This window comes from Lampetra fluviatilis, chromosome 3 (genome assembly GCF_964198595.1).
Source record: "Lampetra fluviatilis chromosome 3, kcLamFluv1.1, whole genome shotgun sequence".
In the NCBI taxonomy this organism is placed as follows: Eukaryota; Metazoa; Chordata; class Hyperoartia; order Petromyzontiformes; family Petromyzontidae; genus Lampetra; species Lampetra fluviatilis.
In genome coordinates, this window is record NC_136277.1 from 27,859,996 (window position 1) to 28,148,353 (window position 288,358).

Sequence of the window (288,358 nt, forward strand, 5' to 3'; positions counted from 1 at the left end):
ATTATATTCTTGCGTACGGCAGCAACATGTTTAGGAGATGAATACCAATGCGGAGGTCCGAGCGTTGGTGTAATTTTGTTATGTAATGCGGCGAAGATGACGAATATCGCTTGCGGGCCCTTTTTCGAAGCGGTTAGGCCTCGTGTGGCCGTGGACGGTGACTGACGGTGTTGGTCGTTTACTGCCCGTGGGTCAGAGGTTGCCACCCCTGGACCGTGAAAATATTAAAGTGACCCATCTCATGGCCCACACTTCTTATGCCCCCTGCCTATGGCATCCGGCGTGTGTTGTGGTATTGGGAGGTGTTATCAGAAATATAAGGTAATCACGCAATTGTCCTGTTTATGAATGTTTGTATGTGTGTATGTTGAATTGTTTTCGTACCGTGCCTAGCCACCCGTGCTAATCGGATGTGCTATTTGTTTTTACCATATACATTAATAATTGGAGTGTGATGTTTTGACAAAATTCAGCAATTGCCATTCTGCTGATGATGCCCTCTCTCCCCCCCACCAAATCGAAAATGGATCCAAAAAGCGTTGGCTGCTTAAACCAATGCTGTTAATAAATATTATGGAAGGTTGATAGACTAAAATAAATAGTTTATAAGGCCTGACTTTTACTGGAAAGACCAGAAGGTCAAACCCGCTCTAAACCTTGCCTGATAAAAAAAAAGCCACGCTTTTAGAAATCGTCGGTCCAGAAGGCCGCCATCGGCTGATGCACTGCACACAAAATTACGTTTTGTTTCGTGCGGAAAGATACAGACGTTCGTGAATGTATTTATGCACAACCCACGATGCTCTTTGCAAGAATGCAGAATGATGCGCTGGCGAGCCTGGACGCGAGGAGCATCGTGTGCAAGAGACGCGTGCACTCCGGGGAGGCACATGGCATTGCAGGCAAAACATGGTGTCTGTCGTCCCTGCGTGCATCGTTGCAGTAATGTTTATGTGCTGGCCGTGGCTCACAAAAGGGATGTTGTACATGGACCTAATGCAATCTGCTTCAGATGAAAGCGCCCATTCATTCGCCCATTCACTCGCTGAGTGCTGCTGCGTTCGTTCACTCGGCGTTACAGAGCGATGCCCCCCTGATGCAACTTGGAGAGGGCCCGTGGATGTGTTTGGTTTGGATTTTGGGAGGGGGAGGGAGGTGGTCTGGGTTAAAATTACGCCTCTGTGAGCCTGTGATGAGTAAAGGCAATATACAGATGATAATTATGATCATTGTCATCATAACTGTGGATGGTTACAAACAGGGGCGTGCAGAGGTCATTGCACTGCACTGGGAATCTGGCGACCTGAGGCCGATTCCCCGCCCAAGCTAACATCAGTAGCGAGTGATATCTGAAAACCGGACATGCCCCGACCACCACTTTATGAACCCACGTTGGCCAACGTGGTGAAGTATGGTCAAACGATCTCCATGACTGACACGGTATTGGGTGACCTTTATCCAGCAGTGGATTAACGAAGGTCTGTAATATGAAATGTATACTGTGGTATTAAGGGTATGGTTGACCATTAAAATAAATTAAATAGACCAATGTTGATCAACGTCACGTGTTTAAGCAGACAAACCCTTTGGCCAGTTTTCATTTCTCTGAGTTTCATCAGCAGGGTATGGCCAGACTAACAAATAGACATTTTGCTGCACTGCGCCGAACTGGTTTCAATTGAAATGCGCATAATTTTCAAATCTGAAATTCGTGTTTTTTTTTTACATTGGCATACAATAACCGAACCAGTGACAATTATGCCACTTGGTTTTTAAGGTCCACTTTTCCAGCAGGGTGGACAATGATTTGTTCAACGTTACAACAAAGAAAAACCCCCATCAGCTTCGGTAGAAAATCGTGCATACGCATAGATTACGTAACGCTTTCCCAACGTGAAATGTATGTCTTTTTAATTAGCAGTATTGTAAGCCGACGGGTAGCTGTCAGGACAAAACGCGCTCGTAGATTTGCATGTACACAAGTCTTGTCTTTGCTTTGAGAGTGTGTCTCCGAGTGTTGGGCAACTCCTCTCTGTTCACACGTTCAATTCGACCGTATACTACTAGATCGTCTTTACGAGGTGCATAGTGTTTGCCCTTCCTGGTTACGGACGGCAGAACGAAGCCAAAATGCTTTCAATGAGTTGGCAAAGCGTTAAGTAAAAAAAAACACAACGGTGAGGTTCTGCCCCCTGATGGTGCAAGGTAGACATTGTCTCGATACCTCTGCTTTTGACAAAAACACACAAAACACCATCAACCCGTTTGGAGCAAAGGTTAGGAATGCGTGCCACGCGGAGTCCCCACCCCGTCCAACGGCTCTTTACTGGAATGCCCTTTTTTAAAATGAACCTTTAACTCGCTTAACGTCTAAACGTTAAGCACATTACTCGGTGACGCTGCGTTGGCAATGGTACAGAAGCACAAATACAGTAGGTACCGTACCCCTCTTAACGAAGGCAATTGGTTCCACGAAGCCGTTCGTTAAGTGATTTGTTCGTTAAGCGAGTGTAGTAAATACACGTTAAAGACCTAATTCGTTCCCACAGCATCGAATGTAAACAATGCCCCAACGCTCATGAATGGACAGCGCTGATTGGCCGAGGCTTGGTCAGACCACTTTGGAGCTCGCCGATTGGATGGAAATGTGTCGTTCAACCCGCCACCACCCGGCACAGCCAATTAGTAAGGTTTGTCACGTAAACAAAACGTGCCAACTCGTTACTAGTTCAGCACACGGTGTGTTGGTGAGTAAAGGCACAACATAATACATTCCAGTATGGTATGTTTCCGGTAATTACAACCAGCATCATCAGGTGACGGCCAGAGTTGTGGAGAAATCCTCTTGTTTCGGTCGTAAATAGAGGCATAAATGTGATATCACTTCCGATAAAATCAGGTGCGAAGACCAGATTTGGGGGGCGGGGGGGGGGGGTGTTAATGTATTTCGAATTGTAAATGTTGTAGGTTTACTCTCCAACACACACCGATGTGCTGAACTAATAGCGAATTGGCATGTTTTGTTTACGTAAACAAACCTTACTAAACGGTTGTGTCGGGTGGTGGCGGGTTTAACGACACATTTATATTTACGCGATCTAACACAAAAACCTCTATTATGGATAATATTGGTCGCGAAAGCCTACCACGTGTTAAATTCAGATCGAGATCTCTGGTGTAGACAAGCCACTGATGATTGCACACAAAACTCCCCCATTAAATTCGGCATGATTTGCCACTTAATTTCGCTACAGAGTAAAGACTATATTGGCTCACTTACAAATGTCATACACATATCGGGTTGACGGTTATGCAGCAAACACAAATTCATTATCGCAGTGCATGTGGGAAAATTCGCCGCCTATCCTATAAACATAAAAAGGGCCATTAAAAAGACGAGTTTTTCGTGAGACGTTTTGTGCAAGCGGATTGGCTGTTTGCTTTGACCATAGTTCAGCCCTATGGCCAGCACAGACATTGTAGTCATAGTCCTGTATAACACATTCCTCCTGCGGAGGGATCTGGTAGGAACGTTGGGTTGCTCGGTCAATGGCCAGGGTCAACGGCGGCGTGGTGTATTCCGCAAATATGCCCGACTGTGAGGGCGGGCACAAGCCGGCGTGAGTAGGTTAAACGTTGAGTTTTATAAGGGCACCACGGGGTGACCAGCCCCTCCCCACTCAGCCCCACCCCTCCCACCCCCCACCCAGCCCCACCCTCTCCACTCAGCCCCTCCCCACCCTCCCCACCCAGCCCCTCCCCACCCTCCCCACCCAGCCCCTCCCTCCCCACCCAGCCCCTCCCTGCACGACGGACACAATAATCCCCTGTGGGCTGGTGTAACCAGGAAGTTCCTACAAGCATACAGTGTTTTGCTTCACTGCCCTCTGCTGCCCACGCCTGTAGTTATTAGACATGATGCTCACCGATCCAACCACTCTCCAGTCTCAACCTGGCTTAACTTCCGTAGGTCGGGCGCGCAATCCGAGCGATGTGGCCGAAGGATGTTGGAACATTACATGGATTTTTTGTTTCTCACCGACACGTGTTTTGCGTGTTCGTCAGGGTTGTCCGACGTTTTGCTGCACGTGCCGGGAGATTCTCCAGCGTCACGTCGAACAACAGCACGGGGTGACAACTCGAACACATCGGAGAGAGAGCCGTTTTGAAACCGAATCTCACGTGATCATCATCAACGGTCGTGGTTCTCGGTGCAACGCCACAATTATCTCAATAAATACACGTCATTTTGCCGCGTGTTCTTCTCTTTATATGTGGAGTGACATCGCTGTGTAAACCAAGGCCGTAGCCATGGAGTCAACACTGGGGGGGGGGGGATCAAATCTGACAGGGTGTCTGGGGGTCCCAACGCAGAAAAAGATCTAACTTTGAAAACTCATTTCCTGCCTAAAATATTGGAAAAATCACCAACATATAGGATGGACTTTTTTTTACAATAATGTCGAATAGTGTATTATATTACCTTGCTCTGTTTTAACTTTTTTTTTTACCATTTCTTGTTTCATTGTATGTAATGGCAGAGATTAGGGATTAATAAAGTACAACCATAACCACAATCATATAAACAGAAATCTATGCATTGATGTATATGAAGACAAGTCCAAATATTGTGGCCAAGGTTGAGAAAATAGTTTTTATTTACATAGCATAGCAATTTTTTTAATAGCAATATATTGGGGGGGGGTATTTTGAACATATTTGAATATTGGGGGGGGGGGTGTGTCCCCCAAAATATATTACAATTACGGCCTTGGTGTAAACACCCCCCCCCTCTCTCTGTCTCTCTCCTGGTGTAGACTGTAGATGAGTCGAGACCTCACGTCGAGCAAAGAAATTGGATTGTCGCCGTTTTTGTTTCACGCGAAACATCGCACGCGACTTGCGAATCCGTGCCGTACACAGCCAGCGCCATGCGGCGTTGCATTTCAATCAAGAGAGTTTTTTATTAAATTTATAATCACAGTGGAAGCCAGCGTGGCTTATTTATTTATTTACGCACAAATGCAATTAGGGTATTGACTCAATGCCAGACGGCAATTTATGGCGCATGGGTAATGGATACAGTACCGCCACGCGTGAATCGTTGTATTACGCGTTGCGTGTTCCGCCTGTCGTGACAATGAAACACGGAGTAGTACGTGCAGACCCTTGGTCAATCCGCTGCTGGACGAAGGCATACCTGTCAACTCCTTATCAGTGCTCTACCTTATTACAGAACAATTCAGAACGTATTGGTCACCCCGTGCCCTTATAAATCTCAACGTTCATTCTACAAAGTCCCCATCACAAGGGAGAAACACAAATAGACAATTTTTTTGCCCGTATTAAAACGGCTGTACGCCGTACAGACCTGAAAACTCGATTTTCCCTGTACAAGAAGAATACGGCGTAAACCGCATGGGTTGACACAAGGCCTCCCCCACGCCGTGTTTTTGGCCATGTGAGTTGGCTTGACCATACTTCACCACGCCGGTCGGTGCGAAATTGCCATGGGCAAGGGGGTTGGAGGGGGGGGTGCTCAAAACCAGCGCAGATGTCACTTTGCCACGCCGATGGTAGCCGTGGGTGGGAATCCAACTCAGGTGGCCAACTCAGTGTTCGCAGCGCGGTGCGCTGAGCCCGGGAGCTTCTTCCTCCTTCTTATTGGTTATTTCGGTAAAGTCACGTAGAAGTGAAATAATAAAATAATAAAAATAAAACATAATAAAATAATAAAAATAAAACATAATAAAATAATAAAAATAAAACATAATAAAATAATTCTCACGACGTTTCGGCCACAACGCAAGCAGCCGTCCTCAGGTGAAGAACAGGTCTGTCGGAAAGACAGCGTCTGAATGAAATACCACCAGACGCTGTCTTTCCGACAGACCTGTTCTTCACCTGAGGACGGCTGCTTGCGTTGTGGCCGAAACGTCGTGATAATTATTTGATTATGTTTATTTGTATTATTTTATTATTTCCCTTCTACGTGACTTTGCCGAAAGAACCAAGGAGATGAATCCCTGCAGTCACGAAAGCTTTCAATCGAAACGAAAAATTATTTTTCTTTCTTACTCACCCACGACGGACTGCAGGGGGCGCTGTTGGCCCGTTACGAGGATCCTTCACAGATGCACAATTGCATCGCCTTTGCCAATCCACTGCTGGATGAAGGGCCTCCCCACGCCGTTTCGGTTTTTAGGCAGCAACAACAACAACAACCAGTTCAGATATTTTCTTGAAGACGCCACTCGGGGAATCAAAACGTTGCCTTAAAAGTGCCCTGGCGATGAGAAAGCGTTTGAGAAAGACAGTTGTCCACTGCTGGATGACGCCTTGCAGGACCGTGAGGATGAGTTCACCTCATCGCAACCACGATAATCAGCGCGGGTCGTTAAAGGTGGAACTCTGGCGGTACGAGAGAGGTCCATGACCAGTTCAGCTGTCACTCGCCGCTGATGTTAGCCGCGGTCGGCAACACAACTCGAGTGGACCGTGCGAGATTAGCGCAGTGCGCTCACCACTGCCCCACCGCTCTAACCCTAATTTATTTCAAGAACTGTTGTTTGCTGTCTCCCCGACAGACCTGAGGACGGCTGCTTGCGTTGTGGCCGAAACGTCGTGAGAATAATTTTATTATATTGTATTTTTATTATTTTATTATTTCCATTCTACGTGACTTCACCGAAAGAACCAAGAAGATGAATCCCTGCAGTCACGAAAGCTTTAAATCGAAATTTAACTGCTGTTTGCGTTAAGTTTGTTGTTCTTTCCCCGCACCTCCCATGAGCACGGTCGACTACGTACGGTGCGAAAGAAGTTCAACATTCGTACATAGCACAGCGCACCCGTATCCAAGCAATTAAGCGGAACGAGTAGAACAATAACGCGTTCCACATACTTAAACACGCGTTTAGGATATGATTTAGCAACACTCATTGTAACTAACCTATTCCGGACCGTACCAACTCGTCTCGCCGGGGGTGTCGATTAGTAACGGCGTGCGTGACACAAAGACAACGCCACCAACCGCAGACGAACTTAACACACACACGAAAATAAATCACATCCTCCCATTAAAACATCGCGTCTTCGCCTCGCCCTGCCATTAAACGTCCACGTTTTGTGCCCGAACTCATCCCCGCCCTAAGGCGTCCACACACAAACACCCCCTCCCGACCACTCGGATGTTGGAACGGCCCTAAAAATGCACTCCCCGAGTCTCGTTGCCTCGGCGACTGAGCGCAACCGAAAGAGATTGCGACCTGAGATCTCTCAAAGTGGTCACGGACTGCCTTAGGGGGGGGGGGGCGGGTGTTTATTGGTTGTTGTTGTTGTTGTTTTGGGGTGTGACGACCCGTCTCGAGGAAGAGGGGGGGGGGGGGGTTAGGGGTTCGCGGTGCCCCGCTGGGGACCGAGCGGCGATGTCGGGGTTGGTGGACCACGGGGAGACGCAGCGAGTCGGGGGCATCCTTCTCAAGGTAGTTCACCCATCACCATTCACTACTCATTCACTCTCCGTGGCTCATTCGCTTTTCATTCTCCAAGCTGCTCTTCATTCGCTCCTCGTTCACTCCGTATTCGCTACACAGTCGCATTACGCCCACCAATTTACTCTTGATTCACTCTGCGTTGAATCATTCACCTTTCATTCGCTCGTATCCTCTAACTGAGCGCGTGGGGTGTTCGCTCATTGATACTTTGTAATGATTCACTCGTCGTTAACTCACTTACTCTTAACTCGCTCATTTACTCCCCACGGTTCGCATTCTCGTGAGCACAGTTGGCTACGTACGGCGCGAAAGAAGTTCAACATAGTACGTACATTCACGAATTAAGCGCGATATTCGCTATTCATTTTCTCCTCATTCACTCATCAATCATCTCACTGACCTGTCATTACCCAGCCTTAATCGATACGTGCATAGGGTATTAACCACTCCATATTCACGATTCGTTAGTCACGTCTCATCATTCACTCTTCGTCATTCACGTTCACTCAGGACATATTCTCTACTGTCATATGGTACTCACTTTTAAAGACATTAAATCTCAAACATTAACCGTCAATAAATACACACGGTATTCGCTCTCTGTTATTCAGTCACATTCATATCGCTGTAGGGTATCTAGACACAGGGGGGCGGGGGGCTTTAATATCAGCTGGATCGGTGACCCAAACTGTATTTCCACACACCACATCGATCCGTACCCCTCGCTATGGGCTGTAGCTCCTAGTCACTTGTTCATCACTGCAGTTTCTAGGACGCCACGGTGGCAAAATGTTCATTACCTCGCCAGGTATACCGGCGACCCTGACGCCAGCTGTATATTTGGAGTTTGCATGTTTTTCCCCCCGTGGTCGCGTGGATTTTTCTCCGTGTCCTCCGGTTTTTTTCTCCCCCCCCTCCCACCTCCACATTTAGAATCGACGCCACGCCTTTCGAGTATTTGCTTCGCTCGAAAGTTACACGCGGAAAGCCACCACGTTGAGCTGTCATTTGTGGCTAAGTAGCTTCTGAAAAACAGCTACGCGGCTCAGTGGGCCTTAGGGGCCGGCCATAAATGACGTCACGCACCTGGGCGGGAGGGGGGTCAGACATTTGTGACGATGTGTGACGAGTGGGGGGGGGGGGTTGAGAAATGTGACATCTCATCAAAATGCCCAACTTTAAATAAATATAAACACGTTCTACTTAATTGAATAGACTTTTTAACAAATGTTTTCTCCTACAACATCAGAGTGCAGCGCCACATCAAATACGCACTACAATGACAATAATTTAAAGCGATTTGAAGCATGTTTTATTTTCAAAATGGAAATATGTTTTTGGGGGAGGGGGGGGGGCAGAGCTTTGTGACGTCATATTTGAGGGGGGGGGTCTGACTTTTTGTGACGCCGTGTGACGAGGGGGGCGGTCAAAAATCGTCCAAAATCGCGTGACGTCATTTATGGACGGCCCCTTGTCACTGAATCGACACTGCTGAAAACGATGCGCTCCCAGAGAAGGGCGAGTTTGCGGCTCAGAGACAAGATACACGAAGGAAACTATTGTCTGTTTTATTGATATACATACATTATTGGGTGAATCAATACCCCCGGTAAAATGAATAACGTTTAGGAGCCTCGTAAACTGAGAACGTGAACGTTGCTTTGATGACTGCATAGTGCTCCCTCTAGCGGCGAAAGTCTTACATTGGGTGCATGCAATCTTTTCCATGTCTAGATTTGAAGCTTTCGTGACTGCAAGGATTCACATTCTTAGGTTTTTTCGGTAAAGTCACGTAGGTAAAAAAGTTAAAATAAAAATTAATAAAAGTAAAATAAAAATAAAAATCACGACATTTCGGAGGCAACACAAGCTTCCGTCTTCAGGTGGAACCGTCACAGCCCGACAGCTGTATATACACAGAGTATTATATATACGGAGTGGTATCTCTTGTAATCTCTCATTTACTTGATACAGCTGTCGGGCTGTGACGGTTCCACCTGGAGACGGAAGCTTGTGTTGCCTCCGAAACGTCGTGATTTTTATTTTTTATTTTACTTTTATTAATTTTAATTTTTTACCTACATGACTTTACCGAAACAACCTAAGAATATATTTTCCATGGTCTGCACATTGCCTAACAATACACAACTTTATATATATTCGTGTCTGTGTATAGGTGTGTGTGTGTGAAGGAGGAGCGGTAGTGTAGTGGTTAGCGCGCTGCGCTACGAACCCGGGTTCGATTCCCGCTCACGGCCAACACCATTGTGACGATTATTTGAACCGGTCCTGAGCCTCCCCTATGTCGACTCAGCCTCGAATGTAGCACCTGGTGCGATGTGTAAACATCGCCACTTGGGAGACAAAGGCGGCCGGGCGTGGTGCTAGCCACCTAACCCCTCCTGTGCCGTGCCGGCCTTCATATGTGCTCGCTAACAGCACTTGCCCCAACAGTCTGTTACAGGCTATACGGGGGATCTTTTTGTGTATGTGCAACAACAGGTTCATATCTGTGTGAACCTGTGGTATTAGGACTTGTACTGGTTCCCCCCTCGGTCGACTCAACCTTAAAAACGAGTAGTGTACCGTGTCTGATACAGTGAAAAACAAAGGCGAGCGGGCGTGGTTCTTGCTATACGTACACAATTCTGTCGTGCCCCAACAGCCTGCAAGGCAATTAGCTGTGGAGCCTGGTAGGTATGGGTCCCGGTGCAATTAACGAAATGCGGGGGGAGGGGTGGGCACCTGTACAATTCCCCACCACCACCACCTCTTGGTAGGCCCTCTAACCCATGGACACCGGTGCAATTGCACCGCCTGCACACTCGCTCGCTAAGTCACTGATGGTTAGGATCGTTGTCGTTGTGCTGCCCCCTGTGGCTAACATAACTGCATCGATCTTGATTTGAAGCTTTCGCGACTGCAGGAATCCATAGTCTTTGGTTCTTTCGGTAAAGTCACGTAGGTAGAAATAAAATATTTTATTTTATAACTATTTTATTTTATAACTGCATCGCTCGCTTTCAGATGTTCTTCTGTGGCCGTCTGGAATGCTCTTCCTTTCGAAATTCGGAAGCCACTGCAGCTATGCACTTCTAAATCTCGATTGAAAACTAATTTCTTTAGAACTGCTATTTGGGTTTAGTTTGTTGTCCTTCCCCCGCACCTCCGATTAGCTGCGAACGTTGCGAAAGAAGTTCCAACATACGTACGTGACGTACCCGTGCAGGTGAAGGAGGACCTGGTGAAGCTCAGGGACGGGCTGACGCACATCCGCATCCATGGCGACGGAGAGGTCATCGACATTCAGGCCCTGGATTCGGCCATCCTGAAGACGGAGACGAGAATCCAGGTGTCGTATGCAGATACAAAGAAAAGATACACGCAGTATAAATTGCCACGCTGCGTTGGCAGGGGTGCACACGTACAAATAACGAAAGCTTAAAATGTTCGTGTATTTAATAGACGACGTTTTTGTTAATGACCATTTTTATGGCAATATTGTTGACTCATGTGTTTTTTGACCTGCCCTGTGTGTAGTTTGATCGCTTTCTCCTCGTGCTTGTGGGTTTTCTCCGGATACCACAAACCCTTCCAAGTTAAACTAAATAATTATTTGAGTAACTGGTGACATACGAGAAGTGGAAAGTTTTTTTAAACAAGTCATGGGGATTTTAGGAGGCATTCCGAGGTAAATAAGGATACAAACAAAAATCATAAAGTATTAATATATCTGTGTTTGCGCTGTGCAATTCAACCATTTTTAACCTGTTTAAAAGATTTGAGCAGGTTTTTACGTAATATTTTAATATGCCTCTGCAGTGCGGTTCAAATTGCTCACACTAAGTATTGCACTTACCAACAAAATATCATAAACAACGGAGCGGGTGTTTTAAAAATGTATGGTATGTTATTACATGCTTTGAATCATTGCATACTACCCACTGCGGCGTTTGGTTCATAAATACGGTCATTCTGCCCAAAAAAAAATGGAACAAAAACTGAAAATGGTGGAGAGATGCATGCTTGGAATGAGAAAGAAAGATGAGCACGCAGGTTAAAGACATAACTACAACTATTTGGGCTTGGGTGAGACTCATCGCTAAACGGGATGATGGCCGTTGGTCAAGAACAGTGATGGAGTGGCAGGCGAAGTGAAGAATGCACCCGAGGAGGATTCCCGCTGAGGGGAGATGGAGCGATGAAACAAAATCGCGTGCAGGCGCCGGGTGCTTTGTTACGACGACGCTGGATCGCGGCGAGATTGCGGACGGCCTAGGGAGGCCTTCACACAGCAACGGGCCGACGGCGATCGTCGCGGGTTTTATTTCGTGTAAGCCATTCGCGAGGTCACAGGTTACTTTCGGCATACCCTCCTCCCTCAGTGAATATTTTAATCCTCCCTCAGTGCTACGCGGAACAGTGCCTGGACTCGCTCAACAGCCAGGTGCTCACGCTGCCTTCGCTCGACGAGACGGGCACACAACGCGAGGCTTTCATCCAAAGGTGCTTTGAACGTCTCCGTCTCGCCGGGGGGACGAACTCTCTCGCGCGAGGTTCCTCTTTTGGCCCGCTACGCCTCAGTCAAAAAAATGTTTGGAATTTTTTTTTACGTAAAAATGCAAACCCCTTTGCGATGAGATGGCGTTCGTAAAAGTACCCACATATCTACGAGATAGGGAGTCGGGAAATGAAGCATGCCTTTGTTAAATCTTATTCACGACCCGCTCTTGTCGCCTTGCATTTTTGGCCTTATTTTTATTTTACTTGCCGATGAAATCCGCCTGCCCCCCCCCCCCCACCAAAAAAAAAGCCGTGCAATTTTAGTTTTAACTCCCTCCTTTTCAGCGACCCCCTGAGCGAGGCCCTGAGGACTCTACGGAAGCCGTCAACGGGACGGGAGGGTCGCGCGCTGGAGTCACACAGCTCGCCCGGAATCCGCGTAAGGCTCCTATCGATGCGTGCACCTGACCTCGGCCAAGGGTCCGCTTGATAACCCACAGTCGTGAGTGATGTCACCGGAGCCATTAGGAAGCCACTGGAGCTGTGCACTTTTAAATCGAGATTTAACACTCATGTTTGTAGGACTGCTTTTGTGTTTAGTTGGTTGTCCTTCAGCCACATCTCGTACAGTGCGAAAGAGGTTCAACATACATACAGTCAGCTGGGCTCGGTGGTGCACCTCTCAATGCAGGGCTTTAGTGGTGGGGCCGGTGGGTGGGAAGCTCAGAGATCAAGTGTGGTGTGAGTGACACCCACCCGCAGTCCAGAGGGGCAGTAGAGAAGATTAGGTCACTCTTCAATTGTGCCGTGTTTAAGTGTCACCCCCCTTTTTACATGTGAGCTTTCTCCACTTTGCCAACTATTTTATGCTACATCCTTCGGCATGACCTTTTGACCCCCGATATTATTCCGATTGTGCTATCGGCCTCATGCCGTGCGGCAAAGTATCTCATCCGCATTCTCACAGGGCAATCAGGTCAAGTGACAAACGAAATTTACGATGATGGACATTGTATCTAATTCATTGGTGACCTGGCCATGACCATCAACTCACCACACATATGAGATCCCAGTTTAATCACAGGTGGCTGAATACTGAAATAAAACTCTTAGGTTTTTTCGGTAAAGTCACGTCGGTAAAATGATAATAAAATAAAATAATAATAAATGAAAATAACTCAATTAAATCACGACGTTTCGGAGGCAACACAAGTCTCTGTCTTCAGGTGGGACCGTCACAGCTAAGAAGAGGTGTTAAGATGTTATATTATTATATTATAATATTATTTTATTATGTTTTATTTTCATCTTCTTGGTTCTTTCGGTAAAGTCACGTAGAAGGGAAATAATAAAATAATAAAAATAAAATCAATAAAATATTATATTATTAAATTAGTATCTAATGTTATTATATTATTTAATAATGTTTTATGTTTTTTATTTTATTATTTCCCTTCTACGCGACTTTACCGAAAGAACCAAGAAGATGAATCCCTGCTGCAGTCACGAAAGCTTTACATCGAAATTTTACCCTGGTCCTCCTCCTCATCTGACGCAGCTGCGGCAGGCGATGGAGGCGAGGATTCTATCGGACCCCGAGAACCCCCAGAACAGACCGCTGTTGTGGGACACGTACGGCATCCAGCTGCCCACCGTGCGGAGGCGCGAGGCTCAGGTGAGGCGGCACTCCGTCTCCGTGCCGCGCCAGCGATCCGGGGTGGCCACGGTGCCACCGTTCACGGCAGAGTACGGCGATTTGATGGTCACCGCGATGCATCAATGTTTTAACTAAATAATTTTTTTGCCGGTGTGACTGCGTGCATGGCGTTGTACGTATGTATGTGTGTTGAAGGTCTTTCGCACTGTATATCGCCAACCGTGCTAATCGTAGCTGCAGGGTAAGTACAAAAAACTAAATTCAGTGAAAAAAAGTTTTTAATTTAGACTTTAAGGGGAGCGGTGGTGTAACGGTTAGCACGCTGCACTGCGAACGCAGCGACCCGCGTTCGATTCTTGCTCACGGCCAACACCAGTGACGATTATCTGAATCGGTTTTGGGCTTCCCCTAGGTCGACTTAGCATCAAATTAGTACCTGGTACTATGTGTAAACATTGCTCCTTAGAAGCACAGCCGGACGTGGGTTCTGCCTACCCACCCCCTCGTGTGCCGTGCTGGCCTTCGTTGGTGCTCGCTAACAGCACTTGCCCCAAAAAGTCTGCTAAGGCTATGCAGGGAATACTTGCCTTTGACTTTGCCACCAGTTGCTGCTTAAGTTGCCCTCCTGCCACCTGGTCCCTGTCAGACGGCGACTTTGGAGTGGAAAATCTCGCTGGGGTGTTTTTATGCAGTCACAGCCCGAATAAAGTTACAACGTGAATTGTATTCATGGCTGTGAACATCTAAATTCATAATATCATCCTCCCTGAACTTTGTACTTTAATTGTATTTTACATTTTTATCGCCTTGATTTCGTGCTTTGCCGTACCCCGAGTAGGAATAAAGATTGATTAAATGTTATTCAACTGTGGTTCACTCAACATACGTCTGCCATGAGCCGTCTAATCGCTGCAACTTTACAATCTCTGTCGCTGAGAATGCACGTGCAGGCAGAAAATTATCACTTCGTGTAACCACCTCACCATCAATTAATCTGCAAGATGTTTTACAAAGCACTCATTTAATGGGTAACAGCTATTGTCTTTACAACGTATTCTTAAATTTAAATCTTTCAATTTATTAAAGATCTTGTCAGGAAGGAAAATAATAAAAATAAAACATAATAAAATAATTCTCACGACGTTTCGGCCACAGAGTCTGAATGTTCTCCACCTGAAGATGGCTGCTTGCGTTGTGGCCGAAACGTCGTGAGAATTATTTTATTATGTTTTATTTTTATTATTTTCCTTCTACGTGACTTTACCGAAAGAACCAAGAAGATGAATCCCTGCAGTCACGAAAGCTTTAAATCGAAAAATCTTGTCAGGAAGTTAAATATTTAAGAAATCTTAAGTGAGCTACCGTAATTACCATGAAGAGATATTTAGCAAAAACTGACCACACAATTTTCGTGGATCTTGTATTGTGGGATACACATCGTGGCATTGCCACACCCAGAAACGATTTGGCGTCGCGCGGTGTTGACGCAACTTTCCTTTCGTGCTGCCAATATGCTCACTTTATTTCGGCAAAGTCACGTAGAAATCAAAAAAGAAAATAATAATAGAACACGACGTTTCGATTGGAACACAAGCAACCGTCATCAGGTAAGAATGAATGAGAAAAAAACAAACATGGTAAACTTAGAAACACAATGCAACACAACACAACACAGAGAGCCGGACAACACAAACAACAGCAACACCGCACCTGACAGCAGTTCACGAAAGCTTCGAATCTAGTTTTCACTTTATTTCCTCGGCTTCACGCGGCATTTTTTCCCCCTCCTCTCTTCTCCTGGCAAGCTAGGCCCTGTTAGCGCAGACATCTGTCCTGTCTTGTTTGGCTGCCCGTCCTGATAGCAACATCCATCTGCCCGCGCTCAGCACTCGTCCCGAAAAGTCAAGGGGAGATACGCCCCTGCACTGTTTGTCAGTGGACCCGCGAGAATGATTAATGGTGTGTTTTGTGGCAGCAGGCTATCCGTAAACACAAACCCCAGGGAACATGGCAGACACTTTCGAAATTTCCACTTCGTGGCAGTTTTTCTTCCGAGATGAAATGCTTCTTTTTGACAATGTGTAGTTTTTCAAATCGGCGGTGCGGAGCACTCGTATCATGATATGCCGCAGCCTGACTGTGGCTCTTCAATTTTTGTTCAGCACGAGTTTCTGGTAAAGTTAGCAGGTAATGCAGCCTACAGTATGCAGCGAATGTAATGTGCATGACTGATGTGCATGCAAATGTATGAAAGCATTTTAAGCGCTGCTGTGGAGTGTTCATCATCATCATTGGCCACAGAGCTGTATGAAGGCTATTTGCCACCCCTCTCACGGTCTTGCGATACAACGATCCATCTTGCTCCTCCTTGTACACGAGCGGATTCCATCGCTCCATCTCCACGGGGGATGAACTCTCTGGAGCGTTCCCTCCTTTGACTTCCAGTCCGTTGTTCGTCTCGACCAGCGGCCATCACCGCTTCCAGTGATGTGTGCTGCCCATGCCTCTTTAGTTTTATAAAAAGTAATTATGAGGTCAAGTGACTTGTTCTCTAATTGTGGGTTCTCACATCTTTATGTTTTTTTAATTCACGTGGCATTTTATACGATATATTTTTTTTTAATAAGGCTTTCACCTGATTGGCCTCTGATTCAGCAGAATTTGTTTAAATAAGGAAACCAATTATATGACATTCATGGTTTCATCATCAGAGCGAGATTTATTATTGGCAAGAGCGCCCTCTGTTCATGACAGTGTCCCGTTCATCTTTAGTGGTAAAAAAAAGCAGTGAAGACAACGCAATAACGAATTTTGTCCGTGTGTACAAAACGAAAGCTCTTATGTTTTACGTAAATATTTCACTTTGCGAAGCATGCAACGATCTCTGTGTCGCAAGCATGGCTTCTGTACGAATGCAAGCGTCACAGCGCTTGCAGCTACAGTCAAGCAGGGGGCACTGGTGCGTTCATTTTCCTGAGTTGGGACTTCCTGGCAAGAACAATAACGCGGAGTTATGGCAGAGGCACCGCGACGCGTGTCCCACCATAAATCACATCTTCGGCGCCGCGTATCTACTGACCGATTTTTCTTCCGTGGGCTCCCGGTCTGTCTGACCTCTGCCACGCGGCTTCCCGACGTTGCTGGGCTCGGCACACATCTTCGCCGTCGTCGTATTGGCGCTTCAAAATAACGCTACCGGCGCGCGGAATAAATTCCACGGGTTCTTCGCGAACAGACGCCGCGAAAGGTCGCGAAAGCGAGGTTATGCAAGTGATGCGACACTGGAGAGAATGAAATATAACGGCAACCAAAAAAATATATATTTTGTTCGGGAGCGTTGTGACGGGTAATTGATGGCTTTTATGTCGCGTCCCTTGGTCCGTCTCGTTTCAGCTTCTTCCCGGGAGGCTTCTGAAGAGGGGAATTCCTGAGCCCCTCTCTGGCCGCCCGCCCCTCCACAGAGGGCCCATCTCTCTGCCTCTGCCTCCCATCCCTGATAAGGATGGCCGAGGAGGTGGGTTCATGGTGAAGGAGGCAGCTGCCGATGCACGTGCAGCATTTTTATGGGCACTTGTGGAGATGACTATCATCACCACCACCACCACCACCGTCGTCATCATCATCACCATCGCTTTAATTTGTACTGCGCCTTTTGCACCATATCTGGAAAGCACCCCCATTCCCGAAACAATCATTGTACAGCAGAGTAACGCTCGAGTATTATGTTGGTGTTATAATTTTCAGGTTTATTCTGTGGGCATTCCAGAATTACGCTTTCAGAAACTGTGATGCAACGACAAGTCAATGCTACAATCATTAGTTGTATCGCCGCAGACAAGATCAGCTGTCCAGGTTGAAAATGTATTTAACAGCTTTGTGAGTTATTGAGAGGTGATAGAAACGAGCACTTTTAATTGAAGTGTGGGTATTTCAAAGCCAGCGCACAGTTTCCTTGGCAGCCCGTAGAACGTACTTCAGCGCAGGTGTAAATTTGTCCATCCGCTTTCCTCTGAATAGTAAGAGTTCCGCTGAATCATGTACTGCAGATTAACAGATGTACTGCCGATGTATTAGGGTCAGCGCTCTGAAACCATTTACGTCACGGACCAATTTTGCAACGCGATATGTGAATGATGGAAAAGCTGGTCACAGCCCACCAAGTGTCTCCGCCAGTGGTTGTAAATCAGACGCAAACAGAGCAGCGGTGTAGGCGGGCTTTGATAAAGAACGCAGTTGGTTCTGGTCAATATGAATGTGTGCTGTGTGGAGCGGAGTCACTTGTGACCAAATCACCAGGAATGCACCCCATATCCTCGCAGCTTGGCAGCTGAACAGGCTTGAGTCTGGATAATGCTTTGAGGGGTGTCCACCGTGCATTAAGCGGGAGCCGCAGGCTGCTGCAGGACCACGTTGTCAGCACATGGCAGTGCGGCAAAATCAATCGTTGTGCTGTACTATGCTCCAACACCTGCGCTCCCTGCCTTCACCAACCGGTACAGACTAAATTGAGAAATATGGTTAAATAACCCTGAAGGCACGCATGGTGTGGGGAGGTCCACAACCAGAAGTGGACTCATCAAAGAGCTTCTGCCATGTAGATGCACATATGTATGTAGATGCTCACATGTATGTAGATGCTCACATATATGTAGATGCTCACATGTATGTAGATGCTCACATGTATGTAGATGCTCACATGTATGTAGATGCTCACATGTATGCGGAATGCTCTATGCTGCAGAGGAATGTGGGTTTGGATCTCGCCTGTGTTGGTGCGTTTCGTGATTTTGTCACCAGAGGGAGTGAGCTAACAAAAGCCTCTGGTTTGCTGTGCATTACGTTGAAAAGGCCCTTACAAGTATACAAACAATATTTTTTTTTTCATAAAAGGGAAATTTGTGAATATGTGTGTCTGTTCGAAATGTTTAGCATACTTCCCGACATGCAACAGACTTGAAATTTGGCATGTGGGTAGCTTCCAGACTTACACAATACAAAAAGTATAAAACTAGACTTTTGTATTTGGGGGGGGGGGGGGGCAATAATGGATATAATATATTGCACGGCAAGTGAGCGGTGACGTCACATCTGTGATGTCACCCGCATGCGGCAGCGTCACGCAGTGCGCCTGCTGACGTCACGCACCCCCCCCCCCCCAAACCCTCCGCGTAGGCCGTGTATCCCGCACAAATGTGCTGCGTAGCTGTCTCGATGTTCTAAGTCAACGCGACTAATTTCAGCTCGCTCCTAAATATAAAGCAGAAACAACATCTGTTTGTGTGAAGCAGCAAAAACTCTCGAATGCTGAGCTCTGACGTCACGAAATTTGCACAGCTCATGCTGTCTGGCGTTTCTAAGGGAACGCAGTACCTTCCCGAGTTGCCTAAATCGACCTTAAACGTGGGTTAAGGTTGAATTTCCTTCAGTGAAAAACATCCGATTTAGTTAAATGTATTAGTTTCGGCTTTTTTTTATTTCTTGCAAGCATCACTTTTTTTTCAGGGTTTTTCAGTGAAATAAGGGAATATTAAATTAACCCGAGACAAGAATCCAAGTCCCGGGCGAAGCCGGGTAGTAAAGCTAGTGGACAATAAGAATCACGGGGCATGGAGTATTGACGCAGTGTTTAACACATTCTCCCACCTTCACTGACCAGTCAGTGCTAGGTGAAGTGTGGTCAAACAACCCCCATGATCAACATGATGTGCGGAGGTCTTTATCCCGTGGTGGATTAACGGTGTAATGATGACCAAATCCTCAATTCCTCTAATGTCAATGAATTACAGTAATTTGTAATCCCTTACACTGGAGGCAAAAAGCCTGTATTTGATTTTTTTTACATAGCAAGTCTGAATATTTGTTATTATGCTCCATCAGGATTGCATGCTGATCACATTTAGCAAGCTCTTTGGAACACCACTGTTTTAAGTCGGTTGCAAAACTGGCTCAGACTCAAGCATGGATCTCGAACATTCTACTTCTAATCTATATTTATAGAGCGCCTTCCCCGAAGGCCTTCCCTGAAGGCGCTCCACATAGCTTACAAAACTGTGGCAGAATAGAAATGATTTGAATGGTTGTGTACAAGGGTTGAGAAATGAGTGACAGCGATAGAGGGGTACTTAGGGATCACGAAAGGGGAGAGGAGTGACGGGAAGGAGTGGAGGAGGGTCGAGGGCAGGGAAGAGGAAGAAAATTGGGCAATAGAGAGAAGGTAGAGCTTGAAGATAGGAACAGAAGGAGGTTAAGGAGGAGGACTGCTTAATGTACAAGGGGACGTTAATTCCATCTGCCGGTGACTGGTTCCAGGTCTCGGGGCTGGAGGCCCCAGTGAATCGGTGGTCGCCGTATCGATTTGGTTCCGTTGAGGGATATCACTAAATGTCGCACAGCTCAATGACAAGTGAACATTGGAAAGGTGTTACCAAATGATGACTAGCAATTTCACTCGCAATAATAATAATAACAACAGATTGCTTTATTTAAATTATATTTAATATCTTACGTGATGCCAGATGCCTCGTCGTATTTTAAGGTTGGCAACTTATTACTGCGCACCCAAAACAAATCCAGCGGCTTTAATGCGCGCGTGAAACGGCCTTGTGGTTTATTTATTACACAACAACGCTCGTAGCGGACGTTCTCGACGGCTTTTGAAGTTGTTCAAAAATATGTTTCGCCATGCACGTCTCTCCCCTGCGCTAAGCAAAATTGAAACGCTGACGCAGGGCAATGGCTGAGGGTGTTACCTCAACGGCACCTGGAAGTCATTCAAAACTTAAAAAAGGGCGTTCGGTTCAGAAGAGGTGAAGTGCCTTCCACGCGACACGCTGGAGTGTTTTGCGGGATATTGCGTTTTACCACCTTGCTCATTCTGCTTGCGGATTTTGTGGCCCAGTCACCTTTGTGCCGCTCTTTTAATTTTATGGGACGGTATATTAAAGGAAACTGGAAAGATATTAGAATTAATAGGTGCGGTTATGAATGTAATTTATACGTGCTCACGGTCTCCGCGTAGGACAATATGCGGGAGTGGCTCATCATGTGTTTTAGATGTGATTCTCGATGTAATGGCATGTTATTTGGCACAGATTGCTCTCAATATGTCAGTAACAGCCCCCAATGAATTGTAATGCTACTGGCCGGATTACATACTTTTGTCTAATGTCACACTCGGAATGCTTCAGAGACTCTGCCGATAATGTTGGTCATGTGATCGCGTTACAAATCACTGCGGAAATAGGATGGAATGTTTCAGAGATTGGGATCATTGGCCAATTCATTATTGCCCCGGACTAAAGTGGACTAAAAGACCCCTCTGTGCATAAAATAAAGAAAGAAAAAAAAGAGAGAATATCGTACGCCTCCTCCCGCATCAATCCCATCCGTCCTCCCCGCGCAGCGCCAAACGCCCGGCGCGTTATGAAATATAATTGAAAGCAGCAGCTTGAGTTGTGGAGATGGGTTTTGGTTATTACGGGGGCACTTGCAAAGAAATGCCGCCGGACGTTTAAGGAGATGCCTCGCATAAAACGGGGCCCGTTAAAGGGGAATCGGGCCCACAATGCGCGCCGCTGAGTAATAGCAGTCACGGCTCGGTTCCCTTCAAACGGCCGTCGAATGGCGACATCGCGTCGGATTGAGTTTGAGATTAAAATAAGATAACGCTAATCGTGTTGGGCCCGTGGAGGGCTCATTAAGCCGACGTGTGTAATGCATTTCGTTGTAGCGCCGCCCGTATGTTGCGCGGCGGTAAATGGGGGAACGCGGTTGCACGAGATTGCTTTTTCTCCCAGTGGGGCTTTGTCGATGATCTCCTTAATGTCCCTGCGTATGTTGCCGGCGTCTGTTCAAGCTGGCAGCATGTCCCTTTTTTTTTTGTTGCCCCCCCCCCCCCACACTTTTTCCCCTCTCCAATCCTTTTATATTTTTCTCTCTGCACCCACCCCCCTCCACACCCCACCACTCTCCTTCTCCTTCGAGGGTTAATCGTAAGGCGGGATTATACGTTACACCATGGGACCTTGCCCGCAATGTGGCTATGAACCGTACGAAAGATGAACTATGGGTTGTAAGTAGCGGCGTGCCCGGAGTTTTGACAAGGCCTTTTGTTTTTTGTTGTAAACGTGACTCGCACTCTTTCTCTCTCTCTCTGTGACTACTCCGTTGCTGTCCTGCTGTTTCCAATGAAAAGTTTGGTTCGGTATGTCGCCAGGTTCGTAGTGGGGGGTCGGGGGGTGTGGGGGTGTGTTGGGGGGAGACCCCCCCCCAGTAAAGGTGCCATGTGAAAATTTGCCCACAATTCCCAGGGAGCGTGCAATTGTAATAACCATCGCGAGGGAATAAAAATAATTAGGCGTGCGAAGAAAAAGTGGACTTGCCATAAAAGATGTTGCACAAAGCTGTGTCCATTGGAATGATAATGTGGCGTATTTGATAGCGGAATTTCAGAAAGCCGGGAATAAACATTCATTCAGAATGTCATCACTAAAGTACACGCGCTGTACTATGCGCCCGTTTATACAACAACGCAACGCTGCTCGTTTATACGACGACGCACAATGCAAAATAAAACAAAAATCACGTGAGCGATTTATTCCGCTTGTCCGGAATCTTTGATTTCAGGGTTTACCGCGGGCATTTGCTTCTTTTACGTTTATCGCGCGTGCTTATGTTTAAAACGTCATGTCAAGTAATTTACCAGCTGTTTCCGACCATCATTACATAAAACACCGCTGTGTAAAAAACTTTATTGTGTAATGATTGCGTAATGAAAAAAATTCGCGCGTGAGAAATAACGTCGTTTTTCACTCGAACACAAAAAAAAGGAACTTTTGCGATCGCAGTCCATCACGCACGGCGGAGCCTCAGACACGTCGGGCTCGCCGCTGTCACCCGCCGCTGCGTGGATCGTGGTCGCGACCGCGCTCGGGGAAGGAAGGCAAACAGCTTGGGGAGTCGTTGGGGGGTGGTGGTGGTGGTGGGTGGGGGGGTACACTCGGTGCTACGGCAGTGAGCACGCCAGATGTTCGGCTGCAGAGGACACTCGCTCGTGGGTCGTTACGGGTGCCGGTGAACCCCTTGCGGGCTCGGGGGCTCCGTCATCGTCGCTGTCCCCACCACTCACCCACCCCACCCCACCACATCGCCCCTCCATCCACTTCTGCCCGATCCCTCCCCGGCTTCCGCCACTGCAGCATACGCTCCGTATTTGCTGAATCTTTTGCCCTCGCACCTTGCCGTCACGATTGATTCCTCCGCAAATGCTGCGTTTACTCCAGAGAGAGAGCGCGCGCGTGTCCAGAACAAACGCCCTGGCTCGCGTCGACGAACGCTGGGGAAGTGGAGCTCAATGATCAAGACAGGGAAGAATCATATCATAGTCTTGGTTCTTTCGGTAAAGTCAAGTAGACAGAGTCTGAATGACTCTGTCTACTTGACAGACCTGTTCTCCACCTGAAGACGGCTGCTTGCGTTGTGGCCGAAACGTCGTGAGAATTATTTTTAGAATGTTTTATTTTTTATTATTTTATTATTTTCCTTCTACGTGACTTTACAGAAAGAACAAAGACGATGAATCCCTGCAGTCACGAAAGCTTTAAATCGAAATCAGATCATAAGCAGAGGGGTGGCGTGCTTGGCATGGGCCCTGGTGTGAGGAATGGAATTGAGTCGTCTCTGTCTCAACTTCCTCCCACATATTCTTAGGTTTTTTCGGTAAAGTCACGTAGGTAGAACATTAAAATTAATGAAAGTAAAATAAAATAAAAATCACGACGTTTCGGAGGCAACACAAGCCTCCGTCATCAGTTGTCTCGTTGTCTGTTAAAAACTCTAACAGATAGGTGGAATTCCTCCCCATAGAGGGCATTAATTCTAGATTTGAAAGCTTCAAATCTAGAATTCCTCCCACATTCGTCGCCTGGCACCTAGGGCCCCTGCGTTCCGTGGGCCCCGGTGCAGTTACACCGCCTGCACACTGGTTCAGCTACATCGCTGTGCTGCTGAACAATATGCCGTGTTCAAGCGTTACCTCCTATGCACGGGAGCAATCTCCACTCTGCTATTATTGGTCTTCTTCCATTTTAACGTTTCGCGGTTTGATTCCTCTCGTGCTATCGGCATCATGCTCGTGAGGCCAAGTATCCTTTTGGGGTCAGATTGTGACGATGTGTGACGAGGGGGAGAGGGGGGGTTTGAGAAATGTGACGTCACATCAAAGTGCGCAACTTTAAATAAATATAGACAAAACGTTCTACTTAATTAAATAGACTTTTTAATACATATTTTCTCCTACAACATCAGAGTGCAGCGGTACATTAAATACGCAATACAATGCCAATAGTTTACAGCAATTTGAAGCATGTTTTATTTTATTTGGGGGGGGGGGGGGCAGAGCTTTGTGACGTCATATTTGAGGGGGGGTCTGACTTTTTGTGACGCCGTGTGACGAAGGGGGGGGGGGGGTCAAAATCGTTCAAAATCGCGTGACGTCATTTATGGACAGCCCTATTGGCATTCTCACAGAGCAGTGCAACGTCTTGTGCTCGGCACACGGAGACATCGTCGAATTGCTTCTGACATCTCCGAGTGAACCACTTTTTAAATCCTCGCACGAAAGTCGAGACAAACGTGACGTAGTTTTGGGCCGCGCACGTGACCACCGGTGGTTGGAGCCTTAGGTACAGCAATTGGGCGGACCTTTGCTCGAGGCCGTACGGACACAGCCCATTAGGTTAAAATTTGGTCAGCGCAGTTCATGTTGGGTCAGGAGGATCCTGATGCCCTCGAGGTAAACAAAAGCTTGGCCATACAATTGCTGGAGTTATTTATTTATTTATTCTGGATAGCCTCAATTGAGTCTCAAGACTACTTCAAGCAGCTCTTGCATGAGGACATTTCGCCAAATTGTGGGGGGGAAAAAACTGTTGGACTGGCAATTATTGTTGGAGGGTTTTTTTTTTACGCGTGACTTGTTGACGTAGAAAAATTTCAAGATGCTTGTTCAGTTAGAATTGCACGTGGCCATGCTGTTATTTAGTCGGACTTAACTTGCGCCCGACCAGCTTGCTGCGTGTCTTCCATGAGTTTTCACAATTCAAATCCATTAGTGCTCATGTAAACATTGGTACAGAATTAGCATTAATCTAAATAAAATATACATTTCTTGTCAGCATGAACCAATGCTGTGTAAATCGATGTTTTTATTGTATCGCATTGAATGTAATTGAATGGCACATTGCTTTACTGTGACTAAGTGAATCGCATGGAACGGTGAATACCTTGATGAGTACGGGGTCCTATATTCTTTCGATTATAGAGCCAAGATTGTAGCCGGTGTCAACAAAGTTACGTACAGACTACTGGATAATAAGACGCATTCTGAACTATTCAACTATTCCTTTGAAAGGTGAGGGGAAGGGGGGGGGGGTAGAATTTTCCTCATAATCCAGAGGATACGGTAACATTGAACGATGGATACTGTACGATGAAGTGAACGCGCATAGGCCAGTGTGTCAGAGCAGAGTTTCAACTTTCAAACGTTCACTTCTCTGCTCAAAAGGATTTTCTCTGCGCAACTCACACGTGCTCTCATGACAACGAGCCAGTCAGCTTTCGATTGAAAGCTTTCGTGACTGCAGGGATTCATCTTCTTGGTTATTTCGGTAAAGTCACGTAGAAGGGAAATAATAAAATAATAAAAATAAAACATAATAAAATAATTCTCACGACGTTTCGGCCACAACGTAAGCAGCCGTCCTCAGGTGGAGAACAGGTCTGTCGAGAAGGTCTGTCGAGAAGACAGTCTGAATTCAGACTCTGTCTTCTCGACAGACCTGTTCTCCACCTGAGGACGGCTGCTTGCGTTGTGGCCGAAACGTCGTGAGAATTAATTGATTATGTTTTATTTTTATTATTTTATTATTTCCATTCTACGTGACTTTACGGAAAGAACCAAGAAGAAGAAGAGCCAGTCAGCGTGAAGACATGTCCGTGAAGAAGTACGCACGCTAAACTTTAGTGCGTAAAGAATGAACACTGCAGCACAGTGACGTGACATGTACTGCCACCGCTGCTCGCAAGAGCTCGGATTCCACGTGCGAACGGCGTTTGATAATAGGGAATCTGTCCGGTGTGACCACGTTTAATTACACGCTATCTCCGTATTAAAATATACAGTGTACTTTTAACTTGCGTAGATTGTAATAAAAATTGGATTGAAGGGAATTTATAATGGGTTTCAACTTGTAACCGGAGACTACTATAGCTATTACAATTTTTTTTTCCTGTGTAATGAGTCCGGCACTGCCAAAATATCTAGTTTTTAAGCAAAGTAGAGAAAATGTCCAGGCGATGGGAATTTCAAATCAGCTTTTAAAATGTGTGTACTTTGAGAAAAATCGAAAGAAAGCATGGTGAGATTTAAACACACTTATAGCCAGTTGGCCAAAGTGCTTCTTCAACGTGCAGTGTGGCCTTAAGCAGTTTTAAAATAGTATTCAAATTACAATTATATATTTTCTATCAGCATGAAAAAATTAAGTTGTTTTTTTTACTTAGTCATTTGTATATCATATTGTTCAGTATTTGTCCAGATTTGATTCTTGGGATATATTCACTTTTTTTGACAGAGATATGCATAACATTCCTCCTAACTTTAAGAATCTATAATGGCCTATGGATTTACTGTATCTGTCACCCTAAAAGCTACCAATTGGGAATTGCCAATTATCAATTTCCTCTTTGCTGATTCCCTGCTCCTATTGCTTGAAGAAGATACCATATGGTGGATCACATAGCAATGGTCATTTTATTATAGAAGTGGTTAGATTGTACAATATATGACCCAGAATCAATAACATAGTAATTATCACAATGAAACTGCAACAATAATTGCAAAGCAATAATTACCACACTTTGCGATGATACCACGATTGCGATGTTATGACGGTAACCACTCCTGAGTTTCATGCACGCATTTTTACCGTGTTTGTACATTATCAATCGAAGCACCCTCCTCTATATTAGCATCATCACCGTCGCCATCATCATCATCACCATTATGATGTTCTTCTTGGTTCTTTCGGTAAAGTCACGTAGAATGGAAATAATAAAATAATAAAAATAAAACATAATAAAATAATTGTCACGACGTTTCGGCCACAACGCAAGCAGCCGTCCTCAGGTGGAGAGCAGGTCTGTCGAGTAGACAGAGTCTGAATTCAGACTCTGTCTACTCGACAGACCTGCTCTTGCGTTGTGGCCGAAACGTCGTGAGAATTATTTTATAATGTTTTATGTTTATTATTTTATTATTTCCATTCTACGTGACTTTACCGAAAGAACCAAGAAGATGAATCCCTGCAGTCACGAAAGCTTTAAATCATTATGATGTTGTTATGGGCGATGCTGATGCTGCTATTGCTGCTACTGCTGCTGCTGATGATGAAATCGACGAGTGTGGTGTGTGATTGGGGAATGTACGGCGGGCGCGCTGAGACTGCACAGTGACACGGCCGCGCGCACACACGCGGACACGTTGGCGGAGCGCGTGAGCGTCACGCGAGGCCGTGTGCGTGCGGCGAGCGCGTAATGTAGCGGCACGGGCCGCTCAGGGCTCCCCCACCGCGCACTGCTGCTGCCGCGGAGCCCACGCAGCTGTGCCGGGCCCCCAGTACACGTGGCACCACCCCAAGTCCACGTGCCGCGATGATTACCATCGCCGCTATCGTTGTAAGTCATCGTCATCATCGTTGCCCGACCACGATCGATTCGGTGCTGGATGAAGGCCTCGGCTAGGTCATCGCCGTCTCGCATGGTCCTTCAGATGTGACGATCCACCCAGATGCCTGCACGTGAGCGGATTTCATCGCTCCGTCTCCGCGTCGCGATGGCGAGATGTTATCTCCCTCGCCTGGTATGCAGGAAGTCCTGGGTTCGGTCCCGACCTTGACGCTTGTATATGTGTTTGGTCGCATGGATCTTTCTCCGGCTCCTCCGGTTTTCCCCCTCCACATTTAGAAACACGCGTTTAGATTATTTGTCTGCTTTCAATTTTGCACGTGATTAAGCACTTCGTGAGGCTATCATGTTTGGCCAGGTCGCTTCTGAAAAAGAGCTAATAGCTCAGTGGGCTTAACCTGGTAAAATAAAAATAGTTTTGGCTGAGTTTAATCTTGCAATATTTTGTCATGTTTTGTTTGCACAGCAACAGTGCTTAAGCGCATACATAGCAAAGCGTGCTTCCGTCTGCAGTAAAGTGTGCCGTTTAAGACCTTGTGACAAACATAATGATATAATCGTCCATCGTGCACAAATGTCATATCCCAAATTACAAAGTTTAAAATTGCCCCTGGCTAAAATAATTATAGTAATAATAAAATTAATAACTACCCATGCATAGCTGCACTCCCCGAGGTCTCTGCTGCACCGAAGATGATGAATCTCGCCGTGCCCTCACCTGCTTAAATAACGCACATCAATCATGGGCTGTGTGAGCACAGTGGGCGAGCGCAGGAATTGGGGGCGCTACGGCCGGCATCTCGGCCTCCATCCCCGTGCCATCAGGGATGCAGTGGGGGGGGGGGGGGTAGTGGCGGTGGTCGCGGTAGCTTTGGTGGCGTGATGAGTGTACAGCTCGCTATGAACCGAGCAGCTTGAGTTCGATTCCCGCGCACCATGACTGACATCAGTGATGAGTATCTGAACTCGTCCTGATGAACAAGTGGGGAGACAAAGACGGTTGGACGCTAACAGCACTTGCCCCAACAGTCTATGTAGGCTACACAGGGGATATATATATTAATGTGGTGGTGGTATAGTCGAATGGGTGGTGGTGGTGGTGGTAATGATGCATGAGCGGGGGTGGTGGTACAGTTGAATGGGTGGTAGGTGATGGTTGAATGGATGGCGGTGGTGGTGGTGGTGGTGGCGGTGGTCCATGGCACAACGCTCGACTTACCGACCACCACCGGTGGATCGCATTCTCTTCTTGACGGCATCGCCAGGCGTGTCGGCATCCCGTGGTTTTACTCCTCTCCCACCCCCTCGGTTTTGCAGAGGCGAGCGAGCAGCGTAACGCAGCGTACACCGGGCACGCCGCGCAGAGCTGATTTATTCACGCCGGAGCCTGGCATCTCGGGGAGCCGGCTGTTGGGATAACCTCGCTAAACAAGAAAGCAATTTGCGGCAGATTATGACAGCTGGGCTTGGGTGTGCATTCCGCCAGGCTGTGAATTACAGCGTATAAAAAAAAAAGACAACAAGAACTACTTGATAATTTCAGCCGCATCGCGTCAGTGAATAAACGATGAGCGGACTTGTCTGTTCTCTTAATGGCTTTTGGCTTTACAAAACGACGAGTGAAAATGCTTCATTTTCATTCTTGATTCAGAGAATGCCATGCGAATGTAAACTAAGCCACAGGAAATGCTCCCGATCTCGACAGATCTCAAAAACCTAAAAGCAGGGCGAGAGCTTGGGCAGTGCTAGGATGGGCGGCTGCCATACATAACATGTGTTATTATAGGCATAGCGGCTCCACTGTGCTGTACTCCTACCATGGGTGGAAACACTCGATTTTTCCAGCGGCAGGCATCCGGTTTTTTCTTTAATACAATTAAACTCGATTTCTGGAAATTAAAACCTGGTTTAATGAATACGAAACTCTGATCCAAGGCTTAGGCTGCTTCCTCGTCGGTGCTGCTATCGTACTCGGGGGGCCGTCGGGCACGGGGTAGTCGTAGAATGCGGCAGGCAGGTTGGTCTTGATGAACACGAGCTTCTCCACAATCGTGGGCGCCAGTGAGTTCCTTAACTTGGAATGGATGAAGCCCATCGTTGAGAAGTGCGGTTCTGCAATTAGAACCAATTAAACCGGATTTCTCCCAATCTCAGATGATCGGGTTTAATATAAAAAGACAATTAAACCCGATTGTAAAAAAACCCGACTGTGCCACCCTTGACTCCTACGCTCACACATCTACGTTCCGCGCCTTTCCCAACCTGCGCCGGCCAGGCGGGTGAAGTGCGGTCCAATATACGTCCCACGACCCTGGCGTGGCATGGGGAAAGCCGTCAGCCATCAGTGCTGTCTTGACAAACAACCACCGCACATTTACACGTGTTTTTATTTGTCATTTAAGAGTGCACTTTCTCGACGGAAGTTGCAGAAGAATTGCCGTGGAATCTCCAGCGTACGACCCATTATTCTCGGCATATTTTTTGGTAATAACAATAATTAAGGACTCTTAATTACAGCGACTTTACCCATGTTCAGCCAGTAAGCAATGCAAATTGGATTTGAGGCACTGCAATGAGGATGTATTTTCTTTTCATCTCTTTTGGAATAATTGCGATGTCAAAGAAATTCAGGGGGTAACAACTCCTCACAGCGGGTTTCTGATTGCTAAAGAGTATTGCTTTGTTAGAATGAGTGATGTTTGCTCTGCAGTTCGTTATTTTTGGTCCGCGGTGACTCTACCGTCTAATTTATTGAAGAGCCGAGCCCCTGCCAACACCTGGTGGTGGCGGTTGTAATGTCCAGCGAAACGTCGGACAAAATTGTCAAAAATATTCGCTTACTTCTCAACATTCCTCCGCTTTTGCGGAGTTACAGCGTGAAGGAGGGAGGGCTTCATCCAGCAGTGTCACCATTCCATAAAAATTTGCGACACGTTAGATCATACATTATTACTACTGATATGCTATTCATCTTCCTGGTTCTTTCGGTAAAGTCACGTAGAATGGAAATAATAAAATAAAAAAAATAAAACATAATAAAATCATTCTCAGACCTGTTCTCCACCTGAGGACGGCTGCTTGCGTTGTGGCCGAAACGTCGTGAGAATTATTTTATTATGTTTTATTTTTATTATTTTATTATTTCCATTCTACGTGACTTTACCGGAAGAACCAAGAAGGTGAATCCCTGCAGTCACGAAAGCTTTAAATCGAAATTTGATATGCTATCGTTACATTTATGGTAGAACGTGGCCCCAGAAGGGCGCCCATCGCGGAGATGGAGCGATGAAATCGGCTCGTGTGCAGGAGCTGGGTGGGTTGTTACATCAAGAGGCAACGCTGCAAACGAGGTGGTGAAAGCGAGACAAAAGAACTCGAGCCGTGAGTCGAATCACTCAACGTCTCCGAACGGCGACAAATCAATTGTGTTTGTTGCGGGAACAGAGTGGTGGGGGCGTTTGGAGGGAGGAGGGTTGGGTGGGGAGGGCGCAAATAAGTCACACACACGTCCGACAATAATAGTGCCGCTCCACGCTTCAGGCGGCGAACACCTGGGAGGGCCGCGTTTGGAAGCGTCGCGGACGCAGCCGCCCCAGGGCATCTCCTCGGCTCCCCTGTCGACGCCGCGCCGAGGCCAGCGATTGGCTCGCGCGAGGACTCAAGCATCGTCCTGGGAACCGGCACCAGCGGAGCCGTCGCGATCGCAGCTGCAGGTGAAGCCCATCTGGAAGGGAAAAAACCACGTGGCTAAAATCCGAGACACGTTGACGAGGGTGATTCAGGTGTAGGCAGGAATCCGGAGTTTAATTTCTACCCTCACCCCCTCTCCCCACTTGCGCTGATTTTCGTTGGTGAGATAATTTAGCAAATGTACACAAATTATATATATTTTTTTCTATAGTCACGTAAATTAGGCATCCATCGTTGTGCTTTGAATCGACATGAACGGTTATTAAATTTACATGACATGTTAGTTTTGCTAATCGTGGTGTTATATTGGCACGTGTTTTCGTTTGATAGTCGCTGATGTATTTTTAGTTGTCATTCGTTTTGAATAATTTTTAAATTATGGAAAAAAACGAGTTATCATTTGAAGCAATTGCCCGGCATATGCAGCTCTGCTGTGTAACTGAACTTCAGAGAAAAAAATTCCTCAAAGAAAAAAAGATTGACAAATTGGAATGGTCAATTCTGATCGAACAAAAACCTCTTAGAATTCACAATAATTAGAATCAATCAAGGATCAATTCAGAAAGAAATTGTTAAATTGATTAGTTCGTTTTTTGCAAGTGGTGACCTCATCAAAATGTAAATTTCGGCTTTTTTTGTTTGCTTTCAAAATCAAATTTACCCACCGTGATGAGCGATTTTTTAAATAGGAATTTGAAAAGAACATTATATTTATCAGCAGTATGGTGGATTAAAAAAATAAGTGTCTCAGCCACCACTATTTTCACACGCGTGGTATGTTCACGTGTCACCTTGCACTACCCGGTTTGTCAGCGCCGTTCGCTTTTGTTGGTAGAGTCGGATTTAGTGTGATGTTTTTCATTTTTACCTTTGCCGTGGGCGTTGTTCCAAAGCCCACGACTCCGGCCTCGGAGCAGTGGCACCGGCTGGTTCTACGTGACGGCCGCGTGGATGAGACCGCCGGAGACTTTTCCGAATTCCGGAAGCTGCATCGCACGGCGTGGGGGCCCATCTCGTCGACGCTCCGCGGCATGGAGGGCCTGCTCGCCATCGCCGCAACCACCGCCGTCGCCACCGCCACCGCCGCCGCCGCCTCCACGTCGTCTGCCTCGCGAGCCGGTCTGGTGGTGGTGCTGCGCGGGGAGCGCGTGGTCCAGGTCTGCGTTATTGCTGTTGACAAAGAACCCAGAACTACAACTGAAAGCCAGGGCTTATTTTTTGACGGCAGATTTTGACAGCGACCATAGCGCTTTGTCGCGTGTTCGTGCTCGTATACGGAACAGTGTCACAGCGTGCCGAGCAACAGTTGTAACAATTACAATGCATGGATTCAGCGATATAGTTACCGTTATTAATTTGTTGCTGACCACTTGTACCACATTTTAAACTGATCAAACATCGGCTTGACTCCAACCATTTAAGTTTTTCGCAAAACCTTAAAATAGCCGTCGGTGAAATCTGAGCATTCCGTTAACGGGCACTAGAATGAGGACGAGATGGAAATTTTGGCGGAACTGTGGTAGAAGCGGGAAGTGAGCGTTCAAGCTGTGTAGGGAACGAGATGGCAACTAGAACATCCTCGAGCGGCGTGGTCCCACACGCTTCACAGTCAGGTTCAACATCACTCCGTCATATCCGAGGTCTCATAACTACCGTCGAACAAATGCATTCAGGTAGGCCTACAGACCCTTTATCATGCCTACATCAAACCGTTTAACAGTGCACCGAACTAGAACCTCCGATTAGCACAGTTGGCTATGTATGGTGTTAAAGAGTTCAGAGAGAACAAGTATTAGTTGGTGAGAACTAGAACTGGCGAGATATTCAGAATGAGTTGCTCATCTCCTGTTTACAGCCCCGAGCCAGCGGTGGAAATTACACGATCCTACTGTGGGGGCAGGTCTATCACAGAACAACTACTGCAGAGCTGACCACATTTATCAACCTCAGAAGGGATGATTGGCTGGGTCAAAAACATGAACCTAAACTAGGCTTCCATTAAGAGGCGAAGTCGAACTTTTTGTTTGTTCAGCACCCCTGTTATGGCGTGCCATGTAACGGCGTTATATAATTGTTGGTAATTATCTATAAACTAAAGAAAATAAAATATTTTACCAGGTAAGGTCCACTGAGCTACACAGTTAGTTTTCAGAAGCGACCTGGCCACAAATTATAGCTCAACGAAGTGTTGTATCACGTGAATATTTCTTGCAGCCAAATACTTGAAATGCATGTTGATTCTAAATGTGGAGGACCCGGAGAAAAATCCACACAACTACAGGATCCAACCCACAATCTCGTGTATACCAGGCGAGGCAGTTTTATCGTTATTATTAGAATTGAGGCTGAATTGTTGCAAATGGCGTGGCATGTAGAATTGCACCTGGAACCAATTATTTCAGAACCGTAATAACAACACCGTCCACCCAGCGGACGGTGGCACACCCAGCCGATGGTGGCACACCCAGCTGACGGTGGCACACCCAGCTGACGGTGGCACATCCAGCTGACGGTGGCACACCCAGCCGATGGTGGCACACCCAGCCGATGGTGGCACACCCAGCCGATGGTGGCACACCCAGCTGACGGTGGCACACCCAGCCTAACTCCGCAGAGAGAGCAAATAGTTTCCACTGTGATACAAAGCCACTTCTTTCAAGGAACGAAAGTGATTGCAAAAAAACATATATATATAACAAAAATAATTACTACCTATTTACTCACATTTTTTTTTATATCCATGAAAAGAATCTCAAATATAGTTTGTGACATTCCATAAAGGGTATAGGTGCAGCCCTGCAATTGCCTGCTCATGCCACTGCTGGCAGAAGCAGCCCTGACAGATACCCCCTCAGAGATTGCCCCCTCCGAGATGGTATCTGTCCTACTCTTCCACACTGACCAGGTGCCTCGGAAGAGGTGGGGAAGCACCCACACTTTACCCAACCAAACGTGACCTGCCAGTCAACTGAGCACGGTGTAGCCATGTATACTGCTGCATGGACGGAGGCGAGGATTTAAGCCACTTGCCCATCGTTTAAACTGAGGGGAGATTGAACTGACGACAACCTCTTGATTGCAATTCCGTTGTGCTAACCATTAACACCAGGGAAGCATCATCGATGACATACAATGGCTGTCTAGGTTTTTTTGGGGTGGGTGGGCAACTGCCCCTATTGACCCACCCCCCCCCCATCTCACCCCCAACCTGTGTGCACTTCTGCCAGGTGGCACAGGAGCTGGAGCTGGGGCTGCAGAGGCGCAGGGTGACGGAGCGTGATCTGTTGTTCGCGGCCGAAAATCCGGACTCACTCTTGCCCCTGCTGGCACGAGGGTTCAGGTGACAGCTCGGTGTCTCTCTCCTGGTCACGACGAACTTACAATTTGAAATTCACCGTCAGCCCAACGACTGTGATTCAGAGCATGCTCTTGCAAATTCTTGATATGTAAAAGGGTATAAAAATACTTGTAGAGGGACTCCTCTAGTTATGAACGAGTTAGATTCCGCAGGTCTGTTCGTAAGTCGATTTGTTTGTAAGTCCAACTTTACTTCTGTCGATTACAAACACGTTGTACGGCGTGTACACTAAACACGGGGAACGGCTTTAAAAGTTATATAATCTCCCGTAGATGCCACTGGTTCTTCATGTTCTGCAGATGTAGATGCCACTGGTTCTTCATGTCCTGCAGATGTAGATGCCACCACTGCCATCTATTGCGCGGTGGTTGAACTTACGACTATCGGTCCGAACGAGCGACTGGACATACAGACAGGTTTGTTCGTCTTCTTGGTTCTTTCGGTAAAGTCACGTAGAATGGAAATAATAAAATAATAAAATTAAACATAATAAAATAATTCTCACGACGTTTCGGCCACAACGCAAGCAGCTGTCCTCAGGTGAAGACCATGTCTGTCGGGGAGGTCTTCACCTGAGGACGGCTGCTTGCGTTGTGGCCGAAACGTCGTGAGAATTATTTTATTATGTTTTATGTTATTATTTTATTATTTCCATTCTACGTTACTTTACCGAAAGAACCAAGAAGATGAATCCCTGCAGTCACGAAAGCTTTAAATCGAAATTTAGGTTTGTTCGTATCTCTGAAAGTTTGTGTAAGTCGAATGCTCGTAAGTAGAGGAGTCCCTGTATAATAATTGTTTGCTTATTTATTTCGTGGTGTGATTTGTTTTTTAGAGATCGTCAATAAAGGTGTTTATTTGTTAGTTTAGAACGAACACGTCACGGATATAACCGCTCACATTTTGAAGTCTTTCAAACAGAAATATTGGTTTATGTATGCATTCATTCGTGTCTGGTCAAACTGTAGTCTGTCAATGAAAACGTACTTTTTTTTTTATAATAAAAAAAAAAAATTCATGCAAAACTGCATCTCACAACGCTATTGAAGACAACAGCAATAAAACATGAAAATTAATCAACGACATTTTTTTTTATAACCAAACATTATCAACTCAAATTAAGCATTCAGTTATTGATTCATGTTCCTTGACTTCGAAGAAAGAAAAAAAAACACCCAATAATGAAATATTATTTATTTCTCAACCAAAATAGATATACCTTTAGTGAAAACAACATTAATTCATTCAATATTCTCGATTCAAGACAAGCACCCGAAAACGTTCTCAATTCAAGGAAAATGCTTTCGTTCTCGTCCGCTACACTATCGTAGCTCTGCTAGCAGCTGTCTGCTTCGTGTCGTAGACCTTTGGCCTGCGGTCAGCGGCTGCAGTGAAAGAATAATAATTGAACGGCGATTAATTTATTCGTTCAAAAAAAGTCAGGAGTCTTTTCACAGAACAGCCCAAAGAGCCTGACGTTCATTATAGTTTCCGAAAGCCGGCGAAGGCCCTGCGATGTCTTATCAGCCCACGCAGGTGAATAAAATAAATACAAATGACCAAACTCATTACTATACACATTAATTTCCCTTTAAAAAAAAACGTGTGAATACGGTATCATCGTAAACAAAGCGTTGTTTGGTTATCGATTCCCATGGGAGGCGACACCGAAGGTCACGGCATTATTTACGCGGAGGCTGAAGATGTTTTTCATCAGAGCTGGGAGCTTCGGAAATTAATCTGCGTTGTTTGGCTTTAAAAAAAAAAAACTTCCATCCTTGTTTTCATTAACAAAGCACGAATCGGTTATCATCTATGCAAACAACAGAATGGGCATTAACGAAAAATTACAATTACAAGATCTAATTGCTGTAGCCTTTTTTGTGCTTGTTAAAATGTTTCCATACAGCTCGCAATAATAGGGCCTTCGTTTGTCAGGCATCGCGAGAGAAAACTTACGAACCGCAAAAAAAAATTAAAATGTTGGCTTGCCCACACCGATTCCCTCATGTAGATATGTATTTGCATTTTCTACTGAAAATGTACGCATGCTTTGGGCAACCTTTTGATTAACTTGGGACGGATTTCAGTAGGGTAATATCCTAAAGTGCAACACAGTTTTATACGCTGGGTTATAGTTTGAATCGGATCACGTTTACAAGAGTCATCGTGTCCTGTCATTATGGACAGACAGAGCCCAATCGCATAAACCGGTTTCAGCGTCAATAACCCATGTCTTCGTTGGAAAGCGTTAATAACGAACAAAAGAAACCAGCGATACATGAGAAGTCTTGGATATTCAGGGAGGCATTCCTGGGTAAAGTTTATTTTTATCGGTACATTTAGCGATTTAAATGTCATGATGTAATGTGCCTCTGCAGCACACTTGGTATTGCTCACGACAAGGACTGCGTACATCAAACAAGAGACGCGTGCTTCGTGGCCTTACTCGTGGAGAATTAAGAGTGAACACAACACATTTCCACAACGTGCGTCCGTATAAAAAATGAATATATATATTGTATCTTCTCTCGGCATCTGCTCGCTGTGTCGCCATTCCCTCCAGGAGCCCGGGCGGGCACGACCGGGCGGCCACGTGCATCCAGGCGAGCTGGCGCGCGTTCCTTGCCCGCCGCGACTTCGAGCGCCACCGACGGCGGCGCTGGGCGGCGGGCGTGATCGCCGTCGCGTGGATGCTGCGTGCGCAGCGCGGCCGCGTCCGCCGCTCGCTCGCCCAGAGGCGGCAAGCGCAGCTCGAGAACTTCCGCACGCGTGCGCAGGTGCGACACACACGTGTACGCGCGCGCGGGCAGGTGCGACACACACGTACGTACGCACGCACGCAGGCGCGACACACGTACGTGCGCGCGGACAGGTGTGACACACACGTACGTGCGCACGCACACAGGTGCGACACACACGTACGTGCGCACGCACGGACAGGTGCGACACACACGCACGTGCGCACGCACGCAGGCGCGACACACACGTACGTGTGCGCGGACAGGTGCGACACACACATACGTGCGCACGCACGCAGGTGCGACACACACGTACGTGCGCACGCACGCAGGTGCGACACACACGTACGTGCGCACGCACGCAGGCGAGACACACACGTACGTGCGCACGCACGCAGGTGCGACACACACGTACGTGCGCACGCACGCAGGCGAGACACACGTACGTGCGCACGCACGCAGGCGCGACACACACGTACGTGCGCACGCACGCAGGTGCGACACACACGTACGTGCGCACGCACGCAGGTGCGACACACACGTACGTGCGCACGCATGCAGGTGCGACACACACGTACGTGCGCACGCACGCAGGCGAGACACACACGTACGTGCACGCAGACAAGTGCTACACACACGTACGTGTGCGCGCACGCAGGTGCAACACACACGTATGCGCGCACGCACGTAGACGTGACATACACGTATGCGCACCTGTGGACAGGTGCGACACCCACATATGGGAGGCGCCCACGATGTTACAGAAACACACTTGTGGTGCTTGGACAACTGCAAGAATTCTTCCACGGGTGCAAGAATCGCACCCCCTTTTACCCAGTGAAGACTCACTTGAGTCTTAAGATTCGCCCTCCCCCCCCTTCCCCAGGGCCCCGCTACATTGACACGAGTGGCAAATTGCATTCACAAGTGTTCTTGGGTCTTTCGGTAAAGTCACGTCGATAGGTTCAAAGAAAATAACAAAAAAATAACAAAAAACTACGACGTTTCGATCGCAACGCAAGAAGACGACCGCTTGCGTTGTGATCGAAACGTCGTTTGTTTTTGTTATTTTTTGTAATTTTCTTTGAACCTATCGACGTGACTTCACCGACAGACCCAAGAATATGAATTCCTGCAGTCACGAAAGCTTTAAGTCAAGATGCATTCACAAGTGTTTGGCTTCATATGAGAGGACGCCGGATCGCCCAGAGAAAAGCCACCGTGCATGTCCAGGCGACGGATATACGCACTTGCGAACGGACCCAGGTGCTCCGGATGGTTTTAACAGTCAGGTGACACTGACCACCGATCCGGTTTTATGTGGGGGAGAGACTACAGACTCTGCTTCGGGTTTTCCCGTCTCGGGGTGGCACGTACAGGCGGATTGGTTGATGACTGTCGTGGGTCTGTGACGATTCGCCCTCGCTCACGGATTATTGCGGAGCATGGTTGTGCGTTCAGCTCCAGATGTTGATTCTCTTTTTGGAATATTACGCTGAATTTAGTGCTTTCAGTGGCTGGTGGGGATCCACGGATGCATAGCATACGACGTATAATCACAATATAGAGCCCTTTGGTCAATCACATACAATTGTTTCTGTTAATGTGGGTGCCGTCTCCTTGCATTAAAGGTTTTCTCTTGACACTTCTGATCCACCAACATGTTGACAATACTAAAAACAAATATTGACCAGTTACCATTTACAGGACTGACTTGAAGACTTATACGAAACTATCGTTATCACAATTGCGGTTCCAATTTATATACAGGTGTAATACCAGCCACCTAGCATTTATTTTGTTTATTGGTATACAGTACATTTTTTGTAAAGTCTCATCAATATCATTAACATTGATTTGCTTTCACAGCAAACCAAACTGTAATGAACGTAATGATTTATTTAGCTAAATTACAGTTGCCTTATACATATTTACTTTGTTTTTCCATCATAGTGCGGCTCGGTAAAAGCTGCATCAGCGGGTTTCATTTTTGTTCATATTATTATTTCTCTCCCCCTTTTGTTGTTATTTTATTGAAATTATAAACACTGCAATGTCCTTCTCTGCCCGTCGTCGCGCCATTCATTCGCTTTCCCAGCCCCCCCCTCTCTCTCTACCCTTTTCCAATTTCTATCGCGTGTGCCTTGCTTCCGCACCCCCCCCCTTCCCTTTTTCATTTTAATACCGTGCCCTGATGATATCTGGGTTCAAAGCTTGACTGCGCAGACCTAATTGCATGCGCCATACCATTAGCACAAATACGGAAATAAGTGCGGTGAATGCATTTAACGGTAAATGAAGTACCATTAAACGTAATTGAAGAAACATTTACTTACGCCATCCACTTTAATGTTAAACAATAAATTGTGCGGCTTTTTTGTGGAGCAATGATAATTATGCTACAATAATAGAAAATTCCATTGGTGTTTCGTTATAATGCTTTAGCGCCGTACATTAAAGTGGCTTTTTTTTTTAAACGATATGTATCTGCCTAATGCGGATGGCCCCATCACCCCAGAAATGTTTTTTTTGCGAAATCGTCCTAATGCGATGCGATGCGCGCGGAGCGGCGGATGGGAGGGTAGTGGGTGGAGAGGGGGGGGGGTGGGGCAGGGAGTGGGGGAATGCACGCATAATAGAGGTTTTGTTTGATCCATTAGGTCGCGGTAAACAGTTTGCGTTCCTTACAAACGGCACGCGGAAGGGCCTTCGGCTATACAAGTCTACCCCGGCTCCTTTCATCGCAACCACACGAGTCAGAGGTGGCAGGAATTACATAGTCACTATGAGATGTTTTCTTGTTCATGTTTTTTGTTTGTTGCGGTTGCACCCGATTCAAGAGCCGAATGGCTCACAGGGCTATACCTAATAAATAAACTTTGAACTTTGAAACATTGCGCGTGGTGTACGTACGACGGCATCGTATGACGATAGCTAGAGCCGGTGGGGGGGGGGGATACTTAATAATAAGCAAAGGATGGTGGAGCTATCGACGTTTTCCTCTCTTCTTTTTTGACTTGTGTCTCGCGCGAGTCAATAGCACTCCTTGCGTATGAATGATTAATGGGGGCACGCGCGCATTCGTTTGCAGAGCCCGCTTGATCGCTCGACAAACATCTCGGGCACTTTCGGCCCTGCGTACTTCTTCCGCACGCACAGCATCATTAGATAATAATGATTATGTAATCCCAAAGGGCGACGCGGGTTTGCTCGTAAATTGTTTGCGCCGTCTGGACGGACGCCGCCTCGTACACGCGCGTGCGCGCGTGCCCGGATGGCTTCTTGTTTTGTTTTGTTTAAACACATTAGCGGCCGAACCCACCGCGCTCTTCCGAAAATGACAAATGTTTTGTTACGCAGTTGTCGCCGGCGTCACGGGCACGGTGACCCCTGCCGCGTGACGTCCCCGCGTAATTGTCGCTTCGTTTACCGCAGAATGGGAATGATTGCCTGTGCCACGGTGCGGTGTCACCTTCTTTCCCCCGAAGATGAATGGAGTTTTAATTTGGTTTTCGCGGAGAAGGGAGGGGAGGGGATGAGGTTATTCCTCCGGCTTGTTTAGGCTTCTCCCGGTTGCAGCGGCGGCGGTGACATTAATTAGTGCTCACCGCTTCCCCGCTGCTTTTTTTTCCGCCGTGTTTTTAATTCCCGTCCTGTTAATTATACCCTCTCCTCTCCGTTATCACCGCCGTCGCCATCGCACGCCTCTAATTAAATTAATTGTCGCAGTGCTGGAGCGTGTGATTAAATTAATTAGGGTAATTTACGCGAACGCACCGCGCGTGCGAAAGCCGCGGCTGAGACTGGCGTGGGACGTTCTCCTCCTCGCAAAGAGCCCGGGCCGGCGCGCGCGAGCAGGTCAAAGGTTCTGTTTTGCAATGTAAACACAATCGTCCCCGTGCACAATAACACGCCGCTTTGTTAATTAAATTCAGATCTATATATTTTTTTTGGGGGGGTGGGGGGGTGGGGGGGTGGGGGGGTGGGAGCTCGCTTCGTACTCCCGTTGTCGTCCCGCACGCCACCCGCTCGCTCGCCCCTGCGATCAGCACCCGCACGTTTCGCTCAACAATGCTTTTGTTTCGCTCGGGTTTTATTTGTTCTGTGCAGATGGAGGCTAATTAATTGACCCCCCCCCCGCCTTTTAAAATCGCCAATCTGCCGCTGTTTTTTACAAAACTGATTATGCATTTAATTTTAACAGCTGGCTGACAGAAAAAGATGACACCGCCGTCATTAAGGATTTCACTCTCGCACAAACCTGATCTTTTGAAATTGAAAAGGAGCGGCGGCGCATTTGCCTTCTCGCGAGAGTGTGCGTTTGTGTAAGGGTTAATTGACGATTCAAAGAGAATGCATTTATATTTAAAATATATATACTGTTTTTATTTACAAATTAACTAATAGTTCTCTGAACGAATAACCCACGAATTGAAAAAACATACACACACCCCTGTACGTGGTAATGAAACGGAATATCATTGGAACAAAGAGCTACATTTTTTGCCAGTACACAAAGAAATACACTACAGACTCGAATGGCCCTTTTACACAGTCGTTATTATTTACGAATAAAATAAAGAACAATGAATCCACTAATCATACATTTTAAGTTTAAGTGTCCCCCATGCTCTAATGAGCTTTGGGTGACGCTCAGCACTATTGGCGGTTCTGAGCAAGCAAGCGGTGGAAATTCCACATTGTTATCATGGGAACAAGCTCATCCATACAAAACAGCCAGTCACTGTTGAACTGGTGATTCATGGAGCCTGCTGCTACCCCCGCCCCTGCTGAGCTATATCTGTGCGCATTAATGATCATCGACCACCCCCAGCCCGTTCACCAACGTGTACTCACCGGTGTGGTAAAGTATGGTCAAGCAAACCCCATGATGAATGATACAGCATGGGGAGGTCTTCATCCAGCAGTGCATTGACTAAGGGCTCAATTAATATGCTGTACGTATGTTCGAGGAATAGCCTTACGTTTGTGAATTTTTTATCGGGTAAAATCTCACCGCATTAAGGAGACTCTGAGGATGCTTGACATCTCGCAGTGTATAGATCGTGATGCGGGGATGTGGCATCGTGAGCTCACTGTTGGGGGATAAAAACCGTCAAGTCGCCAAGAGAGCAGAGGAACACTGCAATGGCCAGCTCAACTACAGGCCGTATCTGTATGATTGGGCCATGATACAAAAGGTGACCCATTTATAGGTACCCCACGAATATAATGTGGAGAAATTAGCGAGAGAGAAAACATTTGAATCAAATCTTTGTGGTGTCTCCACCACCCTCGATTACACCTTTCTTCTCGGTGTCTGCGCGAAACAAAGAAGTAATCGCGTTTCACAAATATCATTCACCCGTTGCAAAGCACGTAAAAGGGGGCATTCGAAATCACTGGGAGATCCTCTATAAGTATACAACTTGTCAATAAATCAGTGATTTTCATAAACGTGTTTCAAAATCAATTTCACGGTTTTTCTTTAACACTTCAGATTCCCTAGAATTACACAGCAATGTAGCATATACGTCCGTATCTTCCTGTGATTATCGCGCATTTACTGCTCGTGGCCAAGAATGATAGCGCATGCCTGCACATGCCTGCACATGCCTTGTTATACAGTCCTTTGCGGGACGGTTGGTGGATCACGCAGATTTGTGAAATTCACAAAGACGCTGGGGCTACGTAGTGACCAGCAGATGGCACCACAGCAAGCGGATTCTTGCATTCTGTGTGGGGCGTCATTATCTCCTTGTATCTCTCTGCCTTTTTTCTGGGTAATTGAGTTTCCTTCCACTTGAAGCCAGACACTCATTAATGGAATTGGCCAAACATCCCAAATGCAGGCACAATGGTAGCGGGGGAGGTGTTTTCTCCCCTGCCTGGTACACAGGAGGACGTCGGTTGGATCCCAGACCCTGGAGATGTCGGTATGTTTGAGGTTCACGTGTTCTCTCCCAGTAGTGGTTACGTGGATTTTTACTCAGGGTCCTCCAGTTTTGCCCTCCACATTTGAGAAACATGCGTTAAGATTAATTATTTGGCTAGGACTATAAATCCCACGTGCCACTTTGTTGAGCTATCATTCGTCGCCAGGTCGCCTGTGAAACAGAGCTGATACCTCAGTGGGCTTTACCGGGTTAAATAAAGTAGATAGCGGGGGAAAAACCCTATTATTATTATTATATTTTGGTACTGGCAAAGGAGGCCTCTTGATGTAAATATAGTAGTTTAGTTTATATAAAAATATATACTTTTGTGAGGATTTCCTTGGTAAATATAGGATATTATTCGTTTTATTTAGATGTTTTTTTTTTGGAATTTGCATTGAGACCTGTTTTTTTTTCTCTCTTGGCATTCCACAAGACCACGTGATGTCACGTTTCGTTTCCAGATCGTGAGATGAAGGGCGACAGTAGACAAATTAGAACGCTTTCTGTAGCAGACAGCAAAGTGAGTGCAGACTGGAAACAAATAAGCATATTAATCATAATACTGCACACACACAAGGTTATTTATAGACAGCAGAAGGTGTGATTGCAATCATAGGATCGGTCCCATCGCTGGATGAGTCAAAATTGTGGCAATCTTATTTGAGTTGTGATTATTGCATGAAGTGCCTAATATCAACTGTTTGTCCGTTCCACCCATGTCTCATTTCAGTATCTCGCAGAAAACTGGAAACGCATCCAGAGTTCAAGAAGGACCATCATCCACATCCCATCGCTGGGTGAGAGGCCATGGCCTGTCCCTCTATACTCCCCGCCCTGGACTGCGATTGCGGTGGGGCTTTGTGGGGCTCCGCTAGTGATGTCGCGTCGGACTGATTCCCAGTGCAAGGAACGAAATGAGTCCCCTCCCTACTCTTAGTTTTTTCGGTAAAGTCACGTAAATGAAAAAAAAAATAATAATAAAAAAATAATATTTTTATTAATTTTAATTTCATTTTTTACCTACGTGACTTTACCGAAAAAACTAAGAGTATGAATCATTGCAGTCACAAAAGCTTCAAATCTAGAGCCCCCTCCCTGTTCAATTTCCATTCTTTCCCTAACCTGTCCCCAGGGCCCCTCTGGCCTTCTGGGACCTGGTAGAGTTGCGTGTCCTGCACACTCGATAACTCCGTGACAGAGGCACCGTGAAAAGGTAGAATTGAGCAGAACACCCAAAGCATCATGCCAGGAAGGCCGTGTAAATTGTTGTAGGTAGAGATCATCGTGGGCTATCGCTTCCTTCCTGGTGCCAGATCTTGTATGTGTTGGGTCGGCATGATTGGTATTGTACAGCATCACACCGTCTGGCATGGGGTCATTTTGTAATGAAGCCCATTTAGGAAATCTCCTTTGCAATGGTATTGCATTATTTTTAATGCAAGTAATTAACCCTTATGTGATGCTGAACAATACAATTAAGGTTAGAGAAACGGATATTGCCACAATGAGAGCATTAGAATACGATTGTGTTAGCTTTAATAGAGCGTTATGAAAGCCAATGGAGATAATTAAGAAACAATGGATTTAGCATTTTTGTAGGTATTTGCCTCTTTATTGTTACCCCTCTTTTCGGTGTGCTTTAGTTTTTCAACTGTCTCTTAATAAAAAAAAAATAGTCTCAAAGCATTTGCACATGATTAAAAGAAGACATTGGTCAATAGATTAGATGGATAAGTAGGAGGATATTTTGGCAGTGAACACATTCATTAAATTTATTGGCCACTTTGTACTTAAGATCTTTAAAAAAAAACAGCAGTCGCAAGTAGGGCTGAACGATAGCAAGTCACAAGCGATGTTTTGCTATTTGAAAAGTCCTATTACTTTTTGATTGGAATTGTTTTTTTATTTATTATTATAACTTTCTTTATTTAACTTAACAATTGTTCTATGTTAGATTGTTCTTTTTCAATTATTTTTTTTTTTAATAAATACATGTTGCAAGCAATTCATATCTTTTAAGTTATCATCCTTGCTTTATAATATATAGAGCAGTTCATATTTTGATGGTATCATGTGGCAATGCTCCATTACATGTTTAAAATCTATTACACAGTGAATATTTAACTGAAGCTTGACTTAAAAAAATGATCTCAAATCAAATCGCAATATCTGTCAGAAAAATCTCAATTAGATATTTCCCCCAAATCGTTCAGCCCTAGTCGCAAGCAAGTAGTTTGCTAATATAACCTTTTGAAACCAATGGATCGCTATTAGAGAACGCATGCAATTGGATATATTATGTTGACTGCGGAGAAAAGTGGCTGTGTTTAACAAGTAGGCTTTCACGACTAATATGATCCATAATAGCGTTTTTTCTGGGTAAGATCGTGTGAATATAAATGTGTCGTTAAACCCGCCACCACCCGAAACAGGTAATTAGTAAGGTTTGTCACGTAAACAGAACGTGTCAATTAGTTAATAGTTCAGCACACCGGTTGTGTGTTGGAGAGTAAGCTCACAGCATTCACAATTCAAGCACAACGTTTCGCTGGTGATTACAGCCAGCCTCTTCAGGCGACAGCCAGATTTGTGGAGAACTCCTCCTGTTTCGGTCTTAAGTGGGAGGACACCGTCTCGGTGGGATAGACGACGGGCAGATGGCAAAGACTCGTGGCAGAGTGTGGGCACTCGATGGATTCTCGCTTCGCGGGACCACGTGAGATGGCCACGGCTCGGGCAGAACCTCCATCCAGCAGTGGATGGATCATGGCCGCCGATGATGCAACCCTCGCCGTTCACTAGCAGCCATATTTCTCAAACCGTTGCTCATTAAAAAACATTCTCGCTTCAACTTTGTTAACTTGGCCGCTGCGAGCGTTAGAGGCACTCCGTGCGGGGGGAAAAGATAATGAAGGCGCGGCGTTTTAAAAAAATAAAACGGGGGCAGTGGATAACTCGCGGCAAAAAGCAAAAAAAACGTAAAAACTAAAAGCCTGGTTAATGCCGAATGACCTCCCACAGGCCTAATTGCCGTGGCCGCCGCCGGATTATCATTTTCCCGCACTCCGCGCTCCGGTTAGTTATTACAGAGAGGGCTTCTCTTTTGGCCAGGGTCCCTGCGAGCGCCACGCCGGCCGCATAATGCAGCACCCTGCGTGGCGGACCATAATAGGCTACACGCCACGCGGCTTTAAAAATCCTCCGACAACATCATTACCTTCCCTGTCTCCTCACCGAGCCATTACCCGCAGCCCCGGAATGGAGGCAATCTGCCGTCATTTAAAGTCGCGCTGAGCACGCCGCGGCGTGGCTTGAGCGCGGAATGAGCTTTTAACAATAAGGGGCCCGATTTATTTTGTGTTTCGTAAATCCGGGCAGCGATTACCCGTGCCCCATTTACCAAAACTGGCATGTGCAGTTATTTATTTATCTATTCGGCGCCTTCGGTCTTTTCATCATTATTATTTCATGTTGTCCTTCGGTTTTTAATTTCCACACATCTCTCTCTCTCTCTCTGTTTGTTGTTTTTGCCACTAAGCGCCGTTGTGGGCTGTGCGTGAAGCGGCGCACCTCGCTAACGATCGCCGCGGCTGTCGTTAGATGTGACTGGCACCGTCTCTAATGTCCTGCTGTAATTATGGCTTCTTCTTTTTTATTTTGGCTGGAAAAGAAAAATAATTTAGCGACGAGAGGAGCTGGATAATCAGCGCCGCCCGGTTATGAAAGCGTTAAGACGACGGCTGCGCTGCTCGGGAACAATGTGCTCGTACTTTGCAAAATTGCGTGACCCCACTGCTAATGCGGACGCTGTTTGGGCCCATTTGTAATAATGAGCCACAACAGGAGAAGAGGCAAAGCGAGCTCGGCCCCTACACTCAAATAAATATCGCGTATGAACTGAAAGGGAATCTTTAACCGTGATTGCTTGTAATAGAAACTGTTTGTCAAAGTAATTGCGGTATACGTATGAGATATACATTTTAATTTTATGCCCACATATATTACACAGGTATCCTGTATATATATAGCTTGTAATCCTTGTATGTATTATGTGCATGTATGTGTGTATGTGTGTTTTGTTTTTATAGCAAACCCCAGCGATCCAATTTCGATTCCCGCTCATGACCAAATAACGGTGCCGAATATCTCAACTGGTCCTGGACCTCCCTCAGGTCGACTCAGCCTTAATTGAGTACCTGGGGTGGCGTATAAACATCAGCACTGGGGGTACAAAGATGACCTGGCAATGGTGCTGGCCAGCCACCTCCTCGTGTGCCATGCTGGCCTTAATAGTTGGTCGCTAACAACACCTGTCCTAACATTTTGTTATATAGCAGACAGAACATGATTTAACAGGGAAGCCACCCATACACAGGAGTATTTAGTGGTCACTAAGCCATCATTTGACCATTCAGAATAGTCCATCAGGTGTCGCGATCCATTGCCCCTAGGCAGGCCTCATGGATAGGCCAGCCCGCAGGGTTATATGCTGTGTATAGTTATTTCGTTATACGTATGTGTGTTATAATAAGACGAGTAGTCACAAACCTTTGAGCATGGGACACTGAATGTATGCTCTTGCGCGTGCCGTATATTTCATCTCTTTAAATTATTATTTCAATCGTGAATGTGGTGGGGGCTGTTTTTTTCAAGTACACAATTAACAAGTGGAGATGGGAACCTTGAAATGAGTATCATTTAGGTTGTCCTAACATTTTAACATCTGAATCTAAAATCCTTTCGACTTACCTACAAATAAAAAAAAACATATGCACACATGCGTCTATGTGTACAGACATATACGGTGGCACTAAGCACACTGCTTATCTCTGTATGTTGGGGCACACACCAATGAAACGTAAAATAAGGTACCGATATAGCGTTCGCCAGTATCGATAGAAAGTGTGCCCCCCTTTAATGTCTTAAAATTGGACTTGCCCAATTGGCTGCCCCCCACAACCACTCGCAGTGGAATCCTCTGGGCATCTGTTTCAGTGAAGCAGTAAATGAATCAATTCCTTTATTCAACCAAGTGAGAGCCCATGTGAAACGTGTCTCTGTTGCGAGGCAAACTTCACGTGTGTGTGTGTATATGTACACACAAAACAATGATAAAGATCACCGTTTGTAGCCTTGAACGTAACTGTCGGGGCGAATGGTGTTAGCGAGCGGCTGCTTGGGCCTCCCCAGTGCTGATGTCAACCAAGGTGAGTTCGACGACGATTCCAGATAATCTTTACTGATGTTAGCTCTGGCCGGGTATCAAAATCGGTATTGCAGTGCACTAGTCAGTACATCACCGCTCCCCACATGCACACAAAATACCCCCCCCCGCTCCCCCCCATACAGCCTAAACAGACTTTTGGGGCAAGTGTTGTTTGCGAGCACCTCCGAAGGCCGACACGTCACACGCACACACGATACAACACATGTGTGGCCTGCACGAACGATGTACAAATAGGGCACGGTATAATTTGTAATGCAGAGAAACATTTCAGTAACCACCGAGTGCATTTTGCCGTGAAGAGAACAAAAGGAAATTCGCTGCCGTATTAAATTGGACGGTGAAGGCAAAACATAACATCTGCCAAAATTGGCCTCCTGCCCATTACGACATTATTTATGATTGGACAACTGTGTTGCTAAAACATGATCAATCAACGGCAAATGACTGCGTACCAGTGGCCAGGTGTGTCAGGAGAAGAGTCTGCTTTTCAGACATGGGTAATTAAGCCGGAGCAGGGGTGGGGTGGGGGAAATGCCGGTTTGCGTTCCCCTTGATCTGCCTTAATTAATCATCTGTACAGATACCTGTAATTACGCGCAATTTGTCAACTATTACGTGGAAAATTGCCCATCTTTTGATCGCGCGAGGACGCGGGAAGCAGCGTAATGATAGAAGATGGGCCCTCAGGAGCTGGAGGGCCGCACAGAGTTGGCCCCCCTCGCTCTCTGCACGCGCGCGCATGCGAATTTGCCTCGCACAACGAGACCCCGCATTTTCAAGACGACAAATTGTGTCGTGATTTGAAAGCGTCTTGGAAGTGATGGGCACGGCTGTGTGTGTGTGTGTATGTATGTATGTGTGCGTGCGTGTGTGTGTATGTATATGGGGAGCGGTAGTGTAGCGGTTAGCGCTACGCTGCGAACCCGGCGACCCGAGTTCGATTCCCGCTCACGGCCAACACCGGTGACATTTATGTGAACCGGTCCTGAGCCTCCCCTAGGTCGACTCAGCCTCAAATTAATACCTGGTGCGGTGTGTAGTAAACATCGGGAGACAAAAGCGGCCGCGCGTGCTGTTGGCCACCCACCCCCTCGTGTGCCCTGCCGGCCTTCGTAGGTGCTCGCTAACAGCACTTGCCCCAAACGTATGCCGAGACTATATGGGGGATCTTTGTATTTGCATGCATACATTCATGTAAAACAGACACGTTCGTATGTCATCACCGCATCGTGTGCCGTGCCGGCCTTCGTAGGTGCTCGCCTACAGCACTTGCCCCAAAAGTTCATGTTGGCTCTACGGAGGATTTGCTTTAACTTTGTGCGTTCTGACGTGTGTCTGTGTGCATGTTCCGTGTTGTGTCCGTGCCCTGCAGGTTACTCCAAGCACCTCCGTCGTCGCCTCAAACACTTTGATGTCCTGCAGAACCTGCAGATGGGCCGGCTCTGTGACATCAAAGGTCAGGACGGGGCGACGACGTTGGGACTCGCGGCGCGGGCTTTGTAATGCGAGCAGCTGCCATTAAAATAATTGCGGCACGTGTAATTCGCTCAAAAGACATGTTGATAGTAATTAAATATGTGAAGGGTGTGCAGCGCTTTGTTAATCCACTGCTGGAAGCAGGGCCCCCCACAACCGCGTCGCACCTCCGATTAGCACGGTTGGCTACGTACGGCGAGAAAGAAGTTCAAGTACACACACACACACATGTTGGTCGTGAGGCCTGTTTGACCATTCTTCACCACAATGGTCAGTGTGAGTTGATGAAGTGGTAGGGAGGCCCGAGACTGGTTCCCATATCACTCACTACTGACGTTAGCCGTGGCTGTGAATCAGAAATCTAACTCAGATGGAACATGACACGGTTTCCTTCTCTTCATGTGGGCGTGTGTATTTGTGTTGCTGTGGGAGCGGTAGTGCAGTGGTTAGCACACTGCGCTACGAATCGATGTGAATCTAATTCCCGGCCACAGTTAGCATCGGCGGTAATTATCTGAACCGTTCGTGGGTTTCCCCTAGGTCGACTCGGCCTTAAACGAGTACTTGGCGTGGTGTGTAAACATCAGCAGCGGGGAGAGAGAAAGGCGACCAGGTGGGGTGCTAGCCACACAAACCCCCTCGTGTGCTTCATTGGTACTTGCTGATGGCAATATTAACGCTATACAGCGGACCTTTGCCTTCACCTGTGGCAGATCCTAATGTGGACGTGATCTACGTGAGCCCCGTGCCGCTGAGCGACGAGGTGCTGCACTACTACGAGCGGCTGCTGGGGCTGTCGGCATCCGGAGGGGAAGGGGCGGGCCGCTACACCATCATCGTCCCTGACGCTGTGGTCCGCTTTCCCGTGAGTTGTTGATGGCTGTAGGATTGCCACTGGTTGTGTGTTGCAATTCACCGCCACCCACCAGGCCCCTGCATAGCGAATCAATGACTCTTCACTGCCGCGTAGGTTCAATTATTCACGGCTGCGTAGGTTCGTTCGCGGTTGTGCTGTGTGGCTCACGATACTGAAGCGTCTTAATTTTGAGTCGTCGTCGTCGTCGTAGTCCCCGACGCCACGGGCGACTTTCTTCGCGGGCGATCGATGTGAACTGCCTGCTCTAACGTATGGGATCGGAACATGCCCAGGAAGCATGCGACATTCGGCCAACGTTGGCATGCGATTGGAACCGTTGGACCGGCGTTGGACCGACGTTGGCCTGGTGTTTATTGGGTGGACACTGACAAGTTCAAGTTCAAGTTCATTTATTAGGTATAGCCCTGTGAGCCATTCGGCTCTTGAATCGGGTGTAACCGCAACAAACAAAAAACATCTTAAAGTGACTATGTGACTGAGTGCAAACAGAAAATCCAAGAAAACACAGCAAACTATTGCAGAAAAAAACACCGTACACCAACGCTGTGTGCAAAAATCCCAGTGGGATGCAAAAGAAAATGGAAACGAATGCTCAAACGTGCGCAACACGGAGAGGAGCACGCTTGGAATGATGGTGAGAGAGACGTAGAGGAGCAAGTGGGTTAGAGAACACACGTGCAAGCTAGAGACGTCTTATTTACTGTGAAGAAAAGTACCGTAAGTGTGCTTGGGCAAGCCAAGTCAGATTGGATGATGGCTCATGGACCAGGATGACAACTTAGCGGTAGTCGAAAGATGGAACATGCCCAACAGGATATCTATGCAGCAATGAAAATGCAGGTCCTGGGTGGATTGTCACTTTGCAGGTTCGCTATGGGGATGAGATGACATGAGGATGCAATGGCTGCTGTTGATGATATTGAAGTTCACCTATTGTCAAGGCTGAAGCAGATTTTATGCAGCAATGTGTCACTGCTGTGCCAGCAAGTGGTAGATACAGAGGCTTTGTTCCTAATGCTTTCGCAGATAAATTACTACGCACACCGTCTCACCAGGATACCATTAGAAGCAAGAGCTCCTGAAGCCAGAAATAAAAAGGTCTGAAGTGTAATGTTTTATCTTAATTGTTTTCACGTTCTCTTCCCGGTATGTTTTAACACAGAGGGTATTTTCGCGAGTGTATTTAGAGGCAATGATCTCCATCAGGAATTATAAAAAGTAATCTTCTTCCTGACATGTGTCTGTGTGTCTGTTTCTCCTTCGGCACTCACATTAAAATTACATAACCTCTACACCAATCATTCTAAAACCCTTAAACCAATCATTATAAAACCGTTGAACCAATCACTGAAAAACCCCTAAACCGATCACTACAAAACCCCTAAACTGATTGCTACAAAACCCTTAAACCAATCGCTAAAAAAACCCTAAAGCAATTGCAACAAAACCCGTAAACCGATTGCTACAAAACCCCTAAACCGATTGCTACAAAACCCCTAAACTGATTGCTACAAAACCCCTAAACTGATTGCTACAAAACCCTTAAACCAATCGCTAAAAAAACCCTAAAGCAATTGCAACAAAACCCGTAAACCGATTGCTACAAAACCCCTAAACCGATTGCTACAAAACCCCTAAACTGATTGCTACAAAACCCCTAAACGGATTGCTACAAACCCCCTAAACTGATTGCTACAAAACCCCTAAACTGATTGCTTAAAAACCACTAAAGCAATTGCAACAAAACTCCTAAACCGATTGCTACAAAACTCTTAAACCAATCGCGACAAAACCCCTAAAATGATAGCTGCAAACCCCCTAAAATGATCGCTGCAAAACCTTTAAACTCCTAATCCAAACACTATGAATCCCTCATCCAATCATTATAAAGCTCCTCAACCAATCACGATAAGACCCGACATCAATCACTATATAACCTCTAAACCAGTGGTTCTTAACCTGGGTTCGATCGAACCCCAGGGGTTCGGTGAGTCAGTCTCAGGGGTTCGGCGGATGTTAAGACACACCCGACTCGTGTGATTGTGCACCAGTAAAACATATACCTATGTTTTTAATTTGAAAAAATCATATCTTATTTTTACAATTAAGAAGGGTTCGGTGAATGCGCATATGAACTGGTGGGGTTCGGTACCTCCAAAAAGGTCAAGAACCACTGCTCTAAACCAATCACTACGGATCCCTAATCTAACCATTATAAAACTCCTAAACCAATCATTATAAACCCCTACACCGATCGCTATAAAAGCCCCAGACCAATCACTGCAAACCCCTAAACCAATCGCTACAAACCTCACCGCACAGCTGAACAATACCAGTGCCCAGATCCGCATAGTTTTTGGCGTATATTGATAATGAAATAGGTCAACAAAGTTTGTTTTTCAACAATATAACGTTTTGATGCGAACCAGCACGATTATCACACACGTGTTATAACACGAGCGCCTGCGTGTTGCCTGCGTGTTATATCACGGGCGCTTGCGTGTTGCCCGCGTGTTATATCACGGGCGCTTGCGTGTTGCCCGCGTGTTATATCACGGGCGTCTGCGTGTTTCCTGCGTGTTATATCACGGGCGCTTGCGTGTTGCCCGCGTGTTATATCACGGGCGCTTGCGTGTTGCCCGCGTGTTATATCACGAGCGCCTGCGTGTTGCCCGCGTGTTATATCACGGGCGCTTGCGTGTTGCCCGCGTGTTATATCACGAGCGCCTGCGTGTTGCCCGCGTGTTATATCACGAGCGCCTGCGTGTTGCCCGCGTATTATATCACGGGCGCTTGCGTGTTGCCCGCGTGTTATATCACGAGCGCCTGCGTGTTGCCCGCGTGTTATATCACGGGCGCTTGCGTGTTGCCCGCGTGTTATATCACGGGCGCTTGCGTGTTGCCCGCGTGTTATATCACGGGCGCCTGCGTGTTGCCCGCGTGTTATATCACGGGCGCTTGCGTGTTGCCCGCGTATTATATCACGGGCGCTTGCGTGTTGCCCGCGTGTTATATCACGGGCGCTTGCGTGTTGCCCGCGTGTTATATCACGAGCGCCTGCGTGTTGCCCGCGTATTATATCACGGGCGCTTGCGTGTTGCCCGCATGTTATATCACGGGCGCCTGCGTGTTGCCCGCGTGTTATATCACGGGCGCCTGCGTGTTGCCCGCGTGTTATATCACGGGCGCTTGCGTGTTGCCCGCGTGTTATATCACGGGCGCCTGCGTGTTGCCCGCGTGTTATATCACGGGCGCTTGCGTGTTGCCCGCGTATTATATCACGGGCGCTTGCGTGTTGCCCGCGTGTTATATCACGGGCGCCTGCGTGTTGCCCGCGTATTATATCACGGGCGCTTGCGTGTTGCCCGCGTGTTATATCACGGGCGCTTGCGTGTTGCCCGCGTGTTATATCACGGGCGCCTGCGTGTTGCCCGCGTATTATATCACGGGCGCTTGCGTGTTGCCCGCGTGTTATATCACGGGCGCTTGCGTGTTGCCCGCGTGTTATATCACGGGCGCCTGCGTGTTGCCCGCGTGTTATATCACGGGCGCCTGCGTGTTGCCCGCGTATTATATCACGGGCGCTTGCGTGTTGCCCGCGTGTTATATCACGGGCGCCTGCGTGTTGCCCGCGTGTTATATCACGGGCGCTTGCGTGTTGCCCGCGTGTTATATCACGGGCGCCTGCGTGTTGCCCGCGTGTTATATCACGGGCGCCTGCGTGTTGCCCGCGTGTTATATCACGGGCGCCTGCGTGTTGCCCGCGTGTTATATCACGGGCGCTTGCGTGTTGCCCGCGTGTTATATCACGGGCGCTTGCGTGTTGCCCACGTGTTATATCACGGGCGCCTGCGTGTTGCCCGCGTGTTATATCACGGGCGCTTGCGTGTTGCCCGCGTGTTATATCACGGGCGCTTGCGTGTTGCCCACGTGTTATATCACGGGCGCCTGCGTGTTGCCCGCGTGTTATATCACGGGCGCCTGCGTGTTGCCCGCGTGTTATATCACGGGCGCTTGCGTGTTGCCTGCGTGTTATATCACGGGCGCCTGCGTGTTGCCCGCGTGTTATATCACGGGCGCTTGCGTGTTGCCCGCGTGTTATATCACGGGCGCTTGCGTGTTGCCCGCGTGTTATATCACGGGCGCCTGCGTGTTGCCCGCGTGTTATATCACGGGCGCCTGCGTGTTGCCCGCGTGTTATATCACGGGCGCCTGCGTGTTGCCCGCGTGTTATATCACGGGCGCCTGCGTGTTGCCTGCGCTCATGCCTAACCCGCCCGCGTCTATGTGAGCGTGTTTACATTTCTGCATGCCTCTTTGTAAGCTTACTGCTGGATGAAGCCCTACCCATGCCATGTAGGTGTTCGTGTTATCATATTTGTGTAAATTTATTGACACCGGGCGCAAATTTGGAGCGCTTCTTACTGTTTGGAGGATCTTATAATCCGGGGAAATGCGGTAAACATCAGTCTCCTGTTATGCTCAGACTCCTTCTATAGCGAGGAGGTGTAGAACAAAGCATTGATTTACCAATTAAATGAATTAATCTCACATTGCATGCAGCAGCCACTTGTATCTGCAAGAATCAGTATTATTATTTTAGTTTCTATCCACACGATGTCACATCCGACTACACCACCTCGGAAGCAACAGCCCTTCGCTTGGAAGCGAAAGCAATTCATCCTTCAAGCGACCTCCTTTGCCAGTACCAAAATATAAATATGCTCACCCCGAGCTCTCATTTCTCTGATAGTGCGTTGTCTTTGAACTGTGCGCCTTTTGGCGTCATCTGGTCGAACACCATATGAGACTAGGCTCTAAAGAAAGCTGTCTCTGGTGTGGACCAATCAGTTTCAAGGACAATGCATAAATTATCAGATTATTGTTTTTTGTTTGCATTTGAGTGCAAGTATTGTGGTTAATGTAAACATGATTCCTTGCAAAAGGTGTCAGTTTTGTTGCCAGAAAAAAGGGGGGAAACCCTATTATCAATTCATCCTTGTTGCTGTACTGCTTGCAAGCACCCCTACCCCCCGACCCCTCCACCCCCCCAACCCAACCCAACATCTCTGCCACCACCACCACCACAGCAGCTGCCCCTGTCCCTGGCGAGCCTGCTGGAGTACAGCCCCGGCACGCTGCGGCGCATCCGCGCGCTGGTGAGCGGCCGCGAAGCCTACGTGGTCTCGGGCGGCACCGGCGAGGCCGACCTGGCGGTGGCAGACGAGCTGGGCCTACCCGCGCTGGCGCCCGAGCCCACCGTCGCCCGCCTCTGTGGCTCCAAGTCGGAGGCCCGACGCATCTTCTCCAGCGCCGGCGTGGCCACGCCGCCCGGCGAGGAGCACATCCGGTCGATGCCGCAGGTGAGGGGCGGATGAGCGAGCGGGCGGCCGAGCGGAGGGGCGGGCGAGCGGGCCCCGGTGGTTGATCGATCATAAACAAATGCGTTGCAGGTTTCACGGGATTTCTGTGTCACGTGGAAGAATAGTGTTGAGGAAAGCATCCCACTGGGATTGTTGCACACAGCGTTGGTGTACGGTGATTTTTTTCTGCAATATTTTGCTGTCTTTTCTTGGATTTTCTGTTTGCACTTAGTTACATAGTCACTATAAGATGTTTTTTGTTCATGTTTTTGTTTTTTTTTTGTTGCGGTTGCACCCGATTCAAGAGCCGAATGGCTCACAGGGCTACACCTAATAAATGAACTTGAACTTGATTGCCCTGTCCTACCTACGGTGTTAAAATCCCTGCCTAATATAGAGTGCGGTGTTGCGAGGCGAAGAAGGAAGGACGGATGGGAGGCCGGCATGGGATGGAGGGAGCTTGAGCCATGGACCTGCACTTGGGCAGAGAACGTTAGAAGACACGGAGAGAGTGTGCATGAATGCAACCGCATCTCTAGTAGTTGGATAGATACATGTACACACTATGTATATAGTATATAGTGTGTGTTTCTTTTTTCTTCGAGGGAAAAACCAGCAACTGAGAGAGGCAAAAAGGAATGTTTTGAGTCTGGAATTGAACAGGGGCAGGGAGCTGACAACACAAATGGCTAAGGGGGAAAGTAGTTCCAAACCACGGGGGCAGCAAAGGAGAACGAGTGAACCCACACTGATGGGAACGTCGACTGCTGACGGCTTTGGCAGGAAGCCCGTGGTTGCAGGAGCAGGGGGTGCGTCGAGTAGAGCAGTGTGAGATGAGATGGTAGAGGCAGGAGAGTGCGTGGAGGGGAGTAGAAATGAGAAGAGGTAGGCAGGGGCGAGTCCTTGGTTGCATTTTGAAGATGGTGAGGATGATCTTGAAATTGATCTGGGATTGTATTGGGAGCAAGTGTAGAGATTGGAGGATTGTGCCGATCTCATCCCATTTACAGGTATAGGTGAGCAGTCTGGCCGCCACATTTTGGACTATCATGCCGTGTTGGCCGTAGAGGTTGTTTGACCATACTTCACCAAACCAATCAGTGTGGGTTTGTGAACATGGGGGTTCAGTGGGGGGGGGGGGGGGGATCTCAACCAAGACCTGGTCGGATTTGACTCACAAATGACGTTAGTCACATTTTTCACCTGAAGACGGCTGCTTGCGTTGTGGCCGAAACGTCGTGAGAATTATTTTATTATGTTTTATTTTTTATTATTTTATTACTTCCCTTCTACGTGACTTTACCGAAAGAGCCAAGAAGACGTTAGTCACAGTCGGGAATCGAACTCGGATTGCCAGGTTCGTCGTGCAGCAGAGCGCTCGATCCCTGTGCCGCCATTCTTCTACCGCACCGGATTATTATTATTATTACAGTGTAATCACTGTTAATTAGTGGGGGCGTTTACAGTTTGCGGAAACCATGCGCACAGCGGGGTTTCCAGACGTCCATATATTTGCAGAGAATTGGAAAAAAGCGAGGGCAACTTGACTCCCGCTCAAGTGGCGTCAACGAGCGTTCAGGTCATAAATTCCGCCTCCTCGTTTGCACACGGTGGGGGGGGGGGGGCAGCAGCGCTGTACACGGTGCTCCATTCCTTACGCTGATATATATAAAAACAATTCTGGTCTGTTATTGCAATTTGACGACAAAAAAAATTAACCCGTAAAAACAAAGTTTTTCACTATAAATCCTTTATATGCGTGGCGGCTAGAGTCCTCTCGTCCTCTGGCTTGAGATGGCTGCCACCTATGGGTCAGATGATTGTCTGCCACCATTAAGCAATTGGTAATTAAATATAAAAAAAAAATTTGGAAAAAATTTTTCACGAAAATAAATTGTCACGCACAACGAGTCTGCGTGCAAAAATGTCAGCTCGATTGGATCACGGGAAGTGGGTTAAAAAACGACCGAAAGATTTGCACGGTCGTAAGCAAGCAAGCAAGCACGCAAGCAAGCAAGCGAACTTAATATAAAGGATTTAAAAAGACTTAGAATATCGGCAACCCCCGGCAAACGGCACTGTCGGATTGCGCAATGAAAATCAAAAGTTTGAAGGCGCATTCGACGTGATCGACTACTTGGAAAACTGGGTCGGTGGCCGACGTGAGTTCAAGCCATTTTGATTTCACCATTTGCACGCACGACTGGGGCAACCATTTCCTTACCGAGGGCCGAAAAGGACTTGAAAATACCTCTTTGGTGAGCCACACGTTTGTCGACAATGTGTGGATTTACCGTATGCTCAGAACTACTTGAAAGACAACCGGTGAATTCACATGTGCGAATATTAGAAACACATATTGTTGGTGCCAGCTCGAGTATAGTTCACTCAGGTACCCAATTAGTTTGGCTGAGATCCTTGCAGTGATGGATTAATGTCGTCTGTGGGTGGGGCTGTATATATGTTGGCACAGTAGGAGGCACAGGTGGTGCATCAGCCAGTCATCTCAGTCATCTCAGTCAGTCGACCCGTGGCACCTGGGTCTGCCCCGTGACCTCCTGCCAGCGGGCGTTCGACACTTCACGTGGCCTCAAGGTGCACATGGCCTGGCACAAGCGTCGTGGTGACGTCACCGCCACTTAGTGCCAAATGGCGGTTGTTGTTGTTATATATGTATGTATGTTGAAGTTCTTTCGCACCTTACGTAGCCAACCATGCTAATCGGAGGTGGTAGGCCTCCTCTGCCCACGTGCCATACGAATTGAAGACGTGTGAGCCATATCCGACTCGTGGCCTGTCAGTTCCCCCGCTCTGTTTTAGTAGGAAGAAAAAAAACCTTGTCTCACACGCCGTCAGTGTGTACCAGAGACTGTGGCATCCCGACGGAAATTCTGCACCGCACGGCCGCTATTGGTGTTGCGCTGGCACAAGTGAAAGCGAAGCGGCTCGCTGGTGTTCGCTCAAGTTCACCTTAGGATATCTGCAGCAGCAGCAGCAGCAACACCTCCTCATTTAATTAAAGTGCCTTTTACAATGGCAGGATTATTTCCAAGCCGTTGTGTTGACAGCATCCTCGGGCAGGCGTGCTCAAAAAGACGTATAAGAATATTGGTTATCAAGGATAAGCAATAAGACAATTCTCCTGAAGCATTTTCATTTTGCAAAACCGCATTACGGCAGCTTCAGAGTAGAAAGTCAACCTCCGCACGCATTTCGGTGATGGGTCTTTTCCCGTTGCCAACCTGGTTACGGGGCCCATTTTATTGGGAAACGAGAAACATGGTCCTCCATTCTCGACAATATCGTTTCTTCCCTCCGTGCCCTGCCTCCTGCCACAAGAGCACCGGGGGGACGTCGCAATCAAGTTGCGTAGCCGTCGAGTGCGTAGGCGGTGCCACCGCACCAAGGGCCCGCAGGCCAAAGGGGCCGAGGTTGGCCCATGCCGTACACGCGACGCCACCGGTCGCAACGGCAAGAGACGCGCGTTGCCGAGCCACCGTGGAGCCTTAACAGGTACGGCTGGCGCGATGGAAAGCTAAACAATGGGGGGGCTCGGTGACATTCCGTTTGATGACTCTGTGAAACACGACGTCGAGAACACGCTTGCACGATTGGGATGGGTGCCCTCTCCATAAAGCCTCTTGGTTTACTCTTAAGTGACACAGACCGTAGCTTTGGGGCGTATAGGTTGCACGTGATATTGGCGGAGGGGAAAAATACAAAAACACGCGCAACTATAAACATTCCCCTGTGCCTTTGGGGGTCAATTTGCAAAGGCGTGCATTAACAGGTGCGCTCGCTATTTCTTTTCACACCTTGTTAGCAAGTGCCCATCTGATACACACTATATTTTCCTGCCTCGGGCTGCTCTTCGTACCGATGGCTCACGTGGAATACTATATGGAAAACGCAGCATGAGCACACGCATGGAACACGCGGCGCACACGCGCGTACGTGCGCGCGCACACACGAATGTGCGAGTGTGCGCACGTGCACATGCGTGTGCACGCTCCCCCGCGTGTGTCTGTCCGCGTGCGTACACGCGCGAGTGGAAGCGCGCGCGCGAGCGAGCCTCGGACGGCAATAAATTAGAGCATTAGTGACTGTGAAGCGCGATGAATTACAATGTTGATGAAATTAGTAAAAAACAGCTAAGGTGCCAAACTAGATTACTTACAAAACAAATGATTACCAAGTGGCAGCGGAGTGTGCCCATTAGTCACTGCGGCTCTGCCGTATGCAGGGGTTCGCGCACACCACAATGCAGCGGGAGGTTAAACAATATTGCCACACGAGTAATAAATTGAAAACAAATATTCCTCCCAAACACGATGCTGTCTGCACAAGCCGCCATCCTTTAAAAAATCCATTTTGCTCCGCCCGCACTTTTCGGCGGCGTAATATTATTACACAAATTACGCAAACTAATGGCCTGCGACCGATTTTATTGTTTTTGGAATGAATGTGCTCTCGGATCATCTTTGCTAATCTTTCCCGGACGGCAGCGATTTGTTTCCGACGCGGTTCAGGGGGCGGCGCTCGGCTGTGTTGCATCTCACGCGGGCGCGGAGCGTTCGCATCCCAGATTACAAGCAGCGTGACACAAATAGCCTGGCGGCGGAGCCGCTGTCATCGGGACGAAATAAATAAATAATGCGTGCTTTACCACACGCACAATAAAAGCCCTCTCTACTTTCCACCCACCTCCTTCCCTCCCCCGCAATTCTCTCTCGCTTTGGCTCGTGCTCTGTCTCTGTCTCTCTCGTGATTTTGTTGTTGTGAAAGTGGATGATTTCTTTACTGAGCAAATTAAGACCGTACTTACTGCTAATTTTCGAAACATGCTTAAATATGCTCGTCGCGCGCAGTGACTCGTCAACCGCTTTTTAAATTAACCAGTGCGTGGCGGTGGCATTAATTGTAGTTAAATTACCAGACAGAAACGAGTAATTAATGAGCATTTATAATGCGCAATATAAAATGCGGCAGGGGGGGCGGGGTGTGTGTAGAAAAATTATTAAATCTGCGTTGGAGACATAGCGGGGCATTTATTTCCACTATCACTGTTTTGTACCGTTCCGATACTGGGGCGTACCTGCCCTGAGTCACCCTAACCTCGTAGCTGCGCTCCTCCCATTGTAATGCCTCGCAGCCGGTGGCTTTTAGATGTTTCTGGCAGCGATGTTCACGTCCGCCATTGGCCCTAAGAACCACTGGGTGGGTGGCTCAAGGGTACGGGTGAATGCAGTGGTCAGTTGTTTTAATAGCGTCCCTGATTCCCACTTGTATCGAGGAAGGAGGCTGTCTAGAAACAATTAACTAAGAAGTTGGAAAGGCGCCTGCACTGATGTGGGCCTTGACAGATGCAAACACAAGCCGGTACTAACTCGTCCTGTGGAAGGATGCAGTCTTTTTAAATCCTTTATATTAAGTTCACTTGCTTGCGCGCTTACGACCGTGCAAATCTTTCGGTCGTTTTTTAACCCACTTCCCGTGATCCAATCGAGCTGACATTTTGCACACAGACTCGTTGTGCGTGACAATTTATTTTCGTGAAATTTTTTTTCCAAAATTTTCCACTTTTTAGGGAAATTTTTTTTTCATATTTAATTTAAAATACCAATGTGATTAAAATGAAACTCTTACTCAAGAAAACAGAAATGAATAATAAATTAAACCGATGCCATGCATATAAAGGATTTATAGTGAAAAACTTTGTTTTTACGGGTACATTTTTTCTAAGCTGTAATCACAAATACAACTGCACTGCGTGAGCGTATGTGTATTTCCTAAATTGTTGTTAGATGTGTGCTGCACACTTGTAGGGATATGCATATATTGCCGTGCAGTCAATTCTATTTTTTACCCATGACAAATGCCACAGGTGGTGTGTCGCTCATCGTCATTGCTCTACGAAGCGGATTCATTCTGATAAGAACTGGCATGGCACCATGTGACACGGTGCGGAGGAGCGCGATATGACTTGGCGTGTGTGTGGTCTGCGGTGCGGCGACCAGCTAGTGGAGAGCCTGTCGCGGCTTGTGGCCGCCCACGCTGGTGTGCGGTGCTGGCTGCTCAAGACGGAGGAGGGCCCGGGTGGACGCGGCACGGCGAGCTGCCCCGTGGCCCAGCATCTGCCCTGCCACCGCTGGGTGCTGAGCGAGAGCCGGCGCTACGGCTCCGAGCAGTGGAGGCATCGCTGGGCACGGGTGAGAACCCTCGTTGAATGAATAAACTCATCATAATGATCAGAACAACATGCATGAAATTGTTTGGAAGTTGTGTTTGTTTTGATTATTTATATCACTGCTGCTTTTCTGTAGCTTTAAAATTGAGCATTGACCGATGATACTGATGATGACGGTGATGATGATTTGGATGATGATTTTGGGAATGGTGGTGGTGATTATATTGATGACAGTAGCAATGATGATGATTTTGGTGATGGTGGTGGTAATTGTCGTGATGATAGTAGCACATCACAGTCTGTTTCTGATTTTTGCATTCTCCCACATCTCACGGAAACCGCACGGCACTCTCAGCGCAAATTCGTCAATAAACCCTATTCGCCTTTTTCAGTGCGGCCAATTTATAAAAAAAAAAACGTAATCAGTATCGGGGCTGTTTCTGCAAACATTACAAACCTCGAAGCTCTATCCTTCCATCCTCTATAACTACGTTTGTGCGTTGTGCTTGGCGCACTACAGTACCCTATGAACCCAGCGACCTGAGTTTGATTCCTGGCCACAGCTGACATTTGGTGTGTGCGAGTGATGTCTGAACTGATCATGGCCCCTCCTGTTACCAACCTGCAATGGCCAATGTGGTGAAGTATGGTTAAAAAAGACCCATCATTACCTGTACGAAATTGGGTGGCCTATGTTCAGCATTTGACTGGCAAAGGACTGTACATTTGTAAGAAAATATTATTATGATTTAAACCAAACTGTATTCTAAAATGAGTTTGCTAAACATCCTGGTTATCATAGTTCTACTGATGAAGATGGCAATGGTGATGATGATGGATTTGGCCAACAATCCCAATACAGGAACATCCTGGGTCGTATGACTCAGTGTGATTTAAATGTCTTTCCAAACCCCACCCCCAACCCTCCCCCCCCCCCAGAAAAAGTGGGACATTGTGAAAGTTTATTTCATGGTGCATGCACTGGATAGTAATTAAAATCTGTGTGCTGTGATGCTCAGTGAAGTTCTCCGAAGCATGTCTTCATTACATTTGGCATAATAAGCCAGCACCGGCACCACCACCAACAACAACAAAAAAACTAAATAAAAATATTATTCTAAATTTAATTAATAAGTATACTTGAACATAATCGTGAGATCTCTGTTGTTGTAGTGAAGTGCGTGTGTACATGTTGGGTGGGATTCATGATACTTCATCAGATCTTTGCTACCTGTAATCACATTTGCAAGCGGGGATTCATTTCGCATGGCATTTTATTCAGGGCCCCCTCAACGCCCAACCCCTAACCCCCTGGGGCCCCGAACGACAACTTTGTTTGCGATGCTCAGCCCCTGCACAGCTACGGCTAAAATTAAGCACCTTATTCTTAGGTTTTTTCGGTAAAGTCACGTAGGTAAAAAATTAAAATTCAAATTAATAAAAATAAAATATGTTTTTTTTTTATTTTATTTTCATTCATTTAAATTTAAATTTTTTACCTACGTGACTTTACCGAAAAAACCTAAGAATATGAATCCTTGCAGTCACAAAAGCTTAAAATCTAGAATTAAGCACCTGGTTATGAGTGTTGATTAATAAAAACCCAAAAAATCACAACCTTATATATTCAGAACTCGAAATCTGAGAATAGGGCTCATCGTTTGTACTCCGCACTTAGAGATGTAGCAGTGTCGCAGCAGGTGGCACACTGCGGTACGAACCAGGCGACCTGAGTTTGATTCCTGGCCATGGCTTACAAGGTTTTTTAAAATCTTAACTCGCCCTGCGCCACCCCCTTCACCAACCCGCACTGACCAGTATGGTGAAGTATGGTCAAACAACCCCCATAACCTACACAGCCTTCATCCGGTAGTAGATTAACAAAGGTCTGTAAAAAAATTTAATAGGGCGTATAGGCACGCAGATTCATTTTGAATGCTAAATAAATCCAAACTGCATTGGATATGGCATCCTGCATTCGGATGTTTGGCCAGTTCCGGTCATGTTTGGCTCATGCCTGTTGTGCGGTGTTATGACAAAACCCACAATGCTTATGATGAGATATCACCCATAGTGTCGCACAGATAGAGTCAGGAATCCATTGCTTTATTACCATCGCCTGATCTCCTTGCAGCCCAATCCTACAACATCTGAACAGACTCAAGCCCGCATAGCTTATGAGATACAAATATGCTGGGTGCATTCAGGATGATTTACTCATTAACATTACGGATGGTTCATTATGATTCTATTATTATATGGACCTGTACAGAGCCAAAGATTTGGTGTACATTTAACATCGATTATTGTCTAATATATTAATGTAGAGTAAATATAGTTTTTAATGGTGTGCGATGACACACGGTGACATATATTATTTATATAGAGGCAATATATATCTATGTCAAATATGTGCAAAGTGTAGACACGTACAATTTTACACAAGCGTTGAGTGGCATTATTCATTTATTGCTTTACATCGGGGTGATAAATTATTTTGTATTTCTTAGCGCATCGCTTATTTTGCGTCCGTGTCCTGTTCCGCGTTATGCACAGATCCCCGCGGCCGGTGGGCAAATTAAACGGCTCTCTCTCCCTGCGAGAGTGTGTGCACTGCACAGTGAGAGTGTGTGTGTGCTGCGCACCGAACCCGGCATCCCAAGGTCGATTTCAACTCAAAGCCAACATCAGCTACAAATATCTGAATCGGTTCTGGGCCTCCGCTTAGGCTAGCTCAGGGTAAACAAAACAAAAGCGGCCTGGCATGGTGTTGCCCCCCCCCCCCCCCATGTACCACGCCGGCTTGAATAGGTGCTCGCATAACAGCACTTGCCCCAAGAGCCTGTTCAAATCTATACAGGGGACCTTTCTCTTTGGACCGCACAGCCCACGCTGGCATCAATTAAATTCCGGCGGGAAGGTGCGTTATGAAAACACCCCGGCCTTGCCTGAGTTCTATCCTCACAAAACAGGGGAGAGTCACTGGCAGCAATTAATTTGTCTCCCTCCCCCCTCCTCCTGCTCCTTCGCCAGGGGTGGCCCTGCCTCTTTTTGTCCTTTAATTGATTAACTCAAGCGAGCAGAATTGCGCGTGGTACCTTTTGGCGGTGCTCGCGGACGCTTGTTGATAGAGGGTTGTGTAGTAATGGATATCTAGCTCTCCGATGATGGGTTTTCGGGTTGTTGCCGCGCGTTATTCGGAACCACATCCATCTGACGTTTTCACTCCAAGCTGCTGGGAGTTTCTTCAGTTCCAATAGTTCCTGAAGAAGCTGGCAAAAAAACAAACCGTCGGAAAACCGCGCAGCACAACCATGAAAACCTACTTCTGGCTTTTAAAGGCCCAGCACGATGTAAAAGAGCATTTCATGGAAAGCCTCGTAATTGTGATACGGGTTTAAATTACGTACAAATGGCAGCAATCTGGCAGAGGCCCCCAAAACATATATATATCTGCCTCTCGCACGAATAGATAAATGCCGGACTACATCTGTGTCCTGTGTTTACAAAACAGATCTCGAGGGGCCAATGCGTTGTGCTATGAAAGCCAGGAGAGAGGCTTATCCTTCCCATCGAGGAAAAAAGTGGCTTTGTAACCATGGAAAAGTAATTCTTGTGTTTTTTTAGGTGACCAAGCTAAGTGGGTTGTAATTTTCTAAAATAAAAGGCATGCATTATTGAATAGGATCTGCCGAATAGTAACTCACCTACTCGCTTACACATTACTAATCTATAATTAATGGAAAGTGATGTTTTCATGGTGTATGTATGTGTATGCGTGTACATGAATAGTGGGGAGTGGTAGTGTAGCGGCTAGCGCGCTGCGCTACGAACCTGGCGACCCGGGTTCGATTCCCGCTCACGGCCATCACCAGTGACGATTATCTGAACCGGTCCTGGGCCTCCCCTAGGTCTACTCAGCCTCAAATGAGTACCTGGTGCGATGTGTAAACATCGTCACTAGGGAGACAAAGGCGGTCAGGCGTGGTGTTGGCCACCCACCCCCTCGTGTGCCGTGCTGGCTTTATAGGTACTCGCTAACAGCACTTGCCTTTACAGTCTGTTAAGACTATACGGGGGATCTTTGTATATGAACATATATTTTTAGCCACAGCTTTGGTGCACATTTGAATGCTGGGTTTTTGTTTTAATCATTACGTCAATAGCAAGGGTAATATTCGTGTTGCCTACACGCGCTAATGGTAACACTCTCGGTCGCCGTTGCTGAAATATGAATTATTTGAACATGTCCCGTGTGTATGTGTGTGTGTGTATGGGGAGCGGAAGTGCAGCGGTTAGCGCACTGCTCTACGAACCCAGTCACCCGGGTTCGATTCCAATTCATGGCCAACACCAGTGACGATTATCTGATCCAGTCCTGGGCCTTCCCTAGGTCGACGCAGTCTCAAATGAGTATCTGGAGCGATGTGTAGGTGCTCGCTCACAGCACTTGCCACAAAAGTCTTATCAGGCTATACAGGGGATCTGTGTCTTGTGTGGGTGTGTGTACGTCAACCCTGCCCTCTCTTCCCCATGGGGGAACAGTGGCCGTGGATACAAGCATCAGAATGGCTGCTGGCCACAGATAAGGAGAATCAGGATGAGAACAAATATTCGAAGAAAAAACACAAATCAAGCATTCTCATTATTCGGCAAGAGCAAGCACCTCCTGTTGGCTCCCTTTAATGCTCACGCAGTCCCTGGAGTTTAACTTGCTTGTGATAATCATCATTGGCCGTGGTCAATTCGCTGCTGTGCGAAGGCCTCCCCACTCTTGTCGCCATCTCTCACGGTCCTCGCGATGCCGCAATCCATTTGATTCCTGCGCGGAAGCCGCTGTGCAGGATCTCATTACTCCATCCCAGCGAGAATTCTAAATGGACTCTCCATCTCATGCATGAGATGCCGCAGATCGCGGTACCTTTGGAAAAAGACTGATAAAGTAAAAGAAAAAAATCGACTTACCACGTGCTCTTTCAACGCTGCCAGGATGCGGCGGTGGCCAGGATTGCTCAGGAGCTGCCGGAGTTTCTGGAGACGCGCTGCGAGCTCGTGAGCAACGACCTCTACCCCGACTGGGCCTCCTTCATCCAGGCCTTCCTCTGCCACGGTGAGACTCTCCCCATGACCACCACCCCCGCCCCCCCTCCTACAATTCAATTCAAAACCAACAGTTCCTAGGCATGATGCCCTTTCTCTCCTGAATTTCATCAACGCTTTTGTTACCCATAAAACACAATTGAGAAATGTCGAATGTTAAGGTTAACTAGCTACATACAATGTATTGGAACAATGGGAAAACACGAGGTATTATAACAATAGGCAGACAATGTATTGGAACAATGGGCAGACACAATGTATTCGAACAATGGGCCTGTGCTGGAACACCACTCACCAGTGCAGTCCATTCAGTTTTCTTTGACAAGTCACCACCCCCCCACCCCAACCCTAGTCACTCATCCCATTCACTCCACCCAGGAGGCGTGATCGAGGCTTGCCCGCCGGGCGACAGCCTCACCTGCCTCACGGTGGACCTGCTGCTGGAGCCGTCGGGGGACGTGGCGGTGCAGGCGTGGGGCGACCAGCTGGGCGGGCGCCCCACCACCCCGGCGCTGCGCTGCTGGGGCTCGTCGCTCCCGCAGAGCTCCGTGGAGCCGGGCGCCCTCCACGAGCTGGCGCGCCGCGTGGCGCAGGCGTGCTGCGGGCACGGCTTCGTCGGGCACCTGTCGGTCGACTTCGTCACCTTCATCGACCCCGAGAGCCTCCAGCAACAGGTGCGGCCTCTTCCTCCGTCTCCCGCTTCTCTTGCGACGCGTCTCCTTCCTCCTCTGCTTCCTTCCCGTGTGTGTCTATGTCCCATCACGGTGGTTATTTATTTTGATCCACTACTAATGCTGTTCGTTACGCACGGTTGCGCTTTATTTTGCTGCGTGGTTGCGATGTACTTTGTTCAGTCGGTGTTAGCTGCTGAGGTCGTGACGGGTTTCTTGTTTCATTCCTGTTGCTCTGTGCCCCCCCGGTGCCGTTCCCTTTCCGCCGTAATGTGCACTGATGCCTATTTTATTGAGGGCGATATTGGCACGTAAAACAATGCTGTTTGTTAGTTGCATTTGGAATTTTGGGCCTTTGTGCCTGTGCTCATTAACTGTGATGTACGTATGTATGTATCTTCAACTTCTTTCGCGCCATACGTAGCCAACTGTGCTAATCGGAGGTGATCAAAATAATAGTACAAAAACTATTGAGGACTATGAGAGATGGCGATGACTTGGGGAGGCCTTCATCCACTTCATCCAGCAGTGGACTGACCACGGCTTGATAATGATGGCGATGATGGTGAATCAACTGGTTGCAGGTTTGGGCGTTGGACCTGGACGTGGGTTACAGCGATCAGTTGGCCATGACGCGCCTCATGGAGTTCGTGACGGGCGGAGCGCTGGATTGGCGCGACAGCATTTTCTCCGTGCCGTCGGAGCCAACCCCGGAGTCCGGCGCAATGCCTCTACATGGGGACAGAGCCAAGAGGGTGAGCGGCACTAGAATAAAAAAAATACATTTTCAGTCACTCGTTAGTGTTTGCAATGCTCAGTCTCAAGTTGTCAACATGGGCCATTGTGTTAAATTGCGTGCGTCAAGTAATCCAGCGTGAGCCCACTAAGAGTTGATGATGATGTTGACAATTATGTTGATGATGATGTTGATGAGGATGCGAATCATGATGAGAATGATGATTATGAGGATATTAACGATGTTAATGAGAATGATTGTGATGATGTTGATGAGGATTTTAATTATGTTGATAATAATTGTGATGATGATGTTGATGAGGATATTGATGATGTTGATAATAATGATTATGATGACGATGCAGATGTTAATGATGATATGTTGACAGTGGTAATGTATCGATTTATGTTGAACTTCTTCCGCACCATACGTAGCCAACCGTGCTAATCAGAGGTTCGGGGGAAGGACAACAAACTAAACACAAAAAGCAGTTCTCAAGAAATTAGTTTTAAATCTATATTTGAAAGTGCATAGCTCCAGTGGCTTCCTAATATCGGAAGCAAGAGCGTTCCAGACGGCCGCAGAAGCGCATCTGAAAGCGCGCGATGCAGTGACAATGGTCTTTGTTTGATGAGGATGTTCATAATGTTGGAAATAATGATTATGATGATGGGAACGTTAATGATGATAATGATATTGACAACGACGACGACGATGATAACCTCGACGTTGATTATGACGTGCGTGCAGTCCCGTCCAGCGAGCAGACGTTACGCGGTGACGAGCACCCAGCTGGCGCACTCCAACCTGGCGCTGCTGCACTACAGCGTCTTCTTCAAGATGTGCCGTGCGCACGGCATCGGCTTCGACGTCAAGGTGGCCTTCGCTCTGCTGCGTTCCCTCTCCTGTTGTTCGTGAGGGATGAGTTCCGGAGATGCTCGTGGCCTTGCAGTCAGGTTTTTTCTTTTTTTTAACCGCCCACGACAAATGCGTAGCTCATCATCTGATCAGAACTGGCTCCTACTCCAGGCTGTGTGACAAAAACTCCACCAGTGAGGTGACTGGCAGACAGATGAGTGATATACAGACAGATTCATCTTCTTGTACAGCATTCCCTCGTTTTTTCACGAGGGATACTTTCCGGAGATGCTCGTGAATGGCAAATTTGGCGGATGATGAACTTATGAAATACGTGAACATTAATCATAACACAAAAACGAAATATTCGCAATCAAAATGAACATGAAATATTATAAATATGTAATGGGCTCGAATTAGGCGCACTCGCAACTGCTTGGAAGGCAACACTATTTATTGTTAACACAAGGCAACACTTAACATAGGGTGGAAGTTTTCGTGACTGCAAGGATCCATACTCTTTGGTTCTTTCAGTAAAGTCCTCACGCCCCCCCCCCTCTGCCTCCCCTCCCTGGCTCCTCCCCCTCTCTCTGACATATATAACCTCTTGCTTTGCAGCAGCTCTCTTGACCATTTCAGCAATTGTTTCTTGCTGTGGTTGTCCCAGCTGATGACGGGCGCTTGCGTTGCGCCCGAAACGCCGTGAATTAATACATTTATTTTTATTTCATTTATTTTATTTTTTCACCTACATGACTTTACCGAAAGAACCAAAGAGTACTTAACATAGGGTGGTGACCGCCGACCTATTCTCGCTAACACACACCATCACTCGCTACAACTAGCGTGACCAAGCCAGGAGGGCTGCTGGCCAGAGGTCGCAAACGGGTTTTGATTCCTTACCGGTACCCGGCCGCACCAGGGTCGCAAACGGGTACCCGTACCCATACCCTACCCGATACCCGGCTACCCGTACCCGGCCGGGTATCGGGTAGGGTACGGGTATCGGGGTACCCGATTGCGACCTCTGGGATGAAGCCATGTTGCAGGCGTGGGTGGGTTGATTCTAGGAACTTGAATTGTGAGAAGAGACAAGACGTTGGGAAATGAGTGACAAACGGTTACTCACCAGTGACTCACGGCCTACCCGTACCCGTACCCGGCCGCACCAGGGTCGCAAACGGGTACCCGTACCCGGCCGGGTACAGGTAGCCGGGTATCGGGTAGGGTACGGGTATCGGGGTACCCGATTGCGACCTCTGGGATGAAGCCATGTTGCAGGCGCGGGTGGGTTGATTCTAGGAACTTGAATTGTGAGAAGAGACAAGACGTTGGGAAATGAGTGACAAACGGTTACTCACCAGTGACTCACGGCCTACCTGTACCCGTACCCGGCCGCACCAGGGTCGCAAACGGGTACCCGTACCCGTACCCGGCCGGGTACAGGTAGCCGGGTATCGGGTAGGGTACGGGTATCGGGTACCCGATTGCGACCTCTGCTGCTGGCTGGCCACGCTGACTTGAGGCTTGGCTCCTCTTCACGAGGTGTCTTCACGAGGCATCTTCTTCCTTGACACGAGCAGCCTCGAACCCGGGGCGGAGGCCGCTTATATGCGCCTCGGCGTGTCCGGGCCACACCCCGGCCACGCCCACCTTCGAGAACTCTCGAGAAGGCTCCTCTCCTGTCCACGTGGCCTCCAAGGTGCCCCCGGGGCCCCCACCTTGATCCGGTCACGTGTCCAGCCGGGTTCACTCAGAGTGCCACGGCCTCACACAACCCCTGCGGCCCTGACGCATGACCTCCAGATCTCCCGAACCGGCCGTGACGTCATTCCGGCATCCAGACGTGATGACGTCATGTGTGTGTGTGTGTGTGTGGACCCGCGTGGGAGTGACGCTCCTCCGCGTAGTGACGTCACGCGCGTGTGTGTGTGTCCACATGGTAGTGACGCTACAAATATTAAAGTATCCTATCACTTTATCTCAACACTTTATCTCTCGTAACTTTCTTTCTCCCTCTCTCGATGCAGTCGTGTAGAGTTCCAGAAGTGTTTCGCGGATAGCAGGTTCGTGAATAATAAGGGAATACTACAGAGCCAACTCTCGAATATCCGGAGTAATGGGGTAGGGGGGGTGGGTGGCCCAGTTGAAACAAAACAAATAAATGAGCCTATTAACAAATACAACACATCGTTTACCTACGGAAGACGTAGTAGGGAGAGAGGGAAGGGGTAAGGAGAGCAGAGCGTGACATCTATTGTGAAATCTTTAATTTAAAAAGCGGGTGGGGGGGGTTACATAAAGCAAAGCATTAAAAAAATGATGAACGAAGCAAAGTGCCGACTACACCGAGCATCTTTTTGTTTCCTCTGATCGTAAATTAAAACGTAGTAGGATGCGTTGTTTGTTTGTATTGCTTCACATCGTATTGGCCATCAGTGATACAGTACGCCTGATGGTTTGGATCTCACCACATTAATAATAATAACCACTACGGAATTTATCCAGTTTCTCTCTATTTTCTGTGTTATTTTTTAAGAGTATATGATTGTAATTCTCAAATGGCACTTGGTATGTGGGCGACATATTTTCTATGATTGAGAATGCTGTGGCGTTGCTAGGAATGCCTTCCACATGTCAATGCTTCTTTGCCTGTTTCTCAGGAGGGATTGCTGCCCGCAAACTCACTCTTGAATTTCTACATCTCAACTGCAGATTTTTCCGCAATTAAAATATTTCTTTTGTAAAGGTTTGTCCTCCGATGTTTGACCTAGCCTCTGGCGCCCTTATTTTGTGCATTTTCCCCTTAAGCCACCCAGCCTCATTCCATTTCCATTACTCAAATACATCAATTTGACAAATAAGTCAAATAAGTCAATGAATAATAACATTCCTTTTTGATGCCGTGTGTGTGTGTGTGCGCGTGCATGCTGGCGTGCTCGCACGTGACATCAGGAGCGGCAGGGAACCGTCTTCACCCTCATCCACGGGCAGAGACGTGAGCGGCTCGGGATGATGTGAGTGCGCCCTCAACCAGCCCATCCGTAATCTTTTGTTTGATACATTTTGTGTGTCGGTCTGCGTGGAGCAATTGCATTCATTTCCATCCAAATGGCGCGCGCACTTTGCATCATCAGCCGCGCTCTTGTGCGCGTCCCTTTCGCAGGGTGATCATGGACGATCTCCAGGTTGCGCTGATGACTTTTGCTCAAAACCTCGCACTCATCCACCAGCAGATCTCCTCCGCCGATATGCAAGGGGAGACGAATTTTAAGGTTGGTCTCGCAATGCTCTCCGCTGTTTCCCTACTTCTGTAGAAAGAAACACGAAGCAATTTGTGCAAGTGCAGTAGCATAATATGAAATGAAATGCATTTGATGACATTTCTTTTGAGAACTTTTTTTTCCTTTTGAGACAGTTTTAAAGTAATTGACTTGCTAGGCAGGATAGTTGCCTTCTACCTGTTGCCTGTCTCCTGCTTCCAACCTCCCTTTGGATTGACGTAGATGCGCACTGGTAAAGTTTCGGCTACCCAACCCGAATTTTCCCTGTTCATCCCGTCTGCCTCCATATGGCTGTGTTTGATGTTTTTCACTCCACCACATTTTTTGTTCTGCCCCTTGCAATGTGCCTTACTCCCACACCACCTCCTCACCCGGATATCTTCCCTACGTTCTCCATCCTCGAAACCGTCGCCTCCTATCTCTGTCCCCGGCCTCATCTACCCACAACCCTCCCCTCTCCCGCCTTAATCCCACCATCCTCGGACTGCTCTGGGACTAGTTGGTGCTGCCCGGGCCGTTCCAGCAGCTGGGCTCCAGTTGCTTCTGGCTTACTTTACTCCCTTTCCTCTCTCCCATGTTTCCCAACCCTACCTACCCAACCCCTGCCACTGCCATCTTTCCGAATGTAGCCCCTCACTTTAGTGAAGCATTTCGAGATGTTGTTGCATTTAGATGCGATAGAAATTGAAATGTTTTATTATCGTACTTGATATATTCCATGATATGAATGTAAGTCGTCTCTGGGTATGCCCTCATATGGCATATAATGTGTGTGTAGTGCTCAAATTATGTTCCCGCACAACAAATGCGAGTCACTTTCTATAAGTGCGTGCGCTTACCAGTTGAAAGGTTAATAAGTGTATTTTGTGGCATCATGCCTAAATGGACTGTTCAGGAAGGCTCTATCTGTGCTTTGGCTGCAGGAAGCTGTGCAGGAAATTGAGTCAATTCTGGGCATCACGGTGCAGAACTGGGACAGAGAGGAAAAGGAGCGGGAAAGTAGTGGCCAGCTTGCTGACCACACGAAGGCCAACACCACCGCCACTGCCCCCGCTGCTGTCACAGAGGCCCTGTGAGCCATCGGTTGAGGATGCGAAGGTGGGACAGAGAGGGAAATGCTTCGTCAAGAAAAGCATGCCCTCAGCTGGCTAAGCGCTGACCTCCTATGAGCAAAGGCCTAATGAAAGATGGGGCAATGGGCAGCGACGTATGTGGAAAGGGATCATAGTGAAATACTTGTACTGCGCCGCCACTCGCTATTTAATCCCAAGTGCCAGAGGGGTTTGTTTAGCTCCATGATTGTGCGTTGACGATTTGGCCATTTATCTACAGTATGTGCCAAATGTGTATGTGTCTGATTTTTACAAATGGTGAATGTTTCTTTTTCAAGTATTTTGAATTACATTTAGAAATAGGAATTATGGTTTTAAAAATCTGGTAAGGAACATTTCACGTCGTTTATAGAGTAGCCGCTATACTTTATTACTTTTTAGTATTCGTCAGGCTTTTCTACATGGTAATTTCACTGTAGGATCATTCATCATTATTTGTGAGTTGTTTTCATTGTAGTACAAGAAGCTTTACATTTCATAAGCAGCTGCACTGTTACACAATAATACTCACGTGTAAGCACTGTAGCCACCAAAGCATGTGTTTGTAGTGTATAATAGCGCAATGGGGGAGCAGTGGCACAATGATTAACACAATGCAATATAAATCCGTAAACCCAGAATTTTACTCCTTGACTAACATCAGTGGCAAGCTATTACTGAAGCAGTCTTGACCGCCCCCTTCATTAACCCGCACTGATCAGCTTGGGAAGAATTGATTATCAAACAACCCCATTTGAGGAAGCCTTAATCCAGCAGTGGATTGACAGAGGGCTGAATTATAGTATTGTTGTGATACGTCGTATTTTCTCCCTGGTATTTTCACGTTGATAAAACAAGTATATGTTCCAAAAAACTCGTAAGTTTGTTGGTTTGTAGTATGCGAGTGAACGTTGCCGGATTGTGGTATTGTCTGCTGTAAGTGGCGATAGAATGTGTAACAACAAAAAATGTGTTCCTGGCTAGTAAGTGTTATTTTCTAATTGCTTATGCCTCAAAAGTACAGAAAATGGTTATTATTCCCAACAAACTTTGCTTTTGTGACCAGAACACAAAAGCAAAGTTAATCATCCACTCCATTAATAACACTGTGTAACAAAAAAATGTTTTGTTACTGAGTAGTGTTATTTCCTAATTGCTTATGCCTCAAGAGTACAGAAAATGTCTATTATTCCCCACAAACTTTGCTTTTGTGACCAGGACAGTGATATTTTGAAATGTACCTATTTTTAATGAGAAAACGTGGTGTGTGCATTTGTGTCATTCCTTCACGTAAAGTCCTGGTCACAAAAGCAAAGTTTGTGGGGAATAATAGCCATTTTCTATACTTTTTAGGCATAAGCAATTAAAAAAACAACACTTACTAGCCAGGGACAAAAATCGTGTTACATAGTGTATAATCAAAAGATGGAGATGGATAATGTGTTTCTTGTCATATGTCGTATAGCAATGTCATAAAGCATCAGTCGCTGACATGCCTCTGCAATGGGTGTCAAAGCTAAATAAAACCAACTCGGTGATCACACAGTGTCCGCGCAAATCTTCTTATAAGTGTCATTTGCTGAAACAAAAAAATGTTTAAATTTTCCATATCAAAATGTGCATCACCTGCTTTGAAAACACACAGGCCTTAGCAGGGCCCGATGCGCGTTTCGGTGAATGTTCCTTTCTCGTCCAATTTTCGGCAAAAGACAATCTCATGTCTCCATCACCAGCAACTGGAAAATCTCCAAGGTGATGCGATCTGTTTCAGCAACCCTGTAAGCGTACCCTTCGTCAACGTGGGAGCCATACAAACACGGGTCAATATTAACCTTTAACTAAATGTTAAATGCTAAAACAGAATGACCAACGATCTGCTTTTGTCTGTCATACATTCTGCTCTAGTTCTCAACCCCAGATGTAAAGATTTCATCATTATTTTCTAGTTTAACTTTGAGAATTTAGAAGGTGGCAGAACCTTCAACAGGCACGCGCATGTATGTGTGTGTGGTCTCAGCCACACTCCATCCTCCCCAACGCTACAAAGCTTCGTGTTTATGTCAAGGTGTCAATCAGGCCCTATGTCGTGATGTGTAAGCTTTCCCCTGTGTGTAAAAGCCTCCAAAACCGAAATATGAAACACACCCAATGGTGCAATCTATAGATTTTGTAGATACAGTAATACACAGTATTTGAGAGTGAATATTCCGCGGGGACGTGTCAGTGTGTACAGATAGAGGGGCCGTACCGTCTAAGTGGATGTTTGGCTGAAGTGCTCATTGGAGAGATGCTCAGCCTTCAAATTGTGCTCCGTGCTCCATTGGCCACAGATCCCCATGGAAAATGATGCAATAGCTCCCCTTCGATAACGCCGTCAAATGTACTGCTCAGCCCTCCTCATAACCCTCATCATTAGATTACCTATAGCTTTGTGTTACTTGATGTCACCGAGCTCCCCACGCCTCTTGATATTTTAACCGACCTTGGGCCCTCCCTTCGCCAACATGCATTGCCTAGCGTGGTGAAGTATGGTCAAACAATAGCCCATGACTGACACGGTGTTTGGAGGCCTTCATCCAGCAGTGGATCGACAAAGAGCTGTTGATTAAATTATGCTTCTGTTCTAGATTTGAAGCTTTCGTGACTGCAATGATTCATATTCTTAGGTTTTTTCGGTAAAGTCACGTAGGTAAAACATTAACTTTCATTAATTTTAATGTTTTACCTACGTGACTTTACCGAAAAAACCTAAGAATTATGCTTCTGTGTTGTTTGTATTGAACTCTCACCCTGCCACTCTTCCTCGGGTTTGCCGTGTTTATTCCTTAGTTTGTACCTATGAACCTCAGGTATGCCCACTAACCACCACCAGCCATGATTCATCGCCAAGTTGTTGTCATCTCTCACGATCTTGCAACGATCTGTCTAATACCTGCTCACGAGATGATTTTGTCGCTCCATCTCTTCGACGTGCGCTCCCTCCGACATGTTTCCTTCTCCAGTCTGAACCACAGGCCATCATCTATCCACCCTTCTATCGGTGTGCCGCCGTGTCCAAAGCCCATTCACTTGTGTTCAATGTCATGTCCTTGACTTGTGGTTATGTTCTCTAATCCACGTGTACCTCTTCCTGTCTCGGTGTTACTCCGAGCATGCACTTCTCCCAGTGGCATAACTGCATTATCAAGTCTTCTTGGTTCTTTCGGTAAAGTCACGTAGAAGGGAAATAATAAAATAATAAAAATAAAACACAATAAAATTCTCACGACGTTTCGGCCACAACGCAAGCAGCCGTCCTCAGGTGAAGAACAGTTCTGTCAGAAAGACAGCGTTTGCAATATTACCAAAACAGATGCATTCAGACGCTGTCTTTCCAACAGACCTGTTCTTCACCTGAGGACGGCTGCTTGTGTTGTGGCCGAAACGTCGTGAGAATTTTGTTTAATTTTTATTATTTTATTATTTCCCTTCTACGTGACTTTACCGAAAGAACCAAGAAGATGAATCACTGCAGTCACGAAAGCTTTAAATCGAAATTGCATTATCAAGGTCAGGTGGGGCCCCAAATATTTGATGTGTCAAGGGGGCCCCAACTCTGAGCTTTGGTCATCAGCGGGAGCCAAGGCACTCCCTGCTCCCACCCTCTGATACATACCACATGGCAAATGATAAACTGTTACACTGACTTTAAACGTTCTTCTTTTGGTCATATTGGGATGTTGCTTTTCATGATGTTCAGTTTTGTTTTATTGGAACTCCAACCTGCTCAACTTTATCCGGGTTCACCTTCAGTTTTGTAAGTACAATACTTTGGGAAGTAAAACACATTTTTACATGTAGGTACATCACTTTTAACATCCGTATGATGGTGCATCTGTTTTGGTCATATTGCACTCATTGCATGCACTTTCTGAGGATATTCACTGGACGTGCCTTCACTTCTATAGAATTAAATGAAGCCACTGATATAGCAATGCAGACTTAAGCAGTACTGTATCTGTACAAAAACACCATGAACACATCATCAATACCACTGTTTTAAAAGTAATTTTTTTTTATCAATGTCAATTTTTTTTAGATTGCCTTTTAATTAGGGTGCTTTTATTGTGTTTATTATGCATTCTATTATAGTTGTTGATTTTCATTTTTTATGTATTATACTTATTGTTGTTTACATTCCGTCAGTCCCTTCATTTCGTCCCTTAAAGCACTTTGTATAGAATTATTTGCACCAATTGTGCTGTATAAATAAAGTTTGATTTGACTATATTGTTACGTATAAGGAAGTTGTCTTTGACGAATGTGTTTGTGACGTGTGTTTGGGCCACCAGTGCCGGCGCAGTATCACCACATTACAGTAATTTATTTACTTCTACATATATTGTAACGCTGACAAGTCCACACAATACTTAACCAAGGGGACACTTTAAAGAGAAACTGAACTTTTAGCGCCTCTTTGGCATAGCTTGTGTTGCGCCCGAAACGTCGTGATTTAATTTAGTTATTTTCACTTTTTTATTTTATTTTTATTTTCACCGACGTGACTTTACCGAAAGAATCAAGAGTCCTTGCAGTCACGAAAACTTCAAATCTATAAATAGCCAGAGCCGTCAGCCAATCAGGCACCGACTTAGCGCGAGGCTCTTTGTAAACCACACCCCTTTATGCTAATGACAAGCCCAATCAACCAATGGGCTGCCGAAGCTGTGATCCCGCCTTTTTTTAGGTCACGCCCATTACGTTTCTTCGGTTCCGCGGCGTGTTGCGTACGTACAGTGACCTCACGGCGAGGTTTGTGCAGTTTTATCTTCCCGCAAGCGACGTTAAAGATCTTCGTGGAAACTAAAGTGATGCTTGTGAACCTTTGTCGTTATTCTGCCGTTGTCGTTCGGCGAGCGGCATTTAAATAGGTCGCCGGGGTCAATGCTGCTACTCGCTGCGGTGCGGGTCACTGTGCTTGCGCGATGGGTAGCGCTGAACGAGTCGTATTTGTTGACATTGTTTAAGGGACCGTCCATAAATGACGTTACGCGATTTTGGACGATTTTTGACCTCCCTCCCCCCTCGTCATACGGCGTCACAAAAGTCAGACCCCCCCCCCCCTCAAATGTGACGTCACAAAGCTCTGCCCCCCCCCCCAAAACCATACTGTATTTGCATTTTGAAAATAAACATGCTTTAAATCGCTTTAAACTATTGTCATTGTAGTGCGTATCTAATGTGGCGCTGCACTTTCATGTTGTAGGAGAAAACATTAAAAAGTTTATTTAATTAAGTTGAACGTGCTGTCTATATTTCAAGTTGCGCATTTTGATGTGACGTCACATTTCTCACCCCCCCCCTCGTCACACATCGTCACAAATGTCTGACCCCCCCCCCCCCTCTAGGTGCGTGACGTCATTTATGGACGGCCCCTAAGTAAAAAAAAAGTTTCGGTTTGTGAAGGTGGGCCCGGCCTCTCACCCCCTCGGGGGCGCCGATAACATTCGTTGCACTTTGTGGAAATTCAACAGCGGTCTGACCTGGTAACCGTCATAGGAATGTGGAATTTCCACAATTGGGTCAGGGGTCGGCCACCAGAAATTAGCAGCCGCTCAAGCGGTCACCCTCTATGTTGTATTTTACTGTGTCCCGGCTTTACATACTCGCGTTCTATTCCCGGCTACGGATAATATCTGTGGCGAGTGATATTTGAACCCGTCCTGAACCCCTCCCCATTCACTTATCTGCACTGACCAGCGTGGTGAAGTATGGTCAAACAAACCCCCCGTGACTGATACGGCGTGGGGAGACCATCTAGCAGAGGGTTGACCACAGGCTGTACACACATTATATTTCATTGTCATGCACATTCATGAATGAAACGCTTTAACCACACCAACACGTTTTAACCTGACCCCCAGAATGTATGAGAGTTTTGATGTGGATTTTAGATTGTTTCTCAAATGAATCCAGCTCACACTGTGCAGATGTCCATCAATCGCCTATGATCAAATTCCAGTACCCTCAATGTATCTAACCTTGTCGGATCTCAGAAAGCAATTGGGGTTGGAAGATGAGAAACTGTGGAGGGGAAACTGGGAATTGTAGGTGTTTGCATGAGCTGCCAAATAGCCAAGAACCAGCAGTATAACTGAGCTATTGGATCAATATGTGCAGATATGTGAGTGTGAACCCCTTGTATTGGTTGTGTTTTTTGGGTTCTACTTCATGCTAGATGAAGCCAAATGCTGGTGAATAGAATTGGCCGAGCATTCTAATGCAGGATCCTGCTGAGGAAAGTATTGAGACCCAGGCATTTCCTGGGTAAATAAAGGGTATTAATGGAGCAGTGGTGAACTGCTATGTGTGCTGCACTGTAAACCTAATCTGATTTGAATGTCAGCCATGGTTTACATCAGTGCTGAGTAATATCAAGACTGATTCTGGTCCTCGCTCAAGTAACCAAACCTGCACTGACCATCGTGGTGAAATATAGTCAAACAACCCCGATAACTGACAGTAAACAGGTCTTCAGCGCAGTCAGCTGATAATTTAATGTAATTTACATACACTATCTCAGTGGTACGCGTATTTTTTTCTAAAAAATCTGAGATAGTTACGTGTGGCCCTCTGGTACAGTTGACATGCATTGACCCAATGTATATGACCCTCTGTCACTCGCAGGGCTATCTGTGAGTTAGGATGAAGTTGCTTGCCAGGAGCTGGTCAACAAGCAAGCGTAGACCCCGGGCTTCCCAGGTGCTCACAGCTCATCTCCTGCAGCGAAACCTCCCATATTGGACCTCCTATTTTGTCAAGGTGTGTAAGCTCAGACCTTCCAGCGGTAATGCTAGATCATCGTCATAAGTGATATTCTCTCAACTGGTGGATGAAGGCCTCTCTCCATGCCCAGTCGTGTGACGCAACAATCTATCTTATTCATGCACATAAGCTGATTCAAAGCTCCATCTTCACGTGTTTGGACGTGTCCTTCGACTGCCAGTTATTCTCAATCACTGGCCATTGTCCTAGCAACGTGTCCTGCTCAAGCCCAGTTACTTCCTTAACAGTCAATATGATATCTTAACTTGCGTACGTTCCCAAATCTGTTTCTTTTCGTGTCTGTGTAATTCCAAGTAAGGACCTCACCGTGCTTCTATGTACACTTCTTAGCTTCTCTTCCATTTTCTTTGCCAGTGTCCGTTTTTCTGATCAATATGTTATAGCAGATCATGCGCATAGATTTAAACAGATTTAAACTTTAATCATTCAGCACATTGGTATGTTCTTTTTCATGATTAAATACAGTTTTCCAAAAGCACTCCAACCCGCTCTCATCTTTTTGTGGTTATCACAACCTCAAATTAGCTCCACGCACCTCTGATTAGTACTGTTGGCTACTTACAGTGAGACATAAGTTCAACATACGTTAAGTACATACATTGTATTGTTTGTATTTGTATTTGATTCCGATCTCCCTTCAGTAATTGAGCTAAATATACGTATTTTGGTTTGTTTTCCACTTGTGCCCCTCCAATATATCTTTGTTTAGGAAAATTTGTGTACATGACTTTTGTTTTACTCATGTTCCGTGCAACTTTGTAGCATTCTTTCCTTGGGTCTTCAATCAATTTTTTAAAATTAATTTCCATTTGTTTTGTTGTCATAATTAAATATGACATCAGATGAGATAGTTATTATTTTACATTATACGTTTATTCCTTTATCTGTCAGATCTAATTTTTGAGCAGAACGTGTAATGTTTCTGACATTAACTTTGGCAAGAATGTATCTACTTGCTTGATGCTTATTTGGATGTTTATTCAGTTGTTGCGTGCACATCTCAGTGAAGCAATTTTACCCTTGTAAATTAATTTCCGTTATCATTTGTCGCCTCATCAATTATATATAAAATGTTCATGCAGATCATTGGGAACAGAATAAAATACAATTCACAAGCTAACCAAGCAAGTGAGCAAACCACATTTTTTTTAAGTTTAGATTTTTCTCGACCATTGACTGCATGCAAACGTATCACTCAGGCTATGAAAAAGACAAATTAAGTTCACGTACCATTATGAATAGACTTTGTAGACTATGAAAAGGCATTTTACTTTGTGGACATTGATGCAGTTGGGTGAGCTCTTATACTTTGAAGTTGGACTGTGGAATTGTGACTTGATCTTTCTTGGAGGAGTGGAGCCTGCATGTCAGATCAGCGTGATTCTTCATTGTCACGCTGTGCAATGAGAGATGGTCGCTCGTGGCCTCTTTGTCATTTCAGTACAGCGATGTGCAGAACGATCAGTTTTCGCTGTCTCATTTCAACTGGGGAGTGGATGGAGCAAACTATCATGTGCTGAGGACCGGGTGCTTCCCCTTCATCAAGTACCACTGCTCGCGGAGACCCTGGGAGGACTTGACGCTTGAAAACCGCATCTTCACAGCTCTCAAACTCATCAACCTAGGTTCGATGATAACAACATTAATATGATTACTCTAAAATATATATTTTAAAACAATGCACGGTCATTATCGTCATCATAATCGACCATGATGTTGATACCACATATTCTGAGTTGAACAGCAATCTCAGAATGCATAATAAGTGTATTTTTAAATTGGTTTTGTGGGTCAGAATTAATATCCAAACACCATGCTTATCTTCAATGAAACAAATTGGGGATGAGGGTCGTGGTTGTGAACTGAACATTTACCCAAATTAAGATCCACCAAAAAATGTATTTGAGTAGAAATAAAGTTGCAAACAAGTCACATTCGTCAGTAACACTGCCCTGTAAGAGAACTAATGATACAATCGGCCGACTTTTTAGGTAATGGTCCTCTTCAGATCCTTGGAGGTTTTGATCAAGGGCCGAACACGTGAGCCTGTTATATATTATCCTGTTATAAGGCCGTGTTAATGATGAATGTGGTGAGTTTATTTGATTTCTGATAGCGCTCTACTGCCAATACAGTCCTTTTGGGTTTTTTTGTTTTGTTTAATAGAGGTGAATTTTTTGGCTAGCCATGGAAAGCAAGCATCTAGTGAAGTCAGGTGCGCAGCAACCGAGTAAATGGTTGCAAGCAGACAAACAAAAGTACCGCTGTGTTAGGAAGTCGCATTAGTGGTTGTCCTATGGAAAGACTAACCACTATCAAAGGAACGTGACATTTCTACCACATGTGCAATTGGATGGGAAACCACTTCAACTTTTTTTTTTTACATGAGAAAACCCCACCGTGTTCTTGAATGTCGTGATCCTCACAAGGCCCTGCAGAAATATCTGTCTATCCCAGGGTAGAATAGAAGATGTCGATATCGTGGCATTACACTCGGTAAATGTGAATTCCCTCGGGTGACATACAAACGGAGTAGCGCGGCGTGGATTTGTGGTAGCAGGTGGTGGATGTGGCCTCATGAGGCCAATGTGGCTTCTGAAAGAATGATGATCATGACCGGCGATAGGAGGTAAACTTACTGCCGTGATCCAGTAGGACACAGTTGAAAGGTTAATTGTTAAGGTCTAGTGCCCTGTGTTCGGTAGCTCTTCCGATCAATGGGCGTCGGCCACTCGACCTGATTTACAGCTGCGGAATCGATGTTGTTAAATAGTTAAAGTAGGTGACAATGCAAGAAACTGCAGTAATTCTTGACCGTGCTTAATAGCCGACGGAAAACCCGATACTGCAAACTGCGCAGGACTTCAATTGTGCGGTCTCGGAGATTGTCGCGAGTATCGTGTAGCACGTTAAAAAAAAACACTTTGCCCTTAATTTAGTTTAGCAGGCAATTGTATTTTACCCCACCTTAATTATTAACAAACTGTCACATCATCAGCCACGATCAGTCCACTGCTGGATGGAGGCATGCTCAAGCCGTCACAATGCAATAATTCACCTAGTACCTGCCATATACTGTGTATTTAATATTTCATTGGATTGTAATGATGCATTAAGTCATCATTTAACATTGATTGTTATATTCAGGGTGCATGTGTCAAATCGTTCGCGTGAGGCTCGATTATTGTTCATAAAAAATTACATGCAAATTCTATTCTCATGTTACCTTTAAGCTAAGGAAGTGAACAAAACATAAACGAGACAGATGTAAATGTGAAACAATATCTATGACATGGTAAGAACGATCGACTCTTGAATCGAATTGTGATCCAGAATCCTGACAAGTCAGTGGGAGTGAATCATTACACAATTTGCATTTAATGTGCTAACATTTCATAAAATGGCTATTTTCAAAGTGGAAAATACATTGTAGCATGTCCTTTAATAAATTTGCCTCCACAATCCATGCAACTCTATTAGAATAATTTAAAGTCAGTGTCCTAATGATTTAATTTCGTTTGTTTCCCCCCCCCTAGGGATTCCGACGCTGGCGTACGGCATGGGCGCTTTGTTTTTGCCAAAGGTCACAGAGGTTGTGACCACGGAACAGGGCCCTGTCACCATCTACTTTCTCTACAAGGAGCAGGAGGGGGCCGTGAACTGAATTGAGGTGGCATGAGGGGTAACTGCAAAGTGGAGAAACCACCCTGTCTATGCAAGGCAATCATTAATGCACCTGAGCACAGATGACTGGGAATGACTCTTAGGCCTTTGATCATGAAAGAGGATTAAACAGAGATCAGTTTTCATGAGGGCGGAGCTGTGGTCTGTGCCAATGCAAGCTGTTTGCACTTTTGACTCGATTCGTGCAGCGTATGTAGTCTTGCTGCCGACTGTCGTCACTTTGTAAAACAAACAACGCACGCGCGTGTTTCTTTTAACCCGAATTATCCCTTGGTGTAGTCTTCGTAAGATTTAACGGCAAAGTTTAATGGAACAATTAGGGCAGAAATAATAACCTCTTCAATGAATTTTGGATTCATTGTGAATTGCAATCCCTTTTCCACAATACAAAAAGCTCCTCTGCGGCATCGCGTAAAAAAAACTTACCCTGGTTGCAGATCATTGTGGAGAAGAAAAAAAACCCAAGGCGGTAACAACATAATTGCTCACACTGCCCACCTTTGCTAATCAATCGTTGTCCCCTTTGATTAAAGCTCTTGTTGATGAAACAAACAATGGGGAGCGGTGACAGCTGCCGAGAGGTCAATTGGGCTGGAGCACGCGTCTGGAGGAGGAGATGATCGCTGGGGGAGCCACCCCTGGCCATCGCGAGCGGCGCTAACGACCTACCCGCCATCGATCGTGTTAATTTCTTCGCAGCGCGGGTGTTAATTGCGTCGTCGATTTCACGCCAGCCCCCACCGCCGTTGCGCTGTAATTTAGTGAAAGTGATTACTCGTGAACCCGGTGCCGGGCATCGATCCCTTTCCGCGACATCGTTTGGCCGCCCCTCTTCCCGGCTCTGGGAAGGCTTCATCAGTCCCAACCGGGACGCGGGATGGAGGTGATGGTGGTGAAAAGTGATCGCCGAAGGCCACTAATGAGACAACCCGGCATTGGCTGATTTAGGTGGCAATCGTTTGATTTATGCGGCGATCGTTTGGCTGTGGGGAGAGACAGATCATTGCCAATGAGGCTGGCTAACAGCAGTTTTTGGTTTTATTGGTTGAATTTATTTAATACTTGCTTGTACCTACAAAACAAGTGACATGTGCTTAAAAGTGATTTTTAAATGAAGCCAAAATCAGATACCAATTATTTTTGCGAGTCAGCAAGCAAAGGAATTGCCAAATACAACAAGACCGACACAGCTGACGATGTGGCGGCAATTCGGAGCTAGAGTGGAAAAGTGCTCCAAGTTTGGAGCTGGATTGACAGGTGGATGTGATGTATGTGGATAAGTATTCTTTTTTTATTTTAGTTTTTATATTTTATTGTTTAATTCCTTTTTTTTTAAAGCGTGTTGTTTTGTTATTGTATTGTGAATTGGACTTCCAATTGTTCCCCAAGATTGACCCCCTGTTCAGGCCGCTGACAACATATTTTGCTAATTCTATTTATCAACACTAGTAATTGTTTCACGATATGACTAAATGTCAAATTGAAGGTTTCAGGCTCTAAATTTAAAATGTTTGACAAAATGTGCAGGGCAGTGTGGATGAGGGTTGGAAAGATGTGCATTATTAATTGATTGCGAATATGGCATTTATTTTTTTGTATCTTAAATATTACATTCAAAACTCGAAACCGCTAACAGTCCAGGCTAAAGTGCAGTTTCACCGCTGATTCTGTCCCTTCGTTATATTGCACCCTATATTGAATTTCATGCCCGTGGAAAGTTATTACATCCACACTGTAAAACTCATAAGGTAATCGAGTTGTTAGGGGTGTAGTGGGGAGGGAAATTTGGTTGATGGAAAGTGTAATATAAAAATGACATGTCACAAAAGTGGCTCGTGAAAACAACCCAGCGTCTTCTTGTTTGAAATTTACAAGAAAGCGTAATGGGTGCAAACGGACCTCCGGGGTACAGTGCTGATGGAACCATAATTACAAGCTCATTTTTTTTGTGTTCCATGTTTCCTAGTAAATAAATAAATGAGCCTCAAGAAAATGTCCGCAGAGCGAGCGGGAGCCTCATTGCTATGCGCAATTTGTCTCGTTTATTTGTTGCTTGCTGAAAATATGCTTGATTTAATTTACATAAGCGGTCGTAATTAAAGCGTCGTACGTGAACACGTTGCGTCCTCTTAGCTTTAATTGTACGCTGTTAATTGTTATTTGATTCATATTTAAAAACAATTTTGCTGGGGTGTGGTGCTTTTAATAAATGTATCATTTAGATACGGTACTTTAAAATACGTTTACCACAGTATTTAGTTTTATACGGTGTCCAATGGCAAATACGGAATCACGACGTGAGTGGCAAACATTGATACTGGGACATTATCAAGACGGTGAACATAACATTTATGTTTTGAATATGATTAAAGTAAACACCTGACATTACCGATGTAATCTTTATTATTATTAATAGTACCATAATATTTATGTAGGAAAGTCTGACTGAGTTTCAATACTTTTTCAGCGAGGTCCAACATGGGATGTTTGATCAATTCTCTAATGGATATTTTTTTCTACGTAAGCCATTGGATTTCATAGAAAAACACCCAAACACGTATTAGTAGGGGATGACAAAAATATCCACTAATGAGTTACGACCAAATCCCCCAGGATGTGCCCAACTCGGAAGCTGAGCAGGGTTGAGTCTGAATCGGGCTTCGGTGGGCAACATCAAGTTGCAATAGGCTGCTGTGGTGCCGCGTGGTGGACAGCAGAGGGCAGTGAAGCAAAGGTCATTGGACTGCTCTCCGCTCTCTGCCTTCGCCAACCCGTTCTGACTGGCGAGGTGGAATATGGTCAAATAACCCACATGGCATGGGGAGGCCATAACCCAGCGGTGGGTTGACAAATGGCTGTAAATGTAAATAGGTCAACAAACCATCTCGGGCGCCTTAGGCACCTCTGCCTACAGGAATGGTATCACACATGATGTCTATTGAGATAGTCTAGATTCAAGACCTAATGCGACTAAAAAACAATTTTTTTTAATTATTAATTGTTGGTAATTTCAAACTTGTAGTTTGGGGTAAAGCACGGCCCACAAATGGTCTATTCTACTGGTATTAAGAAATGGCAGAACATGGATTGCAAACTAATTTACATCATCTAAACATTTACAATTACTGATAATTGCCAGGCATTTTATCATGCTCATGTTAAATTACTTCTCATAATGGACTCATTATGCTATTACTAATGACCACTTATTATAAATGAGTATATAATGTTTACAGATTAGACGTTCGCTTCCGAACAAACGTGCCGAAGCACATTTGTCCTTGTAGCGCCTGGAAAAGGTCCTTATTTAACTTTTTAATAATAGTGACGTTTTTAAGTGCACTGTGCTTAATTCTTACTGCAGTGGTATTTAATGCGATACTATAACGAGATGCGATGGCCTGAAGGAATTTCACAGATTCTCAACTCTTTTCCGTGACTTGTGTTCTAACGGTGGATTGATCTCGCTACCGAGCCAGTTTCCTTTGAGTTGACAGTTAAATTCCCTTCTAGATTTGAAGCTTTTGTGACTGCAGGGATTCATACTCTTAGGTTTTTTTCGGTAAAGTCACGTAGGTAAACAATTCATAATCAACGTTTTTGGGTTTAGATCGCGTTATTTATAAATGTGTCGTAACCCTCCACTACCCGACACGGCCAATCAGTAAAAATGTGTCACGTTGACAAAAGACAAATAGTTCACTGCTTTAGCCCACCGGTGTGTTGAAGCCACAACATTTATAATTTGAGTACGACGTTTCGCTGGTAATTGCATCCAGCATCATCGGGCAATTCGCCAGAATGGTGAGGCTCTGCTGTGTCTCCCGTTCTTATATACTGCAGGGATTCATACAACAATGATAAAATATAATAATAAATCACGACGTTTCGGAGGCAACACAAGTCTCCGTCTTCAGGTGGGACCGTCACAGCTAAATTTAGCATCCGAAACGTCGTGATTTATTATTATTTTATTTTACCGAAAAAACCCTAAGAGTATAGTTAAATTCCCACTATCCATTCAGCATTTTCTTATATGGGCAATGTTGCTGTAAAAGCGGGCATGAAAGAGTACAAGATCTCTTTCATTAGCTGGCCACTATGATGTGCCAAGTGTCGTATAACTGATCCTGAATTTGGAGATTACCATGTATAAAAGAGTCGTATATTTCGCAATACTGAGAAATTGTCTTCTCAGTTTTATTGGAGTTATTTTTTCATAACATTTTTTGTAAAGTTATAAATACACTCCTGTTATCGCAACGTTTGGCAAGACTAGATTTCAGAAAAAAAATCATACCACGTGTTCATTTAAAAAAAAAATTATGACACCATGAAACACGTCGTAGTTTATAGCAAATACAAAAAACACCCCATATACAATTCTATACGCTCCAACTACTTCAGGTTACTATATTTCTTTAATTTGTAATTTTACCCCCAGTAGATCGCAAAGCCTTGCACGGGCAATTCCCCAGCGTCCCACCAAAATCACGTGACATCGGAAGAGGGAGTTCTCCGCTGTAATTATCTTTTCCCCCCCATCAATTCATTACGCATTTGTGTGGTCTCGGTTATTAATTAAGCACGCTGATTAACTTGAGTAAAGAAACGGCGTTGATTATCACCACCCGTCCCTGTGCGTTTCGTCATTGGATGGTGGAGTGGTGGAGACGTGGGGAGGAGGAGTGATGCTTTTCCCCTATTGGGAATCCCTGTCATATTAAGCATATGCAGGCAGTGACAACGAAGGCCGAAAGCAACGAAGGAGGGAGTGGAGGTGTAACCCAATTGAAGGCCGGCCAATTTGATCAGAAGGTTTCCAAAAACGTAAAGATGTAATCATGCAAACACAATGGGGCCCAGACAGCTAACCATACTGGAAATTAAATATTTCCAAGGACACATGCACGTTGGAAAGTGTTACCTATTCCGTGCTTTTGCATGATTTATCAACAATAAAAAAAAGTTTGTCATGGCTTTTGTTGTCCACATTTCTTTCCACGTTTGTTGAAGGCTTTAAATGTCAGTAATTTGTCGCTGCTGTATATGCAATTGCACTCTTATATGCATGGCTATGGTTTTGTTTTTCCCTGCGCTTATAATTTAAACCTCCGTGCCTTTGTTCTTGTATATTGTTTTTATTGTAGTAATGCCACATTTTCTCTCTCAATAAGGATCTTACCTGTGTTACACATAATAATAATAATTTACAGCTGTTTGTCAATCTCCATGCTGGATGAGTAGAAGGCCATGGGGGATGTTTTAACCATAGCTCATCACTCGAGTCGGTGTGGCCAATGTGGGACTGACAAAGGGTGACAATTATTATTTTACAATTCCTATTACTCGATAAAAAATGGACATCAATAGAGATAATGAATCTTAATATAAGCAAGAGGGAATGAATCTCAATTTGACTCTCAACTGGGCGAAAGGACATCAGTTTCAATACCGCTCTCACGTGGGTTAAAGGTTATACTAGTTAAATATTGATAGAGCAATTAATTATACCACTGCGTCGGGTTTTCACGCTTGTGCCGTATAGATCTCTGATGCGTTTTTTTGCGGCAGTAAGCGTGTTGTTTGGCATGGTGCCTGACGTTTCGCGAAATGTGCTGGGAACTTCTTTAGAAATTGAATTGAGCAGTTACACTTCCTCTGTTGTATAGCGTCGCGGGCTGAAACGTTGCACGTCATACCGAACAATACGCGCTACAACCCCAAGACACATCGAAGAGCAACGAATTACGTAACACATTCTTTATTGATAAAGGACATCATAAATCCCAATATGATTGTCACATGTTACATAAAGGTAATCTACTAGATAAAGGTCTGCATCTGTGAGTGGAAATGTAAATTCTGGCCTGACTCGGATCAAGGTAAAATATAATAAAAATTCTGTCATTGATAATAGGTTTTTCCCCTTTTTCCTGGCAACAAAACAGGTGTTAAGATGTTAAAACACCAAACTGAAACCTTTTACAAGGAATCATGTCTAAATTACTCTTTGGTTCTTTCAGTAAAGTCACGTAAGTATAAAATAAAATGAATTAAATCACGACGTTCCGAGCGCAACACAAGCGCCCGTCATCAGGCGGGACAACCACAGCAATAAACAATTGCTGCAGCCCAAAGACAATGCACTATCAGAGTAATATCTTTGGGCTGTACGCCTTTTGGCATCCTCTGGTCTAACACCGTTTGAAACGAGGCTCAAAAGAAAGCTGTCTCTGGTGTGGACCAATCAGTTTCAAAGACAATGCATATGTAGTAACGCTCACGACTCGTTCACACCGGAGTTGGAGGCACACTTGTTTATTTAACACCACACGTTGTGACATACACACTGAGGGGGTATCGGCCCCCTCACCCGTCTATCTGAGGACACACCTCTAGGCTAACCCTAGCCTGCCTCTGAGTCCTCCTCTAATGGGCTAGGGGAGGCTATCTTGGCCCGACACTGGTCAGTCGGGCCCGGTACCCAGAGTCCAGACCAGCACTGGCTCTGGCTCTGGTACCACGCCACTGGCTCGAGCCTGCGCGGTCCTGATAAGGACGGCGTGCCAGGGGGAGACCAGGGCTCTATCTAGGACGTCTTCCGTCTCCTCTTCTTAGCTAACACAACACTCCCGAGCCCCTCGATACATTCCCCTTTTATACCCAACCCCTCCCTGAGGGGTGGGGCCCCGGGGGATCATAATGACCGAATCGACCCCCCAGGGTGTCTGGCGCGGACGTCGCAGAGGGCACCTGCTCGTGCACACATGTAGCCCCGCCTACTGTGTTTGTTTACCATAGGCTGCCATGCATAACGGGCTCTCTCTCTAACACCCCTACATCACTCCCCCCCGCATAGCATGCAGCCGTCCCGGCTGCCAACATACAAAAATTTGACAATAAAGGTGCCTTCACCCCCTGACCGCGCGTGTGCCTCACTATTTTTGAACAATAACAGGAACCAGAACAAGAACGCAACAGCAAGATGAGAAAACAACCCGTCGCACCCCCCCCCGAATAAATACGAATTCCGTAAAAAAAACAGCCTATATACAATCAGCAGGGAACCCACCACGCACACACAACACACGGTGAAGCCAACATATGTACATCCGAGGAGTGGGGAACACACCACCCACACAACATCCAATGAACACAACAGCTATGTACACATTTTCCGGCCTCACAACAGTTTGCGCATTTTAGCGCGCGTCCTTGCAGCGGGCCCCTCACATGGGGTAACCGCGTGTGGCGGACCATCAGGTGGCAATTGTCCGTCTTGGGGTGAGCATTCATCCGACTCCGCGTGACCCTCGGTATCCGCAGGAGGGGTGATTGGGCGTGAGCCCGTCACTCCTGATGCACCTGAAGGTGGCACAGCCGGCAAGGCATTAGGTGAGAGCGACGGAGACGGACCCAGCGAGTCGGCCGACCCCCCACATGCTTGGCCACGCGCGTGTGAAGTGTGATTGTGTACCGCAGAGAAGGGTTTTAACCTAGAGGGGTGCACGAACCATCGCCGCTTCCCCCACTTGATGCGCACGCACTGCGGTCGTAACACCTCCACCACTTCCACAGGGCCCCGCCACGGCCGCACCAGTTTAGAGGAGGTTGCCAGTGGCACCTGGGGGCAGTGCAGCCATGCCTTGTCCCCCGGCTTCCACTGCAGCATGTGCGCTCGACTCAATCTGAGGCGCTCATTCGCCTTCTGACAGAGGTCAGAGTTTTGCATTGCAGCATCCCGTGCCTCGGTCAATTTGTCCAGATTAAATTTAACGTGGTCAGCCAGATTAGTTTTTCCCTGCGGCACGGGGATCTGCAACTGGGCACGAACAGGCGGGTCTGGTTCTCGGCCGTACATGAGGTAAAAGGGAGAAAACCCCGTAGCTGCATGGGGTGCCATCCGGTACGCCGCCAAGACCCCCTGAATTTGTAGGTCCCAATCCGTTTGCGAGTCCGAAACTTGTTGTGATAACATGGACGTGATGGTGCGATGCAACCGTTCGACCATCCCGTCAGTTTGTGGGTGATATGGGGAGGTCCGAATTTTCTTTGTGCCCAGGAGATCACAGACTTGTCTGAGTAGTTTACCGGAAAAATTTCTGCCCTGGTCGGTCAGCAGCCTCTCCGGAGCACCTTTGTCCAGGACATAACCCTGAACAAAGGCCTCCACGATGGCTGCTGCCGACTGGTTGGCCAGAGGCCAGGCCATAGGCCAGCGTGTAAAATACTCGACACCAGTCAACAAATATCTATTCCCCCTGGGGGTGGCGGGGAATGGTCCCAAAATGTCCAGAGCGACCAGCTCGTTTATCCTGGACACTTTGATCGATTGCAAGGGCGGGTTAGACTCCCGTGCCGGCGGTTTGCGTTGTGCACATCGAGGGCATGATCCCAACAAATCCCCAACATCCCTCGTCATGCCAGGCCAATAAAAATCAAGTTGCAGCAAGGCGAGAGTCTTTTGGGTCCCCAGGTGTAGGAGGCGCTCATGAGCGGCCCATACCACCCTGCCCCGCAACCCAGTAGGGACCACCAGCCGATGTCGACGCGACTTCCCGTCCCAATGCATCAGCAGGCCTTGGCACATTTCCCATGCGTCGGAACCACCTCTTTTTCCCCCCGCCGCACCGCCAACGCGACGTCGCCACCCGAGGAGGGACACATCCTCCATCTGGAGGCGCCCCCAGTCAATGACGGGCAACCCCAACAGGGAATCTTTGCCCTGTTGTTCGATCGAATTAGTAACTACTGTATCGTCGTCGTTGGCGGCCGCCAAGACAGGAACCGATGTGTCCCCTGGAGGTCTGCAACGTCCAGACCCCAGGAGGCATGCACACTCGGAGGTGGTTGGCAAGCGCGACAGAGCGTCCGCGTTGGTGTGGCGAACGCCCTTACGGTATGTGGTTTGGAAATCGTAATCCTGGAGGACCTCCAACCATCGGGACAATTGTCCCGATGGCTGTTGAACCCTCAGGGCGTACTGCAGTGCCGCATGATCTGTGCGGACGGTGAAATGCCGACCGTACAGATATGGGCGATACTGTTGGATGAAATGGACAATTGCCAACAGTTCCCTACGGGTGACACAATATCGTTGCTCCGCTGGAGACAACACCCGACTGCCGTACGCAACCACACGTTCCACGCCGTCAACCACCTGGGAGAGCACGCCCCCAATACCCGTGTTGCTCGCATCGGTGTCGAGCAAGAATGGTTTTGAAAAATCAGGGTAAATCAGGGGAGGAGCGTTTACCAAAGCGTCCCGAAGGGAGCAAAAAGCAGCTTCCTCCTCCTGACCCCAGCAGAACCGAACCCCTTTTGATGTTAAAGCGTGTAGGGGTTTTGCTATAGTCGCAAAATTAGCGACGAAGCGTCTATAATACGACGCAAACCCAATAAAACTCCTAACCTCTCCCACTGAGGTGGGAGTCGGCCAGGAGCTTACACACTGCGTTTTGGCGGGATCGGTAGAAATACCTGAGCGTCCCACGATGTGCCCCAAATAACGCACCGACTCGCGTAACAAATGGCATTTTTGGGGCTTAAATTTCAAATTAGCAGCCCGCATCTTTAGGAAAACCGCCCGCAACCTCTGGAGATGTTCATCAAAAGTTTTGCCAAAGACAATAACGTCATCCAAATAAATCAGGCACGACTCCCATTGCAATCCAGCCAAAACCAATTCCATCAACCGCTGGAAAGTTGCCGGCGCTGAGTGTAAGCCCATCGGCAACCGGTTGAATTGAAACAGGCCGTGCGGAGTACGGAAAGCAGTTTTAGGCTTTGAATCATCGTCCAGAGGAAGCTGCCAGAATCCCGAAAGTAAGTCCAATGTGGAGAAGAATCGCGCTCCCGCCAAGGCGTCAAGCGATTCGTCCATCCGTGGGAGCGGGTATGCGTCGGCAACCGTAATTTTGTTAAGGCGCCGAAAGTCAACGCAAAACCGCAACGAACCGTCCTGCTTCTTAACCAGGACGATCGGCGCTCCCCAAGGGCTGTTGGAGGGAGAAATGATGTCGGCGGCTAGCATGTCATCAACAGCCGATTTGACATGGTCCTTTTCGGCGGGACTCAACCGAAAAGGATTCTGGCGTATTGGCGCGCTGTCACCCGTATCAATATGGTGACGCAGCAGATTAGTGCAGCCCAAATCGTATTTATCCCGACTGAAAACGTCGGAAAATTCCCTTAGTAGTGTCTTAAGACGTTGACGCTCTAAATTTGACAGGTCCGTCGATCCCGCACAAAGCGCCTCGAGCCACCCTTCATCGCTGTCCGAATGTGGTCGCGGTGCAGGGACAGCGCCGACATGACTCGCGACGGGTTCCTCACAGGGCACCGGCGTTGCGTGAGCAAGCACGGTCCCCTGTGGGACCACCACCGTCTGCGAGCCCACATTGAGGACCGCGATGAAGGGTTCTCCTTCCCCTCTCACTATGGTCTGGGCCGGGAGTAAATCAGGTCCACTGACCCCGGCCCTAGACGGTCCCAACAGAACCCCTTGAGCCCCAATGCCCTTAGCGAAGGGCCGCCGAAGTTTCAAGGGAATCAACATTTGCGCCCCCGGAGGAACGCGCACCGTTCTATCTACGAACGCCGGCACCGTCGCGAACGCCGTCCGGCTCGTAGCGGGGGATGGCAGAAACGCCATGCGTCGGCCCGATGGGAGCTCAATGCATCCCTGGTCGATTAATATCCTAATCGGCATTTTGGCCAGGAAGTCCGTCCCCAGCAGGCACGGAACCGCCAGCGAGGAGGAAACAAAAATCGGCCCAGACAATTTAATATCCCCGACACAAATTTGGGCACGAATTTGTCCGATGATGCCAAGTGAACCCCCGTTAGCAGCAAAGAATGGCACGTTAACAGGCATCAAAGGACGGCTTTGGGCAGGGAGAATGTTATAAATCAACTCCGAAATAATGGTCGCCGATGCTCCTGTATCGACCAGGATGCGCACCTCGACCCCATCGATGTGGCCCACAACGGCCGACGACCCTGACGACGCGGCTACAACCCGATGGGCCAACACGGACCACTGGCTGGGTTCAATCTGAGTACCCAGAGCGGTGCGTGTTGGTGCCATGGTACGCGATATTGGCCCCCCCTTCGCTGCGGTGTTTGAGTGTGTGACGGGCGTGTGCGTGGGCCAAGCATGAGGGGTGCCGCGACTCGCCGGATTATGATGGTGGAGCTTGTGACGAGGGCCAGCGTCCCGTTGAGGTGTCGTCCTGCGCTGCCCAGGAGAGCGGCACCCCGAGGCGACGTGGCCCCGGATGCCGCAGTTGTAACAGCGTGGAAGCGCTGGTGACGACGATGGATGTTGTAGACGGCTTGAACCGGCCCGGTCCTCCCGTACTCCCGCTCCATGCTGCCGTTGATGGTCGATGGCGCAAACCTCTTCCGCCGGGAGGGTGGCTGCAGCGACGGCACGCCCGCTCGCCGCCTTGCTGGCCTTCCGTCGTTGAGAGGACAGGTTTGCGTGGAGAAGACGGGCCGCTTGGAGGGAGCACATCTCTGCATCGTCCTGTGCGACAATGACGATGTCTAAGTCGTCCGCCAGCAAAAGTATCTTCTCTGTCACCATGGCGTCGACACCCTCGTCATCCATTCGTGGAAAGGCCTCCTTCGCCAGTGCCAGGAGGCTTGTGCGGTACGCCAGGGGCGACTCCTTCGTCCCTCGCTGGCGATCGTAAAAGAGTTGGCGACAGTCCGATGGTGGACCATATACCGCCGACAGCACCTGCATCGCCTTCCGCAGCGTGGAGCGCCTCTCCTTCGAAGCCGATGTTAGAGTGGCGAGGGCGTCGCTGTCGAGAAGTGCTGGCAGCGCGCGGAGAGCCTCGGCGTCTGTCCACTGTGCCATCTCCTGGTGAGCGAGGAAGCGCCGCTGGAAGCCGCCCCAGTCGCCATCCTCGCCCACAAATTCCTTGAGTGGAGGTAGCCGCTGATGTAAGGCAGCAGCTGCAGAGGAAGAACGCACTCCCTCGTCCGCCTCACTCAAGTCAGCGTCGGCACGAACCAGCGATGGCATCGCCGGTCGCACCCGTGGTGACGTTCCGCCCGTTGGTGGTGACGCGGCAGGTACTGTACTCCCGCCGTTGGACGCGATGCTTAGAGCGGCCACGCCCTCAACAGCAGCTGCGGCGATGGCGGGAGTTTCAAAATGTTGCTCCGTGGAAATGGCGGGAAGGCGCTGTGATCGTCGGCTGCCGTTGCCCCGTGGCGGTCCCGCAGCCCCCAGCTGCGTGATGGTGTCGAGCATGGCGGCTGCGGCGTACAGCAGCTCGGTCAGCTTCGCGTGCGCCTCCCTCAGCCCCTCCATCGACGGCTCCCCTTCCTCCAGCTGCTGTGGCGTGGATGCGCCCAGCCCCGGCTGGTCGATGGCATCTTCAGCCGTCTCGGGCCCTCCGACTGCAGTGGTGTCTTCTGCCTCTGGTACCCCGACTCGAGTCGTCCGGCGTGTATCCATGTTCGTACTTTGTTTCACTTCTGACGCCAGATGTAGTAACGCTCACGACTCGTTCACACCGGAGTTGGAGGCACACTTGTTTATTTAACACCACACGTTGTGACATACACACTGAGGGGGTATCGGCCCCCTCACCCGTCTATCTGAGGACACACCTCTAGGCTAACCCTAGCCTGCCTCTGAGTCCTCCTCTAATGGGCTAGGGGAGGCTATCTTGGCCCGACACTGGTCAGTCGGGCCCGGTACCCAGAGTCCAGACCAGCACTGGCTCTGGCTCTGGTACCACGCCACTGGCTCGAGCCTGCGCGGTCCTGATAAGGACGGCGTGCCAGGGGGAGACCAGGGCTCTATCTAGGACGTCTTCCGTCTCCTCTTCTTAGCTAACACAACACTCCCGAGCCCCTCGATACATTCCCCTTTTATACCCAACCCCTCCCTGAGGGGTGGGGCCCCGGGGGATCATAATGACCGAATCGACCCCCCAGGGTGTCTGGCGCGGACGTCGCAGAGGGCACCTGCTCGTGCACACATGTAGCCCCGCCTACTGTGTTTGTTTACCATAGGCTGCCATGCATAACGGGCTCTCTCTCTAACACCCCTACACATATATTATCAGAGTGTTTTTTTTTGCATTCTGACCACATTGTGGTTAATGCAGACATGATTCCTTGTAAAAGGTTTCAGTTTGGTGTTTTAACAACTTAACACCTGTTTTGTTGCCAGAAAAAAGGGGGAAAACCTATTATCATATTTTGGTACTGGCAAAGGAGGTCCCATGATGGAGAATCCTGTCAATCTTAACATGGTTTCCACACGCGTCACATGAAGGCCATCTGCTAAATAAAGGACATCATCAGTAGGAATTTACCCAATCTGGCTCTCACGAGACTTAAATATGCATTGGTGTAACTTTGCCTTGGAGGAGTATACAAATAAATGACCACCAAGTTTTTCTGGTTTTATTTACAACAAATAAGTCATTGCAATTTCAGACTAGCCTCAATGTGTATGGATGCTCAAATAATTACTACTAATGTCTAACATGTTCTGTGATGACTCAGCGCACCAAAATTAGAAATGGTGTTGTTATCAGGTTGAAAATATTCCCTGCCAGTACCTGGTTAGTGCAGCTGAGATGCTCACAGTCATCGGTAAATATCGTTTGGGGGCCGTTTCGAAGTCAAAGTGATCAAGCGAAAGTGATATCTTGCTCAAATGGTCAACGAAGCCGTGCTCATCTGCTGTTCACAACCATCAAACCAGTTTTAGAAATTCTGCATTCCTATGGCAGGTGCCATTATATTCATAGGACAACCACTGTTGACTTCCCTGCAAAGTGACACTCATTTTATCGGCCCCAGACGGACGATAAGCTGGGTCAACCCCCAACCAGGATTTCAACTCGCAACCTTTTCATTGCCAGCAGCTCGGTTTGTTTTTTTACCGTTGAACCACCTAACCACGTGCTTATGGGCTGAATGGAATAACGTCGCGGACTGTCGATGGCCCAAGGGTCGTCGGTTTTTGATCCCTGGTATGAAAGAATTTAACACATTTGTCAATAACAGTGCAATGCCCCGATCCGCAAACACGACACGCTCCGCTACGCCTGACGCGCTTATCTGGGCTTGACCACGTGGATGTGAAATTGTAGCCGTCGCTCTACATCTCCATCAGCCATACAAAAAGAAAAAGGGAAAAAGTATAGGCACACGTGCTATGAAAAAGGGCCACTGCCCGAAACGTTGCCTATTTCGTTTGGGGAAATTTCCCATCTGTATCGCACATTCAGGTTAAAGACACATTGACGGCTCAGAAAATTAAGTGGCCTTGCGCAAGACACGTTAATGGAGGCGACGTTTCGGACAATGGCGCATGTGCTCTGAAGAAGAACCCTTGCCTGAAACGTCGCCTTATCGTAACCGTATCCTTTTAAAGCCACGGTGCTATTGACGAATGCGTTGATTTGTATTCTCCTCGTTACTTGTGCTCGTGCACGGCTTGGAACATTAACGCAGTGTCGCCAAAGAAATTACTCGATCAGGACATCGCCCGCTACTGGCAGACCAATGCCCCCCAGGTCACTCTCGCCAACGTCGACGTATCATCTCGGCTAAGGGGCCGTCCATAAATAACGTCACGCACCTGGGGGGGGGGGGGGGTGTCAGACATTTGTGACGATGTGTGACGAGGGCGGGGGGGGGTTTAAAAATGTGACGTCACATCAAAATGCGCAACTTTATAAATAAATATAGACAACACGTTCTACTTAATTAGATAGACTTTTAAATAAATGTTTTCTCCTACAACATCAAAGTGCAGCGCCACATTAAATACAATGAAAATAGTTTAAAGCGATTTTAAGCATTTGGGGGGGGGGCAGAGCTTTGTGACGTCATATTTGAGGGGGGGGTCTGACTTTTTGTGACGCCGTGTGACGAGAGGGGGGTAAAAAATTCGTCCAAAATCGCGTGACGTCATTTATGGACGACCCCTAAACCACGCGCGCACACGATGCAAAGTTGGAACTTATTGTGAAGGCTTTAAAGCTTTCGCGACTGCATGAATTCATATTATTTGGGTCTTTCGGGAAAGTCACGTAGAACAGATAAAAATTAACAAAAAAAACTACGACGTTTCGATCGCAGAGACCCAAATAATTATTGTGAAAGAACCAAAGAGTAATTCCTGTAGTCACGAAAGCTCCAAATGAATTATAGATTTGAAGCTTTCGTGACTGCAACGATTCATACTCTTAGTTTTTTCGGTAAAGTCACGGAGGTAAAAAATGAAATTAAAATTTATGAAAATTAAATAATAAAATCACGAAGTTTCGGAGGCAACACAAGTCTCCGTCATCAGGTGGGACCGTCACAGTCAGATTTTCTGCATCACTTGATGATTTATTTTATTTTATTTTTTAAATTCTAATTTCATTTTTTACCTACGTGACTTTACCGAAAGAACTAAGAGTATGCTCCAAATTAAGTTTATTGTGAAGGGTTACAATTGAGGGTGAGCTCCGGGTAGAGGGGGCGGGGTGGAAGAGGGAAGGGGGAGGGGCACGGGCACGTGGCCCCGCCCACAGGAGGGAACCCGGAAGTGGCACGCACGTGTTAGCGCGCACCGCCCCCATCATCATCATCACCACCGCCGCCGCCACTGTCGAAAAATCGTGAGCGCCGGGCAGAATGAGCCCTCGCTCCTGCCGACAGCCATGGACGAACGCACGCTCGTAATTCGCATAAAGACGCCGGATGGAAACGACGTCGATTGGAGCGTCGACCCCATTCCGCAGCTCTATTTCAGAGACGTGCTGGTGAGAGACGGCGCCGCCGCGAACGAGTGCTCACTTCGACCCCGACCGCCCCTCACCCCCCCCCCCCGTGGGCAGGGGGCCCACCACCGCCCTTCGTCTGGCTTCGGTCGCTAGGCGAGCGCGCTGTTCTCGAGCCAGGCCTCTCGAGAGTTATCGCGCGAGTTTTGTTTTGTTTTTACGAGAGACGCGAGTTGAGAAGACGACGTTGAGGATTGAGTTCTGCGCGGTGGTCAAGCGACCGCGTGCTTCGCTTGCTTTGACAGCTCTTTAAAGTGGCCACCGGGGCCCATTGAGAAGCTTGAGTTTCGTTGTTTTGAGACGGGGGGGGGGCCCGGGTTACAAAGCAGTGCAGCAGTAGTGAGCGTAAACAAACAATCTGAACATCCAAACATGATAGCAATGCGAACGTGAAACAACAAAGGGGCCGTCCATAAATGACGTCAAGCACCTGGGGGGGAGGGGGGGTCAGACATTTGTGACGATGTGTGACGAGGGGGGGAGGGGGGGGGTTGAGAAATGTGACGTCACATCAAAATGCGCAACTTTAAATAAATATAGACAACACGTTCATCTTATTTAAATAGACTTTTTAATAAATTCTTTCTCCTACAACATCAGAGTGCAGCGGCACATTAAATACGCACTACAATGACAATAATTTAAAGCGATTTTTATTTTATTTTGGGGGGGGGGGGCAGAGCTTTGTGACATCATTTTTGAGGGGGGGTCTGACTTTTTGTGACGCCGTGTGACGAGGGGGGGGAGGGGGATGCCAAAAATCGGCCAAAAATCGCGTGACGTCATTTATTTACTACACAGAATTTAGTCAACACTGTCGGCAATTAACAATAATGTTTGCACAAACATACAACACTAAACAATTTTAGAGAGACGCATGTTTTGCTGCGAAGTGGCGGTGTAGTTAAACAGGCAATGCCGTGAGTAAGCTGCTTACGAAATGTGAGCGTTCTTGTGCTCGCTTCATAATAATGTTACTAATCATCGTTTCGCCTGTCGTCTTTGCACGAGATAACCGTTCGACAACTCCTGCATTGACCAAAAACTTTTCCAACAAAAATCTAAACGGCTGCGGTTGAGATGGCCCCATAGGTTGCAACGTGGAGAAATGTGGACCAATTTCACCTGATTTTAATTGGCTGTTCATTCTAGCGGATTGCAGCAAAGCTGCCTTTTGTTCCCTTCGTGTCCAAAAATACATTCGAAATTGAGTCTCAATACGCATTTTCAAGAGCGTGCGAGTCATCGAGGTCGCATGCCTATAACGCGAACGTCTGTGCGTTTGCCTGTTTATTATGTGCGGACGTCCGTTTGCTGTATTGTACAGCCGAATACACACTCGCACACACGCACAATTGGGGCTCACTAAATGGACTAGCTTTACCAGATTATAACGGTTTTCATAGCGTCCAGCCAAGTCGTGCTGTAGAAGTCCACGCATGCATGGAATGACATCGTGAGTTTGAAGAGAAACACAAAGGTTAGAGTTAAATACATCATATACTATAACTATGAACAATTTTGTTTTAATTACCAGCTCTCTTTCAGAAGCGACCTGGCCATAAATTATATCCTAACGTGGTGGCAATCCAAAGCATCTAAACGCGTGTGTGTAATGTGGAGGGAAAAACCGCAGGACCCGGAGAAAAATCCACGCGACCACGGGGAGAACATGCAAACTCCAAATACGCAGGTGTCAAGGGTCAGGATGGAGCCCACGACCTCCTGTATACCAGGCGAGGCAGTGAACATCTCACCCTGATATTGTTGTCTGTTTAGACAATTAAGTGGGCTTGGGCCGGAACATGTCACTGAATGGGGATGATGGCCGCTGGTTCAGCCTAAGACAGAGTGACAACCAAAGGAAAGAACATGGCGACTGGGTGTCTACCGTGCAGACGGAGCAATACGATCATCGTTGTATCACAAGACGGTGAAATATGATGATTGTTTGGAGAGGTCATCATCTGGCAGTAGATATAATATGGTTGGTCAGGATCAAGTGCAGTCGTGATCACAAAGTGCAACTCGCATTTTCAGGGTTACGAGTTCAACTGCTGATTGGGATGCACTACGCCCTCATCCCTTTTGTGGTTGATAAAATCCGTATCACTTTATGAAATCAAGAGGAGTACGTTCGATTCCCTTGCCCCTAACATTTCTAAAATTGATCCAGGGCTCCAAACTGGAGATGAGGGCCGACCCATTCGAGATGAATGGGAAATAAAAAACTAAAATTCACTTGGGGACTGCCAATGCATGAAATACCCACATCAGTGTTGTAATGAACCATACCTTGCGGTACAGGTCTCACATGCCACCCTCTGACTCTGACCTTTCTTTTTGGGCTTGCCGAAAGTGTCGTTTTCTTAAGCCAGATGGGAAGTGGTGCATTGTGGTTGGCGTGGACTCAGGCGCGAGGAATGAATTGGTACTCCATGTCCAATTCCCCCCCCCCCCCCCCCCAATTTATAGCCCGGTGCCTCAGCCCCAGCTGCAGTTGTAGTACCTGCACACTCGATAGCTATGCCACTGCGAGACGGTTTGCCACGATGGTCATCTTGTCGCTTTTGTCATCCTGTGTGGCGGCACTTGAGACTATAATCACGCGGTGGCGCTTGCCTGGCTGTCCCTGGGGTCCGTTGTTGGTGGCTGGGCCCCAGTGTGCTTCATCCTGAGCTCTGGCAGCAATGATCTCTGTCCTCTCTCCCATGTTTCCCTTCCCTTACTCTGCCTCCCCCCTCCCCCATATACTCTTTTATTAAAGTGCATTGAGATTGCTTTGCATTTAAATGCCAAATAAGAAAAAATGCTGTTGAACTTGATAAGCTCCCCCCCCGCAAAACGAATTCCCACTCCACCGTCTCCTCCAGCCTCTGAGCTAAAGAGACGGCGAACATCTTACATGTGTTCCTCTCTTTATCCAGCATTGATCCATCCGTTCCTTCACAGCTAATCGTTGTGCAGCGAGACACGGGCTATTCCTCTGCACAGCGCAATACGTCGCCACTGCTCGTGGACGTCTTGTTCCACTAGCGGACTCCCATATTAACGTTTCCCAAGAGCCGTTTGCATCAGCGCGGGGTAGATATTGAGTGTGCAGGCGGTGCAACTACACTGGTGCCCATGGATTTGGAGTGCGTAGGCACCTTCATCTCACCAGGGCCTATACCAACTACGCTACGCCACTGGTTTGTACTGTTTACCAAAAGTGATTTTTTTTTTTTAGACGGGCCAACTTCTTGTCTGGTTTTGATTTCTTTGAGTCTTCTCGGCAAGGCGCGGCCCATTAACAGTCCGCATTAACAACAGTGTGGAGCAAATGCTCAAAAGGCTTTTTGTGGTCATGGAGAAGTAACAATAATAGTGGCTTCCAATGGAGGAAACGTGCCCGAGAGGACACCCACCAACAGAGATTAGGTGATGAAATCTGCTCGTGTGCAGAAACTAGACGGGCTGTTGCATCGCCAGACCGTGCGTGAGAGTCGGTGATGGCTTGGGGAGTCATTTATCCAGCAGTGGATAGGTCTTGGCTGATGATAACAATCCGTTGTCTTTTTTAAGTGTTCTCTCTCACATCGTGATGGCCCCGAGGATCATCCGCACTCTCCATTCCACTACAAATGCAACGCGCACAATTTTCTGGTCATTACTTCTACTCAGCGAATCTGTTCCTCAGTCAATGAGTCTGGCTCTCATTTGGCTAATTTCCCCTCATGAATGCAAACAGCCGTAGAGAGTTTTAATACCAACGCCGCCACTTCTGCATCACCGTTTCCCCCAAGTACCCTTTCTAGGCTACGGACACACTGGGCAAAATGTAAAGTATCACAACTCCTACCGACAATCTTCACCGATCGCAGCTGTCCGCACCGTTTTCTTGCGGTTTTGCAGGTGGAAATCCCCTGTCGGCCTAGGCTTTCGTCGTGCAAGTCGGCAATGTTGCTCAAATCAAAAGAAGTTGTCGGTGGAAGATTTCCAGCAACGGTTGCTCAAAAAAAATTGTCTTTTGGCTTCTTGTAGCTGCGAGTTTAGTGCGCTTCCCTCCGTACCTCCGATTCGCACGGTTGGCTACGTACGGTGCGAAAGAAGTTCAATATACACATGCACAATTCGAGGAGCATCGCGTGGAACCGTCACTGCCACGCTGGCCACGTTCGAGCCAGCAGGGGGCACTCACCGCTCCCGTATTTGACAGAAAAAACGAGGCAAGGAATTACCCCCCCCCACTGCGCTGTCTGTGTGCGAGCACACTGCGCAGACCACAGTGCGGTGCAGACGCAAAACAAATGGCCAAACTGTGATGGGGAGTGAAGGAGGCCGCCACCGCCGCCGCCGTTACACATTCTCAGATGTCTCCTTTATTTTTTTGTCAGGATGTCATCAGTCAAGTCCTCCCTGAGGCCACGACCACAGCCTTTGAATGTGAGTTTTTTTTCTCCTCCGTCCTGTGTGGTTCCGTACACCCTATTTGCATCTGATTATGCAGGTTTTTTTTTTCCCGTGGCAATTTATATACTTATTACCCTTTAAATATTCGCGCATTTTTTTGAGGCGCGGATTATTTGGTGGGCGAGCGATAAGTTTTGAAGGCTGATAATTTAACGGAAGAACCCTGGGTTTTTTCTTGTTTTGTAATGCTTCACATTTAGAGATTCGGTTTGAGAAATTGAATTTTAGTGACTAATCTCAACGGGAATGACATCTCGGTGTCAATACTTAGAGGTTTTTTTTTGCTTGCATTAAAAAATAACTTTTCCTTTCAAGGTTTAATAAAATATAGTATTTCTTTACAATTTTTCATTTACAATAAGTATTATTCTATCAGCCAATAACACGATGATGGAAAAAAAAAACCCCCACCAAATTGATTTTTTCTTTTTTTCTTTTGTAACTCGTGATATTCCATATCTTACATTAAAAAAGCTAGAAATCCACATGAATACGCTAGACGACGAGCTGTTTAAACGAAATCGCATTTGAAAGGTTTAAAAAGATGTGTTTTTTTTTCTCTCTCTCCCTCTCTCCCTTTCAGACGAGGATGAGGATGGCGATAGAATCACCGTTCGGAGCGACGACGAAATGAAAGCCATGCTGGCCTATGTGTGTTCCGCGTGCGTCGCATTATAGAGCCTGCCAATGTTAAATTGTGAATCAAACATTGGCGAGCACCACTTGAAGGTGCATGAAAGGAAGCTGAAAATTAATTTTGGACCGATCGCAGAAGGGGCCTGGCCGTGCCACAATGCCGAGCCAAATCGAAAATTCAAACAAACCAACGAGACTGCCCGATCCTTCGATGCGCGTGCGCTCATTTAATTACGCTAAAATGGCGACGTAAATTTTTTCGGGGGGGTGGGGGGGAAACTTTTTTTGGAATGATTGCGTTTAAAACACAACGTTGCCACTTCTCTTGGCTGTCCGCGTGTGACTTTTGTGACGTGGCTTCGCTTTAATTGCGACGCCTAATTCTGCGCGTTTCACATTTATTTGTTTACCCGCCGCGGGAATATCCCATCTCGTAGAAATGCTTTGGCCGTGCTCCACGGCAGTTTTTGCCCCATTGTGAACGGTTTGCCCTGACTCTCGCCCTTTTCACTTGTGTTCTATAAACATCCGCTCCCTCCGTGTACACCAGAGAGTTTATTTGAGGGCTGAGGTGTGCCGAGACTCACTGAGACGCTGTCTCTTCGCAGTACCTGGGCACGATGCATGACATGCAGATGTCCGGGGAAATGGTGGAGCCTTTGAACATCTACCCGAGGGGTAAGAGCCAGACTTGAAGTCATTCTTGTGTTCTGCTGCTTCTGCTGCTGCGATGCTCCGTTGCGAAGATAGCCTCTTGGGGAGGGCACGTGGGGTAGAGGTGGGCACCACGGTAGAGAGTTGGTTGTTAGGTATAATTTAAAGTGAATTTTAAAATGAAAATTGGTTGCGTTTATTTTTGTAACCTCTTTGTGCGCAATGTCCCTTGTGTTTTGTGACGGTGCTGTGAGAGACTGGTCGACAAGAGGCATGTCACGATTCTTCCCAGATTCTCTTAATCTTTGCGATTCTCCTAGGTGATTCGGTTCACAAAATTAGTAATTTTAGTGAAGAGCATATTTAATAGGCACGTAGCGATTCATTCCCCCAGTAATTTTAAGAATTGTCACGATTCGGGGTTCTGGAATTGTTTCCTGAATGTTTTATTTTTTGTCTCGTTTTCATCACCTCATTTGTATTTTTAAAAATGATGTTTCTCATACCTACACTTGCGTTCGCTTCATTATCCTCAATGTGACAAAAACGTTTCTCTGCCATATAATTTGCATACGGCAAAAATAATTGATTCCGCAGGCATAAAAACGACCACATTTACTCGATGCATTGTTACGTGCTTACGCACGTAACAATGTAAGCTGCTTGCAGACAAACGTTGTAGTTCATGCAAGTGTCTGCTGGAGAATTGAAAACAAAATAATGAAATCTCGGGGACGGCTTCGCTGACCGACCGGACGCACGCGTTGCCACGTCCTGACCCAGAAGGGGTGACGGGGATCGCTCGCTCAGCGCGGCTCGCTCCGCTTGGCTCGCTCGCCGGAGCAGGCCCACACCGCGCCGGCGCCGTGACACGTTAACACTCCCTTAACTAAATAAAAAATGGAATAGTTAAAAAGGTAATTGATGGCCGGTGGACAAGGAGCTCGCTTAAAAAGAGGCCCTGGTGGCCGTGGAATCTGTCAAAGGCGACGGCTCGGCGACCGGTAACATATGGGAGCCATTTAAAAGAAGTCCTTGCCTGGAGTGATCGTCATGAAGCCACCACGCCTGCCCGCCCGCCCGCTCGCCCGCCCGCCCGCTCGCTCGCTTACTCGCCCGCTTGCCCGCCCGCCCGCTCGCTCTGTCCATCATTTTTTCCCGCCGCTAATTTTCGCGGCCGTTTCAATTTTCCTTCCCCGCGCGCAATTCATTTTCTGACATATTTATAAATCGCTTGAATACGACTCCCCAATTTAGCTCAATTACTCTGTTCCAGCTTGCAAGCCACCAGGGAAGCGAAACATACACGGCCTGAAGGTAATCATTTCAATAATTGTTTTAAGAGGGGGGGTCGGTGGGGTGGTTGTGGGTGTTGGGGAATGGGGAGGAGGTGGGTGTTGGTGGGGGGGCGGAGGGAGGGGGTGGGTGAGCAGGCCATAAATTTGTAATGCTGATGTAGATTGGCTAAATGTGGGCAAAGGAATTTCAACAGCTGCTTTATTGCCAAGCGTTTGACATTAGTCGAGCCTTTTGTCACACTGCACGTTGATTTCATTTCGTTTTAACCATTACATATTACCGCATCACTGCCTCTGTTAAACAATTGAAAGTCCCACTTTAACTATTTTTTTCTCCTTTGATGTCCATACACAGGTAAAAAAAAATCTGATTTTTTTTTTTCATCTTTGGAAAATAACGGGGTGGCAGATATGAAACACATAATCGGTTGTGACAATTGTTACCTTAAAAAACATTTCTAATAATTCTCAACCCTTTTTACTGTATAAAAAAACCCATCATCACTTCACGGGCATAGCCAACAGTTAACGAGGTATTGGCTTGTGCAAAGCATTAAGGCGGAGGTAGCGTTTTACGGCAAAAAATATTTTATAAACATATATATATATATAAAAATCCCTCTCCGCGTCCGGTTGGCTCCTTTGCCGTCGGCGGAAACCTGCCGACAGAATAATTAACCTTGGCAGGGAGGCGGGACGCGGGCTAATTAGGAGGCAGCGCTTGGCAGCGCCCGTTCGCACGTGACGCGACCCCCTCCCCTGCTGACCGCCCGCAGGTAAACACGCGCGCCGGGCCAGGGAGCGGGGCCACCGCCTCCACCGCCAGCGCCAGCGACAGCGGCGGCAGTAGCGGCCTCCCCACCAACAGGTACCGGACGGGCGGCTGACGCACGAGAGTCGCACGTCGCTTGAGCCGGTCGCCCGGCGTCGGCGCGGTTGTTCCACCCGCACAACGGCACGGCCTGTAATTGCCCTGAAATGCGGTTCGGCAAGCCCACAAGTTCGGGGACGGAATGTTTCGTACTTTTTCAGCCCCCTGTTCTATGATATGGGACGCACATATCGCAATTTAAACATTCTCTCCTCCCCCCCCCCCGAAATACAAGCGAGGTGTTCCACAATTTTGGCAGTACATTTCAGGCACTTCACTCATGTGGATAATCATTGGTAGAATAATAAAAGTGGCTTTTGATCGAGGCAACAAATTAGTATTTTGTAATGCGGAGAGAATTATTTTTTACTACGACCTGACCTGGAGAGCGTGCAAAACATTTTTTTGAGACGATTATCACAGTACAGCAACTCTGCGTCCCTTCGCAATACACAGTGGAATATTGAGCGAGTAGCAGGGAGTGCGCAACGGTGCGCGTGTTTGGACAGGGAAAGGAGAGAGAACGGGGATTGCTCGCCATTAGCCGTCCATTGCAGCGAACGGACGGCAACGTGTCCGTGAAAGTGACCCCGTCGAAATTGGGAAAACATTCCATAATGCACTTACGAATTGAGGTTCATTTATTTAAAATATTGGACTGGAAATATGCAAACAAAGCGATTGTACTCGTTAAGATATTGTACGTATATAATCTGGCGTGGAGTGTGCAGGCAGCACACGAAACAGAAATGTATTTTAAGGGTTTTAGATGACGAGACTTGTTCTGCTAAAACAGTGGGAGTCTCGAGGGTGACAGGTATGACAACGTCAGCGTCAGCTATGGTAGCCATCTCACAAGCCAGGCCACCAGCGGCTCCATACGTTGCTACGATTCGGGGTCACGGTTTGACTCAAGAATAGATTTTTGTTTTTGTCTCTTTTGTGTTGTCCATCTCGTTTGTGTAGTTTTGATCATTGCCTTTCTCTAAATGTAACAATAATATATAATTGCGTGTAATTTTCATGAATAGTAAACACGAAATTATCTCGCATCATGCATTGATGAATCGATCCGTCATTACATGCATACTCTTAAGATATATTAGTAGATGCAACGAGATATTTGTCGAAACAAGCCAAACTTCTACAATGCAATTTACATTCACATAGTTGCGTCAAAATGCAACCACATCTCCAGGCACTTCACAGTGGAGAAAAAAAACCTAGCTATATGCAAATATAGTTTATTGTGAAAATATTTGACACTCAATAGAATCACTTAGTTTAGCGCACAAATTCTCATAAAGGAAAATAAAGCTTCAAACCGTAAGCAAAACGTGCAAAGATAATTGTTCAACCGCCACGGACAGGGAAAAAAAATATTATTACTGATTTATGAAGAAGAAGAAGAAGAAAAAAAGCAATCCATGTCGTTGATAGTCTGGTGCGGTGGCCACATTTTACCCAGTGACCTCGGCGCATGTTCACCGGAGTCGCTGGCCACTCGTCGGCCGTATGGAGATGAGGAGGGGCGGGTGGGGGGGGGGAAGGAGGCAGCCCTGAGGGCAGAGCCCTCGTGCGTTCTGGGCGGCGCTGCGGCATCACCGAGGCTCTCCGTCCTTCAGAGGCGATGCTAATTTGTTAGTCCCGTTCGCTGGCGGACGTTTCAAAGATCCCCCGACGCTCCGCCAGAACAGTGGGGCTGCGGCGTGCCCGTGTCGCGCCTAAATTAACCAGCCGCTATTAAAGGCATATTCCCCTTACACCAGCGGCAGCCTCCTTCAAAACTCCGTCCAGGGCAGCCGAACGCGGCTGCCCAGAATAAAGCATTTCTGTAATGGCGATGTTGTCGGGATTGCGGTCACTAATGGCATGCGGGGATGATGCGGTTTTTTTTTAGTTTTCGTCCACACGAGTGTTATGTGTGAAATGCACGCAAGTGCTTACGAGCCATGCCCTGCCAAGCGAACGTGACCCACCTCCGTACTGGGACACGCCAAACCGCCCGCAATAAAAATGGAGTGCCCCGAACGCTCCACGGGTATCGGCTTATCGGTTGAAACTGGATTGTCTGCCTGACCCTCCCCGTGTTTGTCATTGCAGTTTAAAGAAGCCCTCGGCAGAGCTAAATAAGATCCTGGCCAACGAGCAGGTACGCCAAAGGATCGCGGCCGCTCGAACACTCTCTCCCGTCCCTGCATGCACGGGCTCGCGCGAAATGCTCGCGCGTCTCTACTACGCCGAAAGCGGCGGCGTCGAATCACTTGCCCCGGTTGCACCGCCACGCATCCTGTGTCTCTCTTTCTAGATTTGAAGCTTTCGTGACTGCAAGGATTCATATTCTTAGGTTTTTTTCGGTAAAGTCACGTAGGTAAAAAATTAAAATTGATAAAAGTAAAATAAAAGAAAAATCACGACGTTTCGGAGTCACAGCACGATAGCTGTATCATGATACAGCAAGCATGCTGTGACAGTTCCACCTGAAGACGGAAGCTTGTGTTGCCTCCGAAACGGCGTGATTTATTTTTTATTTTACTTTTATTAATTGAAATTTTTTACCTACATGACTTTACCGAAAAAACCTAAGAATATGTGTCTCTCTTCCTGTCTTCTTTAATCGTTGGCTTCGTTTTTTTGCGCGATTTCTGTCATAGCTGCATAATGCGGCAATAACCCCCCCCCCCAACCCCTCCACCCCCATGTTTCAATTTGTTTTTTCAAATGCGCTGCCCTATTTCTGGAAGATTACTGCCATGCCATTTGCTTCTTTATTGTTCGTTATTTTCCTTCACAATGAGTGCCGAGTTGTTTTTTTGTCATTCTTACAGAAAAGTTTGGAAATTAAAGCCGTTTTTAACTTCACGAAAACGTAACCCGAGGGCGTCCTTGCCAGATGCGGCGCGCTCCCGTTTTACTCTGGCGAGCGGAATTAATCTCTCTTCTTGCTCTTTCGCTCGCCGACTGGAGCCGGTAGTAAGCGCGCACCATGATGCTGATTTGCCGTCTCTTGTACGGACACATTAGAGCCACGTCATTCTTTATTCATCCAGCAAAGCCTTGACTGTTAAGTCTCAGAACTTCTTTTTTTTGCGGAGACTTTTTTTTTAAGGTCATTTGGCCAAACACGTCGACGGAAACGATGTCAGCCGGTGAAGACGTGCGCATGCCAAAATTGAGCGCTCAAATGCAGCGCAGAATGGTCACCAGCGAACTTTATATACCGCCATCTCCTGGCTGACTTCTCTGCAGATCAGTGTCTGATGCACAAAATAATCTCGTCGCCATCCACCAACCCTGCCTCCTCACGAAGCCTGCAACGATTCTGCCCCAGTCACGAGTCAACGATTCAATGATTTGTCACAATTCTGGGATTGTTATTCGATTCAATCGTCGAGGCTCATTTGACCATTTTGGTGACTTAGCGGCATCTGGCCGCCGCAGAGGTCGCTTGGAAACCAATTGCAAACGACGTATAGGGATAGAAAACAAACTAATTTTTGCACATGCGGTTGGCGGCATTTTTCTTGAACTTATGTGTCGATGTTCATCGATGAATTGTAACATCGTTAAACCCCTGCTTGACAACAATATTGTACCTCTGCGCTATTTACTGCTTCGTTAGCGGAGCATTTAGCAGCTTTATCAGTGTACCATATTTTTTTTGTATTCAGTTGTGAAATTAAACGATGCGCGGCGTTCGTAATCATCAGCCGTTATCAATCCGCTGCTGGATAAGGGCCCTCTCAAGCCGGTTGTCATCTCTCGCACGGTGTTCATCTCCCGCACTGGAGCTGAGTACATCGCTCCATTTCCTGGGCGGTCGTCCTCGGGCGTGTTCTGTCCGTTGGCCGTCACTCTGTTGCAGAGTTCGCAAACGGGTTTTGATTCCTTACCCGTACCCGGCCGCACCAGGGTCGCAAACGGGTACCCGTACCCTACCCGATACCCGGCTACCCGTACCCTACCCGTACCCGGCCGGGTATGGGTAGGGTACGGGTACGGGTACCCGATTGCGACCTCTGGGATGAAGCCATGTTGCAGGTGCGGGTGGGTTGATTCTAGGAACTTGAATTGTGAGAAGAGACAAGATGTTGGGAAATGAGTGACAAACGGTTACTCACCAGTGACTCACGGCCTACCCGTACCCGGCCGCACCAAGGTCGCAAACGGGTACACGTACCCGGCCGGGTACGGGTAGCCGGGTATCGGGTAGGGTACGGGTATCGGGTACCTGATTGCGACCTCTGCTCTGTTGTTATTCTTTGACCACCAGCCATCGACAATTTCAGTGACCAAGTCAATTTTGGGATCCTAAGGGTGAATTGTTTATGCCCGAGTCTCATAGAGCCAAACTAAGGCACCCTTTTCGAGTCTAGGCATCCGATGCTAATCCCTGAGGCTCATAAAGCCAGACTTAGGATACTTTCGTTTCCTAGGGTTCAGTGTTAATGCCCAGGTCTGAAATCCAGAATAAGGCACCTTTAGATTCTTAGGGTCTACTGTAATTGTCCAAGGCTCAGTTGGGTGAGTGGCATCGCCGTGGGAGATTACCTTAGCGTATATATACACACACACACACTCTATTTACAATAAATCACGAAACCCTTGTAATTATAACAGACCTACAAATCCAGATGGGTCCAACCCCATTTGTGTCTGTCCCCTGCTCCCGTGGCTCGGCGCAGCATTTTTTTCAAGTTGTCCGCTTCCGAATCTCTCGGCGAAAGTTTGAACAAAACGAGACGACTTTTCCCCATCCACCCTGCTCGCATCCTCGCTCGCTTCTCCGCCTCTGATATATTTATTTGCCCGCTTGATACATATCTTTACGAAAACAAAATTATTTTCAGGTCGCGGCATAGCACAAAAGGCGTTCATCAAATTGCAGTTGCCGGGCTGCCCAAACTCGTTTAGCAAAATAAATAGGGCCGTGTGAATGGACAGAGGTCGGGTCCATTTTTCCCGTAAGTGTCTGTTTTGTGGGAGCGATGACAGCGGGGTTGGTGTTGACCCTCACCCCGGCAGTCAGACTCAATCAGTTTTCATCCTGCGGACAGACAAGCCCGCTCGTGTGTTACGCAAGGGGACGGGGGCGGGGGACCCCAGGCAAAAGCACTGGGGGGAGCGGAGGGGGGGTTGAATGTTTTTTTTCTCTTTTGTAATCGCGAGGGTGGGGGGGGTGCGAATTCGTGTGTGTGTGCTTGCGTTGGTGGATGTGGGGACTGGATAGAGAAAAACGACAGATTGATGGACAAGAGATGGAAAGTGGTGCTTGCGGACACACACACACACACACGTGCGCGTCCACATAAATAGACGTACGAAAGAACGGAATTAACGCACCGAAGGCATCTTTTTGTTTTCTTCTTCAGTGGCCTCACGTGAAAGGTTTTGAGATTGGTTCAATTAAAGTTGCAGGTCTCCCGAAAGCCCTATTTTGTCAAATATTAATTGAACAGCAGCCTATTCCTTCCTTTGTGCCCTATTCGTTCCTCATACCGCTGCATTCACATTGATAAATGCAATAATTTTTCGTTTTCTTGAATCTTTTCATTGGTGGCGCGCAATAGAAATTGATATAAATATTTTCCTCCCAGCTCGTCCTGGAAGCGCTCTGTAGTCTTTATTCTCTTGCGAGCAGTAAAGAGACATTCACGTGGTTACAGCAAAAGGATTTTTTTTTGTTTTGCCTGGCAGTTCCCTCCTGAAACCGAGCCTCCGCGCTATTAAACGGGACCTGCCTTGTTAACGACTCGCGGCTATCGACTGCCGTCGCGCGGACGCGCAATATCAGCTCGCGCTGGCGAAAAGACTCGTTAGGAGGAGGAAAAATCGCAACTGACAGCCCAATATTGACCTCATCAGGCGTTCAGTAAAAACGAAAACGGGCCGCGCGGCCCCGCGCTCCCCGCGCACCGCCGATATTGACAGGTTCGAAACGACCGCTCGCGGCCTCGGATTGACGAATGTCGCGTGGCGAGATTGTTATTGTAATAGATCTATTACTCCGAAATTTGTCCGTAATGGGCGAGATTGATTGGGGCGGTTGGAATGGCCCCTAAATTTGTCTCGATGATATTTCGCTCCCTGGCCGAAAGGTCGAGCGGCGAAATGGCAATCGCTCTAATTATTTACAAAAAAAGAAGTGTCGTTTCTCGTCGGCGCGTATTGGCTGCCATTTCGTTTTTATGAGGGCGAAATTGTGATTGGTGGACGGCCGTCGCCATCCGTTTAAATTTGTCCACTCGTGACCAAGAGGGTAACCTATTAAAGGGTCGAGGCGGCCGAGTCTGATGGCGCAATATGAAATCCATCTGGTTAAGGTCGTGTTTACAAAAAATCAATAGCGGAGGGGAAATATTGCTTCAAACGGACATGATATTTTGGAAGTGACAGGTATTTTCATCACTGGTACTTTGTTGGTGTCGTGAAGGTTTAAGCGCTAGGACGGATGAGAGAGGGGGGGCCCTTGCTCTTAAGTGCCGACACGTTGCCTTCATTACCACTTACTAACACGGTAAAAAAAAGAAACGGTGCAACAAACGGCCATTGATTTTTATTTAGATTGCAATTTAATTTTGAATATGGTGTTGAGGAAGCTCATTATTTATTCAGTGTCAAAATCAATGGCTTAGCTGTGTGGGGGAAAGTCAGTGTCTAGTGTACGAAAGGTTAAGTTATGATTTTGGTATTTCAACATTGGATTTTTGTTGAGTTTATAATTTAATTTTATTATTAAATGTTTTGACAGTGTCCCAATTTAGAATTCTTGCTGGAGCGTTATGCTTTACGTGGATGTAATTTTAAAACAAAAAATCCCTCCAGCGATCATTGCACAAGCGTATTTTAATTATTGTTGCGATTATGTTATTGGGTTAATATTTTAAGAACATTTTAATTTGCTTTTAAAGCAAAATGTGTTTTAAAGACTAATTTCTTTGAGATCCAGGTAATATTAACTCTGGTAGGATGTTGTGGCTAAGTCATTAGCATCCAATCAGCGCTAATCTTTAAAGCCTTCATAAATAACTTTAAATCCCCCAAATGAAATTACATAATTGCTGTCAATTAATTATTTGCCAAAGTTTGACAAGAAGGTACTGCATGTCTTGCAATCTTTTTGGGCCCTCTTAAACTCAATGCAGAAGCATTTTAACCCGTAGCAAGCGGAGAAGACAAGGAAGGACCCTACAAAATAACCAACAAAAATATTTTTTTTAAAGTTTCATATTGATGCTCCTGCACAGCGATGGGTCGTAGAATATGCCAGTAATGAAACTGCCTGTCAGTAATCCAGAGCTTACTCTCGGCTGACTGTGAATTGTTGGCAAAGTTTCGAACAGTTTACATCTCACTCGTAACACCTTCCCCACCGCCGCCCACCACCCACCCTCTCCTCCTCCCCGCAGCCACCACCGCACACCTTATTTTTATTTATTTATTTTTTATAAATTGCTTGACAAACTGAGTATTGATCGGCTCTGCACTTGACACGACCTCAGACGTAACACGCACAGACCTTGAGGGGCTTCGTTTGATTGGGCGTTTTTTTTTCTTCACATGAATAATCTTTTCCCCTCGACGTTTTCTCTTCTTTCTGCCTTCTCTCTACCTTGCCTTCGTCTCTCCGGCGATACCGTCATTTGTTTTCTTCTTGTTATATCTGCGTGTGCGTCTGCGTGTGCGTCTGTGTCTTTGTGTACGTCTGTGTGCACCCATGTACGTCCGCGTGTACGTCTGAGTGTACGCCGCTTTTGAACCGAGCTTGCCATTTTCCCGCTGCGGTCATTATTCCGTCCCGGTTTTTAACCGTTTTCTGCCCCCCCCCCGCCTCCCCCACCCGGCCTCCTCCCCCCACCCTCCCCCTTACTTCCCCCACGACGCTAATGTTTAATGCAGTGTTTTTAAATCGTTCGACAATTTGGAATGAATTAAGTTGTCTGCCGAGATTAAGAATGTGACGTCTCGTGGGCCATCGCCACTGCGCCGCCGCCCATGCTCGCACGCCTCGAAGCGCCCGCTCTCTCACGCGCTCGGTGCTCCGCGTCTCCCACGCTCTGCCGTTGCACCGGCGGGCGCCTTGTAACCGCGTGGCGGACGCGCCGCTCCGCGAATTAGTTTACACCGTGTGGTGAAGTATGGGCAAATGGCATCAGTGACCCCCTGCTCGCAGTTGACAGGCGCTCCCGCATCCATTGTGTGAGCTGACAGAAGGGACGTGCGTGTGCTGCCCTTTAGCACGCACGCCCAAGCCAACGCGCCGTGCGCGCACGGCCCCCTTGTCGCTCCACTCCTGGACGAGGGCCTTTGCGTGCCACGTGGATCGTGGAGGTTGTTTGACCGTGCTTCACCACGCCGCTCAGCCCGGGCCGGTGGTAGTTGGGGGAGATGAGAGCTTTTAAGCGCCGTACTACATAACCCTTTGATGCGCTGCCCTCTTTAGTCTAAATCTCTCGTCGCCAGCCTGCTCTGACCAGCGTGGTGAAGTATGGTGAAACAAACCCCCTTCACCAGTATGGGCTGGTGAAGGGGGTCATCCAGCAGGGGATTGACAGAGAGCTGTGATTTTTCTTTTTGGACTGGAATGTCTTCCGAAAATTCGCCAGCGTCTTGAGATGAGGCCGCGTTTTTGACGCCCTCGTTCGTGCTCAGCGCTTGCGAGTCCACTGCTGCGCAAGGGCCTCCCCACGCCTTGCCCGTCGTCGGTGTTATTTGGCCATACTTCACCACGCTGGTCAGCGCGGGTTGGTGAAGGCGGGCAGCATAGATGTGGAGGTGTAGACGTTTATTTGACCGTCTAGCCTACGTAGGCACCCAAGTCGTCTTGTTTTCTGCGGCTAGACTTTGGCTTTTTACCGAACACAGAGATTCGCTCGCTTGCTGAGAGATGAGCGATTAGCTGCCACGGTGGGCACCACCAGGATCGGCCGAAGAGGGGCGGCAGCTTTTTCCTTTTCGGTTGCCGGTGAGGCCTGTCACTTTCGTACTTGCTAATGGGCTCGCGTTGTTCTTGCCGCCCCCCCCCCACAACCACCCCCCTGCAGATCAGTGAGCAGGACATCGAATACCAGGACATGCTTGGCCATGGAAACGGAGGAACCGTCTACAAGTAAGCTCGGCCCGCCTGGCGTCACCCACAGTTCCGTCGGTCCATCCGCACGTTCCGACAGAACAACCGAAAAAAAAAGAATGTACAAAAAAAATCGTAAGAAAACAGCTGGCGTCACGTCCCATAGAACGTCCAACAGATGAGATGCTCGCTATACAAGGTAATATTTTGTAAAGGAGCTCGGAGGCATCTGTTTTTATTGGAGTAGTGTACTGCCGAATTTATGACCCGTAATTACTTCCGCTGCCTCACATGCATTTACATGCCTAATGCCTCTTGGTGGAGGCAGGCAGCAGTAGCAGCAGCAGAGGGAATTGGTGGAGGCTGACGAGGCATACTAAAATCGGACCGTGCTCTGATATTAAATAAATGGAAGCTCTTCGTGGCATCCTTGACCACGTCGAGTGGCCAGGCCCGTTGCGCTGCAGCTCGCGCGTCCACGGAGGGGCGGGGGTTTGGCACCGCTCGTCGGGGGTCGGTGTACGTACAGCCATTGTTGCCTCAATGTTGGGGCTGCGGTTACGGCTGCTGCTGTTGTTGTTGTTGGGATTACAGCAGTTAGGATTATGATTGTGTCAGACGTAGGTTTTGATAGGTTTCGGGTTGGGAATAGACCTTTGAGGCTAAGGCTGTCATTAGCGCTCGGGCTGTTGTTATTGCGTGGGGTTAGGTTATTGTTAAGCAAGGGGAGGGGGAGGGGGGGCGCAGTTGTTAGCAAATTGCGCTCTGAACCTCGGCGATCCCGAGCAGGCTTTCCGGCCACGGCTGACATTCAGCACTGAGTGGTATCTCAATCGGTTCAGGGTGCTCACTTCAGCAGCCCGCGTTGGCCAACGTGGTGAAGTGTGGTCAGAATACAATTCCCATAACTGACAGCAGTGTGAAGAGGCATTCGTCCAGCGGCAATTTTTATGTATATTTTTGTAAACATTGTGAAATATGTTGTTGGTATTGTGGTTAGTAAGGACTAATTTAGCATTATTGCCAGTGTGTTAGGGTTATCTTTTTCATGTTTTGTTATATTTATTATGTTTTTATGGTTTTTAGACGTGAATTAAAAGATGTGTCAATTATTTGTAGGCAATGGTTAGGATTAGGGCAGGTTTATTGTTGATTCGTTAATGAGGCTTGCCAATGTTGTTGGCATACAATTTATTGCTAGGGTTAACATATTTATGGTAATTGTAAATGTTCGGGTAATTTATATAGAAACAGTTGCTGGTTGGGCGGACAAGAATGGATGTAGGGTTAGAGAGGTCATGGCCAGTTGTTGGGATTGTGGCTGTTGTTGTTGTTGGAGTTATTTTACCGTTGGTCGGGGTCGCGAGAAGCAGGCCCTGCGCTCGGACACTCGGCCGCACGGGGTGCGCGGTATTTCACGCGCGTTGAGGCTATTGCAAGATCTCGTTTAATCACGACTCGAGAGCCCACTGCTCCTGTCATGGGAGCGAGCCTTCACGAGCGTTGCTGTTAGCACCGGACTGAGAGCCAAAGGTGAAAGACCCCCACCCCCACCCTGCCTTTCGATTACAAAACATCGTCTCCTACCGGCTACACCGCCCCCACCTCCACCTCTGCCCACACAAAAGTGTAAACGAGGACGCCATGGGTTGGACCAGATGACGCCAAAAGGAGACTAGGATCTAAGAAAAGCTGTCTCGGGTGTGGACCAATCAACTTCAAGGACAGTGCACATTATCAGAGTTATGTTTTTTGTTTGCATTATGACTGCAGGTATTGTGGTCTATGCAAACATGACTCCTTGTAAAAAAGGTGTCAGTTTTGTTGCCAGATAGAAGGGTAAAAAAACAATTATCATATTTTTTACTGGCAAATGAGGTTCCAATGGTGAGGACGCCACAGTTAGCCCACCGGCAGGTCGCGTGTGGCTGGGCTAAATTGCGTAAACACCCGACTTTTGCCGGAGATGCCGTGGCCAGCGTGGGAGAGTAGCAAATGAATAGCGTCGAGAGGCAGCTCTCGTGATCATTCTGAGTACAGGGGCTGCACCTTGACCTTTTTAATTTTTTGAGTGACCGCATTTACGCTACGCCTTTCTGTTTTCACGCTGAGCAGCCGGCGTCGCTGTCGCAGAATTGACTGCGGTCCTGCGCCAGTACCGCGCTGCGCTGTTGACAGACACCGGTTCGCGCGCGCCATGAGCGGTAATCGGCTCGGACGTCCGAGCACAATCCGTACCGTCAATTCCGAACCCGCACTTGAGGCAGAGGGGACGTGGGGTGGGGGGGCCTCGTATTTACTGCATTTATAATTAAATTATCCTTTTGTTTTTCTGTTGTGTTTCGCTCTCCGCCGACACGGCTATTTGAATTTTTTGTAAGTAAACACTTGACTTGATTATTTTGCGCTCGATGCTGTCGCGTTTTTTTCCCTCTCCTTTTGTCACCGTATGGAAATCCTGCTCACGAAACGGAGAATCTGCAGGTGGCCCGATGACCTCGAGTGTTAGAGTGCTGAGCCGCCACCGCTGAGGTCATGGGTTCAACTCGGGGTTTTTAACTGCCCTGTGATGGAAGGCGAGTGGATGGTCTCATTCCAGTCACCAAAGATTGCACAAATTAATTCGAAATTTTGGCATTGAATGTAACTAAATCCAGCTTGGAGAATTTTTAAATCATACGTTTTGCTGGCTTGTGTGACCCGTTATGAGTAAAGGATAAAAAGCCGACTTGAATTATTTTTCCAGAGGGTGCCCTGTGACAAATATCTTCTGCAAATGTTGGAGGTACACCGTTCTGTGAGATTTCCAAATATATAATCACAATTTTATGATGTGACGCCGATCGCACCATGGGAAAGAATTTTAAAAGGGATACAAAATAAAACGACCAAAGGTATATATTTTCAAAAAATCTAAGGAATCTTGATCAAAGACATTTTTTTGACAATTCCCAATGAGATAGTGAATGAACTTAAACTTTTCTCCAGGGCCGGGGCTCTGGTCGCTCACCGCTAATGCTTCTCACCTCCACGCCCACGCACAATCTGTTTTACTCACAAAAAAGCCACAACTCCGCTCCTGGCCCGCCAAACCCCCCCACCCACCTCCCTTCCCCAGAAAATATTCCGTATTGATTTGTTTCAACCGTGCGCAAAATGTTATAGAAAATAAGATTTATCTCAATTGCTTACTCCTTGGCTCAGATGTGTTGGGGATCATTTAACATAACTAGTGTGTAATCATTTATTTTCATCTGGTTTAAGGTTCTTCAATTTAATAAATTGGGCCAATTTGTTTTCGATGCATTGTGTCATTAAGTTGCTGCCGCCGCTGTCGCAAGCCTCGGGGGCAAGGGGTGAGCCATGGCCACGCCCCCATCCATCGCCTGCGAGTGAAAAATGAAACGGAATATTAGCGCTGTCTATCGGCGATTGAGCGTGGATCTCAGCCAGCACCCCCCCCCCCCCCAAATTACAATCTCTCTTTTGCCCCCCAGAATGTTTCGAGCCAGGGAATTTTTTCTGCCTGAAAACAAAAAGGCCCTCGTCTGAATGGGTTTCCAGATGGTGCATCGTTCAGTCGCCCATTAAAACTAATCCCCGCGCAATCTAAGTCATTTCAGTAAAATTGTATTTATTGCTTTGACAGTGCTTTGTCATTCCACTGCTGGATGAGGGCCTCGCCCTGTAGTCATGTAAGTTGCTGTGGCAGGAGTATTACCGCAATGGTTCGTGCACAGCGCTATGAAGGTGGCGACCAGAGTTCAATTCCCGGCCACAGTGAACATCGGTGGCCGGGTGATACATGAACCGGTCCTGAACCCCACCCCTTCACCAACCTGGTGAAGTATCGTCATATAACAAGATGTAGCATGTCGAGGTATTCGATCTTGCTGTTGATTAAGAAAGAGCCGCTAAGTTTGGAATAATAAAACATTGTATTGCTTGAGAATATTAGCACGACTTCTTGTAAACATGTATTAATGATCACAAGCATGTAAGTTCTATTATTTACATGCAGAATTGTAATTTATTTTCAGTATACTCCCTCCATCCGTAATTTTCTCCGCGATTCGTATCGAAACGTTCAGCGTTGGTCCGCTTGCGTCGTCCGTCGCACACGGTCGCTCGCTAACGATCTCAGGCGGTGCGGATTTATCCAGCGCAGAGCGACGTCATGACCAACTCCGCGCTTCCTGGCTCCGTTCGTGTGTATCGCGGTGAAATCATCGTGCATGAGCATGGACTGGGTGCATAAGTGCAATATTTATTCAATGCCATGTTGAATATTCGAGAAAATTTTAGTTAGGATATTGTGCCCAGCGCTACGATTGCTTCGGGAGTAGAATTTCGGGGAAAATTACTCTGCTTTGAGACAAATTGAAGAATAGAACCAAGCGGATAGGAGGTAAAAATGTGGGCAAACTATGGGATGCTTTACTTAATAATAAACTTTGCACGTGTTTAATCATTAAGGCGGGTGGAGCGGTAGCACAGTGGTTAGCGTCACTACGCTATGAACCTGGCGCGCTCCCTCCTTTGACCGCTGGCCATAATCCCTTTCTGCCCAAGCCCATTTACTCTTCTTACCAGCCAATGCAATGCCTCTGACTTGCGTGTGTTGTAATTTTCGTATATAATTCGCATGCATTGTAGCCAATCGGCTCTTGCGCACAGGGTTCAACGCGTGTACCGTTCGATGAAATCATCACGCGAACTCCGATATTAGTAAGCCACTGGAGACCGATGCACTTTTAAATCTGGATTGAAAACTCATTTATTTAGAACTGCTTTTTTGTGTTTATTTTGTTGTCCTTCCCCGCATCTCCAATTAGCACGGTTGGCTACGTACGGTGTGAAAGAAGTTCAAAGGTCAAGGTGCAGCCCCTGTACTCATAATGATCTCTTGATGATTTGATTGATCGCTTTACGCACACGTCTACCGCTAACCCCGGGGGACACCTACACCGCGCGCCCGAACGGTCACAAAACCGGGATGCAAGCCCTTGCCGCCACACCGGAGCTGAGTGGCTTTCAGGGCGCAGGCTGAGGAAGAGCTGCACTGAGGCCGAAGCTGGCGGGGTGAACGGGGACCGAGTGGAGGATGTTCCACAGACGGGGGGGGGGGGGGGGGCAGTCGAGGAGGCGCAGCGTCTGCCGGGTGCGCGTCTCTTCCGGCTCTCGGTGTTGATGAGGCGGTCACCCCTTCTGCTTGCCTCACAGCCTCATACTTTTTATATATGCTTGCGTTTAACACGAAACGATTTTTTTAATTTAACCAGGTAAAGCCCACTGAGCTGTATAGATGGATAACTCTTTTTTTAGAAGCGACCCGGCCAAAAGTGGCTTATCATGTGGACATTTATTGCAGCCCAAATACTCTAAACGTATGTTGATTCGAAACGTGGAGGGGAAACACTGGAGGACCCGGAGAAAAATCCACGCGATTACGGGGAGAACACGCAAACTACAAATATACAGCAGGCGTCAGGGTCTGGATCGAACTCACGACCTCCTGAATACCAGGCGAGGGACTTCGAGCTGCCTTGTCCGTCTGTCGGCGTGCACGGACATTTGTGGGGAGCAGCTGCGGTGCAGTGGTTTTTAGTTCACCACATTGGTGGCTGTCATCGGTGGCGAGTGGTACCTGAACTATACCTGTGCTTCCCTTGCGTCGTCTTTGGCCATCAAAGATTGTCAGACATGTAAATGTTGCACCAGGCAGCCGGGCATGGGGCTCGCCACTCCGACCGCTCGTGCGACGTTCTGTCCTTAATAGGTGCGAGCTAACAAACCCGAGCAGTTTTGTGCTTTTGTGCTGGTCTGAGTAGGTGGAGAGCGGTGGTGTCGCGGTTAGCACGCTGCGCTATGAATCTGGCAGCCCGGGTTTGATTCCCACTCACGGTCAACACCAGTGACGATTATCTGAACTGGTCCTGGGCCTTTCATATGTCGACTCGGCTTCAAATTAGTATTTGGTGCAGTTCAAACATTGCCTCTAGGGAGACAAAGGCGGCCGGGCGTGGTGCTGGCCACCCACCCCCTCGTGTGCTTTGCCATTCTTCATAGGTGCTCACTAACAGCACTTGCCCCAACAGTCTGTTGAGGCTATACAGGGGGTCTTTGTCTTTGTCTCTGACACCACCTAACCGCTCAACAGAGAACTTTGCGTGAAGATTCATTGTGGGTGTCTATATTGTGTCTCATAGCCGTGACAGGCTGAAAGATTCATAACAGACAGCACATGTTCTTGGTTCTTTCGGTAAAGTCTACGTGACTTTACAGAAAGAACCAAGAAGATGAATCCCTGCAATCACGAAAGCTTCAAATCGAAATTTAGACAGCACATGTACAAGGAGCCCAGGTGGCTCGTGGATAAGAGCACTGAGGTCCATCATTGTTGCTGTATGTATGTATGTTGAACGTCTTTTGTACCGTAGGTAGCCAACCGTGCTAATTGGAGGTGCAGGGAAAGGACAACGAACTAAACGCAAAAAGCAGTGACGAAGAAATACGTTTTCAATCTAGACCTAAAAGTCCATAGCTACAGTGACTTCGTAATGTCGGACGGAAAGAGTGTTTCAGACGGCTGCGGGAGCGCATAGTAAAACGCGCGATGCGTTGACCGTCTTTGTTCGATGGTTAGCCAAAAGCCGCTGCTTGCGAGGACGACTGGAGTTTGCATCAGAGTCGAGGTTTGTTGAGAGTCGAGGTTTGAATCTGGTTCTCAGCCACCCTTGATTAAACCGGCTTTCACACGTGTAGAGAGTTGACGCCTCACAGCAGGTCAACGCCAATGCACGATTAACATCACGTTAGGGTTGGTTTATAACTTAACGAGGCTCAACTTCATCCCTGAGAGTGTTCAAACATTGCCCACAGCAGCGCAGGTGGCAAAACGTAGCGTCCCCCCCCCCCCCCACTGTTGCGTGGATGGATGAAAGAGTTATCTTGAAGCAACCTTGGAGGTGGCTCTGCGAACGGCATCTGCGAGAGTTCTGAATTACAGTGATCCCTCGTTTATCGCGGTTAATGGGGACCGGAACCCCCTCACGATAGGTGAAAATCCGCGAAGTAGGATTGGCCCCCTAGGAATTTCCGTATATGTGTGTGTGGGTACCAGAATGTTTAAAATATGTATATTTATACTTTATATATATATTTTACTTAAATCTATTTAATTATAAAACCTTAATATTATACATTCACTCTCTCTCTCTCATACGATACGTATTATGGTGTTCTACACTCACCAATGACAGTAGTATCTTGAGACTTGACTCCAGTAATGACGACGACGACGATGACAATGACGATGACAATGACGACGATGACAGACCTGTGCAGTTCGATGAATGTGATGATGGATGATGATGATGGTGTTACTGCACAGGTATAATCAGTTCGAAAAATCCGCGATGCACTGAGGCCGCGAAACTTGAACCGCGAAGTGGCGAGGGATTACTGTAACATGAAAACTAGTTGGACGACTGCGAAAAAGAGCTTTAGAGTTCGTCAGATTATTCCGGTGTAAATGAATGCTTTGATTCTGTCTCTCGTGACATGACACCGATGCCAGAATTGTAATAAAATTGAGAAAGTAGTCGGAAACCTTTTTGAATGGAATAGTAAACATTACAAGTGTGCATGTAAAGGCATAACATCTCAACCGTTGTACGTTCCGCTGAGCTTATTAGTTCACTTACGGTTCATCCCTCCAGCTGTTTGACATCGCTGGGAAAGTCAACTCTGTATATTTCGCCTATGCAAATTGGTTAAGAGGTTAACGAAAACACTTCTTGACCGACCTCAATCGACCGTGGTTACCGGAGACGCTCTCTGCCGTGGTTCATCCTCGTAATAATCGAGTCGATTCGTCGGCATTTCCACGCCCCAGAGACACATTTCCAAAGTCGAATTTTTCGCACGGAAAGCTGCGGTTTGAACCTAGCGGACGGAAAGCCGTGGTTTTAATCCTGGGGAATGTCAGCGGCGGGCGGATGGACGCTGACGCGTCAGCGCCACGCTCACCTTCGCAGACGCGTTACCCTTTGACACGGCCCGGCAACCCGCGCCACCACCGCGGTTCCTTTCCGACCGTCGCTTTTGATTGCGCTGTTTTTTTCCGTTTCCACCGTTCTGCGAAACAGCGGCGGTGAGGTGAGAGGGGGGCGGTGAGTAGTAGCGATGGGAGGACGAGGGTTAAGAAAAAAAAAACCTCGGAGGATTTTTTTGTGTGTCCCCTAAAAGAATGGCCCCCGTGTTAGCGGCGAGATGGCAGTTGCACCTTCGCCCCCAATTCTTTTCGCTCACACAAGAGGAATGAGCTAATACAACTTATTGATTTTGTTCCCCTGCAAACCTGTTACATCCGAGGACTACTTCTCTCTCTTCCACACCCCCCCCCCCTTTTTTTTTACGGTGCACAATCCACGAGCGGGAATGAAGACGTATGGAAGGCGATAACCAAGTCGGCGGGATGACATAAACGCTGTAATATGTTGTGAAATGGCGCTTACCTCTCTGACCACTTTCATTTTTGCTGCCGTGAGAAACCATTAGTTTGACTCGTCGGACACTGACAAATGGCTCCGGTGAAATTACGACGTGTGACGGCGATTTATTAACTCTCCGCGATGGCTGTGCACCTGTGTCGACGCGCTTATGGCACACTTGTCCGTCAAGCGCGCACGGGGGGACGTCTTCGTGGCGTTTTTCGTGCCGCTTATCCCATTACTGGGCGCCGTGATTAGCGCCGCTGTTTTTGTGCCGAATGCGGGGAGCGAGAGAGAGAAAGAAATCGCGCTCGGCCATTACTCGGTAGCACAATGCCCCCCCCCTCCCTGCCCTCTCTCCCCTCGCTCCCACAGAACAAGAGCACAATGACGCGTGTGTAGGAGTGAAATAATTGATAAACAAATAAAGACTCATAATAACATAATAACTTAATAAATCTGCACTTATGGAGAAGAGAGAGCACTGCAGTTCTTCCCCCCCCCCACCCCTTCCCCACCCACCCCTCTGAGACTCAATGAAAACAACCGATGACTCGCACGACCTATACCTAAAGGAAACGTAGATTTGTCAATGGGGTGGTCACATCTCGCGCTCTCGCGCCGGCACTTACAAATATCAATTTAAATACGCTGTCACATTTGAGGAGCGGTGAGTCTGTACGTCACGCGGGAGGTAATCGCCCGGTTAAGGCTCACGCGCGTCTGCATAAGGAGGGGCACAGCCGGGCATGTAACACGCAAAGGGGAGGAGCGTGCCAGCCATTACGGCCGTCCCCGGCCATTTAGCGGGGGGGTCATCGTAGCTTGATAAATAACGCCGCCTTTGCTCCCCGCGTCGGCACGGCACACACCTGTGCCGGAGTAACGGTGACCACGAGGAACTGTTTAGGAGAAATTAGAAATCGGTGGGGGAGGGGGGGGGCAGATGGGTGGGAGGGCGGCTGGGTGGCGGTGGAGGTGGTTTGGGGGGGTTGAGCGGGGGGGGGGGCGGTGGGGGGCCTGGGGGTGGGTGGTGGGGGGGAAGAGGGCTTTTTGTCGCGTGACATTGAGAATAAGCTCCCGCTGGCTACTGATGAATATTAATACACGAAGGCAATTTGGTGCGGGGGGAAAAAAAAAAAAAATCGCTTCCAGGTCCTCATCAATTTGCAGCGGGAACTTGATTTTGATGGAAATTTTCGCGATACAATTACACCGGAAGGTTTTTCCCCCCGCGCCGCCATTTATTTAACGGTTTCGCTGTTTCAGCCGAAACGAAGATGATAATGGTGGCTTTTTTCGATTCACCCTTTTTATCACCGATCGTTTAAAGGACTCCGACGCATGGCCCGGTGGGAGAGAGCAGAGAAGCAAAAACAGCCAAAAAAAAACCAACAAAAAACACTCCCACTTCTCACTATTTCTCCGTCGCTGACGGACGTGCCATTCATTTGGGCAGAGTTTTGAGAACGATATGAAAATTGACTTTTATTCTCGCGTCGACGAATTAGGGGGGGGAGGGGGGTGGGGGCGGCGAAATTGATTGCGTGTTTTCCGGCCATTTTCCCTCGCATGCCATCCTCAGGTATCGCCTGCTGTGAGTAAATATTGGTCGTGTCAAGTCTCGTTAGAAGCCTTTGAGGAAATAATAGGACAGTCCAATTTCGCACTGCAGAAGCCGACTTTTCACGGAGAATAATGAGTTGAGTATTGCTTTGGCATTAAGCAAAGATTTTGCCATTACCTGCATTACACTACGGACGTCAGGTAGATTTGAATTGCGTGTATTTCGGGGGCGGTGGAGGTGGGTGGTTTCGGTTGTTTCAAAACGAGCACCGAAGCTCGCTCGGCGCGTAACAGGTCCATGGGACGCCCATTGTGTGAATTGTAGAATTGCTTACGCTGACTGCCGCATTGCTCGTTATAATTAATTGCCGTGTCAGCTAATGATAAATTAATCGACGCGATTCGACCTCACGGCTCGGTTTTTAACAATCAGATTTTTTTTGTGAGCATCGTTATTTGGTTTTCTGGCCAGGGCTAAGCGATATCACAACTGGTCAATTGGACCCCTCCCACCCTTCCCTGCCCACCCCCTACTGTTCAACAACCCACACTGATCAGCATGATGAAGAATGGCCAAACAACTCTTACCATTGATATGGCATGGGAAGACCTTCATCTGGCAAATGGATTGACAAAGGGCTGTAAACATTGCTCCTGTGATCTGTCGATGCCAACAATTTGTGTTTTATGTCTGCTGTTGTCTTCACAATAGCACCAAGGCACTCGGAGTGGTGATGTGTGATGACACTCAATATGGTAACGCGAGAATAGCATAGCCAATAACACGACAGGTCAGTTAATTGCATAAGACAGAGATATATATTTTTTAATCAAGGCCAGGAGGCTCCGCAGTAGAGCACACGCGGCTTGTAATTCGAAGGTCGCGAATTCAAATTTCTGGTGGGGATTCGACTCAGCCCATCATCCCTCCAGGGTCAATAAAATTCGTACCACTTTTTAGGGAAGTCAACAGTTGATTGTTCTATGGGAAGTTTGGCCCCGACCATAGGAACGTGGAACTTCCACCACCGGCTTAAGGCTGTTCCATGTGTCTTTGAGCAGGAACTATAAACTAAACAATTTTTTTTTATTTTACCAGGTAAGGCCCACTGAGCTCTAGGAAACCACTTTCACATTTTGTCTAAAAAAAAAATCAAGCATGCTCGATTCAATTATATAAGTTTGAAATTACGCTAAGGGGTGTATGGCCTTTGGTTGAGAATATTTGATGGAGTGGCAGCCAAACGAGGGAGTAAGCCCGGGATACGAACTGCAGCGCAATCCCAGCGGAAGAAATAAAGAGTCCGTTTGTCTGAGTGTACGTCTGACATGGCCACTTTGGTTCGCCCTAAGCATTTCTCTCTTATCAAGCAAAGGGGGACAAATGTAACCTGAGTTTAAGAATCGGAATTGATTTGATGCATCGTTACACGTGTAATTTGGACGTTTGTGTGATCAGCCGGACGCTGTGATGGGCTGCGACTGCCCCGTGTGCAACGGCAGCCGCTCGCCCGTGCGTGTGTGCGTGCGTACGTACGTACGCGAGCGAGCAATGCCTTTGCCAGCAGCCCCGGTGTCACACACTGCGACGGCTCTGGATGGGCTGTTTAGCCGTAGATGGCCGCGGGTAGAAACAATTTATCCTGGCAATTTGCACACAGGCGCGGGAGCACCGGCGAGCTCGTGTGTGTGTGTGCGCACATGTGCGAGAGTGTGTGCGTGCGTATTGGAGGCCCTCCCCCCCCCACCACACCGCCCCAAGCCCCCAGCCCACCCCTCTCAATAATTATACCGTCCATCTCGTCGTGCCTCTGCTGGGACCCCCGCAGTATTAAGGATTCTCCCCGCCGAGATCACTCCCGGGAAGTTTTGAATAAACATTGAGATGTTCCGCGTATCACAACGAAGGCCACGTGGGTTTTTTTCATACTTTTTCCTCCCCCCTCCTCCTCCTCCCACCACCTCCCTGCTGCCCTCCTCCTTGCTTTCTCCTTCATAAACAGGAGCAGACAATCAGTCGTTGGGGCAGGAAATTCATAAACCGGGGGACAGATTGGGCCCCTTCGATTGAGATGAGTTCCACTGTCGTGCTGGCCTCTGGGAGCCCGAGTGGCTCAAAAACACCCACTACTTTATTTTCTAAATTGGTAACATTCAGATTCAAATTTTACATTTTTATTGGCTCGAGGCTTTGCTTTACATTTACATTGTGCCGCCGTCTCTCCAAGGAGTCCCTTTTCATCTTTTTCCATTTTACCTTCACGGCATCGCCGCCTTTCCCAACAGGATTTGCCGGGGAAAGTCGGCAGACGGCGTTTAAATGGGGCAATCAACGGGACACATCTAAATGGGACAATTGTCGATGTGATGGGTTGTCTCGGTTAATAAAACGCACAGAAATATCCGAAAAGAAATGATTACGCATACGTAGTTACCTGGATTTATGTAAGCAAGAGGCTGCCCGTGGGGGGCCAGCGGGGTGGGGGGGGGTGGAAGGTGCACCGTGATAGCATTTCGCTTTCTTTTGACGCGTCGCGTGGTGCGCGTGGCCGGTCTCGGAAGGGCATGCCAGGAGCTGTCGGAACGGAAGAAAAAGCCGGCTTCTAATTTGAGTTGTGCCAAAGCGTGCGCTTTTTTTTTGTTGTGGACGATCGAGTCTTTAAACGCGCCGCACCTCCGCTGGCGGTTTGGCGACGCGGTGCGAGAGATGGGTTTTTGATTGGGGCCGTTTTATCGGCAAGTGGCTTCTGGACGGTTTCCTCGGAGGAACCGAAATCCGCCAGCGACTCTCGGCGCGAGCCAGCGGTGGAGTGGCACGCGGCACATCGTGCGACCAACCCTGTCCCGAAATGTTTTCGTTTTTGTTATTTATTTATCCAAAATTCCACGAAAAATAACTCTAAGTTTGTGCCGTGAAAGCGTAATGTTGACAGATAGTGATAAATGAAATGGCTGTTTAGTGATAAATGAAATGGCATGGGCATTGTTTGACAATATTTCATGGTGCCACTCATTGTGGGTTGGTGGAAAAGGAGAGTGCACTGAACCGGTTCAGGTATCACTTTCCCCCATTGTCTTTAGTTTCACAAAGAGACGTTTCAAGGCGTTGAGAAGACGTTTTTCAAAAAGAAGAGTAATTGTATTCTTGGTTCTTTCGGTAATGTCACGTAGAAGGGAGATAATAAAATAATATAAAACAATAAAAATTATCACGACGTTTCGACTGCAACACAAGCAACCATCATCAGGTGTGAAATCCACGGCAAGAAAATTTGAAAAAAAAAAAGAAAATTTGAAAAATGTTCTTGCTGTGGATTTCACACCTGATGATAATTGCTTGTGTTGCAGTCGAAACGTCGTGAGAATTTTTATTGTTTTATATTTATATTATTTTATAATCTCCCTTCTACGTGCCTTTACCGAAAGAACCAAGAATCTGAATCCCTGCAGTCACGAAAGTTTTAAATCAAAATTTAAGAGTAATTGTGTTTGGAATCATGATTCATAAAATATTTTTTGGACATTAAACCTTCCGGTTAGTAACTCCTATATGTGCGTGAAATGTTATAATTGCATTGATTATATATTATGTGATAATTACGTTTCATTATCAGCCATGGCCGATCCACTCCCAAATGAGGACATCCTGAAGGCAGTTGCTATCACGGTCCTGCGATGTAACATGTCGTTGCTTAACATTCTAATACCACCAAGTAATGACCGGCTCAGATGTATGACATTGATTTTCTTTTTACTAATTAGGTGAATTTACATTTCACACAAACCTCTCCACTTAACATCCCACAGGGGAGGAGTATATATATTTTATATCATAAGTGTGCACAGCAAATTTAAACATTTCAAATAGTTTTGACACATTCACAAATAATTTTTTTGGACTTTGCCAGCTTATGAAGCATCGGAGAGGGGGTTAGTACGGGCTGAGTGCCCACTTGCAGATAACAGCCAAGGTCTCTGGCAGAGCCGATGATGATGATGATGTTGTTGTTGATGAGACATCTATAGAGATATATTCTAATGCAACAAAAATATCCAAAAGAAAAGTTTTGCATGACCGTCAATAAATTGAACGGCCGTAAATAATCATCAGAAATTATGATGTAAAAAAGGGTACAAGTTAATTGAAGCTTGAACCAGTGTTGATGTCTACGTTGCGTTGAAACGCGCGAGGCAGAGGCACGGCAAGGGCCGTAGTGTGCGGGTGTGCAAGCGAGCAGTCGCTCTTCTTGGTTCTTTCGGTAAAGTCACGTAGAAGGGAAATAATAAAATAATAAAAATAAAGCATAATTAAATTATTCTCACGACGTTTCGGCCACAACGCAAGCAGCCGTCCTCAGGTGAAGACCAGGTCTGTCGGGGAGACAGCGTCTGAATGAGCAATCGCTCGTCGCACGCGGCATCGACAATGCCGCAGTGGCAGCAGGGGCGTCGTGGCGGTGAGATGTTTTCTCCCTTGCCTGGTTGGCAGGAGGTCGCGGAATCGATCCTGACCCTTGACGCCTGTTGTGGTCGCGTGGATTTTTCTCCGGGTTCTCCGGTTTTTCCCTCCACATTTAAAATCGACGTGCATTTAGAGTTTTTGGCCGCTATAAATTTCCATGCGATAAGCCACTTCGTTGAGCTATCATTTGTGGCCATGTCGCTTCTGAAAAAGAGCTGTATGGCTCAGTGGGCCTTAGCTGGTAAAAGAAAAATGATTAAAATAGTTCGCAGCTTGAAGCTTTACAATCGCTGATGTGTTTGTAAAGCGTCCAGATGTCAAGCACCCTCAATTTTTTTGTGATTTCATTTTAAAGTGTGTTGTGGCCCTGTTTAGGGAGGAGGGGGGGGCAGAGCGGCAAAATACACAATTTTTGTTGTAGCTGAGCCGTTTAGGAAATTACAATTTTTTGAAGAGCAGCTACGAATCGTCTGCAGATTCCAGACAGTTGAAGTAGTTCGGATACCTGAAATGCCGGCTCATCACTGTACTTACTCATCTATTGTGTAAGGCGGTGCTTTTTTACCAATTGCCAGCAGGAGTTTTCTAAACAAAAAATAGAAATCGTTAAACAGGAAACAGGGCCCGTGCCAAGCCTGCAAATCGGTTTGTGCCTTGCCAGTTAACAAAAAAAAGAAAACACCTGCGTTGACTTGGCCTCTTTCCACATAAGTACAGCCGCATGAACACAGCGAAGCGGTGTGTAAGGGATCCTCCTAATTTTACAGAGCGGCGGGCAGGCTAAACAACAGCGTACTATTACCCTCCCGGTACACGGGAGCGACCCGATAGCCCGGGCACGCGGCTCGCGACTGGGCGGAGGAGAGCGGCAGGGGGGCTTTAAAAAACACGACCTGAGCGCTCATCCTTTGCGGAGGGGGGGGGAGGCCGTAAAGAGAGAAACACCGTGGCGTGTAAGCGAGCCGCGGGTCCTGCCTCTAATTAAATGTAGGGGAGTTAATAAAACAATGCGGCGCACAACAGTCCCTGACGCTAATTAAATGTAAGGACGTATACAAAAAAAAGGCCATCAGAGAAGTGAGATTGGACAGGGCAGGTAAATCGATAGTGGACCTGGGACCCGGCACGGACAGATGGATGGGGGGGGGCACACGCGAGGCGGGCGGGCGGGCGAGCAAGCGTGGAGCGGTAAGACGAGCGCGGGGGCCGCCATGCATAAATTATCGGCCAGCCCGGCCAAGCGTTGCGTCTCCTGCGGTGATCGGGTTGCTGTTGAGCTTGGCTGCTGATTGTGAAGACGGAGGGGGCAGGGGGGGCCAGGAGGGGGGGTGGTGGGGGGGACGGAGCAGAGGTTGGTGCAGGAGGGTTGGCCAGGTTTTGTTCTAAGCGGATACACAACCTGCTCTGATATTTTGTTTTCAATAAGAATATTTGCGATTATTCTGTTCATTTAGCCATTAAAGCATCGACTGGGTCTCAAAAGCGTTTTCCAGGGGGTTGCTGCTCAATTGGGATACTTGGGCAATCGCTTTATTATTGAGCCTGTTTTTTTGGGGGGGGGGGGGGGGGGAGGGGGCTTCGTGTTTGTGGACGCTGGAGCACCTCGATAAAACCCACGAGGCATGCGAGGGTTGACACTCAGCCCTGCCATCTCCTGTCCACACCTCGCAAGCCCCTGGTGGCCACCCATTCCACGCTAGCCGGGCTCAACCCGCTTAGCTTCTGAGATTCAACGCAATTGGATGCATTTCTGGTAATTTTATCGCAGTGAAGGAGAGGTCAGTGGGCAGGGATGGCCTCTTATTGGGTATATTAACATTTTTACCCGGTGTACGAAAATCAAATAAACGATGTAATTAAATTGTCATAATTGTGGGAGCCTGACGAAATTTACTTGCAGGTATGTAACGGAGGAAGTAAAAGACCCACGCGGGACATGTTGGATATGTCGGCGAAGAAAACTGTCAACCCTGACTTGTATCTACGATGCTCCCTCCACTCGGATATGGATCCCTATCGATTCACGGACGTCAAAACAAGAAAGTGAAAGACAGATGACCGATTAAGGGGCGGGGGGGGGGCGTCCCCTGTGGTTTATCTGTGGGCGTAAATCAAGGAGTTGCAGTAAACAAGCGTGTTGTCTTACAGAGGCACGGGGAGGGAGGGGGGGGCACGTGAGGGTGGGGGTGCTCGGCGGGGCCCGTTTATCCGTCGCCGCATGGAAAGTGACCCGTTTAGTGATGCCCCGTGAGACACGCAAGGAGAATCCAGTTTCACTCGAACGCTGGGCGGAGGAGTGGGAGGTGTGGCGGTGGGTGGGTGGGTGGGTGGTGGGGGGGGGATATACGGGCAGGATCGGTCAGACAATCAAGTTGGGGTGTGGGACATAAGAGCGGAGGAGAGGTAAGAGGAGGGAGCGGTGGAGTTTGGCGGCGGGGTGGGGGGGTGCATTCGTGTCGGGAGGGTGGGAGGGTGGGAGGGTGGGGGGGCCGTGGTGGCTGTGAGTGGAGGACAGGACAGGCAGTCCATCCGGACACCCGATGCCATGCTGTCTTGTGTAGCCAATGATCAGCTCCCCTTACAGTTAACTGTAATTTAAAAGTGGCGTACAATCCAAACAAGCCGGTGTAGTGGCCACGGTGGGGTCATCCCCGGCGTGAAACCCGAGCGGCGCCGTGGATCCTCCTTCGGGCACGCCTCTACGCTCGTAAGCGGGCGCGGCGATATCCACCGCGCGGACACACCGATGGGCGGGCGTATACTACGCCCTGGTGCCCACCAAGGTGCCCACGCATGCCAGGGCGACGCAAGGTGGTACGAAGGGCCCCCCCCCCCCCCCGTGTATCCTCGTTTACCAGGAGGAGGGGGGGCTGTGATCGGCAGGCACGTGACGGATGCATCGATTCGTCGAGTATGGAATTTATTCTCAGGCTCGCGACGCAAGCGTTGTTCGCAGCGTTTAGGCTCGATGCAAATTATAGGCTAGCGTTTCATGAAGGCCAATGGTGCGAATGAGATTGTATGAATGATTAAAAAAGAGATGTATTGTTGGTGAGGATCGTGACCCCGAGTTAAGACAAATCGTCAGATCGCTGGGAGGTGGGGGTTGCGCAGTGCTCGGCCATTTTCGCGATTGTGTTACTCATTAAGTACAGATGCCACTGCTGCATTGCCAGCCCCGGCGTAATTTGATCCAACGACGAAGTCTGATCTTTCCTTTTCTTTCATCACAGCGGTGCTGCGTGCTCATTTTTCTTGTAATTAAAATGTCGTCCTGGCCCATGCTGCAAACAAAGAGATGTTGCAAACGTGGATGTTGCCTAATGCCTTGAGCTGCGAATTCATGTGTTGAAGGGAAGGCAGATTATGGCAACATTTAGTTGTTAAATATCACTTTTTTCGACAGATTTGTCTTTTTTTCCTGCTTCAGTTTTGCGCACGAATGATTCTGCCCAAAAATGGCATTTTTAACAATTTTTGCAGGCAGCTCGCAAAGGTCCCGTCGCCCTAAGTACCATCAGGTTTTTTGCGAATCGCGGCTCGGATAAACCACGGCATAAAGCGTCCTCCAACAAAGAGACATCAAACCACGGAATGCTGCCAAATGCACTGAGAGAGAGAGAGAAAGCGAGACACTAGCAGCAAAGCCAGAAAAGTGCCACTTCCATTTCCACTCCGTCAGACGCTTCACTTTTCCCTCGTCTCGTGTTCGGCCCAAACGAGAAAAACAGCCGACGCCGAGCTCGGCCGGGCTGGGCCGGGCCAGGCCGGTGTCGGCTGCCAGCTTCCTGCCACCGGCGCAAGTGAGGCGCACGTGGTCCTCGCCCTCCCCACGGCGGAACGATGCGCAGATAAAAGGAAAAAAAAAAGGGGGGAATAAAAGGGGGATCGGGTGTGTCGGTGTGAAAGTTTAAACCGGCGCGTGCGGAGCCTGCCTGCCGACTGTCACGCCGACACAATGCGGCCGCCGGTAACCTTGCACTTTGCAACGCGGCGCGTCAGCCAAACACCATGCCCGGCCCGTCGACGTCGCCCGTCTGGAAGGGGAGGGGAAACCCGGGACGGAGCAAATTGCACAATGGCACGCTGACAGGCTTTGATTAACGCGGTGCGGCAGTCGTGGGCCGGTCGTGTGCCCGCCCGCCCGCCCGCCCTGCGACGGATCGGGCCTTTGTACGCGATTAGTCGCGTTCATTGCGGCCGCGCGCGGGGCGAGGCCAAGGTGTCCGTCAAACGAGGTGTTGGGTGTCGGGGGGGCCTCTTCGGCGGCGGGGCCTCTTCGGCGGCGGAGCCTTTCCTCTGCCATGCCGGTGGCCTCGGTGCTCGCTCGTGAGAGGAGGACCTGCTTCCATATATACCGCGGTCGCCGTGGTGACAAGACGGTATTTGTGGCCGCTGTGGTGACAGCCCAAATTAAACGACTGGTGAACGGATAAACTTCGGGAAAGTATTTTGCGTTCAAAAGTTTGGACGCTGTATTAGTGACTTTCCTGAGCCGTTATGCGTTTGGTCCCAGTATTCGATGAAAATGAATTTGATGGTAGTGGAATTTGGTTCGTTGGCATTCTCGTCAAAATTACTCCAATATTTGTAGGTATTTTCTTAAGCGAGATTATTTTTAAAAAACGAGCTCCTTTAAAAAAATGTATTATCACACTTTAAGAAGACTGCATGATTATTTGCTTTCAGTGCAATGCCAAACATTTTACTTTTCTGCAAGGCAAACTTTGTATCAATGAGTAATTTATGTTATTATGCAAAAGAAGAGTTACTCGCTTTATTTACAAAAGGTAATGTTTCTGAAGAATCACTGGTCCATCAGTAATCTGTCCTAAAACACTCCGAAATATAAGTTTGGACATCAGCTTGGACCAAAACAGAAATACCTCAGGTTTTATTTGTCGCTTTATCCAGCAACTTAACGTAAATACTTTTAAATGATTAGCTTCATGTGGAACCTTTGTGCAGTTTCATTTTCAAAAGTGTTGCTCATTCCTTCTAAAGAGTCACAAGTGTCGGAGTATATTCATGCACAACTTTGGTACTCGAGATGCATCTACATTTTGCTCCAATACATGACCACTGGTTCGGTGTTTATTGACGCCCATCGGATCTGTCGAGAGATGACAGTTATTATGACTGGGTTCTCTAACTCTGACCTTTTCCTACATCCCCAGTGAGATGCTTTAAGGCACCCGGATGGGTGTTTTAAGGGCCCAAGGACTGATGGAACGGCCTTGTTAAAATGTTTGTCTCTAGGAAGGTACTTAAGCTCTCCCATACTCAGTCCACGACATGCATTTGAAGATGCATTTTTAATAAACGTGTCTACTCCCCCCTCTCCCGCTCAGCGATTTGAGGAATTCTCCCCATTTAGGATCGTCATTCATTTCAATAATTTTTTAATGTGGCCTTGTCTCTGTATTTACCGTCTCGTTTCTATTATGTCTCATTTTTGTCTGTCCCGGTTGTACAGTTTTAATTGCGCTATTAGCAAAAAACACATGAGGGGCATGTCGTGCGTGTAATTTTCATGAACGCTTGTATTGTGAGCGTAAGAATCGATCACAGTCGATGAATGGGTGAATCATTACAAGGCTTATGTTTGTCATCACGATGCTGACAATGTGTCCGATGGTTTGCTGTTTGTTTTCGGCAGAGCCAATCACCTCCCGAGCAGGAAGATCATGGCAATAAAGGTGGGTAAAGCGTACACCGGAGAGATTCCCACCAACATACGTCCGACTTTCATCAACGAGCCAAAGCCGAATCTCCCCTTTGCTGCTACCGTTGCTCAGAGATTCGTTCATTTTATGTGTTCAGGCTTAAATATAGTTTTCTACACGCATAGTTTAAATGGCATCATTCGACATTTCTCCACCTCCTGTATGAATAATCAGATTAAATAATATCCTGCCCTTTGTCACTTTCCCCGCTGGATGAAGGCCTCCCTACGCCTTTGGGAAGTGGGGGTTTTAAATCGCTTTAAACGACGTTGGTCATCGTCGCGGGCGGGTGACGGGGTTGACTTGGAAGCGGTAGTTTAGTGCGTTAGCACGCTGCGCTACGAACCCGGCGACCCGAGTTCGATTGCTGCTCACGGCCAACACCGGTGACGAATATCAGAAGCGGTCCTGGGCCTCCCCTAGGTCGACTCAATTGAGTACCTGGTTCGGTGTGTAAACATCATCGCTGGGGAGACAAAGGTGACCAGGCGTGGTGTTAACCACCCACCCCTTCGTGTGCCGTGCTCGCTAACAGCACTTGTCCCAACAGTCTGTTGAAGACTCTACGAGAGTGGCAGCCACGACTCTGAATCGAACCCAGATCACTGGCTTCACAGTGCCTTGCACAAACCACTGCGCCATCGCTCCACCCGGTTAATTAACTTAAAACTGTACTATTGCACACTTTCCCAGATCTATATTATGTGAATAGCATTATGTTTGAATGCATTATGGTCCTGCTTTATCGTTGAGGGAGGATGTCGTTTCTTTATTTTAATCTGTGCTCTTTAACAACGTGATTACGGCCACCGCAATATTTACATTTTAATTCCACAATTAATTTATTGCAGTGTAATTAAAATTAGGATTAGAGCGCAACGGCTATTAATGCAATTAGACCTGCCGGGCATGGCGACGCACACCAGTAATCCAGCGCTCTGGAAATGGGATTGGTGGATCGTGCAGGGATCAACGGCTCGTTTCATATGCCGGCGAATGTCTACGGTGTTCCTTCGTTATTTCACGAACTTGCTATATCAATCATTTTGGCTGTCCACGGATCGCATCTGGAACTCCATGCGACTGCATCGAGAGAGAGAGAGAGAAAGAGCGTGATGAGATAAAGTGATGAGAGAGAATGTGATTCTACTGTGCAGCATCGTCATCATAATTTACGGTATGTTCATTTATAAGCTATGGTTTAATACTTTAATATGTATTCGTATTTACTTCACGTTTATTACGATAATTTTTTTTATTCTTGTGTTGTGATCACTTCTGTATATTTGAAAGCCCCCTCATATTTATTTAAGGTAATTCCTTACAAAGATAGGCTTTTTTCGTAGGCCAATATCATTGTCCGCGAAATGTGCTATTTTTCACGAGCGTAACCGGAACGTTATCACTCGCGAATAACGAGGGAATGGCGTATTTACGTCGAAACGTTTCTTTGGTGAAAGCGTGGTGATGTGCTTTGCGGTGAAAGCCTCGTGGTGTTGTCCATCGCTCACGGTCACGGCGGGAGGTCCCTTTGAGATCGAGGACACGGCGAATGGGGCAGAGTGTCTACCGTTCCTCGTTACTCATTCGTAATAATAATTATCGTGATGAATGCTAATTCTTCATTTTCCAATGAATCTTCAAATGTATGTATGTTGAACTTCTTTCAAATGATACACATTCTAAATGTTGAACTCTACCAATAATGAAAATTTTTTTTTTTCTGGAATCATTATTAAATTCTTTTAATTATTAAAATAAGTTGGTATGTATGACATTCAAATGCAATTGAATATAAGCGAGAGAGATTCGGCATAATTTCCGGGGAAACAGACGAGATGACGTGCTGTCACCAGAGTTATTCAGAAGACGTTTGCCCAAAATTGTATTGAAGAAACATTTTTTATAGATAGTTGCAGGGACAAAATGTGATTCATCTGCCGATTATTATTTTATCATCGGTATGCTTTTTTAGCCATGAAATCATCACCGAGTCTCAAGACTCTCTTTAGGAGGGTCCTGCTATTTTCTTTCTAGGAGGAGGTCGGTCAATGATTGCAACACGCATACAAAGTTGTGCATGATTATTCAACAAATTTGGACATTGTGCCAGCACACATTGGCCTACTCTTGCGAATGATGTCACAGGATTCCCCCACGTCCGCTGCGAAGCGGACGGCGTGTACGTTTAGTCAATACACCGGCAGTAAACAATAACCAAGGCGGCCCGCCGTATCTGAACCGTGAACTTCTGCAATAAGCGACGAAAGCGATGCCGCGTCACTGCTAGCCCTTCAGTGCCGCTGCTGGATGAGGGCTTCCCCACGCACCGCGTTGGTCTTGTGGGGCGTTTGACCGTACTTCGTCGTGGCTCGGGACCCCGATTTGGACATCGCCCCGCCAGGTTCATAGTGCAGCGCCACTTAGCCACTGCGCTGCCGCCGCTGCCACCGCCGCCGCTGCCTTCTCCTGCTGCAGTCATGAAGTCCACCGTTAATATTTTATGTTGATGCGATGGAGAGCATTCTCCGTTACCCGTTAAACGTGCCGAGGAATGAAGTCATGTTCATTGCCGGTTGTGAGCGTCGTCTGTAATTTGCGCGTTCCTCGTCGCCTGCAAGACGCTTTGAAAGGTTGGCCATATATCAAGGACATGCAAGTGCTTTAGATAACCCATTTACAAGCAACCTCCAGTGCCAAAAGCCAGATGGTGGGATAATGTCAGAGCGGACCTTGAAAGTCGAGTGTCAGCTTTACAACAACTTTGGGCTCAAGCATAGGCGATGTTGACCTCATGACCTTGATCTTGGCCTTAAGTATGGTTAAAGGCTCTATGGGGGATTTTTTTTCTCTGGGTGTACGTGGGTGTGTTGGCTACACGGGATGTTTGACTTTGTATGTATGTGAGTGTGTGTGTGCGTAGTGGTTAGCATGTTGCACTACCAACCTGGCGATAAGAGTTCGATTCCTGCTCATGGCCAGCATCAGGGACGATTATCTAAACTGGTTTTAGGCCCTCTCCTAGGGCGTCTCAGCCTGACAACGGTACCTGGTGTGGTGTGTAAACATTGCCCCATGGGAGACAAAGGTGGCTGGGCATGGTACTGGCCACCCACACTTGTGTGTGCCATACCGGACTTCATAGGTGTTTGCAAACAACACTTGCCCCAACAGCCTGTTAAAAGCTATATGGGAAGTCTTTGTCTTTGTGCACAAGTGTGTTTGTGTTTATGTGCACGCGCACACATGCACATGTGTATCCAATGCTTGTAATTGTTTCTATACACAGTATTCCAAGGTTGTTAATTCAGTTTTAATTAAATTGGGAAAAAGCCATCTTCATTGATCAGCTTACCTTATTGATAACCACCTGGGCCCCATAGAGCCTTAGTTAGGGCTGCCATATCCTGTCAGTTTTATAATTAGAGCACTTTGGAAACGCTGTAAAATATACTGCTTAAGAGACATTGTCTCGTGCGTGTTTTTTTATTGTTCTGCTCGTTTCAAAATAGCGATTATGAGTTTGTCGTACCTTGCGCGTTCCTTGTGGGACGGGTAGACGTTTCAGAATTTGACATTGAGCATCTGCAAGGGCCTCTGTCGACTTATTACCCAGTCCTCGTGTTGCTTTGGATATCGCTTGTCTGTGGAAATCTGTGTGCGTGTGTCTTTGGGGAGTGGTAGTGCAGCAGCTAGCACGCAGCGCTATGAACCCGGCGACCCCGGGTTCGATTCCCGCTCACGGCCAACACCAGTGACGATTATCTGAACCGGTCCTGGGCCTCCCCTAGGTCGATTCAGCCTGAAATGAGTACCTGGTGCGGTGCGTAAACATCGCCACTGTGGAGACAGAGGTGGCTAGGAGTTGTGCTGGCCACCCGCCCCCTCGTGGTGTGCTGCGCCGTCCTTCATAGGTGCTACTCCTTAACAGCACTTGCCCCAACAGTCTGTTAAGGCTATACAAGGGGATCTTTGCATTTTCCTTTGTGGTTGTGCGGGGCGTGGATGTGTGTGTGTGATGGCCCATTGGGGGCCCTAGGGAGAAATGAATTTCCCTCCCCTCATCCCCAGGCCCTTTTGATTTATAAACTCTTAGTGAGAGAATAGCGACACAGTTGAGTCGCATGAAAGAGATTTAGAAAACAAAGATGGAGCGACAATTTCTAAGAGAGTGATGAATTAATGTTGATTAGGTTTTTATCTTTATTGTGACGAGCGAGATCAGCGCTTGTCCCGAGTACCTGGTACAGTGGGTAAACGTCAGCAGTGGCGAGACGAAGGCAACCGTGCGTGGTGCTAGCGACACCACCCCCTCGTGTGATATGCCAGCCTGAATCGGTGCTCGCCATAACAGCGGTATGCTCCAACACTCTACGTAGGCTGTGCGGGCGATCTTTGCCATAGCACTCTCGGCCTCTCACCTGCACTTGTCTCCAGCTCTGCGTTTTGCACTCGCATTCACGCGCACAATGGTTCAGAATAAAACCTCACGGTTGAAAAACCCTCGGAATCACCACTGCCCACCCTCGTAAGACTCCCGCACCACTTCTCTACGTGCGAAATTGCGCGGGCAGGTGCGCGCAGCTCAGCTTTGCCAAGCCGTACGCTCGGGCCCTCCTGCGAGCTTCTAGGAAAGTGAGTGACCCCGGAGTGGAAGGGAGGGAGGCGTGCGGTTGGAGCGGGCCGGTGGTGTGTGGGCGCGTGGCGGCTGCGGCGGCGGTGGCTTGGCAGTGATAAATGACTTCGCCGGAGCTCCGTACTCTCGCGGTGGTTTTAACTGGAGTGTGAAGAGTAGAGGCGGCAGGAGGGCTTTGGGGCGGTGGGGGGGGGGTGGCGGGCGACGGCGCGCTTGGTGGGCACGCGGCGTGTGGCGGTGGTGGCGCGTGGCGGTGGTGCCGCCGCACCGCGCTCGGTCTGGCGCCCTTGTTTAACGCCTTCGGGAGTAACGGCGGGAACACGCCGCTTTTGGTTGTGGCGCGTGAGCGCAATCGCCCGCTGGTTTTTTTCCCGGCGCCCCGTGCCTGAATTTGAATTCTGCGTATTCCAGCTCGACGAGTGTGTGATATATATATACACGTATAATGCTGTTGCAAAGAAACAACTGTTATACGTGTGTGGCGAGTACGATGTTTCCCCCTTCCACCTACCACTAATGGGCGGTCGGTAAGAAGCAGCACAATTAATGCAGGCGTTTGGAGGGTTAACTTTCCTTCTTGAGCCTGCGTTAGGCCTGCGGGGAAATTAGTGTTAGCTCTAGCCGCTACCCCCAGCTACAGTATGTCACACATCTCTAAGACACGCTGAGTTTCCTTATGTATTTGCATCTCAACCTCTCTATCTGCACCTTCCTCTCTTCATTTTCGCCAACCGCTAATGGGTTTTTGTCATCCCTTTCGGTCTCCGACACTCTTTCCATCTTTCTTACTCGCTCTATTTTAGTTCAGTGCATCGCCACTGTCTCGCCTTGCCCCTCGCCGCCTCTCCCTATCGCAATATTCGCCCTCCCCCTTGCTGTCCCACTTGCCCCCTTGACCTGCAGTGCACAGTGGCCGTGGGGCTGATGGTCGTTTCGTTTTTGCGAGGGCTTCGTCTGCTTGCATTTCCAGTAAAACGTGGAGTCGCGTTTCTTAAAAAAATCCTCCCTCGTCCAGGTGATTCCGTTGGACGTGACGCCAGAGGTCCAAAGGCAGATCATGTCAGAGCTGGACATTCTTTACAAGGTGAGCCGTTTGTTCTCGCCATCTTTACCACGTCAGTGTTAACGTTAATCCTGTGTAAGTTGTTTATATATATAAAAAAAATCTCGCACTAATTATACAGGAGGGAACATGTCGTTATATCTGTCCTGTGTTTCTGTTCATTATATTTGTTTCCTCTACCCACAGTGCGATTCTTCTTACATCATAGCCTTCTACGGTGCATTTTTTGTTGAAAACAGAATATCCATCGCGACGGAATTCATGGACGGTGAGTTTCTTTCTCATCCGTCGTTGATGTGGAAAAATAAAATATTCGCTGAACTGTTCTCGGATAACTCCTTGCTAAGCTGTTGGTGAGTGATTAAAAATGCCGTCTGTTTAAAGGGCATCCATAGGACCCGTCTTGCCGGTGAATTCTCGACGAGTCACTCTTGGTTTGGCTTTTGCTTTTTCCGAGCGTTTTCACTTGATCGGTATTCACGCACGCACAGCGAAGTTTGCTCAACATCATTGTTCATCATCGGTCATGATCATTCGACTGCTGGATGAAGGTTCTCCCCCAAGCCGCGAGCATCTCTCGCGACCCCCACGATGCCATGACGTGCTCCGGTACGGGAGCCCAAATCGCACAAAAGAACCCTCTGCTAAATAAATAAAAATACGGCAAATGTCCTCAAGGAGACCCCACTATGTTGTAATCATCATCATCATCTCACTTGCAAACTAGGTCATTTCTCTCTGTGGACTCGGGCATGGTTAAATAAAGGACACTGAATTGTATTTCTCTAGACGATTCAATCGAGCGGCCAAAAAAAGTTGACAAACCTCTTATTTAAAGCGCAGGGCCTTGCCGTACATCGAAGCTGTTGATCGCCATTGACCGTTATTGATGCTTAAACAAATACCCATACGTTGCTGTACAACATTGCTGTTGATTGGCATTGAGTATTATTGATGCCTGAACATATACCGTTCATGTCTATAGACGAGGATTTAGCGGTGAACGATTTTTTTATTTCATTTGACACGTGGCGTACAGACGCGTGTGTCCGTATATATGTACACTCGCTCACTTTCTCGCATCACATTCTCATCACTCTTATCTCATCACTTTATTTCTCTGTCTCTCTCTCGATGGAGCCGAGTAGATTTCCAGATGTGATGCGCGGACAGACAAAATTGCGGATAGTAAGTTCGTGGATGATGAGGGAATACTGTGTTGCGAAAGTACAGTGGGGAGCAGAAGTGGAGCATTACCCTTAACACCGCGTCGCGTCCCGTGACCCCATGCCAGGGCCTTCAACATCTAGGCTGACACAAGCGTTCTCGTGACATCGCCATCACATCGTGAGCCTTCGCCAACTCAGAGTCCACCTAGCCTTGTACAAGTGCGTCATAATTTGGTGGCGAATGTCAGCTGCTTGAGTTTCGAGTTTGCGTGTACGTGATTCGTCACACAGACGGTCCCATTTAGCCAGTAAGCCCGGCTATTTTGCAAGGGAGATCCGTCTTGTTGTTGCTTGTGTGTGCACGTTTGCGTGTGCCCGGCGTGTACGTACTGGTGTGTGTGTGTGCGTGCTGGCCCGCTGGTGCTGACTCGTGTCCGTGTCTCGTGCAGGGGGCTCCCTGGACGTGTACGGCACGGTCCCTGAGCACGTCCTTGGCCGCATCGCAGTGGCGGTGAGTTTCTCTCTGCCCACAAATCTGTCTAATTCGTGTCCGTGTCTCCCTTGTCTCTCTGTATACGGGTTGTTGGGCACAGGCCAAAGGCCCAAAAACTCCCAAGCAGACAGCAACAAACTGCACTGTTATAGTTGTAAAAGATAAGCGTTAATACGTTTCTTGAATTGAGAAAGGTTACAATAGCCTGGGGAAAAGTGACGGGAGGATATTCCACACCCAAGCAGTACGAGAAAAGAAGCGGAAAGGGGGAAGCGTTGCGGCCTGCAGCGTGGTGGTTGAACACGGTGCAGATGACACGAGACATTCAGGCTGCTAGGCCGAGGCCTCAGCACGGATGGAGGAATGAGTGAGTGAAGTTCGTGGGAACGGTAACCACGGTCGTCGCGACAGCAAAGTGATCACGAAGCGACTGACCGCCAGTGGGCGAGCAATTGGAGAGAATCGGGGATTCACCTCCGTGTGTATCTGTGTCCATCGTGAGTGTGTGTGTGTATATCGACATGTGTGTATGTCTCATTTCTTCACGGGTGCTCGCTAACAGCACTTGCCTCAACAGTCTGTTAAGGCTATACAGGGGATCTTTGTCTTTGTTTTGTATGTCTCATTCACACCCATTATCTCCCCGTCTGTAATTGTCTACCTCTCTCTGTGTTTATGCGTCCTATGTGTGTGTGTGTACGTGTGTATGGGGAGCGGTAGTGTAGCGTTTAGCGCGCTGCGCTATGAACCTGGACACCCACCCCCTCGTGTGCCGTTCTGGCCTTCATAGGTGCTCGCTAACAGCACTTGCCTCTACAGTCTGTTAAGGCTATGGGGGGGAGGTTGGGATCTTTGTCTTTGTGTGTTGGTTTGTATTTGTTTGCTACCAACTCTTTGTGTGCCATGCTGGCCTCCATGATGCACGCTAGCAGCACTTGCTCCAACAGACTGTTTAGGCTTCGTGTGTGTGGGGGGGGGGGGCACACTGAGTCACAGGACTCTTTTTCAGGATGGTCCTGCATTTGGGTTTTTATTTGAAGGTGTTTTCAGCCAATTAACGACGAGTGTTCATACAAGTGGGAGGAAACCGCAGAGAACCCACGGCGTGCAAGGGGGCAACACTCTGTCCCCGCACAGATGGAAACAGATGGCGATCAGTCCACTTGCTGTACTGCCTTCTGGCGATCCAGGAAATGGCACGTTGTGCCATGTGTTTGTGTAACTACACAGCTGCACCCCAAACCCCCGGCTTGAACACAACGCAGCGCAAGTGACGTGCAAGAACGTTGAATTAATTGCTTTAGCAATGTCCTGCATTGAACAGAAGCATGAATTCAGCGTCATAATTCTGGAACAAATAATAAGCATCGGGTTGCATTTTTTTTATTTTATACACAAATACCACGCGATCAGAGACAAGCCCTCAAGTCAGCCTTTAACTGAGTGCTGTGGGGAATATGTAAAGCGCATGATGTGTGTCTAATCACGCGAGTGTGTGTAAAGTGTGAAATGTTCACAGGCATACGTATATAAGAGCACATCAACACCTGTTGTCAATTCATACTCGACAAACGTAACGCTCTTAAAGCGGCACTATATTTCGCAAGATTTAGGTTATATTTCATCGTATTATTTTTATACACACGGGGGTGGCTGGGGGGGGGGGCGGCTTGGGAGAAAGAGAGGTTGAGAGGACCGGCATTTATAGGCAACCAAGGTAAAACTAAAAAGTATCGCAGCTCAAGTGCGGGAGATGGGCCGCGGATCAATATCTTTAACCGACGTCATCCCGGCTGAGCCGGCCTGGCGCGACGGCCACAGTCGTGCCGGCACATACGCACGCACACCAACTTCATCGCGGCCGGGGAAAAAAAAAGAAAATGCGAAAGTCCACTTGGCACGAGGTTAGGTGGCTTGCCTCGCTGTCGCACAGAGAGAGACGTACAGCAGGGCTCGGGATATCCATTTGGACATTATATCGGCCAATTCCTCACGCGGCCCGGTCGATAAGTAAGTAAGAGCAGAGCGGGAGCAGTGAGCCGGCCCGACCGCCGCACCCCACTCCGGCCGCGGCCCCCCCCCCCCCTCGCCCCAGTCCACTTTGTTAACGGCGGCGCCAAGGTCGCGGAGATGGGAGTTTGGGAGCGGCGTATATCACCGTGCCGAGCTTCTTCGCGCTCTCCATCAAGGTCCTGCCTCGATGAATGCGGCGCTCGTCGTCCGTTGCATTGGGCGGGGGGGGGGGGGTGGCAGTGGAGGGTGGGGGGGGTTGGGGGCGCCCGTCGTTGGCCAATTATGAGACAGGGGGGGGTTAGTGATGGGTTGTCGGGGGGCAGTTGGGGTGGGTGGTTGGTAAAATGGTGGCTGTCGCGAGCCGGGTAACAGGTGGTGCGGAAAGCGACGGTTGGGGGAGCGCGTTGTGTTTTTCTGCGCGCGCGATTGTGCGTTGGTGCCTGCGTGCGTGGCGCTATGATGCTTCTTCAGAGTTTCGTTTGAAGGTCGCAAGTTCAGATTCTAGGTCATGGAGGGGGTCGCTCGAGCTTTAGCTCATCATTGCCTTGCGTTGACGGTAAAATGACTACGACCGTTTGGTCTTTTTCTACAGTCATCAGCGGGCGGTCGGTCGCCTTGTAGAAGGCGAGCCTCTCGTCATGGGAATTTGGAATTTCCACGCAATTGGGCAGCGCTGCTCGTTGAAAAGATTGCCACCCCTTTGCCTGTTTGAGCAGGGATGCACTTTGACCTTTTCACCCCTAACCTGTTTGTGCGCATGCGAGTTCCTCGAGTGATTCGGTGATTCTTAGAGCCGCAACGCAAATGTACGCATCTTGCTCGAGTTGAAGATCACTGCATGGCTATTGGACATGCTCACAAGTGCACATTGGTTGCGTGAGCAAATATTATTTCAATACAAGTGTCCGCCTTGCATTGCCTTCAAGGTGCGCGTATAAGCGCAATACAATAATAATTCATTTTATTTAAGCAGGAAAGGGTCACTGAGTCTCAAAATAATTTTTAAGGAGGGTTCTGCATTGGAATGTTTGACCATATTCCGGTAATTAGTGTCTGGCTTCATGTGCGTGGAAACTGGAGGACCCAGTAAAACCTACCCACGCATGCGAGGGGATAACACTCAAATCTCTGCACGGATGGATTCAGTAATCCTTTGCTGTGCTGTATTCTCCTGGCCCCCTTGCAGCTGTGAGCGCGCGCTTATCTGTGGCTCAACGGCGCTTTTGGTGACAACCCCTTTTGAGATCGTTACAAAGATGAAAGCGGTCACTTTGGGCAGTGTTTTTAGAAAAGGTTTACTCTTTAAGTAATATTACACGCACACTCTGGTTTGGAGTGGTGGCGCAATGGTTAGCGCACTGTGTTTTAAACCTGGTGGTGACCTGAGTTTGATTCTTGGCCACGAATCAACATTGGTGGCGAGTGATATATGATGCAGTCTGAGGGTTTCATCTTCACTCGCCTGCACAGACCAGCGTCATTAAGTCCAACAACTCCCCATGACTCACTCGGTGTGGAGATTCTTTCACCCAGTGGTGCATTTGCCAAATGAGCTGTTAACTATTATTGAGCGGATAAAATAATTACACAGCATGTAACAAATGTGAAACAAGACAAATGAGATGGGGTGGGGGGGGAAACAAGACAAAAATTTGAGATTCTTGAATCGCAGCCCTGAACGGTGACATTTTCCTTGAATCACCATGGCACAGGATTGGACAGTGGAGGAGGAGGACAGGGAGGGTTGATGTGGGGTTGGGGAAGTGCTGAATTTCGTTTCTTCCCGTACTATTTACCAAATATCTCGACTTTTCGTGTGTGCCGGTGAAGGGCAGTGCCTTCCTTGCATGTATCTGGGCCTATACGTGCGCGCGTACGTGCGTTTGCGTGTGCGCGCACGCATGCCAGCAATGGCAGTGGCGGCGATGTCGGCACTCTGAAGGTGAGCGCTGACATTGTGGGCGCGGTTGGTTCCACTCGGCCGTGCGTCCCCGGGCGGGCACTGCGACGGGGCCTGCGGGGTTTAAACCCGAGCCGTGGTAGGCCCTCCCGCCCGCCCGCCCGCCCGCCCGGGCATCACTTGAGCGGCCCCCTTATTAATAGGCTCCCGCTAACGAGCGGAGCATGACTTTATAATTCATGGCCGTAATTGTTGTGCTTAAATAAAGATGACCTGGAACACGTGTCGGCCTTTTGCTTTAGGTAACTTTACTTACCGAATAAAAAAAACCCGTGACTTTCAACGGAACGCGAAAAAAAAGAATGAATATATCGCGCCGCTAATGAATCAATCTCCGCTGTTCGTTTTGCCGGGGTTGGGTTTTTTTTTTGTTGGTGCGTCGATGCGAACGGTGGAACGCTCTCAAAAAACGCGAGCGCCAGTCGGGGTCAAGGGTACGGCTAAAAATGTGACGGTTGGGAGAGAGCAGCCCTTCGGAGAAGGGGGCCTTCGGAGGACAGGAGTTGGGGTGTGAGCGCCGATGCTGCCTGGGCTGTCACGATGATGAATGCCGGTGTGAAGCTGCGAGTGGGTAAAAGAGACTCTTTGAAGGTGCTCGCAGTCAACTTTCTATTTCCGTCTGGAGCTTTTTTTTTTTGTGGCGTAAATGTTCAACTCGACGCTTTTTCATCCGGGCGAGGGTTACGCTAAAAACTGAAGAGAACAAATGTTTTGTGTGCGCTGGAGCTTGGAGGGGTTGGTTTTTAGCGTGAATCGCATCACGCCGCCGGCGGTGCAACGCGAGAGGTGCGCGCTCCGCTATTTTTATTTTCTCTCTCTCCTCTCTTTACGACCCGCACTAATGCGCCACTCGCGAAATTTCTCTTGTCAAGCCGTTTGCCGCCGTTTTTTGTTACCGAGCTGAATGCATTTTGTAACCTTGCCAGTATTTATTAGCCTTCCTGCGCGAAAAGCTGGCAATAACGACGGCGCAGTTACAATTAAGCGCGGGCAGCCCTGCCACCGCGATACAACACAACAGCTGTCTGTGTATTTCCACTCTGTATGGGGCTCTTTTGCCTTGAGGTAAACAACTGCGATCCTCTTTTCACTGGGAGAGCGAGAGAGAAGGGGGGGTGGGGGCTGGTTGGGAGTTGTGGGAGGAGGGGACGGGGGGGGGGGGACAAGCCGGCAGGGGGGGGGGGAAGCGTAGGGGGAAAAAATAACGCATTTACAATTAAAGCCAGAGAGCAGCTCTTGTCGTTAATAATTAGCTGCGCTCTTGTGTCTTGCTAATGTAGAACATGAGTAAAGACACGGCTTCATTTGCATATTTTGCATATTAAATAACCTTCAGTGGGAGACGATGCGTCGAGTTCCCTGTATGCCTTCAGAATGAATGTAACAACTATTTTTTTTCTCTCTTGAAGATTTCCACCCCCCCCCCCCCTTCAGCTTTGCGCGCTGCTTGTAGCGCCGTGCAAAGTGTCGTTGGCGGAACGAAAGTTTTTTTTATTCGGTCGTTACCGTCGATTTAATTAAAAGCTCTCTTCGTCGAGTCACAAACACTCTTGCCGTTAATTTATTCCCACTTTCTCGACTTCTCTCAGTGCTGCATAACGAGTTAACAGTCGCTTCGTTAACATGAAATCCCGCATACGCGCGGTGCGTTATTGGAAAGCCGTTGTTGCAGCCTTCAGATTGGCAGTGTTTTTACAGAGAATGTATGTTTTTCCACATAACTTGAGATGACGTTTTTCAGACTAGTTTTCCCTTGGCCATTGTAGTTGGTCAGATCTTAACTATAATTCCTACGGTTATGAAAGTGTAAAGAAACTTTTTTTTTTCATGGCCTGAGAAACTTGAGCTGTCGTTCTATCAACGTTTAAGTAACGGCCGTTTAGCATTCTCCTCAAAAGGCACAAAAACAGAGTTAATAACCCGCTAATTAATAAAACATGGCCTCTTGTTGCGCCCTAATTATGTGAGATACAATACAATTCAGATTTGTAGAGCGTATAATTGCGACTCCATCTCAAGATGGAGTCACAATTATTCATGGTTGATTTATAGTGAGGTGGTAGATCATCAGCAGATGAAAAAGCGTGGTCTTGAGTCTGGACTTGTATGAGGGGCAGGCAGTCGACAGCACGGACGACTGGAGGATGAGGCTTCACAGACTCTGTGGGCGGTCAAAGTTCGTTGAAAGAAGAATACATGCCTCTCCGACCGCTTTCTTTATCGAGCCGTGCCAATGTCAGACACCGGCAACTCTTGCGATGTCGGTGGAAATGTCAGAAATTCAGAGCGAGATGCCCTTCAGTTGAGATGAGACTCTGCGATGGCCCAGACGGCCAGGGGAGGGGGCGAAGAAGAGACCGAGGACGGCCTCTGGCACTCCTATCTTGTTGTTTAATTGTTTGTTGTTGTCTCGTTCTCACCCGCCCCCACTGGACTTGTGTGAAAAAGAGCCTTTATAGCCTCATTGGATTCCTCCAGTAGAAATGTATCTTCTGATTCTGAAGAGAGAAAAAACCAATCGTGAGTTAGCGGAGGAGAAGTCCAAAGCTGGCCTGCGTGGGCCACCTCACGTGTTTGCTCCTCGACGCTGCACCTCCCGCGGCTGGCCCAGCGTCGTCGCGGCGTGGCTGCGAGCCGGCTGCGTGGCATGATTAATTACAGCCAAGCGCGAACGCGCAAGCTGAGTGCGCCGCGTTTGTCCTCCCCGCCAATTAATAACGCGCTCGCCGTTTGTTTAGGCCTGCCGTCGGGTTGTTGATCTCTCTCTCTCACTTTGGGTGTGGCTCCTGGAGGGATGCTACCTTTACATTTTCGTTAAATTGATCTCCCGAGCAGAGAGGAACGCGTGGTGGTCCCCTGAGTGTGGAAGGGCTGCGTCGGGCAGCGGCCGCAGTCTGCCCTCACAATTTGCGGAGATCCGGGGGCAGAGCGAGGCCGGGCGATGTTTTTTTTTTAAGAGTGAGTACGATAACCGCTGCTGCGTCCCGGGGTGTTTAACAACAACAAACGTCAGTACCAACAACAACAAAACAAGATGGGGGGGGGGGGGGGGGTGGGGGGGTTTGATTATTCTACGGAGGATGTGCGGCACGGTTTTAATTTTATTTGTTTCTTAAAATTTATTTCATATATTTTTTTCCTCCTCCCCCCCCCCCCCTATCTTTCGAGCCGCGCAAAAAAAAAAACTCCACGGTGAATCTAATCAGGAGGATGGGAACAGCTGCTTCTCCCCGCGGCTAAACGGCACCCGCGTCGCACAGAGGCAGGCGCGACGGACGGCAAATAATTGCTTTCCACCTCCGCCCGCTGTGCACTCTTCTGTCGTTGGAGCCTCTCTGCGCGTTTAGAAAAAAAAAACCCACACACACACCCCGGCATCGCGGGGAGAAATAATGAAATAATTGGATGCAGCTATCGCGCGATGACGATGGGAGGAGGAGGAGGTCGCGAGACCGGCACGTCTCGCGTAAGCCGCGACCGGCGTTCTGGTTAAGCGGCGCGAACGGTGGGAGGTTAAACTGGGTTAGATTACCGCGCGGTGCAATTTGGATATTTAAGGCTTCTAAATGCACTTGGATGTCACAATGTTGTATAAGTAGGGTGTGGGTGGGTGGGGGGTGTGGAATGCTGAGGGCGGTGAGAGGTTGATTCTGGGAATAGGAGATTTTTTTTTTTTAAACATATCCTTGGTCCCGATTAACAACCCTTTTTATACGAGGTGTGATGATGCGTCGATTCATATCGATTCAAAAGCTGATGATTCTCTTGTTTAAGAATTAAACAAAAATTCGACTCATGCGTGTTGTAAATAATGATTTTTCGTGTGATCAGTCCAGCCACGAGAGCGCCGCTATATTCACAAGAATCAAAACTCTGAATCGTGACAAACCAACCAATCATCGGGGCTGGTGGATTGTCACGGCCCTACTTAACCCAGTGAAACTGCTTGCTAAAGGATTGATGCTTCATGATTAACCAACTTCTATCGAGGATAATCGTAACAATAACAGCGTGGGTGTAGTTGCCGGTTACAGGCCTATCTCTTGCGAGGTTAATCCCAAACCTGGATTAATTCTTTTTGGCGCCCGCGTCCGTGGCAGCCCGCCGAGCGGCGGCGTAAAATATTCCACCTCCGCCGTTGCCCTCTGTTGCATTTGGGCGCTTACGAGACGGCGCCGCTTGTTAAAACGAATCCGTCGGGTGAAATTAAATCACCTGCCGAGATGACACGGCCGCGGACGGAGTGATGAGATTTGCGCGCGAGGGCCAGTCGCAGCGGCAGCGGCTGCCGCCGTCGGCTCGTGCTGTCGCGCGCTCGCGCAATCATCTCGGCGCAAGCGAGAGAGACTCCCCCGTCGCCAGTCACTTAGGCCGCGTTCCCACGCGCCTTTGCAGATCGGGGGACCCGTGCCGGGCCGTTTTTGGTACGGCATCGCCACTGCTTCTTTCTTTGATGTCCCCAACAATGTCGGAAGATGCGGGGTTCTGCGAGCTCAGTTCCCGTCCCGTTCTGTGCCAACCCCCCTTGCTTCTCCTCCTTTTCCTCTCCCTACACTCCACAGCTCGATGGAAGCAATCTATATTTGTTAACCTAACATAGACTTGCATGAGCTCACAAGCTGTGTTTTTTCGTGAAATAAAAAAATACGGCACAGCAGCTGACTTAAGCGACACGCACCCCCACCCCCGGCAACTGCTCTCTTTTGTCTGCCGCATCATGGCTGGGTCACTCGGAGGGTCGTCCAGGCAGAGCATGCAGCTCCCCTTGCTAAGGGAGCCAAACAGCCCGTTAAGAGCAGGGTGCACGGCCCGGTCGGAGTTGGCTCGGCCCGGTACGGCTGCTGCCATGTCCCGGGCCGGGCCCACATGTCCGGGTTTGCGATTTGGGCCGGCCCACTTCCTACTGCCCACGCGAGCACAGCGTGGAGTAGATCAGTCGTTCTGTCGCGCTGTCGCGTGCTGTTTGTTGTTTGGCCATCGCGTGCCAGGCCGACGCAGCTTGGCCCGTCGTTTGTCCTCACGGCAGGAACCGTTATGCCCCCGAATGAGTCACGTCCGGGGATGTGCGAGGGATGCCAGGAGTGGGGCCGCAGAGAGAGACGGCACACGAGTTTTGCGGCGACGTCTCAACGAAGTGGCTGTCGGAGCGATACGCCGCCGATTGTTTTGTCACGGCGCTTCCTGCGACCCAGCGGATGGCTATTCATCTTGGTTCACGCTGACCGTGCCCGCTCTGGCCCCGTCCTGCCTGGCGCTGCTCCACACCCAGTTCCATCGGACAGCGGCAACATCGCGCACTCCGGCCACGGTAGTCTCGGCAAGCGATCATCTCGGGCACAACCGCACCCCCCACCCCACTGCCCCCCCCCACCCTCCCACTACCCCACTACCACCCACCGCTCATCCCCCTTCGTGAAGAGGAGGAAGGAAACAAAATGAAAGCGATTTTGCCGCGAAAATTTCTCGCACGTCGTACAAGAAGCCCAGCCCGGCCACGCGCGCGCGCGGGCGCGGAAGTGTGCGCGTAAATACACCACGGACACAGGTGCATGCGCACACACAGGTACACATGCTCACTCGTGCCTCCACACTCACGAGCGCGCGCACACGCTTGGCAAGAAAACGGTAATAGTTTAATGTAATCCAACCAATTACTTGGGCCCTATTTTCTGTCCACCCCTGAAGCCAGCAAAGCCAATTCCCTGTAATCTTCACTCATTTGCTAAGCTCCCGCATCTCTTGCCTTTCTCCCCTTTCTTGCCTCTAATCAATACCAGGGTAATTTGGGCCAAAATTGACTGTTTTGAGAACACAGACTTGGGGCTATTAAATCAAATGGCCTGCCCTCCAGCACAGATTTAGCTTTGCTCTCTGCTCTGTTTTCTTTTACCCACCTACTCTCCCTTTCTTGTTCTCCCATCAGAAATTGTATCCATGCTCAGGGTTCGTTACATTTAGTTTCTTAACTTAGTCGATTTTTTTTTCTGTGTAGATTGTTAAGCGTGCCTTTAGTTGAAGTCTTGTTACATTAGCGGTCGTGTTAATTGTGTCCTTTATTGTTCAAAGCAGCTTGTCTGCGGGTGCTGGACAGATTTTTGGATCCCAGGACCATGAGAGATGATGATGGCTTGTGGGTAGTGGGGGGGGGAGGAGGGAGGTTTTCATCCAGCAGGGGAATGTTCTTGGCTGATAATTTTGATGCTGCAGTATTTTAATTATTATTCTTTAGATGTACGCATTTACACTTTCGCAGTGACGTTTGCTGCTCCACCACCATCGTGTGCCATCGCCTTCATCTTCGTTTGCCATCACGTTAAGAACTACGTGATGCGTGGTTTGACTTCGGACCCTGTCTGGCCGCGTGCATCTCTGCGCGGCAGCAGGGACCGCTCACTCTTCTGTGAATCGGATAACGAGCGTCGCTCCACCTGTTTGGCTTGTTGCGGTGTAAAAACATGGACTGTGTCCCGCCCACCGAGGCTGGAGTCTCGAGTGCGCCATTGTGATGCGGAAGATTTTCAATGAAATATAAACTTCGCTTGGGTTGGCAAGTCTGCAGTCGGCGAGGGATTGCTGAATTTGTGCAATGAAATATTAACTTGGGTTTTGGCTGCAGGGGTGGTGCAGTGGTTCGTGCGTTGTCCGAATTCCTTTCTTTTTTTTTACACCGGTCCACCGTTGCTGCTCTAGTGGCTGCAGGAGTTCTACATGAACCAAATACCTATAACTGCGCAAACCAAAAATAATTGACTCTGCCACGTGCGATTCACGAGCGTTTGGAATCGATCTTGGATCAGTTAATGGATTTAATTGCCCCGTTGCCCGTTTCATATATTGTGAGCGATTTGCCGGGCGATTTTTAAATTGGCGTGGCATTGCAAAGCTGTAGCTGCCTTTGTTGTGTACACTTTGTCGGTTTCTCAAAGCAGAAGGTGAGTGAGCGGGCTCCGAGCACCGCTTAAACAACCCGCTGACGAAGATTATAGTGCCTGTAAAGACTCCTGCAAAAGTAATTGACACAGAAGCGATTTCGCAAAGCGCTCGCATTAATTAATGCGGGGCTTATCAGAAACGAGGAGCGGCGCTAAGGGTGCCCCGATGAATTGATTGACAGCAGTCCAATAAACACATTACCAAGATGGCTGGCATGGGAGCTGTTAAGGGAGGGATTTTGCATCCCGTTCCATGGCCTTGTGGGATATTTCCATGTATCCTGCACACTATCTCTGTTAAAGCAAGACAGTTAAAGAGAATTACTCGCGTACCTGAACAAAAGCGCCCAGCGGACTGCTCGTGGCCACTCAAAAAGCAGTTTTATTCGTTTGTTTTATTTTATTATTTTATTTTAATTTGTCCGTTCAAAAACGCGCGAGCCGCCCGTGCCGTTTTAAACGGCGGCGTCGTTTCAGTGTTTCTGAATGCGCCACCACCACCCCCCCTTGGTGCCTCCCGTGCGCCGGATTTGAGCCGCGGGGGGTGGGGGGGGGGGGAAGTTTTGCACATCGGCGTCGCTTTTTTGGACGCTCTGACCGTTTGGGGACGGAGAGGGCCCAGCGAGACTCGAGCTACTGCAAGCGCCTGTTCAACTCCTCCGTGGGCTTTCTCCCTCGCGCGCCGCGCGCGTCCGCGAAGCGCCTCGCGTCATTTTTAAATCCTTTATATTAAGTTCGCTTGCTTGCGTGCTTGCGTGCTTGCGTGCTTGCTTGCTTACGACCGTGCAAATCTTTCGGTCGTTTTTTGACCCACTTCCCGTGATCCAATCGAGCTGACATTTTGCACACTCGTTGTGCGTGACAATTCATTTTCGTGAAATTTTTTTTCCAAAATTGTACACTGTTTAGGGAAAAAAAAAAATTAATTACCAATTGCTTAATGGTGGCAGACAATCATCTGACCCATAGGTGGCAGCCATCTCAAGCCAGAGGACGAGAGGACTCTAGCCGCCACGCATATAAAGGATTTATAATGAAAAACTTAGTTTTTATGGGTTAATTTTTTTTGCCCTCAGCGGGACTTGAAGGTCTTTTTGCGGCCTCGAAAATTCGGAGTGCTCTAAAATGTAAATAAGTGTTGAATGCTTATTGTTCGTCGCTATTATGTTGCTGCTTCGCTTGCTTAGAATGAGAGAATGTGCTTAGTATTAAGCAGCTGTTTTGTAAAATAAATATTTTCTGAAGCATCTCATTTGGCCTCACCATTGCCGGTGATTTTTTAATTGTGGTTTTTTAAGTCACGTGGGTTTGCATTAATTATTTAGTTTTGAAAAGCACATTATGCTTTTATGAACGCTGGTGTTTAACCGAGATTGAAATGAACGTACGCTCTTTGTGTTGCGTTGATTTAAAAGCTGTTGGTCGTGATCTTCTATTGTAAATGGCAGTCACGACATTAGGCATATATAGATGGCAGTGACAACATAAAGCGATACATCGGGAATGATTTGTGTACGGAAGGGGCCGCCGTTGGACGGTATGTAGAATTTCAAGGGTCTGGATTGACACAGAGCAGAATACTCTGTCTGCGTCCGCATACTTCTGAAGATAAAGAGAGCACTTCAGAGTCGTTTACTTATCCTGGAGAAATCCGATGAGCTAGGAAGGGCTTTTTCACAGATGTCCGGTCGGGGCGGGTCAGAAAGTTTACGACGACAAACAGTACCAAGAGCGATAGGGGTGCAGAGTTTCGGAAAGGTAAGCAAATTATTCCAAGTGCTCGGGGCATTTGGATGCGGCGAGACACATTTACATCGGCATGCGTGACCCCCCGAAAGCGGTGATAGATCATTAAGGAAATGCAAATGTTTCGTCGTGGGTGTGAGGACGCTGCAGATCCCTGCGTGTGCGGCTCACCTGAATACCTTCGCCCCGTCTCTGCAGCTCGCCACGCGCCGTTCATCTCGCGTACAATTTGGCCCTCGAAGCTCTAGCTCCATCAAGTAAAATAAATAAAACAATTCTGTATTTACGGCCTCGACACAGAGGCGTTGTGCCTCTGTGTGTCTATGTGTGTGTCTCTCTCTGTGTGTCTATGTGTGTGTCTCTCTGTGTGTCTCTGTGTTGTCTCTCTCTGTCTGTGTCTGTGTGTGTCTGTGTGTGTGTATCCGTGTCTGTGTTTTGTCTCTCTCTCAAATTTAACAATCTTTGGAAGAATGCAATCAACCAGGTGGGGTGGTGACTGTTGTGTTAGCCGAATCTCTGTGTTGTATTGCTTTGTATTTCTAAGTTTACTACGTTTGTTTTCTACCCGATGACGATTGATTGTGTTGCAATCGAAACGTCGTATTCCATTATTACATTTATTTTCTTTCTACGTGACTTTACCGAAGGAACTAAAGAGTAATTCTGTAGTATTATTATTTCATATTGCATGTGCGGGTGAGAGGTGAAACGGAGCTGAGACCCATCATTTCGCTGCGGCCGTAGCCTCACGGGGCATTTCAGCGAGTTTCAGCAGTTAAGCATCGTTGAGGTCGTTAGGCGGATGTCCGACGGAACCTCGTTTCTATTCTCGAGCGTGTGGAATGTTTCCACGTGAAAAAAGCGAAAAAAATGTAATTTACCGGCTGAGATCGCCAGCTCTCGGTATCTGCTGGGCGAGTGCACGTTTGTTTGCGCTCAAACGTGGACACGTCTGGTCATGTTTTGCTCGATTCAGCAACGTGTCGAGTAGCCGATCTGAATGTAAGAGAGCTGCCGACTTAAGCAGTAGAGTTTGTGTTTTTAGATGTATGAGCAAAATACAAAGGAGCCGGCGGTACCGACGTACACACACGCACGCCCCACAGGCTCAACAGTTTGTCCATCACACGGCGTTCCATCGTGCATCGGACGTTACGTGACTTTTTGCGTTTCCTCGTTGTTTGTCAGGTGGTGAAGGGGCTGACGTATCTGTGGAGCTTGAAGATTCTACACCGCGGTGGGTGACAGGGCCCTCTCCGAACTGCTCCTCCCACCGCCACCAGCACCACCCGCCCCCACCCCACGCACCCTCAGAATCTCACCAGCCCTGCATCACTTTACAGAGGAGCAGGGAAGCGGATTAACTTATCGTGTATTTACTCAACAAAAGCGCAGTATCCCACTGTCCCCACAGGCCCCCCCCCCCCCCAACGCCTGCCCCCCCACGATCCGCCAGCCTTCGCTGCTGCTGCGCTTTTCATTGACAGGAGGGGGGGGGGGGTGGTGGAGAAAATTGAATTGGATTTTTGAAACAATGAACCCCCAGAGTCCCCACTCATCCCTGATGGTGTTATTTAATCTGCAGCCAAAAATGTGTTAACATAAAAGAGAGAGAGAGGGGCCCCCAGTGATATTGGGTTTGGGAGGTGTCCGTTTTGCCGACCGTTATATTTAAGGATGGTTTATTGTCTTCGTTTCTTTTTTTTCTCTTCTCCATTAAATCTGCCATTCAGTCGCGGTTCTGCCGGCGATATCGGCGCCGTAAATTTAAGGACCAAGGTCAGCTCCTCCGCGCGGCCGGCACTTTATCGTTGGCAGCCCGGCTCGCCGGCGATAAGGAACGCCGTCGCGGCTCGCCGCTAATAGAAAAGTTGTGCCGCCACCGCAGCCGCCACCGCTGCTGCTACCGACATCGCTACCCCGCTGCTGCTAACGCCGCTGCTGCTACCGCCATCGCCGCCGTCACCACCATCACCGCCATCACCGCCGTCACCGCCGTCACCGCCGTCACCACCATCACCACCGTCACCGCCGTCACCGCCATCACCACCGTCACCGCCGTCACCGCCGTCACCACCATCACCGCCGTCACCGCCATCACCGCCGTCACCGCCGTCACCGCCGTCACCGCCGTCACCGCCATCACCGCCGTCACCGCCGTCACCGCCATCGCCGCCATCGCCGCCGTCACCGCCGTCACCGCCATCACCGCCGTCACCGCCGTCACCGCCATCACCGCCGCAGAGTGGTCGCATCGGGGGCACGCGCCCAAGCAAGCAATGTTTTAACGACACGCACGGGCAGACAGACATGGGGGGGGGGGGGGGGGTGTGTGGTAGGAGGGAGAGGGGCAGCGTACGAGGGCCGGGGTAGGGCTGGCGGCTCCATCTCAGGCCCTGGCGTGGCCGTTATAAATTTAAAACAAATTTCAACTTCGTACCCAGGAAAGCCTCGCTGAGTCCTTAAGGCTGCTCGCTCGTTTTCTTCTGCTTGGGATGTTTGACCAATTCCGTTCTCGAGCATTTGTTGTGGGGAGTAGGGGGTGGGGGGGTCCTGGTAGGATGATATGGGAGCATCCTGGAGAAGACTTACCCCGCCGAAGATGCGTCACACGTCGATCTGTGTGTGGTCCATCTACCCTGCTCCCAAATCGCTGCAAAATAGGCGTGCACGCCCACACAGCCGCACGTCATTGCCGCGCAAATATATGTTATTTGTCATATTGATTTTGTTTAGATTACTTGACCACTTCGAAGATGCCTCGCCAGCGTGCAAAGAGTAGGCCAAGATAACCTCTGAAGTGGCTCGCTACAGCCCCTTCTCTTAATAGGTCCTTGCAGCGACTTGAGCAAGATATTGCAGGGATGCACCTTTGCCTCTTACCATTCCGCCTTGTTTGTTTGTGCAGTTGAATCCGCGTCAAATGGCAAACGAGTACTTTCCCCTCCGTCTATTGTTTAAATTCAATCTATGCAACTTTGCGAGGTGAAAAATACACCAAAAGATCGGTTTCATTACGGCTTTCCCAAAAAATTGCACTAATATTAGATTGCGACGAGAATTTTAAAAGGGTAAAAATTGGAGAATGATGAATGATTAGAGTCACGGAAACATTTTGGGTAACTTTTTATTACAGCTGGCCTGTAATTGCTGTCATGTTTGACTTGTTGGTTGGGATTTTCTTCGCGTCTGAGCCTCCGACAGAGAGGTCCCCCCGGTAATCACTCGTTCCGGAGCCTGCCTCGCTAAAGCAATCGCGCAGCCTAATCAAACGCCAGCCCTTGAGCAATTATTCATATGTAACTGGGGCACTATTTATACCGGACCGGTTATAGTTCCGTAATTCTTTAAACTAATTGTGGCTCTGAGCTCCCGGATTAATCTGTGCGGGACCTGTGTTTGCGGTGGCGGGCGGGCGGGCGCCAGCAATCTCGTGTGCAAAATAAAAGAAGGTGGCGGTGGTGCATCGGGCTCGGCGGTAATTAAAGAGCAATTAATTTTCCGGGTCTGAGTGACACATCTGTCATCTCTCATTTTCTCATTGTTTCCGTTTCGCCTCCTATCCCTTTCACCCCCCCTCCCCATCCCCCCCGTCCGCCCCCCCCCCCCCGCCCCCCCCCCCCGCCCGCCCCCGGCGCTCCGCTCCTCATCTCCTCCTCTCGGCTCGCGCCGCAGACGTCAAGCCCTCGAACATCCTGGTGAACACGCGGGGGCAGGTGAAGCTGTGCGACTTCGGCGTGAGCACCCAGGTGAGCGCAGTGGACGGAGGGAAAGAGGGGGAGGCCGGAAGTGATCGTGCCAGTCTGGTCACCCACCCCCCCCGCCCCCACCCCCGTCCCGTGCGTTACCGAGACGCGTGAGAGACGCCACTGGGGAAGCGTCTCGCACGACGCTCCGATGTGCGGGAGTCGTGTCCCGCGATAGCGCGATGCCCGACACTGCTGGCGAGAAGTGCGAGAGACGCTACCAAGATGTCCCGAGACACTCGCACGCTCAACTCGTGTGTGTGTGCGTGAGGGAGAGACGTGTGTGTGTGTGTGTGCGTGAGGGAGACACGGGTGTGTGTGTGTGCGTGAGGGAGACACGGGTGTGTGTGTGTGCGTGAGGGAGACACGGGTGTGTGTGTGTGCGTGAGGGAGACACGTGTGTGCGTGTGTGTGACACGTGTGTGTGTGACACGTGTGTGTGTGTGTGAGGGAGACGCGTGTGTGTGTGTGACACGTGTGTGCGTGTGTGACACGTGTGTGTGTGTGTGCGTGAGGGAGACACGTGTGTGTGTGTGACACGTGTGTGCGTGAGACACGTGTGTGTGTGTGCGTGAGGGAGACACGTGTGTGTGTGTGTGCGTGAGGGAGACACGTGTGTGTGTGTGTGTGTGCGTGAGGGAGACACGTGTGTGTGTGTGTGCGTGAGAGAGACACGTGTGTGTGTGTGTGTGCGTGAGGGAGACACGGGTGTGTGTGTGTGCGTGAGGGAGACACGTGTGTGTGTGTGTGTGTGTGCGTGAGGGAGACACGTGTGTGCGTGTGTGTGACACGTGTGTGTGTGACACGTGTGTGTGTGTATGAGGGAGACGCGTGTGTGTGTGTGTGACACGTGTGTGCGTGTGTGACACGTGTGTGTGTGTGCGTGAGGGAGACACGTGTGTGTGTGACACGTGTGTGTGTGTGTGTGACACGTGTGTGCGTGAGACACGTGTGTGTGTGCGTGAGGGAGACACGTGTGTGTGTGTGTGCGTGAGGGAGACGTGTGTGTGCGTGAGGGAGACACGTGTGTGTGTGTGTGTGCGTGATGGAGACACGTGTGTGTGTGTGTGACACGTGTGTGTGTGTGTGACAAGTGTGTGTGTGTGCGTGAGGGAGACGTGTGTGTGTGACACGTGTGTGCGTGAGACACGTGTGTGTGTGTGCGTGAGGGAGACACGTGTGTGTGTGTGTGTGCGTGAGGGAGACACGTGTGTGTGTGCGTGAGGGAGACACGTGTGTGTGTGCGTGAGGGAGACACGTGTGTGTGTGTGTGTGCGTGAGGGAGACACGTGTGTGTGTGCGTGAGGGAGACACGTGTGTGTGTGCGTGAGGGAGACACGTGTGTGTGTGTGTGACACGTGTGTGTGTGTGTGACACGTGTGTGTGTGTGCGTGAGGGAGACACGTGTGTGTGTGACACGTGTGTGTGTGTGTGTGACACGTGTGTGTGTGTGACACGTGTGTGTGTGTGACACGTGTGTGTGTGCGTGAGACACGTGTGTGTGTGTGTGTGAGGGAGACGCGTGTGTGTGTGTGTGACACGTGTGTGTGTGTGTGACACGTGTGTGTGTGTGCGGGAGGGAGACACGTATGTGTGTGACACGTGTGTGTGTGTGTGTGACACGTGTGTGTGTGTGTGTTACACGTGTGTGTGTGTGACACGTGTGTGTGTGTGACACGTGTGTGTGTGCGTGAGACGCGTGTGTGTGTGAGGGAGACGCGTGTGTGTGTGTGACACGTGTGTGTGTGTGTGTGACACGTGTGTGTTTGTGTGTGACACGTGTGTGTGTGTGAGGGAGACACGCGTGTGTGTGTGACACGTGTGTGTGTGTGCGCGTGAGACACGTGTGTGTGTGTAAGACACGCTCCCGAGATGTGTTGAGACGCCGCTCATAGTGGCACGTGCGAGAGATGCGACCGAGACGCGTCTCAAACGCTGGAGATGTGCGTTCAGGCTACTGAGACACGTGAGAGACCCCATTGAGACACGTGTCACATGCCAGCTACACGTGTCTCGCCCGCGACCGGTGCATCTTGCATGCTGCCGACGTGTGTTTTATACTTGACCGACACGTGCATCACATGCTATTGACATGTATCGCACGCTTCCAACATGCTTCTCACACTACCGATATGTATCTCGCACGCTATCGACACGCGTCTCGCACGTGGCCGACACGCGAGACGCTCCCAAGGTGTGCACATGAAGCCGTGCTCGATGAAAGTCGGGATGTCATTGACAACAATGTGAGATAAACCCCACTGGTTTTTCGCTTGAGGAGTAAGGCTTTTTTTTTTGTGAGCGTAAAAATTAAGCTGACAAATGTTTTGTTGTACTCAAATGCATATTCGTTTTGGGGCAAGCAACTGATTTATTGTTAATGCAAGCATCCGAGCGTTGCTCGACGCCAACACGGAGAATGTCAAAGCACATTATCACGTTCCTCATCGGCAGGATGACAGGCAGCCTGTTTTATAACTGTTCCAGAAACCCGCCCTTACCCCCCTCTCCTCATCGCTGGGGAAAGGCAAAATTATTCATTACACCGGCCCGGGCAAAAAAAAAAATAGATGGCAGGAGAGGATTCGGCACATATATACAGTGCATCGGGAAAAAAATCTTCTGATATTGTAATTACTTCTTTGCATGAAAACAAGAGGGAGCTCATTGAAATGCATAGCCACTGCGCAGGACAGAGCCAACGCCACAATGCATGGGGTCGGAGGTCGTGCGTTCCACCGAGGCCTCGACAGAAATTAACGCGCGTGGACAATGCTGTCCTGCCACTGTCACCGGCTTTTAATTAATTTCCCTCTTACGGACACTTGGCGCGCTCTTTGTCGCCGTGATGGCACGGAGATCCCAGGAGTCTCTTCTTCCCCGTCCCGTGTTTTTATAGCACGCGTACACACACACACGCGTGTGGGCGAGCGCGTGCGTAAGCGTGTGCTGTACCGCAGGAATTGCGGTTTTTTTTACAGCAGTGTTTCTGCTGGAACAAAAGCTGTTGGATTTTTTTGGCGTTATGAAAGCGATTCCCCGGAGCGTGGCTCGCGAGTGTGTTCCTCTTTTGTCCGTTTTGTCTCCATTATTTTTTTTTCTCCCCATCCGCGCAAGTTTTTTGCGGATTCTGGCTCCCCTGAAGATTTGACAATGATGGCGCTGAAAATTAATGCAACGACGCAGTGAATTAATCGCAGTTTATTTTGTGTGACCGGACTGGGACGATGGGACCTGCCGCTTGCAGGCGGTCTCCCCAGACGGGGGCGAGGGTCCTTGCGAGCCGACGTGCAGGCAAAACTTTTTTTTATCGCAAGTGATGAAAAGACGAGAGTCCGTGTCCCTTTTGCAATCGTAGGTGTTGGGATTATATGTACTTTTTTTTTTAAACAGAAAAAAGCTGTTGATGGATTTTTAAAAAATAATTCTTTCGTTTTTCCTCAGTTGGTCAATTCAATCGCCAAGACGTACGTCGGAACCAATGCTTACATGGCGGTGAGTTTGAGTGTGTGCGTGCTTGTTTAGAATCCTGCGAATAAGCAGCCTTCGTAACAACGGCATTATTTCCTAGCAATTGCATGTCACAAGATGGAATCGCGCGCATTGCTTCCACTGTGTAAGGAACGTCAAATATTTATGAATCCTCTCCCAATTGTTCCCACCATCTGCATCCACGAAACCGTTTGTGCTTCACAACCTTGAGGCCAGCCACCCGAAAAACCTTGGCAAGACTTGTGCCCCGTGGAAGTAACCGCAGGAGCATTGTGGGGGTCAGGGTGGAGGCCGGGAGGTGGCGGGGGGGGGGGGGGGGGTGCGGCGGCATGCATGCGGTTTAAAAATATAACTTTCATTTAATCACACTCGTCAAAACCGTAAGTCTTCTATGGAGAGCGCCGGGGAAGAAAGTGCGGTCGGCGCGGCAAAAGCGCGTGCGTGCTCGCTCGCGATTCACACGGGCGTGACCTTCCCCCGCAGAACGGCGTCTCGCTCGCTCGCCCGCCGTTTGCGATTGTGCAACGGGACGGGCATGCAGGTATTTTGGTCAAACTTGAGCCTCTTATCCACCCCCTGCCCCAGCTGGGAGGCCGAGTGCTCTGAGAATTCAATGCCGAGCGCCTTTGTTACTCTAGCGCAGAGAAAGCAAAGAAGGGGCGCGCGGTCGGGCGGGCGGGGAGTGGTAAGTGGTAACTTAACAGAAAGCCCCGCCGTGGCTTTTGTCTCGATGGTAATAACAGCCCTGACGGGATGCGGGGAGGAGAGGAGAGAGGGAGGCTATGGGGAGGCCGAGATGGCCGGGGCTCAGATGGGGCTGGCTGAGCTCTAAACAGGCGGCCGACACTTCAGGCTGTTTTGTTCCATTACCGTCCCTTTCCTTTTCAGCGCTTTGAAGGTTTTAACGTTTCGAGGACCGCTCGCACACGGCCCCGGCCACGGCTTGCCGGCGAGAGGGGAGTGCCGTCGCAGTGGCCCCGTGCATTATTGGAAATTATACAGGCGGCAGACACGCCCGCCCGCCGGCCCGCCCGCCCTGCCGGCCCTCCTGCCTTGCCCTGCCCGCTCGCTCGCTCGCTCATCCACCGACTTGCCTGTCCACCCGCTATCTCGCGCATGCCCGAGACTGTGTGTGTGTGTACGTGTGTGTGTATGTCCGCACGCATTTGAGTGTGCGTGCGTGAGTGTGAGTGTGCGCGCCGGCAAGATGGGGCCCTTGCCGTGCGAAAGCTTCAAAGTGCCGTCCTTTCATCATCTGAACGCCCGGCCCCTTCGTCGAGCCGTCATAAATTAATTATTTCATACATTTGTGCCACGCGCTAGAACAACTGCGCATTTGTGTTATTTTTTATATATATGTTAAACATTCCTCGTCTGTGCCGCTCAATCTAATCAACCGCGGGCTCCTTTCATCCCCGCTTCCCGGCGACGGCGTTGCGCTGCTCCTCCCACGGCGGGATTGTTTTTCCGCGGCCGGGCGCGCCACCAGTCACCCGAAAACGGTAAACGCTGCACATTCCTCGATGCCGCTTACAGGCGAATAGCGGCGGCAGCAGCAGCAGCCGCCGCTGACGCCTTCGAGTATCCTGACCGGTGCAGGGCGTCGAGCCCACGGTGAGAATGAGACGACGCTTGGGCTGCGTTGGTGGCGATGACGGTGGACAGCTGTGGCACAGTGGTCAGCGCATCGCTACTGTTCCTCGCTGCCCCCCCTCGCTCCCCCCCCCCCCAGCTATGACCAGGCCCACCCCAACCCCTTCTTAACCTCCCGCGCACGTTCTGCTGTCACCATTTGTTACACCACCACTTTTAATGACCCCACTCTTGATCTCAACCACTTCCATCTTACGTACAATTTTCTAATCGCTGTGAAGCTTCTTGGCATAAGGCGCGATGTAAATCTGTACGAGATAAGGAGTTGAGATGAACCTTCTTGCGACTCGAGTTCGATTCCTGGCCGTTGCCTAACATCGGTGGCGAACATCAGAAACCGGTTTTGGGCCTCCCCTAGGTTGATTGAGTCTCTGTTGAGTTGCTGGACTAGTGCTTTAACATCTAGACTGGGCAGACAAAGGTGGCAGAGCGTGCTGCTGGTCACACCACCCCCTCGTGCGCCGTGCTGGCTTTCATAACTTAGGTGTTCGCTAACAGTACTTGCCCCGAAAGTAAAAACATTTTTGGTGCTGGTGGTGGTGCTTGCTGGAAATCTGTCTTCAGATTTGAACGCAACATTGGAGGATTGTTGTGTGGAGATGGAGCTGTCATGCACGAGTCCTTCACCTACAAAGCGATGAATTGCCTTTAGGAGGCAGTACAGCAAGTTGCGTTCAGATCTGTGCTATGTTTGAGTGTTCACCAGCGGCAATTTACTGAGCAGGCTTCAAATGCCGTTGATAAACACTTCGCCAGAAGCCACATACTCTGGTGGCTCTAACTTGTTATTTTCTTGTGATGTGGTAGAGCGGACCCTTTGTACGTTTCTTGTAACTTGCCGATTCGTCCTCACTGGACATCTGTGAAAAAGAGCTTCACAGCTCATCGGATTCCTCCAGGATAAATGAAGATTCTGACTTTGTAAAAAAAACGGAATTCGTGGAGGAGACACCATAGTGCTGGAAGAAAAACCCTTTCCGACGGAAGAGCTCGTACGAAAACCTGGTCTATGTGCTACCGCCTTCTACAGGCACCACCCTGCTGCTCGGAATTAATCTCGGTGCGACCCACCAACCCTGCCGCCCTAACGAAGCACGCCGGATCGCCGGCCCATGGTGTAGCTGTCGGGTGTGCAGGCAGTGCAACTGCGCGGTTCCCCCGGCCTGCGTAGAGGGTGGTGGACATTGTAGAGAGGTGGCGGTCGCCCACTTCGTTCCTTGCACCCGGCCTCTCGGATTAATGAAGTGAAGGAAGACGTAGCAGAAATCGGTAGGCAAATGGATGGCGACGGAGGAGGAACCTCATTCAGGCCCATTGTCGCTGCCGAGCAGACGGATTTGAGCCGACGGAGGAGGTGGAGGAGGAGGAAGGACCGGGGATTCTGTTCCAAGGCGTGCGACGACTCAGTTGCCGCGGCGCGCAGCATCGCCAGCGCGCCCGGCGTGCTGTCCCATCCCATCTACCCCAGCGTAGAGACCCCCCACAGATGATAAACCATTAGACAAAGGATGTAGTGTACTTGTAGGCATGTAGATACTCTCTGTGTGTGTGCGTTTGCCTGGGCAGTAGAGCAGCAAATTGCTCCTGGACTCGGCACTTTTTTTTATTATTTGAAAAAATTACATCGTCGAGCTTAATAAAATCTGCCAAACCGTTACCGCATATTTTTTTTATGCCGCTCCCTAACCATATAGAGTCTTGTTTTTGTACATTTTTTTTTTACTTTTACATTAATGGCCCGATATTGTTTTTGCCCGACAATTTATATTCGTAGGCAGATACAGCACCGATCTTAAAGCGTCGCCAGATTTTAACGGCGCCTTTTTTTCCCCGCGACGCTCAACTAAACTCCCCTCCTCAGAGGTAGTGGATTAAAAAAAAAAAACGGGACAGACTCGCGTGTGGCCGTGCCCGCGGCCTGCGACTTTGTGTTGTTGACGCTGCCTGGCACCCTCGCCGTCGTTTCTTTGAAAGGCCTTCAACGCACTCCGTCCACCCAGCTTGCCCGTCCACTCGCGTCAAGCCTCGGAGCTGCTCGCTTCAACTGTTCCTAGACCAGTTCTATCGAGAAGGGGATGCAATTTTCGGGGCACAAATGTTTTTGTTTCCGTGAGCCACACATTCAAACCCGGGTTGCTGAGCCAGTGGCATATTACCAAATATTTCTCGTCACCTCAAGTTGGCCTCTGAATTTGGCGACTAGCAGCCCGAATTTCCTGGGCCACACTCTCTCTTCCCGTGACGTCCTGAATTCCCTTCATCAGAATTCGAGCTGAGAGTAAATTTCAGGAATGCCTTACGAGGAAGTATTTCTGGGAATGGCCGACGATCTGAAGTGAGAACTTGGGTAACTTGGCAAATTATGGAAAAGCCACTTATTTTAACAGACTCCAAGTTGCCTTTCAACTCGAGTTTGGGACGAAACCAGACCAACTCGGGCAAACTCAAGTCGACTTGAGTTGCCCGTCTCAGAAACTAAGGTATAATTGTCATGTCCCTCTGTCTCAAGATGTCTTTAGTGGCTTGATAAATCTCTGTGATTTTCCAGTGCCGCCGGTGATAATTGTGTGTCTGGGTCAGGTTGTACTTGGGCATTCCGTGTTCTTTTCCGCCCCTCCCCCTCAGTTAGCACGTTCACTCGGCCTGCTGCTACTCCACTCCAGCTTCCATGTCATTCCTACTGCCAACAAAGGCTCATGGGTTCCGATTGTAACAGATATCTGTTCTATTATTCTTGTGAGCTGTACACTGTAATCCGAGGATTCTAATGAGATTCTGAATTCAAAGCATTGAGGTCTTCGTTCCGATGCTGGTGATAGAGTCCCAAGTTTCACGTGCGTATAGGTCTGTCAGGAACGCAACCCCTCACCCGCTCCAGGGCTCAAAGGAGTTACTGAGTTGAAGGTAAAGGTGCAGCCCTGCAATGACTTACTCGCGCTGCTGCTGGCGGAAGGGCCTCCGGTAGAGGACACTCCAGAGAACCCCCTCTGCAGCGGCTATTTTGGCCTACTCTTCCATTCTGGCGAGATGTCTTGGAAGAGGTGGGAGAACCTGTACTTTACCCCACCAAACGTAACCTGTTCATTAAATAACTACGATTGTGGCCTATTTGTGTTGCTGTGTGGACAGAGGAGTGCAATACGACATCAAGTTTACATATCACAATGCACGAATTGTAAATGTTCGTTCTCGTGCGCACGTTTTTTCCGCGTGTGTGGTGATCACGATGGCGTCGTTACGCGTCGCCAATTCCTCGATTGTGGAAATTTCACACAGCAGCAGCAATCATCAGCCTCCTACTGGCAGACTCGGGCCCCCTTGAGTCACTCTTGCAAACGAGACTCTTATCCTGTTCCCCTGACTACCGGCACCTGGTCGAGCAAAATCCACCTTGGAACTCACGTTTGCGTCGCTGTCTCACGGTGTCGTTTTTTTTGTTGGCAGCCCGAGAGAATTGCCGGGGAGCAGTACGGCATCCACTCGGACGTGTGGAGCCTCGGGATCTCATTCATGGAGGTGAAGCGATGCACCGCTCCGCGCCGAAACACCGGCGCCACTTTCTCTTCCTATCCACGACCCCCCTTCCCCCTCATCAGGCAGTGGACACATCTACCATGAGGACTGCTGGGTGCTTTTTTTCACGGATAAGAAAAGTGAGACCCAGAACGTGGCACAAAAAATCAAACAAACAAAAAGTCTTGAAAAATGCATCTCGATGTTTTTCCGCAGACGGGTCACCCAGAAGTGGTCTCCCTGAAGTGCCAAGTTCTCTGGGTGTTCCATGTTGTTTGGGGCATGGAGGAGTCAGTCGATATGTCTTGACAGATACATCCTATTTGCATGTTCGTGTGTATAGGTTACCCGGAAGAGGTCTGCAGGATACACTGAATTCATCCTTTATTCCGTGCTTTTGTGGATAAGTCACCTATACGTGGTTTCAGGGAAATACTCGTTTCATCTAATTGCATTTTCTTGTGTATAAAAGGGGCCCATCCAGAAGTGGTGACAGATTCATTTTGTTATCTGCAGATCAACACGGATATCGGGAGATGTTATCGCCGATATGTGCGGATAACAGGATCCGCTAATGTGGTACCCTATGTGAATGCGGACGAGAGGAGTTCATTGATTTCCCTTGGGTGAGAGCCCATTGGAACAGCAACGGAGACCTAGGGTCAATAAAGGGTCAACAACATTCAAGAGTTAATTTCAGTCGCCAGTCATGATTGCGAATATCCCTCGCCACTGTTAGCCATAGACGGGTTCGTAGTGCAGTGTGCAAACCAACAGGCCAAACCTGCTGCCCTTATACAAGCACAGCGTCACACGAATGAACATTAATGGCTGAATATTAAACATTCTTCCACAGCAACTCTGTGGGCCGTTAATACACATTTGTACAAGGTTATTCAATTTGCCTCTTGCTTACAACATTCAGGGCACGTACTTTGAAAATTGGTATCATCAAAAAGTTTGCTAGATATACCTCCTGTCGTCGTCAAGATGTCACTAGACAGCCTATCAAGCATGAAACATAGTGAACTGATACAGCACTCGTGTGTGTGAGCCATACCTGGAATCTCTCTGAAATTTTTTAATAACTTGCTCGTCCCTGAAAAATCACTCGATTTTATCGCTTCGACGAACATTCAGTCGCCAAAAAGTCGCCAGATTTGGCGACAAAATCGTTCGGTTGGCATCGCCGGCGACGGCGTCTGCGCGATCGGCACCGCGCGGCCGTAGCGGCGGTAGCGGCCCCGGCAGCCGCGGCGGTGCCGAGTCTCAGGTGTTGTTTTGATTGGTGCTCGGGGCTGTGTGTAAACGGCTGTCACCCTGTCGGGACGTCCCACCGGCCGCCCCCATTAATCACGCGTCCGGCGAGGTCGCCCGCCCAGCGGCCCGCCCAGCGCCCGCGTACAGATGTGGCTGCTGCGCCGGAGCGAGCCGGTGGGGGGGGGGGGGGTGGTGGGGAAACGAACGGCGGTGGGCAGGGGGGGCGGCGGAGTGGGCCTGTGCTTTTTTCTTTCTTTCTTTTTGGGGCCGTTCGTAGCGTGCGTGTGAAAAAAAAAGAAGCATTGCGATGCGTTTGATGATGGGATGACCAGAAGGAGAGAGATAGGCGCGCCACGTTGGTTTAGCGTTTGCTGCGCACGATCGTTTCCTCGGAGTTTTGTATTTGAGAAAGATGTTTTGTTTCTTAAAACCGAACGAAGCTACAGCATATGGATACTTTTGTAAGGGAAATTTTGGAATTGCGTATCGGTCACCGTGCAAAAACAAATATGTTCGGAACATTTCCGAAGAGGATAAACTTCTTCTACCGGGAGCGGTGGCGCGGCGGTTGGCGAACTGTGCGATGAACCTGGAAACCTGAGTTCGATTCTAGGCCATGGCTACCGGTCCTGGGCCCATCCCCTTTACCAACCGGTACTGACCAGCATAAGGAAATATGGCCAAACAGCACCCCATGACCTCCAATGCACGTGGAGGTCTCCACTCAGCAGTTGATGGACAAGGAGCTGTAGATTATTAATTATTATTTTGTTGTGGGAAGGCTGGACGTGTGTGCGCGTGTGTGGGCGGCATGGTGGCGAGATGTTAACTACCTCGCGCGGTATACAGGATGTAGTGGGTTCGATCCCGACCCTGACGCCTGCTGCTGTATATTTGGAGATTGCGCGTCTCTCTCCCCGTGGTCGCGTGGCTTTTTCTCCGGCTCCTCCAGTTTATCCCTCCACATTTGCAGACGTGCGTTCAGAGTATTTTAGCTGCTTTTAAATTTCCACGCGATAAGCCACTTCGTCATTTTGTGCTCAGCTCAGTGGGCCTTTTACCTGATAAAATAAATGTTTTAGTTTAGTTTTAGTTCAGCGTGTGCTGTGCGCGGCGTGTTCGTGCATGTGGACGCACGCACGTGTTTACCTTTGACCGTGTGGAGATTGGTGGGCGGACGTGCGAGCTTTGTCAAGTGCTACGTGCAAGTAGGTGGGGAGGGGGGGGGCTGCGTCTGTTTTTGGTGGTGGGGGTGTTTAGGGGGTGGGGTGGGGTGGGGGGGTTGAAACCAACAAGCAAAACGCTCTGGCGCCGAAACATTCCCCGTTTTTTTTTAACGGAGCGATCCCGTCACGTCTAATGCGTGTTACGTGTGTGGGAACCGGCGAGAACATTGATCCATTTGCTTAATTAAGCATAAAATCAAACGCGTGCCGACCGGAGGGAAACATTAAAAATGTATGCGGTAACAGCACCACCTGACAACAACGGGTCGGTTGAACGAGAGAGAGAGAGAGGAAAAATCAAGCGTTTAAAAATAACTACGGCTGCTTTAGCCGCTGATACCGACGGTTAAATGAATTAGCGTCGGCCCTGGTCCTGCGTGGATTTTCCAGCGAAGCGCACGCGCGGAATGCGTCGTTGGGCCCATGGCCCCCCCACCCCTCCGCCCCGTTGACCGCCAATGTATCCCCTCGGCAAAATACAATGCCCAGCAGCTCGCGCCGCGTCCTCCAGACGACCAGACGACGGGCCTTTGATGCCTCCTGTGTTGACGCAACATTTTGGGGTGCGTCCTGTAATCTGGTAGGTGTGTTTGTGCGTGAGACGGGATTTGTTGGGGAGCGGTGGTGTAGCGGTTAGCGCGCTGCGCTACGAACACGGCGACCCGGGTTCAATTTCTGCTCACGGCCAACACGGGTGACGATTATCTGTACCGGTCCTGGGCCTCCCCTAGGTCGACTCAGCCTCAAATGAGTACCTGGTGTGGTGTGTAAACATCGCCACTAGGGAGACAAAGGTGGCCGGGCGTGATGTTGGCCACCCACCCCCTTGTGAGCCGCGCCAGCCTTCATAGGTGCTAGCTAACAGCACTTGCCCCAACAGTCTTTTAAGGCTATATGGGGGATCTTTGTGTTTTATGGGATTTGTATAACTTTATTGACAATGGTGGTACAAGTTTGGGGTGCCTCTTACTTTCCGGAGCGTTTTTTATCCGGAGAATACGCTAATGGGGTGTGTGTTGACGATTGTGCAACTGTAGCCTTAGATTAATTCATGTGTTGCTTTTCACGATTAAGTTCAGTTTTATGCCAACCCGCACTGACCAGCATGGTAAATTATGGCACACGGCAGGGGGAGGCATTGGATTCGCAAATGGCTGTAAATTATGATTCTCTTTAATGATCTGTTTTCCAAAAAACACTCAACTGTGAATAATTCTATTGAATAGAACGTATTAATTTAAATTACTAAATGTGTTCTCTTCAGGGCACATTGTTATGCCTAAAGAGGAAAGGAGTGCAGCAACGTGGGCATTGACAAATACGATTTAACATGAGTTCAAAAGTGCGTAAAAAAGCATGGAGAGGTGCATACTCAGAATCGCGCGGAGAGACAGAGGGAGAGGGAGTTTTGCTGGGTTCACGTGGCCCCAGCAGCCACTACATCCACCGCAACGGTAAATTAACCAAATGTTTGAATTGAACACTACGTACGTATGTTGAACTTCTTTTGTGCCGTACGTAGCCAACCTTGCTAATTGGAGGTGCGAGGGAAGGACGACAAGAATTGTGATCTCATATCCGTGACAAGTCATCGAATCAGGAGGGGATAATTATTGTGTAACTAGTCTTAATCATGAAATGTAAATTAAATGCATCGCCCCTTTGTCACTACACCACTGGATGAAAGCCTCCCCTACGGTGTGTCGGCCGTGAGGGTTGTATGATCAGAACTTCACCACGCTGGTGGTCGGTAGGTTTTTCGCGACCAATATCATCCATAATACAGGCTTCTTGGGTGAGATCGCGTAAATATATAAATGTGTCGTTAAACCCGCCACCACCCGACACCGCAAATTAGTGAGGTTTGTCACGTAAACACAACAACGTTTACAAATGTTGTGGCTTTGCTCTCCAACACACCGGTGTGCTGTATTAGTAACCCAAAAAAAATCTGTATTACGGATGCATTGGCAAAGTGGGAGTTGGGGAGGGGGGGGTGTTGGGCCTGTTCAGACATCACTCTCCACTGATGTTAGACGTCGCCAGGAATCAAACTCGTGTCACTGGTTCATATTGCAGTGCGCGAGCCACTGCGCCACCACTTCTTCTAAATGTGCAAACGAGCAAATGCACACACGTACACACACGACTTACGGACGGACGTACGCGTGCTGTGCTAATGCCCTACTCGTTATTGTGCTGTGCACATATCTATGGCGCCTTTTTGCCAGTGCCAAAACATTTCAACACAAGAATAGCTGTTACCCCATTCTGGCAATAACGCAGGTGTTACGTTCTACTGCTAGGAACCTCCTGGTTACACCAACCCACAGGGGATTATTGTGTCCGTCGTGCAGGGAGGGGCTGGGTGGGAAGGGAGGGGCTGGGGAGGGTGGGGCTGGGTGGGGAGGGTGGGGAGGGGGCTGGGTGGGGAGGGTGGGGAGAGGCTGGGTGGGGAGGGGCTGGTCACCCCGTGGTGCCCTTATAAAACTCAACTCACGCCGGCTTGTGCCCGCCCTCACAGTCGGGCATATTTGCGGAATACACCACGCCGCCGTTGACCCTGGCCATTGACCGAGCAACCCAATGTTCCTACCAGCTCCCTCCGCAGGAACGTGTTCACTGCTCGACCCGAGCTCTAAGTTTTCTGATGATTGCATGGTCTTTGTACTGTTCGCCCCTTTTGGCGTTCTCTGGTCCAACACTGGTGGTGAGACAAGGTCATAAAGACGGCTGTCTCTGGTGTGTAGGCCAATCATTATCAGAGCATGTTTGTTTGAATGTTTTGCCACAAGTACGTGTGCTTAATGCCATCAGTGGCTTATGCACATCACATTAGTATGGTTGGCTATGTTAGAGTGCGAAAGGATGTCAACATGCATACACACATGTGCAAGACATCAGAGCACCTCGTGGCATTGCTTCATTAGGGGGCTGCACTTTGCTGATGAGTCTGGGTGAAGGTAAAGCTGGCGTAGAGTCAACTTTTGTTCTTCATAAACACATGCCATGGGATAACTGTAATCTGGAAGGGGTCACAGAGCACCAGACGAATTGGATTAATCTGTATTAAATATGAATTCCCTTCAATTAAATAATTTTGACGGATTTACGGTAATTGTGGGGGTGGAGCCAGCGCCGCGTTTATTCGCACGTGCTGACGCGAACCTGGAAACCCGAGTTAGATTCCCAGCCGAGGCGAACATCAATGGCGAGCAACAGCTGTGACTGGTAAAACAAACCACCACCACCACCACAACATGGGTGTCAGGTCTTCTTTATCCAGCAGTAGAATAATAAAGGGCTGTGTAAAAAAAAAAAAGACTTGTTTTTATTAGTCTTCGCCTGTGTCTCATCAGCATATGCATGTGTGTATCGTATTGGGTGGGTGGCTGGTTGTAATTTGTAACTTTTTATCGAACTCGTGTGTCGATAGTCCAGTTTTAACGTGCCATTTTATGGAGGGACTGTTGTTGTCTTGGTGTGGTTTGGGACTGTTGTTGTTGTTGTTTTGCTCCCATGCCCAAGCTTGCATTTCGTGTTGAGAAATTGGACTTGGACACTTTTATTATTTTTATTTCATGACTTTTTTTTAAACCTTTTTCTCTGTTTGGCACTCCTATCGTTTTTTTTATTGTTTGTTGTTGTAACTTGCTGACCCGCCCCTACTAGACATCTGTGAAAAAGAGCTTCATAGCTCATCGGATTTCCTCCGGGATAGATTAAGATTCTGATTTTGAAAAGTCGGAATCTGTGGGAAGAAACCAGAGTGCCTGAATAAAACCCACAGGTGAGAGGGAACCGCTGGAACTCCTTGCCGAGTGCTCAGTGTGCTCACTGGTAGACTTAACGTGACTCATAGCCGCAGCCGTAGCGAGAGGGATCCTGGGATGTGGTGCTGAACATCCAGTGATAAGAAAGATGACTTAACAGCTTCTTTAGCTGCAGCTCTCTCACCATGAGCCGGTCATCCTCTCAGCGGCTTCTTGCTGGCCATCGAACAGAGGCGGTCACTGCATCGCGCGATTTCAGATGCGCTTCTGCGGCCGTCTGGAATGCTCTTCCTTCCGATATGAGGGAGCCACTGGCGCTGTGCACTTTTAAATTTAAATTGAATTCTCATTTCTTTTGAACTGTTTTTTTTTGTTTAGTTGTCCTTACCCCGCACTTACGATTAGCATGCGAAATAAGTTCAATAGACATACATACATGTGTATTTTGATCATTGCAGTTCTATAAAAAAAAAATACGTTGATATGCATTGTATACATCAGACAATTTCCGCGAATATCGTCGTAACTGCCATGCCGTCAATTCAGAAAAAGTTTGGTAAAGCGCTGATTTCATGGCTCAAGTGTATTCATTGTCTTTATCATTGCATATTTTTGTCAACAAATCTGTTTCTTGCAAAAAAGGCAACGATGGGCGTGATATAACAATATAAAAAAAACGGACGATTACAGTGATTGTGGATTATTTATCATCGTAGTTTCGCCATACAGACATGCCCCACGCCCTAGCTCGTAAGTGTTTATATATATACACACACACACACATATATAAAACATACATAATATATCCACGACTCGAACGCGTGGCATTTCCTGAGCGTTATTAAGTAAATTGCTGCTTTGCCACTGGATGACGACTGCTAAATGGGTGGCTGCGTGCGGCGGGACAAGGGATGTGCGGCGGTGAAAGGGCCGCTAGAATGCGCAAGTTCGTGACCCCTGCACTGTGGACCATGTCTGTTTTATTTTGGGTTAAAATCTCCCGTAATCCTTTAAACACTGGACTAATGTATTGTTGCGTGCGCATTGGGCGAGCGTCACAATATTACTTTTTTCGCCTCACCTTTCCCTCGCTGTCCACATTGTGTTTGCTAAGCGTATGGAACGCACTTCAAATATTCTATATGGTGGACCGTAGAGAAGGGCACGACTTGAGCATATTGGCACAAGACTGAGGAAAGTGGAAATAAATGACGAAACGTGCAGTGGACACCGACGGGATATCTGCCCATGGATCGCGATGATGATGATGATGATAATGATGGTACGGGCTATCTGCCCATGGATCGTGATGATGATGATGGTACGGGCTTTCTGTCCATGGATCGTGATGATGATGGTGGTACGGGCTTTCTGTCCATGGATCGTGATGATGATGGTGGTACGGGCTTTCTGTCCATGGATCGTGGTGATGATGATGGTACGGGCTTTCTGTCCATGGATCGTGATGATGATGGTGGTACGGGCTTTCTCTCCATGGATCGTGGTGATGATGATGGTACGGGCTTTCTGTCCATGGATCGTGATGATGATGGTGGTACGGGCTTTCTGTCCATGGATCGTGGTGATGATGATGGTACGGGCTTTCTGTCCATGGATCGTGATGATGATGGTGGTACGGGCTTTCTGTCCATGGATCGTGATGATGATGGTGGTACGGGCTTTCTGTCCATGGATCGTGGTGATGATGATGGTACGGGCTTTCTGTCCATGGATCGTGATGATGATGGTACGGGCTTTCTGTCCATGGATCGTGATGATGATGGTGGTGGTACGGGCTTTCTGTCCATGGATCGTGGTGATGATGATGGTACGGGCTTTCTGTCCATGGATCGTGATGATGATGGTGGTACGGGCTTTCTCTCCATGGATCGTGGTGATGATGATGGTACGGGCTTTCTGTCCATGGATCGTGATGATGATGGTGGTACGGGCTTTCTGTCCATGGATCGTGGTGATGATGATGGTACGGGCTTTCTGTCCATGGATCGTGATGATGATGGTGGTACGGGCTTTCTGTCCATGGATCGTGATGATGATGATGGTACGGGCTTTCTGTCCATGGATCGTGATGATGATGGTGGTACGGGCTTTCTGTCCATGGATCGTGGTGATGATGATGGTACGGGCTTTCTGTCCATGGATCGTGATGATGATGGTACGGGCTTTCTGTCCATGGATCGTGATGATGATGGTGGTGGTACGGGCTTTCTGTCCATGGATCGTGGTGATGATGATGGTACGGGCTTTCTGTCCATGGATCGTGATGATGATGGTGGTACGGGCTTTCTGTCCATGGATCGTGATGATGATGGTGGTACGGGCTTTCTGTCCATGGATCGTGGTGATGATGATGGTACGGGCTTTCTGTCCATGGATCGTGATGATGATGGTACGGGCTTTCTGTCCATGGATCGTGATGATGATGGTGGTGGTACGGGCTTTCTGTCCATGGATCGTGGTGATGATGATGGTACGGGCTTTCTGTCCATGGATCGTGATGATGATGGTGGTACGGGCTTTCTGTCCATGGATCGTGGTGATGATGATGGTACGGGCTTTCTGTCCATGGATCGTGATGATGATGGTGGTACGGGCTTTCTGTCCATGGATCGTGGTGATGATGATGGTACGGGCTTTCTGTCCATGGATCGTGATGATGATGGTGGTACGGGCTTTCTGTCCATGGATCGTGGTGATGATGATGGTACGGGCTTTCTGTCCATGGATCGTGATGATGATGGTGGTACGGGCTTTCTGTCCATGGATCGTGGTGATGATGATGGTACGGGCTTTCTGTCCATGGATCGTGATGATGATGGTGGTACGGGCTTTCTGTCCATGGATCGTGGTGATGATGATGGTACGGGCTTTCTGTCCATGGATCGTGATGATGATGGTGGTACGGGTTTTCTGTCCATGGATCGTGGTGATGATGATGGTACGGGCTTTCTGTCCATGGATCGTGATGATGATGGTGGTACGGGCTTTCTGTCCATGGATCGTGATGATGATGGTGGTACGGGCTTTCTGTCCATGGATCGTGATGATGATGGTGGTACGGGCTTTCTGTTCATGGATCGTGATGATGATGGTGGTACGGGCTTTCTGCCCATGGATCGCGATGATGATGGTGGTATGAGCTTTCTGCCCATGGATCGTGATGATGGTATGGGCTTTCTGTCCATGGATCGTGATGATGATGGTGGTACGGGCTTTCTGTCCATGGATCGTGATGATGATGGTGGTACGGGCTATCTGCCCATGGATCGCGATGATGATGATGATGGTACGGGCTTTCTGCCCATGGATCGCGATGATAATGATGGTATGAGCTTTCTGCCCATGGATCGTGATGATGGTACGGGCTTTCTGCCCATGGATCGTGATGATTATGGTGGTACGGGCTTTCTGCCCATGGATCGCGATGATGATGGTGGTACGGGCTTTCTGTCCATGGATCGTGATGATGATGGTGGTACGGGCTTTCTGTCCATGGATCGTGATGATGATGGTGGTACGGGCTTTCTGTCCATGGATCGTGATGATGATGGTGGTACGGGCTATCTGCCCATGGATCGCGATGATGATGATGATGGTACGGGCTTTCTGCCCATGGATCGCGATGATAATGATGGTATGAGCTTTCTGCCCATGGATCGTGATGATGGTACGGGCTTTCTGCCCATGGATCGCGATGATGATGATGATGGTACGGGCTTTCTGCCCATGGATCGCGATGATAATGATGGTATGAGCTTTCTGCCCATGGATCGTGATGATGGTACGGGCTTTCTGCCCATGGATCGCGATGATGGTGGTACGGGCTTTCTGTCCATGGATCGTGATGATGATTGTGGTACGGGCTTTCTGTCAATGGATCGTGATGATGATGATAGGGCTGCACCTATTTGAAAACATAATTCAGGTTTTAAAAAATATATAAATACATATCATTACAAATGAATAAAACTCATTTAAATGTTTTCCCTCAACCGTTGATTAAAATTGGAAATATTTTTGAAAATGTGTATTGACAGTGGGCTGTAAATAATAATAATAATTATAATTTAAATTTTATATTTGGTTGTAAGGTCTGTGGAGGAGTACGCTGATTTGAGTCATCGATGAATTTTTTTGCGTGTTAACCTCAACCGTTTGCTTGTTTAGATTTTTTAAATAATTTGGCTTTCACATCCTTCCTACCATTTCGTCGTCGTCTGTCTCGTTCTCGCACGGGGATGTGTTTACATCTGGATGGCTTTGTAATCGCGTAGCCGTGTGTACGAATCGTCACCAACGGCGTTTTAAATCGGCCGTGGAATTTGCGTGGCGCCACCACCGCCACCCGCCCCAGAAACCCGCCAGAATGAACCGCTAAAAACGAGTCAATTTAGCTGAAATATCTCATTATTCTGATTTGTATTGAGGCAGATTAATTTTTTTTAATGACAATACCCTTATTAGTGTCTGCTTTATTTGAAAAGCAATTGAATGCATTTGGCAAATGAATCAAATTGGTTACGCTTTGCTGTACAGACAGAGATGGCCCATTAATATTTAAGCACTTTGACAGCGTTAATCACTTTGTTTGAGCGATGCCCGTGCCGCTAAGTGCATTCACTCGTAATTTTCAAAGTGCGTTCTTTTTTTTTTTACCGCTTCACAACACGAACGTGTGTTCCATCTCGTTTATTTAACGATTTAAAGTTGAATTTATATTACTTTTTTTTTTTTAAACAGGTCCCGTTTGTTGCATCCCTGGAGAGGAGTCACCTGCGTAGGGGGGGGGGGGTACCCTTGCGGGGTGCCGCCCTCCTCCGCAAAGTGGGGGGGGGGGGCACGCCGATTGGGCAAGCGGTGTCACGTGACCCGGCGGAATATTGAAAGTGCCATATGGTGACCCGTGAAGAGGATGAGGGTCAGGGGTGGGAGGATGTGGAAAATAACATTTGTAACCATTTCCCTGAGTAACACACACATTTCACTCAAGCAAATCCTGGCCGGAATGGGGGGAGGGAAAAACATTTGAATGCTTGCGTGAACATTTCCTTTCTACATGTAGATATAAACATGCGTATGGATGTCGCGCGCCGCATTCACGAAACGGTGATCAAGCGGGAGCGCTTAACGAGGAAACGCGGGGAGCTGACGCTTCGGCCTTAAACTCTGAAGCACGAGTCACGAGCCACATTGCGACGCTTCGTTGATCAAAATAAAACATCATATGCATGTAGCGTCGCTGCCCGCGAGGAGCTGTTTCCGAATGAGATTATTCTGGAGGGTGCCCGTCAGATTGTTGGAGATTTGTGATGACAAAACCGTTCTGATGTGGGGGGGGGGGGGGATTTTTGATACAGGTACTGTAGTCAAATATTTTATTTCTCCCCCCCCCCGCCCCGCCCCCCTACACGTTGATGGATTTTGAATTTCCATGCAGCCGAGACGTGGAATTGTCGGAGCCACCAAGGGCGAAGTGCCAAGAGCGCAGTTTTGAGATTTGTTGACCTGAGGAAGGTACAGGGGGCACGGTGGGCCAGATAAAGAAAAAAATCATTTTCTGGCAGGATATTTGTTTATTGTAAACAATGCGACAAACAGTCGCATCTTTCAATTTTCGTCATGTGGCATTTAACCTCGAAGCACAAGTGGTTATCTTTTTTGTAAAATTGCTCTAAAACAGCAATACCTCAATACTAGTGGTGTACGCGGTGCGCCCGTGTGTGTGTGTCAAGCGGTAGTGTAGCGGTTAGCGCGCTGCGAACCCGGCGACCCGAGTTCGATTCCCGATTGTGGCAAAACACCACTGAGGATTATCTTAACTGGCCCTGGGATTCTGCTAGGTCGACTCAGCCTTAAAATGAGTAGCTGGTGCGATCTGTAGTAAACATCAGCATAGGTGAGATAAATGTGGCCAAGCATGGTGCTGGCCACCCACCCCCTCGTGTGTCATGTAGGCCTTAATAAGTGCTTGCTAACAACACTTGCACCAGCAGTCTGTTAAAGGCTGTATGGGGGATCTTTGTCTCTGCGTGTCAAGCACACCAATTAATTTACATGATTACATTTTTTTTGTGTGAACTGTTCAAGGTCGGCGTGAGAACTTTGTTAACCTCGGGACACAATGTGAAGACAAAGTAATGAAGGATATGTTATTCCATTAATCGGTAGCGAGCTTTCTATCTGCTTTAACGTCACACTCTACGGGAGCGGAATGTTTTGGTTGACCGATGGCAGGGATGGTGTATGATTTTTAATGTTCAGTAGAAGAGGTAAAGCAATATAGAACTTTAGACTAAATTGTTCACACTCCTCTGAACCACGATTTTTCTAGATACCCAAGTTCCCCCCCAAAATATGTGTCCTGGTTTTAGCGTATGGGTGGAGGAGCGGGCGCCACAGCGGTTAGCAAACTGCACTACATACCAGAGGTCGCAAACGGGTTTTGATTCCTTACCCATACCCGGCCGCACCAGGGTCGCAAACGGGTACCCCTTACCCGTACCCGGCCGGGTACGGGTACCCGTACGCTACCCGTACCCTACGCGAAATGAGTGACAAACGGTTACTCACCGGTGACTCACGGCCTACCCGTACCCGTACCCGGCCGCACCAGGGTCGCAAACGTTTACCCGTACCCGGCCGGGTACGGGTAGCCGGGTATCGGGTAGGGTACGGGTATCGGGTACCCGGTTGCGACCTCTGCTACATACCCAGCGACCTGAGTTCATTTCACGAGCCATGTGGCTAACATCACGGGGGAGTGATAACTGAGCTGGTGCTCGTGATACGAGAGCTGGTCCTACAGCCCACTCTGACCGACATGGCAAAGCATGGGTCACACAATGCCCGCAGCCAACGCGGCATAGGGAGGCCTTAATTTAGTAGTGCATCGCCATAGTTATTATTAAGCATAAATTCCGATGAGCACGGTTTGCTACTTACGGTGCGAAAGAAGTTCAACATGCCGTATATGCATCCCCACACCATACACCCACCTTCACCAGCCCGCACTGACCATCCTGGTGGTCAAAGCATGGCCAAACGAACCCTGCTTGGCATGTCTGCAGGAGCACGCAGGTGAGGGGAAAGGCCGTCGTTCAGCAGTGTGTCGGCAAGCAGGCTGCCCATACGTATGTCTTCATATTTTACCGTTAATTTCTTTTCAGCAGATTGTCTGCCCCGACTGTGTTGAAAGTAGAAGGGAGGAAAAAAGAACCCCCGTAATCCCCGGTCTATTTAATTGCAGGCTTGACTGTTGTTTTTCCTCCGTGAAGCCATATGGCACCCGGCGAGCTTGCAACTAGAGAAAGTTCCGCGGCAGTCTGATGAATATGTATTGAGCCGAAATGCGTTATTAAAACTCACAGATGTTTGATTAATGAAATTGTTTTATATATAATGCCAGATTTAATGCAGTCACACGAATTTGAAGTTGCAGCTTGGATTGGTCGGGGGCAGCCATTGCCACACGTGATTGAATTGTCAAAACGTTTCCACCTTGCCCCCCCCCCCCCCCCCGAAAAAACAAAACCCGCGCAGTGTAAATCTTTTGCTCTTTTTACAAAATGAAGTAAAAATGGAAGACTTTTTTTTCATCCATCCGTATTTAGTATTTTTTGCTCCGCAAAATTGTTGCGGGTATTTGTGGCGCGTTTTAGGGATGCGGTGGTGGTACGATGTCTGTGGTGGAGTGGGTAGTTCTTAGCGGTTAGCGCGCGCTGCGCTACGAACCCGCCCAACTGAGTTCGATTCCCGCTGGTGGCCAAACACCATTGACGATTCCCCAGCTTGCCTTTGTCACTGGGGAGACAGAGGTGGTCGGGCGTGGTGCTGGCCCACCTGCTCTCTTGCGTGGCGTGCTGACCATCAAAGGTGCCCGCTAATAGCACATGCCCCAAAAATCTGTCAAGGCTATACGGGGATATCATTGGCATGATGCCAATAGCCAGTTAAGGTTAAACACTTCCCACGCTTTGTCGGTCTTAGCGATCGTTCGATCATGCTGCATCACGCTAGTCAGTGCCAGTTTTGTGAACGCAGGGAGCATGGATGTGGGAGTATAGTACAGTACAACCATGGGTTTGGATGCCCTGCCCCGCCAGGTAGTGGCTGCAGCAGCCCCTTAAAACCGTTTCATGCATGGTGGTCGCTCTTCAAGGAACCTGTCCGGACTCAACACTGCCTTAGCTTGCAAGATTCAACCGGATCATTGCACCCCCCCCCCATTGAACACCCTACCACTCGCATTGCCATGTTCCCCTTCATGAAACGCTGCAGTCCTTGTTACCATGCAGTCTAATCATAATCCTCACCACAAAACGGAACATTTAAACAAACGGCACATGTTTTAATTCGCGGTGTGGGTGCGACGTTTGCAGTCAACAAAGAAGATGATGACGATGATTGTTATTTTCACGCGTAAATCGTTTCCAGAAAACGGCAAACTCTGTGGCAAAAGAGCTGTAAGCAGATTACGAGCCGAGTAGAATTTAATCCATCTTACCGTGCAAAAATTAATCACGGGCAAAACACTCATCAGCTTTCTGGGCTTTTAAACGCCTCGCTGCGACTGCCTTGAATTCGTCACCGGTCAACGCGCGGGGTGTTGGTGACTCACCAGACCGCGCGCATTTTCTTTCCGTTCACCTTGCAGCTCGTTAGGATTCATTGCATAGCTTTGTGAATTTATCTATTTGTTTGCATTTACGCCCCACGGTTACCCGTTCACAAGCCCCGTGACGTGACTTTTGAGTGAGGCTGATGTTTTTTTTTTCTCGTGTTGAAGCTTGATACTGAATTACGCGCCGGCCTAAATGTTTTAAGGAGAATCGTTGTCGGTAGTAATTAGATGTAAAAGTTAATTCGTTTTTTTTGTCCGTTCTCTGCTCTCGCTCTCTGTCTGTCTCTCTCTCTCTCCCTCCCCCGTTACCCCTCTCCTCCCTCTCCTCCCTCTCATCCATTCTCTAGCTGGCTCTTGGGAGATTCCCGTACCCGCAGGTAAGATTGTTCATTATGTCTGAAAATTAGCTGCTGCAGCACAGACACCGCCTCCCCCCTCTCTTTCCCTTTGCTGCCCCCCCACCACCCCCCCACCCCCCCCCAAAAAAATGGGAATAGGAAAAAACATTCCCTGCGATTTCACATCTGGCATATTTAATATTCTGCTCCATGTAAAAGATAAGCGTTCTGTTTATTAGTGACCTTTTGTTGCTTTTAAATACAATTGCAGGGCAGCGTGCGATCGCGTGCGATCGCGTGCGAGCGATCGCACGCTGCCTGGGGATCGTTGGAGTCGGTGGTTTGGTGGTTAGCCGTGACCCCGGCGACCTGGGTTTGATTCCCCGCAGCGGCCGACATCGGTGATGGGCTGTAACCGACTCTGTCCAGGGCCTCCCCTCAGTCAACTCGGCCCTTAATGAGTCACCGTTGTCATGTATGTACAGGAGCAATGGGGGACCCAGCTGGGTTTGAATCAGCATCTTTATTCATCTTCATGTGCTGCAGTTAATGCGTAGTACTAAAGTCCCAGTGACCTGGATTCAATTCATACCCATGATGTACAACACCGGCACCACGCTGGAATTTAATACTCAAACCTGTTCCGAATCTCCCAAGCCGAAAGTGAATATCTGGTGTGGTGCGCAAACATTATCAATGCGGAGACAAAGGCAAGCCGGGTGTGGTGCTGACCACATCACTCTTATTTTGTGCTGCGTTTGACTTGATAGATGTTCACGAACAGCACTTAACGCATCGGTCTCCAGTTAAATTGGGAGGGGGGCGGGGGGTTGCCAATGCTACGTACACACACACACAGGCATGTCAAATCGATTTCCGACTTTTGTCCTAATGTTGAGCGCTCTTCGAGGGAGCCACTGGCTTGTTGTACCTCCATTATTGCTCCCCATAACATTCAGGTCACCACCGTAAGAGATAGTCAGACATTTAGATGCAGTACAAACACAGGGTGCATAATTCTATTATTTCGACCCATGTCTAAAAATGAAGGTCTCTCATTTGAGAACTCCTACCAAAGATCAGTTGCGAATTGTAGTTTAATTAAATTGCACGGCGCACGCTTTGGCTTCGCACGGCGATGTAAGCCTTTATTTATTTTATTGTGGTGGCGGTGGGGCAGGGAGGGGGGGGGGGGCGTCACGCTCGCCTGCACGCCTTCTTTGCCCGTGGAGCGCGCGACACTATCGAGGCGCGTGCGCGCACGGTGTCTCTTCCCCTGCTCTCTGTAACGTAACGCCGCTCCAGATGATATGTCTTGGGGGGGGGGGGGGGGAGCCTTTACCTGGGGGGGACGGTAACAAATGGGTCACGTTGGGAACCCAAACAACTGTAAAAAAAAACAATTTAGCCGTCACATCTGCCACCGCTCGCGCATACCGGCGCAAGCGCTCCGAGAGACCCCAGGCTCCGTGTTCTCTCTCTCTCTGTTGCCCAGCAGCCCCCCCCCCCCCCCAAACTCCCAACCATTTTCACATCCCCTTCTCTCCCCCCCCCCCACCTCACGATCGCCCCGTCTCGCCCCCTATTTCTTTCTTTCCTCCCGCAACCTCCCCCCTCCCCTCGGCACTGTGCCCCCCCCCCCCCCCCCCCAGCACCGCAATCTCTCGCCCGGTCTCGCTCCGATTGGTGAAGCGCCACGGCCGCGTGCTCGCGCGCTCACGCGCTCGTTCGCTCGCTCGCCCGCTCCGCTCGCCTGTTCCCTCTCGCTCACACGGGGCGATGCTCATTTTTATCCCATCCTCCCGCTGTTCTGTGAGTGGCCACCTGTCGTAGGCCTTTTTACTTAGCGATTCGATTGACCTTTAGCTGTGTGACATCACTGATTATGCCTGAACTGCAGATGCATGCTGGGATTGCCGAGCAGCGGAGGCTACCGCCACCCACTACGCCGCTACACAGCCCCCTCTCCCTCCGTGTGCCCCCCACCGCTACGCCAAATACCACCGTCACCGCTTTACCACACCGTACCGCGCCTCCCCCCCCACACACACCGACTTCTACTCCCACCCTTCTTGTCTCCTCCGTCGCCATCTCTCTGTCGATCTCCCCCCCTGCCCCCCGTCGCTCTCGCTCCATTCCTCCACCTCATCTCATTTCCTCCCCTCCGTCCTGCGTTGACAAAAACGTGAAGCGACAGTGTCCAGGCGCGAATCGCAACTAAAACTCCCAAGTTCAGTCTTAATCATCGAGATGTGAAAATTACGCGCGGAGCAAATATGGTAATGATTTGCTTTTCGTAGAGTTTTCATTCTTCTCCAATCCCACGCCCCCCCCCGGCGGGTAACCTCACCCCTCCTTCTCGCCGCCCCCACCAACCAACCCCGCCTTTAACACGGCTCTTAAATTAAGTCTAAATTATAATTAAAGTTTCGTAGCATTAAGTGCCAGCCAAAATGAAAAGTTCTCACTGCTCAGGCCAGGAACAGCATGATGCATATTAGTCTATATTTAATAACCTCATTAGATGCTGTGCACCAGCCCACCCCTCGCTTTAAATACTTCCCAATAATTATGATTCCAAAGGGGGGAGGGGGGGCGGAGAGATGACTTCCCGAGAAAATTGCAACCGCAATAAGCCGCGCGGGCCGTTAATAACCGTCTCCGTTACAATATGGACATAAAAGGGACGATCTTTTTTTTCCGGCTGTGCCGAAGCCCAAACCCACCTGAACAGCCCCGCTCTCTCGGCCGCCGTAGTAATTAACCTCGTTAGCGGAAAGGAGGAGAGGCCCGAGTGGGGGGGCGGGGTGGGGGGGGAGTGGCGGGGATGGGGGAGAATCGCTCGCTCCACAAAAAAACCGTGGGGGGCTTGGACGTGGAGGAAGCAAAAATCCCACGTGCGATCGCGTTAGTGGTTGTCGGCAGGGAGGCACATTTGACCTTAGCAGTGACGAGCCAGCGGAGGTGGCCGGCTGGCTGGCTCAGCAGTCGCCAGCGCTGCGCTCGTGCGGATTGAAGGGGCCACTCTGAAGTGGCCTCCGAAGTAGATCTGCGACGTCATCTTCCGGAGCGGTTCCCCAATGCTGAAGCATTTAACCGACGGCAGAATGACAATTGCGCACCGCTGAGTTCCTGGCATCCACTCCGAGCTGTGGCCAGCAGAGAGTAAACAAGGTTCCCGTGGCCTGCTGGTCAGTGGTCCCAGAAGGGTCTCCAATAACTGCACATATTGAACTGGGTTTTCACTTAATGTTGCGTTGCCCAACGGGACAGAATAACGTTTAAACCTGGATGATTGGCCACGAGCCGGACTACCCAACACTGAGCGCCGCCCAGTGTTGGGTAGTGAGAGGGGCCTGATTGAAGCGCGAGCCGTGCAGTAGTTCTGAGGTGCCGTCTTTCTGAACCGTTCCCTAAAACGTCGGTCGGGTTCAAGGTCGCAGTTTTGTGTGCCGACGACATCACGCCAACAGTCGCAACCGATGTGCAGTTGGTGTTGAGAGACGGAAAAAAAACGCGCGAACGTGCGTCGCTCGACGAATTTGTTCTGTCCGGCGGTGGCGCAAGCGGCTCGTTCACCATGCTGCGAAATTTGCGACCTTCCCAGCGAACGGCTAACGGTCCAGTGGCGAGGGAAAACTTAACTGGTCCTGGGCACGCCCCCTCCCGCCCTTCACCGACAGTCGCTGACCGTCCTGCTAAAGCACGGCCAGACAGCCATCGCGACCAACCAGGGCACGGCGTGAGGCCTTCATCCAGCAGTGGATCGACAAAGGTTCATACATTCACATTATTTTATCAAGGGAAGCGGCACGGGGTTGGTGCTACCGTCGTCACACTCATTACCAACGGGAGAAGCCACCTCTAGGAATCTTGGCGACCACCTTGGCCCTGTCCTTGTTTGCCACTGGTGCTGCCGGTGCTGCTGCTACTGCTGCTGCTGCTACCATGGGGAAACTGCCGGCTGTTCCGCTGGTGTCGGGCGTTGTGCGTGTGTGCGTGTACGTATGTGCATGCGTGTTTGTGGGGAGCGGTAGTGCAGCGGTTAATGCCGCTGTGCTTCGAACCCGGCGACTCACACCAAATACCGGTGACGATTATCTGAACCGGTCCTGGGCCTTCCCTAGGTCGACTCAGCCTCAAATGAGTACCTGGTGCGGTGTGCAAACATCGCCACTCGGGAGACAAAGGCGGCCGGGCGTGGTGCTGGCCACCCACCCCCTCGTGTGCCACAGTGCCGGCCTTCATAGGTGCTCGCTGTCGGCACTTGCCCCAAAAGTATGTTGAGGCTACACGGGGAATATTTGTCTTTATATATTCGTATGTAGGTAAAATTCCTGCGCCCGTGCGATCGTGCCCTTTACCTCGGCGTGTTTGTTTATTCTCGCCTGGTATTTGTGTTTTTTTTTCTTTGTTCGAATGCTGTGGAAACTCTTTAAGTTTAAGTCAAGCCGAAAAAAAGCAAAGCGTTTATTAAACTGACTGAACCATAGTAAGAGGCACAAAAAATGTCACGCCATGCATGATTTGTGAAAGGTGCATGTATGCAGGATTCTGTGCTTGGCCTGCATTACATTTCCCTCTCTTGGCCTAGTTTCACGTTTTTCTGTGTGACCCCCATTCAAAGGAGAAAAAGACAAAGCGCTATAAATTCACCGGCCTGGTGGCTCAGCCCGAGAGCGAGCGGCTTGCAAGTCCGGAAGGTTGCGAGTTCAAACCCTGGTTTGCGGGGGTTTGACTCGGCCCATCATCTTCCTAGGGTAGATAAGCACGAGAACTACTGTGTGGGCAAATGTAATCAGACCTGTTTTGTTATTCTTTAAAGAGAAATGTGATGCAAGTGCAGAGTGTGCCGATTATATATTTTTTATGGTTCATTTAATTCAGAAAAACTGAACAAGAATGCATCATGCATCCCAGGCAGGACCCTCCTGGAAAAAAAACGCCTTGGTACTTTGCGAGGCTAATCACTAGCTGATTAATGGCTATTATCAAGTATTATGATTGATAGCATAAAAATGCAGAAAAGGCTATAGAAATTTTCACCTCGTACTTCCAACGTAGAAAACGTGCATCCTTAGCAGTTGGAGTTTGTTCAGCTCACCTGCAGCCCAAATGCAGGATTTCATGCCTGTGTCGCGTGACGCCCAAACGCCAATTGGTGACGTTGGCACGCCGCGAGCTGATTGCCGGTATCGACAGCGACCGGCTGCCAGTTTCATTGGAGGTTCATCGGCGTCCCGCGCAGTGTTTCTCCTGGCACCAGCATCGTCGGCCACCATCTATCCAGGGCTGGCTGAAGGCTCCCACGGCTCACGCGAGACCCACGGCTCACGCGAGACCCACGGCTCACGCGAGACCCACGGCTCACGCGAGACCCACGGCTCACGCGAGACCCACGCCCACCTCTGCCAGCGCCCAACTCTACACCACCGCGCAGCCCCTAATTCCGCTCACAAAGAGCGGTACGTGACAGATGGCCACGGCATTTAACTTAGTTTTTGTTTGCAAATTTTCTTTTTTATCCACGTCTCTTTATTGGTCCCCTCTCAAGCCCTCCCTCCCTCCCTCTGGACGACGCCACGGGAAGTTTTTCTCCGCCGCGCGATAATCCCTCGCTCGCTCTCCGCCCGTCGCACATCTTCTCGCGTTGCGAACGCCAGAGTGGCGCTCGTTACGGTTCAATTTGCCGTGGGGGCGCGGACGTGCCCCCCCATCAATCCCCCTCCGCCCCCCTCGCCCCCCACCACTCTTAGCAGCCCCCCCCCTCCGCCCCACCGCCAACCCCATCTCAAGCTCCCTGCCGCTCATGCCGTGTTCCGTGATGCATCTGATTATCCCGCACGTCGTATTTCTCGCGGATTCGTCCTGCCCGACCCCCCCCCCTTCCCCGCCCCTCACTGCGTGGCGGGTAAAGAGCGATAAACATTTGTGTGTTTTCATTATGTAAATGGGCTTAACATATGCCTGTGTGTGGCCTGGAGCGGCCGGGTAATGGGTGAGCTTTGCCTCTTCTTCACCCTCCTCCCCCTCCTGCCACTTTCTCTCTCTCGCACTCTCTCCCATCTCCCTCCCTCGCTCGCTCGCTCGCTCTCTGGCTCCCAAGCCTCTCGGCTGTTGCTTGTTTGCGCGTCCCCTTCCACCCCCCCCCCCGTCCCATCTGTCTCGTCCCGGTGCTTTGTTGTGCCACCTCTTCCTCACACCTGTCACCCTCGCGCGCACACCGCAGCAACCGCAGCAACCGCAGCAGCAGTAGCCTCGCTCCGGTTCCTGCCCCAACGCTCGCCGCTCCCCCGCGTTCCTCCTCCCCCCGAACTCTTCCCGCTGCCAGACTTTGATGGCCCCGCCCCGAGCGGACGTACCGTGGAGGAGAAGAGCTTCGTGGCTCATCGGATTTCTCCAGGATGAATAACGATTTTGATTAAGCCGAAATTGTAAATCCTTCTTCAGCAGCGTTTTTCATGTTGTTGTTGTTGTTATTGTTGTTGGTACAAAGCCAGTGTTTTGCCCCGCTGCACAGGTGTATGACCCGTGCCAGCGAATAAATGAGAGCTGGCCGCGGTTGTTGTTGTTGTCTGCTTGCGCCGCTCTGTTCAATCGCTAATCATCTCTCTCTTCTCTTTCACACTTTGTTCCCGTTCCACACGGTTATTTCCAGATCCAGAAGAATCAGGGTTCATTAATGGTAAGGATCTCGATGCCATGTTGTAAATTCCTTGTGTGTGTGTTGCTTTAGCTATACAAAAAAAAAAAGGAAATAAATAATGAAATTTAAAAATCTCAATTTCCCACACCCGTTGGCGATTCGTTAGCATGCCTGAATGCCCAGCCTTAAACGGGCGAGCGTTTCTGGGAGGAATTGCATGGCGGTTACAGTTTTATTGAACAACGGGGTGTTACGCCCAGAAGTGATCATTACGTCTCTGCTAAATGGGGCGCGGGTTTCATACTCTGGGGTAAAAAATGTGCGGGGATGAAATTTTGATTAATTCTGCTGATTGGATTTTACACTATCCCAGCTCTGTAATCTTTAATGATGTCACCACGCAGCCACTAAATCCTGTTCATTGATCGTTTTATATTCTGTTTTTGTAACCTGGCCCTCTCTCCCGTCGTCCGCACTGATGTTTTATTTTTATGCCTCTATTCCGCAGCCGTTGCAGCTGCTGCAATGCATCGTGGTTGAGGTGAGTCCGCGTGCCGGTAACCCACCGGTGTTTGCCACCGGTAACCCCGCCGGTGTTTACCGACGCCGCACAAACACCGCCCGGGCGGTTCCCTCATCGCCGCACGGAGCGTTGCACAAAACTCTGGGCACGATCAAAACGCTGCATTTTTTCTTACCGCAAAGAAATTCGACCTCTCTGCGCAAGCCCCCTCGCCGCGTCCTGGCGAAAATAAACTAACTCGCCGCCTACGTGGGGTTACGCGCACTCCCAATTAAAGTAAAATCTCGCGCTTGAAGCAAACGCGGCGAAGCGCCGGGTCACGATCGCGGGGAACCGACGGAAGGACGGACGGTCGGGCGGCCGGCCGGCCGGCCCGGTCGTTCGCTGCCCCAGCGGCGGGCTTGAAATTAAGCCGGTGGGTCGGCCGGCGAGGGTTTTAACGGCCGCTCGCCGAGCTGTAAAGAAGATGCGCCGCGCCGCGTGTTTGCGCGGAAGCGCCCCGGCACGCGACCGATCGGGGGCTCGGCATCCGTCGCTAACGGCGGGCGGTGCGCGCTCGCCCCCGTGGCTGCGGGCCATTTTCGAGTTGACAAGCAGTATTTTGAGGTCAGACAGTCCATTAAGAAACAGTTAATGAAGAGCGCACAGGAAGGCTCGGGCGGGAGAAGGCAGAGAGAGAGAGAGAGATGGGGTGGGGGGGGAGGGGTGGGGGCTGAGGGGTGGGGTGGGGGGGAGTGAATGAGCGAGAAAAGAAATACGTTTCCTTTCACCCCGGCCCCTGCTTAATGACGCTGGGAGAACGTGATGGATGGCCACGTGTTTTTGCCGCAACATCGCTCTTTGGCGGAGTTTTGTGTCTGAAATGCGGGGTGCGCGATCGCGCGCCAGCCCAGCGACGCCGGGGCCCCTCGTACAGGACAAATGCGGGAGGGGGGGGGGGGTTCATATAAATCATCGCTCTCGGACTTGGTGTGCACGCTCGTACGCACGCACGCACACACGCAGCGGTAGCAGTCATAAATAACGTACAGCCACATGTCAAGCCACTGCTGGATGAAGGCCTTCCACACGCCGAGCGGGTCGTAGGAGTTGTTGGACCATACTTCACCACGTTGGTCAGCGTGAGTTGGCGAAGAGGAGGGTCCTCGTGACTGCAAGGATTCATATTCTTGGGTTTTTTCGGTAAAGTCATGTAGGTAAAAATTTTAAATTAAAATTAATAAAAGTAAAACAACGTCGTGATTTTTATTTTATTTTTATTTTACTTTTATTAATTTACATTTTTTACCCACGTGACTTTACCGAAAAAACCCAAGAAGAGGAGGGCTCCCGTCCAATTGTGATGTAACTCGCCACCGATGTTATCAGTGGCTAGGAATCAAACTGAGGTTTCTGGCTTCGTGGCGACGTAATAAGGAGTGTTACACGGCCTCGGTCAGAATGGGTCCCATCGCACGCGGTCAGAGGAGATCTGAACCTCTTTCGACGCCACACTGATCTGGTCAGTTTTTATTGTTTTGTAAATCTGATTTGATGTTGGCATTAATACATTGCGATTGACAGATCGTGCTCACTGTCAAACCCTGTTAACTAACAACTGAAAAGGAAAGTTTATCAAAACACTTTCAATGGTCCAATCATTTGGTCAGGATGTAACCCTATCGATTTTAACTAAACATCTTTAAGATTAATGCTGATCCAAACATACATTGTGTCTCATAATTAATATTTTATTTTGCACTCACTTGTAGATGTTTAACAACAAACGCAGCAGTCGATAGATCATCACTGGTGACGATGATTGTGATGATGATACACAGATAGGGAGTAGCGGTGGTGAGCACGCTGCGCTATGAACCTGGCAACCTGAGTTTTATTCCTGGTTAAGACCAACGTCAACAGCCGGTATTCTCTGCAGTGGTGTTTCTGCACCCCTCTCTTCGCCAACCCTCGCTGACCAATGTGATGAAGTGTAGTCACAGAACCCCCGTTACGACACCGTGCGTGGAGGCCTTCATCCAGCAGTGGATTGACGAAGCGGCCGTCGGTTAATTCAGTGTAAACACAAACGATGCGATTGTGTTCATTTTGTCCTTCCCCCGCACCTCCGATTAGCGCGGTCGGCTTACGTAGAAGTTCAACGTACGTGCGTACAGACACGGATCAGGTGCCCTGTGAGCTTCGCGACAGCTCTAGTAGTTTGTGCATGGTACTACAATCCCGGTGACCTGGGTTCAGCTGCTGTCATCGGCGGAAACTGGTCTCCGAACTTCCACTGAGCCTTCCTTAGGTCAGCTCCGCCCGGACGCGGTTACGTTGTGCGATGCACCAACAACAAACCGCGGAGAGACGAAGGCAATCGGGCGTGCATCGTGCTGGATCCACCGCCCCCCTTTGCGCATTGCTCCGGCCTGAATAGACGCTCGCTTCCAGAGTCTAATAGGGGTAAGTGGGGGCACCTTTGTCTCTCTTCTGCATCTCTGCCGAAGAAGGCTGCGGGTTCCGTCTCTCTGACGAAAGCGGCCGTGTGGGTATCAAGAGCCGCCCCGCTTGCTCGCGTGAGCGTTTCCTGAACGGCGCGCGGTGCCGAGCGCGTGACGTCATACAGCGGGGATCGTATGCTTTGGGCACTGCTGAGAAGTCCATTCCTGGGAATTGACACGACTTAAATGCCTCTCTCCGCCGGGCCCGCCGTTGAAGCCGGGCATAACCCCCGCATCGACGGCACCACGGCCTGCGTCTCGGCGTCTGGTCTGGCGTCGTCTAAAAACGAGAACAGGAGGAGCGCGTGCGCGCTACGTGCGTTGAAGGCAAAAAGGTGGAGCCCTGCACTTGCTTGCTCGTACCATTGTTGACGGAAATGGCATCGGCTAGAGGGTGTTTTGGCCTACTCTTCCATGCTTGCCAGATATTTTGGAAGAGCCGGGAGTACGCACAAATTACCCCACCGCTTGTAACCGACTTGCTGATGGCCTTGGCTGTGGTGTGTACCCGTTGGTAATGCTGTGGGGGAACACAGGCCGATGAATGTGGTAGATTTAAGAAATTTGCTGATTGTTTCAACGACCTCCCCGGGAGATCGGATGCAACCGGCAACTTTCTGGATCTGCAAGTCCTCCCGCGCGAGCCGTTATGCCGAGGCAGCCACCTAAAATCTGTGCGTAATCGACGTGAGCGGAACATGGTTAGGTGCGCGCTTCGATGTGAAGGATGGGGGGGGCCTAATTTCTCGACGAATATTTTACATTTCGCAGGGAAACCAAAGTTAGGTGGCAAATGACTTATTTTGCACCGTACGTAGCCAACCGTGCTAAACGGAGGTGCGGGGGAAGGACAACAAACTAAACACAAAAAGCAGTTAGAAAGAAATGAGTTTTCAATCTAGATTGTGCATAGCTCCAGTGGCTTCCTAATATCTAAAGGAAGAGTATTCCAGATGGCCGCAGAAGCGCATCTGGAAGTGCGTAATGCCATGACCGTCTTTGTTCGATGGGCCAGCTAAAAGCCGTTGCGAGGATGACCTAGCAGGCAAGAGAGGTGGTGCTGGATGGGGTGCCATGGTGGCGAGATGTTAATGACCTCGCCTAGTATGCAGGAGGTCGTGGGTTCTATCCCGACCCTGACAATGCCTGTATATCTGGGGATTGTGTGTGTCTCTCCCCGTGGTCGCGTGGATTTTTCTCTAGGTTCTTTGAATTTTCTCTCCACGTTTAGAATCAACGTGCGTTTAGAGTATTTTTGGCTGCTCTAAACTTCCGCATGATAAGGCACTTCGTTGAGCTGTCATTTGTGGCCAGGTCACTTCTGAAAGAGAACCATACAGCTCAGTGGGCCTTACTTGGTAAAGGAAAACATTGTTTAGTCTTAGTTTAGTAGTTTTCGCGGCGTGGCGGCTCCGGGAATATTTTAAAATATTTTCCGGGCGGCGGCCGATCCACACATCGGATTCCAGCGTTCTCGCCGTTACCCCCGCGGCAGCATCCACGCGCCTGCTCGCCCCGCACGTGTAGCTGCGGTACAGCTATATTAAACCACTGCCCCCGCCGCCCCACCAGATTAAACGAACGAAAATCCATGACTGCTCCCTCCTCGGTCCTGGCGCCCGCCCACGTGCTGCACGGCGGATAAACTCTCAACAACTCGCGACTTGTTTCTGCGAGCGCCCGCGGTGGCGGCGGCGACGGCGGCGGCCCTGAGAACGGCACCCGCGAGAGACGCGGAGGCTCAGATTGTTTGATTATTTATGGAGCGGGGGGGAGGGGGAGGCCCTGCCCGTGCCGTGCTGTCCGACCGCTCTCTGTCCCGGGGCTAGAGTGGCGATCGACCGCTGCGGGGACGAATGACCGCTATCGGCGAGAGGAGCCGAGCGGCTGGGGAGCAGTTTCCCCTCCACACCGTTTTCCAGGGGAGCCACCGTAATTAAAGCTAGCGCGGAGAAATACGGAGCCTGCCGCCCTGGACGTGTAAACAGCGATGGCTTTTAGCGTTGTGTTGGCCAGAGTGACAATCGGGAAGGGACGGTTTATTTCTGTTTTTTTGTCAGCGCTGCCGTGGTGGTTTATACGTAGTCCCGACGCTCACGCGTTGATGGGGTTAGTGGATCGTGCCGAGATCGAGTGCGTACGCGAGTGCCTGTGTGAGTGCCTTTGTTGGGGAGCGGTAGTGGTAGCGGTTAGCGCGTTGCACTACGAACCCGGCGACCCGAGTTAGATTCCCGCTCATGGCCAACACCAGTGACGATTATTTGTACCAGTTCTGGGCCTCCCCTAGGTCGACTTAGCCTTTAAATTAGTACCTTGTGCGGTGTGTATACATCGCCACTGGGGGAGACAAAGGCGGCCGGGCCTAGTGCTGACCACCCCCCTCGTGTGCCGTGCCGGCCTTCATAGGTGCTACTCGCTAACAGCACTTGCCCCAACAGTCTGTTAAGGCTACACGGGGAGATCTTTGCCTTTACTGGCCTTTGTAGGTGCTTGGTGACAGCACTTTCGACAAAAGTTCATAAGGATACACGGGGGATCCTTGTTTTTTAGCCTGCCTATGTGGGGGTGTGTGCGCGTATGCCTCATGAGCTGATCGCGGCAGACTATGTAGGCTGCACCGTGGATGTTTGAGTTTGATTTTGTATGTGCATCCACGTATGTATATATGAGTATGTGCACGTGTGTTAGAGCGTATTTAAAATCTGTATGTGTGTGTTTGAGTGGAGAGCGGTGGCACAGCAGTTAGCGCACTTGGACAACAAACCCGGTGACCTGATGACCCGAGTTTAACTCTCACCCGCAGCGAAGATCGCTGTCGAGCGATATATTTCTGAACCTGTCCTTCGTGACCCCCCCCCCCCGCCCCCCCAAACCTTTTCCCGAACCCGCACCCGACGGGCGCGACAGATTTTTGGTCAAGCATCTCCCACGTCTTGACGCGGCGCGGGAAGGCCCTCGCCTAGCAGTGGATCGACGAGTGGCAGCGGGTTGCGACGGGGCGTTCGTTCGTCGTCGGCAGTGACGATGTTTGTTTATCCCCGGGCGCCCGGTGGACGCCGCAGCGTCGAGGAGCGCGAGCCCCTCCGCTCCGCCTGCCTCATTGGCCATGCGTCTCACGCCTGACACGTGTTAATAATTTAGCTGACGCCATTAAAGTGCCAAATAAAAAGAGCAACATTGAGGCCACCTTTATCTAATTCCCCGGGAATCCGCACGTCGGTCACATAACGATTTCCTGTTTAATGGAGCGACGGGAAACGTGCGTGGCTCGTTAACGCGCTTAAGTAAGTGAACGGGGCTCGGCCTGGGAGCTGGAGTCGGTGGATCACCCGGGGATGGGAAGCCTTCGTGCGTCTCCATGCCTCCGAGCCCTCCCGTCTGCTGAGTGGTGAGGCGGCGCTTCGAGGTGCGGGGGGTGGTGTGACGCTTGGCGAGGCTCAGTACAGCAACTGGGTTTCTCCGAGCACTGAATCGATCTGCTGGACACGCGTGAAAAATGAGCTTTATAGCTGTTCGGGTTCCTCCGGTATGTATGAATATTCCCATTCGGATCTGGTGGCCAGGCGAAGGCAGCTCGGCGTAGAGAATTACGCCGAGAGGCAAGAGAGAGACGGAGGAACACGCGGACGAGGGAACGGCCGCGAGTTAGGGACCCCGTGGAATAGCGCCGTGGTGCTTGGGCAGGGAAAACGGCGCTGCCGAGACAGCGGCGTGGAACCGGAGGTGGCCCACAGCGACGTTCGCCGTTACCTGAGGGCCGCTCGTCGTCCGCTACGGGCACGACGGCCCCCGTCGATGCCCTCGCAACTCCGATCGACCAATCGATCGACTAACCGGCCGGCGGTCGAGGCTAACAGCAGAGTGTACAGCCGAAGGAGGGAACGGCTCTGGGGTGGGGACAGGACGGAAGGCGTCCGCCCCAGAGATGGAGCGATAAATGAATAGATTAGGCTCGTCTGGCGACAGCAAGATGAGCTTTCGCATCGCAAGGGCCTCGAAGAATGGCAACTGCTCCAGCAGTGGATCGACCCTGGCTGCTGCTTATGATCATAAACTTGTTAATTGTTTTTTTACCCTTTTTTATCTGGCAACAAAACTGACACCTTTTTTTCAAAAATCAACTCTGATAATGTATGCACTGTCCTTGAAATTGATTGGAGCGACCAATTATCATATTTTGCTACTGGCAAAGGAGGTTCCAATGGTGATCATAAACTTGTTGCTTAACCACGACGGCAGTGGCACCCCCCCCCCCCTTCACCACCTCCGCTGTTGCCATGAGCACTTGCTCGGTAACAAATGCGCACTGTAGTGGGTTAACGTTTCAGGCATTGGCTCCTTGTCAGCCAGGGGAGGGAGGGAGGAAAGAGTCTGGGCGGGGGGGGGGGGGTGCAGATGGGTCTCATCCACAGCAGCCTCTCCTCTCCATGACACCAATGCCCCCCACGAGTCTGCCCATCGTCCCCGCGCGCGTTTTAAATTCAACAAACAAAAAATATCGCCCTTTGTGAAAACGCCCGGCATACGCCAAGTGGCCCACAACAAACAACAAACGGCAACTCCTGAAGTTACTCTGCGTGTGCTCGCGTCGGGTTTGTGGGCGAGCGTGCGCGTGTCGCCGCTCACGTCCAGGTGTGACACTGCTGCCCCGATCGGTGCCCCCCCCCCCCCGCCGGCCTTCTGCTGTCCTCATCCTCCTCCATTCTCCTGCGCCCGCCTCCCCACGGATTCCCCTCTCCCGGAGTGTTCACGGCCTAAGTGGTGAGGCCTGGCCCCGGTCACCCACTAAAACTCGGGGCGTTTCTCTGTTGTCTGATGACGGTCGCTTTGGCTTGGGATGCGGTGAGAGCTGGGGGGGGGGGGGGGGGCAGTGCATGGTGGGGGGTTACGAGATGGAAGGGGGGGGGGGTTGGATGGAAGGCGGAGGTGGGGGGGATGGTAATTAATAATTAAACGGTTCCGGTTGTAATGGGTTGACCTCGCTGCGCAGATCATTACTCACACAGCACGGGCCGGCGTCTGTGCGGCGCCCTGAGTCTCGTGCCCCCCCCCCCCCCCCACGTCGCCACACACCCGCCCCCCACAACGGTGCTGCCCCATGGTCCCCCCAGTGTTGCCCGATGTTATCACTCCCCCCGCCCCCCCCCCCCCCGCTAACGCGCCACCCCATGCTGTTCAATCCTCCGTCGTTCATTTTCTGCCCCTGTGCTGCCCTATGTTCCCCTCTGTGCCGTCACGTGGGTCTCTCAAGCAGCACTGGCCCATGTCTGTCCCTGCTCCTCTTTGCTGTTCTCATATGTGCGCTCACTGCTGCCCCATGCTACCCGTCCACCTTTTCCATCACCCTCCCCTATGTCCCACGATCCCAACTCCATCGCTTTGCCTGCGTTGACCGCCGCGTGCCTCCCAATGTACCCCGTGCTCCCCTTCCCGGTCCGGGGTAGACATCCTATAAGTGGCAGGACCCATTTCACGCATCACAGAATACTCGTCCGATTTTTAGGAAATGCCGTGCCGATGTTTCCGTCACCAAGAACATGGAAATTCGCCGAGATGGTGATGCTGTTTGCGGCCGTTTCATCAAATACATCGAGATGCGAATCAGCCTTGTAGAGTATCGCCTAGCTACTTTCTGTGCTGCCGACTCCCACACGGCTGGAACATCGGCGCATGCCCTTAAGATTTTGTTTGTACCGTCAGCCTCTTGCAGAGTGTTGTTCGTGTAGGAATCTCCTGGTGGTTGCTCGTTGTAGGGATATACCTCTGCAGGCAAACTGCAAAGCACAAGTTTGTTTTCAGTGACATTTCCTAATAAAAAACGTTTTTAATTGTGATAAGGCTTTGTACCAACTTTACTGTTCAATTCGCGTAGTATTTTACGTTAAATAAAATTTTGAAAGCCCTCGTTTAGATAGCAGAGCAATGTGATGCGAAAGGGAGTCCTCTCACCAATAACATCCGAGAAGCCAGAAATATTTGTGTAATCGAGTCCTAACTGTGCCGATTAGCCCCAAATGGTCAAAATCACATCCACACTTTGCACGTGAAAAAAAATTCTGCTCATCACAATTCTGCAAGACCAGAAGGCCGGGAGGGCAAAATACAACGCGTGCTAGGTTTTCGTCGCCAAGACTGGCAAAGGATTGTGTGTTCCCCGACGGAGGCCTGGGCTTAGCTGCTACCTAGAGGCTCAGGCCCCAGGTTTCAACGGTTCGTTTACTTCGAACACAGGGACTTTACCGTCTCAGCCATCCCAACCGTCTCTTCAGAGATGCGAATGTTATTTGACAGTGGAGCTACCTTACGCTACGGTGGCAATATCGTGACGAGCGCCGCACGTCGCAACTTGGTATCCGATGGGAAAGCGAGACTCGCTAAACGGCGTTTACTGCGAGCGAGGCTCTCGCACGTGCGCGTGTGTGTGCGCGCGCGCGTGTGTAATTACTGATCTCGTTTCGCTGATAATTGGGAGTGCTAATTGGCAAAGGCAATGACATGTGTGTTTACTAATCACAGCGGAAGCTCCACTTCTTGTGCCTTCGCCGCCGCCTCCTCCTCCACAGCCCGACGTGCCGTGCGGCGTCAGACTCGGCAAATTCCAGCCGTGGGAGATGCTCGCACGATCGCTTGGGGTCTCGGGGGCAGAAGAGTGGTGGTGGGGGAGGCGGGCCCGGGGGATGGAATGATGGGTGGGGGTAAAGGGGGGGGGGGGGGTGGGAGTGTGTTCGCTGCACGCTCGCTAATTGCGCAAAGTAACTACCTCGCCCGCCACGCACCCCTCGCGACGCTGTAAGCGAAATCGAGAAGTCGGGCGCGGAAGGCACGCGAGCCCCGCAGTGTTGAGGGATTAATGTTCCAATATTTCCGCCGTGCCCTCCCAAGTGTTGCTCGCTTGTTCGTAATGGACGCTATTATCTCCCGAGCAGCTTCGTAACATTCTGCCCCCGTGACGGATAATGGCACGGCCCTGTTTTGCATGGGAAATACCCCCCCCACACCCCCCACCATGCTACCGCGAGGCGACGGAAAACGCCTCCGCCTAATGCTGCCTCTTTTAGCGGAGTTGCAGAAATGTAATTTTGACGAAAACAAATGGTTGTACTTTAAATACGTTTTTCCACGATCGATTTAGTCGCCGCCGCTTGATTGATGCGCCACTCTGCTTCCTTCAAACGGCGCACATAGATTTTCCAAAAGACTTTTTTACGTTTTGCCCCGGGGCGCTTTCTGAGCGGTGCACGCGATGATGTATCGCTCGTTTAAGCGGTTTCAGCAGCGCAGAGCCGCATGAGATTGGAACGCTTGTCTTTTGTTAATTACAAAGACATAAAACTCCTCCTGCGCACGCCCTGCAAGAGCGGACGGAGCGCGGGTCAGCAGGGAGAGGACGCGCGGGGTCCCGCATCTAATTCACTCGTCGCTCCGTCGCGGAATAAACGCACGCACGAGCCCACTGGCCGAAGAGCCTTGCAGTTGGTACGATGTGTGCGTGCCTCTCCCATCCCCTTCCCTCCCTCCCTCCCCTCCAACCCTTCCCACCCATACCACGCGTCACAAAAAAGCTTTGTTCCGCAAAGTTTTTTTGTTCCGTGGTGACGTGCACATTTTTCAGGTTTTTTTTCTTTTTCCCGACGAGAATTCTCTGCCGTGCTTGTTATACGCCGCAGCAACAAGACACGGGTACCTAACGCGCGTGGTGAATTGGTCATGGGGTGGAGGGACGTGGGAACGATGGCGCACGCTGCGATCTGGATTAGATACCTCGTGACGGATGAGATCGTTGGCGAGTGTTATCCGAACCAGGCCTCGCACCTCCGCTAGGTCGGCTCCGCCTTAAATGAGTCCCTGGTGCGATGCGTGACGATTATCACCAGGGAGATGAAGACGGCCGTTGCGTGGTGCGGGCAATGCCACTCGCTCCTGTTACCTGCCCGGCCTTAATAGGTGTTCGCTATCAGCACTTGCCACAGCAGCTTGTTAAAGGCAACACGGTGGGATATTTGCCCTTGTGCGTGTGTTGCCCACACATTCACGATTCGCGGTGTTCTGGGCCTTTAGTTGTGCGACGCAGTGGTGATTTGCGCAGCATCTAAATGCGATTGCATCTCAGGGTGCTGGACGGAAACAGCGGGAATATTTGATTTCTCGAGAGAAAGAGGGAAGGTCTTGAGCATGGACGTTGAACAGGGGGGAGCTGGAGTCAACAGCATGGACTGGTGGGGGAAGGGAGTTGGGAGTTCCAGTCTATGGGAGCAGCACAGGAGAATGAGCGAATTCCCACCGAGTGTTACATTTTTCTGCACCGCTAACGAATGTCTTCTCTGTCTTTTCTTCATCCCCCCCCTCCACCACCAACCGTGACCCCCCCCCCCCCACCCTCCCCGCCCCCCACAAACCAGAACCCTCCCACGCTACCGGCGGGACAGTTCTGCGCCCCCTTCGAGCACTTCATCACGCAGTGGTGAGTGAGCCCTTCGCGCCGTGGGGAGGTGATGTTGATCTTCCTCCGAGAATCATTTTGCCCCCCCCCCTCCTCCTCCTCCTCGTTTCCTCTCCCTCTACTGCTCCTCATCTTGTTCCGCCTCCCTGCGTCCTCTTCATTTCCCTCATCGCTAACGCCAGCCACGCAAGGTGTGACGACGCGTCGATCCGCCGATTCAAGAAACTGGCCTGCCGCTCGCGATGTACGCGGTGCAGGAGGGTGGTGCCAGTCCCCGTCTCCCTTCCCGGCTGCGTTTCCACTGTTGCCCAGTAAGCCAGCAGTGGAGACCATTCTCAACATTACCGGACAACGTTCAAGCCAGTGCCGAAGGAAGCCTCCCAAAGCCACCGCCATCTCGAGTGACATTGCGGCGTGATAATCCACCGAGCAAGTGCAGCTTCACACAAACCATCGTCGGCCATCATCAATCCACTGCTGGATGACGACCGTCCGAAGCTACGGGCACCTCTCACCGTGCGGCATGGCGACGCAGCAGTCCACCTCGCTCTCCAGCACACGAGCCGATTCTATCGCTCAGTCTCCACCGCGGAGGTCCGCTTTGGCGCGCCCCCTCATTTGGTCGCCACCCCACGGGCAGCCTGGGCCACCGTCCAACGTGACGGCGGCGGTAGCCCTGGATCGAACTATAATTATTATTAATAATTATAGCAGTCGGTGGTGGCTATGGACGCCTGTAACCCAGCAGCACTGCACTGTGGAGGCGAGCGTTTGGTGATGAAACTCCCTTCTCGTAAGCGGCGTCCGGGAGCTGCCCATAGCCTGGCTCGGCAGGAGAAGGCGGCACAGCAAAGGTGGACCCCCCCCCCCCCACCTGTTTCAATCTGTATGGGATACGGAGCGTTGCCCCCCCCCCCCCCCACCTTCTCCCGCGATTGGGTTTACTCCTGGCGCTCCGGTTTCCTCCCACGTGCACACACCCATCAATTAGCCGATAACGCCTCAATACATGGAGGACGGCAGAGCTTGGGAGGGGGGGGGGGTTGAATTTGACGGCGGCTCATTGCGTGGCCTCCTTTCCCGCTCGTCTGCGGATCATCCCTCCTGAGCGGGCGAGTGCCGTGCGGCGTGCTACGAGTCGAATGCTTTATTATTATTGTTGTTGTTGTTGAGTAAAGAGACCTAGTTCGTAATACATCCACAATCCACTCTCCAACACACCGGTGGGCTGAAGTAGTAACTCATGGGCACGTTCTGCTTACGTGACAAACCTTACTGGCTGTGTCGGGTGGTGGAGGGCTACGACACATTCATACTCAGGCGATCTAACCCAAAAACCTTGATCATGAATAATATTGGTCGCCTTACGTGTTAAACAGTTTGAACCAGGTTTCTGAAAACTACGTACAAACACAAACGCGCTGGATGGCGCGAAGCTTTGATCGTACGACCCCTTCCGCTGAACCTGCACGTGGCCGCTGTGGCACTTTCTACACCGTACCACGTGGAGGTTCGAGAGAGTCCCAGGTGCCCGCCGTGCGATTGTTGCAAATATTTCTATTACGAGCCGTCGAAGATCATTCACGCTCTTCAGTAAAAAAAAAACGTAATCGTATAATCAATAAGCTGCCAACGTTTCAACCGCGCACGTCTGAACCGCCGTTTAATTACCAGCCCTCGATAACGGCCGATATATACACACCCGTATGGGCAGCCTTCTACGTCGTCGCGACAACAACAGCAGCAGCAACAACAACGATAACGACATAAAGAGCGCGGAAAGATTTGAGCAAATGCGCTGCGAGGCAAAATAAATATGAAGCGGAGCCGGGTGGGTGGGGGGGGTTGACGGCGCACGCCACGCGAGGGGGGGGGTCACGCGGCGGAGGGAGAGGCGCCGTCGCTCTCTCCGTCGGCAACGTGCGGCCCCCCCTTCCCCCCCCCCCCCCCCCCGGGGAGTCTCATAAATTGTCGCCAAGTACTGAGAAAGTGTAAATTTCCGAATCAGTGCTTAATAGCGACGCTTCCCCCCCAGAGAGCGAGTGCCGAATCAAAGCTTCTAATCTTCACCGCGGAACTTGGCGGGTCCGGCACACATCGCACTCCCACTAATTGGGGACATTTTCTATTATTATTAAAAAAAAAAATTTAACCAACTACCGCCCCCTACCCTCTCTCCTACTTTCCCCTTCCACTTCCCGCTCCTTATCCCCCATCACCCTCCTCCGCCGTTTCCCCACGTACCGCCACCCTCCACCACCCCCTCCTACCGCCCACGCCCCCCCACCCCCCCCCACCCCATTTTTAAATTATTTTATCGTGGAATAATTTAGCGCGAGGAGCCCGGCGCCGCTGACAGCCCCGGTGTTGGGCGCTGTCAGGCGCTCGCGCGCGCGCGCTAAACCCTTCGCTTTGCCCTCTGCCCCCCCTCGCGATTCGCGGCGTCTGAGCGGAGGCTGTCAGTTATTAAGTGTCGTTTGTCATTACTGGCGCGGCGCAGTGAGAACCCTCGCCTGGGGCTAATGACTATTCATTTGTGACATTCATTTTCACGCCGACGGCCTCGGGTGTGAGCGCGCAGAGGAGGGAGGAGAGAGCAAGGGAAGGGAGCAAGGGAGGGAGCGAGCGAGCGAGCGAGCGTCTGTCGCCCCTGCTTTGCTCCAAATGCTATCCCGGCCAATTTTTGCATGGGGGGAAGGGGGGGCGTGCATCGTGCGGTACGGTGGGGGGCTTCCCTCCTCACACCCTCTGCCCCCCCTCTCTTATGCCCCAGCCTGGCCCCCCACTCTTGACTGTCGCCTGCCCGCGCCGCCCCCACATCCACCATATCCCTCCTCCACGCCTCGTTCTGCACATCTTAGCCTCGTGCTTACTCTTGCTGCTTCCCCCGCACCTCCGATTAGCTCAGTTGGCTTCGTACGGTGCGAAAGAAGTTCAACATACCATACATATATTTACAGAGTGGGGGGGGGGGGGGTGTCCCGGCCATGCTGACTTGAGCGCGAGCGATCAAAGCGTGATTCCTGGTTTTGTTTGTGGACTTTGTCCATGAAAGTGGAGCGTACGTGCGTGTCACCTCCGATCGCCCTGCACTCTCTACCCCTCCTATACTTCCCTTGCCCCCCACTCGCCCACACCCCCAGCTGTACCCCATGCTACTAATGCTCCTGTGCCCCCCCCCCGCCCCACACTCCCAGTCCCCCCACACTACCCATGCTCCTGTGCACCCCGGCACCAGCCGTTGTTGCTCCCCATGCTGCCACTGTCGTGTAAAGTTACCGCCGCCATCATCTCGGCAACGTTGTGTGTCTTTGTCGTTTGTGTTAACGTGTGCGTGCGTGTGTGTGCGTGCGCGTGTTCACGTTTGTGTTGTCTTGTGCCACAGCATGAGGAAGTTGCCAACCGAGAGGCCGGCACCAGAGGATCTCATGGTAAGGCTTTGCCCAACAACACATTGTGTTCCCGTTGTCGTCTTACCCCAATTGAGTCCCGATTGTGGCCGCGCCTGTATCACGTCCAGAGACGAAGGATCCGTCCGGATCTCCCGTATCTAGCGGCGCGCGCAACCCTCTGTGCGAGAGAAGGGCCCACGGTAGCGGATATCGTAGATCTATCGCCGAGAACCCTTCCAAGTGACCTCGAGTGCACACAGTGGGGAGCAGCGCTTCCTCGCCCGCTCCGCCTACGAGAGGAATAACGGTCAAGCCGATATTGGTGATTGCGGCGAGACCTCCACCTCACTGCTGCCATCGAGAACCCGGCGGCTGACACCTGGATTCGAACCCAGGATGCCGGCTCATCGCTTTGCCACCACCGCCCCAAATAAACCTTAATACAAAAATACATCCCCCCACCCCCCCTTCTTCATCACCCCCCCCCTCGCCCCCCACCATGCCCACACCTTCCCCACCCCCGCCAGTGCCGTGCCCCCCCACCCCTCACCCCAACAGCAACAACATCATCATCATCCCACAATTTCAAATCGACCCCCGATTGTACCCAACGCTTACGCCAGCCGCCAGAGCGCCGCTCGTTTGTGCGTTTAATCACCGCTTTAGAACAAAACAACAACGACGGTTTAAAGTGCAGAACCTGCAATAATGGCAATTGCTAAATTATCAGCGCAAAAGCTCATCCCCGTTATGGTTTAATACTTTTGCTAATGCCCGGTGCAAAATAGACCTTTGCAAAAATCTGCTTGAGTGCGACGGGTGAAGTTTAGTGGGGGGGTGGGGGGCGGGGGGGGCATTTTTGCGCAGCGCAAAGTCGGACGAACGGGACGGACGATTGCGAAAGCCGAGGTAGAGCAGAGGTCACGAGCAGGCGGTGCAGAGGGGGGCGTCATGTTGCTGGGTGAGAGAGGGTGGGGAGAGGGGAGAGGGGGGGGCAGATGTTTGTGCGTGGATTGTTTCAGCTAGAGATGCGATTATCCCGAGAGGAGAAATTCGTGGGTGTTTTTTTTTGTTTCCCGGAGGGAGAGATGTTGGTGTAGATTAAGTCAAATAACCCCCAATGAATGGTGAAGTATGGTCAAACAACCCCTATGACTGGCAGGGCATGGGGAAGTATTTATCCAGCTGTGAATTGATAAATGTGGCCGGTTTCTGATTGTGTTTTTGCGCAGTGTGTGTGTGTGGTGGTTAGCTCACTGAACTATGCACCTGCCTACCAGAATTCCATTCCCAATCACGGCTAGCATCAGTGGCGAGCGATGACTCCGAACCGCGGCACCCCTTCCCACCTTCACCGACCTGCATTGATCAGTGTGGCGGTGAAGTATGGTCAAACAACAACCTCCCCCCCCCCCCCCACCATGAACCACACATCATCATGAGAATCATGGATTTACAAAGGGACTATACATTATTACTGTTCTATCTTGATTTGGAGCTTTCGTGACTGCAGGAATCCATACTCTTTGGTTCTTTCGGTAAAGGCACTTAGGTATATTTATACAAATTATTTTCGTCGCAGGGATAATCGCGCGTCTTTATTTGGGGACGTGATGTTCGTGCGCGCCGTTCGGGTGGAAGGGGGGGGGGAAATTGTGCGCGTGGATATTCGCGTGGATTATTCAGCGCAGGGATGTGTAGACGTGTTTCGTTTAGGGAGATACGTTTTAAATGACTCAGCCCGTGATATATTTGTGAGGATTCTTCAGGGCCCAGTGATTTGCGCGAATCCTGCGGCGGTCTCGGCTCGATTTCAATGGCCCGTGTGCGCGCGTACTTGCACGCGTGCGTATGTGCGTGCGCGCTTGCTTGCTTGCCTGCTTGCTTGCCTGCGCGTGTGTGTCCCCTAGGTTGACTCGGCCTCAAACGAGTACAGTGCCTGGTGCGGTGTGTAAACATTGCCACTCGGGAGACAAAGGCGGCCGGGCGTGGTGCTGGCCACCCACCCCCTCGTTTGCCGTTCCGGCCTTCATAGGTGCTACTCGCTAACAGCACTTGCCCCAACAATAATTTAAGGCTATACGGGGGATCTTTGTCTTCGTGTTTGCGCGTGACGCACGCTCGTCGTATCTGCGAAGGCTCTCCCGGAGAATTCTGCAATCCCAATCATTCCTCCGCTCACGCGTTAGCGAGCCATCGAGCCTCCCCCCGATCTGCCCCCCCCTCCTCCCCCCGATTTGCCCCCCATTCCCCCCCTCCCCCCTCCACACCTCCACACCCCCCCCCCCCCACTCTCCCCCAGCTCCGAGGGAGCACCGAGCGGTCTGATCGAGCCGCGTGCGCGCACAGCGAGCGAGCTGCGTGCTGGTTTGCGCGCACGCGGCTCAGAGAAAGCGGCCGCCGCCGCTGCTGCCTCTAAACGACTTCAATCGCGTCGCGTTTAGCTGCCGCTCTGCGGGGGCTCGCTGGGAGGGAGGGCAGGGGGGGCAGTGGGGGAGGGGACGGGAGGAGGAGGGGGGGATTACGCGCCTTGACACCCGTGGACCATGGGCGGAGCGCGCTCTTTAGTGCCCAAGTGTTTATCAAAATGGACCTCAAAGGAGCTTAAACGAAGAGAGAGGAGGGGGGTGGTTGGTGGGGTGGAGGGGGATTGGTGGGTGGCGGTGGTGGGTGGGTGGGGGGGATCGCACGATTTAAAACCTCGACTATTGGACATTGAAGCGGCGGCATTTAAGGAATGACGCAATTAAGGAAGGGAGGCAAATGGGTTGTTCCGGAGATGTTTTTTTTTAAGCAGGCGCGCCTTCAATTAAGGTTATTGCTTTTAATTATTAATTCACGTGTAATTAAGGCTGGCTGCGAGGGCTTTTTTTTGTCGGTTCTGACTGCTCCGCTGTGTCCCATTGGTCGTGTAGGCACAGGTGCGGTGCAGGCAATTACTTGAGATTTGTTTACAAATCGGCGCGTGCTGTAAGGCTCTTAAGGAGGAGGAAAAAAAATAAAACGAAGATAAAAACTGAGCGGGGCTTGATGGCTTTTCCTCGCAAGGTCTCCCTCGGCCGTTTGTTGTGTCGGGCGCAGTGTGGGGTGTGTTGGAGGGGTGGGGTTCTCTCGGTCTCACTCGGATTCATTACCCCGCGACGCGGCAAAAAGCACTCCGTGTTTACAGAGAGCAGTTTTTAATCACCTCTCAATATGCAATTCACTTGTTGTGATACACGGAATTCGGAGAGAGACTGTTCGGCGGGCACATACGCACGCGCGTTGAACTTCTTTCGCGTCGTACTTGGCCAAACGTGCTTATCGGAGGCGCGGAATCGATCAACCCCCAGTGCTTCCTGTGTAAAACTTTACACATTTATGTCACGGCAAAGCACATACATTCAGTGAATAATAATATCACGCAACTGTGTTTACTGCGAGCAGACGCGGCAACCTACATCTCCATCAGAGACCGCTCGTCAGTGAGAGTTTTCACCGGTGTTCACGTGCGATAACCACAGGACAGGGTGTGTCCCCTTGCAAGGGGTCTCATAAATAGGTGGCGGCATTGTGGGTAAAGACACGAGCGACACTACGATCCCGGCGACCTGGGAGTTGAATTCCTGGATCTGGCCTACGCCTCCTCTGGGTCGGCTTAGCCTGAAACGGGGGCGCCTGCTCCGTGAACGTCATTAGCTGGGGAGACAAAGGCGGCCAAGCGTGTGCGTTGCGCTGGCCGTGTTACCACTCCCCTGGTGCCAGGCCAGCCTTAATAGGTGCACGCCAACAGCGATTGGCTCGGCTGCCAATGAGGCTTGCAAGAAGATCTATGCCTTCGTGTGTTACGTAAAGCGAGCGTAAAGATTTTTTGATTGTTGAGAAGAGGGATTAACGTTTCAGTTTATAGGCCTCATTAATGCATGTCAGCCAGCCAAGATGTGCATTACTTCCTCTCCAATTGGTGGGAAACAATTTAACTCTCCTTCGTTAACCTGTGCTTGGACGCCAGCCTCAAATGTATTTACGCGCACGCAGAGACACGCACCTTGCAGACGCGGACACGAGCACGCAGACATACAGACGCCAACAGGCACACACACGTAGATACACTCGTAGACACACAGATAATACACGTACTCGGTTACACAGGCACAGAAAGACACGCACACGCAGACAATACACACCTGCCGATGCACAGACTGTAGGGGCAAGTTTTGTTAGCGAGCACCTAACACAGCACACGAGGGGGCGGGTGGCCATCACGATGGCTGGACGCCTTTGTCTCCCCAGTGGCGATGTTTACACACCACACCAGGTACTCATTTGAGGCTGAGTCGACCTAGGGGACACATACGCGCACGCACACTGGCCATTGACCTAGGGGAGGCCTAAGACCGGTCCAGATAATCGTCACCGATGTGTTTGCCGTGAACGTGAATCGAACTCGGGTCGCCGCGTTCATAGCGCAGTGCACTGATCGCTGCACCACCGCTCCCCGCACGCCGACACGCACATCAAAGATAAATACAAAGACCCCCCCCCCCCCCCCCATATATGGCCTTTACAAGATTGTTGGGGCAAGTGCTGTTAGCGAGCACCTAAGTGTGTGTGCGCGCGTACCGGCACGGATGCGCGCGTGTGCCGGCACGGATGCGCACGTGTCTACATGTCGGCACGAGCCGTGCGCATTTCCTTCTCTCACCCGCCGTGACTCCGCGTGCGTCTAAAATTGAGCCAAAGCGACGGCGAAGAGAGCGGCGGCGGCGACGACGCGGCCACGGCAAACCCGCGACATCCATCACCGCAAAGTGTACAGCGCGAATTGAGCTCCGCCACAGCCATTGGCAGGCTGTCTCGTTAAGAGCGGAGGGTTGGAGGTAATGAATAGAAAGTGAAGGGGGAAGAAAAAAAATTGGTCGGAGGGTGGTGATGGGGGGAGGGGGGGGACATTTACGGACAATTACATTCCATCCCAACTGCGCGAAGTAAACACAATTACCGTGAAAGAGACGCACATTAACAGTCTGAATAATTGATCCGGGAACGGTTCCGCGCATTGATTTCCCTCCAGCGCTCGCGGAGAAAGTATAAAACCCGCGCTCGGAAATTCGCTAAATTCACTCCGCTTGACTCTGCCGGTCGCCCTCCCCCCTCGCCGCTCACCGCCACTCACCGCCACTCACCGCTCATCGCCGCTCACCACTCACCGCCGCTCACCACTCACCGCCGCTCACCGCTCACGGCCACTCACCACTCATCGCCACTCACCACTCATCGCCACTCACCACCGCTCACCGCTCACGGCCACTCACTGCCGCTCACCACCACTCCCCGCCGTTCACCGCCACTCACCGCTCACCACCGCTCGCGCGTTCGGTCGTTGCAATGCCACTCACCGTTCTCACAGCAAAAAAAATACACAATCATCCCATCGCACGGCTCGGCACCCATTAGCGGATTAACCTTTTTGTAGAGCGTTCACGTTTGGGTTCAGTTCAGAGTATACGTGTAAATGATATCATAATCAGCTAGGGTCTATCCACCGCTGGATAGACCGTCAGTGCTGTCGCGCCCCTCCACTCTCGCACAACAACCGATCTCACCTCTCACCGTCACTCATAATCGTAATTATTGTTTTTTTCACCCAGGAAAACCTCCCTAAACTAATTTAAATGTTTTTTATAGAGGACGCTATCTCGGGATTTTGAGCCAATCCCTTAACGAGTGTTTGGGATCACGTGCAAGCGGAGACAAAAATCCACACAGATGGGCCGGCGACCTACTTGCTGTACTGCTTCTAGTAATACCGCGATAGGGCCCTCCTCCGTAGGATGTCCACCTATCCCGGTTTTCCCAGGAGATCGCTCTCTTACTATTGAGGCGGCTCTCCTTGGATATCTGCAAGTCTCCGCAGCGCGTTAAACGTGTCGCGGGCTGGGTCCGTGTGGCTGCTGTCACACGCCGCTCGGAGGCAATGCACCCGCAGGTAGTTCTCCCGCTTGCTTCACTGCGAGATGTTCCTCCCCGTGGTACGTCGCGGTTTTCTTGCGTCTCAAGAGGCGGGCAACCCCCTAAAACTTGCTGGCCCACACAGGAGGCAGGTGAAGGTGACATTACCCCCACACACACACACCATGCTACACTGGCCGAGCAATTTCGAGCTGAAACAAAATTTCTCGGTGACATCGTCTGTCCCGTCATCCCGAGACGATTTTGGGGGTTTTCTTAATCTCTTCCCGTGCCGTTTATGGTAAGGATAAAGATTTCGTGTTTAAAAATAACAAAAAAAATCGTGTAATCTGTGCCCAGGTCGCAACAACGCCGCTCGTTGCTTATGCGGCCGTTGAGCCGAGGTGCGATTTTAGGGGCGGTTGTGGGGGTGGGGGGTCCGTGGGGGTCCGTGGGTGCTTTGTGGGGGAAACGGAGGTCGCAGAGGGAGAGGGAGAGCGAACGGTAGAAGAAGGGGAAGGGCGAGGAGAGAGAGAGAGGGGGGGTGGTGGAAATCGGCATTCTAGTTTGCCGGCGAGCCAAAGTGGACTTGACAGGAATTTAAATGTGCTTTAATCAATGTAACACGGGGTTAACTTCCCGCCGGTTACCGATATTAATTTGCTTGCTGTTCCATCGACTTCATAAATGTGCTAATGTGCTTTTGCGCGCTCGGCGGCGGCGGCGGCGGCAGCGGAGGAGGAGGAGGAGGAGAGGCATCACGGCTCCGACCTCCCCCGGCGCTCCTCCGCGGGACTAATCGATTGTGAACGTGTTAGCGGAGCCCGGCCGCACCCGCCGTGCCGCATCCTTCTGTTGTTGTTGTTGCTGTCGACCGGTCCAGGAAGGCAACAACCATCCCCCAACACCACACCCCCCCACCTCCTCGTGTGTGTAGCTGGAGCGGTGGTGCAGCGGTTAGCGCTACGCTGCGCTACGAACCCGGCGGCCCGGGTTCGATTCCCGCTCACTGTCAACACTGTGTGACGATTATCTGAACTGGTCCTGGGCCTCCCCTAGGTCGACTCGGCCTCAAATGAGTACCTGGTGCGGTGTGTAAACATCGCCACTGGGGGGAGACAAAGGCGGTCGGGCGTGGTGCTGGCCACCCACACCCCCTCGTGCACCGTGCCAGACACTCGTTTGAGGCTGAGTTGACCTTGACGACGCCCAGAGCCAGTTCAGGTCATCGTCGGCGGTGTCGGTGGCCGTGAGCGGGAATCAAACTTGGGTCGCCGAGTTCGTTGCGCGGCATTGCGCTAACCGCTGCACCACCGCTCACCACGCACACAAAGACAAAGATACCCCGTGTAGCCTTAGCAGATTGTAGTGGCAAGTGCTGTTAGTGAGCACATATGAAGGCCGGCACTGTGGCACACGAGGGGGTGGGTGGCCAGCATCACGCCCGGCCGCCTTTGTCTCCCCAGTGGCGATGTTTACACACCGCACCAGGTGCTCATTTGAGGCCGAGTCGACCTAGGGGAGGTCCAGGACCGGTTCAGATAACACTGTGTAACAAAAAAAAATGTTCCTGGGTAGTAAGTGTTATTTGCTAATTGCTTATGCCTCAAAAGTATAGAAAATTGCTATTATTCCCCACAAACTTTGCTTTTATTTTGAAAACGGGCGAATTTGTGTTTTTCGTTCACATAAAGTCCTGGTCACAAAGCAAAGTTTGTGGGGAATAAAATAAATTTTCTATACTTTTGAGGCACAAGCAATAAAAAAATAACACTTAGTACCCAGGAACAAAAATTGTGTTACATCGTGTAATCGTCACTGGTGTTGTTGGCCGTGAGCGGGAATCGAACCCGGGTGGCCGGGTTCGTAGCGCAGCGTAGCGCTAACCACTACACCACCGCTCCCCGTACGAACACACACGCACGCGCGTGTACACACACGTACACTCACACACGTCCAGCAATCTCGTAACCCCCCCTCTCTCTCATTTCGTGGGTGGCTTTAGCGGGCGAGATCTGGGGGGGTTGCGGAGTTGATTGTTTTCTTTATTTCGCCCAATTAAGGATTAATTGGAGATTAATTAAAGGCGTGTTTAATTTGCTCTCTGGGCCAGCCGCGTGCCGTTTAACGGGATGAGCTAGCGGCGGGCCGGAGGATTTGATCCGAGCGGAGATTTGGAACGGAGAAGAGAGAGCAAGGAGAGGAGAGATGATAAGAGGAGAGAAGAGAGCGAAAGATGAGAGAGAGAGGAGAGGAGCGGCGGGCGCGTGTTTTAGCGATGTTTTCGGAAAACTGCGCACTTGCCCGCAAAACGACGGCACGTCTGGGGACAGATCAGAGTGCAGAAAATGCATGTCCCGTTTATCCCCCGCAAGCTTTAAGCCCTCATTAGGCCTCTAAGCTTATTGCTGCCATTTTAAAAGGCCCTCGCTTTTTGCTGTTTTTTTTCCCCCCCCTGTCTCTCACTCACTCTCTCGCTCTCACTCGCGACGGAGGGGATTCCATTATGTCTGAGTGCACTGCCCATCGCGTCCAGGCAGCACTAATCCTGCCCGGCCTCGCGAAACCCCTCCTTCCCCCCCCCGCCGAAAAAAAACATTCTGTCGTGCTCGTTTTCAAAGTCTGTTCCAGAGTGGCGCCAACATTACATGACCTGTGTGTCACGGTGTGTGTGTCACTCTGTGTCACGGTGTGTGTATGTCACTCTGTGTGTCACGGTGTGTGTGTCACTCTGTGTCACGGTGTGTGTGTCACTCTGTGTGTCACGGTGTGTGTGTGTCACTGTGTCACGGTGTGTGTCACTCTGTGTCACGGTGTGTGTGTGTCACTGTGTGTGTCACGGTGTGTGTGTGTCACTCTGTGTGTCACGGTGTGTCACTCTGTGTGTCACGGTGTGTGTGTCACTCTGTGTGTCACGGTGTGTCACTCTGTGTGTCACGGTGTGTGTGTGCGCTGCGTGCCTGTGTGTGTCACTGTGTGTCTCTGAGTCACTGTGTATCACTGTGTGTGTAGCACTTAACGCTACGCTGCGCTACGACCCAGGTTCGATTGCCGCTCACGGCCAACACCGGTGACGATTATCTGAACCGGTCCTGGGCCTCCCCTAGGTCGACTCAGCCTCAAATGAGTACCTGGTGCGATGTATAAACATCGCCACTGGGGAGACAAAGGCGGTCGGGCGTGGTGTTGGCCACCCACCCCCTCATGCACCGTGCCGGCCTTCATAGGTGCTCGCTAACAGCACTTGCCCCTACAGTCTGTTGCAGGCTACACGGGGGAGCTTTTCTTCATCTTCATGTGCTGTGTGTCTGTATGTGTCACTGTGTGTCCTGTGTGTCTCTGGCACTGTGTGCCTCCATAGGTGCTCACTCACGGCCCTTTCCCTAACAGGCTGTGTAGGCTGCACAGGGGATCTTTGTCTTTGTTACTAGCCAACAGATCGAGTCTGCAGAGCAGCAGCGTGTCGTGGTTGGCTCACTGAGCTATTAACTCCAAGTCCCGAGTTCAGATCCCGGCCGTGGCCAACATCGGTGGTGAATATCTCACTGATGATCCTGGACCTGTCCTAGATTGACTCGGCCATGAAGGAGTAGCTGGTGCAACGTGTAAACATCGCCACCGGAGAGACGAAAGTGGCCGGGCGTGGCTGGCTCCTGGCTACACCCAAACCCTCTCGTGCGCCGTACCGGCCTTCGTAGGTGCTCGCTAACAACGCTCGCCCCAATGGCTACAGGGAGGGATCTCTGTTTTGTTATAGCTGTGGTCGGTGTCCGTGCTGGTGTGTGTGTCACTATACGCCATGTTCCTGCAGCTCACTCGGCGATGAAACGCCCGTTAAGCGCCCGGGACCCGGTTTGCGTTCACAAGAAAAACGAAACTGGGGACGAGGATGTGAAATTCTTTTGCCCGTGGCATTTGGCGTGTGGCGTGGAGAAATGCCAGCGGGCCACCCTGGCGGAATGATTGCACCGGGCGACGAGGGGATCGGTCCGTGGCCTGACGTCGGCAGAATTTGTGGAAAGCATTTTTGCGTCTCCGACGCTTGCCTGCAAAGTTATGGAACGCTCTGCCACCGTTAATCACTCGCCGTTGACACCTTGAGACGTATTTTATGAGGTTCCATCAGCTCACTTGATAAAATATTTAGACAGTGACAGCAGTGGCGTAGTGTGGTTGGCACGGTGCCGTGGTAGCATGGAATAAAATGGGGGGGGGGGGGCTGGGAGGCCTTGTCCAGTTTCTCTGCTCTTCATTGGCTGGTGGCTGGACCCCACCGACCCCTGGGCCCTGGTGCAATTACACCGCCTGCACACTCTCTAGCTACGCCACTGGGCGACACAGATGCGATTGGTAGGGGCGGGAGTCGGCTGAGATCGCGATGATGGCGATGTCGCCGGCGACGTCGAGCGCGTGGAGCGGAGTTTTCATCTCAGATTTTGTCAAAAGTCAACCCCTCGCGTTGCAGTCGTCTGTTTTCGGCCCGTTTCTTGTCGATCGACCCGGCTCGGGTGGAATGTCCCGGCGTGCGCGCTCATTCCCATTCATAATTCACGCTGCGCACGGCATTTGTTAATTTTTTCCGTCGGCACTGTGCGCCCCTCGCGGCACCGCTCCCCCCCCCCCCCCCACCACTCCGGCCCCGTTAGTCGGCGGCGCATCCCACGCCGGCGAGCGAGCGCTGCGATCCGAGTGACGAGAGCCGCGGAGGACATTGTGGGCGATTGGCGTTGGCTGACGGCTCTTCGGCTTGCCCCGTCCGTCCGATCGCTCGCTCGCTCGCTCTCTCACCAACTTGCCGACTCACTCGTTCACCTGCTCGTTTAACCCTTTCGCATCAATCTCGCTCACTCGTTCACTTGCGCCCTCGCCCAGTTGCTTGCTCGCTCGCTCGTTCGCTCCACCCCCCCCCCCGCTCACGCACCTGCTCGCCCCACCCGCTTTACGCGCTCGCTCACCCGATCGCCTGCTCGACCGCTCGCCCACAGGGCACGTAGATCCACCCTCGTGCCCTCCCCGCGCACCGCTCGACGAGGGGCCGGGTGAATCGACGCGAGGGCTCCTCCAGTACCTACGTGCGCACGCGGCGTCGCCTCGTGTCATGTGCAGCCTCGTATCTTGCATCGCTCTAGCGCAAGTAAACAGTGACTACCAACAACTGCCATTGATTCCCTCCCTCCTTGACCCCGCGCATCAGGCACCCCCTCCCCTGCTCCCTTCTCTCACCAACACCCCCCCCCTCCTCCCACATCATCTCCCAAACGGCGACGGAGCTTCGCCGCAGGTTCCCGCCTAAGCCGGAGATGATCGGAGCGGCGCTGACGGCGCTTCGTAGCCGTCGTCGGGAGAAAATGATATTGATGACGGGTCGTGCTGCGCGGGGGAGGCAGCTGTCGATGGCGGTTAACACCTGAGAGCTGGCCGCGTGACGGACGACCGAGATCGCTGTCGATGCGGCCTCTTTAAGCCGCGCCGCTTTTACCGCTTAGGGCCGAAAGCCGCGTATTGACAAAGCAACCTCCCGAATTGAAACTATTGCATTAGCCCCGCACTCCTGTACGCGTGCGCTCCCCAACCCCGTACCCCTAACACCCCCCCCCCTTGCCTCCCCCCCCCACCGCTCCTCCTCCTCCTCCCCGTTAAGTCAGTTCACCCACATTGCTCGTGGCGTTGTAAAAGTAACGTGATGCGAGGCGCTGTTCCCTCTGTTCCGCCGGACGCTCCGCGCTGCCCGCTGACATTCAAATCTCGCGATGGAAGCGTGCACGCGGGCCTCGCTGCGCCGGGCGGGTTGTCGGGGCCTCGGGACCGTACTTCACCACGCCGGTTGGCGCAGTTTCATAAAGGTGGGGAAGCATAGATGTCGGGGCAGGGGTCATAGGGCGGTACATAGGTCAACATCAATAATAAAAGTCCCTTCAACGGGGCCCCAACTCGTAGCTTTGGCCACCAGGGGGGACCAAGGTCACCAGTGTGTGGGCAGGGGGGGCACCAAGGTCACCCCTTGCCCCCACACAGGCTCCGCTACTGCGTGTACCCGATGCGACCGCCGACGGACCGACTCGCGCACAGACGAGCTTGTGAGGTTCCTTTACAGAGCGGACGCATCTCAACTTTGACCGTCACTCCGCCTGCTTCTCTCTCCCACAAACTCCCGCGAAGGTTCACCAGTTCATCAAGCAGTTCGACGATGGCAACACGGAGGTGGTGTCCATGTGGGTGTGTCGCAGCCTGGAAGAGAGGAGGGCCAACGCCCCCGTCTGACCCCGTGACCTCTTCGCTGGCTCGCTGAGTGCGTGGACGGCGGTGCCTGAACGACGCGAGCAGGACAAGGAGGTTTCGTCATTTTGGGACTGTTATAAGCTCGCTCGCACGCACGCACACACACACACGCACGCGGGACTATCGATACACACGCAGAAATATACAGCAAAGGCCGCCGTTCGCCGCTTAAGTGTTGGTGGCGTCACCGCAGCAGCACTTGGGTGACCATCCGGAGGCGTCGAAGGCTCGCTGGCAAGAGGGCACGCGACCGACCCATTGCGTGTTGCGGTTAACCGACTGGGATGAGAATATGTGCACGTACGTGTGCGCATGCAGCAGACATGCGCTCATGCGCATGCAGCAGACATGCGCTCATGTGCATGCAGCAGACATGCGCTCATGTGCATGCAGCAGACATGCGCTCATGTGCATGCAGCAGACATGCGCTCATGTGCATGCAGCAGCCATGCGCTCATGTGCATGCAGCAGACATGCGCTCATGTGCATGCGCACACACACACTTGGATGTCGCGCACACTGACACATGCACATATATACACAAACACACGAGGACGTTTTCTTACTTTTTTTTTATTGACACTCGTTGGCTTGAACAAAAAAAGTGTCGCTACAGCGGTTCTGTCCACGCACACAGAAGTTTAGCGCAACAGAGCCGTGAACGCCGTGACCTAAAAAAAAACTGAAACTATTTTTATTTTACAAGGTAAGGCCCACTGAGCTATTATAGCTCCTTTTCAGAAGTGACCTGGCCACAGTTCATAGCTTATCACGTGCACATTCATAGCAGCCAAATTACTCTATAAACTCACGTTGATTCCAAATGTGAAGGGAGAAAAAGCGGAGGATCCGGAGAAAAGTCCACACGACCACGGGGAGGACATGCCAACTTTAAATATAGAGCAGGCGTCGGGGTCGGGGATCGAACCCACGACCTCCTGCACACCAGGCGAGGGAGTTAACATCTCGCCGGCAACCTCACGCGACCAGTAGTATGCGGCTGGATTGGGTTGCACCACAACATTTGGCGCCAATTTGAAAAAGAAAAATGCACTCCACTCGAGAGTGTTGACATGAACGTGCCCTTTGGTTCTTTCGGTAAAGTCACGTAGGTAGAAAAATAAAAGAAATAAAAATAATAAACTAAACATTTTTCTATTTTCTTTTTGTACCTACGCAGGTAGAAAAATAATAAAAATAAAAATAATATTAAATTTTTCTACCCACGTGACTTTACCGACAGAACCAAAGAGCATGGATTCCTGCAGTCACGAAAGCTTCAAGTCAAGATTGGACATGCCATTTGGACATTCTATGGAATTGTACAGAAAACTTGCAAAGGTCTACAAGAATAATGACATATACACAAATTGATATATTAATAGAACACAGAACGCTGTTCCGTGAGTGGAAATGAGCACAAGCCCATTAAGATTTTGCTGCGTTGTGCTAATTACAGTAGTCATGTGTCACGTGTTGTCATAAATGCTGCGCAATTGAATTAGTGACAATAGCGAGCCAGCAATTAGTTACAATTATAGCCATCGCCATCAGCTGCGATCCGTAGCGTTTGCAGTATTTATTTATGAATATCATAAGGCAACGCACGGGCAGTTATTTACATATGTTGGCCACCAACGCCAGCACGTGCTGGATGATTATTTAAATAATTTGAAGGCAGCGCCCCTGTGCTGCCCGCGTGCCCATTGGTTGTTTGTTCGCCACGTGACGGCAGTGCAAGCCCATGTCGACATTAAGTGTGTCCTGCTCACCTTGTGGCGTTGTTCTCAGGTGCGGCACTTGCAGTGAGACGTGGCCACACAGAAGGCTGCTTGCTGTCTCTGGTGTGGGGCCAATCAGTTTGAAGGACAAGGCATCATATATTACCAGAGCATGTCTTAAACTTGATTTGAAGCTTTCGTGACTGCAGGAATTACTCTTTGGTTCTTTCGGTAATTTATTTTCTTTCTACGTGACTTTACCGAAAGGCCCAGAGAGAGCATGCTTTGTCACATACTTTGATCCTGGCAAAACGGTCCCGTGGTGTTTCCTGTTCGCCTAAAGATCGACGCTATTTTACACGTTTCAGCGGCGTTAAAAGGCCAACTTCCACACTCAGCCACGCACACACACACACGCACGTGCGCGTACACAACAACAACAACCGCCATTCGCCACCGAGCAGCGGTAACGTCACCACGGCGCTTGTGCCAGGCTAGGTGCACTTGGAGGCTCGCTGGCAGGTGCCTTGCACGCAACCACAAATTGCTGACACCCAGCGCTCGACTGGAAGGGCTCGGCCACAAGTGGCAGCTTATTTATTGCGCGACAGGGTTTGCCGAGACGATGCCGACCTAAGCTTTTGTGCAACTTTTTGTTCTCGGAAATCAGGTCGTCGTCGTCGTCGTCCTAAAGTGTGTACTCGATCCATCGGTTGTGTTTACGAGTTAACGACGATTTGTTACGTTTCACGCTCGGGTGCATTCCTGCGTGGAGGAGAGTGCCGGCGAGAGTTATGATCGCCACTGGCCTGCATCATCACTTCCATCTCAAACTGCCCTGGCCTTCTCCCCCCCCCCTCCCCGGGCAGTTTTCTTGACAAATTTTCAGAGGGGGGTGGGATGGGGGTGGGCACTTTCGCCGATAAAACACCATCAGTGTAAGGGCCGCCGAACACTATATGAAACTATTTGGGTTTGACAGCACGATGATGATGGGGGCGAGGGGGGGGGCGGTGTTTTCACATGGCGTGTATTGTCGGGGGGCACCGCACGTCTGTGGCCTTCACTAAAGGCTACGAGGGGCCACCAGGGGCCTGCTAGGACCCGCGGGCCTTGCAACAAAGAACACTGAGTATGGATTCCTGCAGCCACGAAAGCTTCAAATCAACAAAGAACACTGGTCGAGGACGAGACAGACGTGTGCCAGGCGTGGTGCTGCCTGCACCACCACCACCTCGGTGCTCGCTAACACCACTTGCCCCAACAGTCTGTTCGAGGCTATACGGTTGACCTTTGTTTTGCAATGCGTGGACGATTCTGCCTTCGGTGGTGTAGTGGTGTTCGATTCCCACTTATGGCCAACACAAGGGCCGGGCATCTGAAATGATGGACCTGTGCCCTCCCCTAGGTCGGCTTGACCAAAGTGTGCAAATATCAGCACTGGGGAAACAAAGGCAGCCAAGACTGGTGCTGGTCACCCACCCCCTCGTGTGCAGTGGCCCGGCAATTATGGGTGCTCGCTGCGCTTTGCCCCCAAACAGCACGTGGAGGCTGCGTACTGCGTAGGGGATCTTTGTGTGCGTGCAGCTTCGTGATTCTGGTTGTCTTATCGGTTCGAAAACAGCGCGCTTACCCGTGTTGAGTTCCAGGCCACGATGTACAACTGCAGACAACATTGGCATTTGAACCCATTTTTTTTGGGGCATCCTGTAGGTCGGCTCAGCCTAAAATTACGGCCGAGCGTAATGGGTTGCTGAATATCGGCACTGGCACCAAAGATATGAAGGTGGCAGAGCGCGAGTTTGTGTGGTGCTGGCACTCACCACTCCCTCCAGTGACAACATGCCAGCCTTGAATAGGCGCTCGCTAACAGCACTTATCCCTGACAGTCTGTGAGGCTAAATTCATGTGGGGGAGGGGATCTTTTTCTCGACAGTGGAGTTTGCTAAACCATTATAATTTTCATTAGTTTACATGTTATGTTGTAGCTTGTGTTCAGTATTAAACTTTTGTTATAAATAAAGTGGCAGTTTTGCAACGTGTGGCGTGAGTTCGTTTAAAACGGACCGAGTCGTTTCCCGTGCCACTGTCCTACCCTTCCATTGCGCCTGTTAAATGAGCGTCGTCATCATAAATGATCATAATCAATGAGCGTCGTCATCATAAATGATCATAATCAATGATCGTCGTCATCATCAATGATCGTCATCATCAATGATCATCATCAATGATCATCAATGATCGTCGTCATCATAAATGATCGTCATCATCATCAATGATTGTCGTCATCAGTGATCGTCATCACCACACATCGTTACTTGAAAGTCGCCACACAAGAAGACCATCCACGTACTGCCAAGGCAGCCGTGCACAAACGAGAAGCTAAACTTTCTGCATTATTCATCGACACTACCCTTCAATATAGATGTGTGCATAATGGTTCGAACATTTTTGACTTGGGGAGGCTTTCATGCTTCAGTGGATGGAGCTTGGTTGACAATGATGGTTTCCCCAAGTGGGGATTCTTCGGAGCAGAGGGAGAAAGTGGAATGACTGACCTCTTACATCAATCTTAAACCGTGCTGTCAACTTGTTCCAAACTTTTCAATAATCCACAATGTGCGATAACCAAGCGAGAGTAAATCTACCGAAGAAGAGCCATTGCCGGACATTAGGGTATCACTTCATGTACGACTCCCCTAAAAGCCTCGGTGAGTCTAAACACGCATTTTTTTTTTATCTTCTTTGGGTCTTTCGGTAAAGTCACGTAGATAGGTTCAAAGAAAATAACTAAAAACTACGACGTTTCGATCGCAACACAAGCGGTCGTCATCAGCAAAAGGGGGTTTAGCCTATTCTTGGTTCTTTCGGTAAAGTCACGTAGAAGGGAAATAATAAAATAATACAAATTAAACAATATAATAAAATTCTCACGACGTTTCGGCCACAACGCAAGCAGCCGTCCTCAGATCTGTCGGAAAGACAGCGTCTTAATTTAAGACGCTGTCTTTCCGACAGCTCTGTTTCTTCACCTGAGGACGGCTGCTTGCGTTGTGGCTGAAACGTCGTGAAAATTTTATTGTATGTTTTATTTTTATTATTTTATTATTTCCCTTCTACGTGACTTTACCGAAAGAACCAAGAAGATGAATCCCTGAAGTCACGAAAGCTTTAAATCGGGGTTTAGCCTCTCAAGGCAAACTGTTTTAAACCTTTATAAACAGTTTGCATTGAGAGGCTAAACCCCTATTCCTGATGACCGCTCGTGTTGCGATCGAAACGTAGTTTTTGTTTGTTAATTTTTTGTTATTTTCTTTGAACCTATCTACGTGACTTTACCGAAAGACCAAAAGAATATGAATTCCTGCAGTCACGAAAGCTTTGAGTCGTATTTTTATCCTTGGGCAGTTGGGAGACCACGTATTGAGTTGACACTTTGCCCAATCTCCAATTACGTGTTTTTTTTGTATGGGTGACGAAACTCACCATGCGCACCTTTGGAATTACGCAACAAAACATCCACACGAGGTAGTTACACGAACCCACTTTGCTGTACAGTACTTCCACCTGCCTTCCAAACTCTTGTCGCGTCACAGCGAGCTCGGGAGAGCCTTACAAATGTTTACGCCGCATCTCCCGATTAGCACGTTTGGCTACGTACGGTGCGAAAGAAGTTCAACGTACATGCGCCAGAAATCTGGAAAACCTCCGCCTCTTGGGCTAAACGGAACTCTTTCGATTTAAAGCTTTCGTGACTGCAGGGATTCATCTTCTTGGTTCTTTCGGTAAAGTCACGTAGAAGGGACATAATAAAATAATAAAAATAAGACATAATAAAATACAATTCTCACCACGTTTCGGCCACAACGAGGACGGCTGCTTGCGTTGTGGCCGAGACGTCGTGAGAATTGTATTTTATTATGTTTTATTTTTATTATTTTATTATTTCCCTTCTACGTGACTTTACCGAAAGAACCAAGAAGATAAACGGAACTCCTCCTCGCTCCAAGGTACCGCATGAGACCAACCACGTAAGAATGGCCCGCAAGCGATGTATATCCGTCACTGCAAGCTTCATGGCCGTACTCATCGGGGCCTAGAGGGGAGGGGGTTGCAATCACGATGACTTATATCACTGTAGAGGGGAGGGAGATCTTGCAGGGACACGTGACTGATGTGCGTTGGGTTGTCTATGCGTGTGGTTTCTCAACAAAGGTAAGATTGCCCGATGATGCTGAAGGTAATTACCGGCGAAACGTCGTCCTAAAATTGTAAATGTTGTGGATTTACTCCCGAACACACCGGTGGTCTGAAGTAGTAACGAATTTTACACGTTTTGTTTACGTGACAAACCTTACTAATTGGCTGTGCCGGGCGGTGGCGGGTTAACGACACACACTTACGCGATCTAACACAAAACAACTTACGAACTTGAAAGAGCTATTTGGCCCTAGGTAAGGAAGCCATTCACGCCTCATCTGTTCCGCGTCGTTCGCCAACGGCTCTCCTCCACAACCCTGGACTGGAAGCGTTGCATCATTGGGCCCATTGCAAGGCAGCGTCATTTCTTAGACAATGTCTGCTCCTGACTTAAAGCTTTCGTGACTGCAGGAATTCATTTTCTTTGGGTCTTTCGGTAAAGTCACGTAGATAGGTTCTAAGAAAAATAACAAAAAACGACGACATTTCGATCGCAACACAATCGGTTGTCATCAGGAACGACCGCTCTTGTTGCGATCGAAACGTCGCAGTTTTTGTTATTTTCTTCGAACCTTTCTACGTGACTTTACCGAAAGACCCAAAGAGTAATATCTGCTCCTGTTTGGTGGGTTGAGAGCACTGGGGGAGAGGGATGGATGGGGAGCAGCGAGGGTGGGGAGGGAGGGGGGTGGATGGGAGCAGAGTGTGGATGGGAGGAAGAGAGGGAGGATGGAAGTGAGGAATGGGGATGGATGGTAGCAGAGAGGGTGGGAGGGAGGGGGGTGGATGTGAGGAGGAGAGCGAGGGTGGATGCAGGGAGGATAAGGATGGAGATGGATGTGAGGAGGAGAGGGAGGGTGGATGCAGGGAGGATGAGAATGGAGATGGATGTGAGGGGGAGAGGGAGGGTGGATGCAGGGAGGATGAGAATGGAGATGGATGTGAGGGGGAGAGGGAGGGTGGATGCAGGGAGGATGAGAATGGAGATGGATGTGAGGGGGAGAGGGAGGGTGGATGCAGGGAGGATGAGAATGGAGATAGATGGGAGTAAGAGGGAGGGTGGATGCAGGGAGGATGAGAATGGAGATGGATGTGAGGGGGAGAGGGAGGGTGGATGCAGGGAGGATGAGAATGGAGGTGGATGTGAGGAGGAGGGGGAGGGTGGATGCAGGGAGGATGAGAATGGAGGTGGATGTGAGGAGGAGGGGAGGGTGGATGTGAGGAGGAGGGGGAGGGTGGATGCAGGAAGGATGAGAATGGAGATGGATGTGAGGGGGAGAGGGAGGGTGGATGCAGGGAGGATGAGAATGGAGGTGGATGTGAGGAGGAGGGGGAGGGTGGATGCAGGGAGGATGAGAATGGAGATGGATGTGAGGGGGAGAGGGAGGGTGGATGCAGGGAGGATGAGAATGGAGGCGGATGTGAGGAGGAGGGGGAGGGTGGATGCAGGGAGGATGAGAATGGAGATGGATGTGAGGAGGAGGGGAGGGTGGATGTGAGGAGGAGAGGGAGGGTGGATGTGAGGAGGAGAGGGAGGGTGGATGCAGGGAGGATGAGAATGGAGATGGATGTGAGGGGGAGAGGGAGGGTGGATGCAGGGAGGATGAGATTGGAGGTGGATGTGAGGAGAGGGAGGGTGGATGTGAGGAGGAGAGGGAGGGTGGATGCAGGGAGGATGAGAATGGAGGTGGATGTGAGGAGGAGAGGGAGGGTGGATGTGAGGAGGAGAGGGAGGGTGGATGCAGGGAGGATGAGAATGGAGGTGGATGTGAGGAGGAGAGGGAGGGTGGATGTGAGGAGGAGAGGGAGGGTGGATGCAGGGAGGATGAGAATGGAGGTGGATGTGAGGGGGAGAGGGAGGGTGGATGCAGGGAGGATGAGAATGGAGGTGGATGTGAGGGGGAGAGGGAGGGTGGATGTGAGGAGGAGAGGGAGGGTGGATGCAGGGAGGATGAGAATGGAGGTGGATGTGAGGAGGAGAGGGAGGGTGGATGCAGGGAGGATGAGAATGGAGGTGGATGTGAGGAGGAGAGGGAGGGTGGATGTGAGGAGGAGAGGGAGGGTGGATGCAGGGAGGATGAGAATGGAGGTGGATGTGAGGGGGAGAGGGAGGGTGGATGCAGGGAGGATGAGAATGGAGGTGGATGTGAGGGGGAGAGGGAGGGTGGATGTGAGGAGGAGAGGGAGGGTGGATGCAGGGAGGATGAGAATGGAGGTGGATGTGAGGGGGAGAGGGAGGGTGGATGCAGGGAGGATGAGAATGGAGGTGGATGTGAGGAGGAGAGGGAGGGTGGATGTGAGGAGGAGAGGGAGGGTGGATGCAGGGAGGATGAGAATGGAGGTGGATGTGAGGGGGAGAGGGAGGTTGGATGCAGGGAGGATGAGAATGGAGGTGGATGTGAGGGGGAGAGGGAGGGTGGATGTGAGGAGGAGAGGGAGGGTGGATGCAGGGAGGATGAGAATGGAGGTGGATGTGAGGGGGAGAGGGAGGGTGGATGTGAGGAGGAGAGGGAGGGTGGATGCAGGGAGGATGAGAATGGAGGTGGATGTGAGGGGGAGAGGGAGGGTGGATGTGAGGAGGAGAGGGAGGGTGGATGCAGGGAGGATGAGAATGGAGGTGGATGTGAGGGGGAGAGGGAGGGTGGATGCAGGGAGGATGAGAATGGAGGTGGATGTGAGGGGGAGAGGGAGGGTGGATGCAGGGAGGATGAGAATGGAGATGGATGTGAAGAAGAGAGGGAGGGTGGATGCAGGGAGGATGGTGAGGGAAGCAGAGACCATGGGAGGGAGGGAGGGAGAGTTGACCCATCTCGGTGACATTGATACACGGTGGCTGGTGAGGGCTGCCCGCGTAACAGGAGGCGTCGTTGCTTAACTTGATACAAGCGAGCGATCGCTCAGCCAAGCGTTGTAACTTAACGCTTCGTCTAATTGATTACCGATGGCTCCACCCCCATCGAGTTAGCCTCCTCCGATCTGAGCCATCGACCGATTTCGTGTCGTCGTGTTTATTTTGTGCGCCTTTGTGTTTGTTTTATGGAGATATGGCAATGCCACCGCATTCATCCACTTCATTCGAATGCCCTCTCTCTCAGTCTGACTCCCTGTGTCACGGATACGCAGGTGGACACCGTGACTTTTAGGTACTGCCTGTGTATCCTCTCCCGATAAGACAAGGAGCTGTAATCAGGCACGTTTACACGGTTTCGAAAATGATTCTCCATTCGCCGTTGAGTAGGTTGTAAGTTCAGATCCCATGCTGGGGTCGACACAGTCCATTCTTCTCGCAGGGTCGATAGAATGAGAACTTTAGCACTCTTTTAAGAAATGGGCACTGGTCTTCCCTTTTCAAAGATTGGCCCCACGTCGTGGGAATGTGGAATTTCCACCATTGACTAAAGGCCGCATGTCAGGCGAGGTGAGTGCTGCCTCAAGCTCTTTGAGGCATGGATGTACTGAGATGTGTTTATGTATTTCTAGAAGTCATACACGGGGTAGTTATACAGTCGGAGGAAGCAGCCGTTACACACAAACGCAGGACTGCAGTCGAGAGACGCTCCAGCTGATGTAACATCGCTGGAGTGTCTGTGTTTGGGGAGCGGTGGTGCAATGGTTAGCACGTTGCGCTGCTCGACGAATGCAGAAAACCGAGTTCGATTCCCGCTCACGGCCACCAGACACCAGTAACGATTATCTGAACCGGCCCTGGGCCTCCCCTAGGTCGACTCATCCTCAAATGAGTACCTGAAGCGGTGTGTAACATCGCCAATTTGTCAGACAAAGGCGAACCGGGCGTGGTTCTCGTCACTCACCCTCTCGCGTGCCGTTCCGGCCTTCATAGGATCTTGCTAACAGCACTTGCCCCGATAGCCTGTGAAGACTGTAAGGGAGAGCTTTGCCTTTGCGGTTGGAGTGGAAATTGCCTCGCCGGCCTGCGATCACAAATCAATGTTTGCATCGCCTCCCTTACTACCATCCATAAGGGGATGGTAACGAGGGCTGTACATTGCCTAAACATGGCTGTTTTGGTAGAACATCTGCCTGGGCAGTGTGCTCATGGCCATCTCCGGCTTGGCCGTGGAGATCTGAATCGGTCGAGCAGTACTCCCGTTCATCAGCCGCGTAACGCCGCGTGGAAGCCGTTGTTGGCCTGTCGCTCCACACGAAACTCCCGTGACTTCTCAGCCACAATCTTGCCCCCTCTCTCCGAAGATCCTATGCTTACGAAACGTGGACCCCCCCCCACCACCACCGGCTGCTCAGGAACACCTGCATCGCATTGACACATTCGGGCTGCATTGCCTGCGATCCATCCTGGGTATATGCAGATCGGACTGTCTGAGAATATCCCAGATCCGTGTAAGATTTTCGACGCATTCCGCCAGTGAGCTTCTCCCGTCGGGCGAGAGACGTGGAGTGTTGTGCGAGATTTGCAATGCAGGAGTTTCATCAACTCCGCTAAGACTGTCCGCCCGAGTTCGATCTCCGTCCATTATGCACAACACCGGTAATGAATGATCTCGAAACATAACGTATCATGGACGGTTGACTCTGCCTAAATGGAATAGCGGCACCTTGCCCTGCGAGATGCTGTGTTCAACATCCTTAGCTCTGCTATAGGATCTCAGATGGCCAGGCATGCGTGGTGTCGACCCCATCACCGCCTTGCGTGCCACACCGAGCTGAATGGGCGTTCTCTTTGGGTCTTTCGGTAAAGTCACGTTGATAGGTTCAAAGAAAAGAACAAAAAAATAACAAAAAAAAACATCAGCGCTTGAGACTTCAATGTAACCTATCTACGTGACTTTACCGAAAGACTCAAAGAATATGAATTCCTTGCAGTCACGAAAGCTTTAAGTCAAGATTTAAATGGGCGTTCTCCAATCGGATCGTACGAAACTAACACATCTCGCTTTGCGTGTGTGCGCGTCGTGTGTATGATAATTCCAGGCCGTAGATAAGCGCCGAGTGAGCACTTGGTATCTATTCGCCTGTTCGGGCGGCCTCCGGATAGGTCGGCTCGGCCTTGAATGTGTATCCCCGTGACGCGTGTGAACATCAGCGCTTGAGACTTGAACGCAACCGCGGCGTCTTTTTTGTCCATAATAGAAGTTCGCAAACAGCGCTTGCCCCAGACGGGCTGACGAGTGTCAAGGCCTGAACGTGACATGGGCTGGACCGTGGTGATTGGGGGGGGGAGGGAGGAGGGAGTGTGGTGTAAGAATTTCCCTCCGACTGATGTCTCATGCGCGGGCAATGCCGCTTAATTGACTTTCCCTTCGCAATCTGCACGGTGTCTTGTTTGACGAGTATTAAACCAATGCTGTCGGGGATGTAATTACGCAGGGAGGGGGGTGGCTGATGCTTAGGTGGTGCTGGGGGCAGAGGGGGGAGGGAGGGGAGGAGTCGCGAGGGGGGCGGGGGTGTGATGGGGGGGGGGGGGCGACAAGTAGATGAAACCCAAAACACGACAAAATAAAGATCGTCGCTGTTTCAAATGAACGTGTCAAACCGGTTGGGGTGAGTGCGTTCGCTCTGGGATGGGATGAGTGGGGGTGAGACGTTGGTGGGGGGGATGGGGGGGGGGTGAGAGGGAGACATGAAGATGAAACAAGAGCTCGACAAAGGAGATCTTCCCTTTTAGTTTCACATGAGCATTGTCCAGCTGGGGGTGAGGTTCGTTTGCCATCGGAAGGGATGAGTTGGGGTATGGAATTTGAGGATAGCGGCGGTGGTGGTGTATTCTTAGGTATCGGCGGGGGGTTTCGGGGGGGGGGGGTAAGGCGGAGGGGGGGGGTAGAAGTGGGGGGAGAGGTTCAAGAAGAGGAGTAAAAAAACACGTTTTTTTTACCTTCCCTTCTTTCAAATGAATATCGGGCTCGGGGTGAGTGTGTCCGCTATTGGAAGGGATGAGTTGAGGGGGGTGGGGGGGTGAAGGCTTTGGGGCAGCAGTGTGGGGGTGCTGGAGAGTTATTAGTTGGGGGGGGGGGGGGCGGTGGCTGTGTGTGTGGGGGGGGGTGGCAGAGGAGGCGCGACGTGGAGTGAGACTGACGCGAGATCCGTGGTTTCATCCTCTCTGTTTAATTCGCTGTGTCCTCTGACTCATTAGTCGGCCGGCTTGCTCCGCCGCTCCCACAGCCAGTGACTATATTGACTTGCCTGCGCGGGGCACTCGCGATGGGCTTCATCGGGGGGAGCCCATCAAAACGGGCGAGATTGTTATGCATTGCTCCCAGGGTGAGCCAAATGGGCTCTGATGTGTTTGGAGATGCGCATTTGCGAGGATCCTGACCTGAGATGTCACACAATGGGGAGAGGTGAGGTGGGGCGGGGGGGGGAGATGGCGAGGAAGGGGAGGGAAGGAGGGGGGGGTAGTCGTGATGAGGAGTGGAAAGCGGTGGGGGAGGGGAAGGGGGTGAAGGGATTGCTACGTCCAGCTGCTTCCTCTTTCCTCCACTCCGCTCCACTCCACCTCCATCCACTCCCTTCCATCACGTGCGTGGCTGGTGTGTTTGACGTCCGTGTGTGCCACCTGAGTTCAATTCCCGGCCACGGCTGCCACTGAGGGAGAGTTATATCTGAACCTACCGTGGGCCTCCGCCAGGTCTACTTAGCCTCAAATTAATACCTGGTGCGTTGTTTAACAAAAACAACTGATTCCAGCGCTGGGAAGACACATGCGGTCGAGCGTGATTGTAGCTGCACCACCGTCTTTCATTGACCGCGTCTCTTCTCGCCACCAGGGCCCCAGGCCAACCACGTAAGACGGCCCAGTACAGGGCCGAGATAACTCTGATCGATAGAAGGGGAGAATGGAGCCCGACGGGTAGTTGGTGTGATGCACGTAAAACATTTTCGACTGCGCGAGCCGTGGCGTAACAGATCCCTCACTCGACCCAAGTAGGAGGCGTCTTCCAGATGAGCGCTTCACTCAAGTTCATCGACCGCGGCGGGGATGATGGAGCGTGATTGATCCGATGAACATTGGTTTATCTAAACCCTTGCGCCCACGACTCGATCGCTGTCGGTTCTGCAGAGGATGTCCTGCGTGTTTCTCCCCCCCCCCTCCTCCTGAGCCCTTCTCTGCTTTCGCATCTCTGCCCTTCGCCCCCCTCCCCTCCTCCATCCCACTCACTGCTACCACTACGCCACCACCACCCACGCACTTCCTAGATCAAGGGTCGGCAATCCGCCACTCCGGAGCCGTATGCGGCTCTTTAAGGCCTGCATCGTGATGTTGTTGTTGTTATTATTATGGATCAACGTCTTGTATTGAGGGTTTTTTTTGTTACCGAATTTGAAAGAACAAAAAATCGCTTCTTGTTAGTTGTTGCTTGTCGATCCCTGGGGGTGTGGGAGATCGAGAGATCTTCGGTTCCAGAACGCGCGCAGAGTCCGGTTCAGATTTTCACTCCCACTGCGGACCCGTTTACAACCCTTCCCGTAATAGAATTTAAACAAACAAATATGTCCCTTCTTGTTATTTTGGTTGCCGGCCGGCCCATGCCCTAGATCAGGGGTAAGCAACCAAAATAACAAGAAGAGCCATTTCTTTCCAATTCGGTACAAAATTCAGTATTTCAAGGAGATTGAGTCAGGGCTGGGGTGGTGGTGGTGGAGGAGGAGAAATGGAGACGAGGAGAGAGGGTGAAGAGAGAGAGAGAGAGCGAGAGGGGCGATGGTTGTTGTACCGCAGTAGCGCGCCCGTTCTTTTTTTTTTACGATCAGTGGAAACAAGAAGATGCTCGGTGTATTCGGCACTTTGTTTCGTTCATCATTTCGTAAAATGTTATTTTTAAAAATTTTATTCATTTTTTATTAAACTGGGCTTTATGTAACCCTCGCTCACTCGCTCGCTCTCTCGCTCGCTCTCTCGCTCGCTCTCTCGCTCGCTCTCTCGCTCGCTCTCTCGCTCGCTCTCTCGCTCGCTCTCTCGCTCGCTCTCGTCTCGCTCGCTCGCTCGCTCTCTCGCTCGCTCTCTCGCTCGCTCTCTCGCTCGCTCTCTCGCTCGCTCTCTCGCTCGCTCTCTCGCTCGCTCTCTCGCTCGCTCTCTCGCTCGCTCTCTCGCTCGCTCTCTCGCTCGCTCTCTCGCTCGCTCTCTCGCTCGCTCTCTCGCTCGCTCTCTCGCTCGCTCTCTCGCTCGCTCTCTCGCTCGCTCTCATCGCTCGCTCTCTCGCTCGCTCTCTCGCTCGCTCTCTCGCTCGCTCTCTCGCTCGCTCTCTCGCTCGCTCTCTCGCTCGCTCTCTCGCTCGCTCTCTCGCTCGCTCTCTCGCTCGCTCTCTCGCTCGCTCTCTCGCTCGCTCTCTCGCTCGCTCTCTCGCTCGCTCTCTCGCTCGCTCTCTCGCTCGCTCTCTCGCTCGCTCTCTCGCTCGCTCTCTCGCTCGCTCTCTCGCTCGCTCTCTCGCTCGCTCTCTCGCTCTCTCGCTCGCTCTCTCGCTCGCTCTCTCGCTCGCTCTCTCGCTCGCTCTCTCGCTCGCTCTCTCGCTCGCTCCTCTCGCTCGCTCGCTCGCTCGCTCGCTCGCTCGCTCGCTCGCTCGCTCGCTCGCTCTCTCGCTCGCTCTCTCGCTCGCTCAGCGTCGCTCGCTCGCTCTCTCGCTCGCTCTCTCGCTCGCTCTCTCGCTCGCTCTCTCGCTCGCTCTCTCGCTCGCTCTCTCGCTCGCTCTCTCGCTCGCTCTCTCGCTCGCTCGCTCTCGCTCGCTCTCTCGCTCGCTCTCTCGCTCGCTCTCTCGCTCGCTCTCTCGCTCGCTCTCTCTCTCTCTCGCTCGCTCTCTCGCTCGCTCTCTCGCTCGCTCTCTCGCTCGCTCTCTCGCTCGCTCTCTCGCTCGCTCTCTCGCTCGCTCTCTCGCTCGCTCTCTCGCTCGCTCTCTCGCTCGCTCTCTCGCTCGCTCTCTCGCTCGCTCTCTCGCTCGCTCTCTCGCTCGCTCTCTCGCTCGCTCTCTCGCTCGCTCTCTCGCTCGCTCTCTCGCTCGCTCTCTCGCTCGCTCTCTCGCTCGCTCTCTCGCTCGCTCTCTCGCTCGCTCTCTCGCTCGCTCTCTCGCTCGCTCTCTCGCTCGCTCTCGCTCGCTCTCTCGCTCGCTCTCTCGCTCGCTCTCTCGCTCGCTCTCTCGCTCGCTCTCTCGCTCGCTCTCTCGCTCGCTCTCTCGCTCGCTCTCTCGCTCGCTCTCTCGCTCGCTCTCTCGCTCGCTCTCTCGCTCGCTCTCTCGCTCGCTCTCTCGCTCGCTCTCTCGCTCGCTCTCTCGCTCGCTCTCTCGCTCGCTCTCTCGCTCGCTCTCTCGCTCTCTCGCTCGCTCTCTCGCTCGCTCTCTCGCTCGCTCTCTCGCTCGCTCTCTCGCTCGCTCTCTCGCTCGCTCTCTCGCTCGCTCTCTCGCTCGCTCTCTCGCTCGCTCTCTCGCTCGCTCTCTCGCTCGCTCTCTCGCTCGCTCTCTCGCTCGCTCTCTCGCTCGCTCTCTCGCTCGCTCTCTCGCTCGCTCTCTCGCTCGCTCTCTCGCTCGCTCTCTCGCTCGCTCTCTCGCTCGCTCTCTCGCTCGCTCTCTCGCTCGCTCTCTCGCTCGCTCTCTCGCTCGCTCTCTCGCTCGCTCTCTCGCTCGCTCTCTCGCTCGCTCTCTCGCTCGCTCTCTCGCTCGCTCTCTCGCTCGCTCGCTCGCTCTCGCTCGCTCTCTCGCTCGCTCTCTCGCTCGCTCTCTCGCTCGCTCTCTCGCTCGCTCTCTCGCTCGCTCTCTCGCTCGCTCTCTCGCTCGCTCGCTCGCTCTCTCGCTCGCTCTCTCGCTCGCTCTCTCGCTCGCTCTCTCGCTCGCTCTCTCGCTCTCTCGCTCGCTCTCTCGCTCTCTCGCTCGCTCGCTCTCTCGCTCGCTCTCTCGCTCGCTCTCCTCGCTCGCTCTCTCGCTCGCTCTCTCGCTCGCTCTCGCTCGCTCTCGCTCGCTCTCTCGCTCGCTCTCTCGCTCGCTCTCTCGCTCGCTCTCTCGCTCGCTCTCTCGCTCGCTCTCTCGCTCGCTCTCTCGCTCGCTCTCGCTCGCTCTCTCGCTCGCTCTCTCTCGCCTCGCTCTCTCTCGCTCGCTCTCTCGCTCGCTCTCTCGCTCGCTCTCTCGCTCGCTCTCTTCGCTCGCTCTCTCGCTCGCTCTCTCTCGCTCGCTCTCTCGCTCGCTCTCTCTCGCTCGCTCTCATCGCTCGCTCTCTCGCTCGCTCGCTCTCTCTCGCTCGCTCTCTTCGCTCGCTCTCGTCGCTCGCTCTCTTCGCTCGCTCTCTCGTCTCGCTCTCTCGCTCGCTCTCTCGCTCGCTCTCCTCTCGCTCGCTCTCTCTTCGCTCGCTCTCTCGCTCTCGCTCGCTCTCTCGCTCGCTCTCTCGCTCGCTCTCTCGCTCGCTCTCTCGCTCGCTCTCTCGCTCGCTCTCTCGCTCGCTCTCTCGCTCGCTCTCTCGCTCGCTCTCTCGCTCGCTCTCTCGCTCGCTCTCTCGCTCGCTCTCTCGCTCGCTCTCTCGCTCGCTCTCTCGCTCGCTCTCTCGCTCGCTCTCTCGCTCGCTCTCTCGCTCGCTCTCTCGCTCGCTCTCTCGCTCGCTCTCTCGCTCGCTCTCTCGCTCGCTCTCTCGCTCGCTCTCTCGCTCGCTCTCTCGCTCGCTCTCTCGCTCGCTCTCTCGCTCGCTCTCTCGCTCGCTCTCTCGCTCGCTCTCTCGCTCGCTCTCTCGCTCGCTCTCTCGCTCGCTCTCTCGCTCGCTCTCTCGCTCGCTCTCTCGCTCGCTCTCTCGCTCGCTCTCTCGCTCGCTCTCTCGCTCGCTCTCTCGCTCGCTCTCTCGCTCGCTCTCTCGCTCGCTCTCTCGCTCGCTCTCTCGCTCGCTCTCTCGCTCGCTCTCTCGCTCGCTCTCTCGCTCGCTCTCTCGCTCGCTCTCTCGCTCGCTCTCTCGCTCGCTCTCTCGCTCGCTCTCTCGCTCGCTCTCTCGCTCGCTCTCTCGCTCGCTCTCTCGCTCGCTCTCTCGCTCGCTCTCTCGCTCGCTCTCTCGCTCGCTCTCTCGCTCGCTCTCTCGCTCGCTCTCTCGCTCGCTCTCTCGCTCGCTCTCTCGCTCGCTCTCTCGCTCGCTCTCTCGCTCGCTCTCTCGCTCGCTCTCTCGCTCGCTCTCTCGCTCGCTCTCTCGCTCGCTCTCTCGCTCGCTCTCTCGCTCGCTCTCTCGCTCGCTCTCTCGCTCGCTCTCTCGCTCGCTCTCTCGCTCGCTCTCTCGCTCGCTCTCTCGCTCGCTCTCTCGCTCGCTCTCTCGCTCGCTCTCTCGCTCGCTCTCTCGCTCGCTCTCTCGCTCGCTCTCTCGCTCGCTCTCTCGCTCGCTCTCTCGCTCGCTCTCTCGCTCGCTCTCTCGCTCGCTCTCTCGCTCGCTCTCTCGCTCGCTCTCTCGCTCGCTCTCTCGCTCGCTGTCTCGTTCTGTACGTAGCCCCCCTCGCAGTCCGACGGCCTCCGACGGGCAGCTCATAACAGCACGCAGAGCTCCCCGTCATCTGCCACCGAGCACACGCCCGCCACCACCGCCACCACCGCCGATCGCGCCTCGTCTCTTCAAACACTTCAATAAACTTCGATCGGCGAGGAGCGATATCCGCAGCCGTGCATCATCACGCGCGCGTCCGGCGCGAGGCCATTAAATATTTAGTCCGAGCGGAGTTAATGCGCCCGCTCTTCTTCCTTGACATCAGCCGTGCATCCCCCCCCACTTCCACCCCCCCCCCCCCTTCACCCATCAAGCAACTTAGCTCCATCACCACCACCAACATCATCATCATCACCGTCACGTCTTCAACACCACAACCATCATCTTCATCTTTGTCACCATCCCCGGTTTCAGTCAGCATCGACGTCGATCGTTGTTATCGACACAACCACCACGACAACGATCGTCAACACCACCACCACCATCATCATCATTCATATCTTCACAGTCAACGTCAGCATACTCTTCGTCAGCAACACCACCACCATCAACATGGTTACCAAAACTACCACCAAACCTCCATCACCACCACTACGATCACAGCCACCCCCATTCATAAATTAATCATCATCATTATAATCATCACCACGACCACATATCATCATCACCACCTTCATCATCATGACCACCATCATATCCTCATCAACAACATTACTTCCCTCATCATCATCATGACCAACAGAGACAAATATCCCCCGTGTAGCCTTAACATACTGTTGGGGATCAGTGCTGTTAGCGAGCACCTATGAAGTTCTATCTTTACCACCACCACCACCATCAGAACAAACCACCAACGCCACCAACCACTCATCCCATCCCAGAAAGAAAAACACAACTCCCCCCTCCCTCCCCAATTGCCCGCTAATGGACCACACCCGCGGCGTTTAAGACGGAGGAGCCACGCGCTCTCTTGCTGAGCTCTGGTCGTAAAACACGAGAAATATCTGCGTGTGCGAAGGGTGATAAACGCTTCCTGTAGATACTCGCCACGTGCGAAAGAGGCAGCACTCCCCCCCACCCCACACCCCGACCCACCCTCCCCATCGACTGCGCATCATTGCGCGCTGGCAGCGTAACAAAAACACGAGGCCTCGCCCGCGAAACATCGCGGTTCAAACCCCAACAGCCCAAATCGTCGTCGCGGTCGTCATCCCAAAGTCACTCCGCTCTCAATGCTGGAGAGTCACCTCGCCCCCATCTACTCGCTCACGCGAGCCTTTTTGTTTTTGGTTTAACAGCGTTCACTCCCCGAAGTGGAAGTTCCACATTGCTATGGCCGGACCCCCGGGTAGCCGGTCAACACTAACAATAACCGTGCACTCTTCGCCTTCGCATTCATGACCGTGACAAATCCCGTGACCCGACACGGCACGAGGAGGCCTTCACTGAGCAGTCCACTGACAGAGGGCTGCACACATTCTAACCGCAATAATCAACGCGAGCATTGCCCTCGCGTTTGCGTGGGATACACGGCCGGGGTGGAAGGTGGGTGGCTGGGTGGGAGGGAGGGGAGGGGAGGGGGGCGTGCCGTCAGTTCGCACGAACTCGGCTTAACGCTGTGGGATGAGGGTGACGCAATCACGCATGCCATGCAGGCGGCAAAACTTGTTTTTATTGATATAAATTCTTAGAATATTAGAGAAGGGCTCGATAGCCGAAACGTGGCACAAACATCGTCTAGTTCATGTTCATCACGGGCCCGCTGAAAATGAGTCCGGACGTTGATTGGTTTCACTTAAAAAGTTGAGCCTCGAATTCTGCATCGCTTCATATCTCTTGTCAAACACTCAACAACAACAAAACACCCAACTAAGATCTCAATAGTCAGTGAACCAAGCAAATGACGGAATGCGGCAGGCAATGAATTGAACTCGTCCTAGAGGTACATCCACCGCGGAGATGGAGCGATGAGGTCAGCTCCTCGTGTGCGGGTGCCGAGTGGATCATTGCATCGCAGGATCGTGAGAGATGGCGACCAGCGTGGTAAGGCCTCCATCCAGCAGTGGATTGATGATGGCTGATTATGGTGATACGTGTAGCCTCCGTGTGTGCAAGCACGAAGACGGCTGAGACGGGGCAATAATCTACTTGGACAATATCTGCATTGATCAATTTCGTCTCCTATCGCCAATAGGCGATGGACTACTGCGTAATGGTATTTATGTACGGATAAACTACTCCAAAAAAACGCACAGGATGCGCTCACAAACAGCAGCGCGAAGGCACGGCTTCCCCAATGACGCCTTGCGTGCAAAGCCTCTCAGCCTTGTCGAGACCACCAACTCAAATGGAACCGAACGTGTGACCGTACCGTTGTTTCGATCGGTGGTTCTTCACCGGAGGTGCGAGATGCCCTTTCTGGGGGGGTGCGAGACGTGGCCAGATTTGTTTCGAAGGTAAATAATCCGAAAAAACACAAATTAAGCACGGGCTCGTAAGTGCAACTACTTTGTTTCATCAGACCTATGTATTTATTAACGAATATTTTGTTTACGATTGAGAACCAAAGGGGGGGGGGGGTGGGTGTAAGGCTGCAGTAAAGGTTAAGAAACCACCGCTTGAGATCATCAACTAAAAAAAATATATATATTTTTTTTATTTTGTTAAAGGTGTCCCTGTGGTCGTTGTTATTCGGAGTTCATTTCCATCGTGCACGCGTTCATTAGGCGTTGTCGTCGTTCACGCGGAGAGCAAAGTGCTCGTTGCATTGTTGGACACGATGCGTGCGAGTGCACGAAGAACGGACAGTACCGGATTAAACTCTTGCGGGGGGCCTGTAGCACGTGTTCTAAAGGAGCCCTAAATTGTTTAACAAAAAACACGTAAATATTAAAACACGTAAATGTTTAACTTGTATAGTAAAGTAATTGTATTTTTTTATTTGCTGTACAGCCAGATAATACTACAAATCGCTAACCTTAAACACCCAGTCGTTCATTAAAGTTGAAGGCGGTATAGTACTATATTGATAGAGCAAGTGCAGAATCAACTGAACCGGAATTGATAGCTTGAAAGCGTTTAGCGCGGGGCCCTTGAAAGTGCGGGGCTTGTAGCATATGTTGTTATAAAGGGGCCCTACATTTTTTTTTTAAACACGTAAATATTAAAACACATAAAATGTTACTTCCATAGTAAAGTTATTGTATTTTATGATTTGCTATACGGCCAGATAATACGACAAATCGCTGACCTTACACACCCATTTGTTCATAAAAGTTGAAGGCGGTATAGTGCTATAGTGATAGAGCAAGTGCAGAATCACTGAACCGGAATTGATAGCTTGAAAACGTTTAGCGCGGGGCCTTTGAAAGTGCGGGGCCCGTAGCTACCACTACACATGTAGCTACCACTACACATGTAGCTACCACTACACATGTAGCTACCACTACACATGTAGCTACCACTACACATGTAGCTACCACTACACATGTAGCTACCACTACACATGTAGCTACCACTACACATGTAGCTACCACTACACATGCAGCTACTACACGTGCAGCTACCACACATGTAGCTACCACTACACATGCAGCTACCACTACACATGTAGTTACCACTACACATGTAGCTACCACTACATTACACATGAAGCTACCACTACACATGTAGCTACCACTACACATGCAGCCACTACACATGCAGTCACTACACATGCAGCCACTACACATGCAGCCACTACACATGCAGCTACTACATATGCAGCTACTACATATGTAGTAGCAGCTACTTTTGCTGCTAGGATAATCCGGCACTTCTGCGCACGGAGCGAGCGCGCTTCCTTCACCCCCCTCCACCCCCTTGAATGCGCGGCCGCAGCGGCTTGACGAGTTACTTAACGCGACAGCCCCCAGCCGTGCCATCGCCTCGATTCTGACGCTCACCGAGCCCTTTTAGCGCCCGATAAACAAAGTGGACAAGCGCGCTAGGGGAGGGGGTGGGTGGGTGGGTGGGCGGGTAGACGCTCAACATACATTATTTAATTTACGTCCTTAAAAAAAAAGAATAAAGGGGGACGTTATAAATACATTAAAGACTGCAGGAACACGATCCCGTCTCTCGTCGTGGGTCTCGACAAAGGCGGCACCAATGCGCAAATTGCGGCCGCCTTGTTTTCAAATCGTCGCGTGACATTCGCGGTCGTGACCGTCGTCCATCATCATCATCACACCACCGCCACCATCGTCATCACGCGCATCACAATCGTCATCACCAGGGGTTTCATTTCTCTCCCGAATATTTTCCGGAATGCTGCGAGGTAGGGCTGCCTCGGTCGAAGGGGGGTTATGGGCGTAAGGCACTTTGGCCAGAGTACAAGAAAGGGGTGGGTGGAGGTGGTGGAGGAGGAGGAGGTGGCGCTGCACTCATTTGTCAGTGCGAAAAGCGCGAGGCGGGAGCATAGGAAGTGCAGTACAACGACGGATTGCACTGCACTGCCCTCTGCTGCCCGGCACTGAGCCGCTGCCTCCCACGCAGCCGACAAACCACGCCACCTGTTATGGCGATGCACGGTGGGTCCGCCCATGATTGGCAAAAACGAAGACGTGACCTGCTTTATTATCACTCTGTCTCTCTGGCCGCGTACCGTATTTACGTGCCATAAAGAAGGTCCATTTGCCCGAAACGTCGCCTATTATGTACCGTATGCAACGTCTTAAAACAAAATTCTGCAAGTCCCACACAGTGTATTTATTCTAGATTTGAAGCTTTGGTGACTGCAAGGATTCAAAGTCACGTAGGTAAACAATTTAATACAAATTAATAAAAGTAATAAAATAAATAAACTTAAATACTAAATCACGACGTTTCAGAGGCAACACAAGTCTCCGTCATCAGGTGAGACCGTCACAGCTAGATTTACTGTATCAAGTTTATTACTATTATTAATTTAAATTTTATTTTTTACCTACGTGACTTTACCGAAAATAAACCCAAGGCCCACACAGTGTAGTTGACGAATGTGTTGACTTGTTGGTGCAAGAGGAGGACGCCATGCAAATGCGATTCGGGGAGGAGGCCACCACCCTGGCTGACAAATTAGGCAATTTACTTGCCACTGTAATAACTTTAAGCGAGGGCGTCTAAAGTTGTGTTGATAGATGGTGTAATTACAAGGCGGTGATGTTTTGATAATCTCGCAGTTGATTAATTACAGGTAATTACGCTCAATTAATTATTAGGCAGGGCCGAGATAATACGGGGTCGTAAATCTGCGCAGACTTTTTTTTGGTGTATGCTTGGCTAATTGCCGCTGTCTATTCAAGATACATATGCGTAGTGTGCTGTATACCGGGGGGAGCGGTGGCGCAGTGATTAGCGCGCCGCAGTCTGAAGCCCGGCCCACCTGAGTTCGATTCCCGTGCACGGCTGTTAGTGGCCAGTGATGGCTGAACCGATCCTGGCCCTAATCTTCCATATCACCAGTCCCCCCTCCCCCTGACAAGCGTGGTGAAGTATGGTTAAACAATCCCTTTGACACACACAACGTCCAGAGTCCATCATCCAATTTAACAAAGGGATGTAAATTAGTACGACTCCATGCTTGGAATTACAGAGAGAGGTGAAGACGAACGCCTGGACTAAATAACATATTGAAAATTGTTTTTTTTACCCTTTTGTCTGGCAACAAAACTGACACCTTTTTTACGAGGAGTCATGTTTGCATAGACCACAATACCTGCAGTCATAATGCAAAAAAAACACAACTCTGATAATGTATGCACTGTCCTTGAAGTTGATTGGTCCACACCCGAGACAGCTTTCCTTAGAGCCTAGTCTCACATGGGTTGGACCAGATGACGCCAAAAGGCGCACAACTCAAAGACAATGCACCATCAGAGTATGAGAGCTCGGGTTAAGCATTTACACCATTGGTCCCTCATTTGCCAGTAAAAAATATGATAAACATTTATTTTACCCTTTTATCTGACAACAAAATTGACACCTTTTTTGTTGTGTTTTTTTGTTTGCATTATGACTGCAGGTATTGTGGTCTATGCAAACATGACTCCTCGTAAAAAAAGGTGTCAGTTTTGTTGGCAGATAAAAGGGTGAAAAAAACAATATCATATTTTTTACTGGCAAATGAGGTACCAATGGTGAACATATTGAAGTTAGAGACAACATAATCATCATCATCATCATCCTGACTCAGATGTTAATGGGGTTGGGCTGGACACGTCGCGGTGGATGGTTGAGACTAAAGACAGAGTGGCAGCCAACGGTTGGCACATGCCCGATACGCATGGAGCGATGAAATCATCTCGTGTGCACTCGCTGGATGGATTGTGAAATCGCGGGACCGCGAGAGGTGGCTATGTCGTGCGGAGGCCTTCTTCCAGCAGTGGATAGATCATGGCTAATGATGATGAAGATTTTTCTAAAGCAATGTCCTCTATAAGAGGTTTCCGATGAAGACGACGTCTACGATTCATTGGTTAAAATCGATTCTTACGGTGGTAATACGCGCATCAAATCATGCGCCTGAGAATTGATTATGGACAATTCATGGTTAATTGTATGCAAATTAAAACCTCGACAGGATAATGAAACGGAGGTGATAGAGTTAACGAGACATGACGAACGAGTCAGACAGCGTCGATGTTTACACGGGTAGCCATTCAAGGCTCAGGACACCTAAGGGAGGCCCAGAACCGGTCTCAATATTCGTCACCGATGTTGGCTGTGAGCGAGAATGGAACGCGGCTCGCCGGTTTTGCTAGCGCAGTGCGCTAACCACTACACCACCGCTCCCCCACACACACTCACATACACACTGTCGCACACAAACACACAGTGGCACCTACACAGCGCAACACACAGATATACACCTAGAAATGATAACGATAACAAATATCCCCCGTATAGCCTGAACAGACTGTTGGGGCAAATAATGTTAGCGAGCACCTATGAAGGCCGGCACGGCACACGAGGAGGTGGGTACCCAGCACCACGCCCGGCCGCCTTTGTCTCCCCAACGACGATGTTTACACATCGCACCAGGTACTCATTTGAGGCTGAGTCAACCTAGGGGAGGCCCAGGACCGGTTGAGATAATCGTCACGTGGTGTTGGTGGCCTTGAACGGGAATCGAACTCGGGTGGCCGGGTTCGTAGCGCAGCGCGCGCTAACCCAGCTACGCACAACTCACTCATTCCATTCGCAACAACACTAACCCTAAGCTCGCTCCCAACACAGCCACCACCACCACCGCCACCACCACCACCACCATTTACAACGGCTCCAACTTCATCAGCGCGACGTGACCGCCCTGTAAACAGCCATTAAGGCGACTTGTTTTTTTTTGTTTGTTGTTGTATCAATAGCGAGTAATTAAAGTGTCAGCGTTTAATGCTGGCGCCGCGCAAGACCCATCTCGCCGCGGCCGCTGCCTGCGATCGAAATCTTATTTTGGGGCCGTCACTCACGTGCTGCGGCAGCCAATCAGAGCGCGGCGTTGGGCGCAACGGTGAATAAGTTGTTTGGTGGGGGGGAGTGGATGGGGGGGGGGGGGTAGAGGGTGGGGGGTTTAGGGGGTGGGGGTTTGGGGGGTGGGGGGTTTGGGGGGTGGAGGGTTAGGGGTTTGGAGGGTGGGGGGTTTGGAGGGTGGGGGTTTGGGGGGTGGGGGGTTTGGAGGGTGGGGGGTTTGGAGGGTGGGGGTTTGGGGGGTGGGGGGTTTGGGGGTGGGGGGTTTGGGGTGGGGGGTTTGGGGGTGGGGTGTTTGGGCCAGGCGGGGGAGGGGCGCTGAGTTGATGACGCGGCGAGTGCGCGCGCGCGCGTGCGTTCCCGATGTTCAGCAGTGCCGGATTGCCAGCTAGTGCGGGGCCTATAGCATATGTTGTTATAAAGGGGCCCTTAATAAAAAAATTAAACACGTAAATATTACAACACGTAAAAATGTACTTCAATAGTAAAGTAATTGTATTTTTTCATTTGCTATACAGCCAGATAATACTACAAATCGCTAACCTTAAACACCCAGTCGTTCATAAAAGTTGAAGGCGGTATAGTACTATATTTATCGAGCAAGTGCAGAATCACTGAACCGGAATTGATAGCTTGAAAGCATTTAGCGCGGGCCCTTGAAAGTGCGGGGCCCGTAGCTACATGTGTAGCTACTTTTGCTACGAGGACAATCCGGCACTGATGTTCAGTGACGAATATCTGAACTTGTGCTGCTCCTCCCACCTTGTCATGTCAGACGATGACCTGCTGCGGTGTGCAAACATCAGCGCTGGGGAGACGAAGGCGGCCGTGCGTGGTTTGCTGGTCACACTACCCCCGCTCGTGCGCCGTACGGACCTCAATAGGTGCTCACTAACAGCACTTGCCTTCTGTGGCTATCTGGGAGCGTTTTTGGGCTTTGTTACACGAGTGGTCGGAGCGAACGCGTTTTGTTGAAATCTACGCCGTGTGAATCCCTTGTTGAGGCTTTCCTTTGGTGTGGAAGACTCAAATAGAATAATTCACCGTAAACGGCCGGGTATGATTATAAGGTTTTGAGTCGAAGGCATCTTGAACGCCCGAGATGATATCCAACACCGCTGAGTTGAAGGGATGAAAACGCGAGAGGCCTGGTACTGGGTAGTCAGGATCAGAATATTTATTCATTTCTAGCGGAGGAATCCGATGAGCTCCCTTTTCCACGTGTAGATTCATGTCTCCTCACGCCGTTGTCCATCCCTCACGGCCGCGCGACGCCACGCTCCTTCGAGCCCCGTCGCACACACGAGTGCATCTCCTCCGCCACGCCATATCCTTACATCCTCTCGTCCTCTCGAACGCGTTCGCTCCCTCCTCCGGCTGCCATTCCGTCGCCGGTCTCGACCATAACCCCGTTTTAGCGATGCGCCCTATATACACACGCCCATTTAATAGGTCTAACGGCCACTATTGGACACAAACACGCATATATATACATAGACAGTACATTACACATACAACTGATCCCTCGGCGGGCTTAGACCTGCTCTCTATCAGCTTTAGCGTCACACTCTACGGCGGCAAAAATTTGCTCGTAACGCGTGGAAACTTTGGGCCAACGTGGGGCAAACGTCGAGCCAACGTTAGACCGACGGGTTCCTAACCGCGTGCCAACGTGCGCCCAACGTTGACGTGTGTGCACTGGCTACTTGGCTACGCATTGAGCACGCGGCCAAAGGCAGTGGGAGACCTCCACGTTGACCCCCGCTCATGAAGGGAACCATTCAACCTCCGGGTCACGCTTCGTGGAGATCAAATTTGACAATTTCCCAACGGTCATCGTTGGATTTTTTTGTTGTTGTCAAATTTCAATAGCGGTTTGGCAACGGGCTGTCAGTTACATTATTGTAATAATAATGATCATATTTCATCTTCTTGGTTCTTTCGGTAAAGTCACGTAGAATGGAAATAATAAAATAATAAAAATAAAACATAATAAATAAGTCTGTCGGGAGACATACCTGTTCTTCACCTGAGGACGGCTGCTTGCGTTGTGGCCGAAACGTCGTGAGAATTATTTTATTATGTTTTATTTTTATTATTTTATTATTTCCATTCTACGTGACTTTACCGAAAGAACCAAGAAGATTAATCCTTGCAGTCACGAAAGCTTTAAATCGAAATCATATTTCATTTCGTATCATCCCGGACTATAAGACCGCCCCCCCCCCCCGTACCTTCAAGCAAAGGTTTAGGGGGTGTGTTTTATAATCCGATAGTTGTGTGTGTGCGCGCGTGCGATGAGATTTGTATAATTAGTCGATGGATCCCTGCAGTCACGAAAGCTTCAAATCAAGACATTCTTTGGGTCTTTCGGTAAAGTCACGTAGATGGTTCATAGCAAATACCCACAAACTACGACGTTTCGATCACAACACAAGCGATCGTCATCAGCAGGATTTGTTTAACTGTATTGACACCGGGCACAAGAAGCGATCAAGTGCGTTCGCGTCCCTACTGCGTGACCCCAGCATTGATGACTTGTGTCGCGAGGCGGATCCGTGTTATTGGGGGAGGGGGGGGTGTTGTTTGTTGTTGTTCCTCGTCTCATTTTGTATATTGTGTTGCCCCCTGTGCGGTGTTTAGTTTCCTCACCGGCAAAATCGCATCGTCCGTCCGTCAGCTCGACGCGTCCACGCGCAATACGCGCCGAAGAGTCACGCGCGCGCGATTCGACAGCCTTAATGATAATCGGTTTAATTGATTAATCGATTATGCATCGTGACACTACACAGCTGTTGGGAAGTCAAACGAATGATTCGGCGACGCTGCCGCGATGGCGGTGATGCACAAGAACAGTAAATCAATAAAAGCGTGCAAAATAAACACGTTCGTCAAAAACAAAAACAAAAAACAACAACGTGGCCTTACAAAAGGGAGAGCAAATATATCACAGGCGACGTTTCGGACGATGGTCCTTCTTCACAGCACGTCAGAAGGGTCCCATCGCTGATGCAAACCCACGGCCCCGCGCAGTCTTCTCCAGAGCCCCGTGATCAGCTCAACTCGGAATGGTTGCCGACAGCGGCAGATCTCGGAAGCGAAAGCTGCGGTCGATGCTGAATGATCGTTGGATGTGGCGGCCACCAGTCCGTCGCGGGTGTTGTCGTCTGATGCGGGTCTCCATGGCGGGGGACAGCAGAGGGCAAGTGCGGCGAACACGTCAACTGTTGGACTGCACCTCCACGCTCCCCACGACGGCGACGGCCGCCTTCTCCGACTGGCGCTGACCAACGTGGTGAAGTATGGTCAGGTAGGTAAAAAAAATTAAATTGATAAAAGTAAAATAAAAAATAAAATAAAAATCACGACGTTTCGGAGGCAACGCAAGCTTTCGTCTTCAGGTGGAACTCTCACTTGATACAGCTATCGTGCTGTGACGGTTCCACCTGAAGACGGAGGCTTGTGTTGCCTCCGAAACGTCGTGATTTTTATTTTATTTTTATTTTACTTTTATTAATTTTTTACCTACGTGACTTTACCGAAAAACCTAAGAATATGAATCCTTGCAGTCACGAAAGCTTAAAATCTATAAGTATGGTCAGATCAGCCCCTCCCGCCACACTTCGCGACCGATACGGCATGAAGAGACACTCATCCAGCAGTGGGTTGACACACGGCAGAGACTTCATGATTACACGTATATTTGAAAGATTACTTTGTATGTGCTCATAAATCTTATACATGAGGATGTCTCTCCGCATCTGACTCTATATGTTTTTTTGTACAATTCATCTACTCGCCGTTGTATTCCAGCTTTTAGAAAGAGGCGTGTGCTAATCTCCTTCGCTGTTTGAATAATACAGGTGGAGGGATTGAATGAATTCGAGGGGACCAGGCGTAAGAATGTTCTTGGTTTAAGACAGGGGTAGGGAGACATCTACGATCCGCTGCCTCGCCACAAGCCCGCGACTTCATTGTATCAAGGCCCACGGTCCCACGTGCGACGTACCGCTTCAAACCGGCCCGCAAACGATGTCGCAAACATTTAAGGCGCACCAATCGGGCACCGCGAGGACACTTTCATCTGAACCGGCCAGTTGCGTCCGCCACCGCAAAGGCCCTCCTCGTGCTCCGTCGACACGCGCACGTTACCTTGCGCGTAATTATGGGACAACGCTGAGGGCTGTATTCTTGTGGAGACTCATACATGCGCCGAGAATACCTACCTTTGTGTATATAGAGAGAGCGAGAGAGAGAGAGTGAGCGAGAGAGTGAGCGAGAGAGTGAGCGAGAGGTGGGGGTTTACATAAAGCAAAGTAAAAATAAAAATAAAAAAATTACGAAATGATGAACGAAGTAAAGTGCCGACTACACCGAGCATCTTCTTGTTTCCACTGATCGTAAAATAAAGAGAGCGAGAGAGAGAGGATTCCAGAGCTTTGAGAGGGCGTCATTTGTCGCTGATTTGCCGCGTGGCTGCGGCCTCGCTGCCTGTCTGTGGTTCATTCCTCGCGCCCGTGGCGGTGGTGCTGGCCACCCACCCCCTCGTGCAACCGTTCCGGCCTTCATAGCTGCTCGCTAACAGCACTTGCCCCTACAGACGGTGAAGGCTACACGGGGGATCGTTGTATTTGTTTGTGACTGGGGAGCGGTGGTGTAGTGGTTTGCCCGTTGCACTACGAACCCGGCGACCCGAATTCGTTTCCTGTTCACGGCCAACACCGGTGACGATTATCTGAACCGGCCCTGGGCCTCCCCTAGGTCGACTTAGCCTCAAATGAGTACCTGGTGTGGTGTGTGAACATCCCCACTAGGGAGACAAAGGCGGCCGGGCGTGATGTTGGCCACCCACCCCCTCGTGTGCTGTGCCGGTGCTCACGAACAGCACTTGCCCTAACAGCCCGGTAAAGGCTATATGGGGGATCTTTGGCTGTGTGTGTGTGTGTGGCCGTCTGTGCGCGTGTGTGATGGCGGGGTCAGGGTGGAGCGAATACTGGACAGGGGTGGCGGCGGGGGCAAGGGGGAGGAGGAGGGGGTGGTGGAGGTGGGGACTCGCAAGGGGATAGACCCCCACGCACACGGATCGATAGGGGAAGCCATGCCGACCCTAAAAGTAATTTATTGGGGTCACACTTTTATGGGGTGTCCGGCGCAGCGGTTAAATGAAGTGCGTTCCAGGGGTTTTTTTTGTGCCCAAAAGCAGCTTTTATTAAACTTGCCGTGAACGAGGCCGCGCGCCTCTGTGATTTATGTCGCAATCTACGAGTCTGAGCGTCGCGTGGGGCCGCCCGGAGCGGAGCGAGGGGGGTCCTGAGGGGAGAGAGGGGGGGGGGGGGTCCAGGGGCCGTGTAGCCCCCCCCCCACGCCCCCCCACCCCCCACCTACCCTACTCCCCCGCAGTTGCAATCGGGGTTCGTTTGTTCGTTCCCCATGACGTTCTTGGTACGGGTCTCTTCAAACCTGGCCACACATAAAGATCACAGGTAGTTATTGCGTCACGTCGTCGTTGTTGTTCGTGTTATAAATACATTGAGTAGTTTTATTAACTGCCAGTAATATGCGGCCCTTTGTCAAATCCACTGCTGGATTGAAGGTCTCCCCGCGCCGTGTTGGTCACGGGGGCTGTTTGACCATACTTCACCACATTTGGGGGCTGGTGAGATGCAAGGCACCCGATCACGCGCCGCTGATGCTTAACTGCAGTGCGCCAACCACTGCGCCACCGCTCCTGTAGATCGCATCGCAATGAGTGAGCGTGCTGAACATTGGGACCCCCCTTTCGTTTCGAAGGCGTATAGCCACTTTTCACACTGGCTTGTTTACTTCCCAAAAGACGTGGGGGGTTGTTGTTTTTTTGTCTCATAAGGACGCGCTGCCGGGGAATGTGAATTCGGGGAGAGGCTCGCAGGACGATGGATTCCACGTGACTTCATTTCCTCTCGGTGGTGAAACGCACGCGTCTCATTTTGCAGAGAGACAAAGATCCGGAACAGACTGTTGGCCCAGTGTGCCATTAGCGAACACCTCGAAAGGGCAACACGGCACACGAGGGGGTGGGTAACCAGCACCACGCCCGGCCGCCTTTGTCTCCCCAGTAACGATGTTTACACATCGCACCAGGTACTCGTTTGAGGCTGAGTCCGCCTAGGGGAGACCCAGGACCGGTTCAGATAATCGTCACCGACGGTGTTGGCCGTGAGCGGGAATCGAACTCGGGTCGCCAAGTTCGTAGCGCAGACGCGCTAACTGCTACACCACCGCTCCTCACACACACACTAGCACACACACACACTAACATATACACACACTAACACACACACACTAACACACACACTAGCACACACACACACTAGCACACACACTAACACACACACTAGCACACACACACACTAACATACACACACACACACACTAACACACACACACTAACACACACACTAGCACACACGCACACACTAGCACACACACACACTAGCACACACACGCTAGCACACACACCCACGCTAGCACACACACACACTAGCACACACACACACACTAACACACACACTAGCACACACACACACACTAACATACACACACACTAACACACACACACGAACACACACACTAGCACACACACTAGCACACACGCACACACTAGCACACACACACTAGCACACACACGCTAGCACACACACCCACGCTAGCACACACACACACATTAGCACACACACACACACTAGCACACACACACCCTAACACACACACGCGCGCGCACACATAGATCTCCCGTGCATGCAGTCTTGAACATACTCGGAACGAGCGAAGTTAGCGGGCCCATATCCCTGGCCGGGCGCCTTTGTGCAGTCTTTAACATGGCATCACCACCTTGCATCATGAATGCGCTGGGTCGGGAAGGAATTGGGGGGCAGGTTGGGGGCGGTCCGGTGCGGCGGTGTGCGGGAGTGCCGCTAGAAGGGAGAGAGAGAGAGAGAGAGAAGTTCGGTACACATGGACGAAAGCAGAGGTGTGGACTCGAGTCATGTGACTTGGACTCGAGTCAGACTCGAGTCATGAATTTGATGACTTGCGACTCGACTTGGACTTGCATAACAATGACTTTGTCCCACCTATGAGATGTGGACTCGAGTCATGTGACTTGGACTCGAGTCAGACTCGAGTCATGAATTTGATGACTTGCGACTCGACTTGGACTTGCATAACAATGACTTTGTCCCACCTCTGGACGAAAGTGAGATGAGAGAGATGAGAGAGATGCAAAGGAAGAGTGCTTGGAAATACGCGGCGCGAATGTCAACCCCCCTGCAGGATAGATGTAACATAAAGTATATAAATATATAATAAAGGGGTTACGGGGTAAGTAGCCGGGGGAAAGAAGGGGGGGGGGGGGGGGTGAGTGGGGGTAGGGTGGTGGGTGGGGGTGGGAGGGCACGTAACAAAAAATTGGGATTTTCTCAGAGCGTGCAGACTCGTGCATTGCTCAAAATCGGCGTAATGTTGTGGAACGTGGAACTAATGAAGTACATAATGCAATAGAAAGTTGAGTTGGGAGCGCGCGCAGCTGAGCTTGAGTTAATGGTTAAGATGCGGCGAGGGGGTGCGTGGAGAGGCTTGGGGAGGGTGGTGGTGGTGGTGTGCGTGGAGGAGGAGGAGGAGGAGCAGGAGGAGGAGGAGGAAGGGAAGAGACTAAACACAAGTCGCTCCGCGTGCGTCCGCAGCCCGTTCGCTGCGCGGAGTCGCTGTCACCGGCGGCATTCGTGGGCATTTATTTATCTATTTATTTATCTATTTATTTGTCTATGCATTTATCTATTTTTTTATCTATTTCAACGAATCACGGCGCCTTAAATGTCAACCGTTGATTTTGGGGATGCTGCCCGCGTTGGCAGTCTTGGTGGTGGTGCACAAGCACGGCCAACGACAACAACAAACAACAACGAACAACAACAAACAACAACGCCGCCTTCAAATAAATACCGCGTCTATATAGGAGGCCACGGGGTGAGTGGCAAAGCGCTATGATAGAGGGCCATTGCCCGAAACGTTGTGGAGGGAGTGCTCTTATCAATGTCATCCGCTAAACCGGCACATCTGGCTCTGCTGACGAGTCCCAAACGCAGGCAGCTGACGTTTCGATCGGATGGCCTCTGTGTTGTCGGGCGCGTCTGCCTGTGTGCGTATGGGTGCGTTACGGTGAGCGGTGGCGCAGTGGTTAGCGAAGCGCGTTGCGGACCCCGAGTTCCATTCCCGGCCACGGCTAACATCAGTGGCGACTCATATCTGAACCGGTCTTGCGCCTCCCCTGGGTCGACTCAACCTTAACTCAGTGAATACCTACGGTGCGGTGTGTAAGCATCGCGACTGTGGCTGGCAGGATGGGGCCGGGCGTGGTTCCGACCACGCCACCGTTTCGGGCCTTAATAGGTGCTCGCTAACAGCACTTGCGCAACAGTCGACGTGGCGAGTAGGGAGAGTGTGGTGCACATTTGCCTTTGAGCGTGAAGGTGGGTGTTTGTGTGGGCCTCCCCTAAGTCCACTCAGCCATCATCGTGACAACACCAGCGCTAGGGGAGTTACAGCCACAAGGACGGTTGAGCGCGTAGATCTGGCCGTGAGCTGTGCTGGCCTTAAGAGGTGCTCGCTGACTACGCTCGTCCCAACAGCTCTCGAGGATATCAGTGGGGGCGGTGGGGGTGGCGGGGGTGGAAGTGGGGGGGAGGGTGTGGGAAGGTGGGGTGGGTGGGGGGGCTGTGTCGCGCGCGTGCGCGCGTCCGTGCGATGAACGAGTTAAGTTAGACAGCAGTGAATGCGTATGGGCGGGCGGGCGGGCGGGGGGGTAGATTTGGAATTGATATCTCATCTCACATCTCACCCCGCACGTGGACAAGAGGAGGAGGAGGCGTCTCCTGTTCGCTCGTTCGTTCGCTCGCAGCATCTCGTGGCCACCGGCATTTCACTCAGTCGCAGCGTCTCCCCCAACTCGCGTCCTGAGAACAAGTAGCCCCACGACGGGCGGGGTTACTCACAGTATTTGACATCGAGCGTATTCTCCGTATTTTAAGACGCGTATTTTTTTCTAATTTTGTTTCTGCATGTATTAAAAAAACAAAAGGTGTTGCGGGTGGGTCTTAGAATAGGCATGTGTGTGTGTGTCCCCGTGTGTGTGTGTCAGTGTGTGTGTCAGTGTGTGTGTCAGTGTGTGTGTGTCAGTGTGTGTGTGTGGAGAGCGGTGGTGTAGCGGTTAACGCGCTGCGCTACAAACCTGGCTACCCGGATTCGATTCGCGCTCACGGCCAACACCGGTGACGATTATCTGAACCGGTCACGGGCCTCCCCTAGATCCACTCAGCCTCAAATTAGTACCTGGTGCGATGCGTAAACATCGCCACTGCGGAGACAAAGGCGGCCGGGCGTAGTGTTGGCCACCCACCCCCTCGTGTGCCGTGCCGGCCTTTATAGGTGCTCGCTAACAGCACTTGCCACTACAGTCTGTTAAGGCTATAGGGGGATCTTTGTCTTTGTTTGCGTGAGAGAGAGGCGCCCCTCTTTGTATAACCTCGCAAACATCGGGATCAAGCGTTGGGTTCGTCTTACTTGCCAGAGCGTCTTATAATCCGAAGATTACAATCCGGAGATTAGTCTGTAATGAGATGAATGATATTCCGAACGAATACAAAGTGAGAGGTTTTTTTTCTTTCAGCCTGGTGTACTGGGCCTGGCGCGCTTTAAAGTATATACTCTTAGTTCTTTCGGTAAAGTCACGTAGGTAAAAAATGAAATTAAAATTAATAAAAAATAAAATAATAAAAATCACGACGTTTCGGAGGCAACACAAGTCTCCGTCATCAGGTGGGACCGTCACAGCCAGATTTGCTGTATCAAGTGAGGGAGTGTTCGTGGGAACGCCGCAAATAGGCAGTGCTGTTAGCGAGCACCTATTAAGGTGCTGGGGATGGAACATGGTTTGGTGTGGGGTGGGGCAAGGGGCTGGTAGATCACGCCCGGGCCTCCTTTGCCTTTGGGCATTAACGACGACGATGACGTGCGTTCGCGATTTATTTAAGGCCGAGTTTACCTAGGAGTAGGGCTCAAGACGGGTGGTTCGAATGTCACTCGCCACTGATGGTATCCCGTGGCACGGAATCGAATCCAGGGTTGCCGGGTTTAACGGCGTATGTCTGGGTAGACACACGCGCGTGGGTGTGTGTGCACGTGTACACACGCACACATGCAAGGGAACACAATGTTTACTATATGTCTGTGTGTACAGTATATATATGTGCAGCGTTATCTTGTACTTTCGGCGCGCGCGATATCGATCCTACGCATGAAGTAATCTTCTGATATTTGAACAAAAACACGTTAAAGTATTTATTTGTATTAAAATACCTTTACGAATGAGACAGCTGCGGTTGATGCAATGTATTCAATACGCGTTATATCGCACGTGCAACTGAAACCGCGTAGATATATAGATTGTCGCGAGAGTCGCCTTTAAGCTGATCGGTGTCCAATTGATACCAGCGTCTTTTTTGGCAAGGTAGCCCTTGCAGTTTCCAAAAAAAAACAATAACTTCTCGTTACAATTGCAAGAAGGCGCAATTGTACATACACACAGCCACGGCGGTATGGTGTGTACTGCATGAGAGTGCGTGCATGTCCGTGTGTATGCGCGTGTATGTGTCTATGTGCGTGCATGGTTTACGTGTATAGTATGTGCATGCGTAGCGGTACGTGCGCGACTGTATGCACACGGGTGGTATGCTTGTGGCTATGCACGTGCTGTTATTTATACGCGTAAATGTGTCCGTACGCGCACATTTGCGAGTGTTGTGTGTGTGTGTGCGTGGACATGCGTGCACGTTGTCGCGTTGGTGGGGGAGCGGTAGTGCGGTGGTTTAGCGTGTGGCGGATATTTGAACCGGTCCTGGGCCTCCGCTAGATCCACTCAGCCTCAAATGAGTACCTGGTGCTTTGTGTAAACATCGCCACTCGGGAGACAAAGGCGGCCGGGCGTGGTGTTGGCCATCCACCCCCTCGTGCGGTGTGCCGGCTTTAATAGGTGCTCACTAACAGCACTTGCCCCGACAGTCTGTAACAGGCTATACGGGGGATCTGTGTCTTTGTTGTGCGTACATGCACGCAATGCTTCATGCACTGACTTACAATTCTATCTACACGGATAGGTTCGATTCCCGGCTCGGATTCACATCATCGTTCGGAACAGAACACGAGTCCACGGGCGTCTGATCCCGTGCCGTTTCTCCCCGAAGCTCGACTCGCCCTTGCACGCAAGTTGAAGCAGCTGGCGTCGCCTGTAAATGCATCTGGGAAGACAAAGGGGGCCGGGGGTGGTGTGGTTCTGGCACCAACCGTCCCCCTCTACAGGAGAGATACATTTTAGCTGAAACAGTCCAGAATGATATTCCGAAATTAATCTTGGCACAATAATATAGGATTAGTGTGGATTATCATATCTTGTACTCTAGTGGTAGTGCCTTACGCCGATGATCTCTGCTCTAAGCCAGACAGCCAGCCGAGCATGAGCGCTCCAGAAAGTATCGAATGAGAAAATATCATCCTTGCTCGTCGGAGATGTCTTGGTGTCACCTGTCAATACATCTGGGAAGACAAAGGCGGTCGTAGGTGGTTGTCAGATAATCGTCACTGGAGTTGGCCGTGAGCGGGAATCGAACTTGGGTCGCTGGGTTCGTAGCGCGGCGCGGCACCGCTGCTCCCTACACACACACACAGACACACGCACGCGTGCACACACACGCACACAAAGATAAAGATCCCCCGTATAGCCTCAACAGACTGTTGGGGCAAGTGTTGTTAGCGAGCACCTATGAAGGCTGGCACGGCACACGAGGAGGTGGGTGGCCATCACCATGCCCGGCCGCCTTTGTCTCCCCAGTGGCGATGTTTTACACACCGCACCAGTTACTAATTTGAGGTTGAGTCGACCTAGCGGAGGTCCACGACCGGTTCAGATAATCGTCACTGGTATTGGCCGTGAGCGGGAATCGAACCCGGGTCGCCGGGTTCATCGCGCAGCGTAGCGCTCACCACGACACTACCGCTCCCCAACACGACACACACACACGGGCACCAGGTGTTGGGGAAAGGAGAGGAGTCAGGGGATGGATGGAGGAGGGGGGGGGGGGCTGTACATGGTGGGAGGAGGAGGAGGGGGGGGTAGATGGATGGAGGGGGGGGTCTCTGATGGCGACTGCTCCAGGGCACAGGGCCTCTCGCCTCCCGCAGTCGTGTCTCTGGTAAATATTTAGCTTTTAATTCAGCTCGGCACTAGCCCGCGGCGCTGCGCTCATTACAGCCGCTCAAAACATCAAGCACATCAAAGCGAATTTCCCGTAACAAAAATAAAGCGGCGCTACCCGGGCGCGCCTCCCCTTTCCTCCTACCCACCCCGCCATCTCCCACACTACCCAGCCACCTACCCCGCCACCTACCCCTCCATCTCCCACACTACCCAGCTACCTACCCCTCCATCTCCCACACTACCCACCCACCTACCCCTCCATCTCCCACACTACCCAGCTACCTACCCCTCCATCTCCCACACTACCCACCCACCTACCCCTCCATCTCCCACACTACCCACCACCTACCCGCCATCTCCCACACTACCCACCCACCTACCCCTCCATCTCCCACACAACCCACCCACCTACCCCTCCATCTCCCACACTACCCATCCACCTACCTCGCCACCTACCCCTCCATCTCCCACACTACCCACCCACCTACCCCTCCATCTCCCACACTACCCACCCACCTACCCCTCCATCTCCCACACTAACCACCCACCTACCCGCCATCTCCCACACTACCCACCCACCTACCCGCCATCTCCCACACTACCCACCCACCTACCCCTCCATCTCCCACACTACCCATCCACCTACCTCGCCACCTACCCCTCCATCTCCCACACTACCTACCCACCTACCCCTCCATCTCCCACGCTACCCACCTACCTGCCACCTACCCGGCCACACGCACACTGCTGGGAGTGAGAAGACGATCGAGCCTTACAAAGAGATTGGCACAGGCAGTTACGCTGTTGGTATGCGTGCTCCCACCAACACGTCTGCCCGGCGTGGATGAGTAGGCCTACGGACACTCTCGATCGAGTGGAACTCCCTCCAGCCGAGGCAAAAATTGCAGGGCTGCGCCTCTAGATTCACCATCCAAAGCACGGAGAGTCGGGCGCGCGGTTGGGTCGGTCGAGCGTATGTGGGGCCGTCCATAAATGACGTCACGCGATTTTGGACAATTTTTGACTCCCACCCCGTCGTCACACCCCGCCCCTCAAATATGACGTCAGAAAGCTCAGGCCCCCTTCCCAAAAAAATAAAACATGCTTCAAATCGCTTTAAACATTGCCATTGTAGTGCGTATTTAAAGTGCCGCTGCACTCTGATGTTATTCAAAAGTCTATTTAATTAAGTAGAACGTGTTGTCTCGTCACACATCGTCGCAAATGTCTGACCCCCCCCCCCCACCCTAGGTGCGTGACGTCATTTATGGACGGCCCCTGTGGTTAATGATCGAAGCAAATCCGATTGACTTGATGTTTTTTTTTTCCAGAATCCACTTGGTCGCATTGGGCGGAGGGCACATCACGGGAAGGGATTGTCAGCGATGGAACGGCAGCGGGAGGAAGGGGCCACGCGCCCGAGCGGTGCAGAGATGTGACGATCAGTTCGCTCCGGCACGAGCGAGGCGAGGAGCCGTGGCGTCGGCCTGACCGTCGTGAGCGGCGGGCAAACGGTGCCCGGGGAGCCTTTTTACTCCACAGCAGTGGAAAGACGATCACTGATCATTTAGATGATGATGATGATGATCGCGGTGATCTTGTTCGTTTCGTACGGCTCACGTCGACGGAGAGGCGACAACTCCGATTTCACGGTGACGTGGTCAAGCGCGTCGGGAGCAGCGGAGCGGTGTCGTGGTGGTGGTGGTGGTGGTGGTGGTCGTGATGGTCGTGGTGGTGGTGGTGTCGTGGTGGTGGTGGTTGTGATGGTCGTGGTAGTGATGGTGGTGGTCGTGGTGGTGGTGGTGGTGTCGTGGTGGTGGTGGTTGTGATGGTCGTGGTTGTGGTGGTGGTCGTGGTGGTGGTGGTGGTCGTGGTGGTGGTGGTGGTTGTGATGGTCGTGGTGGTGGTGGTGGTGGTCGTGATGGTCGTGGTGGTGGTGGTGGTGTCGTGGTGGTGGTGGTTGTGATGGTCGTGGTAGTGATGGTGGTGGTCGTGGTGGTGGTGGTGGTGTCGTGGTGGTGGTGGTTGTGATGGTCGTGGTGGTGGTGGTGGTCGTGGTGGTGGTGGTGGTCGTGGTGGTGGTGGTGGTGGTTGTGATGGTCGTGGTGGTGGTGGTGGTGGTGGTCGTGATGGTCGTGGTGGTGGTGGTGGTGTCGTGGTGGTGGTGGTTGTGATGGTCGTGGTAGTGATGGTGGTGGTCGTGGTGGTGGTGGTGGTGTCGTGGTGGTGGTGGTGGTTGTGATGGTCGTGGTGGTGGTGGTGGTCGTGGTGGTGGTGGTGGTCGTGGTGGTGGTGGTGGTTGTGATGGTCGTGGTGGTGGTGGTGGTGGTCGTGATGGTCGTGGTGGTGGTGGTGGTGTCGTGGTGGTGGTGGTTGTGATGGTCGTGGTAGTGATGGTGGTGGTCGTGGTGGTGGTGGTGGTGTCGTGGTGGTGGTGGTTGTGATGGTCGTGGTGGTGGTGGTGGTCGTGGTGGTGGTGGTGGTCGTGGTGGTGGTGGTGGTTGTGATGGTCGTGGTGGTGGTGGTGGTGGTGGTCGTGATGGTCGTGGTGGTGGTGGTGGTGGTGGTGTCGTGGTGGTGGTGGTTGTGATGGTCGTGGTAGTGATGGTGGTGGTCGTGGTGGTGGTGGTGGTGTCGTGGTGGTGGTGGTTGTGATGGTCGTGGTGGTGGTGGTCGTGGTGGTGGTGGTGGTGGTCGTGGTGGTGGTGGTGGTTGTGATGGTCGTGGTGGTGGTGGTGGTGGTGGTGGTCGTGATGGTCGTGGTGGTGGTGGTGGTGTCGTGGTGGTGGTGGTTGTGATGGTCGTGGTAGTGATGGTGGTGGTCGTGGTGGTGGTGGTGGTGGTGTCGTGGTGGTGGTGGTTGTGATGGTCGTGGTAGTGATGGTGGTGGTCGTGGTGGTGGTGGTGGTGGTCGTGGTGGTGGTGGTGGTTGTGATGGTCGTGGTGGTGGTGGTGGTCGTGGTGGTGGTCGTGATGGTCGTGGTGGTGGTGGTCGTGGTGGTGTCGTGGTGGTGGTGGTTGTGATGGTCGTGGTAGTGATGGTGGTGGTCGTGGTGGTGGTCGTGGTGGTGGTCGTGATGGTCGTGGTGGTGGTGGTGGTGATGGTCGTGGTGGTGGTGGTGGTGGTGATGGTCATGGTGGTGGTCGTGGTGGTGGTGGTCGTGGTGGTGGTGGTGGTCGTGGTGGTGGTGGTGGTGGTGGTCATGGTGATCGTGGTGGTGGTCGTGGTGGTGGTGGTCGTGGTGGTGGTGTCGTGTTGGTGGTGGTCGTGGTGGTGGTCGTGGTGGTGGTCGTGGTGGTGGTGGTCGTGGTGGTGGTCGTCGTGGTGGTGGTGGTTGTGGTGGTGTTGGTGGTGGTGGTGGTGATGACGCCACGTGCGGGATGAAGCGATGAGATCAGCTCTTGCGCATCGTTGAGATGGAATTGCTTCGTGGCGTCGCAGGACCGCGAGGGGTGACGATGGCGTGGGGGGCCTTCATCCAGCAGTGGTTAGGTGATGGCTCATGGAAGATGACGATTGACTAAATATAATTCCAACTCACGATGAACACGATGGGGCGTCGGGGGGGGGGGGGGGGTAGAAGACTGAATGTTGCGATGCGGAAATTTCCGTGCAGCCGATTAGCAATAATCTTTGGTTCTTTCGGTAAAGTCACGTAGGTAGAAAATAAAAAATATATCACGACGTTTCGATCGCCACACAAGCGGTCGTCCTCGGGTGGACGACCACACAAGCGGTCGTGGGCGAGTAGGACTACGGACGTCCACCTGAGGATGACCGCTTGTGTGGCGATCGAAACGTCGTGATCTATTATTATTCTCTCCCTACGTGACTTTACCGAAAGAACCAAAGAGTATGGATTCCTGCAGTCACGAAAGCTTCAAATCCGATTAGCAATATTTGGCTCGGCTCACGGGTTATGAATCAATGGGCGAGTGAATGAATGAGTGAATGAATGTAAGGAACGCTTTCATCATTGAAAGTGTGAATGGATGCAAGAGTAAATGAATGAGCGAACGAAGGAAATAGTTTTTCAAATCGAGGAGAGAACGAGTGAATGAAGATGTGACTGAAAGACGGCGATTGAATAAATGTATGAATGAATGATGGAGTGAATTAATACATGACGGAGTGATGTACGTGCCCTACCATTATTTGAAAGTACCAAAGGGACACCGAGACCTTGATTCAATGCAGATTCAATATTAGCATACATTTTGAAATGGAGATGAGAAGCGTCGTGTTAATATATGCGTTTATAATGTTAATAATTTTTACTTACCGCTCGTGTCTTACAATCCACGCGCTGCTGCTGCTGGTGATTAAAGCGGGCAAAAGCAGCATTGTATTTATGCGTAATTAATGAAACGCAATCACACATCTATCGCTGTGCATAATTTACAATTAACGCATTACCACCATTTACACTACATTACCCGGCATGCAATTCATCATCATCATTCCTTTTATTTATGTTTTACAACTTAGTGAAAGTCACTCGCTGCGGTTATCTTTAATTGCTGTTCTGTTTCCACATCTAAACTTTCAAATACAAATATCGATTACATTGAGACGGGCCGGTGGAGGATTAGAAAACATACCCAGGTTAATGACGCCATGCAAACTGTTCTGCAAAGTTAAGTGCGGGGGGAGGGGGGGGGGAGCTACAAGGGACGGTGATAATCGATGGTCGAGGGTAATAACGGAGTGACAGCCAAGGAATGGAACGCGCCCAAGAGGTTGTCCTCCGAGGAGATGGAGCGATGACATAATTCAATGCGTGTGTGCTAATTATGATGCTGTTGCTGATGATAAGGATTACTATGCTGCTGATAATCTTCATCATCATGCTGCTGCTGCTGCTGATGATGATGACGCTCGGCTCGGATGAGCCGAAAATCAAAGCGGTTAAGAAGACAGTTGCGTAACAAAGATCTGATCGTCTCAATCCTCCGCCTCAAGGTTCAACGATCGATCCCGTGTCGGCGCGCGGCGCTCCAGGAAGGACAGACAGCGCGAGAGGGAGTGAGATGCAACGGGACAACTCAACTCAGAATCAATCGACTGACAGCGTCTCAGCTCTGTCACTAACTCCGCTGTATTCAATTTACAGCGAGTGGGGATCAGCGGGAGGGAGTGACGGCTGAGCAGGTTGCGTTGTGGGAATGGGTGCGGGGTGCAGGGGGAGAAGGAGGAGGAGGGCGAGGGGGGTGGGGAGTTGAGAAAATTGGGAACGGAATGCACAGAATGGACGGGTGGAGCGGTGGGCGCAGTGGTTAGCGCGCGACCCGCTCTGAGCTGGGTAGCCGAAGCTATACTGGTGTTGCAGCGCGGTGATGAATGGCCAAACAGCATCCCATCACCGACACGACGTGAGGAAAGGAGAGGGAGTGGGGGGGGGGTGCTTCATCCAGCAGTGGATTGACAAAAGCCATTGAGTCATCATTAGTTATGATTGTTGTTCGAGCTTGGTGGAAAACAAATGTGAGCTGGAGGAAGGTGGGTTTGATGATGATGGTGATGATGGTGATTGGGTGGGAGTTTTTGGATAAGTATGGGGAGGCAAGTTGGGGGGGGGGGCGAGGGGGTGTAATATATTCTCTCAACACTTCCCCCACAGCGCTACACTTCATCACCCTCCCTCCTCACCCCCCTCCCCCCTCCTCTCCCCCCTCCCCCCTCCCCCCCCTCCCTCCCCCCTCGAGCCATCCCAACCTCGTTTCCTTTTTCTCCCCCCTTCGCTTTAACTCCTCGAGGCCTTGACTCCACTCGCTCATCTATTACAGTTGTGGGAAATAGAATAATATTGTTGGGATCTGGGGGCGGGGGGGCGGGGTGGGGGGGGGGCTGTGGTGGACGGTGGAGGAGAAAGCGGGAGGTGGTGGGGGAGAGAGTGGATGCAAGCGAGACAGGGACAGACACAAAACACACAATCACATCGCCGGATGAGCTCCACAGAGCCTGTTGGTTGGGGGCAGATGGTGTTAGCGAGCGCCTGTTATTAAGATGATGCGGAGGGGGTGAGTGTGATCGGCGTGACCACGTCCGCACCGCCTTTGTCTCCTGCAGTAGCCGATGGTTTTATTTTAAAGATATGGATATTTTTTGTCTTCGGCAGACACCACACCTGATGACGGGTTCTCATGTCGATGCCGAGTCGCCCTCATTCTGCGAAGGGTACGGGAGGAGCAGCCGAGGTCACTCGCCGTCGGGGTGCCGTGGGAATCAAAACTCAGCTCGCCGGTTTCATTTTGCGCGGTGCGCTAACCACTGCCCCACCGCTCCCCGAGCCACCACGACGAGAGGCGACTGGTGACGCGAAGTGTCGACAAGTTGAACGGCCAAGCGCGAGGAGAGCGTCCGATGTAGTCTCGGCTGACCACTCTCTCCTCTCTCCTTCCCGCCCCCCTCTCTCCGCACGCAGACAAAACACGCAGCAGCAGCAGCAGAGATAGAGAGAGAGCGGGCGAGAGAGAGAGAGAGAGGTTCTTTGCCGTTTAAACGATGCAAGTTTTAAAAGGCGCCCTCTTTGATTGACTCAAGCGGTGCATTAAGACGGCGGAGGATGGCAGAGGTGTACGGGCCTGCGCAACAAAGGAACCCGAATGAGTTTGCCGAGCGGCAGATGGGGCCCTTCCGATGACGACGCTGCTGCCGCTGCTGCTGCACTCCCGCTCGCGTGATGCTCTCCACAATCTCACAACCCCCACTCCGTTTCCTCCTCCCCTCCCCCCTATGTTTTCTTTAACCCCCACCCCCACCGTCCCGCTGCCACGCCGTATTTACCATCAACACCATCTCCCAACAGCTACACTTACACACAACCCACCCCCCCCCTCCCCCTGTCAGCAGCCCTCCATCTCGTCCATGGGCTTAGGCCTCGGCAAGGTAAAGTAATTGTACCATTTTTACCGGGTAAAAGGGGAAAGGTAAAGCTGTCGACATGCCAAATGGTAAGGGTAAAGGGTAGGGTAGAAGGTAGGCTCGTTGCTTTTTACCTTTTACCTTACCTGCTAAAGGGTAAAAGGTAGGGTAGAGTGATTGTATTGTGGTAAGGTAAAAGGTAGGGTAAAGGTAGGCTCGTTGTTTTTACACTTTTACCTTACCTTGCCGAGGCATACCTGGGCTTCCATCCCAACCATCCATCTACCCGGACGAACCAATCGCAATTCGTGAGTCCACGTCCGCCCCAACCCTCTCTTCCATCCTTCGAGCCACTCCCAACTAACGCAAGAGTAAAACAAACATGACAAGGCACGCGTTCAATCCACTACTGGATTAAAGGCAACCTCCCTCCCCTCTCCCCAATCACGCCGTGTCGGTAACGGCGAGGTGGAGGGTTGTTTGGCCATACTTCACCACGCCTGGTCAGTCCGCGTTTGGCGAATCGGAGGAGCCTGGTGGTCCGGGACCAGATTCGTGACACCCGCTCGCCGCCTTGCATCGTGACTCGTCTCGCGGGGTTCACAGTAGCGTAGCGCGCTAATCACTGCGCCACCGCTCCCCCACCCCCTTCTCTCCCTTGCCGTAAAGCCATCATCCCACGCACCTCCACCGATGCGCGCGCGTCCCCCACGAACAATGGCTGGCGTGTCCTCTCCGCTTTAATCTCCCTGCCGCGCCTTTCATTTCCCATAACAGATACCTCTGTGTAAGGCGCTAGCAGCAATAGAGGGGGGCGGAGGGAGGTGGTGGAGGGGGGGGGCGAGGTGAGGTCGGGGGGGGGGGTAAGGTGGGTGGGTTGGGAGTGGGGAGGAAGGTGGGGAGCGGCGTGTGGCGGGAGGGATTGGTGGGGAGAGTTTCATGGTTGGTTGCGACGAAGTGCGAAGGGTTGGTTGGAGGTGTAGTGGCGATAGAACGGCGGTGGTGGTGGCGGTGGTGCGGGTGGTGGTAGTGGTGGTGGTGCAGGTGGGGAGCGGTAGTGTAGCGGTTAGCGCGCTGCGCTATGAACCTGGCGACCCGGGTTCGATTCCCGCTCACGGCCAACACCAGTGACGATTATCTGAACCGGTCCTGGGCCTCCCCTAGATCGACTCAGCCTTAAATGAGTACCTGGTGCGGTGTGTAAACATCGCCACTGGGGAGACAAAGGCGGTCGGGCGTGGTGATGGCCCCCCACCCCCTCGTGTGCCGTTCCGGCTTTCATAGGTGCTCGCGAACAGCACTTGCCCCAGCAGTTTGTTAAGGGGCTCTATTTGGTGGTAAAGAGGGAATAGTGCGATGGTGGATAGGGTGGGGCTGGTGGAGTGATGATGACGGTAGTGATGTCAGTGGGTTGGTGGTGGCGATAGGGCACCGTGGTGGGAGTGCGATATTGGTGGTAGTCGCGATGGTGATAGGCGGCGGTGGTGGAGGTGATGGTGGGTGGGTGGGCGTGGTGGTGATGATGATGATGATGTTCATCGAAGCGGCGGCGCTGTTGTTGTTGGTGGTGGTGCGAGAATGATCTCAGAGTGGTGCCGCTAATAGACGATGATTGCGATCGTGGGGAACGATAGGCGTTGATTGACAATCAAAACAAACACACACACACAGCCACACACACACACGCGCGCGCGCGTTTACGAGCATTCGAGCGAGCGAGGTCGGGCTGCTACGTCGGAATAGAAGAGACGATGTCTCGATAAAGATGTTTAGCAGAAGGGGGGAGCATATGGCGCGCCATGATTTAAAATCATAATTACTCGAAATATTGAGTTTTGGCTGGAGGCTAAATGCGTGGAGGCGCCGCACAACGCGAGCGGAGAGCGTTGGGCGGTCTCGCGCCTTAATTGGGCGCCTGATGCAGCGCCAATGTTGGCTGCTGGCTGCTGCGAGCTCCTGGAAGGATCCCAGAGAGCCGAGTAGTGCGCGTTACGGGGGAGATTTATTAGCGGGAGCAAATTAGTAACCCGAACCTCGGAAACGACTTCGCAAACACACCTATCGGTGTCTTCCACCCCCCCCCCTAATGAGGGTTCGTCACGACACCGCGACGCGCACGCGGCTCCGTGCGGCGTGTGTCGGCGGAGGAGTGTTGCAACGCTTTCGGGGGAGAGTGGGGGGGGCGGTAGCGTCGTGGTTAGCAGCGCTGCCGCTGCGCTCTGTGTGTGTGTGTGTACGTCTGTGGGCGCGCGCGTGTGTGTGCGCTCGTATATGTGTGGGGAGCGGTGGTGGAGCAGTTAGCGCACTGCGCAACGAACCCGGCGACCCGGCTTCGATTTCCGCTCACACCGGTGTGACGATTATCTAAAGCGGTACTGGGCCTCCCCTAGGTCGACTCAGCCTCAAATGAGTAACTGGTGCGGTGTGTAGTAAACATCGACACTGGGTGAGACAAAAGCGGTCGGGCGTGGTGCTGGCCATCCACCATCTCGTATACCGTCCATTGGTGCTCGCTAACAGCACTTGCCCCTACAGTCTGTTAAGGCTGTACGGGGGATTTTTGTCTTTGTATATGTGTGGGGAGCGGCGGTGTAGCAGTTACGATCGCGGAAAACAACAACCAGTGACGGTTACCTGCACCGGTCCTCGGCCTTCCCAAGGTCGACTCAGCCTCAAATGAGTACCTGGTGGGGTGTGTGAACATCGCCACTGGGGAGACGAATGCGACCGGGCGTGGTGCTGGCCACCCACCGCCTCGTGGGCCGTGTCGGCCTTCACAAGGTGCTCGCGAACAGCACTTGCTCTAAAAATTGGTTGAGGCTATCCGGGGGACCTTTGTCTTTGTGCGCGCGCTGCGTGCATTTTATGAGAACAAGACTACGCCGCGGGTTTGATTCCTGGCCCAGGCGAACTTCAATACAATGTATAATTTACATGTAAGCGTGTGTGCAAGTGTCCATCTGTATGTTCTTGTACGTATTGGCACGGGCGTGTCGGAGAATTCGCGTTTATATCCCTGTGTATGCACGTGTATGCTTAAAAGTTAGTATTTGTATGTGTTCGTGTATGTTTGCGTGCTTGCGTATGCACGTGTCTTTGCCTTTGTACGCCAGCGGTTAGCGCGCTGCGCAGCGAACCCGGCGACCCGAGTTCGATTTCCGCTCACGGGCGAAAAATATCTGAACCGGTCCTGAGCCACCCTTAGGTCGACTCGGCCTAAAATGACTAACTCGGTGCTATGTGGAAGAATCGTCACCCGGGCGACAAAGGCGGTCGGGCGTGGTGCCTGCCATGTGTGCCGCGCGGAACCTCCATCACGCGCTCGCTCGACAGCACTTGCCACGACATGCTGTGAAAGGCTACGCGGGGGGGCAGGGGGGGGCAGGGGGGGGGCAGGTGGGGGGCAGGGGGGGCAGGTGGGGGGGCAGGGGGGCAGGGGGGGGCAGGGGGGGCAGGTGGGGGGCAGGGGGGGCAGGGGGGGCAGGTGGGGGGCAGGGGGGGCAGGGGGGGCAGGTGGGGGGCAGGGGGGGGGCATGGGGGGGCAGGTGGGGGGCAGGGGGGGCAGGGGGGGGCAGGGGGGGCAGGTGGGGGGGCAGGGGGGGGCAGGGGGGGGCAATCTTTGTCTTCGTGACACGCGCGCGCTCTCGCTGAGCCGCGGGTTCACGCCCGCTCGGAACGCGGCATCAGAAATCAACAATTCGGCTTGTTTCGCGCGGAACAGCAAACAACGACGAATTAAAGGGACGTTGCAATTGGCGATGTTTTTTGTTTGTTTGTTACCATCATAAACAATCGCGTCTCGCGAGTGAATTCGGCGCTGCGTCATCGGCAGTAGCAGCAGCAGCCGCAGGAGGAGGGGGGGGGGTTACCTGATCCCGACGGCTGCAATCGACTCCGGATTTGTGGTTCCATCTATAAACACGACGACATTAAAGAGTGGCTTTAGCGGTCGCCAAGTGGACGCGGGTCGCGTGTCAGGCTCGCTGTACGGCACAGCGGTCAGCTCGTGCCGAGTTGTGAAAATAAACGCTCGCTAATGACAGTCTTAGTCGAAATGCGACTCGATAATTCTGTGTGCGCGTGTGTGTGTGTGTAATTGTGCGCGTGTGTGTGTGCAGGAGGGGGGGGAGAGTCTGTGTTGTAGTGGTTAGCGCGCACTGCACTATGGACCCGACCACCCGAGTTCGATTCTGAAGCAGTCCGAGGCAGTCCTGGGCCTCCCCTAGGTCGACTCAGCTTCGAATGAGCACATTCGCGCCAAGTAATCATCGGCAATCGGAAGACAAAGGCGGTCGACGGTGGTGTTCGCCACCCACCCCCTCTGTGTGCCGAGCCGGCCTTCATAGGTGCACCATACATAACATAGGAACGTGCCGGCCTTCATAGGTGCTCGCTAACAGCGCTCGCCCCAAAAGTCTGTTAAGGGAATACGGGATATTTTTGTCTTTGTATGTTTAAATATCAATGTGTGTGTTGGTAATAATTTTCATAAACATAGCGCACGTGTGAATCAATATACTTGAGCATACATACACACACACATATAGCTTCTGTGTTACGATATTCGGAGACCCTTCACGGCACCTCCACGTCGATTACCATCGTCGATCAACGTTCAACAACCGTGTCACGAGTAGCATCGCCGCGAGTCGTTCGTAAAGTTAAAACGAATTTGCGTGTTTTTTTTGTTTTGACATAAAATCACCGCGGCAGAATATCTCCGACAAAGATGTTGCGCCTCCCTCCCTCGCAGCGCCTCCGTGACGACGCTTGGAGCCGCGTCGCAGCTCCGCGCGTTCGCGCTTTACGAACCCGGCGACGCGAGTTCGATTCCCGCTCACGATCAATAAACTGCACGCACATTTGCACCGGTCCTGGGGGAGGGGTCCCATCACCTCCGCCTCCCTTTAGGTCTACTCAGCCGCAAATGCGTAGCTAGTGCGTCGTGCAAACGAAGGACGGACACTGCAGCCGACTCGCCGTTGTTTGTAAAAGGGGCTCGCGAATCAGCACGTGCTCCGATAGGTCTACGGAGGGGGGTGGGGGTCGTTTGTTAATTCGGCACTTTCTCACAGTTGGCTGCGTACGGTGCGAAAGAAGTTCAACAGACGGACGTACATAAGCGCTCATCGGGACATGTATATTAATTGCGTCATTCATGTACAGTATACGTGTGAAAATTGTTACGCTTATTTTTGTATTCTATGCTTGCGACGGCCTTCATCCCGCAGTGGACTGATCGTGGCCGATGGTTATATATATATTATACTGGGTGGTAAAATCAGCGTTGCATACAACTTGAGGAAACTGTTGCGTGTAAATCAGTGCAAGCGTTTACGTTCACGGTTGCGGCTTTATACTATTCCGTCGAAATATCTAGTATGCACGCGAGAAATTAAAGGTTTTTGTTTTTTGTTAAACACATTTAGCAGTGATGCCCTGTGTGTGTCGGGAGTGCAGGATTAAATGGATTACATTATTTTATTTAACAATAAAAATATTTATCAATAATGTAAGAAGAAAACGAATCATCGAATGAGTCTCAAGACGCCTTTCCAAGAGGGGCCCTTGCCCTTGGGACCTTTGGCCGATTCCGCAACCCCGAACATGTTTTGCACTCGAGGGTCCGAATCTCAATCCACTGCTGGATGGTGGCCTTCCTTTATGCCGTGCCGGGCGGTCACGTGTCTAGTATGCACACGAGAAATACAATATTTTGTTGTTGTTGTTGTTAAACATGTATAGCAGTGATGCCCGGTGTGTGGCGGGAGTCCAGGATTGGAGGGATCACATTATTTTATTGAACTAAAAATATTGATCAATTATCTATCGCGGGATACAGATCAGACCACGCCTCGCAGGAACACGTGCGCGCTCCACCAAATCGCCCGTGAACGCGCCCGATCTCATCAGCGCTCCGAAGTTCGTTGGGGTCGTTCGAAACCTGGTCAGTCTCTTGGATGGGAATCTTGCGCGGGGAATGCACACGGAGTTGTGTAGGGTGGGGGTCCGCCATGGAACACCTGGGGGCGTCACGGTGTGCGAGATCTTAACTACCTCGCCTGGCATGGAGGAGGAGGTGGGTTCGATCCCAATCCTGACGCCTGCTGTACATTTGGAGTTTGCGTGTCTCTCTCTCTCCCCGTGGTCGCCTGGATTTTTCTCCGGATTCTCCGTTTCCCCCCCCCCCTCCACTTTTATAAACGCGCCTTTATATAACATTCGACTGCTATAAATGTCCACGTCATGAGAAGCTACCTCGTTGAGCGATCATGTATGGCCAGGTCGCTTCTGAAAAAAGTTAAAATAGTTTAAAGATACGGCAGTAGATGCTCGGATCTGCTAACCGTTGTCGAGATTTCGAGTGGACGTTTTACCGCGCCAATGCTGATTTGCGTGGTTATCTTTCTCTGCGGGCACTACAGTTTGCTCGCACACATTGCCAAGCAAACGCGAATGATCAGGACGTGGAACGCAATCGGCTCAGACATCAGCAAGAGTATAGCGGCACCTTGCTGAAGACGGCTTTCAGAACGAGGCTTCACTCAATAAATAAACAACAATGTAATCGTTTTCATCCTCCATCATCAATGCTCCAATGATTTGTTCATTCTGCTCTGTAACTGAATACCGCCCGTCTCAAGCTCAGCTTGTTTAGCGTGTGTGTTGTATATACGAGCTAAGCTAACGCGTGCGTGAGTGTGCGTGTGTGCGCACGGACAACACCGGTGACGATTATCTCAAGCGGCACTGGCCCTCCCCTAGGTCGACTCAGCCTCAAACGGGTAACCCGGCGCTCCGTGTAACCATCGCCACTGGGGAGACAAAGGCGGACCGGCGTGGTTGCTGGCCACCCACCCCCTCGTGTGCCGTTCCGGCCTTCATAGGTGCTCGCTAACAGCACATGCCCCTACAGTCTGTTAAGGCTATACGGGGGATCTTTGTCTTTGTGCGTGCGCCTCCACAAACAGACAGACTGCGCGACGGCTGCGCGCTGGCGGCCGCGCCGTCCGTTCCCTAAGCCGGCCAATTACGAGGGGGCGATTTCAAACGAGGCCCTAATTGCCCCGCTCCGATAGCCTTCCAATGTTTACTGCGGAGCGCGGAGCGACCTCCGTACGCCCCGTTTAGCGCCGCTCTGTAACGCAATACTTGTGCCACTCAAAGGAAAGGGCCGCCTGCCCCCTCCTCCTTCCCCTACCGCGTGTGTGTGGTGTCTGTGCGCTCTGTGCTTTCAGGTGTTGCAACTTGTGCGACGTTTGCACCTGCGCGCGCGCGAGTGGGCGGGGGGTGGGGGCACCACGTACTCGTACAACAGACGCCGCCGGAGAACGAACACTTAAAATGTAATAATGATGATCATAATCGGCCGTCACCATCGTCGTCGTCGTTCTCATCACGCGATTGTTATTGAGCATCAAATGACATGTTCTAAATAAACGGTCTTTGTACGGCGTTGTATGCGGAGAGGCACGCGGAGAGATGAAGAGAAGTGGGTGGATTGCAGTTGACACGGACGGACACGCACGATGGATGGGGAGCGGTGGCGCACTGGTTAGCGCGCTGCCCCGCTGTGAATCCGGTAGCAACCAACGCAGCTCCACACAGCTCCCCCCCCCACCGCGTATCCCAAAATCACATTTAATCATATGTTACTTTCGCTATCATCGTTTTCTTACCAAGGCCATCAACAGCAACATCGAATAGCTCGAGGACAGTCAATAACACGACGGCCTTTTACAACACACACACGCGGCCTTCTGTCAATTGACTGCTTGGATGAAGGCTTCCTCCACGCCGTTCGGTCGTGGAGGTTGTTTGACCATACTTCACCCCGCTGGTCAACGCGGGTTGGGGAATGGGGATCGGTTGAGAAATCACTCGCCGGGAATCGAACCCAGGTGAGCCGGATCACAGGGTGGAATGCGCTAAACATCCATCGTGCCGCCGTCACTCCATCCCCATCATCTTGCGAAGCAGCAGCAGCAGCGGCGGCGGCTTGTGCTTGGCACGCGCGTCAAGCTGAACGCCGCCGATGAGCCCCCCCCCCCGCCCAGAAGGGCGTAGACCCGGTCCAGAGTTTCCGCGCATAAACAAATTGCAAAATGCTGTTGGTTGGTTGACCCTGAGTCCCGAAGGGCGACTGGGCCGACAGGACTTAATGCCCGCGTGGGCGTACAGAAACCACGAGGTGACTTGCATTCGTCAACAATTACATACGCACAATCGTGGACAGTCACGGGAGGGGGGGGGGGGTGTTTAACCATATTTCACCACGGTGAGTCAGTGTGAGTGAGCGCGTGCTGCGTGTAGCTAGTTGTATTTGCGCAGTGGAAATGGGTAGAATAGAATCGGACAATTTATTCATACCGGAGGAATCCAATGAGCTCTAAAGGTCTTTGTCACAGATGTTCAGTATATATATAGGGTCGGACTCGTGGTAGCCTTAATAGGTGCTCGCTGAAAGCGCACTCCGCCGCGCTAAGTGTGTAGGACTTTGAAATTGGGATTTCCGTGCAGTTAAATAAAAAAAAACATCGTGAACCCTGCGACTTTGGGATGCGGCTTGGGGTTTACACGCGGCGCAACATTCACACGAGCTACACGTTCAACAACAACAACAACAACACTAATTACCGACTTTGAAACGCTGAGCGCAATTAGTGCTAATTGCCCGCATAAAGAAAAAATACGTTGGATAAATTGCAAATGAAGCATTTTTAATTATGTAATTATGTGTGTATGTATATGCCTGTATATGTAGCGGTAGTGTCGCGTTTATCGCGCTGCGCTACGAACCTGGCGAGCCGGGTTCGATTCCCGCTCACGGCCAACATCGGTGACGATTCATCTGAACCGGTCCTAGGCCTCCCGTAGGTCGACTCAGCCTCATTGAGTACCTGGTGTGGTGTGCAGTAAACATCGCCACTGGGGAGGCAAAGGCGGCCGGGCGTGGTGTTGGCCACCAACACCCTCGTATGCCGTGCCTTCATAGGTGCTCGCTAATAGCACTTGCCCCTCCAGTCTGAAGGCTACACGGGGGATCTTTGTCGTCTTTGTATTTGTATTTACGGGACGGGTGAAATTATAAACGGACACGCAATCTTCGATACCCCCCCCCCCCACTGCTGCTGCTGATGATTGACAAATATCGATGCCCGTTTTCGACGAAAAGGAACATTCACCTACTCGCACAGACTGTACGCGCCTACGGTATACTCCTATGCTCCCCCGCCTTCACGAACCCGCGTGGTGGAGTATGGTCACCGACTCACGTCTACGCAGCCACCTATATACCCCCTCCCCCCCACCCCGCCTTCACCAGCTCGCGCTGACCAGCGTGGTGAAGTATGGTCGCATGAACCCCAACGACGGTGAAGTTTTTCATACAGTAGTGGATTGACTAAAAGATCTCACGTACGCGTATGTAGCTCATGTGCACGTGCACGTGCGGTATACGTGAGTGCGTGTGCCTATGATGGGATATGGGTTGACGCATCTGCGTCCATATGGAAACAAAACGAATGCAACACATTCGTCAATAACACTGTGGCCTTAAAACAAATTATATCAGGCGACGTTTCGGGTAACGGCCCTTTTTCATATCACACAACACGCGGCATCCCAGTATCCACTCACCTCCACATTGGCTACGCTCGACTACGCACGTCGCGAAAGAAGTTCAACATCGTGCACGCGCGCGCGCGCACGCCGCGGTGCCTGCCGCGCGTGACACGTGCGAGAGCCTCCTTGGCGCGTGCGTGTCGGCGCGTCTCGCGCATCTGCATCTCACGCGCGCAGCCGCCGCCGCCGCCGTCGCGGGGAACCTCGACGTTTACGCATCAGAGCCAGGGGGAAAGGCGACGCCTTCGTCGTTAAATAAGCGGCCGCGCCAAGCTAATTGCGGCGGCAGGGCTTGAATAATTACTGAGACAGCGGACGCGGTCTGCTCTTAATTACTCGCCGAGTAGAAGGCGCTCGCCCTCGCACGCTCAGCATCGTGGCTGTGGTTGTCCGCGTTTTCACAAATTGTTTTTCTTGCCTACGACGCTCCCTCTCCTCTCTATTTCGCTCTCTCTCTTTCTTTCTCTCAAGGCCCCCCCTACCTGTGCTCACCTCGGGTCTCTCGCGCTCACAGGGAGCGCCACCGCGGTGGCGAGGAGGAGGATGAGGAGGAGACGTTATCTCCTCTCGCAATGCTGGTCACGTCGGTTCGAACCCAGACCCTGACCATGCCCCTGGTTGTATATTTGGAGTTCCGTGTGTTCTCTCTCTTTCTCTCTCTCCCACCTCCACGTGGTACTCGCGTGGATTTTTCTCCGGGCCCCTCCGGTTTAGCCCCGCCCCTACCTCCACATTTAAATTATATAAATACTAATTTTAAATAATCCTATACATTCTATAAATTCCCACGTGTGATTATGACGATGTAAGCCACTGCGATCAGCTATCATCACGTGTGGGGCCGGGTCGCCTCTGATACCGAGCCGATAGCTGAGCGGGCTTTACCTGGTGACTTAAAAGTTGTGTTTTTAGTTGATACCAATGTTAGACGCATCTGCGGATAGAACACACGTCTAGACAGATAATGTACACGTGTCAACACCTGTCAGCACTATCCTACCCACGAGCCTACTTGTGTGCACATCTCACCATGCCACTTGGCTCATGACAAGCAAAATTAATGTAATCATTGTCTCGGCATGGATAATGTACAACCCACTGCTGCTGAATGAAGGACTTCCCTCCCCACGCTACGTGGATCAAGGAGATTGTTTCGACTATATTTCACCCTGTTGGTCAATCCTAGTTGGTCGGACCGGTCCACATATACGAAGCACTCGCCGCTGATGGAGTTAGCCGTGTCCTGGAATCAAACTCAGGTCGTCGGGGGTTCCGAGCCGCGCAGTGCGCAAACCATTGCACCGCGCTTAATGATTCACTGCGCGCGGCGGGTGACTATCGCGAGTGAGTTGGCGACTTGGTGTGACCTGTCACGCTGTCTGCCGAAGGGCTAGAACCCTCCAATGTTACACAACGACAGCCGAGGCCGCGTTTACAAAGTGCCGTAGACAATTCACACCGAACCGGGATCCCTTTGGATGACCGCGCGCAGGTCGATTTGGTTCGACTCGTGGGGGGGGGGGGGCAGCTGCAGCAGCAGCAGCATACTCGGCCTCAAATAATATACCACCCTCAATCATATTGTGAACCGAGTAATTCGCCTCCCGTGGAGTGCGACGCGAAAGCCGATCGAAAGCTGCTGAAGCGCCCGCTTCGCGTTTGCTATACCCCTATAATGTATTGTATTTAGAATTAGGTATAAGGTGAACGTGTTAACTATTCGAATTAACGTCATCTTCGTTCACGGTGTTGTGCCCGTCCTGGGCCGTGGGTGTAACGGCGAAGCAGTCGGCGCAGTGATTTAGTGCTTTCAACCGGCACCAAGTAATTCGGCCGCATGAGTTCAATTCCCGGCCACGGCGAACGTCAGAGGAGAGCGATATCTGAGCCGGCCTCGAGCCTCCCCTAGGTAGCTGGTGAGGTGTGTAATCATCGGCACTGGATAGACAACGGCGGCTGGGAGGAGTGCCGGCTCCATCGCCTCTTCGGAGGCCGTGACGCAGCCTTTAATAGGCGCTCGATCATTTAAATATCACGTGAATGCGCGTGTGATGATCGGACGGTTGTTTGTGGATGCACCATAATCATTGACACCACCATTACCACCATCAACATCGCCACCACCATCACTACCAGTATCATCATTACCACTACCATCGACCATCATCATCATAGTCATCATCACTACCATCACCACCATAATCACTATCACCATCATCTTCGTCATCACCATCATCACAACTATCATCACCACCATCATGATCATCACCATCATAATCACTACCATCGCCATCACAACCATCACCACAATCATCATCAGTATTACCAACATCATCATCACCACTATCTTCATAATTGCTGATAGGTTTAAGTTGTGGATACAGGGACATTAGCATGACTGGCTCATGCATCATCGTATTCACCACCACCATCGCCATCACGGTAAAAAATAAATAAAAATAAAACACATACAACATCATCATACTGCGACAGGACGGGTCTGCAAAAAGACAATTAATTTAAGCAGCGCTCCGCTATCGGCCAAGCGATCAGCCCTCCCTCATACACAGCCTCGGGGCATGCGGTTGTGTGTGCCCGTGTGTGTGTGCCTGTGGACGTGTGTGGGGAGCGGTGGCGCAGTGGTTAGCGCGCTGCGCTACGAACCAGGCTACCCGAGTTCCACTCTCGCTCACGGCCAACATCTGTGACCATTATCTGAACCGGGGCTGGACCTCCCCTTAAGTCGACTCAGCCTCAAACGAGTGCCTGCTGCGGTGCGTAAATGTCGCCACGAGGGAGACAAAGGCGGTCGGGCGTGGTGCCGACCAAACCGCCCCCCCCCCCACCCCTGCCCTCCCTCGTGTGCCGTGCCGACCTTCACAGGTGCTCGCGAACACCACTTTCCCCAACAGTCTGTTAAAGGCTATCCGGGGGATCTTCGTTTTTTGTGTCTTTATCTCACTGGAAGTGTCTGCGTGTGTTGCCCAGCTGTGTAACACGCGTGCGCCTGCGTGCGCGTGCGTCTGCGTGCGCGTGCCTGCGTGCGCGTGCGTGCGCGTCTGCGTGTGTGCGCCGATGGGGTCCCCCGCCTCTTTCCCATCTCTCCACTCAACCCCCCCCTTCCTCCACCTCCTCCTCCCCCCCCCCGCTATCTCCCCGCTTTGATTAATCCAAATTGCCCGCGTTTGATTAAAATGAGTAATTACAGTTTAATTTACGCAGGAAGAACCCAAACGCGACCTCCTGCCTGGCGCGTTGTAGGAACACGGCGCGCGCTACCTGCTAATTACAACAAGCCGCACAGCCAGGCCCAGAGACCACCCCGCGCAACAACACGTACCCTCCACACGTACCCCCCACACACACACACTCAACACGTACCCTCCACACGTACTCTCCACGCGTACCCTCCACGCGTACCCTCCACACACACACACTCAACACGTACCCCCCACACGTACCCTTCCACACACACACACTCAACACGTACCCTCCACACGTACTCTCCACGCGTACCCTCCACGCGTACCCTCCACACACACACTCAACACGTACCCCCCACACGTACCCCCCACACGTACCCTTCCACACACACACACTCAACACGTACCCTCCACACGTACCCCCCACACACACACACACTCAACACGTACCCTCCACACGTACTCTCCACGCGTACCCTCCACGCGTACCATCCACACACACACTCAACACGTACCCCCCACACGTACCCCCCACACGTACCCTTCCACACACACACACTCAACACGTACCCTCCACACGTACCCTCCACGCGTACCCTCCACACACACACACTCAACACGTACCCCCCACACGTACCCCCCACACGTACCCTCCACGCGTACCCTTCTACACGTACCCTCCACGCGTACCCTCCACGTGTACCCCCCCCCCCACACACACACACTCAACACGTAGGCTACACAGCTACCCTGCTCACATACCCTCCACACTTACCCTCAACACGTACCACACACACGTACCACACACCCATACCCTACTCACATACCATACACACGTACCCTATGCGCATACCCTACACATCGAGATCCAGACATTGCTCCACGCAACAATCAACATACCCTAAACATACTCCACACACACGCACCTGTACTCCACACCTGTGCTGTCTGGCAGGTCGCACCGTCACGCTCCCCACGGCAGGATAACACTGAATGAGCGCAGTCTCGCACGATCTCGTGAAGCTAAGCGGCCGTCAGCCTGCTTAGCGCTCACACGTTGTGACTACCTGTAGACCATGCCAGGTGATGTGACCACCTGTAAACCCTGCCAGGTGGTGTAACTACCTGTAGACCTTGCCACGTGATGTGACTACCTGCAAGGTGCCAGGTGATGTGACTACCTGTAGACCTTGCAGGTGATGTGACTACCTGTAGACCCTGCCAGGTGATGTGACTACCTGCAAGGTGCCAGGTGATGTGACTACCTGTAGACCTTGCCACGTGATGTGACTACCTGCAAGGTGCCAGGTGATGTGACTACCTGTAGACCTTGCCACGTGATGTGACTATCTGCAAGGTGCCAGGTGATGTGACTACCTGTAGACCTTGCAGGTGATGTGACTACCTGTAGACCTCGCCAGGTGATGTGACTACCTGTACAGGTTCCAGGTGATGTGACTACCTGCAAGGTGCCAGGTGATGTGACTACCTGTAGACCTTGCCAGGTGTTGTAGGCGCGTGGCCGCGGGGCGTGGCCAGGAGAGGGCAGCGTTGAGTGAGTTGGCTCCCACACGAAGCCAAACGCTGATCGCTGTAAATGTGATCAGACACAATTAATTTCCTAGACATCATTGCAGTCCCACTCGAAATGTGCTCAGCGCTGAGGGCTACCGGGGGGGGAGGGGGGGTGGGGGGGGGGCAGTGCCGTGGGGTGGGGGGAGGGGTTAAGGCACTGCGCTACAATCCCACCCGGTCAGCTGAGTTCGATTCCCGGCCACGGTTTAGCGTCGGTGGCGAGTGACATTCGACAGCGGCGCGCGAAACCAGTTCCGTTCGGGACAATTTTCCCGGCAGTTGCAACGAACGATGGATGTTCCACCTCGCGTACCCCGCGTTCGCCCAATGAACGACGATGTGTCACCAGACAGAGCCCACGGCCACCCCTCTCGCCTCTCGTGTTGGGGGCCTTGCGGATGGTCCGATCGGACACCCGGCTACGTCGTCTTCGATGGGAATCCATACACAGGTGTGCTCGTGACGTTGCTCGCTCGACAGGTGAGAGTGTGTGTGTGTGTGCGTGTGTGTGTGTGCGCGTGTGTGTGCGTGTTAGTGCGTGTGTGCGCGTGTATGTGTGTGTACGTGTGTGTGTGTATGTATGTGTGTATGTGTGTGCGTGTGTGTGTGCGTGTGTGTGTATGTGTGTGCGTGTGTGTGTGCGTGTGTGCGTGTGTGTGCGCGGTAATGTAGGGGTCAGTGCACTGCGCAACGAACCCGGCGACCCGAGTTCAATTCCGGCCGCCAACACCGGTGACGATTATCTGAACCGGTCCTGGGCCTCCCCTAGGTCGACTCAGCCTCAAATAGGTACCTGGTGCGATGTGTAGTAAATATCGCCACTGGGGAGACAAAGGCGGCCGGGCGTGGTGCTGGCCACCCACCCCCTCGCGTGCCGTGCCGGCCTTCATAGGTGCTCGCTAACAGCACTTGCCCCAACAGTCCGTTGAAGCCTACACGGGGGAATCTTTGTCTTTGTGTGTTTTTTTGCGTGTGTGCTGCATATGTGTGTATCGGCGTTCATGACTCGGGTATAATATCTGTATGCTTTATTGACAGTGGCTAGGGGGGGGGGTTGCAACACGCTGGCCCTAAAAGTTAACAACGCGCGAGTTATTTAAACCACTGCAAAATATAAAAACTATACCTGCCACGTTGTTTAGATGAGCAATATACTCGCTACGTACGGTGCGAAAGAAGTCCAACACACGTCCGCTCTCGGGCGTGGTTTGAATGGGTTCTTGGCACGGAGAATGAAATGGATCCGCCACTTTAACCAGCCCCCCTCCCCCCCCCCCAACCTTCGTAGCCCGACGCCACGGGGCCCCTCCCGAGCCGTGGAACTCGGCGCAGTTGCACCGCCTGCACACGCGAGATCTGCTACACACCACCGCCGCAGAGCGAATCGCTGCCATCGTGTGACAGCGAACAGATTCTCTCCCGCCCCCAGTCGGGGATGATAGGGGGGGGTCAGATTTACACCGACCGGATCACAAGACGCGCTTGCGTGCCTTGTATTTGATGCGTCCTCCAATCCGGCAGATGTGTGTACGCGCGCACTTGCCCCAACACTCAGTTAAGGCTATACGGGGGATCTTTGTTGGGGGGGGGGGGGGGGGGGCTGCTGGGGGAGCGCTGCGCTACGAACCCGGCGACCCGAGTTCGATTCCCGCTCACGGTTTACCAACAACACTGACGACTATCTGAACCGGTTTATGGGGCTCGCCTGGGTCGACTCGGCCTCAAATGAGTATCCGATGTGGTTGTGTAAGCATCGCCACTGGGGAGACAAAGGCGGTCGGCAGTGGTTGCTGGCCACCCACACCCTCTTGCGCCGTGCCGGCCTTCATAGGTGCTCGCAAAGCAGCACTTGCCCCAACAGTCTGTTCAGGCTATGCAGGGGATCTTTGTCTTTGTGTGTGTGGGGGGGGGGGGGTAGCGGTTAGCGCACTGAGCTTCGAACTCCGCGAGCCGAGTTCTATTTCCCACTCGTGGCAAAGATCGGTGATGAACATCTAAACCGGTCCTGGACCTCCCCGAGGTCGACTCAGCCTCAAATGAGTGCCCGATAGTGCGGTGTGTCTAAACATCGTCACCGGGGAGACAAAGGCGGTCGGGCGTGCCGGCCTTCAAAGGTGCTACTCGCTAACAGCACTTGCCCCAAAAGTCTGCCGAGGCTATAGAGCGGATATTTGTCTTCGTAGGCGACGAGATTTCTCGTAACTTTACTGACACCGGGCACAAGGAGTTTGCGGTGCGTCTTACTTTCCGGAGCGTCCAATGATCAGGAGATTACGGTGCAAAAATATATCTATCTACATAAAAAAAAATCTACATAAAATAACAACAAACCTCCACTCGTGGGGGGGGGACACTTGACCATACTTCACCATTCTGCGGGTTAGTTGTTTCTCTTTCCGCAACACGTTTAATACACACACACACATATATAGATCGTCTTAGATTCCATGTATTTATAAATCGGCACGTTCTCGCCCCAAAAAAGGGTATCGGACCGGCAGATGAACGTTTCTCAGAAACTAATTAAAAAATAGGACGATCCAACGGCCGATCTAACGTAGAGACAACGAGAGCGATCACGCGCGCGTGATGATGATGATGATGAGGTTAGCGGTCGTCGTAGCTGGGGTAGAGTTGATAGACCGGCGGCCGCTCGCTACTGCGGGGAGGGGAGGGGGGGGTCATCAGCGCAATTACCGCCGTGTGTGTTGGGGAACAAACCGAAACAAAAAGGGGAAGTCGGGGGGGGGGGGAGGGGGGGGGGTGAGACGAGACTCCACGCGCGTTTTTAACGCGAATGGTGAAGGAGGGAGCAGTGACTTCCCTGCAGTGAGTCTTGCCGTGGCCGCCGATTAGAAACAAAATGTTCAATGGCAATCCTCTCGTCACGAAATTGTGCTGCGTGTGCTGTGTGTGCTGTGTGTGCTGTGTGTGCGGGTCGTGTTAATGTTATTCGCTAAGAATCAACATTCGTGCGTGGCTGGGACGTGACCGGCTGCGATTCGCGCAGTGCGCGCGCGCGCACACAAGGAGACACATCCCCCCCCCCCCCCGTGTCGTCTCTAACAGACTGTTGGGGCAAGTGCTGTTAGCGAGCGCCTCTGAAGGCGGGGAGGGGGGGGGTCAAAACCACGCCACGGCACCCTTTTGTCTCCCCGGTCGCAATGTTTACCGCACATCGCGACAGGAACTCATTTTGAGGCTGAGTCGACCAAGGGGAGGCCCAGGACTTGTTCATGAAAAAAAAATGTTGCTGGTGTTGGGCCGTGAGCGGGGAATCGGAACTCGGGTGGGCGGGTTCGTAGCGCTGCGTGGCGCTGACCGCTACACTACCGCGTCCCCACTTACATACACACACATACACACACATACATACACCCTCCCACGCTAATAACTACATTTACATAAATACATGTACACACACATACACACTGACACACACACACACACACTTTGATACACAGACACACACACACATAACCGACACACACACACATAACCGACACACACACTGACACACACACACTGACACGCACACACACACACTGACACACACACACACTGACACACACACAATGACACAAACACACTGATACACACTGACACACACTGACACACACACGCATTGACACACACACACTGACACACACACACACCGTAGTTTCCCCTCCCCTCTCCGCCACCACTGGGCGATATTCAACCCGGGGGTATTGGTGTCCAGGGTTAATGGTTGAAGGTTTAAATTACACATACACACACACACATACACACACACATACACACACACATACACACACACATACACACACGCATACACACACACATACACACACGCATACACACACACACATACACACACACATACACACACACATACACACACGCATACACACACACGCATACACACACACACATACACACACACACATACACACACGCATACACACACACATACACACACACACGCATACACACACACGCATACACACACACGCATACACACACACGCATAAAAAAGACAAAGTCCCCCCGTGTAGCCTCTAACAGACTGTTGGGGCAAGTGCTGTTAGCGAGCATCTATGAATACCGGAACAGTACACGAGGGGGTGGGTGGCCAGCACCACGCCCGACCGCCTTTGTCTCCCTAGTGACGATGGTTTCACACCGCACCAGGTGCTCATTTTGAAGCTGAGTCGACCTAGGGGAGGCCCGGGACCGGTTCAGATAATCGTCACCGGTGTTGGCCGTGAGCGGGAATCGAACTCGGGTCGCCGGGTTCATAGCGCAGCGTAGCGCTAACCGCAACACTACCGCTACCCTATACACACACACACACGCACGTGTATACACACACACGCGCACGCATATTTATTTTAACACAGCGGCTCGTGTCGTCTCCGTTTACGAGAACTTAACCCGCGACCCGCACCCGCGCCCGAGACGAGACAATATCCACCCACGTGTGGCTTCATGATGGGCAACTTGAACAGGGCAGACAAAGCGCCTGTCAGTAACACCGGGCAAATCGTCACGCCACGTCGTTTGTTTTCCAAATTTCACAGCCCCTCGGCACAATCCACTGCTGGATGAAGCCAACCCCCTCCCCTCCCCGAGGTCTTATTGCCATACTTCACCGCGCAGGTCAGTGCGCGGTTGGTGATATCATTGGCCACTGATGTTAGCCGTGTGCGGGTCGATAGAGTAGGGCGCTAACCACTGGGCCACCGCTCCATGTCGCTATTTATCTGAAACAATTGGGAGTGACCGCTGAGCAATCCGCAGAAGCTTCAACCCCCCTCTCACCCCCCCTCTCACCCTCCTCACCCTCCTCCTCCTCCTCTGTCCACCAGGCCCATGTACACTCCCGTTTCTTCCGTGGCAGCCCCCTGTCACCCTGCACTCACCTACCGCTCACGGCGGAACTCTCCGCTGTAGAGCGACTCACAACCTCACCACCATCATCGTCGTCATCATCATCCTCGTCATCCTGTCTACACCAAGTACCAGGAGCTGCCGCTGCTGCTGCTACTGCTGCTTCACATTACCAGCAGCAGCGGCAGCGTTTAATCCACACCGACTATTAAGAGACACTTAAAGTCACCACCACCCCCCCACCCCATCTCTTTAACTTCTCTCGCGTGGCTTTTGAGTGACATCGAGCCCGGCTCTTCGCCCCGGGGGTTGTGACGCTCGCCGGATGTCTTCAGCGAAATATTTGCACGTGCAATGAATTGTCATTTGCTGACCCGCAACCAATCACTGGGTATCTGTGAGAAAGAAAAAAAGAGCTTCATAGCTCATCGGATTCGTCCAGTTTAAATCAAGATTCTGATTATGAATTGCGTTATTATTATCGTCGTCCTCTGTTGTCGTCGTTGTTGTTGCTGTTGTTGTTCGGCCAGATGAGGATTCCGTTCAAACATTTGTTCAACGTCCGCATCGCAGGGAAGGGGCCGATCTCGTCGGATATCGATAACGAAGCAGGGAGGGCAGCCTGCTTCGTGCGTGGACGGGTGACACCTCCACCAAGGGGCTTGCCACAGGCGTTTGTGTCGGGGTCATGATGCTGCTGCGAGGTTTGCAGTACAGCAGAAGGAGACGCAGCAATGCGCTCGGTCAGTTTGACACGTTTCATTGATTGCATCTGTCTGGGCATTGCGTCTGTCTGCGCGGAGCGTTCGGTCGATCTCCCCTCGTGTGCGTGGTGGCCTTTCTCCTGGGTTCTCCGCTTTGCTCCAACACGGAGCCCAAACGCCCAAACGCCCAGACACCAACCATTGATGGCACTGGTGGTTCAGCATCCCAATGTAACAGGAACCTCCCGAAAACGATTCTTGAAACTCAGTGGGACTGTTCCTCGCTTAATAAAGGGCACCGTCGCTATTTTGTCAAGTCAGTGGCAGCTATAAATGTTGAAGAAAGCGTATTCACCCCAATGTCACGTTTTCACACGAAAAAAAAAATTTTGGTCGAAAAATATTACTGGCCAAAAACCCTCTTGGCCGGCGTGGTGAAGTATGGTCAAATACCCCCCCCCCCGGCCCAGCAGTGGATTGAGACTGAGCTGTTCATCATAAATCACGATGGCTGGACGGCCGCTGATGCATTTCTCATACGAATGTAAAATCGCTTTTAAAAAAAACAACAACAACATTACCACTAATCATTAGAAGATCATAAAAACATACATATATATACTGTCGATGACATATATATAGCGACCGGCGGCAGACTATGAATGGGTTTCTCAACGTAGCGAAGTGACCCATCTGTGTGGCCAGCGTGTTTCTCGAGAGGCTGTTTTGCAGCAATGAGATCATATTTCGAGAGCGAGGGGCCCGCGCAGAGGAACCACGTGATGTCGTCGATCCGTATGCGTCCAGAGCAGAGCGACAGATCGATACTGTGCATATGTTAGCCTCGGGCGGGATGGCGAAGTGTAATTGACGGCGATGTGTGTGCGTCTGTGTGTTTTACGCGTGTGTGTGTGTATGTGGGGAGCGGTAGTGTAGCGGTTAGCGCGCTGCACTACGAACCTGGGGACCCGGGTTCGACTCCCGCTCACGGCCAACACCGGTGACGATTATTTGAACCGGTCCTGGGCCTCTCCTAGGTCGAGTCAGCCTCAAATTAGTACCCTGGTACGGTGTGTGAACATCGCCACAAGGGAAACAAAGGCGGTCAGGCGTGGTGCTGGCCACCCACCCCCTTGTGTGTGCTCGCTTACATCACCTGCCCCAACAGTCTGTTAAAGCCCATATGGGGATCTTCAGTATGCCTGTGTGTGCGTCCGTGTAGATGCGTGTGCGCGTACTTATGTCTCTGAGTGTTCACGTGTGTGTGTGTGGGCTTGTATGTGTACACGTGCGCGCGCGTTCGTATGTACAATGCGCGTGCTTGCCGACGATGCTGGTAATGCACCCAGTATCACAGCAGATTCATCATCACGCTCTTCCCCATCACACGCCACCATCATCGTCACCATCATAATTCACCATCAACTGTGACTCGGCAAAAGGCATGCGTCGTGTGAGGGTGATGACGGGGGGGGGCTTAATTGAGAGTTCACGTGAGTGTGTCCACGCGTAGCCGCGTGCGTGTGAGCGTGTGTTGTTAAACAGCTACGGATCAAGCGCTCTACGTACGGACTTACCTGCATTATCAACACCAGTTGCGGCAGCAGCACCATCAGCATCACCAGCAGGAGCCTTCTTCCGTCTGTGCGTCCTCCCGTCTCCGCGGCGAGCGAGCGAGAGAGGATACACGGCGAGAGACAATCGAGATCGTAGGAGGACGCGGGGAACACACGGTGGGCCCTTTGGCACGCAGGCGTCCCGATCTTTGACGGACTGACAGGCGAGAGGAGACGGTCGGATTGACATCCGAGGTGTCGCTAGACTGATCGCGACGCGTCGCGCGCGGCCCGGGGAGCGAGGGAGGGAGGGAGTGGGAGGGAGGCTTGGGATGTGATGTGATGAGAGCGTACGCGCTTGGGGAGGGGGGGGAGAGAGGCTACGGACTTACACGGAGGTGCGTGAACGCGTTTACACGGGGAGGAGGAGGAGGAGGAGAGGGAGGGACAGATACGAGAAGAGTGGAGGGCGCGGTGGAGGAGGGAGGGAGAACGAGTAACAGGAGTGCGGTGTGTGGGAAGGGGGGGGGGGCTAGGAGGAGGTGGGGAGAGGGGAGACAGCAGCAGCAGGAGGCAGGAGGAGGAGGAGGGGGCGCGGTGAGGGGAGGGGGTGTAGGAGGAGGGCAGCGGCGTTTAACAGATTCACTCGGCGTGAGCGCGATCCGCACAACTCGTGAGCGAGCGGACGCGGCGTGCGATTCGCGACCGCGGGGCTTCTACCGCGCGCTCTTCCCCTAACACCCTCCTCCCCCCCCCCCCCCTCGGAGCGCCCCCATCACCCGCACAATCGTCGTCTCTCCTTCACGCAAAGCAGGTGCGAGCACCGCGTCTATCGCACAGCCTTCGCGCCCGTGAGATCCTTCGTAATCCCCGTCGTCGCCACCGCCGCTGTTCGCCGCTATTCGCCGCTCACGTGGGGTCGCGTCGGGCGGCCGCGCCCGTGGGAACAGCTGTCGCGACAGCCCTCGCGGACGCGATATCGTCCCTGAGGTTCGGTGCGCAGTGTCCGCTCCACACGCGCACACACAGCTACAATACACACACACACGCATATAGCTACAATACACGCGCTTAACGCACTCGCACACCCAACGCAACACTCGCGCACGCAGTACGACACCGGCGAAGAGAAGGAAAGGTGGCGGCGGATTGCTGAACATTTGCTCCACCACCGCCGCATGATTCTCGAGCGTTGGTGATCCCCCCCGGCCCCGGGTTCAAGATCACATCCCATACTTATCCATCTCATCCCAGCATCCCCCACCCCACCACCACCACCAACCCCGCCGCCAAGATCGCTGCATCTCCCCCACACATCGCTCTCCCCCACCCACCCCTTCCAACGACCCCCAGATCCCCCCTCGCAAGCCCCCCTTCTTAAAGGACGCAGCGATGGAGATGTGACGGCGAACAACCGGATTGAAATTGCATCAAGTTCCACCGCCGTCCAGGTACCTGTCACCGTCACTCCGACGAGTCACGTGTCGCTCGCGCTGATGTCGCATGTGTTGCCGTGTGCGTTGCTGATTTTTGCGTAGCGTGAAACGTGGCGTGGATATCCTCTTGTTTATCTACTGCTGGATGGGGGCCCTGTCCAGCCCGGTGCGCCATCGCGACGGTTATTTCAATCAGACGTCGGTCACCACGGACCCCCAACTGATTTGTTATATTTTGATTTCAGCAGTAGAAAAAATATTTGTAAAAAATAATAACCCACCCGCAAACGTGCAGTTATAAACGGCGTCGCATGTTCCACGTGATGATATTAAGCGATCGTCGATGCAATTCGGGCTCTCTCCCGGATTTCATTTAACAAGGGTGCCAGGGCCATTGCGCTTCGCTTCGCTGTGCGGTCATCGCCTCTGATGCACTCGGTCAACTAACAACACCGCGCCGCGCTCACGACACACAACAAAAAATATCATCTCTTAAATATCTGCGATGGTGCTTTTTGTAGAGGTGTCGTTGTCGTCGTCGTCGTAATTTCGACGACGTAAAATGATTCGTTTATTTCGAGTGAAACGAGCGGCGAGCATTTCTGAATCTTTTTTTTTTTTTCTAAACGCACGACCACGTGCGTCTGTATGCGGCGTGTGCTTCGCGTTAAGTTCAGTGGCAGGGGTTGAGACAGTTGCCTTTTCGTCTGTTAAGTTTGGGAGGCGGGCGGGCGTGGTGGGAGATATGCGAGTGATTGATTATTACTTCTCAGAATCAGCGTGCGGAGTGGTTTGACATTTTAAAAAACAATTGCGTGCACGCGTGCCGAGTTACGTGTGTGTACGCGTGCGTGTGTATATCTGAATGTGTGTGTCGACTCAGCCTCGAATGAGTACCTGGTGCGGTGTGTAAACATTGCCACTCAGGAGACAAAGGCGGTCGGGCGTGGTTTTGTCCACGCACCATCTCGTGTGCCGTGCCGGCCTTCAAAGGCGCTCGCTAACAGCACTTGCCCCAACAGTCTGCTAAGGCTACACGGAGGATCTTTGTCTTTGTTCGTCATGTGTGCTCGTGTGGGGAGCGGAATTGTCTCGGTGAGAACGCGGCGCTACGAACGCGGCGACTCGAGTTCGGTGTCCCGCTTTCGGCCACGATGTGAGAATGATCTGAACCGGTCTTGGGTCTCCTCTAGATCGACTCAGCCTCAAATTAGTATCTGATGGGGTGTGTAAACATCGCCACTGGGGAAACAAAGGCGGTGGGGCGTGGTGTTGGCCCCACATCCCCTCGTGTGCCGTGCCGGCCTTCATAGGTGCTCGCTAACGGCACTTTCCCCAAAAATCGGTTTAAGGCTATAGGGGGGATCTTTGTCTTTGTGCGTGTGTGTGTATTTGTGAGAGAGAAATGGAGGGTACGTGCATGTATGACAGTGTTCGTCTGTGTGTGTGGTTGTATATATATGTGTGTGTGTGGGGGATATATATGTGTGTGTGGGAGGGGGGGGGGGTATGTCTGTGACAGTAAGGCAGAGAGTTGAAACACGCGTGTTTCACGGTGTGTCTACTTAAGCGTAGACGTATCAAGTATCGATGTTGTCTAGCGAGGTGGTGAGAACTCAAGGGACCGACACGAGTCCCATTTACTCGCGTGACCTGGATCACTGGAAATGACACAAACAAAGCAACAGCGACGGAGCGAACAGAGACGAGGGCGAAAAACAACTCCGCCTTGCGACAAATCGAAAAGAGCGCACGAACACAATGCAATGCTCGGCAATAATTGGTGGTCGCGATTCAACTTTGGTAATTTGTGTACGCGTGCATGACGGAGTGTATTTATATACCCGCGCGCGCGCGCGTGCGTTTTGTGGTGCGCGTGCACGTGCGTTTTTAAGAGAGTATGGCGCCTGCTAGTGATTGCGCGCACGTGAGCATGTGTGCGTGTGTGTGTGTATGAGTCGGCGTATTAACGTGAGCGGGGTTTATATTCTTTCTGTGTTCGTGTGTCAGAGTGTCTTCACGGGTACCGTATACGGTTCGGAGCAGACGGGGAGAGTGAGTGTCGATACGTGTACGCATGTTGTATGTGACGGTATACCTATGCATGCATGCGTGTAAGAGTGGGTGTGTATGTGTATGTATGTTAAGGTGTGTGTACAAGCACGTGTTCGCGGGTGAGTGTGTAAGAAGCTGTATGCGAGTGTCAGAAGGGTGCATATTTCTGTGAGTCAAGCTGTACGTTTGCATGAGAGTGTGAGAGTGTATATGGATGGGGAGCGGTGGTGCAGCGGTTAGCACGCTGCACCGAGATCAATTCCCGCTCACGACCAACACCGGTGACAATTATCTGAACCGGTTTTACGCCTCCCCTAGGTTGACTCAGCCTCAAATGAGTATCTGGTTCGGTGTGAAAACATCGCCGCTAAGGAGACAAAGGCGGCCGGGCGTGGTGCTGGCCACCCACCCCTCGTGTGCCGTTCTGGCCTTCATAATTGCTCGCTAACAGCACTTGCCCCTACAGTCTGTTAA

General features: G+C 50.5%; 3 protein-coding genes across 5 annotated transcripts; all 3 read left to right on the forward strand.

The window, feature by feature from the left end:
• Window positions 1-7,399: 7,399 nt before the first annotated feature.
• Window positions 7,400-75,160, forward strand: IQCH (IQ motif containing H). Of its 3 annotated transcripts, XM_078885989.1 has the most exons (23): window positions 7,400-7,484; window positions 10,726-10,848; window positions 11,905-12,002; window positions 12,345-12,438; window positions 13,558-13,674; window positions 17,050-17,170; window positions 30,940-31,112; window positions 31,983-32,246; window positions 34,317-34,429; window positions 37,014-37,227; window positions 43,858-43,924; window positions 49,727-49,810; window positions 50,544-50,695; window positions 51,734-51,805; window positions 55,798-56,070; window positions 62,088-62,279; window positions 67,247-67,367; window positions 67,736-68,031; window positions 68,613-68,783; window positions 69,515-69,640; window positions 72,578-72,639; window positions 72,789-72,897; window positions 73,830-75,160. In XM_078885989.1, exons 1-23 carry the CDS (start codon window positions 7,428-7,430, stop codon window positions 73,980-73,982), a joined length of 3,252 nt encoding a protein of 1,083 aa, XP_078742115.1. In that variant the 5' UTR covers window positions 7,400-7,427; the 3' UTR covers window positions 73,983-75,160. The 3 variants fall into 3 exon arrangements, with proteins under 3 accessions (XP_078742115.1, XP_078742116.1, XP_078742117.1); XM_078885990.1 differs by lacking the exon at window positions 51,734-51,805; XM_078885991.1 differs by lacking the exon at window positions 51,734-51,805 and having other exon boundaries at window positions 55,801-56,070.
• A 3,548-nt stretch (window positions 75,161-78,708) lies between these two features.
• C3H15orf61 (chromosome 3 C15orf61 homolog) lies at window positions 78,709-87,068 on the forward strand. Its single transcript, XM_078879594.1, has 4 exons — window positions 78,709-78,788; window positions 80,664-80,798; window positions 82,264-82,447; window positions 84,359-87,068. The coding sequence occupies exons 2-4, from the start codon at window positions 80,682-80,684 to the stop codon at window positions 84,484-84,486; spliced, it is 429 nt and encodes a 142-aa protein (XP_078735720.1). The 5' UTR covers window positions 78,709-78,788; window positions 80,664-80,681; the 3' UTR covers window positions 84,487-87,068.
• Window positions 87,069-100,080: 13,012 nt separating this feature from the next.
• Window positions 100,081-222,646, forward strand: MAP2K5 (mitogen-activated protein kinase kinase 5). Its single transcript, XM_078885992.1, has 22 exons — window positions 100,081-100,303; window positions 104,698-104,746; window positions 105,357-105,424; window positions 106,018-106,087; window positions 107,340-107,380; window positions 108,138-108,229; window positions 110,336-110,384; window positions 117,277-117,341; window positions 137,485-137,524; window positions 143,203-143,271; window positions 143,437-143,518; window positions 144,869-144,930; window positions 158,752-158,800; window positions 161,239-161,312; window positions 164,754-164,804; window positions 169,899-169,970; window positions 185,215-185,244; window positions 191,864-191,890; window positions 192,360-192,392; window positions 203,257-203,318; window positions 206,683-206,728; window positions 218,780-222,646. Exons 1-22 carry the CDS (start codon window positions 100,202-100,204, stop codon window positions 218,879-218,881), a joined length of 1,335 nt encoding a protein of 444 aa, XP_078742118.1. The 5' UTR covers window positions 100,081-100,201; the 3' UTR covers window positions 218,882-222,646.
• Window positions 222,647-288,358: the final 65,712 nt, after the last annotated feature.

What these genes read in the sequence shown, in the direction of transcription:
- IQCH (XM_078885989.1), top strand. Translation starts at nt 7,428, where the DNA reads ATGTCGGGGTTGGTGGACCACGGGGAGACGCAGCGAGTCGGGGGCATC. An exon ending in CGCGAGGCTTTCATCCAAAG is followed by an intron (nt 12,003 to 12,344) that starts GTGCTTTGAACG and finishes CCTCCTTTTCAG; the next exon opens with CGACCCCCTGAGCGAGGCCC. An exon ending in CATCCACATCCCATCGCTGG is followed by an intron (nt 43,925 to 49,726) that starts GTGAGAGGCCAT and finishes CGTGCCCTGCAG; the next exon opens with GTTACTCCAAGCACCTCCGT.
- C3H15orf61 (XM_078879594.1), top strand. Translation starts at nt 80,682, where the DNA reads ATGAAGTTGCTTGCCAGGAGCTGGTCAACAAGCAAGCGTAGACCCCGG. An exon ending in GGACCTCCTATTTTGTCAAG is followed by an intron (nt 80,799 to 82,263) that starts GTGTGTAAGCTC and finishes TTGTCATTTCAG; the next exon opens with TACAGCGATGTGCAGAACGA. An exon ending in TCTCAAACTCATCAACCTAG is followed by an intron (nt 82,448 to 84,358) that starts GTTCGATGATAA and finishes CCCCCCCCCTAG; the next exon opens with GGATTCCGACGCTGGCGTAC.
- MAP2K5 (XM_078885992.1), top strand. Translation starts at nt 100,202, where the DNA reads ATGGACGAACGCACGCTCGTAATTCGCATAAAGACGCCGGATGGAAAC. An exon ending in TTTGAACATCTACCCGAGGG is followed by an intron (nt 106,088 to 107,339) that starts GTAAGAGCCAGA and finishes ACTCTGTTCCAG; the next exon opens with CTTGCAAGCCACCAGGGAAG. An exon ending in GGAGATTCCCGTACCCGCAG is followed by an intron (nt 185,245 to 191,863) that starts GTAAGATTGTTC and finishes GGTTATTTCCAG; the next exon opens with ATCCAGAAGAATCAGGGTTC.